At 37.8% G+C, this 288,358-nt stretch overlaps 7 protein-coding genes and 1 long non-coding RNA gene across 16 annotated transcripts; 4 read left to right on the forward strand and 4 right to left on the reverse strand.

Annotated features, from left to right (window-relative positions):
- Positions 1-43,371: 43,371 nt before the first annotated feature.
- Positions 43,372-44,635, reverse strand: LOC124185546. The gene is made up of 2 exons (XM_046576422.1): positions 43,522-44,635; positions 43,372-43,433 (listed from the first exon to the last, which is right to left on the reverse strand). The coding sequence occupies exons 1-2, from the start codon at positions 44,573-44,575 to the stop codon at positions 43,372-43,374; spliced, it is 1,116 nt and encodes a 371-aa protein (XP_046432378.1). The 5' UTR covers positions 44,576-44,635.
- Positions 44,636-48,616: 3,981 nt separating this feature from the next.
- Positions 48,617-68,066, reverse strand: LOC124185832. Of its 3 annotated transcripts, XR_006871485.1 has the most exons (5): positions 53,372-53,600; positions 52,981-53,079; positions 51,150-51,620; positions 49,085-49,281; positions 48,617-49,016 (listed from the first exon to the last, which is right to left on the reverse strand). It is a non-coding gene; the product is annotated as an uncharacterized LOC124185832 (long non-coding RNA). The 3 variants fall into 3 exon arrangements; XR_006871486.1 differs by lacking the exon at positions 53,372-53,600 and adding an exon at positions 67,508-68,066 and having other exon boundaries at positions 48,617-49,281; XR_006871484.1 differs by having other exon boundaries at positions 48,617-49,281.
- Positions 65,518-152,518, forward strand: LOC124185830 (fasciclin-2). Of its 5 annotated transcripts, none has more exons than XM_046576970.1 (10): positions 65,518-65,870; positions 107,766-107,931; positions 108,379-108,402; positions 124,582-124,751; positions 125,052-126,374; positions 130,952-131,392; positions 143,935-144,060; positions 144,845-144,914; positions 145,793-145,918; positions 147,710-152,518. In XM_046576970.1, the coding sequence occupies exons 1-10, from the start codon at positions 65,816-65,818 to the stop codon at positions 147,849-147,851; spliced, it is 2,643 nt and encodes an 880-aa protein (XP_046432926.1). In that variant the 5' UTR covers positions 65,518-65,815; the 3' UTR covers positions 147,852-152,518. The 5 variants fall into 5 exon arrangements, with proteins under 5 accessions (XP_046432926.1, XP_046432928.1, XP_046432927.1 ...); XM_046576973.1 differs by lacking the exon at positions 65,518-65,870 and adding an exon at positions 106,743-106,762; XM_046576972.1 differs by lacking the exon at positions 145,793-145,918.
- Positions 152,519-153,254: 736 nt separating this feature from the next.
- On the reverse strand, positions 153,255-162,939 carry LOC124185831 (galactosylgalactosylxylosylprotein 3-beta-glucuronosyltransferase I). Its single transcript, XM_046576975.1, has 4 exons — positions 162,181-162,939; positions 157,005-157,549; positions 154,583-154,879; positions 153,255-153,675 (listed from the first exon to the last, which is right to left on the reverse strand). Exons 1-4 carry the CDS (start codon positions 162,308-162,310, stop codon positions 153,577-153,579), a joined length of 1,071 nt encoding a protein of 356 aa, XP_046432931.1. The 5' UTR covers positions 162,311-162,939; the 3' UTR covers positions 153,255-153,576.
- A 6,229-nt stretch (positions 162,940-169,168) lies between these two features.
- On the reverse strand, positions 169,169-174,565 carry LOC124184761. The gene has a single exon (XM_046574828.1). It carries the CDS (start codon positions 174,140-174,142, stop codon positions 170,765-170,767), a length of 3,378 nt encoding a protein of 1,125 aa, XP_046430784.1. The 5' UTR covers positions 174,143-174,565; the 3' UTR covers positions 169,169-170,764.
- Positions 174,566-176,407: 1,842 nt separating this feature from the next.
- Positions 176,408-177,596, forward strand: LOC124184762 (holotricin-3-like). 2 transcript variants are annotated; one of them, XM_046574829.1, is made up of 3 exons: positions 176,408-176,513; positions 176,629-176,909; positions 176,999-177,596. In XM_046574829.1, the coding sequence occupies exons 1-3, from the start codon at positions 176,502-176,504 to the stop codon at positions 177,177-177,179; spliced, it is 474 nt and encodes a 157-aa protein (XP_046430785.1). In that variant the 5' UTR covers positions 176,408-176,501; the 3' UTR covers positions 177,180-177,596. The 2 variants fall into 2 exon arrangements, with proteins under 2 accessions (XP_046430785.1, XP_046430786.1); XM_046574830.1 differs by having other exon boundaries at positions 176,629-176,849.
- Positions 177,597-185,484: 7,888 nt separating this feature from the next.
- On the forward strand, positions 185,485-190,249 carry LOC124184774 (methyl-CpG-binding domain protein 3). Of its 2 annotated transcripts, XM_046574851.1 has the most exons (5): positions 185,485-185,728; positions 185,876-186,017; positions 187,849-187,902; positions 189,426-189,671; positions 189,783-190,249. In XM_046574851.1, the coding sequence occupies exons 1-5, from the start codon at positions 185,598-185,600 to the stop codon at positions 189,879-189,881; spliced, it is 672 nt and encodes a 223-aa protein (XP_046430807.1). In that variant the 5' UTR covers positions 185,485-185,597; the 3' UTR covers positions 189,882-190,249. The 2 variants fall into 2 exon arrangements, with proteins under 2 accessions (XP_046430807.1, XP_046430808.1); XM_046574852.1 differs by lacking the exon at positions 187,849-187,902 and having other exon boundaries at positions 185,488-185,728; positions 189,783-190,247.
- Positions 190,250-208,436: 18,187 nt separating this feature from the next.
- On the forward strand, positions 208,437-249,270 carry LOC124184939 (RNA-binding protein MEX3B). The gene is made up of 2 exons (XM_046575192.1): positions 208,437-209,798; positions 248,186-249,270. The coding sequence occupies exons 1-2, from the start codon at positions 209,537-209,539 to the stop codon at positions 249,163-249,165; spliced, it is 1,242 nt and encodes a 413-aa protein (XP_046431148.1). The 5' UTR covers positions 208,437-209,536; the 3' UTR covers positions 249,166-249,270.
- The last annotated feature ends 39,088 nt before the right edge of the window (positions 249,271-288,358 follow it).

Raw genomic sequence — 288,358 nt, forward strand, 5'->3', positions numbered from 1 at the left:
TGTTGCTTAGCTGCGTGGTTTTCTTACACATAATGCAATAAAATGCAAACTTGTCATTTTTCCATTCTTTCAGCCGTGGCGAAAATTGATCTTCGATAAGCCATTCAATATTGAACGTGGATCTCCTTGATTTAGAAAAAGGCATTGATCTGAGAAAAAAGGATAGCGTAAAATTTTATCATTTCGATCAAGATCGCACTACATTGACCTCCATTGAAATGTCATTTTATAATACCTGACATACAAAGTCTATTCCTCATCAGTCATTCTAATGCAGAACTCATACAATGTAATCTCATAACATATTTTACTACAGTTATTTTACCATACAATGATCACAAGTGATATGACAATCAATTTCCAATAATAACATTATAAAATTACATCGAGTGCATTTCATATGAATTCGTACTTCAAAATTTTAAGCGTGGACTAGGCTTTGTAAGTTAACAATTTTTTCAATGCATAGTTTTCTTTAAAACCCTTCGACTGACTTTGTAGTTTGTGTATTAAAGGTCTAAGGATTAATCTGTGTGTTATTACGTTAATTATAACTTTTTCACTTCCTAGAGATAAGTCATCGAAAAGCGCGGGTAAACAATGTAGATCACACTTGGCATGTTGAACAAAATACATGCACTTTACGTATATCGTATAACCTATCGCGACATAATGATGATCTACTTACTTTATATTAATTTTCGTTTTTCTTTTTTATTCGGCAATCTCCTTATACGTTGACGCGTTGGTGGCAAATACTATTTTCGCGATTTAAATATGTATGAGTTTCACAAACACTACGCACACAAGCCAGCTAGACCGTGACGTATTCAGGTGACGAGTTTCTACTGGCATGAGGCGATAACAAGTGGCGCTGATCCAAGCTAGGCCGACGCTTCACGAAGTTTTCGTAGTGTTGCGACTTTACGCGCCAAACGTATAAAATATACAAAGTGGACGACGAAACGGAATTTTAAGGGCAATTTTTTTCCCTTAAGATCAATAGTACTTTGTATAAAAAAATAGTTTATTTCTTTGACAGACATAAGATTCCAGTGTTATTTTCGAAATTCCCTGACCCTTCCCTGACTTTTCTCTGATGTAAGAAATTCCCTGACTTTTCCCGGTTTTCCAGGTTTTCCCGGTGCGCATGAACCCTGAGTTCCTTGCATGGAGGAAGGCACTCCCTAATCGTGTGCTCGATAGAGCCACTGTTAAAACATCTATCTACGTTAGTTTTGCTTTTATTCGTGGATACATATTTGCTTCCAAATTTCACTGTGTGGGTCTTCGCTGCACCGCTGCTGTTGCCTCATGGAATCGTTTTCTTCGCGTTGATACGATCTCGTCTTATTGTATCGATTGTCTTGTACCGCAAGATATCTTGATATAGAGTGTCAAGATCGGCATAGTCGCGAGACACTGTGTAATGGCTCAGATTAAGCAACCTAACACCAGCAACCATGTCGATTTTGGTTTCCTCAGCGTTCAGGTTAAGATCTCGGGACAACCAAACTTTGTCGTGAAAGTACTTCTGAGTACTCTGCTTAGGCTTCTGTACCCGTTTGTGATCAGTTTCATTTTTCCGACGTGATTCCTTTTGAACATAGACGTCGCTTCGAACGCGGTCTTAGGCATATTAAAGTCACTTATCATGTCCACCCGTAACACAAATGTGTTTGTACGACTTTATATGCTATCGCATTGGTTCAAAGGTGAACTGTTTTGACGTTGCACAATTCTTTGAGCCAAGCTCCAGCCATCTCTGGTTCATTGGTACCCGGGAAATTTTTAATCATGTTTTGATTGCCTGGAGCCACACTATCCGTGATAGGTGAAGCTCCAACCTGTTTTTACATCAACTTCGCCATGGCCACTAAAAGCTATTGTATTTCTCAGTGCTCCGTTGCAATATTTTGGCCATTGCGGTCGACGTCATGGCGATTCGATTGATTGTCTATATTTTCACCCATTTCATGGCTTCTGCCAACTTATTGTTAGTTGCGTCATCCGCCATCTTGCGTTTCATTTATTAGTACACGCACTTCGTCAATCTCACTAGGAACTGTTTTATCGCCACTATTCGATTGAATTCGGTTACCGGCACACACTTCACGCTCTTTCTAGCAGGTCCTACAACGCCATTTTGTTCACGCCGCGTCCTTGAAAATTTTTGAGACGCACTTTTCTTACCTCTTTGTACTTATGAATTTTTTTGCAAATTTTCGACACATGCCCAATTTTCGCCGCACTTTCTTTTCTCTTCACCGATCCCTTACATTTGTTGTAATCCCACTTCTGATTTGTGATAGATTGTATTTAGATTTTGGGCGAAGTTGTAACAGAAACGGGTGGGAAGTAATGACGCACACCTCTCATTGATTTATAATTAATATAAAGGTTTATTACTATAAATGCAAACTATTTATGAATGTATTAATGATCTAGTTGATCTAAGATCATTCGGATCGAGTCTACTGCGTTCCGTGGCAAACCACCTACGACAATACTTGTCGATTCCTCATGCTCGACTCTACGCTTAGGCTCTTACCCGACTCACCCTCTCCGCGCGTTTCTACACGGTTGCCAATTCTTTCCTCACTAGCATACAGTATCGCCAACATCTGTTAGAGGGGAACTTGCGTGAGGAGAATAAACCACCTTTTCTTTGTAATATAGTCAAAACTTTGGAATCTTTATTAAATTCTTAAGATATGGAAGTTATTTCAGGATGCGCGTTTTTGACATCTATCACAATTTAGTTGATATTGACTTTGCTTATACTACTTCGTGACTAACCACCTCTACTACCGCAAACCGTCTCTCTCTCTCTCTTTCGCGCTATTCACTCTATTCCTCCTCGACCGCTTCTCCACACTCATCCCTTTCACACTGCACTCACACTCTTGCCAACTCCTGAATGTGACATTTCCTGGCTTTAATTCCTATTCTCTAGTTTTGCTAACATTCGTAGACACGGTCTTAAATACAGGTCTTGGCACTTCCTATTCTCACCATGTCCTCAGAGTGTAACCACTTGTGTGGCCGGTTGAGATACCATTTTTGTCCGCAAGCGATGGTATTGGGAAAGCCGGGTACATAGTACAAGCGAATAAGGCATGTAATCGACTGACTTCTGTTCTTTTCGAGAACAGGTACGCCGATTTTTTTGTAGGTAGATTTGACCTCAACCAATGAGCCCTTGATTTTGCCGCCATATCAATTTAACAGCTGATTGTTTATAAAAATGTTGAAAAAGAAATCGAATTTTTATTTAAAATTTTTTTTCTATCGTCATGAAAAAGAATATAAAACGTACAATTTAGAAACAACGATAAGGAAAAGTCAGAAAGGGATGAGTCAAAGCGGTTCCCTGATCCGCTTCGGGTCAGCTTCGAGTGACCTACCGTTGGATATCCGAGTACGACGATCGATGCCTTGCCAGGGGACCGGGTAGGATGTATCAGCTGTTCTCGTTCCTTAGACTAGAAGAGCTGTTTTCTCATAGAGTGAGGAACTGATGAGGACCTTCAACTTCCTCCACGTCCCTGGTCTTACTTTGCCGTCACGTATGGTAGTGGTATTCCAACGGTTAGGTTCTGCCTCGGAGGGAGTCGAGTAGAATTCACTGACTGGCAATCGCCGAGGTTTCGACAAAGGAACCTCGGTTTGCTCTGATTTCAAAATCGTCTGCTGATGGGGCAAGGTGCAACATCAGCAGACTTGGTCTTTCTGCAACTCATTTGAGTCGTCCCTTATCTTGTTCTACTTTCGGGCAAGTTGACTGCGTGCTTCTTACTGTTAGGAAATATTGAGGAATATCGAGAAAAAGGGCAACATAACAGTAACGTAAATTTCGTCAGAATACCAAAATTTCTCCGTGGGCAGTGGAAGTTATTACCGTCCCCGACCCCGCTATGTCCGAGAGTCTGTATCTTCACAAGCTAATCCAAGTTTGTGCGGGGAGTGGAAGGCAATAGTCAGTCACCATAACCATTAATTATGCGACTGCATTCGACTCAAGATGTTGATTAAAAACACTTGTATTCACATAGAAGACCAAGGAAGCTGCAGTAAATTGCTGTAAGGTCAGCGAACCAGTTATTGACACGTTTAGACCCAATTATTGACCCTTTTATTTCCCAAAATTATAAATTCACGGCACAAATTGTGAATTTCTTGATCACTAAAACCGATTGCTGAAGGGTTAGACACTACAATTTTGATTTTTGGTAATTTCAAAACTAATGATCAAACAGATACACCTAAAAAAAGGTTAATAATTGGGACAGGGCCAATAACTGGTACACTTACCTTAGGTGTAGCCGACTTTAGCCAACAAAATATACTCGTATATCAACCTATATCAACCTGGGCGGTGCGGCTAAAAACACGATTGGGTCAATTTTTCGCCAGTTTTGAATTTGCCTGTTATAGTACATTGTGCACCGAGAGCGAAAACGGGCGTTTGCGTGCTACATATAACGTTGAGGTTTCCGAGGGAAAACCGAGGGGTTCTCAACTTTGTATTTATAACGCTTAAACAATCGTTCTTTCTCGAGGTTCGCATACTATTTTCCTTAAGAGCGGAGCGAGCACAAGTTTTTGCCTAGCAGGTGATTCTGGAGTCGGTGTAAATCACCAGATTCAGTTTGGCAATTTGGGAAAGGGCTCGCGGAGGTGGAAAGGGGTCGAGGAGACAAAGTCTCCAGTAGGGGTGCAGGGGATGGAGTCACCGCCGGGTCCATAGCCTCTCGCTCCGCTGTTGCAGAAAACATTTTAAAAACCTTCTCTCAATTCAAACTTGAAATTTCATTCATTATTGTCTGACGTTAATCGCAAATTACTTTTAGTTAAACAATAACATGCAACCAAAATTTTTCGAAATACCTATATTTGTCCCTTGAAACTTCCAAACTTCCAAAGCATGTACTGTTTGCGAAAAATAGCAAGATAATCGCACATGACCAATTTATTCTTAAATAAGTATAGATTTGAAAATTATTTTACTTATTCCCGAACCAGAGTTTTGTGGATTTTCGAATGATCATAAATACGTTGGGAAGGCCAGAAAACAAGCATTGTGGCAAAACAGGTGCAAAGGCTGGTTTGTAAATAATGCTTTCATCAAGATTTATTTTGTATGGTACCTAGTTGTTTTATGATCTAAGAATATACGAGCAATCAATAAAATGACCAAAAATCGCCTCATATTTATTACTCTACTTTCTCAATAAAAATTCGTTTTCGTTTCATTTTTTTATCAAATAAATAATTTTTTTTGACATTCTAATTCTGACACGAAAAACTTGAGGAGATTGGTTGGCACTCGATAATTTCTAATAATTTTATTACAAAATAGTCATACATTGAGTACGTATTCCTCAAATTATTATTATCAAATGTTACTTAATGTTTCAAAATAGAAAACGAAATATATTGAAATTACAAACAAAAGATTAGATATCGATTCTTTTAATTAATACGACCGACCAGCCTCCTCAACAATAAGTGTTTTCATCAATTTGCACAGGTAGTAAAAGGGCATATATTTCCGCAATGAATAATTCAAAATAGTCACGTTTTATGCGATTATAGGGGCAATGGTGATTAAGAATTAAAATCGAGGCGTATACTTACCCTTCGACTTTTTAACAATACATACGACACAAACACGCCGGGGTCCGTCATGCTGCCGACACCCCCGCAGGCTGTCATGCTCTCCGGAGTCTCTGGGGTGGAATCTACTTGAAACGGTTCTCAGTTTGGGTACATAAGTAAGTCGACTTCTATTGGCAATAGGAAAAGAAATTCACCCTAGCTTGCGATACATGCTCATGTATATTCCGTTCACACTTTCGCCCCGTCGCTGAAAATGACTGCGTGTACGAGTATGCTTCAACCTTCGATCTCACCGCGTTACCGCGTTCCACTCACACAGCTATATAAGCTTCGCGATGCAAATTCACGCAGCCAACTTGTACAGAATATATTCATAACTCCGTCTATATCACGAAGATTCGTGACGAATCAGCACACGAGCATAGCAAGGTTTGAATAGACGAAAAACGTGCTGGAAAATCGCTATTTATACTAGAAATTATCTTTTCTTAATTACGAAACGTTTTTCAGGGTCATCTTCGTAGATGGATTATAGTGTATTAAGTAGGACAAAATTGTAAGTCGAAACGATTGACATTATACGTTTTTAATCATACCGCATTAATCAGGTATCGTAATAAAAACTAGAATTCTTAAAAACCTGGTAAGGTCGGAGACTTTTCGTTATGGCTTTGAGAATTTTCGACAGTTGTATATAATAATCAAGGCAATAGCACGGCCATGTGCAATTCGACAGTGTAGAGAAGCTGTGTCAATCAATTTTAATAACTATAAATTTTGAATGAACGTGACTCATAGAATCAAGCGGTAGCATAACAATTTTTACAATCCTGAAACACGACATTCGTTAAACTCCGAATACAATCGATGAATTGGTAAAAAATGGAATTTTGATTCTAACAATCCAAAAAACTCTGAGAATTCGGAATTTGAGTTCTTACAACACTAATTTATAATTTCTTGATACAGGGTTCCCAGCTGAAATGTGAAATTGATGAGCTTGAAACGAAAGATTTATTATCACTATATACGACTGTTAAATTTAACATCCCTCGAATTCCATATTAATATTTCACCCCGTTTGGTTTTAAATTCGAGGGTCTACGGTGTCGATTGAATATCGTAAACAACAAAACATCATGCATCAGTTTGTAAAGCGTGTTTCAATTTCAACGTAAAGCATTTCAATACTCAATAAATTTTGCAAATTTTGCGCAACTAGATAGTAATAGAAAAAATATGGGGCCAATCCACCAACTTTTGACCAGAGTTTAAGATGAAAATGTTGATTTTGCTGCAATATCAATATTTTAAATTGTGTAGCAAGATATCCTACAATTTTCAGATCTCGAGTTCTTACCGTTCACGAGAAGCGCGTTAGTTAATTCCACCATATTTTCGAATTGAAACTTTATCATCGAATCTTTAGCAGTTCCGGCCGCCGAAAAAAAATATAACCTTGTGCCTTTTTGTGTGCAAATTTTCAAAGCGTGATGAAAATGGCATCATAAATATCGGCAGGGACGTAGAATATTTTCAGAAAATTCGAGATTCCTATAATATTCGTACCAATTTACAGATAATTATGACCCCATTTTCATTCCACACAAAAAGCTTCCAGATATACTCCAAAATGTCCAATATGTAAACACGAAAAAATGTTTTTTTTTCATCTCATTCGTATGTGACATATTACACGACATATTACACGGGATTGAATATGTTGAAAAAACCGTATGTTATTCACGATTCCTGAGCATCCACCTCTGAATGCACATCATATTCGACTTATTTACACATGATAAAAGACGTAGAAGTAACATTCGCTATGGATAGCAGGAAGTGCTAAGAATTCCCAATGAAATCGAGCAGCGTGTGCCTCGTAAAAGGTACGGCACAAAGGCCTAAAAAATATTGGATTTTCATATCTTATTGTTAGTGTGCACATGTGTATCCAAATTGCACCTTATTAAAATTTCTGCCCCTAAAAGCTCGCGAAAAGTTGCTGGATCGACCCATATACTCTGTACAGACATCCCGAGTTCTCGCAGTTTCGAATTATCCCCCGAATCCCCTCGGCAGGGCTCCGAAGCTTTTTCCGCTCGCGTCCCGCGTGTCCTCAATTCTCCGTGACGCCCGGACGTGCAGAGAAGGGCGTGCGTCGTGGAGCGAGTTGAACTTTCGTTATCGAACGATGCGCTGCAGCGATGGCGACCGTAGAGCATAGCTAGGTTATACCGAGGGTTTTACCCCGCGACGCCAGGCGTCGAGTTCCGTTGACCCTGACGCCGTCGCGTCGGCTGCACCTCCGCCGTCTGAATCCCTTGCTCCCGGGGTTCGAGCGACTCGTTGGATGAACGGCTTTCGGGGGAATTTGGTCCCGCCTTAAATAAATTCGAGTAAACAGCGATGCCGCAAGTCAGGGTGGTGATGATTTGAGGCCGCGCTTTTAATTTCCGAGTACAAAGCTTCGATATCTGAATAGTTCTATAAGCGGCTGAGCGAAGTGACCACCACTGATCGCGATGTTGACGCGAAAGAATGCAAGGAGGAATCGAACACGAGATGGTAATTAAGAGGCCCGCCATAGCACGCCGCGATGTCGCTGATAGCAATCGACGGCTCGTTGCAATTAAAACTCCTCCCAGTTACGAGATGAAAAATAAATGTATTCAAAGGCATCTTTGATTTCGCGGTGCATGGATATTACGTGCCAGCCTCACTCCGTGTATCATATGTGCCTGCTACGCTATCGTCGTGTATACTATATTTTACCCGGGGTCTTTGACTCTATGTGTTATGCATATATTTTCCACCAATATGAGTGGCTGAATGACTCGAGGGCTCAATGCTTTGACGCGTCGTAAATTAGAGTCAACATTTTAAAGGTTGCATGACGGCTTTGTTCCGTCAGAATCGATGCTATGCTAATAAGAATACTGTTTTATCCGCTTCTTTTTCCCTCTGTTACTCTCGCTTTCAAAGCAGCGGAAATACCAGCAACGCTAAATTGCCAATCCTGTCAGGTTCTTGCAAATAAAGAATTTCAAAGACTCGTTATCACTAGGTATCTAACTTAGCCACGGACTCGCATACGTCTTTTTCAATCTTCGCGTACCATTGTATCAACTAATTCGTATACGGACAAAAAATTTCCTGGACAACAGAAAAAAGATCGATATACATGATAATGTAACAGGAAGAATTTGATAACACAGCGAGAACTCTGCAGGTTCAGCTATCGACCTGGTTGAATGAAGTAGCCCATTTTGCTTCTATTGCAAAATTCTTGCTTGCATGCAGAAAACGCTCTAGCTAATCGACGAAATACTTGATTCATTACATAACGAAAACAATTAATAGGACCGCGATTTTCTCTCATCTTTGAAAGCTCGTCAGTGAAACAAAGCGTCTTTTTTAATTACATTTCATGCATGACAGATTTTTCGCGAATGGTAGTTTCTGCAGTTGTAAAATTTTTTCACAACTGCTTAACATTATTTAGAAAAGATAAACATCACTCTCAAGAAAATATTTCATATAAGCGATTTATACGAATTCATTCGGACACCTCGTTAAAAACTTCGAACAGTTCGTATATGTAGATTCATAGGTTAAAGCTGTTTAACCACACTTGAAGAGAAAATTTTTACAGACATTTCAAGTTGCAAATATCCAAACGAAAAGAAAGTTTGAGCAAATCATTCGATTGCGAAATAAAACATAATGGAAGCCGGACTACGTTATAAATTTTCAAACACGTTCTTTCTGGCCTAATCTTGCCTAGTCTGATTCAGGTTAATGAAACAAAATCTGACTCATAGAACGGATACGTTGGTACATTGAAGTCAATCTTATACACATATCGTATGCCTGCATCGGAAAAAAGAAACTCTAATTGTGGTTACTGTAGAGTTCTCAAGTACTTTTATTTTCACCTTAGCTAAAAAATATGGTTCTCAGTTGAAAATAAAACCGAGTCTTAAAGCTGGAAATTGAAAATTTAATTTGTGTCGTTATTGATTCAATTATATGATCAGGTGTACTATTTTATATTTTCTTCTAACTATTGCGATAATTTCACGTTGGTCTGACAATAAATTGATGTTAAGGCCTCATTTAATTGAAATAACATGGTTAATTAAATAAACAAATTCAACGTTGCAACAACCAGAAAACTCAGTATTGACAACTATAATCACTGTACATGATTAAGTACTTGTACTACGTCTTCTCATAATTCCAACAGTATTGAAACCATTATTGTAACGATACTCATTTTACCAATATTTTCTATTAACTACAAGACGTAAAAAAAATTCAGTGCGAGATAACATTATCCTAGACGTCTCGCCGGAATAGATCAATATAGTAACGCCAGTTGCTCTATCCGCCACAGATTTTGAAATATTTTAAAACAATTACGCCTCTATTCAAAGGGGCAGAGCCATTCCTTCATGACGCCATTACGTTTTTCTGTGCAATCCGTGACAGTTATAATAAAAAGTCTAGTGAAAAAACATATAATTTTAGAGTCTTCATCATCGAGGGAATTATCGAAGAGTCTTCTAAGAAACAGAGTATATCGTTGTAAAACCGCTGAAATATAATAATACTAGGCGATCACTTGCAATAGGTATACGGCAGGCTTTCCGGAGAGAGAAGAGATGGCTCGGAGGTAAAGTGCTGCTCCAGCTGTTGCTCTCTCTTTCTAATCACGGCTTCAGCTCGGTGCACAGACCGCGCAGTCTATCTCTATAAGCGTATGTTTCGCACGTGTATTGTTTTGTAAATCAGTGACATTACATTTTTCGTAGACCATCCCACACATCGCATATAAAGTGACAATACTTCCGAGTTATCTCTCTCTCCGGAATCTTCACCAACGCAGTGATCATTCCAGTATCATTGTATTTCAGTGTGTAAAACAAAGACTAAGGTCACATTCTAGTCGCAAAAAGCGAAAAAGATACTTTTCATTTTCCGACGAGGAGAGCGGTCAGCGTTGTCTGCGAGATACGTCACGTTTCAATCGTAGATATTCATTTTCGAGCGGACGAGAAACACCGATTTCCGAACGGTGTAGGGGCGGGGAAAGGGGGGGGGGGCGGGGGTAAAGAAGGCAGTGAGCTTTATCTACGAAATGCGCGACAGTTTTAAAATGGACACGATTTAGTTGTAACGCGGCATTTTTAATGCTCGTTACGAAAGGCTCTTTGAACCCTAGGCGGGACCCAAAAGTTCAGATTTTGGGGCATCGGTTAGCGAAGTATTTGTGAAAAAACGCCAGAACTGGAGTCACGCATCCGAGATTCCGAGAGGGGATACAATAGAGCAGGGATGGCCAACCGGTTGATCGTAGCTGTCAGGCACGCCAGTCGATCGCGACAAAACAAAGAAAAATACATGGCTCTGGCAAAAAATATTGAATTTCATTATGTGTTAATGATTTGAGATTATTAGATCGCACAGAGTCTGGACAGTAAACAGTAGATCTCAGGTCTAATCTAGTTGGCCATCTCTGCTGCAGAGGGTAGCGAATAAGATATTTTACAATTTTTTTTTCTTTTATATTCAAGGATCGATGGAACCAGGCGAGGAGGCGGCGATGATTTCAGCAATTTTTATGGAATGGCAAATGCCGACGTTTTTGAAGGAAGGATGTCGATGCTGTGGAGGGTGAGCCAACGAAGATCCCTGCGTCGCCGGAATCCAAGACGGAAGCGATTGCGTTCCCTGCCAACAGCTGATCACCGAAATTGCGAAGGATCGACTAGCGACGAGGGGTCATCGCCCCGTTCACCATTGGAGTATCATGGAGCTGCGCGGACGACGAAATTGCGATTCAGCGTCAAGTTCTGCGTCTCGATGTTCCAGCAGGTACGCATCGGATTGCGCAATCAACGAAATCGACCTAAAATCAATAGATTGCGGATTCTTGCAGGCACGACGCCACGTAGCAGGGGGTGCAAACAAATCCGTATTGCGGCAGGTCGATAGATTTTCAAATTACTCTTATTTTGGCGGTCTAGTACGCCAGAGGCCTTCTGACAACCTTGATTTCTCGCATTTGAGTCGAAGGTGCGACAATGTTGACGTCTAGGGGTTTCGAGGGAATGGGGAAGTTCTCGCGATCGAATTTCGAGAATAACGAAGCAACGGCTTACCAAACAACGGACAGCCGTTTGGGATTCACGATGTCGATAAGTACTCGAAACTCCTTTGCCGGCTCTCTTCCTTGGTGGCCGTAGCCTCTGAGTCTCGTGTTATTGAATAGTGTACATTTTGTTTTGTTGAGAATATTGAGTAGAGTCACTGTGCAGAATTGTGTCTTTTTCGTGTAATTTGCGTACTGCCCAAGTTCCGACATACAGGGTCAAGTCGCGATATCGTATTTTACAGTGTCGCCTCTCGTGTGGGTCACCAATTGCCGATGTGGAGTGCTTGGATTTGCGAACGGATTATTTGAGAATTACGAGAAAATTTTTACTCGGTACGCGTTGCGATTGCGTTTAGTTGAGTTTGAGATTGTAATTCACGACAAAGTTACGGATAAAGTTTTGAGTTTTAGTTGTGTCGATTTAGTTAGCAGGTGCGAATTTCGGCTAATCCTTGATTTGTGATTAAGTTTGCGCCGCGTGGAGTTGAATACTGTTTCAACTTTGTTCTAGTTGAGTTGAAATTAAGATTAAGGTTACGTTTAATTCAGTTTAAATTTACTTCCGTTGAGCTTAAGTTTCGAATAATGTTCAGTTCAGTTTGCGTTTATTGTAGTTGAGGTTGGGTCGAGAATAAGGTTGAGTTCAAGCAATTTTAATTCAAGTTGTCTAGTTTCGTTTTTAAGTCATCTCACGGTTGTGCCGATACTCCGAATCGGGTGATTATTGAGAAAGTCGTCTGTACGGTAGCGTGGTTCGCGTGGTTACTGCGTTTTGAATGCGATTAGATTTAGAATTGAAATTTGAGACTTTGAGAATTTTAAGCTTTAGTTAGCGAGCTAAATATGCCAATGAATAAAGATAGAGTACAATTTGATGTAGACCTAAGCGTGTAGTTAAGACTTGAAGTTTTGAAATTGAGGATCTAGTTTTAAAAGTATCTAGCAGTCCTACCTTGACGGACCGAGCAAACTCACCCTTTTTCTTCCTATATTAAATAAACAAACAAACGCAAGAGGTCCAAATTTTGACGGTACATCCGTATTTTTTGTAATGAAAAGGAAACTTACTCATATCCCGAAAATCGTCGAAAACAATGTGTAATTTTTTGACACGTGTGACTATTCCCACATTTCCCGTATTTCAGGGGCCAAAAAGTGGATAGCTGATACCTTGCGCATTCCGGACAGAATCAGGAATAAAATGAGCCATCGTGAGGCTGTTTTCCAACTAAGAAACGCTCAGCCATGCGCCCAGCTGATCGTGAGAGCATCTTTTATTCACGAAATTATTGTAATACCGAGTTCTCGTTAGCAGCCTTGATATTGCATGAAAACAGTCTGACGACGGCTCATTTTACTCCTCATTGTTTTTGGAATTGTATCAAGGTATCTTTTGGCCGCTGAAATACGAGAAATGTGGGATAATAACACATGTCAAAAAATTACATATTTTTTTTGGACGATTTTCGGGATATGAGTAACTTTCATAAGTTCCGCTGCAAAACAGTAATGCACTCCCAAAATTTGAACCCTTTCCGTTTGTTAGTTTATTTAAAATCGGAGGAAGAAGGCGGAGTTTCCTCGGTTGGTAAAGGTAGGACTCCTCCATGCTCTGAAATAGTGAGTTGAAAAGCTCGATAGATTGAGAAATACGCTGATTGAGGTTTTGAGAGTTTTGAATGATAAGTGTAGTTTTGATTAGCCAGCTAAAAGCTCGATAGACTAATAAATAGTGTAGTTTACAATTCTTTTCTGTTCATTGATTTTGGATCGTGAAGAGCGAATTTTGGATTAATTTGTTTCTTTTTTGTATCGCTTTTTACAGAATATACAATCTTTGTTTTAGTTTGTTAACTGGCGTGTCGTTATCGAGTCTCTCTCTCTCTCTCTATCTCTCTCTCTACAAAAATACCCCTTCCCTCTCCGCGGGACTGAGCTACCGAGGATATCAACCGCGGGTTAGGAAAGGTAAAGATTTCGAGACGTGTTGATCACCTTAGCCGCCCAACAAAATCTTGAGACATCTCTGGTAGAATTTTGTTTCAGCTCTCATCCCGGGGTGCCAATAGGGAACCTGCATGCATCTGAAATCTCTATATTTCTCTATTGGACTCGAAAGTAGGATGAAAAATAATTAATTTCCCAAGACAGTTTCTTTTTTCGAGCAACATTAACGCTGCAATATTTTTTTCTTTCACACTAATTTTTCTCGGTAAATTTGAACCGGCAACCATTTTGCTGGAACCCTCTATTAGCGCCGCCAGGTGACACGTTCGGGCACTATGCTCGGCTGTAAACACCGTCTGCTCCGAGCAAGCCGGAATCCTAACCTGCAATATTAACATTTGAAGCTCTGAAGCATAGTTGGCGTTGTCAAAATTGTATTTATCTCAGTAAATAACTTTTAGTTTGGTTAAAATAAAAAGACAACAATGGATCCATCAGCTCCGCAACCAAATTTAGATTGGTACATGTATTGTTTTGTACCATCTTGTGAAAATACAACAAGGTCTACTCCAAAAAAGATATTTATCCGAGTGCCAAATAATGTATTAAAACGGAAGACTTGGTGCGATGCAAATTACATTTACATGGTGTATAATAAAGTTAGGATTCCAGCTTGCTCGAAGCAGACAGTGTTTACAGCTGAGCATAGTTCCCGAACGTGACACCTGGCGGCGCTGATAGAGGGGTCCAGCAAAATGGCTGCCGATTCAAATTTGCCAAGAAAATTTAGAGGACAAAAGATTATTTTCTGGCGTTAATATGGCTCGTAAAAAAAAAACTGTCTTGGGGAATTCATTATTTTTCATTCTACTTTCGAATAAAATTAAAATTAAAAAACATGCAAGTTCCCTATTCATTGTGCTCACGGTAAGTTCTCGATCACTTTTTCGGATGGCCGAGGGCAGTAAAAAAATCCGGCGTCACACAGTATACGGCCCAATATCAACTGAGAGTGGGCATAAAAAAGTTTGACAGAGATATTGAAGGCAAAAAATAGCTCCAAACAGATGATTAACTCCTTAAAATGTATCGAGTGCCTGACCAATGCAGGAAGAATTTTGCCAGACCTACATCACGAGATATTTAACAATAACACATGGAAGTCATTCGTCATGCCTGGACTAAATCCCATTGCGATAGCTACTGTCGACGGCAGTCCAATAGACATATTACTGTTTGGCGAGAAGTTCTCTAACAATGTTGAGGTGATAAAATCTGTCGAAAAATCTTTTAAAGATTTAACTAAATTGGGTGATTATCGGAAGAGTTTTGGCTCTGGATCTAAAGGGGAAAATCGCAGGTTTCAACCATCGCGTCCAAAACAGAGCGAATACTGGGATTATTAACATCCTGAGAACTTAAACTAGTGCCATCCCTCCGGAACAAATCACCGGGGTACTCGGTGGACGAAACGGAAATCAAACGACTTCCGGCTCAAAGACAACTTTAGAAAAAATAGACTTGATGAGAATAGCAAAAGTTGACGAAGGACCCTTCCATTTCACAATGCATGAAACGTTGTTATTCCGTTTGTGAGCTCACCTTATACACGATGCGAAAATAGGAAACTGAGATTAACCGCACAAGAAGTTATTGCTTGTGAAATGGAAATTCAAAAAATGTTCAAACAGGAGCTATTTCGAAATGTAATGCGAGTCGAAATCAGTTCATCTCGCTACATTTTTTGAGACTTAAACCCAACGGTGATATGCGTTTCATTTTTAATTTGAAAGAACGGAATGAATTTATTTCAATACCGCATTCTAAAATGGAAAATAAAAAGACGGCTATGCCATCAATGCGTAAGGGCTCTTTCATGGCGTCGACAAATCTTAAAGACGCGTACCATCTAATTCCTGTAGACAGAATATGCAGAAAATTTCTGAGACTCTGTTTTAAAAACGTACGAATTTAATTGTATCCCATTCGGTCTGTATACACAGCTCGATTCGAATTCATTAAATTAATGAAACCGATAACTCTGTTCCTGAAGTCAAAAGAGTTATTGATAGTATTTGTCTAAATGATATCCTCTTATTTCGACAATCGGAGCAAGAGTGGCGGAGAAATATGTGAGAAACCAGAAGGCTACTAAAATCAGTGGATCTAACTTTAAATCTAGAGAAATGCAAGCTTGGGCCTTCGAAAGCATTAAAACTCCTCGTTTTTTTTCCCCAACAATTTCGTCTCAAGTTAACAATGTAGAAAAGAATTCAAAGGGCATAGCCGGATAAGCAGGTCGAATCGGCCCCCGCTGAATTTTTTGTCGGTACTTCAGGGATCAATTTGGACCCAAATGAGAATAATTCAGTGAAAATTTCAGCTATTAATCTTAAACGGTTTCCGAGTAATTGAAAAAAAACCTATTTTTCAGTATTCATTTTTTTTTAATAGTAAAATTAAAAATTTTTTTTTGCTGATTTTTTTTTAAATACTTACGAGTAAAAGCTGTGAAAAATTTTTTTTTTATGATTTCTAGACTAATAGCCGATTTTTAAACTAAAAAACAAAATTACAATTATTTTTTTTTATGCCTATTTTAAAACATGCAATCACCAAATTTGGACAGAATACGTCTTTTATACCCCTCTGTACTCAGGAATGTTTTCAATTTTTTTGGTTTGGTACAACGTTATGAAAAAAATTAAAAACCAATTTTTTGTTAATTATTTTATATTTCAACTGCTTAGAACACTACTTACAACTAATTATAAAATGTATTCATTCATAAAAATATTCATCAAAAACGTAAGTGGTCATCAAAATATTTGTTAATATTTTCGTCAATCTTCATCAATGTCTTCATTAATAACTACACAGCGCCCGGTATTATTGAAAATATTATTGAGAACGTAGTTTTATAACGAAATCATTCATCTTCAGAAATGCATACTATTAATATGATATGGGGATGATCGTCCAGAATCCACGAGGACGAAATTCCCCTGCCAAAATTTTTGGGGATTATACTAGGGAGGATTTTGTCCGGGGGAATTTTGAAAAAGGAGATTCTGGATGGGATCCTATATGGGTGTGAATCGGTGAGATCTAGGGCGAGGAAGCGGGTCCAGATCTGCAAGCCGTGGTGGGGATTTAGGGCCTCCTCCGGGAGGTTGGAGAAGCAGAGCCCCCCTACCTAAATATATACTTTTTTGAATATAAAATAAAATTTTTAAAAAACTTAAAATTACAATGAAAATAACTGTCTAGCATTTATAGATGAACGGTTGACAGCTGTGTATTATTTCTTTTTATCCCTTTTTCTCATTCTCTCTCTCTCTCTTTTCAAACGTTGTGAAAATGTTGGTGTTCGCCGTGCTCGCTAATTCGCTGCAGCACAAGCGCCAACTGTAGGCCACACTGAAGAATCATATTATAGTAAATTGAATAGCACGCGCTTCGCCTGACTTCCTGTTACACATTTTCGTCGCATTCGCGAAATTAGTCTCACCAAATGCCACGTACTGAAATCTAAGAAAGCTAAGATGACACACATCAATTTGTAACATGTTCTATCAATATTTGCGGGAAAAGTGAGATTTGCGGGGAAAAAGTCTACTTTTTCCCCGCAAAAGTTCAAAGGGAAAAATATGCCACTTTCGTCCCGCTTTTCAGCCGAAAAAATTTAGTTGGGAATGATTGAGTTAGAAATAAAATAGATTTTGACAAGGCAGAAGGTGTTTTGGTTGTACTCTTCTGACCTACACAGTCAAAGTACCACCTGTTTAGAAAATGGCCTGATAATACATTATCGTTCGAAGTGCTAACTTAAAAACTAGTCATGTTGTCAGCGCTAGTCGTGACTCAAAGAGTTCAAATAATTTACGTCCAAAGATTAGAATAATCAATATTAACAAAAACGAAATAGAAACGAAGATTGAGATATATAGTATACCAAATAAAAACTTCAGACCTGGGTAAAATCCAGCCGTCGTTAAAACTATCTTTATTAACAAAAAAAAAAAAAAAAAAAAACAGCAGAGTTTGTGTGCGGCAACGGTTTTGGACGATTAAGTTAAATGTTCAGCAAAAGTACGAGTTCAGAATGAAAACATTTTATAGTTAGCGTACAAAAAAATCACATCAACGTATTTGCACATTTTTATAATCCACCCGTAATTAAAAACGCCAGCGTAGTTAGATTTGTCATTGATTTTGTTCCATAAATTTTGGTAAAAACCAAATGTTAGCAAAATACCGTCAAAGAGAATATTATCAATAATTACCTAATACTAATTGTAAGAGTTATGTTGTGAGCATTAAGCAGTCACCAAATACAGGGGTTGAATTGTAAGAAATTAAGACTTTATAAATATGAATCGCAAAATACTTTGAAGAACTATTGATCTAGAGGACAAGACGACGCAGCATACTTGGACGGGCAAACGAGCTTACCTTAAATAATGTTCAATCGTGATTATGCTGGACGTCTTGTCCGAATAGATCAAACCCACCCGTTCATTCCCATCCCCTTTTTTAGGTATCTATTCGTTACGCAATTTGTGGGATTCCAAATGTGACGACATCGTAAAGAGAAGGCCTTGCCCTTATAGCTAGAGGCGGAATAGTTTGAAAATATTTGAAAATCTGTTGCAGATCGAGCAACTGGCGCTGCTACCTATTGATCTATTCGGATAAAACGTCTAGCATAATCACGGTCGAACATAGTTTAAGGTGAGTTCGTTTGATCGTTTAATTTTTCTACAGAGTATCGCTGCAAGAACCGTGTGGCTGCGTGTGCACCATCCCTGATCGGTGTTATGAGTCACACAAAGCAGGTTCATACCCGAAGAATGTTATAGTTATGAGTTTCATGGGGAAAATTTCCACTCCACATACGAAGAACCCAATACCTCGAACATAGCTATACTTGTACGATATTTCATCGAGCCTATAAAAACCGAATAGGAAATTCGTATTTCTCGACACGCATCTCCCGAATCGATCAGCAATATTTCACACTTTATGTTTATTGGTTGCAACGCCGCGAGTTCTCGCCGTAGTCCAACAAAGGCTCTATACCAGGGTGCACAGCCGATCGCTACAGGGGAAACATGACACGTACCACGTTATTACAGCCAAATCGATTATCGATTTCACTCAAAATTGCGATCCATGACACCGTTTTAATCGCACAGACCCTGCAACCTCAGTTCTCTATTCTCGTCCGTATCATATTTTACTTTTTTCCATACTTGTATGGAAACACGTGCGTAGTTTTATCAAATTCAGAAATATATATAGGTCATTCGATGTCAAATCGACCAATGGTTGTACTCGACCCCTTTTGTTTTGGATGAAATTTGGTCAGAAGTTTTCACTCGTGATATAAAGAAGTTCTGCCAAAGGAAAAAAATTGAAAATTTTTTCTTCAAAAGTTATGCAACTTTTAAAATTCCACTATTTTTCCTGTTTTTTAAACTTATGCTTCACAGATCTCGAAAACTATTATAATTCTTTTGAAAAAGCGTTTTTTTTTTGCAGAATTTTAAAATTTACAACATTGTAAAAATCGATGACCGCCATTAAATTTTTCGCTCCAATTTTTTTCTGGAGTACCTCTAACTGATCTAAAAAGATCCTGAAATTTTTGAGATGGGGTTTTTTTTCTTTCAAAAGATATAAATTTTTGGATAGATAATATAATAGAATATAAGGATATATAAGGATACATAAGGATATATAAACAACAAACTGCGTGAATTCTAGAAGTACGGCCACCATAGAAATAATAGAGACCCCTGGAAAGTTTCACAGTAAATATCTAGTAGAAAAATTTTAGTAGCAAACATGTAGATGGCAGAGTGTGTCACTTCTTAACTGATACAAATGTACATTTAATTACCAAATGAATTTAAACGACATATTAATTATTTTTGCATATACTCTATTGCCTTAAAATAAATTTTTGTGCTTTAAAATTGAAAATTACAAGTAAATTTATCATTGTTTTATTCAGTCAGTGCCTAAGAAAAATAAATTTTTTTTTCCAAAATTCATAAATTTATATCTTTTAAAAGAAAAAAAATCCGATCTCAAAAATTTCAGGATCTTTTGAGATCAGTTAGAGGTACTCCAGAAAAAAATGGAGCAAGAAATTTAATTGCGGTCATCGATTGTTACAATGTTGTAAATTTCAAAATTCTGCAAACACGATTTTTTCAAAACATTTTTCAAAAAAATTATAATAGTTTTCGAGATCTTTGAAGCATAAGTTTAAAAAACAGGAAAAATAGTGGAATTTTAAAAGTTGCATAACTTTTGAAGAAAAAATTTTTAATTTTTTTCCTTTGGCAGAACTTCTTTATATCATGAATGAAAAATTCTGACCAAATTTCATCTAAAACAGAAGGGCTCGAGTACAACCATTGGTCGATTTGACATGGAATGACCCATGTATCAAATTTTTAAAAAGATTATATTTGAGAATTTTAGGAATTATCAGTAAGTTTAATCCTTTTCTGACCGAATTTTATTTTCAACTTCGTCATCTTCGCGGAATAAAAGTAAAACATATTCAAGACTCGAAGTGCTAACTGATGGTGTTGATATTTTTTTCCTTTCACAATGATTTTACTAGCCATAGAAAAGACATTAAATGCCATTTTGGATTTCGCAATTGCTTGGAAATTAGAACACAGTGGTAATCGATATAGCGGCTTCAAAATAGGGAAAGAACTCGCGAAATTTTGTTCAAATGGAATTAAAGCTTGTAACCCAATATTTCTAAGCCTAATATTCTCAAATTAGCAGTAGATACGTCACTCTCGTCTAAAAACATCAGCTTGACGCGCGTAAACAGGTTTACCGTTAAGTACAATTTGGAACTAAATACCGAAAGCCTCACTTAATATCCAGAGATTCGGAAAATTTTTGCAGCAAGTCTCCACCGAATTTTGACGATTTTCATTGCCAGTATCTGATTCAGTACTTCATCCGAAATTCAGAATACAAAATGGTTTTCTCAAAAATTTTCATAGGGAGCAAAATTGTTCGACGAATGTGTTAAAGACTGGCTGCACAGATAGATGACAGTATCATTCCGATAATGACAATTTTTTATTATCGAAAAAAGAAATTCATTTTCCGCGCGTGTTCTGAGCACAATACTTTCTCTCTAGGTTTTTATAATTTATTACAATAATGTGTTATTTCTGAAATTTATAGTAAAAATTACTTAAATATAATTACAAAATACATATATACCATGATTGTTATCCGAAGCTTATTTCTGAGGCAATTTTTAGAGAATTCATTTGCAGGAAAAAACGACGAAATTATCGTTTTTATCGGTGGCTGTGGTTGAAGCGTTCCAACCGAATGAAGAAAAATTAGAATTGTATCACTTTCAAATTCGGTACAAAAGTTTTGGCATCGCATAAAAATTCGCAAATAACTTTCCAAAACATGATCACGAGACATCGTCTTTAGTACACTTCACATATTTGAAAAGTGCCTAAAACCTAAATGCTTTTGGCACTTGATAAAAGTCCCACATTATTCTGATCTCTTCAAATTTGTATCAATAGATTAACAGAGGTTTTGAAAAATCGAATTTACCTCGGCCATTTGCCAAGAAATTGAATTCGGTCGATTAAACAGCAAATTTAAAACCGTTAAACCATAGTAACAGGTACAATCCGTAGTATGACGTGCATCTGTCACAAATTAACTACCCTTTTCGTCATTGGACCGATGAACCACACATCGGGCGGTGAGTCTCGATGCAACCCCTGTGTACACAAGGGGCCGATGAACAGAATGCGAAACCGTATTGCCTCGGAGGAAAATTATCACGCAACATCGAATTATGTGTATCAAGCTATTACCCGTGTATACATATACGCATCACATACATCCGCTCGCACAATGCACGTAGGCATATATACATGTGTGTGCGAAAGCCATACTCTGCAAACAAATATAATAAAGGTATAAATTCATGGTAGGTACTGGGGTGCTCTTTGGGTTGGCGTAGGTACTTAGGTAGGTATGTGCATACAGACAGAGGAAAAAGCGTTGACCTTATGGCGTGATTTAGTAATTTTCTCCTCGTTACCTTTTCTTCTTAAGTGCCTATTTTTTCTCGCGGTCCCCGCCAGGCGATGCCTGGTGTCGATTTGTGTCAGATGACGTCAGCCCGTAGGCATCTGAGACCTTTGGGTCGAGCAGCATCGGCGTTGGGTCCCTGAAGGACCATTTACCACAACTCGTAGAGAATGTCTACCTTGTAGTGAAACGCAACGAGTTCTGGTACAGTTGGACCTCGGAACAAATTGTTTCGAACACTGACAAGACGACCTGACCTCTCTAACAGCCATTGAGAAACTAGCGACGGTAACGTTTTATTTGACCTGCTACCCAACGAAACACCGTACGCGGCACGAATTCCGTTCTCGTTCAGGTGAGGATTGTATAGCCGGCACCGGCTACTTATAAGAAAACAGAATTGTCAGTGCCTGGGGTTTATTAGTACCCCAAACCTTCGGTACCCGAGGTCTGACTTTAAAGTAGGATAATGGTGAAGCTGGTGCACGGCTTCAGCTTGAATCTCTCACGACAGCTTCGCCGATGTCCTCGAATGTTTGGTGAAACAAATCTGAGGCTAGCTACAAAAGCTGGAGCCTGCGGAGCCAGATCTGAGCCCCGGCGCGGCGGCGAAACGCAAACTTAGTGTATATTGATCCCGTAGTGAGTGGATTCGACGAACCAGCGCGAAACGTCGCATCTGGGTATATATCCACAATGTTTCAGGATATTAACCCAGATATCCTTGGAGGACGTCCAGATTCTCCAATGGCGTGGCGTCGACGCTTTGAGGCCACAAGTTTTTTACATTCTATTCTGATCCGCGTCGCGACGCCCGCGCCCCTTCCTGAGAGAGTGAAAAAAGGCGGAAGAAACTTCTTTGACGACATGTTGTATTGTATATAAAGGCGTAATGTCGCCTCAGGTTGTAGACTGCAGGTTGCCTCAAACTTCAACTATCAAACACAGTTTTTGGAGGTTGTGCAGGAGACATGAACTTTTTTAGCTTGAGCAAATCTCAAACAGTTGATACAGTAATTCGATAGGCTTCGTAAACTATTGATATTAACTGACTGATGACTGCTACGAGTCTCCATAACAACACGTAACCTTTACCCTGTCACGTGGGGTTTTTCTTACTCACGTGATTTCTCGTTGTGTGTATATTTTGTAGGTAAGAAAGCGCGCGGCTTGCTTCCCTTTACGAAAAAAAAAATTTGGACGGGGACCTGACGGCGTGCATAAGAGAGAGCAGTGTACGTGCGACCTTCGCCGATTACGGAGCTATTGAAATTTTCAGAAAGCATAAAAGATCCCAAGTGAGACTTAACATTTGTAAAAAGTCAGGTTTGGGATTTTTGGTTGTTATTGTTTTTTTCACTTACTTCATGGTAAACAATGTTTATATATGTGAATTTTCACTTATGAATGGCTCGGAAATCAAGATAAGAATTTCTCGCGCCCTTGAGACCCAAGCGAACAGAAGTTAACTTATTGATTGTTTTGTATAATTGTTATATAGACGATGAAAATTGATACATAAGCAGTTTTCTATGATTTCCAACAAAAAAATTAATAATTACAGTCATTGTTTGAATTAGCGTTAGAAAATACCCATATATTACCCACCGTTAAATATCCCATTTTGAGGGTGAAATATTAAGCATTTAATTTACTTTTCTCAGCTCTGCATACTTTTTTCTTGGAAATATAATTATTCAACTCCACTTTACCGTTAACCTTGATCAATTTCATTAATCTGTTAAATGATGGGAATTTTTTGAAAAATGCGAAACATTTCACTTACCTGGGACACTTTGTTGATGAATTTTTTTTTAAATGACCGATTGAGTAAACTGACTATTGCATCTTCAACTGGACACCTCAAAGAACATGCGTGAACTTTTTTCGAATTTTTGGAATACCCAAAATAGCCAAAACAAGGGTAAGACGCGAAAGACCCCATGTGACAGAGAACGTATACTGAAAACTATGTAACAGGGTAAGGGTTAATTAAAAATCCCCCGCTTGACGCGGATGAGTTTGAAATCTTAAACCTCGTGTTGAGTAAGTTGGCTCCTCTGCCTTACAGATGAAAATATTACGTCCTCCAATAGACTCTGAGACAGAATAGACACAAAGTATTAATGCGGAGGTAAATTCGTGTATACGTATAGTAGGGTGATCCTCATTTAGGGCTTGGACAAATGTTTCATCAGACGCCCCCCAATTCCGCTCCAAATAATTCAAAAACCACATCGCTGCCAGAAATAGTTCGACAGTTGAAACTCGGGATGGCCAGTCTGAACGAATAGCCTATAAAACTCGCGCATGCGCAGTTAATTGTCAAGTTTTAAGAGATTATCCCCCTACTTTGTTGTAAGAGTGAAAATTTTCAAAAGAAAATCTATCACTGCGAGATTTTAGTGGGCATTGATGCTATTATCGGATAAAAATTTCACGTTATCTGGATTTTTGGGATCAGATGAGGGAAGAACTCCAAACCGGCTGAGGCTCTACCTCGCTTTGTTCATTCTCGTCACGTTACAATAATAGCGTGTGATCATCTGTTGGGTACCATGATCTCCAAACGTGTTTAGTGTTTACGTTACACGTATAGTACACATCAGAAATTCGGTTGCTAATCACAGACTATATTTAGGGTACATTATTGTTGTGACGCGAACGAATATGAACACAAGGAGGCGGAGCCTCGGCCGGCTGGAGCTCCTCCCTCATTCGACTCCAGAAAAGATTCATCCTGTACATCGATTCATTATTATCACCTTAAGGAGGGATCAGAGTGCTGTCGAAGTGAGCAGCTCTTGCTTTACAATATTTTTCCCTACAGAGTAATCAAATTGTTCCAAACCTCGAGAAACGATAGTCTATGCAATTGCGTTTGTGGGTCCGTTCAAAATATTTCTAAGATGATGTGAAAAACTTTTAAATATGTTATTCAAATAGAAATAACGTACTACAACCTCATAGTCCAAGCACCAGAGAATCAAAAAAGGGACTGCAAAACATAAAACCTTGATAACGGATATTTCAATTGGAATATGTTAGTGGGTGCGGATGTAAAACAAAGTGTTCGTCACCAGACGGCGTGAGTGTCTCTTGAAAAACGTGTTTTTATCAGTATCTCGTAAACAGTGCGTTGGAGGGTAAAAGTGATAAGGGCCTTTTTTGGAGGAAATTTAATTTCCTACTATTTTTTCTTTGAGTGACACGGAGACAGAATTTTCAGAATAACAAAAATCTTCCTTCGTGTTCAGAGCAAACGAATTTTTTTTAATTCGTCCATAACTTTTAAAATTGATATTTTGTTAATTTCTTCGTCAGTGTATGAATAAATTTTTATTTCATTTTTGTACAATTTCTCAAAATGTTCATTATCCAAACGTTAATTTGTATACCATATCCCTTCTTTTCGATAAAAATGATTATTGGTATCAATAACAAATATCGCGGGTAGCACGGTTTGTAATTCTCATAAATTAACTAATAATAACCTTTGCATGAAAAAAATTTTTGATTTTATTTCTTTCGTATACTCCAATAAACATTTCCGCTTATCGCTAATTTCGCATACGTAACGGTGACAGTTATTACACGATATCTCATCAATTATTGATCTTGTTAAAAAAAGCTTGAGATACAATCTGTTCAAAATTTTGCGCTCTACAAGTTTTATTGTTAGCATTTTTTTTTCACATCTCCAATTTTCAAGAAGATATTTAATAAAAACCACAATTGAAATTTTCCAACTGACTATATCTTGAAAAATACTAACTACAGAGAAAATAGTTATTGGAAAAAGTGATACGAAATTAAATTTTCTAGGAAAAAAGTTGTTATCATTTGCATAGTCCGATGCACCGATTACGAGATATTGATAAAAACGCGTTTTTCAAGGTGGTGGCTAATGCACGAGCCTTCTGGTGTTGAAATCTTGGTTTTGCACTTAAGAGCCACCCCCTAAGATATTTCAATCGAAAAAGCCGTTACCATGATTTTATGTTTTGCAAATATACCTGGAACTTGGACTATCAACATGAGCGAGAATCTGTTATAAGTATGTTCAGTGTCATCATTGATTTTTTGTACTTTTTCAAGCCGACCAACAAGCTCAATCATAATCCCCGTAAGTTGCAAAAGCTAGAAGAGATTTCATTATTCAGAAAAAGTAAGACTTGAAAAATACGATTTGCCGTATTTGACGGGGATCCGAGATCTCCTTGATTTTTAACATAATTCATTCCTTACAAGATATCAATTTTTACAGAGTGAATTCCTAACGACTACACGTTCCCTAGTTTGCTCAAATTTAATGCGCACGCGCTAGAATCTGAAAACGGCAGTTTGCCAAAGTAGACAAAATATTTTACCGAAAAAGGTGAATTAAGATACATCCTCTCACCTTTGCATTCCTATTTCCAATGAACTATTTAATGCGATACATGTTATATTTTAATTGATGATCATGGAGAAACGTCCATACATGGTATTTCATGTAAAATCAACCAATTTTAACCAACACTATTTACGATTTCGTTGAATTTTTTTACATGATAGTAGCATCTCTAAAACCTCCACTTAATGTATAAAAAGTAACTTCAATAGAATCTATTCAAGTCTTTTTAAATGATAATACCTTTTCCAAAACTCGAGATATTCAAAAATTTCATCTTCTGTTCAGATTACTTTAAGTTTAAACCCATGATTACATTTTGAAAAAATTTTTATTCTCCAATCGTAATAATGCTTTAAGAGAATCAAAAAATTATGTGATATAAAAAAAAAGTTAAAGTTATCAAGAAGATGAATTTTTTTTCACTTACTCCAAATTTTTTTAAGAAGTACAAGCTGAACTAGTCTCTAATTGATCAAAATTGCGAAAGTGCTTGAAAAAAAGAGAAAGATACAGTTCAACTCATTACGAAGCACGTTTTTTTGAAATAAAATTTTCAACACGTTCAACATATATTTTTGGCAATCCAAAATACTTCAAAATACTGGCAAAAGAAGCGTTCGATCATAAGACCATTCTTGACATAATTGGATCAAAAAATCAACTGTTGAGAATTTTTCGGAAAATTGGCATACAACGAATTTATGAAAAAATTTGAACATCTATGTCCTAAAAGTGAGTTCATAAAAAAAATTGAATATATGTCAAAAGAATTAAAAATTGTGTACTTCAAAATTGGTTGATTTTGAATATACCACATATACATGCTACATTATATACATGCAATACATACCGTAATATTACGAATTACTTGGAAAGCCTGGATCGCAAGAACGTTGGAAATTCATACTTGGGGCGGTCTCTATGACTGCAACCGTGGTAACCTGGGCGACTCTAATAGATGGGTGACACGATGGGTGAATTGCGAGTGAGCGACTGCCCCCATTTAATGCAATTATTGCTCTTAGAATATTGGCCGCTCCATTTGTGTATTAAAATTTAATTGAATTTCAGCGCTGCCTTCCAACTGCTGTCTTCTTTAGGTTGTATACGTAAGTACATCATACACCGTTTTACACATTATGTTATTTGTATATTGGCAAAAAAACGTTCAGCACAGAGCAAGTGCAACCATATGCAGCAAGGAGGAACAACAAAAATGCACGAGGAGGAAGCCTGTTCAATTCACATGAACAATTATATGGACAGCATATTTTTAGAGTATAATTTACAGGGATTATGATGAGAATGATTTACCAGTATGTTCAAGTTAAATTCTCGAATGTTCTTTTTTTCTTTAATTCATCATATACTGCAATCAAAGTAATTATTACTTCAAAAAAGTGTTATCCTTGTAATTACCGTCACGCGCGTACAATTCTTTCCACTTTAATGTAGCTCAAAGTACCAAACGAGAAGGATTTGTGTCGAAACATTTACTGAATACCGTATCCCCCCCCAAAGGCATCTTTGGTGCAAAAACCTTTGACCAAGTACACTAAATGTGGTCATTACTCACAAGAATAGCGGCTTTAATCAAAATTAATCAATAATCAAATTGATTCTTTAATCAATACGCGTTCAATCACTGTATGCAAGAAAACTCATAAAACAAAACCAGTTTACACGTATAAATATCCTCATCCTTCATCAAAAAAGATTCAAATCAAACACTCAAAATGAAAGTATGATTGAAACTTATTGTGACTTGCCCCACGAGATACATGCAGCGCATACGCGCATATGCTTTTGACACCAATTAAACTATAAGTATGCTATCACTCTGCAACCGCTGCGTGATTGCAAGAGAAAGATTCGCAACTGTTACCTAATAAAATTGAAAATCCAGAAAACAAATTGAATTATTAAGTGGTACTTGGTGGGCCTTTTTTGGTTTTATTTAATGAACTAGGCGAAAGGTTTTTGCACCAGAGGTGCTTTTCGGGGATATTACTACTTTTTGTACAAATTTGTTTATCTCTTGTTCTTTTGTATAAACTACTTTTTGTAAACATTGATAACTTTTAAATTTACTGAAGCATTTTATAACAAAATCATGGTTATTTTAAGACGTTTTCATCGTAGCATCTAGTTGGTTCGAATTTGCTAAAAGTTGTCAAACCAAGTTTTAGCCGATTACATGAGCCTAAACTTAACAAATCAATTTCAAATAGTCTAATAATTATGACTAATTTGTATATTTTTACTTACAATTAGTTATGACTATGAAACACATGAACATCATTTTCATTCGTTACATTATACGAATTGAATCGGTATCCAAAAAATTTCATTAGCACCGTGACCAGTTATATTGTACCAAAACAGTTATTTTTTTTTTGAAATTAAAAAATTTGTGCTGAGATTAGTGCTGTGCAATTCACTGATTAATTAGTAGCTTCGATTGATCGTTTTTTCGACTGATCGATTAATCGACCATTTTGATTAATCGTTTTTAGAATAATCATTTCTTCGATTAATCGATTAATCGAAGTTGCCTCATAATAATTCTGAAAATCAATCGGTATAAGGCTCGCAGCTCATTCACCATGTTCGAATGATACTCGTCTCTGACCGACGCGACGTATACAGATTCTGTGCATACGAGTCATGACTCAGATTCTGTATACGTCGGTCAGAGACCAGAACCAGAAACTAACCAGGAACTCGACAGTTCGTCTGGACAGGCGCTAGGCAACATTGCCTTACACGCCTAGTAATTGAAACTCGACAGTTTTCCTGGCCATTAACTGGCTAGACAGAAGGAAAACTGGACAGGGTCTGGCCAGCGCCTATTTTCAATTTCTACACGAGTAGAGCGGGTAGAATATCTGTCAGGTTATAGGGGAGACCGGGGCGTGACGAACCCCCTAAGCCACTAATTATTTTTTGTGGCTTTTGAGCACCAGGTAAAAATTAATTTGATCCATTCCGAGCAAATTCATAATTATTTCGCCATAATTTGGAAAAGAAATAAAATAAAATTACGGGGGTACAAGGGACCCCCTACAAAAATTTCACCAGAAAATTTTTTTTTCAATCAACTGCATCCTTCAATTTTAAGCATATTGAATAAATCATTGATTATTTATTAGTATGTATGATAAAAAAAATTTATATTTCGGAGTAAATGGCCTTCATCTAATATATAATTTTTAAAAAATCGATAAAAAAAATTGGATTGCACCATAAGAATGTTCATTCTTTAATTTAATCTCTCTATCTGATAAAACAGTTTCAAACAAATGAACAGGTAGAAAAAGATTATAATAACAATAGTATAAAAAATATTATAATAACAATAGTATACGCATGAAGTTGGCGGTGGGGTGAGACCCCGAAAACAAAACAAAAAGCATCTAGCAAACCCTTTGACAGCTGTCATCGGCTGTTTATGACAAATATCTTCATAGGCATCTGTTTCTGACGCGCAAAAAATGACCATGCAAATGAAAATTATCAAGATGATTCCCGACGGGAATTGTCTTTTTCGCGCATTGGCGTATTGTGTATACGGCACTCAAGATCGACACGCAGAGGTGAGACTGAGTATCGTTTCAAATATAGTGGATAATTGGTCTACATTTGCGGGTTTTATTACAGGTAATGAGTCAAACGGTGCTGTGATTAGATCACCTGGTGATTACAAATCACATATGAATAAAAATGGAATATACGGGGGAGAAGCAGAATTAGCTGCAGCTGCGGACATTTTTAAGATACGTTTAACCCTTTCGGTACGGACGCATTCTACGTCGCGCCGTCCCCGCTGACCGAGCAGTCGCGGCAAGCGTCCGTACTTGCGGAACAACTGCAAACCGCCGTCAGACGCACAATACCACGCTATCTTACGCAGAGCGAGTGCAGTCGCTCGTAAAAAAAATGCTTAAAAAATTATAACATAATGTTGGGTTACCATGGTCACCGTTCGTACATAACGAGCGTCAAATGTTGGGTTACCATGGTGACCGCTCGTACAGAGCGAGCGTCAGGCGTTGGGTGACTATAGTCACCGCTCGGACAGAGCGAGCGTCGGGCGTTGGGTGACTACAGTCACCGATCGGGCCGAAAGGGTTAATCGTGTATCGCGAAGAACAATTTCATCCACACCGGATCGAATCACAAAATGAAACACAATTCTCGCTACTCTTCACCGGCGACGGAGACAGTGGACACTTTGATGTCTTGCAGAACCAAAATAAAATTCAGATAGTGAGTAATAAGTATGAAAAGTAACAATCAAATAATAGTAAATCTAAATATATCACCAAACAGTCAAAAGGACAGCCAGGATTTACGATGACAATGGAGAAAGGAGAAGTTTCAAGCAGCAGACAAGGCGATGAAGATGGTGGATGGTCGGAAGTATCACAAAAGAAAGAGGAAAATAAAATTGTAAGTGCGAAGAACCAAATAAGCCATAGAATAATATCCATCAAATATTCGTATAACCAGGTAAGAGGACGACCAGGATCTATGTTAACCACAATAGAAAGAGGTGTTTTGCGGAGTGAACAGCAACGCAAATATAGAGAAAAAAATAATATAAAGAAGGTGATTTTAGAGAATAAGCGGCAGAGCGGTAGCAAAAATAATTCAGCAAGTCAAGGAGATAGATCGATATCAATAGAGAAGGAACACCAATTTTCAACCAACGAATGGAAGCTTAGATTGACGAAAAAAAGAAAAGTAAGCACAGAAGGAATTGAAGTGGACAGCAAGTGCAGACGTGTCATCAAATCAACATGAAGGAATTCGCCTGTCTACTAGACAATGCGTAAGGAAATAGTGAGGCGCGCAGCGCCGAGATGGGGTTGGCGCGCGAAGCGCGCAGGGGCGAAACCCCTAGTACATTTAAAAAAAACAACTTATTTCAACAAAATTTTTTTAGCGGTCCGGCATGCGCCCCCTATAAGTGGATAATGTAGATGGTCATCGATAATAATAAATCAATAATTTCTGTATACTCTCCTGGGTATAAAGCAAGAGAAGCTACGATTTATCGATAAAATCTCATGATTTTCGACCAACATGATATACTAACATGTATTAACGATATAAAACATGACTCAACCGCCGGCTTTTCTCCACGTGTTTCAGCGCCGGCAAAATTTTCGTTTTTACGGAAAAACTCTGCGACCATACTCACATCAATTTCCGGCAAGTTGTTTGAGGTTGCTATGTGGAAACCAATGTCACTCATAATTTCGCAAAAACACTAATTATATTAAGAAGAATTCGGATTGTGTGTAAACAACATGGTCGATGCATCTGTGTGTCGAGCCTTGGATTGTTGTCGATTTTTAATTACGAGTGGCTGCAGCCGGTCGCTCATACCTGGCGCATGGGATTGGCCACCTTCTTTTGTAGAGGGATTTTGATTCGCTCCGAGACCAACTGCTGACAACCCTGTACGATAATTAAAAATCATGAGTCGAGCGACTTTCTGTGTCATTTTTTCTTATAAAAATAGCTTATACCACGCGTCAAATACACCGAGATAGATAACCGCATTTATCACTGATTCTATATCTATAAGCATCAAGCGTATATCATATATACACCTATATATACTAGTTTTAAAGTAGTGGAAAATTCTTGATCAAACTGACGATTTTCACGATGTTGGAAATATCACAACTGTAGGTATATTTCAGCTCTCCGTTCACCAATTGCATTGATATAGAGCTTAAGTGATAACTCTTCAAAACGATGTTTTAAATAAAATTGTCAAATGTAGCGAATGATCGTGAAAGAGGGGAATATGTGATAAAATTTCGCCGTGTAGGCCAAAGATTTTTCTTAGGAGTAAAAGAGAGTGCATTGACTCGTGCGCTGAATTATTATAAAAATAAACTTTAATGAACTTGGCGCGAGAAACTACCGTTTCTCTTTATTGCTTCTTCTGGAGCTGGTGTCCCCTTGTCCGTCATTGTGCGGAGCAAAGCGGAGTCAACCAACATCGCTGACGTTGAACACTTGACGATATTATAAACATCGGCCTGCCTAAACGAACTATGTTTTCTTGCACGCTCGTGAAAATAGCTCTACAGCCCCTAACCAATATTGTGCACATTCCTGACCGGTTGTACACACAAGCAATTCATTGCGGCAATGTCCGCACTTCATTAGAATATCTAATTTTTATCACCATATTACATGCGTGGCGTTGCCTTGCAAGTTATAATTAAAAAACTAGCAAAAGCTTCACGATGTCGTTCAATTTTTATCAACCCATGTGAATATTCTTAAGACCGATCATTATTTACATCGTTTCGGTGTGCACATTTTTTTGAGGGCGTCACATACTGGATTTAGATGGGCGAATGATCCCTTCAAGATTCTTCTGATTCAGTTGAAAATGAACATACAGGGAGATTCTGATTTGCTAATTATGTAACCAGCATATGGCAAAAACGTCCATTTACTTACATGTATGTTACACGTTTACTTTATTAAGTTATTCATTAATTTTCATTTAAATACGGGTCATTTCATGCAAATTCGATCCTGCCAGTCAACGCGAATCTTTATTTCTTATGCCATGACCCTTACTCTGGCATAAACTAACACTCTGCAATTTTCACAATTCAAACAAAGTCATTTTCTCAAACAATGATCAAGAGATATTCGCGATGAGTCGATGTTTATAGGCGAATATCGCTTAATCGGTTAGAGTTAGGAAAATTCTATAATAGTCTGTATTTAGATAGTTCATAAAGTAGGCCGTAGATGAGAAAAAAAATTCAAAATTTTTGCGTTTTTTTTACGAGTTATTTAAATGGAAAATGGAAAAAATAAAATAGGCACCTCTAAATATTAATATTGAGAGCTCATATTTGAGTGCGTTATTCTAATTGAGATGCTCTACCGAAATCATGATCCGAGTTGAAAAATTTTTCTCTTATTTTTCGTCAAACCGTATGTTATATTTTATGGCATGCACTGCTAATAATAAATTAGATTTGTTATTACAAACTCTATTCTTGTCCCGACATCACAATAAAATTCAAAAGAAGTTTTACATTTTCTGTTAACAACTTTAATACCTTGTGCGTCAATTAGCACAGACTAAAAATGTGTGGATCTGACGCACCATGAGCCAGTTCAATACGCAAACCATGACCTTCTTCCGGAAACACTACATCGAAGGTACCTGGTGACATTTGCCAACCTCATTATCTCGGACTTGGCGAGCTTTCTCGGATAATTGTTCGGCTGGTATGGATCAGCAAGTTGTGTACTGTAGTCGGCATGCCATACCACGGACGTAAAGCTACGAACATCTTTGCCGTTTCCAGGGCATATTCATGAAACTTATATGAATTAAATTAACGTCTGCTTGAAAGTGCGTAGACAATCGTATGGAACTTTTTTGTGATATTCATGTCCAGACCCTTTATTAACGCAACCTCTTTCGAACTATTAGATAAAACACATCGAGTTGTATCCTGATCATTTACAATTCCGGAACCTAGTTAAAGGCGATCGGCAATCAGCCCCAATTTTGCTTTCGACCCTTCGTGATCAGTTCTTTCCGTTTTGCTACAATTTTTTCCGCATTCTCATCGTATACTAGCGACTTCTTTAGGCTGGGTGTTTACAACAGATGTGACAAGCATTCAGTAAAGTGGATTCAGGCATGCAATGTCGTCATCCTAAACCATTCCCTTCTTTTGCAAGACCATCTCGATGTTATTAAACGCCTGAGATGTTGATGGAAACAAGTCACACTGTAGCACTGCAGGCTACACTGAATCACATACTTGATCCATCTCAATGTGCAGCATTTTTTAATTCACTTTAATTTGTTTTCCGTCCACCACAATCTCGAGAGGGATGATCGACGCAATCTACTCCTCGGTGACATCGATGCGTTTCACTTGATTCACAGTTGCTTCTGTATTTTTCGCCTTGAGTTAGCAGTAGACGATTACACGTATGCTCTAATGAAGCCTGCAAATTGATTTATGGGCTCCATCGTAAACAACTCGACTACTTTGTAGTTTTTATGAGCACTAGTGCTTAACAGCAACTTTTACAAGCGCTAGTGCTTGAATGTCAAGTTTTAACTAGCACTAGTGCTTATAAGAACTTAACAATATTCTCGTTTTCGACAGTAAATAGACAACAGGAAAATACGAATTGTGGCATGTGTGCATGTACGGACTTCTTGACTTACGTGAGTTTCCACTCGTCAAGAAATCTCTATTTTATACGCACTTGCCACGAAAATAACTATTCTACAGTCTTCTTGATGACAGTTTCATTCAACCTATGTGGACTATACAATTTTTTCACCTTCCAAACGGTTTCGTATTTTGGGTACAATCTGCAATTATTATTCCTTCCCGATGCTCGAATCGCATTGTATTTTGTTTTGGTGATCTCAGCTTCAACTATGAGTGAAAGTCATAAAAATTATCTTGGAACCCAACGCCACCTGATGGATCACAGTTTTTAACCAGCGGACCATTTTCAATGACTTCGACAGCTCTTTTGCAAGTTTCTATGCATTGAAATTATATTTTTTATTTTTCTTATATAATAATCGAATTCTATTATGTAATTTGAGTTGGGAAAAATAGTACCACTAATTTTCAGCCGATTCTTCCAAAAAATGATAAATTGTATGCTTTTATTGATTTATTATGAATATTATTCAACTCATAAATCGTTGATCGAGAAATACTACTTTTGTAAACTTACGAAGCAGTTCACCAACATTCTTCTTTTTCTTCGAAAGCGGTGAAACAAGCGGAGAGGTACACTTTTATAAGCCTATGTGTTTCCCCCGACAATTCACCGATCAGAGTGAGAGGGAATGCCTGCAGTTACTGTTCTCTCTGTCTTATCACGGCTTCAGATCCGTGCGCAAAGCGCGTTTTGTTTGTTTCTAGATGTGAGTTTAGTTTACTACGAACCGAAGCGTAAATGACAGCCGACAGCAAGTGTAAGCTTCTTTCCATTTTTTGATCTGTATACATTGCTTACAACGAAAAAAAACAATGCAAAACGCAACTCGACTATGCATTCTACGAGTTCACGATGACGTAAACGGAAAATAAGTCGAACTGCAGGAATCGAGATTGTTAAAAGAGCGATTGAAAACCGACGGGAGAACAGGACAAAGAACCTGAACAATTTCTTCCACTGATTCCAATTGGTGCACCACATCTCGGCCCATTTGGGATGCATGTTGATTGTGCATCGCTGCCATCGCCATCAACTTCTCATCATCCATCACTGCGAAAGCTACAACAAACGAAAGAATGCTCGAAACTTTTGCTTCGACGGTGTCATCGGAGACAAGCGAGACTAATGAAAATTATGATATATTTTAGTTTATTCTAGTATCTGGCAGCCGTTCGATCAGGCGGTTGAAAATTTAGTGAGTATTGCTAACTGTGTTGACTAGGGCCAACTGAATATTTCAAATTATTTACTAATTTATGTATCCTATTACTATGAATAATTTGATATTGACTTAGAACTAAATATTATTTTGCTTAGGTACTCATTATTGTCAATTTATGTTTTATGCGATGCGAGTTTCGAAATGATGCCGGGAGAAGATTCTCTCTAGGCAACACTTGAGAAGAAGCAACATTAATCTGTAAAGGCGCAGACTTCCAAATATGATTATTCGTCATCCTTTTCTACTTGGACTAGACAGTCTGGGAAATGGTAATTCTTGTTTATGTAAAAATATGAAACCTATATTTTTTGTTCTTCGAAACGCTCCCGGTGCATGTATTTTGCTCCGATTAAGTTCTAATTTGGCATAAACCTGCGCACATATGTTTTATACTAACGTTAGTATCGATTTCTTTATAGTGCCAAAGGAACATATGATTCCAGTTATTGGTAACGTTGAAAATGCTCAAAATTTGAGATGTCAATTTCGAACTACGGTTTCTAAGAAACTAGTGCTTTGATCGTGAATTCCATACTAGGGTTTCATCGGCTCAGTGCCCTAAGTGAGACGTGCGAATATGAATATGATCCGAGCATTCTTAATACGCAAGGAAAGTTTCGAAGTTTGGTATTTTCGTGCTATATTTCAACTCGTAACTTTTATAATTTTGAACGAAACTTCAAGTTCAACCAATTATTTTATTAGGCTTCTCGCGTAAATTCAGATAATCAAAACGGAATTTCAAATTCAGGAAAAATATAAAAGTTTTTAGTTTCGATAGGCTCCTCTCTTAAACTCGTGATAATGTTCTTTCAGCTTCCGGTTCTACTGCTGCTCGGTGCCTTGAAAAAGACCGTGCGGTATTAGATACCTCGTGAAGTCCTGAATCGGTTTTTAACCGTTTCGACTTATTACTGGACGAATTAAATTCTGTTGAATTAGCACGATTACAACAATTAGTTATTCTGTAAAATAACTGACAATGAGATGGCTTAATAAAATGTGTAATAAATGAGCGGTTCTCCGAAACTAATTATTCTGCTTCAGGGAAAAAATAATTAATAACATTTTTCAATTTTCAATTTTCGCTTATGTGGGTGTCCGCCACAAAAGTCAAAGAAACTTCAGGTTGAATCAATACGGTGTAAGTAACCCATGATAAAACTGATTTTTCGGTAGCATCACCGACCAATTCCATGCGTACGTAAAATTGATGATTTTTTATGATATAGTTTTCAGTAGTATAATTTCGTGTAAAATAATTTTGTAATGAATAATTCCGTGCAGAATAATTTTGTGTAGTATACACTTCTCGCAAAAATTAAGGGAACAACAAAATTTTCGAAATTTTTTGGAGATTTTCAATAGGCTGTATTTCAGTGAAAAATGGTCGTACAAGAAATAAAAAAACAAAGATTTTGAAGCTTGAAGACTCTAGTTTTTGAATTTTTTGGTTAAAAATTTTTCGAAGCACTATTAGCCGTGCAATCCTTGGATAAAGCACGAAGAAAAAATTTTCAAAATTTTTTACATTTTTTTGTTCGCTCTACGGGCATGGAAAAATTTTTCCGAGCTAAACCAATGCATAGGTCGCATAGCCTGTTTATTCAGCTTCAAGATGCTTTTTTTTAAACCTCGATACGACCATTTGTCTTCGAGATATCGAATGTTGAATGCCAAAGGATCCTTTTTCACTCAACTGCCGATATCTCTGGAACTACTGGTTGCACAGCGAGCCGAAGGGCAGTTTCTTTTTTTTTCCACCTGTAGCGTTAACGTGAAAAAAGAGCAAAAAAATGCCATTTTGCCTTTTTTTGGATAATCGACTGTATCTTCGTCAATATTGGGGGAAGAGCTCAGGTTAGAAGAAAATTTTACAGCCTAATGTACCCCAAAGGTCCCTCTAAATCGGTAGATCGATCGGTTCAGCGGTTTTCCTGGACCGATTGATTGAAATTTTAAAAAAATCAAGGGAACAAGGTTTTTGTTTCTTAAGGAATCTTGTTCTCTTAATTTTGTCAAAATTTCAATCAATCGGTCCAGGAAAACCGCTGAACCGATCGATCTACCGATTTCGGGGGACCTTTGGGGTACATTAGGCTGTAAAATTTTCTTCTAACCCGAGCTCTTCCCCCAATATTGACGAAGATACAGTCGATTATCCAAAAAAAGGCAAAATGGCATTTTTTTGCTCTTTTTTCACGTTAACGCTACAGGTGGAAAAAAATTTTTTTGACATCAACCATGACAGATTTTTGTAGGAAATTTTCTGCAGAAAAAGAAACTGCCCTTCGGCTCGCTGTGCGACCAGCAGTTCCAGAGATATCGGCAGTTGAGTGAAAAAGGATCCTTTGGCATTCAAAATTCGATATCTCGAAGACAAATGGTCGTATCGAGGTTTACAAAAAAGCATCTTGAAGCTGAATTAACAGGCTATGCGACCTATGCATTGGTTTAGCTCGGAAAAATTTTTCCATGCCCGTAGAGCGAAAAAAAAAATGTAAAAAATTTTGAAAATTTTTTCTTCGTGCTTTATCCAAGGATTGCATGGCTAATAGTGCTTCGAAAAATTTTTAACCAAAAAATTCAAAAACTAGAGTCTTCAAGCTTTAAAATCTTTGTTTTTTTATTTCTTGTACGACCATTTTTCACTGAAATACAACCTATTGAAAATCTCCAAAAAATTTCGAAAATTTTGTTGTTCCCTTAATTTTTGCGAGAAGTGTAGTTTTGTGTGGTATAATTTTGTTTAGTACAATTTTATATGTTATAGTTTCCTGTAATCCGCCACTCGCGCGTGAAAAAATCTCGAAATTTAATTAGTACGAATAAGTGAAACAAGACACAAAACACTCCTGCAGGAATTGCATTCATATTACAGGATCCAATTCACTTTTATATTTTCCACTTAAAGTTTTTCAAAATCGAAAGAGCAACGAACGTTAGCTTGACATTTGATTTGCAACACACATGTGACACTGGAGAAGTTCAACTTAGAACTGGCCGAATGGAAGGTCTTCGATTCACTTTCTATTCCCGTTATAACCCACGAGAGCCTAATTCTGAGACCTCATATTTCAATTTTTTATCAGCACTCCAGCACGATTCCTCGCCGCGCAAGTTCTTCAGAATCAAAACTTGACGTTCTATCGTATCATGCGGTTTCAGCGACTGATACCCGGATGCAGCTGCACGAACGTTGTAACGAAATGCCCATTTTCCATCACAATAGAATAAATAAATTAAAAGAATAAATAATTTGGTGTATATAATAAAATTTTCGTTATTTGTATAAAAATGATAGAATATGGGTAAAAGGAATATAAATAGATGTATTAGGGTGCTTTTTTTTTGGACTATTTTTTTTTTTTTCGGTCCCATCGTGAAATTTTGTTGGAAATACAACAAAAAAAATTCCCTGAAAGATTGAGCCCTTAATATTAATATTAAGTGCTCGCCCAAGGCATGTAAAGATTTCCCGCTTAAAATACACGTAAACTTTAATTTTTTTCTTTAAAACATCTACAGTTCAGAGGCATTCTATGGTGTAGTCTAGGACGTCAGTAGGTTTTCTTCGGAATGAAATGCTCTACAAAAGTGCTCATTGCGGCGAAGTCGTAACTCACACCGGCGAAGTCGTACGGGCCACCCAAACCCAATTTTTTCATGAAATTCTTGTCTTTTTGCCCGTATCTCGTAAATAACAGGAGCTACAAAAAAAAATATTCAACAAATTTGTAGGAAATTTAATTTCCTACAAAAAAGTTCCGGAAAACCAAATTGCTAACATCGATATTTATTGAGATATTGGGCTTTTAAGGTGAGGAAGTATGGAATTTTCATGAATTATTGAGTTCAATTGTCGAATTATTGATTGTCGAATATTTTTTTGTTTTGTGGCTCTTGTCATTACAATTACAATTACAAGAGCTACAAAAAAAAAAAAAAAATATTCGACAATCAATAATTCGACAATTTGACTCAATAATTCATGAAAATTCCATACTTCCTCACCTTAAAAGCCCAATATCTCAATAAATATCGATGTTAGCAATTTGGTTTTCTGGAACTTTTTTGTAGGAAATTAAATTTCCGACAAATTTGTTGAATATTTTTTTTGTAGCTCTTGTTATTTACGAGATACGGGCAAAAAGACAAGAATTTCATGAAAAAATTGGGTTTGGGTGGCCCGTACGACTTCGCCGGTGTGAGTTACGACTTCGCCGCAATGAGCACTTTTGTAGAGCATTTCATTCCGAAGAAAACCTACTGACGTCCTAGACTACACGATAGAATGCCTCTGAACTGCAGATGTTTTAAAGAAAAAAATTAAAGTTTACGTGTATTTTAAGCGGGAAATCTTTACATGCCTTGGGCGAGCACTTAATATTAAGGGCTCAATCTTTCAGGGAATTTTTTTTGTTGTATTTCCAACAAAATTTCACGATGGGACCGAAAAAAAAAAACAGTCCAAAAAAAAAGCACCCTAAGATGTATGCTAAACTTATCGACAGCAATCCACGTCTGATTTTATCCTCGTGTTTGTCCAGTTTCGTCCGTTAATTTATTCGAACGCGCTGTGTTGTATTTCCGTATGTTCCTTTAAAGATATACGTTTTTCCTTTTTTTCTCTTTACGTGTAATTTAAGTGAATATTCAACTCTAAAGTTTAGTGAATTTTCAAATACACAATTAGTTTTTCTTTCACAAGTTCACACCATTTTTATAAGTATATCTATTTATGTGTTGACCCATGTTATTCGTTTGGTTGCCGTCGAGAGAGTGAGAGCGAGAAACGGTGAGGACGAAATTTATAGGCTACGACGGTCAAGCCTTTACATCTACATACATTAAAATCTTATTGCGATTTAGGCGGGCTTATTCGACTGTTAGAACGTATAGTCTAATTGCACCCCGCACTGATACCACAATACCTGGATTATGTAACGATATTGTGAGACCTTCGTTAATCGGTGAAGTAATTAGTCTGAATAAGTTTCTGATTTCTCGCACTAATATGACTTCGGTCGTTTTTAGTAGAACAAAAACTCTATCATCGCAATAAAAATTTTTCCTCTGGTCACAAATTATTTCGACCGCAATATTTCCGGTGCGATAATTATTGCGCGTAATCATCCGTAAGCATGGAAGTTGTGAATATTTTGAAAATCGCATACATACGCAGTTGTACTTGGAGATATTTTTTACGAATTATACTTTATTTCAATTTTTATCGCATACCGGACAGAGTATACGAAAAGTTAATGACGTCACCGATTCGCTGCGCGTATGTTCTTTTCGCACCGGACCCTTCGTTAGGGTCACGAACACAGCCGTTGCATCTTCACCGTGGTGAAATATTGATTTGTTCTCATCGCTTAACAACCGTATTATGTGTTGGCCGGCCCGTTCTCTCCCCCGCCATGCCTTTTCAGACGATCACACTTGCGACTTCAATGGGCCGTGTAATCGGATTACGCTACAATGCATCCCATGAAAATCTGTAACACTGCGCACACAGGCCCATCTGTTGCAGTTTCCACCGGCTGCATAGTACCTATACGCCTTGAAACGATTAGGCTTAGCCACGTCTAATTTGCCAATTGCTTCAAACCGCCGCACGCGTTGCAAAACCTGCGCCACGCTCAACCTTTTTACCAATAGAAACGCAAGGAATTCTGGGAAAACTTTCCACCATGGAACGCAGCTAGAGGATATCAACAGCTGTACTTGGCGAATTTTTACCAACAAAATTTTACCCCCTTTGCGGGGCAATGACACTCGGAGAGTGCCGCTCCGTTTTATGCGGTTATTTCTTATTTTTCTGCAAATAGAACAATAACAATTGCACTTTCGAGCTTTGGAGACTTCAGGACAGTTATTAAAGATAAGTTGATCGTTTTTTTTTTTTACGTAAATATTAATTTAGCAACTGTTATAATCAATCAAAGTGTGAATAATTACAATGACGGATTCGTGATCGGTGACCCAAAAAAAAACCCCTACCCCTCTATACCAAATTTCATCAAAATCTGTTCCGTAGATTTAATGCGCCTCTGAAAGGGAAGGGAAGATCGGAGTGCCGATGAAGTGAGCAAATCGTGTTCAGAAATTTTCTCTTCCACGGAGTAGAGGAATCCTTTCAAACTTCGAGTTAAGGATTCATGAGACCTAAAATCAGGTCAAAAATGTGTCGTATCAAAAACATAACGAAACGAATGTTACACAAGGCAACTGAAGCTGATCAAGTTGAATCTGATTCGAGAACGTCTCTGTGATCCAGATGAGACCGTTCCAGTACTAAAATTCAATTGTAAGCACCTTGTTATTAACAATGACGAGAAATCATATTATTTCGTTATTTTTTGACCAAAAAGTCCGTACAATTGGTTTGATGATACTACAAAATCGGCGAGCCTCGGGTGCTTCGGATCCTCTCGGCATCCTGAAAATCGCTCTCGCGTCAATGTCACGCTGTTCTCCTCCCTTAACACACAATGTACTATTTTAGCTGCCGGTGGTTTTAATTTTTTTCCGGTTTCCCGCGAAATTTTATTCCCTGCAGAAGGGCGACCTGGGCATGTAAGTTCTCCCACCTCTAGTTACGGTGCTAACAAGGAAGGTCACCTTACTGTACCCCCACAACCTGGGTCAAAAAATTACATTTTGTAGTTCACACCAAAGTATAAACCCTCACAAAAAATTAGCGGCCCACTCGCATATTTAAGGGGTGAATTAATTAATTCTCAAAAATCGGTGGTTTTTTCGTTTTTCGCTGATATCTTCGAAACAAAAATAGATACGGCAAAAGTTTAAATAGCAAAGTTGTTCATTTTTTAGTGCTCTGCAATAATATGTAGTCGAAAATTGGAAACAATTTTCTCATTTTTTTTTATTTAAAAAAAAAGTGTTTTTAATACATTTTTCGTCATTTGATCACTGAAAAAGTTCTTGTTTCGCCTGAAAATTTAACAAGGTTGACAAATCCGTCAAACGGAATATGTTTATATTTATACATATATACGTTTAGTAAATTCACATATGCTGTTCCACCCTAATCGTAAAATACTCATAAATCTTTTACATCTAGTTTAGTTTTGTGCATCCATTTTAGTACAAGCGAATAAGTATCACATGATTTTTTTTAATTTTACATAAAACTTTATTTAACATGCATGTCGTTTTTTTATTTACTAGAAACCTTTAATTTATATATTATATAGCTATTAAAATATCTAGTACTCATGACAGGAAAAAAAGCAGACAATGCACTTATCAGTTTCTTCATTTCGTATTATGGAATGTATTCATTGAAATAATGATACTCCTCAAAGAAGTGTTTGAGACACAAAGGTTTTTTGCACCACGAACATGTTATAACAGCTAAATCATCGCAAATGTGACATCGCGGTTCCGAATTATCTCCAAAACCAAACGTCACCGGATTGATGAACTCAGGGGGTGTTTTTTCTATGTACCCACTTTTGTACCATGCATATTTAAGCATATTAATATAACGTGGGGAAGACAGTTGATTGTGAACAAGTGACTGCAGTTTGATGATGTTATTCCTTAAATGCAGATTTATATCGCTACCGGAATGAATTACTATATCTGACAAATGCCGAACAAAATTTTTCCATATTCGAAAACCAAACACATCTAATGGTTGTATTTGTCCTGTTGTCCCTTTTGGATTTCGGTTAGCCACTGTTTGAAATGATCTGTCGAAAAAACAAAAGAAATATTTAATTTGATTTGGTTCGCAATATTTAATATGCCACAAGAATGTATAATTTAAATAGTTCTTACCTGATGTTAACTTTCCAGATTTCGATGCCGAAACAAAAACGTTTGTGGGTTTGAACAACGTTTTTTCTACGCGTGGGCCAAAGTCACCACCGATTTCTTTTGATACAAAATATAACGGTGAAAGTAATTTTCCATCGGCGGATATCGTTGGTTGAATCGTATAAGAATGAGTTGTTGAAGATATAGATTGAACAACGCATTCAATTTCTTTTGATCCTTGGTTTGCAAGAGTGCGACCAGAATGCATTTCAAATTGAAATCCACTTTGATCTGAATTGTAAACGTTTTCCAGACCAAGGTCGTTGATAACAGATTTAATGTTATTTGTAAACTCTTCAGCCGTTTTTTTAAGATTTTTTGAGTCTTCTAAAGTTTGCCGGGTAATAAATTTTGTAATTTTCCGAGACGTAATGCGATGTGCTCTTTTGAACTTATTCACCCATTTTTTTGACGCTTTGAATCGTGCATCGGAATTCATGAAATTTTTATGTACTGTCAAAGCCCATCGTCGCAAATCAATATCGTGTACTATCTTGCCACATTCAGTTGCTTCAATGAAGAGATTTAAAGTATATTGAGATATCTCATTTAATTTTTCTTCAAAAGTCCCTCCTTTATTGATTTGATGAGCCCAACGCTTCAATTGTGTTTTAGAAATCACTTTTTTAAAACGGTATGCAACTGTACGAATATTTAAATTTTTTGTTTTTCCACTTCTCCAAAACTCCACAGCTTTTTTCTTGTAATCGAATGAAATCTCATCTTCATTTTTTGTACATTGAGAGTCATCTGCCTCGTCAGATGAAATTGAATCCCATTCCAATTCACTGTCTTCTATACTTTCAGGCTCATGGTGTTTGAATTGTTCTTGAAATTCCAAGCTTTCGTCTTCTTCAATTTCGATTCTCGTGTATGTGTTTATGCTTTCAATTAAAAACTCTTTAATTGTATCTGCTAATTTCATTTCATTCTCATTCACTGGTGTTTCGGGCAAATTCATCATCATAAAATAAGTCGACAAAATATTTATGAGATTCACGGGATTGATATACATTTTTGAAAAAGTTCACAGTATTCAATACGTTCTTAATAATGCACTCCTATAACCAGAGAACTTTAATAAACGGAAACCGTCAATACTAACTTAAATGTCGCAAGAGTCAGTTTATATAGAACCTCATTATTTACTGATATGACGGTATTAAACATCTCAGATTGGATATCATGAAAAAATAAAACGTATTTCAAACAGTCGACCTCACAGTTTGATTATGATAAGAACATGTAATCAGTCCAAATCTATAAAAAATTTTGCGTTTAAAAAAATAACTTTCCGGTTCCATGACCTCTTGAGACGTAAAAAACAAATGTAGATTGATATCGTTAAATGTGGAGTAGAAACAATTACGTTTTATTATGAAATAATAGAGAAAGATGTGTAAAAAAACCCGTTCTGTTATGATAATAAAAAACAAAAAAATTCTATATAATTTTATAATTTTCGACTATATAATATTGCAGAGCACTGAAAAATGAACAACTTTGCTCTTTAAACTTTTGCCGTATCTATTTTTGTTTCGAAGATATCAGCAAAAAACGAAGAAACCACCCATTTTTGAGAATTAATTTCGCCCCTTAAATATGCGAGTGGGCCGCTAATTTTTTGTGAGGGTTTATACTTTGGTGTGAACTACAAAATATAACTTTTTTGACCCAGGTTGTGGGGGCACAGTAAGGTGACCTTCCTTGTAAGTGTAGCACTAACGCTCTTGCAATTAGTCTTCCAGGCAACGACTGGCTGCTGTTATAGTTACTATACAGCCTTCCGCAGTTTCAATAAGGTATCAGGTCACCAGCTAATCACTACCCGGAAGATTAACAGCTATCGCGCTACACTCGGTCGAAATTATAACCGTGTACTCGCTGCAATCGGGTATTAATATGATTTACACTTTTTCTTTTACAAAAGTACACGTTACTCTGAGGATTGCGCAATGCGAAAAATTTGAATCAATCCAGACGTTCTTGAAGAAAATGATCTCAAAGCTGCTCGGTAATTTCGCACTGTGAAAACGGTCTCGTGCCCCAAACAGCAGGGCTGAAAGTATTTAACGCACAAAAACGAGGGTGTTCGTGAAAGATGACATCGGCGACTATAAGTGACTGTGCATGCGCAATTGTGACGTCACAGCGAGGAGAATTAGAAGAATTCAAAACATACGAAGTATTTGTGATATTTCAAACACGAAATAATAATGCCAAGCCGCGGTGAAAAAATCTTTTACGAATACCCAAGTAGATTTTGGTATCTGGAGTATGGTACATGAAAAACTAAGAAAATACTAAGTTCGGATTTCGCGAAAGCAGTCTTACCTCCATTTTTCAACGCGGCTACAATGAACACGTGTTTGAAAGATTCTAACTAGAGAAAATTTATGGAAAAGAAACCCAGGTATGGAGAGTCTGGTAAGCGCCCCCGTCATACGGTAAAGTGTCATGGGACGCAGGGCAAGCTTTTAAGAACTAAAATGCGTGTACACGCGTACATTATATCTACGTAGTAATAAACATTCTCGGAGATACAAAAATGATATTAAAATAAAGTAAACAGTATGTTGGAGTACAGTTATTTTTCGTTTCGCCAGTACATGAACATAACTTTTATATCAGGTAGAGCACACCGAGAGAAAAGATGCGCAACATTTTACCAGATTTTTGCGAAAGATTACTATTTTAGGTAACAGGTTAATATGAAGTACCAAAACCGATGGAAATAGCTATTTTTTCGGCGATAGTTACTAACTAAACTAAGATACACTACTAGCTACGCAGATGTATAATTACAATACGATATTGTAATTACTCCTAATAATAAGAATTACAATATATTTCATAGGTTTTCATATTCTTTTTATTATCTTCTATTATCTTTCTACACTTCTCGCAAAAATTAAGGGAACAACAAAATTTTCGAAATTTTTTGGTGATTTTCAACAGGCTGTATTTCAGTGAAAAATGGTCGTACAAGAAATAAAAAAACAAAGCTTTTGAAGCTTGAAGACTCTAGTTTTTGAATTTTTCGGTTAAGAATTTTTCGAAGCACTATTAGCCATGCAATCCTTGGATAAAGCACGAAGAAAAAATTTTGAAAATTTTTTACATTTTTTTTTCGCTCTACGGGCATGGAAAAATTTTTCCGAGCTAAACCAATGCATAGATCGCATAGCCTGTTTATTCAGCTTCAAGATGCTTTTTTTTAAACCTCGATACGACCATTTGTCTTCGAGATATCGAATTTTGAATGCCAAAAGATCCTTTTTCACTCAACTGCCGATATCTCTAGAACTACTGGTCGCCTAGCGAGCCGAAGGGCAGTTTCTTTTTCTGCAGAAAATTTCCTACAAAAATCTGTCATGATTGATGTCAAAAAAATTCCTTAAGAAACAAAAATCTTGTTCCCTTGATTTTTTCAAAATTGCAATCAATCAATCCAGGAAAACCGCTGAACCGATCGATCTACCGATTTAGAGGGACCTTTGGGGTACATTAGGCTGTAAAATTTTCTTCTAACCTAAGCCTTCCCCCCAATATTGACGAAGATACCGTCGATTATTCAAAAAAAGACAAAATGGCATTTTTTTACTCTTTTTTCACGTTAACGCTACAGGTGGAAAAAAATTTTTTTTGACATCAACCATGACAGATTTTTGTAGGAAATTTTCTGCAGAAAAAGAAACTGCCCTTCGGCTCGCTAGGCGACCAGTAGTTCTAGAGATATCGGCAGTTGAGTGAAAAAGGATCTTTTGGCATTCAAAATTCGATATCTCGAAGACAAATGGTCGTATCGAGGTTTAAAAAAAAGCATCTTGAAGCTGAATAAACAGGCTATGCGATCTATGCATTGGTTTAGCTCGGAAAAATTTTTCCATGCCCGTAGAGCGAAAAAAAAATGTAAAAAATTTTCAAAATTTTTTCTTCGTGCTTTATCCAAGGATTGCATGGCTAATAGTGCTTCGAAAAATTCTTAACCAAAAAATTCAAAAACTAGAGTCTTCAAGCTTCAAAAGCTTTATTTTTTTATTTCTTGTACGACCATTTTTCACTGAAATACAGCCTGTTGAAAATCACCAAAAAATTTCGAAAATTTTGTTGTTCCCTTAATTTTTGCGAGAAGTGTATTATTCGTGATTGTGAAGCAGATTTTTACCAGCACTTGGTGACGTCTAGTCAAAGGCGAACACGAAGTTCGTCTCAGGCGAGGTAGTAATTTTTCCTATTCGAAATAGTAAAAACATTTGGACGCTATTTTTCCGAGGTAGACCAGAAGTAGGCGTGTTGTAGTGATTTTTTTCAGATGACGTTCCTGAATTTCATAGTGTACAGTAGAATGTATCAAAAGAACCGCCTATTCTTTTTATAATTCGAGTCAAAAATATTGTTCCAAATGACCAAAAAACATGCTATGAAAGTTTGAGCTCTTAATATTAAAATTAAGAGGTCCTTGAATAACTTTTGAAAGAGTAGATTTATCATAAAATGATAAGAGACCTTTTTTGTAGAGCGTTCAATTCCCTACAAACATACGTTCTGGTCTTATCAGTAGACTAATGTATCGACGAGTTATACAATTCCAAATTAAAAAAAATTTCCCATGTATAATGTTATTTAAATGGGAAGTAGAAAATCGCCATGATACACTTCTTCATATTGATATTAAGAGCTGAAACTTTGACAGCATTTTTTGCTCGTCATTTGGAATACTATTTGTTACTTGAATTTTGAAAAGAACAGGGTCGATTTTTTTTGATACAGTCCAGTATTCAGACATTAGTTCTAAAAGAAGATGAATACTAGTTATCACTGCTAAGAAATTAATCTATTGTCATATGGATGAACATCTAAAAAGTTACGAAATATTGAGTGATGATTGTTATATTTGGTCATAGTTGTCGATGAAAGAAATCTGAAACGCGGCTGCCGTAACTCACGTTAATAAGTTAAGCGACGGAAAATATGACATAACCAGAACATGGATCTAATACGAGAAAATAAAGAGATATGTCCTTTAATTTTGCATACATGTTGTTTTGTCTTTACATTTCACCATTTATTCATAGTCTTTAAAAAAATGTCTTAGTTTAATAATACATAATGTAACTTGACGAAGTATGAATAAATATGTGCATATTGTACATCTACAAATTTATGTTGTTGTGTTCAATATTTGATTTCTAGAATAAATCCCACAAATGACCTAATGTTCAAGGTCGAGAACTACACTGATTCATCTCTGACTTTCTCGCTGATGTTATCATTACACCTCATGTAGCCCATAAAAACGGGAATTTGCTATATGTGTGGAAGTCTGACGTATGCGTCCGATAAATACCATTAGGAAGCATTCGTTGCCACCATAAACTTGTAAAGACAGACTGCGCGCTCTTACGGGGCCGCTGAATTCAAGACCCAAGGAAAAAGTTAGTCCTGCCGGAGTCCTGTATTGGGGAACATGAATGAGGGCCGTTGTGTTATCCGAGAGTAAAAGACTCATATTTGTGTATACCTTCTGGGTCAACGTAAACAGCAATTCTCCAAGGAAACCAACTTCCGGCTTCCGTTGCTCCGGCACGTTGGGTTTAGACTGGCGGGTTACCGAACAACGAGTCCTTTTACCAGAAACGCAGAGTCTGTGTTTGTAAACTCACCCCGGAGAAATAATGCTTTCCAACCTGGCAGTAAGGGTTCCTAGGCTGTATCGTTCTGGAAAAATAAATCATACCCTTCAAGTGTTTCGTCGTTCCCTGCAGTGAGACACACAGCACACTTCGAAAGGGGTTGGCAACGACGTAGCGTTACCGAATGGAAACAGGCAAGAGTAATTCTTACTACAATATTTTGCAAGAAGTAAGTGATACTTGAGTAGTGCGGATACATTATAATATGTAGAACTGACTTGTGAATTTTACTTTTTCCCCTAACAAAACATTTCACTCGAAACTGTTGAGGTGAATACAATATTTTCATGATGTAAGCTTTGGATTCTAAGCGTACAGTGACGTTCATATAGCAGCGAACAAAATTTTTAATTCAATATAAATTAATTTTATTTAATCTTATGTAGGTATGTGAAATCAGCACTCTACGGATGGATAGATCATACATGAATCTAAATCTATGACAATCTGCTTTAAAGTATAACAAAGTGCAAATCACTGAAATGGAATAAAATAGACCCACAGCTATGTTATGATTTTCAAGAACTCTGCACCCCTCGTTACGATCAAATTGTATCGTCTAATGTACACAAAGGCGCGACGAACTTCCATTTCGAGTGAAATTATTACCCGACGCACCATATATAAAGAAGTTCTTCCAGTATTTACGACGCTTCGAAGCGGTGCAGTGACCTCGATTACGGCTAAATGAGAGCACTAAAAAAGCCAATCACAGCGGTTTATAGGTCACTAGGTTTGCCTGTATCGAGAAATGACCGAAATTTATTATGAGAAGCCACGATCCAAGCGCAGAGTCAAAAAACTACTTGATCAATTCTCAAATTACGATGTTGTCATGGACGTTGAAAAAACGCATATTTTCTGGTTGCAAGAATTTGTTTTTCAACGTTATAATTACCAGGGACTGCTGCCTCTCAAAAAAACAAGCCTCGATACCCCCAAATAATGTCTTCTTGGTCTGCAAGTATTTGGAAGATCTCTTTTTGTAATAAGTGCGACGATTTTTTAACAGTTCCAGCGATATTTGAATTGCTGGGCTTTTAAAGTAACGATAGTTCGACTACGAGCCTATAATCGAGGTCGCGGTGCAGCTTAAAAACAACGTACAGAATTTATTCAACAACGGTCGAAAATACGGAAATACGAAAAAATTTCCAGAACATTCGAAAGAATTCGTTGGTCATTTGCTCATTGTCGAAAATGTGATGAATTCTGCTTCAAACTTCTGTAGCCGAGACAAAAATATTCTCTTAAGTCTCATTTAATTAAGGGTGAGTAGGGGTCTACTCAAAAAAATTTGCTCAAGAACATCGTAATCGGGTCCAGTGTTGGTCGTTTTATTAATTAATTACATTCTAATTACAAATTACAAATGTAATTTGTAATTGACAGAAAGAAAATTACTAATTACAATTTCAATTTGTAATTAGATGAATCAAAAATACTAATTACAATTGTGATAGAAAAATTTCAATTACAAGTTACGAGTGTAATTAGCATCGATATCAACGAGTTTTGTTTCTAATTATAAATTACACAGAGCAACTAGTGGTGCCCAAAATTGATCGGATCAACGGCACCAGAGTTGAATCATTTCGAACGTTCTACAATAATTCCGAAACCTTTTCTCAAATCATTCATACATTAGTTTACGTTATTTGAACTAGCTCAGATTGACACCTGTTATTTCATTCGTGTTGACATTAATTGAAGCAAATATGATTGCTGGAGATTTTTCGAGCTGTTTTTTTTCGCTGACTTTTGGTTTGGATAGTTGGGCCCATTTATCCTTAACTGCAAGTATACGACGCAGGGTTGTTTTTATTGTCAACGTTTTCAGTGTGAAAATATCGTGCTCCAATTTGTAGTAACGACACAGAGTGAGAGGCTTACCACGTTTGCAGGCTCGTTCAAGCGGGCGTATATGTATAAGGTGCCGCCTTAATCCCAGCACCACCACGTATGTTGCGTAACCCTCTTAACCGTACAGCCTCGGCGAGATCGATACCGGAATTCGTTTACCTCGCCAATTCTCGTGGTAGGAAAGGAGAGGAACTAGAAAGGGTGCTGTCCTTTCACAGTTGGAACGTCGAAGGCAGACGCGATCTAGAGGCGATGCCTTGTCGTACAAGGAATTCGAATCGAATAAGATTCTGCGGTGCATTTAGAATGGGTAAATAATAGAATTTTACAGAGAGAAGACTAGGCGGAAGAGGAAGAGGAAGAGGAAGAGGAAGAGGAAAAGGAAAAGATAGGGACCACGATCGTTTGTTACATCCACTTAGAGTCTGCGCATTTCGACATCCGTAGGTATGGTTCTCGTATACTCGAACCACTTAAAAGTCCAGGGGTAAAAACGAAGGACTGAAAAAATAAAAAGGCGCATCCAGGCTTGAGTCGACACAAACAGTGAGCCACGACTGCATTTCGCCGTAAACACAAAGGTGACAAATGATAAAGAAAAAGGACTGCGAGAGGCCGAAGGTCTGGAGCTACTGCCCTCCGATAATTATTCAGTCCAGCATGTAATCGGTTCACTTGTTATCCCAAGAGACGGAATTTTTCGAGCTCTTTCCCTGACTAACCGCGGTTTCGAAGTCTGACATGCTTCTCGCCGGTTGAGCTCCATACTCTTATCAACGACTGTTACCATTGTTTTTGTCTGGAGATAAGAACCAACGTTTTGTCGCCTCTGGCAGGTGCGTCTACGCGCTTCTGAATACGTAGGTTGTGACTTAAGTAATGAAGGACGTATGCCTGCTAACGAGTTAGAAGAGTCTGTAGTATTCTTTGGCGTAAGGATTAATATCGCCAGCTGCATCTCACATCGAAAAAGTAGATCCAATCACATTCTCCGTATATACTGACCGGTAACATTATTTTACTAATGAGAATAATCGGTGCAGGCTTTATCAGAGGTACAAGCTTTTCCAAACCTTGGCGACGACGGATCACCACTAATATTGACGATATAACGACACGATGAAGCGAACGAGCAATCCATTGTCTAGTAACCAGACTCGTTTGTTGTAAGATCCGGAATTGAGAAATCGGTCCGATTTCAATTGCTAAGATTCCTGACGTTACAGAAGAGTTCTCCATACTTGTATAGGTATACGTATGAAAAATATATAAAAACTAACAGGATGAACTAAGCTTTGCACCTTCTTGCAATTATAAAGCATGATGTCATCGTGCGTTTATTATACTCTTCAATAGCTTCCGTTACATGTGTAATAATTAAGTTTACGGTGATTTTTCAAAATAATGTACGTTTGTTTCTATAGTTACGGTGGATGAAATATTGTAATTAGGATATTTCTTTTTTTTATGAATACGCGATTCTGCAGTGACAATCGTCTAATTCAACTTTAATACGTCTAGGTGGTTGAATGCTATAGCTATGTAATTTGGTAGAAATAAATGGCAAAAATTATCGATTTTTTGAAAGTTCACATATTATCTTATATCTTATAACTTTTATATTTTTTAAAACCCACGAGCCGCACGTTCGGTGAATGATACATGTAATAATGTAAAGGTCGTGCTACACTTGGAGGCTCTAGCATTCCCTAGAAAAACGTAAGAAAAACATTTATTTGAGAGATTCTCGTGAAACAGTAAATATTTATAGCCTGGTTGAAAATATTTATTACAAGGGTCAAATTTGCTTTTCCCTACAGGCATTGAGTAACACGAAAAAAACTATAATACAAAAACTTACCCAACAGTCAAACGAATGATGATCAATCTTCCGTTTATGTTACGTCCCGCGAACGCGTCCCCAACTTTCAACATAATTCCTATAACTATGACGAGAAATCTAAAATGAATTTTACAAAGCTTGAACTCCTCACAGGTATAAAAACCATACGGTTTCCATAAGCTCATACGTCTAGGTGGTTGAATGCTATAGCTATGTAATTTCATAGAAATAAATGGCAAAAATTATCGATTTTTTGAAAGTTCAGGTATTATCTTATATCTTATAACTTTTATATTTTTTAAAACCCACGAGCCGCACGTTCGGTGAATGATACATGTAATAATATACAACACGACAGATAATCCATATCGACCAAACTTGTTAAAGCTACTCGATAACTATCCCTTACTAATCTGCACCATCATCCGCGAACCGAAAATTCTCCCAGCCATCCCAATCAAATCCCAACTTAAGCACACCCCAAGGCCCGTTAGAACCCCTCGTTTTCAGCAAAGCCAGCACATCTCCCGCGTTAACGTGAAGGTGTATCAGAATTTCAAGGCACGCCCGACTTTTGGTCCCGTTAATTACCAGGGCCGTCTAATACAAACTGCCGCCGTTTCCCTTTTTGCCGTCACTTTTTTATCCGTACTATCTCTGTCGCAATACAACGCCGGTGTTTTTCTCTCGGTACGCAGGCACGCATTTCCCATTTCTCTTCGCAGGCAGCCGCGCCTAGCTTCCGTCCCTCCTTGTCACAAGCGTCGTCGTATTTTCTTCTCGCTTGCTCTCATCCCCCCCCCCCCCTCCCCCTCCCATCACCGCCTCTCCCTTGCTCTGCCGCCCTCTTCTTCCCGGCGGCATCCACCGCACCATTTCGCCCGCGGAATACTCCCTCTCCTCAACTGGCGCCCGTCTGGCTGCCTGCCTCCCAGGCGCCAGCCGACCTGCTCCAACACAACCAGCATCTCGGACGTCATTCGCGAGATCACTCCCCTCCCCCCCCCCCCGCCGCCGAACACCTCCGCTGCCGACGCCTTTGACCGCTCAATGCTCGCGTATTACATGCGCCTCTTGCACGTAGCCTCGCATGTTCGCTACCTTTCTCGCTCATCTCTGCTGTACTTTCGATCTGAACATGCGTATGCGTGCGTAACTGTAGCGGCTGTAACTGATGTAAGTCGTGATGTAAGGTGGATTTTCTGCGCTAACTTCGTTGTCAAACTCGATTGCTAAGGATAACCAAAGATAATCGATTTTCGGTTGAATAGATTATTTTTTTTACATGGATAATCGAGTATAATCGATTATTTTACGAAATCGAATAATCGACCGACTCGGTTATTTTTACTTACAATAGGCTTTTGTTTTTTATGACCGTGAACGACGCGATACAATTTATCAATTTATGGGATTAAAGTATGAATTATTATCATCGTCTTACTTATTAAGTATCTATTTGATGTAATAAGTGAAAGATAAATAAATATTTCCAATTGGAATTGAAACATGCTTTGAATGAAATTATAAATCATCAAAAAACTTTTCTGCTTTCAAGACTACGTACTGAAATTTACGAAATTTTGGTTTCATACGCAACGTTTCAAAAAAATACGAAATAATCGATTAATCGATTAATTCGTCCCGATTCAATCGAGTCGAGTTCGATTACTTTTTTGTACTCGATTAATCGATGCGTTGATTATTTTTGGCTTGGTGGCCATCGCTGTTGCACGACTACTTTGAATATGTAGTGCAATAGGATCAGTGGCATGTGCGTTAACAGGAACTTCTTCACGCGAAAATAACTGTGCCATCGACACTCAAGCGGATGCTTCGTTGCGCGATTCTTGACACTCCTGACCGAGAGGATTAAATAAGGAACGCAGTCACATTTGTTTAATTCTACAAATTAATTGCAGACTGACTCAGCTGAAATCTTTTGAAATCGAGTATATCGTAATCAGTGGATCATCCTACGGATGGATTCATGACTTCTTCAACCAGTTTGTTCTTTTCTTATTCGGTTGATCGTGTTTCGATAATTAAATTCATTCTGAATTTTATTCAGTTGTATAAAACATGTTGATCATACAAAAAATAACTGCGTCTTATTTTCGCGCATGGTCATCAACGTTCAATTATTTCATTAGATGAACAAAGGCTTCGATTCAATTCATCGAAGTTTTAGAGATGCATGCGCATTGCTGAATTCAATTATAACGTATTTGAATCAAATGAGTGTTTTATCCACGTGAATCAGATGAGCGATAACTATTCTTTTTTTCTCACTGCATGCACATAGTGTACAATTGTATGATTCTCGCTCACGGAATTCACTAAATGAGGCGAAGAGAAATTTTTCTAGTGAAATGATATATTGTTTAACAAGGAACCAAACTCGAGTCTTTTCGAGCCGAGCGTAAGTTTTCAATATGAGTCGTAGGTGAGCCGAAGAGGAATATTGCAAACACGCGAGGCGAAAAGACCGTTGCTTCCGTGTTGCCTTGTCGCATCCTTTATATGAATAACAAGAGTACATTACGCATTTTTTCACGTAACATGAAATTGAGGTTAGGGTCGCGTAATGTTAGATTTGTTTCCGACAGCGCGTGCGCACAGTACAGAAAAGACCACTTTTAACTATTAGGCATTAAATCTAAAGCAGCACTGAGAAAAATTTCATTTGTCGTAGTTACTAGAAAAATTCAGTAAAACAGGTATCGTTAATAAAACTGTTTGAATATTGTTGGGATTACGAAAAATGAGTGACCCGTAACCATTTTGCGCTATTGTCGATCTTTTTTGCGTAATTGCAACCCAAAATCAGTTTGTTCGGTTTACTCTACTTTTTTAGTTAAATAAGGCTTTAACATCAATTTATTGTTGCACAAGCATTAAACTTTCGCAACAATTACAAGAAAATACAGTAACAGTGATGATAATGAGAAAGAGCAGTAACAAATACTAGACTTTCTGGGAACAGCTGCAAAATTAATTTTCATTTTGTACCTAGAACTATATTTTTCGATTGTGGTAAAAAATGAAAATAGTTAAGGACTGAGCGTTAACCGGAACTAAAAATTTCTCTCAGTGAAAGAAGATAGAATAGGCTTGAACTGTGGACTTACTGGCACAGAAAAAATCGATTTGCGCGAGTTTTTCATCATTTTCTCGAAGACGGATTGCTGTATTAAATCGCGGCTTGGGCCATTTAAAAGAGTTTGAAAAACTGCAAAAAGTCCTTTGCGATTTTTCTTTCTAATTAATCAATCAAATTTTGATCAATCAATTTTTTGCTCTCCCAAAAAATCATAAAGACGATACTGGCACCGTTTACCGTGCCAACTTTTTACAACTTCGCGAATAAGTTTTTGTAAACCATGTCGTTTTGCAAAGAAGTGCGTATGAATTTTTTGACAAGAGTACGATTTTCATGGCGGCAAAATTCGATGGCAAATTTGGGGTTTTTGAATTGAAGTAAATAAAAATTAAAGAGTGGTAAAAGTTGATATTTCGATTATTCAATGAGATATAGAGATCGAACTTGTGCTAACCTTTGAGATGCGACAGTCACCTTCCCCATATTTCGTACTGGGTGGAGTGTTGTGGTTTTGCTTATGCCTCCTTAAGGCAGCCGAAACGGCAAATTTTTTATTTTTGAAACTCTCTTTATTTTGGTAAAAATGTCAAGAATCAATGGTTAAAAATTGACGCCATGGATATCGTATTTCCCATAATTTTTTTTAATTTCTCAAAATAACGAATGTATTTTCGATACTTTGGCAGTTGCACAGCTTCACCGTGCCACCCTTCAAATGGCGATGCATACAGTAACGATATTTAATTCAATATTGTAAGACTATTTTGAAAATTAAAAATTAGGCGAAACCAATATTAAGTATCTTTTATAAAGTAGGAACAGCAGAGTGAAATTTTAATTTATCTATAAAGATGTTAAAACATGAGCTGTCATTAGGTCCAAGATTCATTCATTCATCCATTCCACAATTCATTCATTCCAGGTGTATGTTGTTCAAAATAGTGTATATTATTTTTATTTTTCTTTTATTGTTTCTTCGTTTTATATCGTCTCTCTTTAAAATTTGGCTTGGCTTTTGGAGTGTCTAATTATTAATTTGAAATGTTCGTCCTCGTGGTTTAGATTTACTTTATTATTATTAGTTTGTCGATTTTCGATCGGTTACGACTTAGTTTCAGAGAGGGGAACCTTCGCACCTCCTTCCTCCTGGAGAGACATAGGCCAAGCAACCTTTCTTCTTAAATTTGTGACCAGGTGCCCCACTCCCTGGGTCTAACCTCATCCGCTCGTGCCGTGTTCATTGCGCGGTCACATTTGAATCGTTACAATACATACCCACTAGAGATCTTATTTGTTCGAAATAAAAATTCTAAAATCTAATACGTAGTAAAGGAAAACGCGGCATTGTTTGTGTGTATTTGCGCTTATAATTTATATCTAATTGTCGTGGCTTGAATGGTATATGCAAACGAGCAAGGTCTTATAATCAATCGACTGGAATGAAATAAACACTAACTAACTAAAAATATGGTCAACGTCGCAACAAAAAAAAGTAACTAGTACACTCAAATCGTAACCTTATAACAAATACGAAGAGCATTTTAAAAAAACCTCAGAATCACTCACACCTATAGATCTTCAAAGCCAGTATTCAAATTAGGCGATCTCACTTTCGATCTAAAAATAAATAAAGGAAATATACCATATCGACCAACAATCAACTGCAACTATTTTTCATGTCATTTAATTCAGTACAAATACTCGAATGGTAAGTTATCGGTATTTGAAATTTGCCGATTACCTACGGAACACGCCATATTAGAATTAAAAGATAAGAAGAATGAGAAAAATGTTTCAAACCAGTCCGTGTACTTCTATCCTGTGAATAGTATCCTAATGAAAGCAAATATTTAACGTGACTTAAGTTGTCACCAAGGCACTCACACATAAAGCAAGTCAAACAAACCCTAACCTAGTCTCACCTATAAAACATTATAACTTATGATATTTTTTGCAACTCCGTTTCTGCCGCTTTGTACTATTTCGATTTTTCACCCTCTCCCTGCAACAATGTATGGTTCCATGTTACTTCTCGTTAAACAAATCTGCAGCCCCCCTTTCCCCCGGCCAAGCCTTCCCGCCGCCGCGAGACGCCACGCGATGTAACCGAACCCCTTTTTTCTCCACCCCACGTGGTCGGAAACCACCACGTCCGTCTACGTCAAGGACGCACTTACTTGACTAGTCGGCATGTACAAGCTATACGTTACTCTCACCACGTGTTTGTAGTACCTCATTAATTACGCAAGAAGTAATCCCGAGTCAGTCGTATTTTTTGAAGCACGGACGAACCTCTCGTAGGCATTTGCCAACGACTTTATTCACGCTGGTAAAATTCAACCAAAATGTGAAGGCAAACATTGTTGGTACCTCAGGTATACCCCTCAAATTCTCAATTACAAATGAGAAATGCTTCGAACATTTGATGAGTGGAAACGGTACCTTGCATAAAATTGTCACGCAAGGTTTTCGAAGTATTTCCGGTTAGCGAGAAACAAGCCTAAGACTAGAGTAAAATGTTGATAAAATAGTCGCGCAACAGCTGACACACAGATGCTCACATTGACGTAATAAAGATGGCGACCGCCCGGAACGAGTGGAATCACATTTTCAAGATATAGAGAATGACTTTGTGCGCTCTACAGACACTGAGCACCGTTTCACCCACAACGGTATTACAGTTAGAATAGTTGAGTCGATATCCCAAGTTGTAAATTGGTCTAAATTCTGTGAGTTTAGGGAGCTATTTATCTTGGATAAATTCACGTTGAGCGTGAAATTGAATTATTAGAAAATGCGAATGCTCCAAAACAGCACCAGTGTATAAAATATAGCACATCAGTTATGCGCATGCCACAACATCGTTTTACCGCACTGTCCGGAAATGGGACACTTTACTCACGCTCCAGTGAGGGCGAAAATCGGATTTCCTTTACAAAGGCTTGAATACACATCCTACATCTTATCTTGAGGAGTTTGAGTATGAATAATTTTCATCTAGATAGTAATACTCATTATTTTGCACAATAGTGCTCGTAGGTATGTACATATGTACATGCGAATGTCTCCCACCCTTTACAATGCCCACTATTCGTGTTAACAACATGCCAAAGTTCGATCGCTGCAGCCATCTAGATATTTTTTAAATATCTCGGAAAACGATTTGAAATACGTGTGAGAGTGATCGATGCTTGCACTTATTGAAACAAATCGAAATATAAATGTAAGGTGATCTCATTTATAAATTCACGTAATGGATATAAATTTTTTGAGATATTAAGTATAACCTATATTGTGAATTTTCTGATTAAATTGCGTGCAGACACTCGCGTTTTTCTCTCCTCGGTTAATTACGTAAATGCAGAAAGTCTACCATTTAATAGCAAGCGTTATCTGCTAACGTATTTTGCGAACAGAATATGTATTTGTTTGCCTCATCGTTTTCAGAAGCGTAGTGTGATTGTCGTTTGTATTACCTAATTTGATAGTCTTGTGCTATCGCACGGTCTTGTGACTCTCGTTATTACAGCAAAGATTACACTTGCGTGTACACAATGTGGTTTCGTCTCGATTCCACAGTTTTCGAAACATCTGGAACAAATTATGAACGAAATCAAGTACTCGCGCACATCTGCCGAGACATTTTGAAGTTTTGAATTTTATTCGTGAAGCATTATATCGCATGCCTAAAACAAAACTGTAACACATGGAAAGAAAAGTTTTTTTCGTGAATTCATATTCAAATTGAATGAATCGTAATATATGAGTCTTCATGGCGGTTTTGAAGAAACGAGATTTGTTGAGTTGTTACAGTTTGATTTTGGGGGTGCGATATCGAATAATTTTAAATGTCGTAAAATAAGAACAAAAACTTGTACACCACGTGCTAATATGATATTTCGAGTTGAATGTTTTCTTCTTCTTATTACAATTACGGAAGCTATTACCGCCTCCTTTTACAATAGAAACGCCGATTTGTCAGAATATTTTGGAATCCCGTATAATCCAGTGAACTATTATTTTGGCAACGTGTAATGACCTATGCTTTTTTTTTTGTTATCTTTTTTATTCATTCACCTACATTTATCATTTACACAATGTCATTGTACTTCTCCCAAGATATTGAATTAGGAATTATTTGAATTTGTCGTAACACACGCGGAAGCGCTCCATCACTGACAATTTATATTAAGAAGGGGTGATCAAGCGGAAATCAAACGTGATAACTAATCGCCTAGCAATAAAACGATTGTTAGCTACACCATGTATAGCGATTAATTTCAATTAGCGTTACTTGTAGTACTTTCACCAAACCGTCGCAGATTTCTGCACCTGCAGACACATTGTCGTATTAATCTTTTCGTCTGCTGCTCGTCAACAATCTGTTTACGTTGTTGATTAAGAAGATAATTGGCATACTTGCCAATTGTGCCAATTACACAAGAAGCACTTTCTCTCGGCATATCGTGTTGTCGGCACGTATTTTCATTGCACATTGAATAGAGCTACCACTTTTTTGGATAACCGGATTTCCGAAAAACCTGCGTCCACCGGATCCAACGCATCAAATTCGGATATCCGAATAGTTCGAGTACTCGAATACCCGGCTAACCGTACTATCTGAACCATCCGAAGTATTCGAATAGTTAGAGCACTTGATTTACTTGGATACTTAAACTATCCGAATAATACGAATAGTTCGGTTTCCCACACGGGGTTCGTGTCAAGATAGTAGTACTACAAGTATTACAGCTACGCGTTGGTTATTAGTACTATCATATGTATACTCTTGCAAGTATCTAAGAATTCACTGCAGATTTTCTTGGCAGAGATGGAGCAAGAATATAATTTTTGTACGTCAAAATGGGATTGCCTTACATTCCGTATGATTGGACAGCTTGCTCACAATTTTATGAAACCGTGTTGCAAAAATACACAACTGTTTTTCAAATTCCTTAAACTTGTTTTTCAAATTTTCTATAAATTTCCCTGGATATACCAACTATCCATATACTCGAAGTATACACCGAGGAAAAAGAGTTATCCAACCAAATAACTAATTTACTTCATTTCTATTTTATTTGACGTGATAGGGGGAAGTCCCGTAACGCCGGACGGCACCTAGTAGGTACCGGACAGATGTCGTAAATCTCAAAGTAAACAAAGTATCAATAGTTTTATTGTGTGGTTCGAACCTGCACAACGACGTGGCAGTGAGCGCCCATGTGTCGCTAGAGAGACAGTTGAACATTTGGGCTGGCATAAATTTACGTCACGCCTAAGTTTCACGTTTCTTTATTTTAAACAACGCATGATTTTGTTCTATTATTTTTGGTCTGGGATGTTCGTTGGTATGTATTCTTTCAGGTAATGGTCAATAAAAATTCATATATTTGCAAACAAGCACATATTTCATTATTTTGCTGTGCATTACGGGTCCCTAATATCGGACACCCAATTTTTTCTCTGATATTGACTATTTGTACAAAACTTGTTTCGACGTGTTTTAGTGTTATTCTACCATGGCTAACCAATCAATAATCTTCGAAAGAGGAAAATGGTCCGAAGGAACTATGAAGAAGGCAGTTCAAAGAGTCTTGAGTGGCAACATGACAGGTACAGAGACTGCAGTGAAATATGGAGTACCAAAAAGTACCTTGTGCGATCGCGTGAAGATTATGAGAAGTGGAGGCGAATGTACTTTTAAGCCTCGACTGGACTTCTTCACGACGCAGGAAGGCTGAGAAAAGTGAGATTTTGACTTCGTCGCCGTACAAGACCATGCTCGAAGAAAAAGAAAACGTCAAAATGTCAAAGGCAAACACAAGTACAAACAAAAGAAAGCCTATTGATAATAAACGTGCTACGAAACCGAAAAAACGTAAGACAACTGTAGAGTTTGTTGGTGATTCTTCAATTGAAACACGCGAAGCAACGCAAAGAAAAACCATGTGCCTTGTACGTCTTGAAGAGAACGATGAGGATTGGATTCAGTGCTGCAATTGCAAGGAATGGGCGCATGAGATGTGCGCAGACATCCCTGAGTGCTTTGACAAATATATATGTGACCACTGCAAAATTTGTTAAATTTTAAGACATTTTTTCCATCCGTACTGTTAGTGTCCGGTACTAGGGACACTTCTCTGACACCCTAGTTTTTCTTACTAAATAAAATTGTATTTTATTCTTAGTTTAACGTTATATACTAATTCCAAAAGTTCCTATATTGTTAAACATACTCTAAAGATTATGATAAAAATAAAAATAATTATGTTTTCACTTAAATAACGATTTTATTAACGAATAACCTTAGGTGTCCGGTACTGGGGGACTTTCCCCTAATTGTTACATTGTGATTTTTGTTAGACATAATCAATGATAACTATAATCAAAAATGTATAATATATTGAAACAAGCATTTGTTTGACTAGGCAGATTTTGATATTCATTTCAAAAAGTTATTTTGTTCATCAAATGATATTGCTGTTTCCAAAACAATAAAATTTTATCCATCCGAAAAATTAAGGATATGTTTGAGTGAACCCAAGAAAGAATTCTTGAGTTGCTATATGTACCGTATTTATTGTTAATTCAAGTAATTCACTAATACAATGAAATACAACTTTTCTTACTTTAAAACAATCACGTGTTGTTGAAAATTGCAAACGTACACTTGAAATTTATTTCAAGAAGTCTCAACACCATTGCATACGCACTTACAACAAATAAATTACGTTTGGTTATACCAAAGGAATACTATCTCACCGAAACAAAATTTGAGTTGATTCGATAGTCTTGTGATTCTTTGATGTGCATATTTTGTATTTTTCAATCGAAATGATAATTCATTCGAAGTATTACCAATTTCGGACACTAGGCGGCAGAGACTTTCCCACTTGAATAGGAACTTCAAAGACATTTATTAGGGTCGTTTTCACCAACTTTTTTTTTCTTACGTACCCTTCGAAAATTCAATTTTTAGCCTTAAATGAAGCCTCGTAAAACCGGAACTCCGTAGTAAAATTCTGAAAGGTGTCTCATCCGGTTTGGATTTTTCAAACACTAACTGAAATATCTCGAAAACTGTTCAAGTTGGGATGGTGTTTTTGGTTTAATTTTGTAGATAATCAAATTTTTTTATAAAAAAGCTCCAGCCTACTATGCAAACAAATGTTCATCTTGTATTCGATGCGAACGTTTAAAGATGCGGATTCAGCGATCCCAAAAACGTATAGTTATGGTGATTGTCTCTGCTTTATCAGTTGTTTCTCGTTTTGATCTTGATTTTCACCTGATACGGTCAAACCGACCCCAGATTCGGATTCAGCGACCCCAAAAACGTATAGTTATGATGATTGTAATTTCGAAAACTTTCTTACTTTCGACAGCCATTTACTGAAAATCGGCTCGGAAGACTTCAGTCTGACTTCAGATTCGGATTCAGCGATAAAAAGTACGCGAGAAAACATGTTTCGCATGGCGAGTTCAGACACTTGTTTTTTTTTTTGTTGGCCTGTGTTATCTATTTGCTTTTTGAGACGGTCAATGCCGCTATACGGGTAATTATCATCAACTGGTGGTTATTAAAAAATAGAAATCAGTTTATGTTACACTCGGCGTTCAAATACCTATATTGCCTTTTTGATACACAATCTACTATCCTGAAGCCTGATATTTCACTCCTATTGCCGATTCTCTCCTTTAATTTAATAGACGCTGCTCTATAGAAATGAATCGCAGTACGTTTTCTGTTTGCCTTGTGCGATTTTTTTGGGATTTGCCATCGCGCACTCTCATGTGTTTATTTCCGACGAAATTCACCCCGACTTGTTTCCCATTCGAAGTCAAGAGCGTATAATATAATAGGGTACTGGGTAAACGCTATAGGCGGCGAGATGGTAATGTACTCGACGTTTGATTTCGTTGCGTATACATCAGCTTCGTTCACACGACAATCAGTTAATTTCACATGAACATCCCTGCGTCGTTTCAAACCTTCGCACAATTCCATTTCAATTTTCTGTCTCCCCTCGACTTTCGAATGAGCTTCCGTTTCTGCCTTTGTGCGGTGCGGTGTGTGTTTGATTTCATGTTTTCGTGTTAAAAGCACAAAAAAAGTTGAAAACTGTCTACGATAAAAACGATATAACAACTGTCATGCTGTACATGAAAACAAGGAAACAGAGAGTTGGAAAAGAATGAAAATCGTCAAATTCAACCAGTTATTCGAATATCATGTGGCAAACATTAGTGTAGAATAGCTTACACGTGAATCAGCCTGGGTTAAGAAATGTCTCATGATGGCTTAAAAATGGTGATTAATTTATACCTGCTCATATACATTTCTTACAGTTTCCTTCTGGCAGGTAGATTATTGTTCTGAGAAATATTCGTGATAGAAGATTTCCGTGTTACTTGTAGACGAAGAATTAGTACTTGAGTGTAGTACTTACAAAAAACCAGAAAGAATGGAATCACCTTTATCACCATTTCTCACAAAGGTTTTTACCTCTTTGTTTTAAATGAAAAACTCTGAAGTATAAAATTATGTGCACTTTCGAGATTTCTTTGCATTTTTTGTACATTACCTATTATTATTTCCTAGTATTAATCGAAACGCGTTGCAAGTTTTTGTAAAGTATAACTATATCAATGCTTGATATACTTTTTTTCTGACAATGAGAATAATTGTATAGAGAAATCTATGACTGGAAAGAGTTTTAATGCATTACTAGAAATTGACAAAACTGAGTGTTCAATCGTTTTCCTGTAATTCGATTCAATATCACATATTATTATTGATAAATTTTCGTATTGTTAGCAATAATTTTTGTCCTTTTTTGTTTCAACTTTCGAAATTTTACAGTCAATACCCACACAAAAAATGTAAAAACTTTCTTTTGTAGTCTTTCTTAGAAATTTGAGTGTAAAAAAATGCATTCCGAGTGTGATTTATTAGCTGAAGACCGAACTGCCTGAACATTTCCTAAAATTTGAACAATACTTAAGTTCATGGTGCCGAAATCAACCAACGAAATATTTTCTTGAGGGCTGGCGTCTGACGAACCGAACCTCCCCAACTTATCCTGATGCGGCTAATTTTAAGGATAAACCAATTAGGCAGGTGTTCAGGGCGAAGAGTCGTAGCGAAGAATGCAGGCACCTCAGGTTTCAGGATCTACGGTAACGAATGTAACAAGGCTGCAGGTCAACGCGTACGGTGCTGTAACAATTAAAGCGCTGGATGCGATGGGCGCGGCCGACGTGACGGCCCGAGGTTCGCGAGTCGCTAGAAATGCGTAGCGAGGCCGCGCGAGAACACCGAGAAGTTGGCCGTTTGTCTTCGCTCTTCGGCTGTACCGGCTGTACCTGCGACGCCGCTTGCCGAGGCTTGCCGAGCGCGGCCGAATTCGCCCGAACGGGTCGGATCAAACGAGCGCGGCACTCCCCGCCACAGTATGAAATCGTCCACCGTACAGCGACGACGCGTTGAAGTCGATTTGCGGGCGTGATTAGAGAGCTCGGGAGAAAGATAGACGCAGACGGAGAGACGTCCGAGCCTTGACCGCGTGTGTCAGAGTGAATAACCGATTATTCGGGGCCGATTTTCACTAGCGATAAGAGACGCTCCCGAAATACGCATCGAAAACGTTACGACGGCGGTTGTTATAAATAAATTTGAATCTCCGAACGAAGGACCGAGAGGAAGAGAACGGCGACCGCTCGCTGACCGGTTTTAAACTCCGGACAATGGCGGCTCACGGGAGACAGGTGGCTGCTCTTTTGCTGTTGCTGCAACTTACATGTGAGTGTGACTTTTTGTTGTTTTTGGTAAAATTCGTATCAACGCTGACGCTAATCGCGATCGTATCTCAGTGCGTGTCGCAACCGTTCTCAAGCAGGTGTCCGAAGTGAGCCACGGGCGCGAGTTTCGAAAACCGTCGGACGGCTGCGTTGCACCGCGGTGCAATTGTTGTTGATGGAGTTTTTTTTTTTTCAACGGATCCAGCGGCGTTGGATTTACGAGGCTAAACTTTGTAACGTTAAAATAACTGAAGAAGTTGAATTTGCAATATCTGAGTTTGTGATGCTGTATTTGGTAACAGTTTACTAAATTTCCGGTAATCCTAAAGTTGCAAAATAACCATTTTCTCTAAAGATGCATCATCACAACAACCTCGTTACAAACTTCGGCTTAATTCGGGTTTTTCAATTTTCTGGGTCATTCCTTTGTTTACACACACCTTCTAGCCAATGTGTCGTTTACCCGTGATCGAGTTCCGCCAAAGTCAGACCGTCAGACTTTGTATATCGCAACTATTTATAATCCCAGACGTTGCGGTCTGTCTGCAAACGCCTGATGTTACCTCGCGGGTCAGTCGAATCTTACTTTGATTATATGTTCTAGCCGCGGGATCAGACAAGTTCCGACGGCGACATTCGCGCTTTCATAGCAGATAAACTTCTCACGAACCGACAAAAAATACATACCATCTACCCATAACATTCCTAGACTATTTATCCAAACGCAATTTGGCAGGCTTTATAGCTCGCCCACTCAGCTTCAAGTTTACCAACACCCGGAGACTCAATCGCTTCACGATTTTTCGTTGATGCATTTATTTTAAGCAGTAGAGAAAATAGCTTTTTAGCACTGCTTTCAGTGATCGTACGGTTGAGTTTTTTTCTTCATCGGCAACACTCGAACGTTTGCCTTTACTATTTTTCGTTGACTACCTTATCAGATTTTAGAGTAGGCTCGATAATACGGCACAAACACCGGTACGTTATAGTACAGTTGAATAATTATGAATATTTCAAGTCACGAGGGGCGAATCCATAAATTGTGTAATTTCGAGCTTTGGAAAATGTGAAATCGTCAAACAAAAGCGAGGTTATTAAAAGGGTGCCCTGGTCGATTTCGACTGCATATGTTCCCAAATATCGATGTCCACGTATCTCGAACGAAAAACAGGCCTCAATAGTCTCATTCTATTCACAATTCTATACAAAAACACTGAAATCCATTTTCCGGTGCATGAATTCTACGAACTTACTGTTACGGTTCGTAGAATCCGTGCAATTTCTTTATTTCTGCCTGAAATGAAAATGCATCGGAGTGTTCTTGTTCAAAATTGTGTATAGAATGGGACTGTTGAGCCCTTTTTTCGTTGGAGATACCTGGACGTCGATACTTGGAGCTACATATATACTTTGGCGTCGAAATCGACAAGGACATCCCCTTAAACGGGAAAAATCTTTTCACTTGTTCTCAGGTGAGAATCCGGTTTGTTCTCGGCTCCGAATTATCTACCTGCAGCAAGGTCTAATTGTAAGAGTGCGAGCCTTTGGGCTTCAAACTAATCCTAAGAGCAGGGTAGAGAAAACTTTACCGGGAAATTTACCTGAGAGCATTACATCGAAGATGAGTATAATGCTTACCTGCGCTCAAGCTCTCTTTGTTCTCTCTGGCTGCTCTCTTCGGGTCCTGGCGCCTTGAAAGTCGCGTCGCGACGGTTACACCGGGCCCTCCGATCTCTGTCCTTGGTATTGCGGTTGTTTATTCTTTGGTCCGGTCCCTCCGGCGACCGTTTATATAATTCGCCATGGACTAAACGGCTACGGAAATTTCCGAAGCTCGGTGAAATTCTCCCAATCGCATTCCGCCACTTCGGCCATATTCCTTCCTGTCGGTTTTCTTCCCATTTTCACACCATGCGAAAGACTCGACACCGACGCGCTCTAAGCGGCGGTTACGTGCGCGCGACCGTTGTAAAATACCGTTGACCGACCGTTTCACTTTCAATTCTGTTTGAAGGTGCGTACAGTCGGTTGAGGAAGTCGACGATCGTCTTATTGCGTTTCTAATTCTTGTTTCTTCCGCGTTACATTCGGTAACATTTTAATTTTAAAAAGAAAACTTGTATTCAAACGCTAACGATTTATCAGGCTGAAGTTTGTAACGTTATTGTAACGACGCGTCTTTGGAAAAAGTCGTTGTTTTGAAACTTTAGGATTACTTGACATCTGCTAAATTGCTGGTACAGCATCAACAAACTCAGATTTTGTAAAATCAACTTCTTTAGGTATTCTAAAGGTGCAAAATAGTGTTTTTTGCTTCAACATTTCGGTACATTAACGTTAATAACTTCGTTCTCGTAACGGTTTTGCGCATTGGCCTATGCGGTGCGTAAAGTATGGCGAGAAAACCGAGACGACAGAATTACGATTATCTAGTCATCAAATCGTTCTCAAATTTATACTGAAATTCGTTTTCTTTTTCGTCATTATAGTTGAAAAATTCATTTTGAGCGCAGTTGAAAGTGAAAAAATTAGGATTATAATAACAATTCATCGATTTTCTTTCATTTACAATCGAACAGTACGACCTTGAAACAGTTGGTAGGAGGAAGGCATCAGATACAAGCTGATTTTCATTTTACTTGAAAAAAATCTACGATCACTCATTCAATCCTTACAGACACGATATATACCAGTTGATCTTTCCAAATCGCACGTGGCTAGGTAACACGCACCTCTGACACCTATATACGATACTAAACTACTGTGACGTATCTGCTGAATGCGTGGTGTACTGTACCTTATCGCAAAATGCTCAAAGAATTCAATCGATAACTGACACAGACTAGCTAGCCTCTCCTGGTGCTATGTATTAGTCACTCGCGAGTTCTCCGGAGACTCGTCACAAATATTCAGCTCTCGTCCAAGTGTCAATGATCAGTACACACTGATTGAATCTGTACGTAATGTCCATTCGCTGAAAGACGACAATTTCCAATCAATCCTACCGTTACATCGTGTTCGTGTACAGGGTCGCGGAACAAAAACGCAATTTTAACCCCGGCAAGGGCTTATTTTTCAAACGTCAAGTTTATTTTGAACCAGACTAATGCTCTGCGAATAATACCGTCTTCAAGGCGTACAGGGCATCTCCTCTGAAAATATACACGATATCGTTACGGCGAAACACGTCGCAATCTCAAAGTCGGATCTGAGATCTCTGAGAGGAGAGCATCAATACGACGATGAGACGAGTATTTCGTGACGTCATATTGGACAGCGAGTGAAGAGGGGGAGCGATTAACCGTACTTAGCGTAAATTGAGTCTCGCCACCCACGATTGCACTGTAGGAACGACGGACAGACGTTTTATATACAGTAATACAATCCTACGTATGCAGAAGACTTGAAATAGAAAAAAAATATAACCTTAACCTGAAACAACATCATTTTAATATGTAGATGTGCACACGGTTGTTCTTTCGCGGGAAGACGTCTTGAGTGCTGTATAATAACCACCTTGTACTTGAAAATGTTTCAAATTACGTGTTATATCGTTGTAGATCACATCGCGCTCACGAATTTTATTTATGGACACAGCTGCTTCCCAGAAATAAATGATAGCTTTGGTGACATTTGCTAAAAGTTTTCAGTCGTACCTGAAAAGATTACGAAAACCAGCACTATTCGGATTACACGATTAAAAGGTGAAAGTATACCGATCCAGGCACATTGCGGTAAACTCTTGAACTTCCTGCCCTCGAGCCGGTGCAAACGAGAAGTTAGAGTCCACCATAATCAATACCTGATTAGTGTTGTTTCTTTTTATAATATAACGAAGAACTATAACCACAACGTGATTGGATCTGCATATTTCCCCAGTTCCTACGCTCATCGAAATCGAACGAGGCTGACGTTATTAACGTTGACGTAAGGGAACATTGGGTATAAAATCATTACTTTGGAATTTTAGAATGATATGTCGAAAGAGTTGGATTCTCAAAATATGAACACGGTCTACTTCATTATCGATTTCATTACGGTTTACTAAATTTCGAGCAGTCGTGAAGTTGCGAATAAACAATTTCCTAAACATGCATCGTTGCGCTAACGTTACTAGTTTCAATCTAATAGAATTCATTCGTATGCGTTAATTTGTCTCGTCCAAAAATTCGTGATACAAATTTATCATTAACGATGCCATTACCGTAATGACTTTGAATAACCGATTAACAATCTATTTACGAGGAAAAGGATGGAGTTGTATGATGTACGTTCAAAAAACTGTTATCACATCCTTTACCACTGAGTTCAGGAACTTTCATTGCAATCACTAGGCTGTATGCAATCATCTCCATGATATAAAGTCGCATACTTTGGAACAAATTTTATTTCTGGGAATCATTTTTGTACACGTGATATTACGACTCTTCAACAGCTATAGATATGTAATGTGTACCCGGAGCCGAGGAGAAATAAGAGTACGAACGTAGTACACGCTACGCGACACTTTTGCAGATATTATATTTCGTACTTGACACAATGTCAGGGACCATTGCTGTTCAGTCAGTCGAGACAGCTGCTGTATTGGCGTGGGAATGATGGCGAGCAACGTGTTTCAAGTACCGTAGGTACTCGTAAATGTAACACCATACGCACAGATATAATTTTTTTTTTTTGAATTTCATCGAAACGGTGATACTAAACCAACCGTCCCTTTAGTATTAAATGATTCATGGAGGCATAGCGCAAGGTTTTTACAAAATAATCGACCTCCATTTCATAGAATTCACGCGTCATTGTCTCCAAAGTCATCATCCAACAAAAAACCAACAACCTTCCATATCTGACATCACACTTTTAAGTTTACAATATTCGTTCTTGCGCGCGTGTGCGTGCCTCTCGTGTCGTGACCCATAGATCACGTGGTTCCCTTCTTTTAACGAGTTTGCGATTACCGAGAAAATTTAGGGTGCTATCATGCTGAGGTGCGCGTTTTATCTACCTGTGCATACATACCGTACGCAACGCAACTTTTGATTCAGGTATCTCTGACGTCTGTATGTACAATTGTACAGTACGTCATTAAACGCGCGCGGTAATTGGGTCGCGTGCTTCTACAAAGTTGTCCATGGCTCAAATACCGACGCTGACACCTACATATACACACGAGCACGTACAGCCGTCTGTATATATAGTTTTGCGTAGTATTTATAGCGTATGGGTGTACTGTCCACTCGCCTGCAGCGGGATAATATCTCCTCGGTCGGAATCCCTGGCCGCAAGCTTCAAGGCTATGGCTGTGCATTAATTTTTTTCCCCTATATTTCTTTTATTTTCATGATTATTTTCACGCGATTCTATGTTATTTTCTTTTTTTCCTATTCAAATCTCGGACAAAGAGTTATTATCGCTGGTTTGACGAAAATTTTTACCATCGAGACAGCTGTAGCAATTGAACAACATTCACTTCGCTGAATTGACAATATGCCGCTCCTCATAAATATTTGATTACGGTAACGCGTTACTGATCTACACAATCAAAATCTTCCGTTAAATATGAATGAAGAATAATTTGGTTACTTAAATATTAACTCATTTTTTCCGTGTTCGGCGGGGTAACAATGAGGTTGATGAAAAACTTGTCAGAATTGAAGAGAATTATGTAAAGAATGTCACTACAAGTTTCTTACGTAATACATACAGTACGATTGTCCGATTCGATTTCAATTTTGTACGTTAAAGATAAATTTCGAGTCGAATGACCAGTCCTCAATAAAATTCACCGTGTTTTAAGCTTGAAACCGAGTTTTTCACATACGTGTAAAATAGTAATTTTCAGTTCATAGAATAACTGAAAAAGGCTGTGAATATTTTAACGTTCCCCCACAACAATCAATTCGATTGTTCGATTCACGACGCTTTTAAAGGAGCTTGAAAAATGTCCTATGCGTATTCCAAGTGATCGGGTTTTATGACCAGCCATTCCATTGACCAGGCTTAGGTCTCGCGCCTCGAGGAATATCCGCTTTTACCAGGGCTCGCAGCTTTACCATACCTACCTAAAATAACTCACACCGTAGGCTTTCAAGGCTTGTCAATAATGCGACGAGGTAGGTACGCCGAACTGGGTCCTGCACCACCAATGCTCGAGTTTTTGTTTCTCCTAATGCATACTTACCTGCGCGCGTTTAGCAGAGGGTTTTCAGTTCGAACACAATCCCTGAACCAGCAGCAGCGGCAAGGGTATTACGCGTGTTTGTGTGTACAACGTCGGAGGGTTCTCGAGGGTTGGTTGAGTTTTGTGAAAACCTGTTCTCGGTTTCTGCAGCATCCAGCAACCTGCCGCCTGTCCGCCTGCCAGCAGCGCACCTGTACGGACAAAGGAATCCCTCTTCTTTTGCTTCGGCTTTTCAACGCGGTCGCTCCGTCCGTTCTCCTTTCCTTCTATCCTTCTTTCCTTGCATTCCCTTACCCTCCCCGACCCACCTCTTTTTCCTCCCGATCGTCCTCAGCCTCCTTCTTGTGCGATGTAAAGATAATAGAGTGCATGTCTTGTGCCGCATACCGAATGATGCTGCTGCTGCAGGTACAAGGTGCGACGACTAAATATGTATAATGTCGTGGCTCGTACTTTTTTTTTTTTTATCAAATTTTTCAGCTTGGTACGAACGAGTCAAGGAAATATCGAAGCAAACTAAGTTTGTTTGTTAGTCTTGATTTTTTGGGGTACAGGATCTAACCAAAATCATTATGCCTGAAATTTTAAACGATAGGTTGAACGAAACTTAACGTAGAAGTTTTCTTTTCAGTAAAGATTTTTCGTTAATTGAATTGGCAGTTTATCGATCTATGTTAGTTTCGGCAGAAATCGGCCGAGTTGAGAATTGAATAAGCTCGTTTACACTTTCGGACGAATCTATGATCAAAATATCAAGCACGTTGAAAATCGTACTTGACCGACAATAAGACACCTTTCATCGAAGATGCTCATATATTTTCCACACTAATTATCGGTCTCATCGGAGATCGTAATTAATTAATTCTTACTTCTCAATTTTTGTCAATCTCTTCATTTTATCATAATCAACATTGACGATTAAAAATCGACATCTTGACAGCAAAATCAACAAATGATTACTCCATATAACTATGTAGAAATTCTGCTATTACGTGAATATCAAAGATTCCTCCGACTTTTTTTTTTTTACTTTAATAGCCGTTTTTTCTTCCACAGGCAATACTCTATAAATTGGCCAAAATTAATTAATTTTTTTTTCTAGTTTGTCAGTGGACGAACAACAACCTAAAATTTGAAGTTAGTTTTAGTAGAAAAATCGTGGCTCGTGAAAAAATACTTTAGTGTTTGTTTAAGAAAATGATTTCGCACGATCGGTGTACTTTTCCAGTGACGTTGAAAAATTGATACAGAACAACGCGATCTCTATAAATTCACACCACTGCCACAAAACTCGAGGCAAAACGCAATCTATGTTTACATTTGTTGATAACTGAAATGTTAACGTCAACCTCGGAGTTTTCGAATTACTATTCATACGTTGAGGGTATATTGTTTCAATCAGTTTGCGTGGACTCAGATTGCACCTCTGAAACAACAATTCGAACACACTAAAAAAAAAAAAACTTGCCTCGTAGTTCGCGGAATCCCGCCAAAATTCAAACCGAGAGACCGTTCTGTTATCTGTATACATTATATATGTTACATATATCATCGTTGGGCTTGACCCAACTATAATAATAAGAATAACATAATAAGAAATACATCTACAAGTATACCTACCGTATAAACACCGGGCTTCTTCGTATTTCAAAACACCGCGCGGCGCTAATCACTTCGACTACTCTCTTTTCTCACGTCATTTGACGCCCGTTAAAAAATTTTATCCCGAAAAAACAAATGCCAAAGCTCAGCTATCGTTATACGGGTACAATTCGTTATCGTTTTATCTGCTGCAAAGTTCTTATTTCTAGCAAGATTACTACAAACAATTACTTCTCAGCGAATATCGCTGAATTACAAGCGTAACCATAAGAGATCATAAATCTCATTCAACCTTCGTTCTTCTATGCTTTTACTGGATTCTTCTTTATTCATTCGATGTATGGAATGTACTGAATTGACATAGAATTTGTAACATGTTTTTTTTTTCAATTTGAAACGAAGGCAGTTTTCCACGGAAAATAAACGTACTACTCACGATTGCTGCTGTATGTGAAGCCATTCAGCAAAAGTGAAGCTACTGATCAAAAGTGCAGCTTTCCAAAAAGGCGCGGTAGGCACTTAGCAGATTGCGCAGCGAAACGTCCTCGGGAACGTCTCACAGAGATCCTGCACTATTTTATATATACATGTGTTGTGCACGCTGGAAAAGTATGCGTTTAACTTTTTAATTCTTTTTTTCTGCTTCTAATCGACGTTACATATATTCTACGAGTTGTCTGACGATGAAGAAGCATTTTTGCAATCTTGCAGAAAGTGCAACTCTACAGAGTATCTTCTTTATGCATATTCGTAAAGAGCTTTGCTTTTATCTGACAGAGGCTTTCAACGATCTTCCGTCATAGTGCGTATGTCCGGAATATGGTAACAACATAGCGTAACTCCACATGATTGTTTGAAGAGTGCTTTCTTTTCTGCAATTTTTCAAATGCAACGCATATCTAATATTTTTAGTATCCCAAAATTAAGAAATCAATGAGCAGAATTTCTTTTCATAAAGATTTCTACATATAAATTTTTTGAGATTTGAACACTATTTTTCCAAAATATCGGCCTGGGTTATTGTTTTTTGGAATGCCGCCGTGACATATTGCAGTAATTATAGACCCAGTACTGTTCGTGGTGTTCGTTTTAGGTGGTACGATTTCCGCGTAGGATACGATATAATCATCGCGGTGAAACTCACCGAACCGTGTTTCCGCGTCACGGACACGTCGTTTTACGAGTGCCACTTCAGCAGTGGTAAAAGTTTCCGTTGAACAGTCGTTGCCGTGAACTGGACTGGAATCGGGTAGTAGCCTCTCACCTCACCTCACGAAACCTCAAAGTCTGTGGGAATCGTCGGATAAATAGACCGCTGCGGCCGGGACGATAAACGATGATGAATAAACAACCGTTGGACAAATTATTCTCGGACTCAATCTCGAGTAAAACTTATAGTACCGCGTTTCGTTGAAATACGGTTGAGGTGCGCGCGCGTTAACCGTCACCGATTAACCCTAATTCCGGTTTACTCGGCCTCGTCGTCAGCTTTGCGTTTACTGATTATGAGTGAGAACGGTAGAAGTTAGCTGACTGCGCATGCGTCAACTTTTTCGGGCGTTCATGCAGGCTGGACAACTCAAGCTCAAGCTTTCGGACAAGGCTTATGGAGGTTATGTGGGTGATGGGTAAATTTTATCTGGTTCAGCAGATTTCACACACTTGATGGTATACTGTTATCGCCAACTGACCGATGATTGCGTGAAAACTACCAACTACGAGTCATGATTTCATTTCACCGCTTTCCGCGATAGACTTTAACATCTTAAATAAGTAAATCCCCTGCCTTGCAGTTTAAAACATTACCACGGCACAATCCCTGATCGACCAATAGAGTTGAACTATTTTGCGCACGCGCAGTTGGTCACTTAGTCTATTAAGTTTCGCCGTTTTCTCTCAGTATACTACGTGTACCAGCTCGCTCATTTATTCATGCACCTTAAACCCACCCTAGAGAATTGAGGGTAGGGAGCATTCGCACGCAGGTAGATATAACGATTCAACTCAAGTGCGATTCCAGTTTAACCCGATTAGCGATTGAACGTGGTTTTTAAATATAGATTTTAGTGCCATTGTTTTTTTTTTCACCTGTTCCACTTGTTGATTTCAAAGAAAAACCTCTCACTGAAGTCAGTTGAGTTACATTGGATAATAGCAACGTGTCTTCAACGCGATAAAAGTGTTATTTTCAAGTTCAGTTTCTTCGACATGATGTATGGCTGTGAAAATATTTTAACTTACGCGAGGAAGTTCCTTCGATTCCTTCAAGTCCTGAAATAATGATTACTCTGGAAAATGCTGGTGTTAGGAAAGTGCACGTGATCACGTTTTCCTTGTCTGACAATGAATGTATACAGCGTGTTATTTGTAGGATGGATATTCCTCGCGATGTTGGTATAAGTGTGTCAATAATTTGAATATTTGTGCAACCGTAAGATAATGCTGACGGCGTATATCAAGAGACCCAGTGAACGAATTATTGCCGCAATTAACAGATAATATTTATATTATATGGTAACACTATTGGGTACACGAATATATAATTACAGTTATTCTCACACATCGTGTACCGGTGTTATTTAGCAACGCTGACAATATTTTCCAAGCAAGTACTATGCTACTGATAATTTTTCATAAACAATTCATGATTGTTTTCAGGGAGAATATACATGGAGCGTTCCACGTCAATTTGACTCGTGTCCGACTCTCAGTGCCTTGGATTTGATCCGCGGGTTTTTTAACTATAATAATTATTCCAATTTTTTCCTGTTTTTTCCTACCCCTCGGCGCAACAAGAGTTCCGATGATAATATTTTGACAGTGATTGCAACATTTTTGAAGATTATGAAAAAAAACCACCAATTAAACTTTTTCGAAGTTATTCTCAAGCTGCAATGTAGCGATGTTTTTCATTCGACGTTCGGTTTTATTAGCGTTACTAGAACTTTGTAATGAATTCCGATCATTCAAAAACGAAATAGCCGCGGTCTTCGAAAATGATTGTAGTAAATTCCGAACTCTGGCACGTCATTCGATGGAAGATTCCTAATTTCGTCAAATTCCATAAGCCATAGTTTCATGAGTTTATTTTCCTTTTGACACACTTATTGTGAGTTACCATGCCATAAAATAATATTCTTCGTGTACACAGTCTTCTCGGCCGCGTTAAAGAAAGCCACAACACTGCGAGCTACGATCATGCAGGAACACAAGGGCTTGCCATGGATACGCTGACTCACTAGCTTCGAAAGAAATCCGTAGCTACGCGTAGGGTTTGATCAGACGTGAATCATGATTCGCACATGCAGCACCACAGTTCGAACCGCAGAACTATTTCGGAGAACGGAGAATCATCTCTTACTATCGCTTTCCGCGTAGCATCCATTTAATCATTCCACCCGCGTGTTCCACACCTTGTAGAATTCACGATTGCTTCGACATTCCGACCGACGCCGCGACGAGAGACTCTCGTTTATCACTCAATCATGTGCAGATATAATAATACTTTGCAAATCGCGTTATTTTATCCAGCAGTTCTGGAGAAAAATTTATGTTTGAATGAATGCAAAGTAAATCCAAAGCAATTCTCTCGAATAGAAAAAAAAAAATTTTTTCTTGTCTTGTCAAATTCGACTCGATATGTAAAAATATAAATAACTCAGTCCTTCGATATTTTTCTCATCACGATTCTTGATCGATTTTTACCCAAATAATATGATGCTGAAGAGAAAAAAAATATTTCGATGCGAATAATTTGCATTTCTTGATCAACAATTGAAATTTTTCAAGAAAGAAAAATTCCAAAAGAATTTCTTTTACTCTACCCCAAAATTAACGCTGAGGGTATTTAATTTTTTTCATCTAAATGGGAAAATCCAAGCTTGTTGAGGCACGTGTTCCAATTGACGTAGCAGCTTGAAACTTGACACAGATTTTTTTTTTAATTATTTGGAAAAGTTTGAGGTAGGGGGGGGGGGCAATGAAATTTCCTGAGCCCCCCAAATAAGGACCACCTTAATATATTGTACATATATATGGGGCATTCTATGACATCGCGATCAAGATTCTACGTCGATGTCTCAAATTAGCTTTATAACTTTTTGTTCGAAAGTACATGAAGAAAAATCCAATCTCAATTTCTTTTAGCACATTTCAACCCAGCGTATTTGAAGTTTGATTTGCAAACTGGAAAACCCACTTTATAAATTCTGAAAAAAATTCAGAAAAATCTTATAAAATATAACCAAATTTTTTACACCTATTACAAGGTGGAGATTTCATAACTTCAAAAGATGAATAAGAAAAATGAAAAAAAAAAACCAATAATTATAATTATTCGACTGCATTTTTTACATAAGAATAAATAGAAAAGATCGTTTTTTAGAAAGTTGGTTTTTGCCCAGTTTTTAAATCATACTTGAGATACGCTGGGTCGAAAAATTCTTAAAAAATTATAATGTCAATCTGAGACATCGACGTAGAATCTTGATCGCAATGCCATCGAATGCCCTATGTACCATAATATGCTAACTTTTTTTAATCGATCTATACGAAAGTGTATTATACCTGTATACTTTTCACAAAACTATATTATAAACGCATTTACGATGCACATGCTGTTACCGTGTATTAAAGGTTTATTTAAAATGACAACGCGACAAGAGGTGATGAGAAAAAACCGTCTAGGTACAGATAGATAATCACGGCGAAAAGCAGCCGCGGGTTTGTTATTTTTGAAACGGACATACCCGTATCCCCCTCGCATAACGTACAAATATTTATCAAAGCGCGTAGGGGACACGGTGTATAATTAATAACTCAACTCTCGCACAGCACTATGCGGATAGCGCGGAGTCATTTTGTTGAATAGATCGTAATTCACGTGGTTTCGTGGCGGAGACGGTGGCGATGCAGCAGCTTGGCTCCAGGGCTGCAGGGGCGGAGGGAGAGAACTCTTCAATAGAACCTAATTCGTGCTCAATGCCGGGCGAGGTATCCATCCCTTCGGCGTCTATCATCTACGTCGTGAAATATGATAAGGGTTGATTTTGATGAATTACTTATTACTTTTATTCATTTCGCTTGTTGGCACAAGCAAGAACCGCACTGCGCTCCACGCCCGGTGCAATAATCACCTACACTCGTCGTAGATGGAGGAGGATTCCTTTTTTCCTGCCTTACGCATCGTTTTATCAGATTGATCGAGGGGGCTTGTGTACAATTATTGTACATATTATACACCGCTGAAAGAGCGGTTACTTTTTTAAGGAACGACGCGTTTCAACGGAATTTATTTAATAACGATCAGAATAATCACTGTCATTTCCCGCCATACCCGGTAGCGGGTAGAATATCTTTCCCCCCCCAGAATTCTACAACAGACTTGTGCGGGGCAAAGGAAGAAATGGACTAGTGACCACCGTTACGCGGTTGCACCCTTCTTAAGATGCTCAATAGAAATACCCGCATTCGCACAAGGGACAAGAAAAACTACAGAAATTTTTGCCAAGGTGTAGCCGGACCAAGTTCAAACTTCAATCCACAAATTCGACGCCTTAAGCGACGTGACTCGTCTTGCAATTTTTGCGAGCTGGCTCATGTACGGTAAACGTCGGTTGTATAGGCAGTTCGGTGCCAATGCGGTGAAATTAAAATTGGGTGTTGCAATCAGTGGAATGTCATAGATAGAAAAATATATTTTCAAAATTGATTCCCCAGTTCACAGGAAACGTCAAAAACACCAAATTTTTCATATACTCACAGTTTATATTTACTAGGGTGTTTCAAAAAAAGACGAATTTTTTTTTTCTTATTGTATCCAAAAATTGATAGTATACCTAAAAACAAAAATTTTGGCGCCAATATGAGCTCTTAATATCAATAGTAAGGTTTGCCTCTATCCATTTCTTTATTTTCCATCTAAATAACACGGGAAATTTTTATTTTTTTTTTTTCCGAATTTTTGTTACTTTGGAACAGTTCATCGTAACAACAATCTGAAAAGAGGGATTTGTAAGAAATTTCACGCTCTAGAAAAAACGTCCGAAGATCAAAGTTCCTGAGATCAACCGTTTCAAAGATACCAGCGATCAAAAATAACACTAATCAAAAATTTCAAATATTTTCCGATAAAACTACACAAAAATATCATATGCCATATTTATATTATTTTTTATGTAAAATTACTTTAATTCTGTTAACCTGAGACTGTAAACTTTTTTTTTTTTTTTTGCTAATTAAATCAATACTCAACTTTATTGGAAATTATTTGAACTTTTTGATTAGTGTTATTTTTGATCGCTGATATCTTTGAAACGGTTGATCTGAGGAACTTTGATCTTCAGACGTTTTTTGAAGAGCGTGAAATTTCCTACAAATCTCTCTTTTCAGATTATTGTTACGGTGAACCGTTCCAGAGTAATAAAAATGCAAAAATAAAAAATGTTTTCCCATGTTATCTAAATGGAAAATAAAGAAACGGATAGAGGCAAACCTTACTATTGATATTAAGAGCTCGTATTGGCGCCAAAATTTTTATTCTTAGGTATACCATCAATTTTTGGACACCATAAAAAAAAATCGTCTTTTTTTGAAACACCCTAATATTCACAATATAACATAGTCATTTCATCATTCGTGTTTACATCTTGTTGCGTATGTAAAAACGTGTTGAATTATCTACGCTTCGTATTGAAACGCTATTTATTAGGTTGACAAAGTTCAACAAAATACGATTAAATCCGATAACAGGCAATTTGCTTCACGATTATTCGCTAAATAATGATTTCATTTTGTTCCCAGTCGAAGAGTTTATAAAAATTTGATTTTTTCAAACCCAATTTAGTAAACGCGAAGTAAAAATCGTTTATAAATTAATATTTTAAAGCTTCCTGCGGTTATTATCGGTAATGTTAATGACGCTATCTTCAACCTTCAAAAGTTCAACCGGATTCCGTCAAATGCGCTGTAACTTGTTTACGAGTATTTCAAAGTTGTGTATATTATCAAAATCTTTGACATAATTTGTTCTCACGTAAACCGCGATATAATTCATAAAATTATTAACGTTTATCTTCCCAATCTTTTTACACAACTTGATTGAATTCGGACTTTTTTCGTCCGTGTAGACAATCCGATAAGCCGCGCATCGTTGCTCTCAGTACTCGCGTACAACCACCAACGAAGGGATGGAAGTCGATTGCGTTTCGCGTATAGGCATGCGGAAGCTGCCGTGTGCCGATGTACGGTATAAACTTCAACTTGATAATGGAAAGCAGCCGCGCACAAACCTAATGCCATTGAGTGGTAGGTAAATAATTGAATTTAGATCGAAGGGTTGTCTCCTCGCAGCAGCCCGCGGCACCCTGCTTTCTCAATTAATTTGTAGGGCTTCAAGGGGGCGCCCGCTACATTCGAACCTCGAACCCCTGCCGGGTCTCTATCCCTTGTAAGTCTTCGCTTCCGTTGGTTGGAAAAACAATCACTAATTTCGATGCTGTGCTTGTTATAAACCTGCGACGATTGTTCTACGTCAATCGAGTTCTCTGGCTCTCTATAGTGTACGTTGATAAATTGGACTCACAATTGGTTGAATGAAGAAAGTGTATAAAAGTTTGAAATTACTCTGATGCGGTCGTATTTGTTTCCTCCTCCTTGTTACATTCATGCTGTGCGAGTCAAAAAAAAACATTTTATTCAGAATCAGAATTTTTTTCAAACCCTTCTTTTCGCCTACTGTATAATATCATATTTTTATTTCGGAATAAATAAATTTCCATGATTCTTATATTCATTAAACGGTTACATTAAAAACTTTCAATTCTCTACTACTTCAAGTATAACAACTTTTAGGAATGTGAATATATTAGTTTACCTATTTATCTATTTTTCAATTTGCATTACTTTATTAACTGTTGTCTCATGTTTGTTTCACACACTTCCTAAATTTTTTTTTTTTCTTATACAGAACGTTTCATTAGCATTCAAAATTTACACAAACATCTTACAAATTTGCTACCAATAGTGCATTACATTTCTTTACGCCGCGTTAAATATGTGATTAATAATTTCAACCAATTATTTTTAATTTGATACCATTAAAGCGTACTCATTATCACTGCTCTCCTTATCATTGTAAATGCGCAGAATTTAATTCCTTGTATATTACACGTATAACAGGCTCTGCAAAACAGTTGCAGTCGACAGGCGGTGGTTTATGCCAGTTTTTTTCTTTCTCGTACCTTGAGCGGTTATGTTAAGAGTCTCGTTGCTGCAGTTTATACGCGAGGCTAAAGTACACCGGACCCTTTCACGGTGGCCGGTTAAGCTAGAACGTGACACTAACTGGTGTGATTTAAGTGAGACAAAGCACTGCAGCTGTAATCTAATCTCCAGGAAATCTTGCAATTCTTGACTCCGCTGGTTGCGTTCGGTCGCATATAAGAGCACGGCTATTCTAGATGCTTAATTAAAGACTGCAAAGCCGCTTGTCGGACAAATTTCAACTTAACTGCAAATATTTGTATTGCTCTCTGACCGTTGCTTCAAAAAACTCACCGTGCACAACGATTGATTTTGTAACTGTAATTTATTGGAATAAATTTTTCACATTACATTAAGATTTTCGCACGAGTTCAGAGATGTTGAAAACAATCATAGTTTATCGAACAAGTCTTGGTTTAAATTGATTTATCTGTCTTGAGGTTTCCGGCTATAAACTGAGAAAAATTTCATTTGTTATAGTAACTACAAAAATTCAGTAAAACAGGTATCGTTGAAAAAAAATTGTTTGAATATCGTTGGAATTACGAAAAACGAGGTACGCGTAACCATTTTGCGCTATTGTCGATCTTTTTTTGGTAATTGCGACGCAAAATCAGTTGGTTCGGTTTACCATACTTTTTTAGTTAAATAAGGCTTTAAGGTCAATTTATTGTTGCACAAGCGTTAAATTTTCGCAACAGATACAAGAAAATATAGTAACAGCGATCGTAATGAGAAAGAATAGTAACGGATACCAGACACTCTGGTAACATCTACAAAACTAATTTTCATTTTGTATCTAGAACTATATTTTTCAATTGTGATAAAAAATGAAAATAGTTGAGGACTGAGCGGTAACCAGACCTAAAAAATTTCTCGGAGTGTAGAAACAAAAGACGTACTTGTATGAAAAATGAAGATTTTTGCCGAAGATGGTACGTAAAACAATAAAAAAAAAAAGTGTACACTTGTATAAATTTAACTTTAAACGAAATTACAATAACGAACAAATCACTCCTAGATTCGTCGCTTATCACCCGATAACCATTGAACCACAGAATTACCTGTGTTTAGAAAAGTCTGAACCGTCTCACACAGCGTAACCGACTTTCTCCGTCTGACCGATATGTAATTGACTTACGATTTTCAGGAAATAATTGATGCAGCATCTAACGCCTAAACGACCTTTATTGTCACCATTTGTCGAATCGACCCTGACCAGCCGATCTCCTAGCTTCGTTTGATTTCCAATTAAGTATTCTGCGCGTAGATCTTTCTCCGAAACTGCGTACCTACGTCAGCACCGCAAGCTGTTTATCTTGTACGTCTGATCGCAATTCGTGACAACCGCATTGCGTCGGAGTAAGCGAGTAGATCGTTGGCTAAATTCACGTACGACGGAAAGACGTGGTACGATATTATCATACTCGCACAATGTACCCAATACAGTTGCGATTTCAGTTTCTTGTTTCTGTTATTGCGAATTATTGCACATATGTAAAATAACATTATGTTGCGCTTCTCGCTGTGTTATTACACAGTCGCAGAAAAGGAAAGAATAGAGGAAAAAAGAAACTGCTCTTATATGCATGTAGGTAACATATTTTCATTCCACGCTACCGCGGAGTGTAAACACGCGGTAGTATACATATTAAAAATAAAAGGGTTAAGTTCACGAGTCCGGCCATCGTGCAAGAAAATGTTTGCCCCGGGTAGCGTGTGAACCGGAGTTAGTTCCGCCTTGCCTAAACATACATTCATCGACAAGCTGTCGCCGCTGTTGCATTCACCGCAGTCTCTTACCGGACCGCTCTAGTTTTGGAGTTTCTTGCGCGAGCTTGAAAATTCATGAAACTCTTGACGGACTTCCAAATTCAAAATTTACCGTGCTATTAGTATCCGATAGAAAATCGTTGCACACATACTCTGAAACAAAACGGGCGCACCAATTTTTGTCATGGAAATTAACGTTGCAATAACGATTCAAAGTATAAAATCTGTCGATTAGTTGACTACATTTTTTCAGTTGACTAGGTCTTTAACGTCAATTTACACTGTTACACCAACATCAAATTATTGCAACAATTACAACAAAATATATACCTGTAGTTTACAAGTGACATAGTTATAGATTTTTCATTTACCGCCGCAAAACTGAATTTCATTTTCTACTCAAAACTATATTATTCGGTTATAGTAAGAAATGTAAATACTTGATGATTCTGTGATTGCAAACTGATGTTTAAAAAAATTCTCTCGGTGCATGTACTCAATCGTCGAGACCGACGATATGTAGATATTGAATTCCTTGCAGTACAGAAAATGAAAAAACGACGCTAGTGGCGGCAATGTCGCATCAAGTTTTCCTATCCCGATTCCATTTTCTCCTTCGTATTCTTCTTCAGTTTTATACGGCGGTGAACTTGGATTTGTTCGTATTCCGGTTGGATGTCGGGTGCCTCCCTCCTAGGTATTGATCCTGTTTGCACATCGCGGTGGTTTTAGTATTCCTCGCAGAAGTTTTACGAGACGTGCTTCGCATGCTTCGGGACTCTAATTGTAGATTCAAAGGATAATTCGGTTGGCTGAGGATCCCTAGGGATTTCAGCCCTACCCATGGCCCTCTTCCCTTCCGCGCCGATCTTCCAGCCGCGCAGCCAGAGCTTAACGAAGTGAAAATTGGTGTAATTTTTTCCTTCCCCCGCCGATATCTGATTTCCTCATCGAGGCTACGGCCGACTTCGTAATCCATCTCTCGACGCCGTCTTTCTCGTCTCCAATTTATCGATTTTCCAGATCGTAGCGCTTTAACGCGGTGACGCACGTCCGCGCCATCTTCACAATGCGGCACTGAAAGGTGGAAGAAATTACGAGGCGATTTAGGGCGGCCTAGATTTTCTTACCTCTTGAAAGCCTCTGCTGAATATTAAATTTAAAAATCTGCCGGGTAAAGTATCCCGTTAATTTGCAATACCTCGCGAATTATATATATTGTATATTTACAATCCGAATTCAACGCTTCGTGTCAAGACAATTTTATTCTTGGGCCAAAATCATGTTTTCGACTAAACGAAGGAAAACGTTTTCAGTTTATTTATCGTCAAGATATCATTTTGCTGAAAATGTGGTTTCTCCACTCGGCTGATTTAATAGCCTGTGACTGCAAGAAATAAGAATCGAACGTGAAATTGCAGTTCGTTTGTGATTTTCAAGCGAACTAATAACGTTTGCTACGTCTTATCATTATCTCGTTGCAACGTTTTTTTTTTTTTTCTAAAATGTTTGCAAGATTCTTCGACCAGAACATTAACTTTTTTTACTTATCTAATCTAAGATAATAAATTATTTTCCATCTTTGTTAGATTTTCTATATTTTTAGACAGAATTTGCCGGCAAAATGAGGATGCAGCTAAATGTTCTTTTTTGCAAATTCTAATTGTTCATATGCTTATGTAGAATTTTCCCTATGCCTGTAACGTGGCTAAGGTATTTTTATATGGAGGAGGATCGATTCTACAGGGTAAATGTTCTGCAGAAAAATTTTCTACAGAATAGTTTTCTAGTTTCACTCATCCAACGCAATACCTCTTCCCCACAACACACGCGTAATTAAATAAATAAAATAAATCAACACAATTAATTTAAATTAAATTAAATCACAATGTACGAAATTGACGATTAAATGTATGAATAAGTGTTGTGTCAAACACAATTTGTAGAAAAATATTGTTGAAGAAAAATTTATCTAGGAAAATATTCTGTAAGACAATTTTTCTGTAGAATAATTCATACAGGATGATTATTGATACAAGTCTCGAATTTCTTTCTGTAGAAAATATGCTGTAAAAAAATATTTCTGTAGAACCGATTTCTGTAGAATTGAACCGCATTGTTTTTATATAGAATCTACGCATAGGTATGGTATTGTTAAAAATGAAGTCCAGCTAATTTTATGTGAACTAAGTTTTCACTTTTCTGATTACAGTGGACATAAAACATAAGCATAGAAATCACGCGTAGGGTATAAGGATAATTAGATCTAGATCACTACTACGCAATTTTTTATTGCGTCTGAGAAACATGTAGATGTAACCTTGTGCAGTTTTGTTAAAAACTAAAAGTTGGTTGTGTTCCAAGTTTTTCTAAATTTTTTTATTTCGTCATTCATGTCTAGCGGTCTCGTTGCTGTTTCTTTTTCATCATATTCTCAGTCGCCACATAGACTAAAGATATAAATACGTATTGCAGCATCACCGGCGAAGAATGCGCCAGCTAACGTAATAAAACAGTAACAGGATGCAACGATGTATTGAAATAGTCGAAAAAATGTTTCGTTGCATAAACCAGCCGTTATATGCGTATCCTTGAAGCATGATGAGAAACCAACTCATCATGAACAGAACCTATTCCAACAGTTTTAGTCGAACGCTGTTGTTGATTTATTTTTCCAACTGATGCCGACAGAAGATCTTGCCCCTTTAATTCCACCCATGTACACGACGAAGAGACTGATTAAATTCTTTCGGAATTTCATGTCAATACATTATATGAGGATCCCACTGCTCTTGGATAAATAAGCGCAGGACTTTTTACTCCACGTATTAAGTGATGTTATACATGATGATCGGTTTTAATCGTCCTAGGAAAATATTTCAGGAACGCAATCGGAATCAAAAAATATTATACAAAACTTGTAGGGTTTCGAAAGGGAAAGGTGTTGCCAATTTATGCCAACTCGTGGATGCTCATATTCGGTATAAAAATGTTGCGATGTATATTAATTTTAACAACGTACGTAATACGTGTAACTCCACAAAATTAACTTTGAGGTGTTTGCAAGTGGGGAAAAAAATGTTTTAAAAAATGTTGACGATACCGCATCAACTTTAAGTACGAACGAAAAAGGTGCACAGCAATAATACCAGGTTTGGTACATCTTTCACAGGGCATATAATATGTCTACTACATGATATCTTACGTCCCTTGAAAAGTGAAGTGAATTTACGAGTCCCAACGATATCGCGACCGCATCGACGAACAAGTGCACTGTTTGCATATAGAGTCGAGAATATGTATACATATCAGTGGAATGAACAGTGCCGATACCTCGGTTCCATATCTGTACGATGTTTAGTCTAGAGCTGTGGTTGGTATCGGCTGCGGACTAATAGGAGGATCGTGTATATTTTCGACCAACTGACGTGATAATTTTTCTGTTGTTGAGTCGCAGTTGGACCTTTGTATTTGAAACCATGTTCATGCCTGCCTAACTCGAAGCAGTTTCTGCCTGACACCTTTCGCTCTGTCCACCCATGAATGTCCATTCGTCCAACTTGTCGACATACCTACCTTCACACTGTTAGGGACAGTTGATAAACAAATCTTCCCGATGTCCCAGTGATCATATTTTTCAGGTACGCAACGACGACGAAGTCACCATCATTCGAAGAGAAAGGATTCCAGTCGTAGCGTACATCGTATTAAATTGAGTTGCTCGACAACCTCGGCTACTGCAGACGTTCGGTTGAAATGTTATAAATATCCATTGCTCCATACCAATATATACGTACTTCAATCCATGGAAGTATTTATAACTGTAACAAATTTAATAGGTACAGAGATTCCGTATACCTACAAACTTTTACTACCACCCCTCTCTATTACTTTACTGATTTCTATCGCATTCCTTGAGAGAAACGGAAGACTACATGTGTTGTTTCAAATTTTCATCTCATGCAGTTATACCGTAATATCAATTTTTTAATTTTGACTATTTCGACTGATTACCATATTTTCAATCGGCTATGAATTTTGATTTTTAGTATAACGACCAACCGCTCAAGTTAGTCTGATTCCGGCTTCGGAAATTACAGATTGTAGCCGATCGGAAATACGTTGATCAGCAGAAATAGGCAAAATTGAAAACTGTGTTACTTCAAAATCTGAAACAATACGTCGAACTCAATTTGTAGAAAGGAATTTATTACAAATTCTGCAAAGAAATCTAAGAGGATGAAGTTCAGACGTTAATCGAGCTGTTATGGAACGCCTCACATACGTGTACCTGTAATGACACACCGTCTCATGAGAGCATTAAATTTTCTTTTGCTCTTATTTCTTTTTTTTTGTCCCAACGTCAAAGACCTCCGCTGACACTGGAAAATTATCTTGTAACAGAACTGAAAACTCGAGGTCTCGTCTGCGTTGACAATCTCATTCTCAATAATCTCAAAAACAATGGTAATGACGTGGGTAATGACTTCTCGCGAACTGGCCCTCAGAACCATTTCATCTCGATTTCTGCAGCCTGCTGCACAGAGAAAATGGATCCGTGGAACCAGACTTATTTCAAATAAACTCTGAAGTAGCGACTGAACTTAGTGCTTAGTAAATAAACAAGGGCTTTCCAAAATTCCTGTGTACCGTGGCGGGCATCCAGTTGGTTGCAATACTTGAAGTCCGTTCCGTCTATCGCAGGACAGCCGAAGCAAACAAACAAACAAACAACAAAAGACTAGCGTGCCGTTACAGGATAATTTTTCCGTGGACGAGAAGTTCCTCTCTACTTCTCAGGCACGATCGTAAAGTGGATTGCCTTGAAATATGTACGATGATTTATCGTTGCAAAGACGATGCATGGAATTCAAAAAAAAAAAAGAAACGGTTTTTTTTTTCACCTGGAAACATAGTTTTAGCACATTCCATGCTACTGTAGGAACGAAACAAAAATTTTGTAGCAGTGGTCACTGATTCCAAATCTCAGACCACAATCTCCAAAATCAATATAGTGGAACCAGATTGGCGGAGATGAATCTATAAGAGTGCTGGATATGGTTGATGCAGAGAATAGAAATTGTGAATCATTAGAATCGTGATCGAAACGACACTTCGACTGTTACAAAGTGGCGATTGTCCAACCTCCAAAAGTACTTGGATTCCAATAAGAATCCAACCTTTCGTGGTCAGTTGAAACGTATTCTTGAACGAATGTGTAGAAAATTTCTCATGCAAGTCTAATGTTCAAAGATTAATATCAGGCGAGCGTCGAGAAATTTTCAAGCTTCCGGGATATCTGGTAGAAAAATGGCCGCTTTCCAATACACATATTATATCTTGTACGGGTCCACATACCATGCTTCGCAAGATTAAAACACGACCACCCTACTACACACGCAGTTTCTTCGCTTCTCTCCCGTGCGTACCCTATGTTGAGCATACCTAACCCCACCACGGGTCAGCGAATATGCATGAGACATCCGGTGTTATAGGTTTTGCTCGTGAATACATAAAGGATGAGGATAGCCACGGGCAAACATCAGAGAGAGAGAAAGAGAGAGAGAGAGAGAGAGCGGAGGCTGCAGGTGAGGTGCGGGACACAAGATCGCTTTGTGCACTTCAAGCTCCAACGATACCTCCACTATACGCTCCTCCGTGCTCTTGAGGCTCGCGTGCGTCATTGGGAGACATTCGATACCCATGCTCTCTCTCTCTCTCTCTCTCTCTCTCTTTCTCTCTTTCTCCCTCTCTTGACGATTCGTGATGGTTTGTCGACATACACGTTGGTAACGAACCGATGACGACCCATTTCTCCGAGGAGAACCAAGGAATTATGACGCCCGGTATCGCGTTACACCATGCGCGATCATTCTTTTTCGGATAAAATTAGTTCTACGTGCTGTTTCAGCTTTCATTTCCAGCCCCTCATATCGTGACACCCGCAGTCTCAGGAAATTGAACATTCAAATCCGACTACGTCATATCATCTGATTTCATCAACATTCAATCAACATAACCTTCAAACATTTGTAATTATTGAAAGCTTGCGCTGAGGCTTAACTGCGGACAGAACTCTGCAGAGAAATGGGTCGTCATCGCTTCGTTACCGACGTATTTCTCGACAAGATATGACAAATCGTCAAGAGTAAGAAAGAGAGAGAATTGGACTGCCTGTCTAAGCTGGCGGAAAACTTGGTGCATGCGTAGTTGGGTATTTTGTTTCATTATACTGTCACGTTATACGTGTTTTTCTGTCTCGTTTCTGCAATCATAGGTGAAATCCACTCGACGGCTTAAAACAACAGGGCGTACGTCAAGATGGACATTGAAAGGACTCGAATTTCGCTGAATCAAAGAAGCTGGCGGATGATGGGATCGATTTTGTCTAGGGTTTTACCTCTTGCCCATAACTCCCAATGCCACTGCACACCTCACTTCGGTCACGAGTTCACTATCCTTCCTTCCAGCCTGATGTTCACGCGTCAGGCTTTCTGTAGTGCCATTGTTGTTGGAAGGAAGAGGCCGGGCTCTGGACCGTCTGAGTACCCGACACAAAGCAGCTGTATTACGTTTCCACTTTACTTTCATATTATATACCCGGCCCTGCATGATCCGGACCTTTCAGACGACCTCGTCGTCTTCCGTCACAAAAAAGCCCTTTGCTATGGTTTAATTGGGGTTTCCAATGAAATTTTCTTTTCCATTTATAGGGGTGCATAATGCAGTGCGAGCCAAAATAATAGGATGTATTTTTTGTTTTTCGTTAAAAATGATAATTTTTCATGTTATAGGTGATTGAATTTCACTGATTTTAATATATGTAGACATATCGTAACATGGGTGACGTCACAATGTTATAGTTTTCAATCTGTTATATTAACGGCAATTTTGATTCAATCGAAAAAATAAAAAATACGTCCAAAATATTTTTTTCCAATCTACAAGAATATGAGATAAAAAAATTTCATTTAAAACCCCAATTATATTTATAACGGTATATCCGCGTACCACCTGCATTGCCGAAATCATCGAACTTGTACACAACAATTTTAAATAATATTTCTTCTCAGTAATGATTAAATATTGATTATTAAAATTTAGACAAATTACACACCTTTACAGAAAAATCAGAAATGTTTAATGTTTATTAGAGTCTACAATTAGTTTGAAATAATTGGCAATGTTCGATTCTGCATCATATCGTGATAACTCATGTATGAAGATATGCAATTATCTTTCGATCACTGCATCTCCCGGTGAAATAATATGCACTTCCCTAAAACTTTACCAAACGCACTATTTACTCGCTCATTCTTTCTTGCATATCTCACTTCATCCATCCATCGATCTCGAAGATAGTCATCTTCGAACATGAAGGGTTGCAAGTTTGAAGTCGGAGAAAAATTATCTTTCCCGATTCGAACGTGATGATATTGTAAACCGTATCCTCAACATGGTCTTCATGGTATTTTTGGGTTCAGCAGAGTCTCAACGATTATTCATGTTGCATAATATTAAAAGATAGACAGTCAGTTCTTGATATTAATAAAATGACTGTGTTTGTCAACTGTCTCATGAAATGTCAAGATATTTGTAACTATTACACTAACTTTATTTTAATCGCATGTAGAAACTAGCAATTAGAAATTTTTGACACCACAGAATCAGTGAAAAAATAGCTGTCAGAACCAAACTATTTGAAAAATATACACACATTCGTAGTCAACTGATATACCCACCCATGATACAGATATATACCTATGTATGATATATTACTGTGCGAAATACAATGTTATACAGGTTTGCAAAAAACTCGACGCGCGACTGTGCGAACCGAACGGAACTGCCAATCTTCCCGGCAATAAAGCAAGTTTATTTATACGGGGTGGTGAATTAGTCGTGTGGAACCACGCCCTTACATAAACAGGGTAATTGTGGGGGTGTTTGTGCGCATACCGCGTAGGGTGGCCTCGCTTTATCACTATTGTGACAAAATGACTTCACCCTCGCCTCTCTGTCGCCTGCTCCTCGTTCCTCGCTCCTTTCGACCGACGCGGCGGGACCCTGTCATGGACCCGGACGGGGTTCGGGGTTTCGGGATATCCTTTAGGAATAATACCACGCCCGCACGGCACTTCGCCATACACCGTATACCTACCCACTATGGCATACGCGGCATTCATTGCCGGTAAAGTGTCACCGCAGACTGCGAAGGGTCAGATTACTTCTGCTCCCTCACCCCCATAAATGAGAGGGGCTGAAGATACCTTAGAATCTCGTTGGTAGCCTCGATCCACGGATCTATCGAGGAACGGAAAAAACAAAAAATAGAAACGAGAACACGCACAGTGACATACGCGTATGAGATTGAAATTCGTAGGTACCTGATGGTGAGGCAACAATGCGCTTTATGGAAGGATTCTTATTTCGTAACTTTGGGATCGTCTGAAATTTGGTAAAACGTAGTAAAGTAAAATATACTAATATTTTTCAAACTCGACTACTTTGATGTAATGAATTTGAAAATAACGTTAATGTTACGATGCATTTTTATGGAAAATCGTTATTTCGTAGCTCTATGACTGTCTAAAAAGCGGAACACTGGCATACTGTTTTAAGAAACATATTTTTGAAAAGTGAAATTTTTCGAGGTAATTCTTAATCTGCAAAATAGTGATTTTTCTTTTTACATTCAGTTTTATTACCGTTACCAACTCCAACCTTGTTCAAGGTTATTTTAAAGCTGCAGCAAATGTTGTTTCCCAATGCTTTGTTACGTTGACGATACCAACTTTAACTTGGCACACAAATACATGAAGATCTGGGTCTAATGAATTAAACAGGTAATTTACAAAAACCTGTAATAATCATAATCTTCAAGTCACAGTCAAATTTTCATAATGAGCTCAGCTGTTTTTAGAAATGTGTTTTCATTTTTTACAAACTAGTTGACTATGAATGAAAAAATGTAATAAAAATCTCATAATTTTCATGGGAATAAATAATTTTTTTTTATTCAAATTACAACGACGATAATTCGCCTTAGAGTGAGATTTTTTGTGATTAAAATTCGATGAGGTTGAAATTGGTAATGCTAGCGTGTAATAATTGAAGACAGATTTGTCTTTCATCAAGTTTTGCAGGGTCGATGATTCTTGAAAACTCACTAATAGTTTATTTCTATTCGTGAAATGTAAATTTAATTTACAGAAAATACCTTAAAGAAACTTGGAGAGAAATAACTCCAAGCCATTCAAATTCAAGAAGTCTTCACCAGATATTTTTTGTCGGATATAATATTTTAAGATTAATGATCGCAAGATTTCTAAGATTTTAACCTCGGTTGCTGTGGCTAAAATTATTTGATTAATTTGCTATGAAATTCGTTAATGCTTCTAGGACAGTTTTTTTGAACCAGCATAATAAAAAGATGCAAACAACAGAATTAACTTGTCTTTCAAAAGTGTTGTGACACCAAATTGACCGTCGCAATTCGACAGTCGATTTTAGATGAGAAATATGATGTAGAGACGAGACCTATGAGTTGAGCGTCGTCACTTCTTCGAATTACAGACAAACCTTTCCTTCGACAAACAAACATTTTTCTGTTGAGCAATAATTACAAGAATAACAATAAAAATCGAACCACTAAGAAATATAAATTGAAAAAAATTCAATTCAACGAATTAGTACATTTCCAGAGATCAATTAGTGGAACTTACAAGAATCATCGAACTTACAAAACTTTGTAAATGACAAATTCTTCCAATCGTTACAGATCAAAAATTCAATTCAAAGAATAAGTCAGTCCCGTACAAACGTAACGAAACAATGAGAAAAAATCCTATTATTTTGCAATTTGATAGCGACAAAGAGTTGAGTTTGCAAAATTTGTGTATTATTTGCTTTATCCCGGTTCATAACTGAATTTCAGACGATACTCGAGGTTGAAAATGATACATTTTTTAAAAGTTTATCGTTACTTCAACTTAGAAGCTTTAATCTAATACAACCGGATTCTTATAAAAACATTTTTCCAAAGTTTTCAACGGGATTAAACATTTCCGTAGCAGTGAATTTCGTCCATCTTGAATTGCATTGGCATATTTTATCGAATGTAAAAGGAAATAGAGTTTTGATGATAATTTCAGAAAGTTGGTAAGCTAAACTTTACAAAACAGAAAATATTTTCAGTATCGAACTCGCGTTCAAATTTGCATCCATATCTCGCTATATACGCACACGTGGAAACTTAGCATAAACATTGAGAACGGACGACGCAGTACCGTCTCAATATTATCTCATTTAGCGTCGTGTGAAAGACGTTTCTGAACGCACGTGCTGTTGAACGGAAAGAGCAGAAGTGACAGCCCGCGATATCGATCCTTCTGTTCTTCCTCTAAAAAACACTCGAGTCGCTGTGCTAAGAGCCGTAAATAAAAAATGAACTGATATGTACGTTTAAAAAAAGAAGGGCTCTCGGGTTTTTGAGTGGGCCTAGTGCTCGAGACGGCCACTTGAAATTGACTTCTGGACTTTTCTTCCGGCCCGAACCTGCCGCGTAATTTCTTACCAAACGTGAAAAGCAGCTTCGTACGAAAGCTGTTCGACTTTACCGCGAAACAGAGCCATTGTCTTATTATACGAGGGGGAGCAACAATTAACCGATGCGAACGTACGCTTCAAGTGTCGTGCAACCCGACGAATTAATTAGGGCAAGCAATTAGCGTTTTGGCTTTGGAACGCGTAGCGTCACTCGATGTAGAACCGCTGACTCGTTGATTCCCGATGATTAATTACCCCGAACAGATTAATTTACGGGAAAACTTTGTCATTCAAATTGTGGTTACCATTAAGTTGTATAATAATGCGTGATCGATCAGTGTAATCTACATCTGCTTGTAACATGAGAAAATACAAGACCAAATTGGAAATATTAACATTAGAACGAGACTAAAACTCGCGATTCACGTATAATTTTATAGATACAGTAATGTTCATTGATGGGTTACCAGTGGCATACTATTATTTTGAATTCTAAACGGGAATGAATTTTCTTTCTAATCAAATTTCATGTGCCAATAACTAGCGACGCAAAATTTCCATACAAAGGAAACTGGTTTCAGTTTCGATGATAAAAAAAAAGTTAAGAACTGGGAACCTGTTAATGAACATTACTGTACATGTGAAAAATTGAAAAACATAATTCCTCATTTTACAAATGAATTATCATTTCTTCAAACTTCATCAGTGTTCTTCATGGAAAAAATCACTCAATTAAATCTAGAATTTTGAATACTCTCTCCGTGTTAAAATTTTTGAAATTGAAATAAAGCTTATAATATGACAACTTAAATCTTAGTATTCATGGATGACCAGCTTTGGAATTTACAGAACTTGTAAAAATCTATCCAGGTGTTTCATATTTTCGACTCGGTTCATATACGAAAGAAAGCTCGTCGACACATCGTTGATGTAAAAAAGCAGCTATATTTACTTGCGAAATTTCATTGAATTGCATGGTGAGCCATTTACGGTTCAGTAATTAAATTTCTCCATCTAAATTTGCTCTATAAAATGCAATGGATGCGGGATACCTGTTCTAAGACAAAGATAATACGAAACTACATTACCAACTTTGATATGTTAGCTTTATTAAATTCCAAGCTTGACGACTGTAATTGGACCGTGTTTGCAACACAAGCTTCCAGACGACGTCTAGTATTTACGAGGCTAAAGTTAGTAACGTTAAGTTGAATTTACGAAATCTGAGTTTTGTTGATGCTCTACTAACAGTTTATTAAATTTAAAGTAATCCTGAAGTTGCAAAATGACAACGTTTTTGAAACATGCATAATTACGATAACGTTATAAACTTCAGCCTGTTTACTATTTGAGATTAATTATGTCAAATCCTTCCGTGACCTTCTTGCCGGTACACTCTGTGGTTGTGAAATTTTCACCAGCTAACTACGGGGGGTAAAAACTAGAAACAGTTGAAAATCGAAAACAATCATGCAAGCTCCTCTCATTAGGTGTAATCACACATGACCATTTTGATTCAATCAAAAATTCAAATATTTATTTCCATAACATATATGATACTATACCAGAATTGACATGATATTTTTTTCGTACATACAGTAGCGCTCTAAATTATTTTGACAAAGACAGTAATTGAGTTAATTACATGCAAGTATAAACCACAAAAATCAATAATATTATTTGCTGAAAGAAATTCGATGTTTTACATAATTGTTAAAAATGAACTCTCGATTGATCAAAGTAATTACGAATTTCATATCATCAAAATACTTTTGAGCCCTACCGCATGTGATACAATACAAGTTAACCGGTTGAGCTGGCATCAACATCGATTCCGGCGAAACGATTGGAGCAAGAAAATCGTGAGTGGGGCAACAAATTAGCAACAAAAGAGCTCTGTATCCCTATTGTAATCCGAACTAATTTTTTCCGAATTGGTTATTCCAGCTTAGAATACGTTGTCTTCAGACTCGTTTTACACCTCGATGAAAGAATGAGCATGCAATGACGTCACTTGGCCGAATCTCGAGTGGCGACCCAGCGCGGAGAACAAAGCTTTCGGAAAGATCGGAATGAGCCAGCGACGCCTGCGGATCGGTGGGGCCAAAAGCTGGTCATTTGAGGGGCTAATTTCGGGTCCCGGATTGGTTCATGTACGCACGATTTCTGGAGGGGGGTTCAGATTTAATGGGCAGCCTCGAGGAAGGACCCTTCTTTTTCGGATATCTCGCCTGGTCGAGTAATTTTGATATATTGGATCTGGGCACGCGTGCGTTGACTGCGTTGCACGTGTGTTTTCGTCTCTGTGTGTGTGGATTTTATCATCGGAGGGTGTGTATCGTGTGATTTCCGATATATCACGGCATTGCTCTTTGGGGAGGTTTTAGCCAGAAATAATAATGCCTTGGGCAGTGAACTGACAAGTCCGTATAACAAAAACACCCCATGATGTGTAACACGAGAGTATTTCGTATATTGATGCGGATAGTGGGTTACACGCAGTTGAATTTTTTTCGTCCCTTTCCCTTCGTTTTCCTTTTTTGTCTCTTGTGACATATCACGTATTTCAGTTTCTCCGGTTTCACGTGAAAAATAATGATACCGATATTTCCGATGCTTTTTACCGTATACAATTGATGGGGTCAATTTTTATCCATTATACATACACCTACGGAAATTTCCGACACAATACGATACAAAATTTAAGTATGTCTTTAGAGATCTTGAGTCTCCATTATCTTTCTTTCTCTGAACTTTCATATCGATTAAAAGTTTATGTCGTGAAGTTGTCGATGAAACCTTGTTTTTTCTCTTAAATCTAATCTGTAACAGACGTGAGAAAAAATATTTCAGAATTGTTCGGAACTTTTGAAAATACTTCGTTCACCAATTTAAAATTTTGTATTGAAGATTTAAAGTCATAAATTATTTTTATCAGTTTCTAGATCGACAAATGAAGTAATATCAAGAAACTTGTACAAAATATTTGAGCTTCCTGAAACGTATATTTTTGCTTCCAAATGTATCCGAATTTATATCAATTATTGACAAAACTTGACAGAAAAGTGCGCAACCTCGATTTCTTATATAAAAGAATATAAGATTTTTCAAAAGATCATGGCAATATTTTTCAAAATTATGTAAGAAACTATCAAAATCGTATAATTTCTATGAAAAACGAAGAAAAAGTACGTGGTATAACATTAACTAAATGTAACATTTTTAATCGGCGGATCTTATTTTTCTAAAGATTAAATTTAATGTAAGAAAATGAATAATGTTTTTACACAGCAAAAATGGAAAACATGTAATTTGTATCGACGCGTGGCGTGTTGAAATAGTGTATTGTGCAACGAGTGGGCAAAAGTGATTATTATACGAGCTGCACACGATATTTTTCTCAATAAAAATGTAAAATTAAACGATTTTCGCCTGCTGAAAACGAACAAAAGACGCTACTTCTCAAAGAATGGCCTGCGTGTTGGAAAATAGCGAACCATTTTTGCCACTAGCGGAGAAATGGTTCGCGCGAGTCTTTTGTTTATTTTCAGCAGGCGGCCAAAGTCGCCTATATTTACATCCAAGCTGTGAATTATAAGCTTCGCAGACTTACGTCAAGTAGGCCTTAATCAGCCAGGATTGATCGGTCGTGCCTTTTTATTAAATAACAACGCGACGAGCCTGATACATTAGCTCCTGGCAGATGGTGAACCGGGTTTATAATTGATGCGGCCACGTAGCGTTTGTTTTAGTGTGATCTATACACTCGCTGCGTCCGAAAAGGGGAAACTAGAATTGAGATTGACAGTTCATTTCGTCGGTCCCGTTCCTCTGGGTCCTCGAACAAGGTTGGCCGGGTCGTTGCTCACCCACGTGATTCGTGAACATGGACGTGTTCCGATCAACTCGCACTGTATGTTTCTGCCACACTCCCGAACTCCAAACTTAACCACCCGTCTATCACCCTGTCAAGCTGCTCTTCCGCCGCTGTCACGACGATCCCATCCAATCGAAGAGAGCAGTTGCACGATGCAGTTCTCGTAGCTCAGTTCTTACTGTTTTCGAGTTGCAGGGAATGCAGCGGCAGACTTGTATCGAGGTGGATACTCCTAATCATTCGTCGTGGGACTGAAAGAATCGACCGAATTTGCAGTTGAGGTTACTTTCTTTGATCCATTAACTAATGCCTTCGTTAGTTTCGTGCGTGATAAATAATTTTTCATCAGTTCCATTGACGAGTTCCAGTATCGAGTTGTTTCGGTTACTGTGCGAAACTTGCATTCGTTTTTCGACTATTCCTTGCCGTAAAACAGACCTAAATAACACGAAACGTTGTCAGATGAAACTTGAAAAAATTTACTCTGTAATATCCAACGATTTTGTGACCAAATTCGAATTCTGAAACCATCCTAAAACAAGCAGGAAAATCGAATGGCCCGGAGGAAATACCCGCTGATTCCGTAAATAATCTAAGGATGGCTAGGACCATTTTACTCAAAATCTAATACGTTTTAAGTTGAAAAAATCCAACGCAATGGACGAAATTCCATTGAAATTGGTCCGTCTTTTAGTTATTGCTGTACCAAAAAAATTCATTTTCAAATAACTCGGGAATATACTCACCTTTTTTAGTTAAAATCTATAATCATTTCAACATTAGCAAGAAGCGCTAACTTGGAAGACATCTGTAAAGTCTTATAAGGTGAAGTTAATAACGTTAACATAACGAAACGTGGGAAGAAGAATCATGATCTTGCAATATTCAAAACATTTTTCAAAGAGCTTAATTTGCAAAATATGAGCGTGGTTTGCTTTACTATGTTTTAATAAATTTCAGACAATCCTGAAGTTGCAAATGACCAATTTAGTTGAAAATGCACCGTTACAAACATCAGCGTTACGAAGGCATGTGAAGTTTTTGCAATCTCACGAACACATCGAAGGTTCCTAAAATTCCTAAAATCCGTTGTACGCAATATTTTGAATCGATTAACTTTTTTTTGGCATGAACTTCGATGTATAAGCAATTTGACTTACACTTTGTTGTTTGTCAAAGTAATAATATTTCTCAATAATTAACAACAACAATGAGTAAATCCGTGCTTTCATTACTAATTGCTTATAAGTCCAAGTTATTCCACGTATCCCTCTGTAAGTTTATACGAGCAACCGTAAGCCTGGGTTCGGAGCGAGGTTCGGAGGCTACGCAATTTAGTGAGTTCGGGCGGAGTGTTAAACTTCTGCGAAATTTCCAATGTTCCCAAGACTTTCCGAAACTTTGTAGGTCCTTGTCTACGTATCCTCTCCATGTACGTATAATTCGAAGATGGGCTGCTTGCGGATAGCCGCGAGGAGTGTATAAATACACTCGCAGGGGGCCGACGACGGTCAGTTATGCCGCATGCCCAAGCCGACGAGACCAATTTCGTTAAAAGGGTTTCGCTATTCACAAACTAGGAGGTTGGTGCTGTGCCGCTGCGGCTGTTGCACCAGGTGATGTCCGAGGATCCGCGCCACACTTTCCGAGTACAATTCGTCGTCCTCTTTCCCCAAAGAGCCCCCGAAATTTTTGCCTCAGCAATTTTCAGCACCTACCCAAATGCTCACAACTCTCAACCGCAAGTCCCATTTGTCTGCATGCTCGCATTTATCCTGCACATTTGCTCCGACGGTGTGCGTTAATGGTCCCGGTGCAATGGGCGCGAAGACACGGTCGTTATTCGCCTGTGTACACAACGGACCCCGCATGCTAAATCAAGAGGTGCAATTCAGCACGAGTGCGTAAGGAAACAGCACAACCCTGCACCCTCGACTTAATCAGCATCAACGAAATTTGGCGTTCCTCACTTAGACGCGGGCAATGAAGTTTCGCCGAGGGGCGCGTGCCGCTCTTGAAATCCCACTGTTTTGTCTTATATCGAGTAGTAGGAGCTCCTGCTTATTTTACGTCGGTTTGAATTCGGGTTTACTCGAGTCTACACCCCTGGTATTTGTTGGATAAACGACATGATTGTATCAGTCAACTTCAAAGACACGCTTTCAAGTTTAGCGAATGGTGAAATAAGTACAACTGTTACCTTCGCAGTGAAATGAATTGTTTAATCAAGAATGCAAGTGAAGTCATTATACGCAATGACGAAAAAAATTTGTTTGCATTCTGCAGCACGACGACCGTTACAGCGACGGAAAATCGTTGTAGAGTTTGTCATCTTGTTGAAGCTGAAGAGATTGGCGGGTTTCAAAGTAGAATTAATATCAAAGATTGACACAAGTTTCGTAGAATATTCTGCAAAATATTGATTGATGGCTTCAACAAATTTTGAAATAATATAGAAACACCGGAAACGACGGTAAAAAGTCTGATACCGAATCCCGTAGGTATTCATGGAAGATCACAATATTCATCACACTCTTGAAGTTTGAATCCCCGTAATTTTTAATTTTTTAAACGTTTTCCTTATGATACGTGATGTTTCAAATGAATATTCCCTCAATCGGTTCAGTCATATCTAGAATTATAAAATCTATTTCAAAATTGTCTTGGTATGTCAACACGCGTCTTTATCAATATGCTGTTGCAAATATGAATTTATTGAAATATGCGAGTTGCTCAACATGATTTCGAGTGACAGTCGTTAGCTTGTTCAAAAACTGATTTCCACGATTTTTCTACCGCGACAAATAAAATTTATAAACATTACTTCTCCAAAGAATTACAACGTTAATCCCAGTAATAATTGATTGTATATTGATTATTGTCAATATCGAGCGAAACTTGAACGAACATCTGGATCCAACTTTTACCTCCCTCGTGCGTTATCCTTGCACTTCTGGATGTAATTTCGTTCCAGCTTATGTGAATTGGGCTGATCGATGCCAGTGCGCTGGGACCCTATACATATCCTTATTGTATGCACACAGGCGTCTATACCGCAAACCGAAACTGACTGACGTTGGCGGTTCTCTTTTCTTGGGTGAAAATTAAATTTCGCTAAAAGTGCGCACGGTTGATGCGGGGTTCGCGCAGGGGTTGGTCTCGACTTGAATAATTCACTTCCAGAGTTTTCCCGACCCTCTCTCCTCCCTTCGGCTCGTGGGGTGCGCATACACCACAGTCCCACCATACATTCGCAGTATCAGGTATATATGTTTTAGTTTCTTCCTCCATCGCGTCATTCCGAATCCCACTTTATGCCTTCCACGTTTTCTTCATCCCCTCTGTTTCCGTATTTTCTATAATATTAGCCCTCCTTGTCTCGTCAGTTATCCCGCTGGTGGCACCCGGTGGTCCAGACACAGCGAAAAAGACGTCAATATTTTCGCTGAGACATGGTCCTGTGCACGTGGCGTCCCCATGGCGACGACAACCCAGAAAATATGAAATTTTTTTACTCGTTTACGACCCTGCGGAGTCTGCAGGTTCTCCCTTAATGTGCTCCCGGGACCGAGAGTTAAACCCTTGCGTTAATATTTCAAATAATTCGTCTCTGTTTTTCTCCCTTTTTTGTAGTGTATTTATGCGCGATAGGAAGTAGAGGTATGTACACTCGGGGACAATGAATCTGAGACGGCTAATTTTTTACACTAGATAGTTATGTTGGCAATACAGAGAAACATACAGCGCCATAGTCGGCTGAGCGCGAAACTAACTCAATCACAATAAACTTAACATAACCTATGACCGTCGAATCTAACCTTAGAATACTTGTCAATCTAACAAGTCATCATCTCCGCATTATTCTAAGGTTAGATTCCACGGTCATGGGTTATGTTAAGTTTATTGAGATTGAGTTAGTTTCGCGCTTGGCCGATTATGGCGCTATAGGTTTCTCTGGGTTGCCAACATAACTGTCTAGTGTAAAAAATACGTCGTCCCAGATTCATTGTCTCCAAGTGTACCCGATACTGTCTGCCTCGTATCTTCGAAGCACAGCTCGTTTTTCTCGCCCCATTTTTGTATATGCGCATGCGCTACAATCCGAAAGCAGTTGTTTGTCAGGGTGACCAACCGTCGTGAACGTAACCTCAACAATTTCGACAGCTGTCGCGGGCAATTGTCTTCAACGTCGATAGCTGTTACAATTTCGAGGTTACATACATTGCGGCTAACTGTCGTACTGAATTTATGATGGTTGGTCGCCCTGGCAAACAATTTCTCTCGGATTTTAACGCATGCGCATTAAACTGCAGCAGACGATGGACCGTTCCGTCGTTAGCAATTCACACTGTAGGCATTTATGGCGTGTCCGCAGGTACATTTCGTATGGAATTGAGATGATCGAATAAATATGCGAAACTTTTCAAACTCGCACCTCACTTTTTCTAGTCACAAAAGAGAAGTGCACAACCATCTGAAATTCGAATAACGTATAATGACAAGGCGACGAGGGAGTCGTGAATTTCTGCACACATCTACGAGTAACCCTTACGATAATTTATTTAATAATTCAGGTTGAACTCTTATCTCTTCTCTTGTTATTTTTACTATAGGCTTTTCTTTGAACTGTAGACAAGAACATTGACTGTTACGAGGAGGAATACGAACTCTTAACATTGTGCAATTTCTATACGGTGACTTTTTTTAGAAGGTGAAAAGAAATTTGCTTACATGCTCTTAGCCACTTCAGTTAAAGAGTTTACTAGAAGTGACCACGGCAAAGTTAACTTGTAGTAAAGAGTCCAACTTTTCAGCTTGCACTTCCTAGTTTACAATCCTTGTATTTATCTCATCATATTATAATTTTGTCAATGTATCGTAAGTGTTACGTGCGTTTATATTTGTCTCTAGATAAGAGGTTTCAAAACTTGCACCTATTCTGCATCAGCAACACGGCAGCTGCTGTGCTCGTGATTATCATTCCGATTACGGCTGAAATTATCATAATATCTAGTTACATAAATGTGCAGATTTACGACGCATGCAGTGTGTACATAGGTGATAGGCACATGTGTGAAAAATGTCTGGGCGGCATGCGTAGATTTTCATCGTCGAGTATAGTTACCTAATCTATTTACGGTGTGTTACCCTCTTAAGTTTATTATACAATCCAAGGAGCACTATACAATATCACGTCGCACACATGGCGCTCACACATGCCTACTGTAAGACACATATCGCCATTTTATCATAATTCATATATGCGAAGGGTTTTCATTTGAAACGTTGCAGCCAGTTTCAGAGGCAGGCGGCGACTCTTCGGTCTCTGTAGCCAAACATACTCACGGGGTCTAGTCTAGACTCGGGTCAGTATGATTGTCGAGGAGACCACGTTCCCTGCTGATGGAACAAAATAAACGCAGCAGTAGGGGTCCTGTTACCGTAAAACGCGCGTAATTGTTCCATTCGAGGTCTGGTACCTATGCGCATGCTACTGCAGAGTCTGGAACAATCTTACTGCGACTTACGTACGCAGCTTGTTTTAAATGATATAAGCTAACGTTAGGAAAAGAGAAAAGGCCTTTTGAACAATCTTCAGCAATGTTATTTGCGCCAACGATGGTGATACAAATGAAACAGTTTCTCCGCTATGTAATATAATTTAACCAGACTAAATTCGAATAACGCAAGCTGAGATATGAACAATCTGAGAAAACTTTATGTAATTGAACGTTGAAAACAATCAAACTGTTTTTAACTCTGTTCTTTGACTCATTTGTCTCGCTAACCAGATCCCCAAAAATTGTTTGGAAAGTGTTCAAAGGAAATCTTATATCACAATATAGTTATTGCACTTGCACAGATTTATATTCAGTCACTGCGGAGACAAGTAATTTTCGTAATTTTGTGGGACTCAATTTTTGACACGATACTTTCTCTTCTCCGAACTTCTGATTCAGTCCGTGGGGCCCAATGATCCTCAACGCTCAGCCTCTATATTTTGAATTTTATTATCATTTACAGGGAATCCAGTCGCCCTTTTGCGTACCAAACACCATACACGGTTTGCACTTATTGATTAGAAAGATTTCTAAATAGAGATTAAGAAAATGATTACATTATGTGTTTCTGATCTGTTTAACCTAGAGTTTGGTTATCTGTATGTTTTGGCAGTAACAAGTAGAAAACAATAAACAGCTTCCCTTGTTTGAGAACTTTTCTCCTGTGCAGAATGTTCAATATTTTTGCACCAACATCTTGTTGAAAATAGTCTAAATTTTACGTTTCATCTCAAATTTCTCCTGTAATCGAATCTGCAGAATGGATCGGCGCGCGGGATCAAATTATATGTCCGTTGGATTTAATGCTGAACGATTTCTCGACCGTATGTTGAATATATGTGTAGAATTTCTCGGTGTCAAAGATCAATGAAGGTATCGTCAACATTTTGGTCCTGAAGGGGACCGTCCTCGGAAGACTAAAAATATTGTTTACTGATAAAGATAAAAAATTTCCGTCTGCATACAAAATATGTTAAAATAAACTTACCAACGTCAAACGAAAGCTCAAGTTTGTTTATGGGAGAGTTAACAATAACCTTGTCACTCACAAGATGATGACGGGGCTGTCACTTGGATTTGATTGTTTGTCCGATTGATAATACCTCTGCCATGAATTCGTAATTTAAATTTTACCGCTTGCGGCGGTTTTTTTTTTCTCCTACTTTAATGTGGTTTTTTAAGCAATTATACGTAAGTTTACTTTAACATATTTTATATGCACCTGAATATTAAACCATAACTAAAGTCATTTATTATCTTTATCAATAAACAATATTTTTAGTTTTCTGATGAGGGCCTCCCTCGAGGCTGAAACGTAAAAATTTGACTTCGACACCGAAAAATTCTACACGTTGGGTTTAATCTGCTTAGCTTAATCCGTATAGATTATCAAGAATCTAATCCAACAAACTATTACACATTATACCAATCATCGTGATCGGGGTTCGACTAATCGAGAAAGTTTTCTTATTCTCGTTATATATACGGTCCCGGGTTCATCCCCCCCTTTATCCTGAATTCAACAGACCCTCCCAGAAGCTGGCATCGCGTTACCTCGATATCGGAATTTGATAAAATTCTCATCCCCTTAGCTCGACCCAAGATCGGATACTTCCACTTCAAGTAACATGTCACGAAGTTTGCTCAATTCTCTCCCTTCGCGTCTCCCTTGTGTGTATGCATCGACCCTTCCGCGGGCCATGGAGGTAAGGGAATCTAGATGGTATACATAGGCAAACTTTTACTTGTACATTATATACACGCCCCTCTGTGACTTACTCCTTGTGTATTACTGCACACGTACACATTCGTCCGCGCGTACGTACCTACAAAGTATAAATAGTCGGACCAAGGTGGTGTTGGTGACCGGCTAAGAGAGAAGGCGCTGTATGCATTAAGGGTCGGCCAATGAATGGCCTCGGAGGGTGGCTTGGCCAACAAACCCTAACTAACGTAAATAAGACGTCGACGTCGTCGTCGTCGTCGTCGTCGAGCCGCGCGTCCGAAACTCCGGGAGTTGGTGCACCCTGGTGGAATGTACGCTGAGTCTTGAAGCGACGGGTTGCGTCGTTTCGTTGATGCGTAAGGGTGGCTTCGCCTCATCACGTTGTAGGAGCCAATCTTACCACTGCCAGCAGCGCGTACTTCTCTCCAATTACCTGCGGGAATCACTGCCGGGAATTTTTCGTACGGGGTAGTAAACATGAAGAGACCTGCCGTGACGGCATCCCTCTGAAGTTACGCGTAGCATAATCCCGTCGTTATCATTCTTAACGAGCAACGCCAATCACGAGCTAAGTATGTAACGCGTATCGGTACTGGAATGTTACTTGAAATTTTTTACAGCGTTGATTGCAATTTCGAAAAAAAACAGTTCTGTCTAAGATGACAATATTACCAAAAGTATGTCATACCCAATTTATATTCAAGTTTTGGATAGGAAGACTGTGTTTTTGAATGAGATGAATAATATCTTTATAGTGGCTTTACTAATAGCTACTTCGTGCTTCTTCGATCACTCGCTTTGTTTACTCCGCATTTAGCCAAGGCGAAAGATATTATCACAATATCTAAACGAATAATTGAAAAGGTGACCCGGTATCCTCGTAAATGAAAACAAAACGTTTGTAATGAACAGAAGTTATCTCGCATGATAAAATTAAAAGAAGATAGAATAAAATAACGTGGAATCTTTTCGAAGAATGCACATGCGACGTTAGTTCGGCATTATAATACAGGAAATGTATAAAGCAACTAGACAATTATTGCGAACATTGTGCAGCTGGTGGGGACAAAACGACCGGCGTCTGAATTATTCAACATTTCCTAGCTATTATAATTCGACATTTTTACTCACATTAATTAACTTAATTAGCGTTTCCTGTTATTCCCTCGGGCTCACCGGGGTGACGGTACGTTTATATTTCGGTCCGTGCGTTTACAGGCGTTAGAGTAGCTTCGGACAGTTGTATTTTCTGAATCAGCATCAAGTTTAGCACCACATACGTACGCGTCTCGCAATGACCGGTGACGTTAAGCTCTGTGTATCCTTAATTTGCTTGTACTCCTTCACAAGTATGGAACCTCCTAAAGTGAAATATTCCAGCCGTAAGACATCATCCGACTAACAATAGACTAAACAAACAGTTTCGTTAACTTGGCTCAATGTCAAGTTTACAAAAATTGCACGAAAATTTTTATCGGTGGCATTGAGAGGCTTTTTGTAATCACCGTAGAACACCGCTATCGCGTTACCCATTACTACGTGACTTTTGGGACTTGGAGTTGCTAATTATGTTAATTGCGCCTTACGCGGGCGCCGTCCCTAATTTAGTGTATATCGTATCTGAGTCACCAATTTTTATTATACACGTACGCATTAAAATCTGCAATGATGACGGGATGCAAGAAAACTTGTAAAGAATCAGGAAATCGGTACTCCGCGCAAATCGCGGTATCGTCGATATCAAAACTGCCCAATATTAATCGCCCCGAAATTAATTAATCTTGCAAAAGACAGGAGTCGTAAATTTTTAAAATAATTTGTCGAAAACGTTTCTTTGTGTTGACGTCTTTTAGAGAATTGGAACACCTGAAAACTAGAGTCTACATTTTTCAGTGCACATTTTCTTAGATCTAATTCTTTACTTTACAGATTCATACATCACGGTTAAACATAAATCAGCACTTTCGCTGATATTGACCACTAGACAAAAGTCGTTAAAAGCGCGCTTACATATAACGAGAGCTCGAGGTCTGTGCAGAATGGTGAGCAGGTTGCGTAACTGTGCACGAGGTTCGTGGGAAAGGAAGGAGATCTTTGCGCGTTGGTCATCCAACTGTACAGCAAAAAATATTTTGTAATACAGCCATGAACAAAAACGAAACTTTCACACATTTCACATGGTTGAAGTTCCTTACGTTAATGTAACGACGTATTTTGTAGAAAAATCATCGCCTAAAAGATTATTTTCAAGATGCGATACGTTAATTTCTCTATCAACGTTTTCTAACTACAAACTTATCGTTAGTTATATTTTTCTTGGCCATTATATTTGTTTGACTAATTTTTTTTTTTCAACCTGTATGTTTCAGCGTACGCAAATGCCGACCATCTAGATATATTGCCGAGTAGCGAGGTTCTAATCAAACCCATCGGATCCAGCATCCTGTTGACATGTATGCCCAACGTCACCAAACCCAATCTGATCAGCGACATGAAATGGTTCGACTCCCAGAATCGAGAGATCGAACCCTTCAGGTAACTTGTGATTGATCCAACCCTTTTTCATATGTCACGAATTACTATATGTACCCATATATATATTATATAGATGATAATTTCGTGACCATCATGCAGTTAAATAAATTTCTTTCGTCGACATAGGTCAGGAAGTGACTTCCTCCGCAATGGCGCTAAATACAACGCCTTAGACTGTAGAATGTCAAAAAATTATCCTGAAGATGGTTGGCGGACAGCCCGACCGAAACGTCGTTTGTCATATGAATTAATAAAACAATTGTCAATCCTGACCTGTGTCGACGAAAGAAATTTTTTTACATATACGTATATTATACATACATATTTGAATTTTTTTTCTTTTTTTCTCTGTATGGATTTTTTTTTTCTATCGCATTATTATTCTTATATAAATCAAAAGATAGTATGAAACACTAATGAAAAATCGTTTGTAATTTTTACAAGCAGATTAGGCGTCTTGCCAATGGAAAGGCGAGTATTGATGAAAATCAACTAATTACAATCAAATCATTATGGCAATTAAAGTTTTTTTTAACCTAACTCCACTCAAGGCGGTATGTACACCTCTGTAATCGGTTATTGTTCTATACATTGAACGGATATTGCATGTGGGGTGATTTTCAAATACTACGCTGTATGTACCCTAAACTTACTAATTTTGAGATGTCTTTTTGTGAGATAAAAATTCACTCAGTTAACGCGAGGAATTGAGTCAGACGATGAAAATTTCATTTTAAATCTCTGATTATTCAAAAATAGAATGTCTCTGATTCCGATACTCAAATTCACAAGCAGACGCAGCTGCAGTAGCTTCAAATAAATTATACTTGAGCTGTCTTTGTCGTTCCACAAAACTTGTAAACGGAGATACATTTACCCGAACACCGTATATTTTATTAAATTATATTAATATTGCAAGCTTATCTATAACGTATAACAGAAAATTATTCATTGTTTAGTCTGCGCCGACATGAAGCTGTGTGGTATACATAGATTTCAAGATCTTAGTACATAAAGCCAGTTCAACGGCTTACTTCATATTCCTTACAATAACTGCAGGGAATGGAGAATATACAACTCTTAAAACAATTATTTTTCATTGTGAGGTTGATCACCCTTGGAATCTGGTGCATAGCACTCACGAAATCTTTGCAAATCCTTTAAATTGCTTTTAAATTCTGCAATTTTTTTAATTTGGTAAATACACAACCGATGAGTGGTTAACCATTCCGTTTTCATATTTAAATAAACTACAGAATGGCAGGTCTCAATATCTGAATATGAATATAGGTGAATATTTCTAAACTTGCGTTTGGTGCTGCCTGGTTTTAATTTTCGAGCTTTAGTCATGCATCTCTTGATGTGCTGTCCAAAAATTAAAAATATTGATTAAGTTCGAAGTTAACCGCTTAGAATACCTGAGAATAAGGCTTTGAATAGAGATATCGTAATTGCACCACAGCACTCTCGCCAATCCACTTCGTTGGCATGTATGTGTAAGATACGAACCATTCATTAATTTCTCAAAACAAAATAGCACGTCTAATGTTATGGTTTCACATTTTTCATGAACCTTTTTTCATTTCATAGTAAGTTGCTCCGCATTAATCCTTCCGCTTGATTCGGATATGAGAATGTCTGAAGCACATTTTTCGCCATTTGAGAACAGTACAGTTTCTTTACTTCTGTTTCAATAAAATTGTCGAATGAATAACGGTTCAATCACCGATATCATAACGAATCATAATAGTGAAAAATATAACGGCAACGTCCAGAAAATCCCGAGGTGTACATACCCCCTTGAAATTTTCACGTTGTATAACTACTTACGGACAAGAAATACCAGTTTGGTATCCCCATTCAAATTCGTCGCAACTCATGTATGTTGTAGAACATTGAAAACTAAAACACCTATAGTTTTTTGTTTTTTTTTCATCGGCAGAAAAACGGTTTCAAGAGGTGAAAACGACTCCCAAAGGTGGGCACCCAACAGGGTGACTTCTTGATGCGCGTAATGTATTCGAACGAAACCAACGCTAAAATGTTTCTATTCACGAGTGAATCATTTTAGCCTTGGTCTCATTCAAATACGTCTAGCGCTTCTATCCGAAACTGAGAAACCACGCCATTGGGTGCGCATCTTTGGGAATTTTCACCTCTTTGAAGAGTTTTTCCGCCGATAAAAAAATACATTTGTTTTAGTTTTTAATGTTCTGCAATATACATGAGCTGTAACAAAATCGGAGGGGAATACCAAACTCATGTCTCTTGTGAGTGTTTTTCTATTGCACTGACCAATTATTCACTTACAATAATAAATTGCTCGGTTTTCTGAAGTTTTGTTGATTATATTGCCTTGTAGGTATAAACTAGCACATTTTGCCGTGTCTTATTTGAGAACAAGTGTAGATATTTTTACTATATTTTTTTTTCTCATCAACTTCATTTATCAACATTCTGTTCTCGTCGCAAACAACTTCAAATATATCTCACAATTACGTCTCAAAATTTATATTATACTGTGAATATTCCTGTTTCGCATTCACGAGAATCACAATTCATGCTATCAATATTTCCTTATTCTTCTTCATTTAATCGCATTTTTTTATTTCTTTTTTACTTTCTTGTGATTGAAGAGAAAGCATTGAAGTTGCTGAATTCAATGAACAAATTCTTTAAAAAATTTATACCTATTTTTATTGGAGATCAAAATTATGATTGCTTCAATATTTTGCCAAATACTTATGTGTCACGAAAAGTTGAACTATCTTTGTCGGTGGAGACGGAGTCTAATTCTCACCAATTTGAAAGCCATATCAAGCTGGAACCGCCACATTCGAAAATCGAAAAATTTCCTATGGAATAATTAAGGGCTAATTAGAGGCTAATTAAATGCTCTATTTTCGAATTAAATGCTCCGCGTTTTTTAAAAGAAACCTGTGGCGGTGCCAGCTTGACATAAACCTGGAACCGCCACATCGAAAAAAAACGGAAAACAAGTGAAATTTCGGAAAAGTGTTAGGGTCATAATTGAAGGCTAATTAAAGGCTCTTGGAATTGCTCATCTTTAAATTAATTGCTCGGTGTTTTTTAAAAAAAACCTGTGGCGGTGCCAGCTCGATATAAACCAGACTTGAAAAAAAACGGGAACGAGGTCAAATTTCGAAAAAGTGTGAAGGTCATAATTGAAGGCTAATTAAAGGCTCCCGGAAAACCACCCGCTCGAATTAAGTGCTCCACCCCCGGGGGTGGAAACCACCAAAAAACTAGAAAAATCCGTGTAACTCTCGGACGCAACAACTTACAGAGTTCGTACGCACGTCAAAATTACTCCAGAATTAAAGGCTCCCGGAAAACCACCCGCTCGAATTAAGTGCTCCACCCCCAAGGGGTGGAAACCACGCAAAAACTAGAAAAAACCGTGTAACTCTCGGACGCAACAACTTACAGAGTTCGTACGCACGTCAAAATTACTCCAGAATTAAAGGCTCCCGGAAAACCACCCGCTCGAATTAAGTGCTCCACCCCCGAGGGGTGGAAACCACCCAAAAACTAGAAAAATCCGTGTAACTCTCGGACGCAACAACTTACAGAGTTCGTTCGAGTGTTAAAATTACTCCAGAATTAAAGGCTCCCGGAAAACCACCCGCTCGAATTAAGTGCTCCACCCCCAAGGGGTGGAAACCACCAAAAAACTCGAAAAGTCGGTGTAACTCTCGGACGCAACAACTTACAGAGTTCGTTCGAGTGTTAAAATTACTCCAGAATTAAAGGCTCCCGGAAAACCACCCGCTCGAATTAAGTGCTCCACCCCCGAGGGGTGGAAACCACCCAAAAACTAGAAAAATCCGTGTAACTCTCGGACGCAACAACTTACAGAGTTCGTACGCACGTCAAAATTACTCCAGAATTAAAGGCTCCCGGAAAACCACCCGCTCGAATTAAGTGCTCCACCCCCGAGGGGTGGAAACCACCCAAAAACTAGAAAAATCCGTGTAACTCTCGGACGCAACAACTTACAGAGTTCGTTCGAGTGTTAAAATTACTCCAGAATTAAAGGCTCCCGGAAAACCACCCGCTCGAATTAAGTGCTCCACCCCCAAGGGGTGGAAACCACCAAAAAACTCGAAAAGTCGGTGTAACTCTCGGACGCAACAACTTACAGAGTTCGTACGCACGTCAAAATTACTCCAGAATTAAAGGCTCCCGGAAAACCACCCGCTCGAATTAAGTGCTCCACCCCCGAGGGGTGGAAACCACCCAAAAACTAGAAAAATCCGTGTAACTCTCGGACGCAACAACTTACAGAGTTCGTACGCACGTCAAAATTACTCCAGAATTAAAGGCTCCCGGAAAACCACCCGCTCGAATTAAGTGCTCCACCCCCGAGGGGTGGAAACCACCCAAAAACTAGAAAAATCCGTGTAACTCTCGGACGCAACAACTTACAGAGTTCGTTCGAGTGTTAAAATTACTCCAGAATTAAAGGCTCCCGGAAAACCACCCGCTCGAATTAAGTGCTCCACCCCCAAGGGGTGGAAACCACCAAAAAACTCGAAAAGTCGGTGTAACTCTCGGACGCAACAACTTACAGAGTTCGTTCGAGTGTTAAAATTACTCCAGAATTAAAGGCTCCCGGAAAACCACCCGCTCGAATTAAGTGCTCCACCCCCGAGGGGTGGAAACCACCCAAAAACTAGAAAAATCCGTGTAACTCTCGGACGCAACAACTTACAGAGTTCGTACGCACGTCAAAATTACTCCAGAATTAAAGGCTCCCGGAAAACCACCCGCTCGAATTAAGTGCTCCACCCCCGGGGGTGGAAACCACCAAAAAACTAGAAAAATCCGTGTAACTCTCGGACGCAACAACTTACAGAGTTCGTTCGAGTGTTAAAATTACTCCGGAATTAAAGGCTCCCGGAAAACCACCCGCTCGAATTAAGTGCTCCACCCCCAAGGGGTGGAAACCACCAAAAAACTCGAAAAGTCGGTGTAACTCTCGGACGCAACAACTTACAGAGTTCGTACGCACGTCAAAATTACTCCAGAATTAAAGGCTCCCGGAAAACCACCCGCTCGAATTAAGTGCTCCACCCCCAAGGGGTGGAAACCACCCAAAAACTAGAAAAAACCGTGTAACTCTCGGACGCAACAACTTACAGAGTTCGTACGCACGTCAAAATTACTCCAGAATTAAAGGCTCCCGGAAAATCACCTGCTCGAATTAAGTGCTCCACCCCCGAGGGGTGGAAACCACCAAAAAACTCGAAAAGTCGGTGTAACTCTCGGACGCAACAACTTACAGAGTTCGTTCGAGTGTTAAAATTACTCCAGAATTAAAGGCTCCCGGAAAACCACCCGCTCGAATTAAGTGCTCCACCCCCGAGGGGTGGAAACCACCCAAAAACTAGAAAAATCCGTGTAACTCTCGGACGCAACAACTTACAGAGTTCGTACGCACGTCAAAATTACTCCAGAATTAAAGGCTCCCGGAAAACCACCCGCTCGAATTAAGTGCTCCACCCCCGAGGGGTGGAAACCACCCAAAAACTAGAAAAATCCGTGTAACTCTCGGACGCAACAACTTACAGAGTTCGTTCGAGTGTTAAAATTACTCCAGAATTAAAGGCTCCCGGAAAACCACCCGCTCGAATTAAGTGCTCCACCCCCAAGGGGTGGAAACCACCAAAAAACTCGAAAAGTCGGTGTAACTCTCGGACGCAACAACTTACAGAGTTCGTTCGAGTGTTAAAATTACTCCAGAATTAAAGGCTCCCGGAAAACCACCCGCTCGAATTAAGTGCTCCACCCCCGAGGGGTGGAAACCACCCAAAAACTAGAAAAATCCGTGTAACTCTCGGACGCAACAACTTACAGAGTTCGTACGCACGTCAAAATTACTCCAGAATTAAAGGCTCCCGGAAAACCACCCGCTCGAATTAAGTGCTCCACCCCCGAGGGGTGGAAACCACCCAAAAACTAGAAAAATCCGTGTAACTCTCGGACGCAACAACTTACAGAGTTCGTTCGAGTGTTAAAATTACTCCAGAATTAAAGGCTCCCGGAAAACCACCCGCTCGAATTAAGTGCTCCACCCCCAAGGGGTGGAAACCACCAAAAAACTCGAAAAGTCGGTGTAACTCTCGGACGCAACAACTTACAGAGTTCGTTCGAGTGTTAAAATTACTCCAGAATTAAAGGCTCCCGGAAAACCACCCGCTCGAATTAAGTGCTCCACCCCCGAGGGGTGGAAACCACCCAAAAACTAGAAAAATCCGTGTAACTCTCGGACGCAACAACTTACAGAGTTCGTACGCACGTCAAAATTACTCCAGAATTAAAGGCTCCCGGAAAACCACCCGCTCGAATTAAGTGCTCCACCCCCGAGGGGTGGAAACCACCCAAAAACTAGAAAAATCCGTGTAACTCTCGGACGCAACAACTTACAGAGTTCGTTCGAGTGTTAAAATTACTCCAGAATTAAAGGCTCCCGGAAAACCACCCGCTCGAATTAAGTGCTCCACCCCCAAGGGGTGGAAACCACCAAAAAACTCGAAAAGTCGGTGTAACTCTCGGACGCAACAACTTACAGAGTTCGTTCGAGTGTTAAAATTACTCCAGAATTAAAGGCTCCCGGAAAACCACCCGCTCGAATTAAGTGCTCCACCCCCGAGGGGTGGAAACCACCCAAAAACTAGAAAAATCCGTGTAACTCTCGGACGCAACAACTTACAGAGTTCGTACGCACGTCAAAATTACTCCAGAATTAAAGGCTCCCGGAAAACCACCCGCTCGAATTAAGTGCTCCACCCCCGGGGGTGGAAACCACCAAAAAACTAGAAAAATCCGTGTAACTCTCGGACGCAACAACTTACAGAGTTCGTTCGAGTGTTAAAATTACTCCGGAATTAAAGGCTCCCGGAAAACCACCCGCTCGAATTAAGTGCTCCACCCCCAAGGGGTGGAAACCACCCAAAAACTAGAAAAAACCGTGTAACTCTCGGACGCAACAACTTACAGAGTTCGTACGCACGTCAAAATTACTCCAGAATTAAAGGCTCCCGGAAAATCACCTGCTCGAATTAAGTGCTCCACCCCCGAGGGGTGGAAACCACCAAAAAACTCGAAAAGTCGGTGTAACTCTCGGACGCAACAACTTACAGAGTTCGTTCGAGTGTTAAAATTACTCCAGAATTAAAGGCTCCCGGAAAACCACCCGCTCGAATTAAGTGCTCCACCCCCGAGGGGTGGAAACCACCCAAAAACTAGAAAAATCCGTGTAACTCTCGGACGCAACAACTTACAGAGTTCGTACGCACGTCAAAATTACTCCAGAATTAAAGGCTCCCGGAAAACCACCCGCTCGAATTAAGTGCTCCACCCCCGAGGGGTGGAAACCACCCAAAAACTAGAAAAATCCGTGTAACTCTCGGACGCAACAACTTACAGAGTTCGTTCGAGTGTTAAAATTACTCCAGAATTAAAGGCTCCCGGAAAACCACCCGCTCGAATTAAGTGCTCCACCCCCAAGGGGTGGAAACCACCAAAAAACTCGAAAAGTCGGTGTAACTCTCGGACGCAACAACTTACAGAGTTCGTACGCACGTCAAAATTACTCCAGAATTAAAGGCTCCCGGAAAACCACCCGCTCGAATTAAGTGCTCCACCCCCAAGGGGTGGAAACCACCCAAAAACTAGAAAAAACCGTGTAACTCTCGGACGCAACAACTTACAGAGTTCGTACGCACGTCAAAATTACTCCAGAATTAAAGGCTCCCGGAAAATCACCTGCTCGAATTAAGTGCTCCACCCCCGAGGGGTGGAAACCACCCAAAAACTAGAAAAATCCGTGTAACTCTCGGACGCAACAACTTACAGAGTTCGTTCGAGTGTTAAAATTACTCCAGAATTAAAGGCTCCCGGAAAACCACCCGCTCGAATTAAGTGCTCCACCCCCAAGGGGTGGAAACCACCAAAAAACTCGAAAAGTCGGTGTAACTCTCGGACGCAACAACTTACAGAGTTCGTTCGAGTGTTAAAATTACTCCAGAATTAAAGGCTCCCGGAAAACCACCCGCTCGAATTAAGTGCTCCACCCCCGAGGGGTGGAAACCACCCAAAAACTAGAAAAATCCGTGTAACTCTCGGACGCAACAACTTACAGAGTTCGTACGCACGTCAAAATTACTCCAGAATTAAAGGCTCCCGGAAAACCACCCGCTCGAATTAAGTGCTCCACCCCCGGGGGTGGAAACCACCAAAAAACTAGAAAAATCCGTGTAACTCTCGGACGCAACAACTTACAGAGTTCGTTCGAGTGTTAAAATTACTCCGGAATTAAAGGCTCCCGGAAAACCACCCGCTCGAATTAAGTGCTCCACCCCCAAGGGGTGGAAACCACCAAAAAACTCGAAAAGTCGGTGTAACTCTCGGACGCAACAACTTACAGAGTTCGTACGCACGTCAAAATTACTCCAGAATTAAAGGCTCCCGGAAAACCACCCGCTCGAATTAAGTGCTCCACCCCCAAGGGGTGGAAACCACCCAAAAACTAGAAAAAACCGTGTAACTCTCGGACGCAACAACTTACAGAGTTCGTACGCACGTCAAAATTACTCCAGAATTAAAGGCTCCCGGAAAATCACCTGCTCGAATTAAGTGCTCCACCCCCGAGGGGTGGAAACCACCAAAAAACTCGAAAAGTCGGTGTAACTCTCGGACGCAACAACTTACAGAGTTCGTTCGAGTGTTAAAATTACTCCAGAATTAAAGGCTCCCGGAAAACCACCCGCTCGAATTAAGTGCTCCACCCCCGAGGGGTGGAAACCACCCAAAAACTAGAAAAATCCGTGTAACTCTCGGACGCAACAACTTACAGAGTTCGTACGCACGTCAAAATTACTCCAGAATTAAAGGCTCCCGGAAAACCACCCGCTCGAATTAAGTGCTCCACCCCCGAGGGGTGGAAACCACCCAAAAACTAGAAAAATCCGTGTAACTCTCGGACGCAACAACTTACAGAGTTCGTTCGAGTGTTAAAATTACTCCAGAATTAAAGGCTCCCGGAAAACCACCCGCTCGAATTAAGTGCTCCACCCCCAAGGGGTGGAAACCACCAAAAAACTCGAAAAGTCGGTGTAACTCTCGGACGCAACAACTTACAGAGTTCGTTCGAGTGTTAAAATTACTCCAGAATTAAAGGCTCCCGGAAAACCACCCGCTCGAATTAAGTGCTCCACCCCCGAGGGGTGGAAACCACCCAAAAACTAGAAAAATCCGTGTAACTCTCGGACGCAACAACTTACAGAGTTCGTACGCACGTCAAAATTACTCCAGAATTAAAGGCTCCCGGAAAACCACCCGCTCGAATTAAGTGCTCCACCCCCGAGGGGTGGAAACCACCCAAAAACTAGAAAAATCCGTGTAACTCTCGGACGCAACAACTTACAGAGTTCGTTCGAGTGTTAAAATTACTCCAGAATTAAAGGCTCCCGGAAAACCACCCGCTCGAATTAAGTGCTCCACCCCCAAGGGGTGGAAACCACCAAAAAACTCGAAAAGTCGGTGTAACTCTCGGACGCAACAACTTACAGAGTTCGTTCGAGTGTTAAAATTACTCCAGAATTAAAGGCTCCCGGAAAACCACCCGCTCGAATTAAGTGCTCCACCCCCGAGGGGTGGAAACCACCCAAAAACTAGAAAAATCCGTGTAACTCTCGGACGCAACAACTTACAGAGTTCGTACGCACGTCAAAATTACTCCAGAATTAAAGGCTCCCGGAAAACCACCCGCTCGAATTAAGTGCTCCACCCCCGGGGGTGGAAACCACCAAAAAACTAGAAAAATCCGTGTAACTCTCGGACGCAACAACTTACAGAGTTCGTTCGAGTGTTAAAATTACTCCGGAATTAAAGGCTCCCGGAAAACCACCCGCTCGAATTAAGTGCTCCACCCCCAAGGGGTGGAAACCACCAAAAAACTCGAAAAGTCGGTGTAACTCTCGGACGCAACAACTTACAGAGTTCGTACGCACGTCAAAATTACTCCAGAATTAAAGGCTCCCGGAAAACCACCCGCTCGAATTAAGTGCTCCACCCCCAAGGGGTGGAAACCACCCAAAAACTAGAAAAAACCGTGTAACTCTCGGACGCAACAACTTACAGAGTTCGTACGCACGTCAAAATTACTCCAGAATTAAAGGCTCCCGGAAAATCACCTGCTCGAATTAAGTGCTCCACCCCCGAGGGGTGGAAACCACCAAAAAACTCGAAAAGTCGGTGTAACTCTCGGACGCAACAACTTACAGAGTTCGTTCGAGTGTTAAAATTACTCCAGAATTAAAGGCTCCCGGAAAACCACCCGCTCGAATTAAGTGCTCCACCCCCGAGGGGTGGAAACCACCCAAAAACTAGAAAAATCCGTGTAACTCTCGGACGCAACAACTTACAGAGTTCGTACGCACGTCAAAATTACTCCAGAATTAAAGGCTCCCGGAAAACCACCCGCTCGAATTAAGTGCTCCACCCCCGAGGGGTGGAAACCACCCAAAAACTAGAAAAATCCGTGTAACTCTCGGACGCAACAACTTACAGAGTTCGTTCGAGTGTTAAAATTACTCCAGAATTAAAGGCTCCCGGAAAACCACCCGCTCGAATTAAGTGCTCCACCCCCAAGGGGTGGAAACCACCAAAAAACTCGAAAAGTCGGTGTAACTCTCGGACGCAACAACTTACAGAGTTCGTACGCACGTCAAAATTACTCCAGAATTAAAGGCTCCCGGAAAACCACCCGCTCGAATTAAGTGCTCCACCCCCAAGGGGTGGAAACCACCCAAAAACTAGAAAAAACCGTGTAACTCTCGGACGCAACAACTTACAGAGTTCGTACGCACGTCAAAATTACTCCAGAATTAAAGGCTCCCGGAAAATCACCTGCTCGAATTAAGTGCTCCACCCCCGAGGGGTGGAAACCACCAAAAAACTCGAAAAGTCGGTGTAACTCTCGGACGCAACAACTTACAGAGTTCGTTCGAGTGTTAAAATTACTCCAGAATTAAAGGCTCCCGGAAAACCACCCGCTCGAATTAAGTGCTCCACCCCCGAGGGGTGGAAACCACCCAAAAACTAGAAAAATCCGTGTAACTCTCGGACGCAACAACTTACAGAGTTCGTACGCACGTCAAAATTACTCCAGAATTAAAGGCTCCCGGAAAACCACCCGCTCGAATTAAGTGCTCCACCCCCGAGGGGTGGAAACCACCCAAAAACTAGAAAAATCCGTGTAACTCTCGGACGCAACAACTTACAGAGTTCGTTCGAGTGTTAAAATTACTCCAGAATTAAAGGCTCCCGGAAAACCACCCGCTCGAATTAAGTGCTCCACCCCCGAGGGGTGGAAACCACCAAAAAACTCGAAAAGTCGGTGTAACTCTCGGACGCAACAACTTACAGAGTTCGTACGCACGTCAAAATTACTCCAGAATTGAAGGCTCCCGGAAAATCACCCGCTCGAATTAAGTGCTCCACCCCCGAGGGGTGGAAACCACCAAAAAACTCGAAAAATCGGTGTAACTCTCGGACGGATTAAGTTAGATGATCTTTGGAGGCGTTACATCAATCTCTCAATCATAGGCTCTCCGCTGCACAGTCCAAAAGTTTGTGTTTCAGAAAATCCATACAAGTTGACGTAATCCGTTCTAATTTCCAGATTTCGGTCACTTCAAAACAATGCATTATTGAATCGTCTCTGAAAACAGAAGAATTTTCAACAACACAAGCCCTACAAAAATCAGTAGAGAAATTTGAGTGAATTTCAGGGTACACGAAATTCTCAAGTGTTCAGTTGATCTCATGTTCTGTCAACGATCAAACCGATCATTTTGTACTGTTAGTAGTACAAAAGAATTCAAGTTTCACGGGACCGTTTTGCAGTAAAGTTCACTACTTCGTCGCTATCAGGAATCATGATACCCCGTTTCAATCCATGATTCCCGAGACAATTTTAAATAGAGTAATTTCTGGTTTTGCCCGTAACTTCGTGCTGGTGTATAAATGTGGAGTGCCATTGGATCAGGTGTCAACATTGTTGAAAATTGATCTTCGCTCACAACTTTGCTACGATAATGTGTTCTGCCCGTATAAGCCATTCACCGTCATCCAAAACATATTTCACTTCACGTTGACTTGGTTCATTTCCGACGTTATCGCCCCTGATCCATTGAATTGAATCCACCCATGAATCAGAATCGTAAATCAGTAATAATTAATAATAAAAATATCAGTAATAAAATATGAATTAATCATGATCACAAAAATGCAGGTGAACAGAGGGTATTTCGACAATTAGCAAAAAAAGCTTGTCAATGCGCAAGCGCTTCGAGTAAATTTATTTAATTGACCTGTGTTAAATTCCATTATGTATCAAAAACTCATCAATTTTATTCACCGGTAATTGGTTATAAGTACACATTGTTAATATTAAATCTCATCGGTAGGCAAAAATCATTTTTACTCAACAAAATAGCTATTGGTACTCACAGCATGTATGATTTCAGTAGAATGTGGATTGTGTGTAGGCGACCGTGATGTTAGCCATCATGGCATCGCACATCTCGGGAAATATTTCAATTGCAAGAGTTTTTGAAATAATCAAAACTGCCATTTTTAACTTTTCTTCTGTGTTGGGAACATCAATCGACAATATATCGACATATTTGCATTCACATCATGTGCTGTGAAGCTATGTAAGCCCTCATCCTGAAACCATACTCCGTTTTTTCGTACCTCACTAAAGGTAAACATGAGCCGTTTGCATTCGCGGCACATTAAACCACTGAAAACTTTATAATACCTAAAATACTGGAAAAATGTCTTCTTGTTTCTTGAGGTCTTAACTAGAAGTCAAATTCATAATAATATCGAATAATCAATTTTACAACTATTTTGAATGAAACTAGATAGTATAAAAAAAGCAATTTTTTATACTTCCAAAAAATTTGAGAACTTCCATTTCATCACGAAAATACGTCTTTCAAAATTTTAGCTCTCAATCTTAACATTAAGAGGTTGCGCATCGCACTTTTCCATTTTTCATAAGGATTACATGGGAGAAAATTGTTTGTGGCTCATTCTGATTTTCATCACTAGCTAACGATGCGCCGTACAGAAAATTCATAGACATATTTTTGTAGAGAATGGAAAATAAGAAACTTAGAAAAATATCATCTTCCGCCTGGATTCCATGACACGCTTGTCGTCCACCCGCATAAGTGGTGGAATTATGCGAATTTTACCAGTATATTTGAGTCTCGATTCTTACGGTAAAAGATCTATTACAATTATCCGCCAGAGTTTGAATTTATTCACTGAGTAAACGTATAACATGGAAAAAACAGCTTCACGATGGTCTTCCAATCATTCAGAACACCAACGATCGTCTTTAAGGCAGGTAGAGATACAGCGTTCTAACCTCGTCGCTCATGTGCCGCATGCCCAACGCAGTTTCACAGTCCTGGACGACCGTCGTTGTATCTTATAGGTGAAACACTATTCTTTTCGTGTTTTTTATTATAAAAAAACGCATCGCAATTAATTTCATTCTTGATAATACAAATTTTCTTAGATTTTTTTACGCCTGCTTATATGGGTGAAAGACGAGTTCAGTCGTGAAATTCAGGCGGAAAACGATATTTTGTGAAATTCTTATATTCCAATCAATGTGTAAGAACACTTTCGCTTATGCGTTTATGAATTTTTTTTGTTGATTTTTAATCGTCAATAAAGCTCTCCCGTTCACGTCCCGGTGGTGCGTTGAAGAATGTTCATATTACTATTATACGTTACACGGATGATTCATTAAATAAATTGATGTTGCCAAAATGACCCGGCTATCGTTGACTCCCAGGCCATAAACAAAATTGGCAGCTTTTGAAGATTTGAAATTTGAAGTAGGAGTTTTCTTTATATAACGCACTCACTTTCTCAAGCCTGTAGCACAATTTAGACCATTGTGTCTATCTTTCTAGATAGCGTCTGAAAAGAGAAAAAAGGGCTGAGTTCCTGTGATGGTGACGTCGGTGGCGGTGACGAGTAATGTTTATAGTGTGGAGAGAGGTACATAGAAAATAATCTCCATCACTCACCTGCAATCCACACAAGTGAAATCAATAACTGCAAAAACAACGCCTCATTTGCGCTGGAATGACGTTCGTTGGTGACGATGCTGAAATCAAAGTAGAAGACACAAAAATTGTAACGAATTCACGCGACACGAGCATTTTTTCGCATTGAAAATCCTGGTTCCTGTTTCATCCACCTGCTACGTTGATTCGTAAAGTTCGTGTCTCAATCACACTCTTGTGGGTGGACTGTGAAGCATTTGATTTGTAATGGCAGTGTATCGAGAGTCGTTGACTGAAGAGTGATTTTGACGCCTCTAGAAACCCTGTAACTTGTTCCGTCCAAGCGTGACACGGATTTTTCTAGTTTTTGGGTGGTTTCCACCCCTCGGGGGTGGAGCACTTAATTCGAGCGGGTGGTTTTCCGGGAGCCTTTAATTCTGGAGTAATTTTGACGTGCGTACGAACTCTGTAAGTTGTTGCGTCCGAGAGTTACACCGACTTTTCGAGTTTTTTGGTGGTTTCCACCCCTTGGGGGTGGAGCACTTAATTCGAGCGGGTGGTTTTCCGGGAGCCTTTAATTCTGGAGTAATTTTAACACTCGAACGAACTCTGTAAGTTGTTGCGTCCGAGAGTTACACGGATTTTTCTAGTTTTTGGGTGGTTTCCACCCCTCGGGGGTGGAGCACTTAATTCGAGCGGGTGGTTTTCCGGGAGCCTTTAATTCTGGAGTAATTTTGACGTGCGTACGAACTCTGTAAGTTGTTGCGTCCGAGAGTTACACGGTTTTTTCTAGTTTTTGCGTGGTTTCCACCCCTTGGGGGTGGAGCACTTAATTCGAGCGGGTGGTTTTCCGGGAGCCTTTAATTCTGGAGTAATTTTGACGTGCGTACGAACTCTGTAAGTTGTTGCGTCCGAGAGTTACACCGACTTTTCGAGTTTTTTGGTGGTTTCCACCCCTTGGGGGTGGAGCACTTAATTCGAGCGGGTGGTTTTCCGGGAGCCTTTAATTCTGGAGTAATTTTGACGTGCGTACGAACTCTGTAAGTTGTTGCGTCCGAGAGTTACACCGACTTTTCGAGTTTTTTGGTGGTTTCCACCCCTTGGGGGTGGAGCACTTAATTCGAGCGGGTGGTTTTCCGGGAGCCTTTAATTCTGGAGTAATTTTAACACTCGAACGAACTCTGTAAGTTGTTGCGTCCGAGAGTTACACGGATTTTTCTAGTTTTTGGGTGGTTTCCACCCCTCGGGGGTGGAGCACTTAATTCGAGCGGGTGGTTTTCCGGGAGCCTTTAATTCTGGAGTAATTTTGACGTGCGTACGAACTCTGTAAGTTGTTGCGTCCGAGAGTTACACGGTTTTTTCTAGTTTTTGCGTGGTTTCCACCCCTTGGGGGTGGAGCACTTAATTCGAGCGGGTGGTTTTCCGGGAGCCTTTAATTCTGGAGTAATTTTGACGTGCGTACGAACTCTGTAAGTTGTTGCGTCCGAGAGTTACACGGATTTTTCTAGTTTTTTGGTGGTTTCCACCCCCGGGGGTGGAGCACTTAATTCGAGCGGGTGGTTTTCCGGGAGCCTTTAATTAGCCTTCAATTATGACCTTCACACTTTTTCGAAATTTGACCTCGTTCCCGTTTTTTTTCAAGTCTGGTTTATATCGAGCTGGCACCGCCACAGGTTTTTTTTAAAAAACACCGAGCAATTAATTTAAAGATGAGCAATTCCAAGAGCCTTTAATTAGCCTTCAATTATGACCCTAACACTTTTCCGAAATTTCACTTGTTTTCCGTTTTTTTTCGATGTGGCGGTTCCAGGTTTATGTCAAGCTGGCACCGCCACAGGTTTCTTTTAAAAAACGCGGAGCATTTAATTCGAAAATAGAGCATTTAATTAGCCTCTAATTAGCCCTTAATTATTCCATAGGAAATTTTTCGATTTTCGAATGTGGCGGTTCCAGCTTGATATGGCTCAATTTGAATTCAGCTTGCCTATGCAATTCTTGACCTAATCCAGCCTAGCTCGGTTTATCGTCGTCATGTACTTTCCCATCTGTATTCGTGTCGTTCCGTATTTATTACACGCTAGGCGAATAATTATGCGTAATGTGTTGTCAATTTCAAAGTTCCGCACTGAACACGTACGTGCGTATTCGTATGATTGAAACTTGTAACTTATACATGCACGTATGCTTGCCGATGTGATAGCAGATGATTCTGGGAATATAATTTGCAAGTTTAAAACCGTCATGCTTTGTCTGACGAGTAATAAAATGAAAAAATAGCCACCATGGCTACATTGGTGTTGCGCGATCAGGATGTCAATTCTTGTGAATAAGTGTCCATCGTCTGTGTATAATATTTAATGTATACAATTTATATTAAAAACCAGCTATAACATTTTTATCGCTAACGGATATATTGTGATTTTGTTGTTGAATTTTCACTAACAAAAATTTCATGCACCATATTTTAATCACTGTCATTGTTTATTGACTTGTAACTTACATGTTTTCCCTTCTCAAACTTCGACAGCGCTATTCGTGGAATTTCGAAGCCGCCAATGTACACGGAAACTCATCCGGGTAATGGACTTGCACTTTTCTTCAATTCTCTGCAAGAAGAACAAGATGGTCAATATACCTGCAAGGCTAATTATGCCAACACCGAGACTCTCTCCAAAAATATTACGATCCAGACAATTGGTAACGTGCCTTTTACTAATACGTATCAATAATCATTTCAAAATAAAGAATAAAAAAATATAACAAAAATGGTTATCTCGAAGTCCAATGTACACAAAGATTGAGATCCAGGAAGTATATTCGACGCGACGTTGTAACAAATTCTATGTAATTTATTATACGGGATTCTATACAACACAGTGAAATCCTTTGACTTCTAACGTGAAATACCTGTAAAGTAAAATTATAACTCGAAGTGTGGAAGAAGAAAAAATATTAAATATGGTGTGTAAGATAATATTTGTTTCGATCAATCCACAGTTGGAATAACCTGGGTTGACGCGCCTCTAAACCAGTATCCAATACTGGGTGAAGACTTCGCAGTAAAGTGCAACGTACGGGCGAGACCATCGCCGACGGTCGACTGGTTCTACAACGGAGATTTGATAACGACGGATAATCACTACATAATTGAGACACACGCACTGAAAATAAAGAACGTGCAAGAATCGGACGACGGCGTTTACACTTGCCGAGCTTCAGTCGTTACCACCGGCGAGCTCGACACGCGAGCAATCCGAGTCGAAGTGCACATTCGACCTGAGATCCAGGAACTGGAATCGATGGTAGAGATAATCGAAGGTGAGAACGCGAACATTGCTTGCAAGGCGACGGGAAAACCCCCGCCGAAATTCTCCTGGGTGAAGTCATTGACGCAGCAGAACATGGCGACGGCGGACAGGTTCGGGGTCGACGAAGACACGGGAATACTGATGATAACCAACGCGAATCGCAACGATGCCGGGGAGTATCAGTGCAAGGCTAAGAATGCGGCCGGTGAGGCGACCAATGTAATCCAGATAGAGGTAATCGTCAAACCCAAGATCATGGAGTACCTTAACGTGACCGAGGCTGTCAGCAAGAAGGCGGTGATGACCTGCAAAGCTTTCGGCCGACCTCCGCCTGTGGTCACCTTCAGAAAACATACGTCAGACAAGGAGTTCGTCGTCGGCAGGCAGCTGGACAACGATAGGATCTTTCTTGAGAACACGATTGACAATGCATCGTGGGTCACGACCGGTCAACTGACGATAGACGTCCTTCGTCGTTCCGACGATGGACTCTACGAGTGCAAGGCTCACAACAAGGGCGGCGACGCTTGGAAAAACGGACACATCACTGTCGAGTATCCACCCAACTTCGAGTCGATGACCAACCACACTGTGTGGTCCTGGAACCAGCGCCCCGTAAACCTTACCTGTATCGCCAACAGCATACCGAACGCTACGATTCGGTGGCAGTTCATGACTCGCGATACCGTCAACGACCCGAGGTTTAGACAAATCGGTAACGGCCCGCAATCCATTCTCAATATCGATACCCGGGACAGTAGGTACTACAATGAATATAAGTGTATTGCCTCCAACATACATGGAACTCGAGAGTATACCTTCAGTCTCAAGGAAGGCCAAAAGCCGGGAAAACTTATGAAGGCTCGTATATCCGAGATCACTGCTACCACGGTCAGCTTCGAACTCCTGCCATCACCAACGCATCCTGACCTGCCCGTAAAAGCCATCACAGTTCAATATAAGGAGATCAATCATATCTGGTCATCTGCGAAAAACAAGACTTGGGCTGTTGGTGAGCTATTTCTTTAAATATTTTTTATTTTAGTGACTATTCAGTCGTTGAACGGTGTTCTTACGAGAAGACTAAATGCATTATTCTACAAGATTGAAATCGGTGACGTTACGACAGTCAAATGAAGCTGAAGCTAGTAGCCAAAATTGCGGTTTTTATTAGAACAAGGCAGTCGAGTTCAGTGATCAAAATTTTGATTAACCCCATGAACAGCTAATAACTTCAGAGATTCTCAGACATCAAACCGCACTAAGTATTTTTATTCATAAGAAGTTTAGTACTTTTGATCGCTAAACGTGGCTGATAGCATCAGTTGTGTAGTAACTAATCATTGGAAAAAATTACTAACTATTTCCTAACTTTGGAATGACTTTGGAGGATTCGTGTTTACAAAATATGAATGTTCATTGCTTTATTACGATGCACTGAATTTTAGGTAAACCTCGAAGTTGTTGACCTTATTCAGTTGAGTCAGAATAATGATATAACTACTCAGGCTAGGTCGACAGTCGCAGCAAGATCATGAGTTTACTGTATCTAAAAAAAATTGATCATTGTGGCATCTATCAGGTTTTGAACTCTAGTCGACTTTGTTTCTTTTGTACTCCGTAGTTGTTGAAAATTCATTCACTCCTTTTATCTGCGATATACGATTACTGAAACTAGTGTAAGTCAGAGTTTGAATGACTAGACCATGAATAAAGCGACGTATGAGTTTCTTTTTTTAAATCATTATACAGAGCAAAGTCCTCGAAAATAGATACAACGAACGAGAGCCTGCTGTGATTTTATCTTAACTTATGCTAAATTGATGCGCTTTCATTCAAATTTAGCGTTGCACCACCACATACTCAAATGACGTCTAAGCTTTAGACTATTTTTAGATAAACGGCATAACCGAAAGGATTCATGAACATAGTTCTACTGACACTACAGGGAGACAAATATTGTTCTGACATTTTTTTTACAATATTTCAGAACAAAAAATTTTTGTTTTTCGTGGTACTAATTTTTCATTCTGCTCTTGGAAATTAACAATATCTTTGGGATACCGATTCTTTTGATTCGTACATTATTTTTGAATTTGCGTTATCATTTTTTTTTTGCTCGATAAGTAAGATGATATTGAGTGATAAAAACCTTCTTTCGAATCGTAGATCATAGTTTTTTTAAAACCTGATGACAACAGGTAAGTTGTCAAATTAAAAATGTGTGAGAATGCAGTTTTCTATCCGCAAATGCGGTTTTTTTTCCCGAAATGGAGAGGGATTCCATTTGAAATATTAATGATAAAAGATTACTGATTTACCTCATTGCATCGATTTTTTATTTACAAGAAGTGATATTCCGGAGTAAAATACAAATCGAATTATTTATAAAAGCGTTCTGTACCTATTATTTCTGAATCGATCGAGATAAACAAAATCAAAAAGAATTATTGTTCGGCTTATTTTGTAGAATCCACGACAAATCACAAGTCCATAAAGTCAATGATTCTGGGTGGGGAGGATGCACTTTCAATGCAAATCACAATGCATTAACAGTGATTTCCCTATTCTCATAAAAGTAACCCATTTCTTTGCCTACCTTATTAGCGGTCTAAAACAGAAGGTTTCTTCTAGATGTGCCCCAAGGCCTAAAACGCACCTTTTCTCCTTAAAAACTACCCACTTTTGGCAGTGAGCCCTACTCTTTTAATTTTCTTTTTTGAATTTCGCCAGCTGGTTGGATCCAAATATCCACTCATATCTAAGTCCACTGATCTCAAATGTGAAAAAGGGATGAATGGCTACATTTTACATGCCATTCTTAGTAAAAATATGCCAAAATATTTCGATTTGGGATCGAACCTCAGATGACATTGAAAAGCAAGTACGTTATAATTACAAATAACATTGATTACAAAAGGGTACGAAAAAAACAATTTTCGATTATTTTGCTGCAATCTGCAAAATTATATTTTCTGTGATTCTTGACTGAATTTTTGTTGAAATAAAAATAAACTACTGTAACGTATCAGAGCTCGAACTGATGCCCGGGTATCAAAATAAATACGCGTGGTAATTTGTAAAGAAAGGAATAAAATATTACGGTTAATTTATTAACAAAATACAGCTTTTTAGAATAGGTACGCGTTTGCCCAAGCTCGTGGCGGCCCGCTAACTGCCTTTGTTCTCGCCCTGCCCGTTAGAGCGCGCTACCTGCGGTGAGGAGGCCGGTTAGAGTACACTTGGGCACAATGAATCTTAGAGGATTAATTTTTTACACTGGACAGTTACATTGGCAACACAGAGAAACCTACAGCGCCATAGTCGGCCGAGTGCGAAACAACCTCAATCTCAATAAACGTTACATAACCCGGGACCGTCGAATCTAACCTTGTAATACGTATTAATCTAACAAGTCATTATCCCCGCGGTATTCTAAGATTAGATTCGACGGTCATGGGTTATGCTACGTTTATTAATATTGAGTTTGTTTCGCGCTGAGCCCGCTATGGCACTGTAGGTTTCGCTGTGTTGCCAACATAACTGTCTAGTGTAAAAAATTAGCCGTCTCAGATTCATTGTCCACAAGTGTGCTTTGCAGCGGGGCGGCACAAGTTTCCCCTTCCACTTTCTTATTTGAGACCGGATGGCACTATATTATCACAGTAAAAGAAAAGAATGTTGCCAAAAAAATCGACCAGTGGGAATGATCGCATTGATTGTAATAATAACAATGAAAATTTGTTTACGTTTCTACAGAGAGAGTGCGTGACGGTAAAATTGTCTTACCAACAAACGTGGAAGAAAATGCAAAAATTTTACTAACCTTTGGTTACTTAATCACCCAGCTCGATTCAGGTGGCAATGCTTTGCAATACGGTGTCGAAATAAGGGTCCTATCCTTAAGCATTGCGTGTCACCCAGCTGGTCCCTTGTCTTGTAAGGACTCTTAAAAGCCGGTGTGTCTGCCCTCACCAGTCCCGTCTTCCTTCCTCTATCACCTCATGGCCGTCAATTTTTTATCATTCGTTACCATAAACATGAAACTAGTCATATATAAAGCTTCTGAAAATGATTCAATTTCAATTTTAGTCCAGGATGTCAAATTTTATAAAAGAAAACTCAATCTTTTAGTATCAATATTTTAAGGAGTAAAATTATAATGACCCCCTTCTCCCTAAATTTCACAACCATGCACACACTAGGGCACGGATTCACGCACATCTAATTTTTCGGCCGAGTCGATTATGTTGGCAATTCAGATTCAAATACGTAGCGGCCGACTGACAGCGACACTGCAGGCTAAATCTGTATCAACATAACCGACTCACTTGAAAAATTATCGGTGCATGAATGCGTGTTCCCTTGTGTAGATACACTTGGAGACAATGAATCTGAGACGGTTAATTTTTACACTAGACAGTTATATTGGCAATACAGAGAAACCTACACCGCCATAGTCGGCTGAGCGGGAAACAAACTTAATCTCAATAAACATAACGTAACCCATGACCGTCGAATCTAACCTTAGAATACCGCAGGGATCATGGCTTGTTGGATTGACACGTCAACGACGGTCGTGGGTTATGTTATGTTTATTGAGATTGAGTTTGTTTCGCGCTCGGCCGACTATGTCGCTGTAGGTTTCTCTGTGTTGCTAACATAACTGTCCAATGTAAAAAATCAGCTGTCTCAGATTCATTGTCCCCAAGTGTATATACATACCGGGACAATCTGTTAAAACTTGAAAATCAACTGCGCATGCGCGAGCTTTATCGGCTGGTCGTGCAGGCTGGCCATTCCAAGTTTCAGCTGTCAAATTGTTTCTGGCGGCGACGCAGTTATACGAATTTTCGAGGTTAGAATCGCAAATAATTGAGGTAGTAACTTGGAAAGGTTTGGGAAGTATTTCTTATTGGGTCAGAAAGTTGATACTTCAAAGAACGGTCGGAATTTAATGCTTAGGCTCTTTGAAAATACAAACATGCACATTTTGTGTACGTTGCACCCCTGCATCGGAGACAAAAATATCGCTGCGGGAAGATTTCGCCGACCAATGAGATTGAATTATTTGGCGCACACGCAGTTGATTTTCAAGTTTCAAGAAATTGTCCCGGTATACATGCTTTTGCAGCAATGAAAGAATGGGCGGCCAAAGAAGGCATATTTTCAAGATTCAAAAATAATTGAACAACAAAATGGTTTTTATTACGATAATAAGTATACGCATTCTAAAAATTTATTATACAAGCTTACAGTACAAATTTTTATGCTTAATACAAAATTTATGCTTGTCTTGCGTCCCCAAAGTCAATCTTTTTCGAGTTTTAGTCCAAAACCAAGACTTTTTGTTCATTTTTTTCGGTTTGTCTTGGTTTTCCGAACACTTTTAGTTCGTCCTTTTCATATAATACCGAATTGTTCTTTTAATGGAAAATTCGTGAACCTATACGTGCGGAACGTAAACAATTTTTCGTATACTTGCCGAACTTTACAAAATTTTTCTTCGAAAACAAAGTAGTCATAAGAACACTTTAAAAAATGTCACAAAACTGGTTGAACAAATGGAGAATTTATATTGTTTTCTAGGTTCGCCCTATATTCTAGAAGGACTTACGCCGGAAAAATCATACGTGTTTAGATTTAGCGCGAATAACGAAGTTGGTGACAGTAATTGGGGTAACGGTCTCGACGCTACGACACCCAGGCGATCAGCCCCCAGAAAGCCAGAAATCCTAAACACAACGACTGTCAACGATCGTCAGTTCCATCTCAGGTGGATAATACCGATGGACAACGGGGAGCCGATCGATTATTACGAGATCCGATATTGCCCGATCGCTTTAGTCGGAGAAAACTGGGAGGTACAGGACGCAAGCTGTAAGCGCGAGGAAGTCAAGAGCGCCATAAAGTCGGACTTTTGGCTGAAGAATTTGCAGCCAGACACACGTTACAGAGTCGAAGTTAAAGCGCACAACGCCATGGGATACAGTCTGCCCGGCAGCACGGACTTCAAAACGCTTCCAGACGGTGAGTAAAACAAACATTATATGAATATATTCAAATAGTTGCATCCTTATTTACTCTCGATATTATGGTTTTTTTTTAAATCCTTAATACAATGTTTCGTATGCACCGTCTTCAAGAATATGTTATTGATTCAACGACGTTGCACTGTTGGAAATAGTATGTCAGCTTGTCCATTTTTGTTGAACACCCTAAAAAGTCCGTCTTAAAACTTGTGTTCAATCCATGATTTTGTTTTTCTATCTCACATTTTGTTACGACGGTACGTTTCGCGTAATCAATTCGCCGTTTCAGTCGTATGTTAGAAAGAATAAATTCCCGCGTTGGGATTGAGAAATGATAGACTTAAGGACACGGCTATATACTCCCATTCATCAATTTTATTGCACGATTGAAGATCCGGAAGTCTGCAACCGTGGCAATTCACACGAGTTAACATGGCTTTGAATGTCAATTTGACTTACGGTATTATAACATTGTTGACCTAAGTTTAATACTTGATTAAAACGTTATTTCAAACCGTCCACGTACACATATACATTGAGGTGGTCCTTATTGAGGTTTTGGGTAAATTTTTGTCATTCGACCTCCTTGAATTATTTGGAACCGATTTGGGGGAGTGTATGATGAAAAAGTTGTCCGAGCTCTAAATAAGGATCACCCTAATTTATATATACTAGGATGATCGTCAAACAGGCTTGAAAGGATTTTGATCGAACGGCCCTCCAAATCGGTTTCAAATAAACATATAAAAATCTTCCGTATCTCATAGCCAGTTCTCTATCTCAACCCTATACCCTTGTGCAAGAGGGGCGAATTTAGTTTGTTTTTACTGCATTTTCAGTTTATATTTTACAGTGAGATCAATCATTTGCAAAAGAATCTTTAGCTATGAAAAATAAGTGAGCCTTGATGCTAATATTTGGTAAAAATCTGACCAATGCCTATGGGGTATTTCATGTTGATCGACCATTGTTTGAATCTGATTTCTTTTTGAACCTGGCAAAGTGACTGGGTGAATGAAATTTCATATCCGTGCCTTACATCGATATTTCAATGATTCATTTTAAATCTGATACAAAGTGAAAATATTCATTGGTTCCTAAATTTTGATTTCCTTGTTGTATTTCATGTTGATTTCGGATAACTTGAGCTCGCGACCATGTTCTCGTCTCTTATGTTTCCGTAATATTTATTTTAAAGTATGTAAAATCTAAAGTCAGATTCAAATGACGTACAAGGTTGAACTTGGTGACGTTATTGTAACAATACATTTTAGGAATAATTGCTGTCTTGTAATTTTAAGGATTGTTCGAAATTCGGTAAACCGTAATAAAACTATTCGCTCGTATTTTGCAAACTTAACTACTTCAATGTCGTACTAAATTTTCCAACTAGTGAAATGTTTTGCTTATGCTACGTTACGTTAACGTTATAAACTTCATCCTCGTAAATACTTGTATGCAATAGAATGCATCACCGATAATCCTAATGTTTTTATCAAATCGTAACATCAATGCCCACTAATGTTTCACCGTGTAGATATCTGTTGCAAGGTACTAATGCCACGATACTGTATGTAGGGGAAAGTTGTGCGAAGTGGATTCTAGTTTGCCCACAATTTTCCAATTTTGCGGTAAACCCTCGTCTTCGGTCAGGTTTTCGTTTTTTGCTTAAAATCAGAAGATCGAACTATTAAAATCTATACTTGTAACATTATTTTCTTAATTGGCCTACTTTGCCCACTCCTCCCCTGTATCCTGAAATATAGTAAAAACTAATGTTTTTTAATGGCAAGATTCAACTTTCTTGCGGAAGGGTTTATGATTGAGGTAAAGATCTAGCATTCAAAGATAGTATATTAAGTTACAAGTGCAGAGTTAGCGATTTCCGATGAGTCTGAAGCATGCAGTTTGCAATGAGCCGCAAAGGCGAACACTGTAATCACACCAGTCAGATATCGCCCATCCGAATGTGAAACACATACCAGTTTTTCACCACCTACGAAGGAAAGTTTAATTTGAGAAGCACCAAAGTTATCACTGACGGTGCGTAAAATTGAGTTATTCGAACGTGCGCATGCGCCAACGTCATTTTACCGTAACGTTCAGAAACAGTGCACTTTGCGCATACTCCACAGGCTTCGAAAGTCTAACTTTTCGGGAATGCGTTGGAAATTGATATTTATTAATTTATTTGAATACGATTTAGTGGATCGCCCATTCTCAATTCTGCCAAGCCAAATTTTACCGACCAGCCTAATGTAGGATGTAATGTCAACCAAGTATAACGCGTCAGGTTCTCAAAACAAAGTGTTACTTTTTCTGATTTAAACATTCTATTTATTTATTTATTTTTTTTTAACAAGTTTTTAAAAAGTTCACTAACTTAGTAATATGTGTATTAAAAATGTGCCAATGCATAATTGAACGCTCTTTTTTACAAAGATATCTGAAGGACGCCGTGAAAACTACCATTCTTCATAGTTTTGTTCATATTTAATAGTAAAGTATTGAAATCAATTGCCATTACATATAGGCACAGATTGTTTTGAAAATTGGGAATATTTATATTCCATAACGATTTCTCGTAATGAATCGTAGTGATCGACAAAAACAAATGCACATAATTTTATTTAGCTCTCGATCAGGGGCGTCACTACGATTTTTGCTTATGTCCTAAGTTCAACAAGCGAGAGTCAGAAGGAATTCTTGTACATCTCAATAGTGGAACAATGACATACGCATACCGAACGGAGACAGTGAAACTTAGCAAGCTTAGTGACCTAGTGACCGACCGCGCATGCGCAAAATAATTACGGGTCATGAGGTGTCAAACTCGTAACATTTAGCCGTCGTCAGTAAATTGACAATAAAAGTTTCCCCAAGTCTCCCCGAATTATTACATTAAATTCTTGCAATCTAATTAACCTAAAAAATCCAAATCGCCGGCATAACTTTCATGAGCCGAGTTTGACAGCTGAAGTTTGAGGTGACGGGCCCGCATGGAAATCCTACGAAACTCGCGCATGTGCAGTCGGAAGCTCAACCTGCTAGCGTTAACCGATTTCCACCGGGACAAGTTCGAATCCAATACCGCAAAGGTGTAACAGTCCTAGGGATGTCCGAAACGTATAGTCCAGATAAAGAGTTGTCGAGACACATATGATATAACGAAGGTTTGGAAGTGCTGCTGAAATGAATCACGATGAATTTAGTGCAAACAATATTCTTTAAAACTCAGAAAAAAATGAAAACCATAAATTTTAACTACGTTAACACAATTACTAGTGACTTCGAAGAGACTTCATTGTTGATTTATTTCTACACTGAAAAAATCGCATCGCTTGACCAATTTTAATCAACTAAGGCTGATTTTGTTCGTAAATGAATCCTCCACAAATCTACAAAATCAGATTTTGGGTAAGAGTAGAGTATTTTATAATATATCAAAGTATTGGTTTACTATTCATCGCTTATAATTTTATGATTTCAGTTATCATGTTTTTGTTTGATCAAATGAAAAATATGGTTTCGTTGGTTTGTAAAGAATTCATTTACGAACAAAATGAACCGTCGATCATGAGAAACGGTCAAGCGATGCGATTTTTTCATATTAGTGATGATTCAATAATGAGATCTCTATAAAGTCATGAATAATTATACTAATGTAAATGAAATTTAAGGTTTCATAAAGTTTCTGTATTAGAGGAATAATTTTCAAGCTAAATTCAACTGAATTAACTTCAGTGGTTCTGTCAAACCTTCGTTATCATATTTCTATCTCAATAGCTCTTTGACTGGACTGTACCTTTGGTAGATCCTCAATACAACATATGGATACAAATCACGAATTTTATGCCCATCAGATCGTTGAGAAAGTAAATGCTTTTAAAACAATGTGTAGCATCACCGAGTACAGTAAACATTATAGAAAGTTGGACCCAAGACTATTTATTTCGTTGACTAACATACAAAGTTGATACTGAAACGTCTTAACTTATCTTCGACAATGAAGAAACATACAGGTATCATAACTGCCCAAATCTCATTTTTCTATAATATACTTCGATAGTTGAGGAGAAGATAATTAGATCATATTTTTTACTTTACCAATTGCACGAAAATTATAGCCCTATGATGGATTGAATTATAACAGGTTCAGACATCACTCTTCTAAGATATATCAATTTTATATAGCAAAAACACTGAGGTTTAATTACCAATGACACTTGCAATTGTTACTATTAACAACAAGTCGGAAAAACAGTTTTTTCGCGATACTTTTCATAACCGTGAAAAGGGAAGTGCCTATCGGTTTTTCCGATAAACTTCTGCCATGATCTCGAAAACGGATAAGTGAAAAACTGATAAGACTTAGCAGCCAAATGAAAAAGTTTGTCAAGAAAGATTAATCAAACATGTTGTCCTACAAAAAGTTAAAAAAATTTTGTTTAAATAAATATATTAACTAGAAAAAACATAATCGTTTAATTTATTTCGGTAGAACCGGAAGTTCAAATTGTACGGCACGTGGCAATTTTTCATGCCCATCATTTCCCTGCAAAATCCTGTAAGTTTTAGGTTTTTTCATCGAGCCATTTCTAAGATCATCGCGGGAGTTTGTCGGACAGATCCTCAGACCGATAGACCGACATTCAGACCAACATAATTCCAAAAATCTGTAAATTCCAAAGCTTCGAAAACGTAAAGATTCCTTGAGATTAGAAAAAGTGATTTTAAATCTAAACCAATACTTTTCTTACATCACCAAAGGTGATGAATACTGGGAGAAAAAAAAAAAAAAAAAAAGAAACCATTTCAATCATATTGGTAGTGACGCCCCTGCTCTTAATCTGCATTCTTTTCACGTTACGTAAAGAATTTGTCTCATTTTCGTCGTTTTATCCCTTTATTCATTTTTCTACTCTCTAGATCATTTGCCAATTTCCTAGATCGTAATTAACGAAAGAAAAAATTCTCACCCAACGGTTATCTGCAGTGGCATCGCACATCGTGCAAAGTCTGATGAGTATTATTGAAAGCAAAAAAACCAGATAAAAAGAAATAAATATAACTAACAATCATAATTATGGTAAAAAGGAGTATAAGAGGGAAATCTTTTCATTTTTTTTTTTTTTGTTTTTTTTTTTTTGATTCTCATTATTCCTGTTATCATTCTTTGTGTGTTCATTTTTATATTTATTTAAAATTTTCTTATTTTAACGAGAGCCAATTTTTATCAATAGATGGTGGCAGTGCTTCTTCCGAGCAAGCGCTTATTACCCTGTGCTTCCTGGCGCCAACGTTGCTCCTAACTCTCGTGAAATAAAATACAAAGTAGAAAAAAAAAAAACAAAACGAAAGAAAGAAAAAAAAGAAACACGAAAAGAACAAAAGTGAGAAAAAAGCTAGTTCTCAGTTGTCACCGGAACACTGTTTAACAGTGTCTTCCCCACGTGTGAGCCGTAATACGACTTTTAATATTTAATTTAATTTAATTTTTTGGTAAGGGGCTGGGGGGGGGGGGGGCGGGAGGATAAAGAATCATTTACATGCTGACAGATGTCAATAGAATCGTGCGATATTCCTTGTAATCAGAAAGTAAGTTAATGAATTATCTTACAGGAAATGATTACTATTTTATCGTTGTTATTATCGTGTACATTCTTAATTTCTTTCGATTAAGGAAACGTATGATATCATATGCGCGTATCTAGTGACATCTATCCGGCCTGTTGTACCAACTGTCAGTATAAAAATGAGCTGCGGTTTTTTTGTTTTTTTTTTCCATTTACAATAAGATATAAAATTGAACCGTAGCCAGCCGACCTGACCGCGATCGATGCCTCGATCTGAATTTAAAATCAAAATGCGAAAGGATAAATCATGAACTATATACATATGCTGGGCTACATAATATATTGTAATGGTTATAATACATATATACATGTATGTATATACATAGAAGTAACGAGATTAAAATAGAGGTTGAATTAATAATTATATTACACGTTAAACGATGTTGTATAGGGCGGGAAAAGATACACATTCCGAAGTCATCATCAAAGTAATTATTAATTATTAATTAATTAACCAATTAAAATGTTAAGGATATTTATTTTTTCAATGCTCATAATGATAATTGTTCCCTTATGCATACGTATATTCGACGTACTGGATATACGTTTCTGTGCTTTACACGATGACAATTAACAATGCCAACTTTGTATTCTACAAATTAGAACGCTGTTCAATACACCGCGGGTTTCGTCGTTGGTATAAATTGAACCGTAACATACTTGTTCGATACATGTTTCAAAGTGTAATATTAAACGCCTTTTCTGTCGTGTCCATTCGCATAAGCAAAGACAAAAGTTCGCGAGAACATTTATTAATCCCTATTTGTAGAAACCTTCATCAGATAAAGTCTGTAGATCATAGAACTTGTAAATTTCTTTTTTCATACTTTCATTAACATGATGCTTAAATATATCTGAATTGAATCGATTGAAATTCATTAAATTTTACGGACAGGAAATTTAATGAACGATAACAACGAAAATTAGTCACGTATTGTAACTATTTGCCTGGACGTACCGAACCTTCAACAAAATCGATTCAAATATTGTTGTCAAAATTTGCGATCAAATTATAGTTTATATATGAAAAAAATTGTTCAGTGATAATTTAAATTAAATTTACGTTCTTAAATGGTAATTTCACTGTTTCTGAAAAACAAATTTCATTTCATATTTCCCAACAAAACAATCGATTTAACGAACTACGAATTCTCGAAATTATTATTAAATTAAACCACCCCTGATTGTTGGAATAAATATGGGATTACGAGGTCTCGTGAATTTTTTTTGTTCTCCTGCTCTGTGAATGTACACGAATATGAAAAATTACTTTGAGGGCGTTTTTATTTTTCAAGTATGACTGTGAAATGCGTGCACTGGTAACTAACTGTGAATTGTCTGTGAGTTGTACAATGGAGTTCCTCGGCGTGTTAGCAGGTGATGCGTGAATCGTTGATCACGAGGTCTCGTTCACCTGGAACCACGACGAAGAGAGGTGGAAAGGTTTCGCGTTAAATTTCAGATATACCATTCCAACTCCGGGTTAGTTACTTCTACGCGTCCGTTTCGTCCAGAGAAACGGAGAGAAAGTTACATACAAACATGTTCTATATATACAATAAATATTTTGGTACGTATTTTATCTGTTGTAACAATTACGATACGAAGAATAATAATTACTACTGCCTTATATTGCCAAATACCTCCATTGTATAAAACAAAACAAAAAAAACAAAAAAAGGAGACTTGAATTTCTCATTCGTAAACTCGAATTTTATTATACCTACTTTTTAAATTCGAATACCAATTCTCATCATATATACATATATTACATGCTTATTCTAATAACATATCTCGGATTTGATTTTGACTTCGATCTTTCGTTTCGTTTTTGGTTTATTTTTCCGTTTTTCGTTATTTATGAATATACACTATATACTAAAATTGAATGCTCATTTTACTTATATCATGTATATGATTTTCATTGTTATACGTTAGGTGTACCTTCAATGAAAATTAATACCCTTACGATGTGTGACTTTCGTACGTTGAAAAACGGAAAAAGAAAAGATACGAAAAACAGAAACTAATGAACCATTCTTGTGCAAAATCCGTTTTTATTGCATATTAGACAAAAAGCTAAAATTGGTTATTTGCATCATTTATATCCTTTTCTTCTTATTTTTTTTTTCTTTTTCATTCAGTTAACTGGAGTTATACATTCTTATCATGTTCATGTTCATGTATAATATGCATACGTACAAGGCTATCGTCTGTGCAATGTTGTTTAATGTTGGAACCAAAGATTCGGGTGTTTTTTTTTCTCGTTTTTTCTATAATTTTTTTTTTTTTTTTCCTTTTAAGCAACGTAACGGCACACCGACCGTTTCATTCTAGTTCATATGAATAAATGTTGCTCTTGTAATATACTGTGCACAAGGATAATGAAATGACGATCGTATAAAAAAAAGAATATTAAGGAAGGAAGAACGAAGGTACAGACGAAAGCCATTAATCGTTAATTAATATAGAGAGTAGTTGGGCTCGTATTATGATCATTATTATTATCTTTTTTTTTTTTCTTAGAAAATTGAATGTATGTTCATGGGGAACTTTCTAACTATATAGTTTTGCTTGACTAGATTAAAATAATTAGTATATATACACGTACCTATCCTACATATTATATATGTGTTTTATTTACTGCGCATGATCTGTGAAACGTTATGTATAATATATGTGTATATATATATACACACACGCACACACACATATATATATACACATGTATATGTATTTATACGTGGTATATATTATACAATAATTATATTATTATTTCTCACAAAACTTACACATGTTACTAGTAATCTCTTGTTTACAATCTCAATATACATTTTTTTTGTATTCCGTTTACTTTTTTTCTCCAAGCATTAAATATGTATGTATGTGTGCTGCTTATACATTGGCAATACTCCTATAATTTATCATTGTCTTTATTATAATAACATTGTACGACTATTGCGCATTCGCAATGGTATTGTTATTATAATTATTCTTGTTATTTTCATCATTATTACCGCTCCAACAGTTATTATTGTTATTATTATTATTATTATTATTCTTGTTATTATTATTGTTATTATTATTGATATTGTATCTAAGTTCACAGTAGCGTATAAACTTCCAAACACTTCGCAATCAGGACCATACGGTATCGTAAATCGATTATTACTTGCCTACACATATGTATATATATATATATATAAATATATATCATATAAACAATCATTTATTTAACATTAACCAATATTATTTCGATTCTTGATTTGTTATAATTGTGTATCTACTATTTTCTGTATTTTTTAATCTATTCTTCTGACACAATCAATGTACATCCACACCATGCGCCTGTTGTACTCGATACTCGTAAATGCATACATAGAAAGAATTTTGCACACGAAAGAACAAATTAATTAGCCATCGACTTTATGGGACAATGACGCAATTTCCATAATCTAACAACGAACATCTTATCGAAATCTAATTAGTTTCAAATATCATTTTACACAATATATATCATTTTATCGATGAAGAAAATCTTTCTTTTCCTTTCAATATTTTCTTGTAACAAATTTAAGCCGATATAAAAGAAACGTAACTTGGAGGTTAAATTTAAAAGTACATATAAAATTTGACAGAGATATTAAACTCGTGTTTTTTTAAGTTTTTTGCGCCCATTCTGCCTTACGATTATAATAAATTGCATTTTGATTTTTCCTAACGTTTCGATTTCTATCTTCTCATTCTTAAATCTCACCAAATGTCAAAACGTTGAATTGGGTAATAACAAATGACGCTACAGTACACACAGCAGGTATATTGTACTATAATACGTGGCATGCATATTATACAATTATATGCGTAACACTATATCATATTGTAATTTTCGCTCAAAGGCAATAAAATAAAAAAAAACAGCTCATCTCCGAATTCGAGAAAATTTGTGTAATACTTGGTGGAAACCATTGTATCGAATGAAACTGGCTAATGAGGGCATGTGCACAAAGTAATTAAAAATATATAATGAAAGAATAATACACTTTTTACTAAAAAGAAAATGGAATCGTTAATTGAAGCCACGACACCTGTTCCAATATTTGAAAGATCATTGACGTAGATATACAGTAGCGCTAAAAATTATTTTTACGAAAATAGCAATTGGATTAATTATAAACAAACGTAAAACATGAGAATCAATATTTGCTATCAAACAATATTCGATGCGCTACGTAATTGCAGAAAATCAACTCTTGTTCGCTGGAAAACAAAATTAAAGTAAAGAAAAGTGAGAAACATGACGGATCAAAATAACAACGAATTTCATATTGTCAGAATACTTTAGAGCGCTATGGTATGTAGAGATTGCCTACCTGCATAAACATATATTAAAATGGCAACTATACCTACACGATCAACAACTCACGGATTACGAAATTGATTTAATTTGGCATTTTAAAACCCTAGATGAAATAATTCAAACACGTTGCTGATGACAATAAGACATAAGCATACAAAAACAATTACATACATGCAACACTCATATTTATGGTAGATAAATAAAATATATACTTTTTTGTGGAATATATTGTACATATACGAAAATATATATGTATCCAGTGAAATGTCCGATCACGTCAGCTGTGAAGAAGCCAGTTCAAGTTGTTCGTTTCACCGTTATATAAACTTCATACAAGCCTGTCGGTTATATTTCATTATATTCTCTCATTATTTCTGTTTTATTAATTTTTTTTATTTCTTTAATATTTACGTTCGATACACGGTTTTAAGTCAAATATTTTCCGCTTGCGTACGAAAGGCCTATCGACTCGTCAATTGTCTTATTTCTGATCGATTTGAGATGGTTTCTTTGACGGCCGTCTCCTTTATTTTTTGCCTACCTGCTTTTTTTTCCTGTGGCGAATACACCGCGACCAGAAACTGGTAAATATCTGCACTTACGTAATAAGAATTTCAAAAAAGAAAAATTATATTTTTTTCGAATTATGCTATTCAAACAAACGATAAGATTGTTAGAATAGTCTAGTGTAGATTAACACAAAGAAAATGGGCTTTTTCGGCTTTTGGCATATCTAACAACATGATTTATCGCTTTCTTTTTTATATTACTATTATTTTTACTATGATTAATGTTATAAATATTTTTCACTGTTCATGCTACATTACACTCACATCATTCCTCTGTTTCTCAACAATACATACACACAAGTAAACGAAAAGTAAACCCTACTCTTATCTATACATTAGACTTTGGTTTGGTTCTGTTTTTGATAAAGACGGATTTTGGCACCCTTTCAGGTACTAAAAAAATAAAACGTGTTTGGTGATATTTAATTCTTCTTTATATCTTATAACATTATAATGTCACCATTAAAAAAAAAGTTGTTAGCAAATAAGTTCAAATAAAAATCTCTAAGATCTTGCACATACGTAATACGTGTCATGTACGTTTAACGAAAATTGCATTGGGTATGTATTACTCCTACCTTTACCGACCCAGCAAACTGGCCCTCTTTCTTCTTGTTTTAAATAAACAAATAAACAGAGATCGTTAGAATTTCGAAGGTGCACGCTTTTTTATAGCAGAGTTCAGCAAAGTTACTGATATCCCGCAAATCGTGAAAAAAAAAAGTTTGGTTTTTTATAACACGTTACTATTCCCACATTTCCCGCAATTCAGGGGCCAAAAAGTGCGTAGTTGAGATACTTTGCGCAATTCTGGAAAGAATAAAGAGTAAAATAAAATATAACGAATTCCGCCACGAAAGAGCGATACACCGTCAAAATTTGAACCCTTGCCGATCATTGGTTTATTTAATATAGGAGGAATAGGGGTCAGTTCGCTCGGTCGGTAAGGATAGGAGTACTACACATGCTCAATACTCATGCCTATGCACGTCGTGATATCTGTATGTCGAAACAAAAGAATATTTTTCTTTTTCTTTGTCGCAAGTCAATTTCAGATCGAAGTAAACAAAATCTATGAGTAATATGAGTAACATAACCGTATCAGCATATGCATACCAATCTCATTCATATACATTATGGTGTTTCAGAAAAAAATAATTTACGATTTTTTACCATCGCACACGCTAAAAAGTTCTCAAAAGAAAGTTTCTGTCAAAAAGTGAGCGTTTTACGTTACACGGAAGATCGCGCTCAGTTGATTTTTCACTATTGTACACTTTTTTGAATTTATGAAAGATCGCGAATCAAATTTTTTTTTTTATTACCTACACCATTTATAATATCAATTTAGATCACAAAGAAGACACCCATTTGTAATATTAAGTTTCCAGTTCATGTTTAAGAAGTTTATCTAACGACTTTTTCATTATTAATTCAATCTCATGAAATAGTTATAATTTAATATGAAATATGATTTGACAAGATCCCCGGTTCATATATTTTTGTGTTATGGATCCTGATATTTGGGTTCAATATAAATGTCAGTAAAGAAATAATAATTAAAGCGCTCAACGTGTATCTTCACAAATTCAAAAAAATGTTTAAAAAAAAGCGAAAAACCAAAACAGCACGATCTTCCACATAACGTGGAATGTTCATCTTTTGACAGAATATTTCCTTTAACCAAAACAAACCTTGTAGGGGTTGCCACGGTGGAAAATGGTAAATTATCTTTTTCTGAAACAGCCTTACATACATATATGTGTGTATATATATGTATGTAATTGCATGTGCACTTCGTTATACAAGTTATATGTGTACTATAATATGATGTTCACACCATCAAATCACCAAACATTGTTTATTTGCTTTTGCACTAACTATGTACAATGTGTATGTATTGTATATACTGCAAAGCATCAACTGTTAAGTTTAAATCATTTGACGAGTATTGACTCCACTTGTATTTCCTTTCAAGTTATCAAAGTGACGGAACACGAGGGGCCCCTCATCTCCAGTGCAGCAATTATTGGGATCGTTATTGCTGTTCTTTTTATCCTGATCATCATTATCGACGTTATCTGTTGCTGTGCGAATAAAACAGGTTAGTTTTACTTATACAACACAGTAAAATATCGAAAGGAGAAAAGATGAACAATCTCATATGTAGAAATTTAATTCAAGATTGCTCTCCTCGCTGCCACTTACTATGCTTCAATGGGGAATGAGAGACACACTTTAGCTGTAAATCTAACTATTACTGTGTTCTTATTACGAACGTAATGCACTTTCCCATTGACAAATAAATTGTCAGCGTGCATAATTATTTCCATGAATACCGTTGATTGGAAACTATTCATTTTACTTACAATAATACAACAGTTTTTGTTTTCCCCTCTTGCGTTACTATCAGTGTTATTTCAAGTTGACCTGGACTCGTATTTTCTACATGTCAAATTGTTCGATCTAACGAAATTCTGTATTGAACTAATCCTTTAGGGAAAATATTCGCTAAATTTTTTCCCCATTGCGCACTGCAACTATTGTTCAAATTAATTGATATTCATATTACGTACGTACAAGTTACATATATCTGCCACTGATGAAAACTGTGTGAGTTAATGGATATATGTGGTTAATGTTATTCAGGCATGGAGCTTCTACATCATGGTCCAGTTAAATTTCAAATATGAGTGTTGATGACAGTTACGATAACCAATTCATCCTTGTCTAAATATTATGACATTCAGCCTTACCTGTCAGAGATATATAAACTTGACTTTACTCGAATTTCATCACTCTGTTTATTTACGTTGCAGTTTAAAAATAATTATTATCATTACTGTCTGCAGTGTTACGTCTGTTATAAAAAAAACTACCCATTTCAGGAATCATATTTTACGTGTGTGAAAGGTCCCGAAGAAAACCAGTCGATGAGGACGATGCAAAACTTGGAAGGTAAGAAAGACCTTGCGAGAAAATTTTTAAAAATATTTTTACAATTCCCAAAGAAAATGAAGAAGGGGGATAGTGATTTTGTTGTTTAATTTTCTCTGTTCTATATACATTTTTATATTTTCGTGTACCATTAAATTATATACGTTATGCTTTGGCAAGTCTAGCGCTATCATATCATGTATAAGATTCATTCTTTATCGTAATGATATTCACTCTCACTTTTATGTATACATAATACTGATACATCCTAATTATCAAAGTATTCATGTTTCATTTGTAATTCATTCAACATTTACACATATATCGATACAAATATTTTGAAACTAACTGTTGTACATGTGAATATTCTGAACAGAGGCATAATAAGCATAATTCCTTCGAATCAAATAGTTTTTCCTTACGATGCTGAGTAAATTCGTCGAGTTGAGAAGATTTTGCCTATGCAAATTCAGCGTCGCAATAAGATGGAAATCTGATATGGGTAATTCACATTTGCAGACGGTGAAATTTTCTAATGTGAACTTGAATTTTTCTAAAAATATGTGTAACAAGTGAAAAATTATAGGCTTGAAGTGTGGAACTGATATTAGTCAAACGAAACTTGGTACAAATGCCATCACAGTACAGAAAAGAAGTAAATTCAAATACAACGCATTGAAACTAAAAAATCTGAGCTATGATTTTTTGTAAAACCCTCTAATTGAAGAAATGAAATTACTTCTCCAATTGAAATGTATGTTGTACTCCACGGTATCTATCATCAGTTGAAATTTGCAGTTTTATAATTCTTTTTATATTGTCTGTAAAGAAAACAAAGGAATTGCGTCAAAGGTATAAATTTTGAAGATTTTATTTTATTTTTCTCCTTTTGACCATAGTTTGTACAGTTGGCGGTTTCCCGTGCCATATTGTGACCAAAAAATGGCGAATGTCGCCGGTGTAACATCGATGTCAGATTCAGGCAGTGGAAAAAATACGATTAAATTAGTCAAACATACCGTTATGTAAGAATAAAAAATACTCAAATTAGCATGAAATTTTTCCGTTTTTTTTTTTTTGCTGATTTATTTAACTTTTTGTGATTAAATTTTTTATTTTTTTTTATTGAGTTTGCATATTTAGCATGTACCTTTACAATAAAAATTAAGTTTGGCTTAAAATCCAAGACTATCGTATGCATAGAAGAATAGAAGTGATAATCTGCTATGGTTCTTGATTTGTTGAAAATTTTTAAATTGATGAAGAAACAAATATGAACTTATAATTATGAGAATTACCTGCAGAGTAACAGTATCAGCTGATTACAATATGTATGTGCAGCAAATACATTTGAAGTTTGGATCTGGCAACCTTGATCGAAATGGGCTCAATAGTAAACAAATGGATTAATACAATACTCAGTAATGATTTCACCATTTCGTTCTCACCAAAAGCCAAACGGGTTTTCATCGCTGCAAAATTTGATCAGGCTTGATTGATCGAAACTTCGACATAATGGCAAATAATATCAGCATGCCTGTATTAATGTCTTATCGATAAATCTCGCCTAATATAAGCCGCCAACCGTGAACCACCTTCGTTTGTCTTATAACATACCAATATAATATACATGTATTTTGTTAGCCTGATAAGCCTTCTTATAATCTGCTCATTATAGCTGGACACCATCATAATTTCGCTCAAGCTTTGGCAATGCCGCATGCTTTTTTTTTTTTTTTTAATTCATTTTTGGTCTTTGGTTTCTTTTTGAACGTTGTATAAGGATTTAACCCAACAGATAAAACAGCACTGAATAAATAAATTAGCGACAAGCCTTCAGATGATACTTTCGATTACTAATATAAAAAGTATAATCACTAGATTGACTTACTTATTTAAATATGTTTGTTGCGGTGCTTTTTTGATATTTTAAAATTGGGCAGTAGATATTTTATATTGTGCGGTTGAATACAGTAAAATATTTTCACTTCTATTACAAGTCTGTTAAAATCAGATTAAAGAATAAAAAAATGTCTGCATATTGCATAGGACGCTGAATTTCGGTAGATTTTTTTATTTTTCAACTGTATGGAACTTACAATTCAAGTACAAATCCTGTTGTAAAAATATATAATGTGCAGAATTATTAATTACAAAAATACTCCCTTTTGTATGTAACTGCAACTTGCATGATTATCTCTAATAATGCTCACGAAATGATTTACAACAAATCTATATATGTCTACATTTAGAAATACTAATACTGATTGTTTTCAAAGCATATTCATGTTTGCTTCGAATAATCGCCCGTGGCTCTGTTTTAAATAACCTGCAGTTGGACAGCGCAATGACGTTGCTCATATGTTGAATTCTATCTTCATCTTTTTGTCACAATCGTTATCAAATACCGTTAGTAATCATTCTTCAAAATTTCATTAGCATGATGCACGCATTGGATGTCGCATCAGTTTGATTGTTTCGTATTCACCGTATAAAATGATTATCTGCATAGGTATATCCAGAGAGAATAGATTTGTTGCGATAACGGACATTTATTGAATTCAGTCAAATGTTATGACACAATGTTTGTTTACAACAATAAATGTTCACTTGATGTAACAGAACAGCGATAATTGGCGTTATTAAATCAAACACGGGTTATTTCAATAAAGTAAAAAGTACTTGTGACGAATCCATTATTCAACAAAATTTATTTGGTACGTTTAACAAATCTTCTCTCGGCGTACCCTGCAATTTGATACTTTGTATACTTTATCACTGTTCTTAAACTAAAATGTCTATTTCAATGGTTTCAGAGAAGAGAAAGAGCCTCTTAGGGAGGAAAAAAAGATTACACCAATCATCGATTCGGGTCTGCGACGAGAGACGTCTGTTAATTTCAATGGAAAGACATCTGTCTCAAAAACTGGCTTAGTGGGTAAAGACTCAGCTGTCTAGATATTCTTCCGGCGTACTAGATTGTGAAATATTTATTAATAATATGTTATTTTATCAACTCTCTTGGATTTTCTATTATTGTTTTCCTTTTTGACACTTCCGACACAGTTCAAATATCACCAACAAAAATATAAAATTGAATTAAGTTTAACGACAACATAATAGATGCAAAAATGAATAATTGTCATCGAATTTGAAACTGAATTTTGTCAACTGTACCCTGATCGTAAATGTTCAGCTGCACAAATCAAATACGTTAAGCATCAGCTATCAACCAAGTCGATTGATCTACTTGTATAAAATTTTTACTCGAAATGTTTGAAGCAGTTTGAATGTAGTTGAAGACTTGAATGCTGTTGAGAAAATCTCTGTAACCCTTGTAATCCTAATCAAAGTTCTGTCTATTCGAGCGTTCAGTTTTTCGACAGTGAACTATGCCTTCTTGAAGATAGAATCAGAATAGAAAATAGCAAGAGGGAGAGACGAAATAGCGAAACAAGCGAACTCGTAATACCATTTTATGTATTTGAGAAAGGGGATTTCTTTGAACAGTTGTGATTCGATATAACCTGCAAGTACCTATTTTATTCACCCTAGGAAAACATGTCGAAAACTAAAAGAGATACAGGGAAGTTTTCTTTGAAAGTTGAAAGACCTTAAAGAAAAATGATAAATCTAACATGAAGAGAATTTTGAATCTTACCACTTCTCGAGTTTCTCAAATAATTCCTGATTTAAAAATTATGAATCAGAGACAATTCAAGAGAAATAAAAAAATATAATTTCATTATAGTTTCACAGGAGAGTCTTCGAAAATCGGATTAAAAATGATTAAGTAATCTATTTTATTAGTAAAACACAATTAATTCGTAATTCTATACTACAATTTATAGTCTGTGGCACTAGATACACTAGAAAAAAATTGCCCACAATGAAAATGTATGTGCAGTAGATGTTTGAACATTTGCTTGTAACGAAACTCTTTTAAACATCATCTGGTTTCTCAATTTCATCACTGAGATTTTTTTATTTCTATCAGACTAGTAGAATGGAATTTTGAATTTATCGCCATTTATAAATAAAATTGATTGACAATAATTTCTCACCTAATTTTTGTGGACACTTGCCTCGAGTTATGTGGTGTAAAAGATGGTTGTTTTTGTATCTGCCTTCAATCCCGCCATCGCTGCTCATAGTTAAAATACTGGTTACTTATTGTAAGTTAGGAATTACTTGCAAAAATTCGATATTTGTGTAAGTGACAATATCTACAGGTAAACTCATATCAACATTAGCTTTTGCCGTTGAAGCCTTTCAAGTTCTGTGTATCTCTTCCAGTTCCAGAGATTTATTCCGCTAGGATGATTAAAATGTAAGTCCCCGTATGTTTTACTAAGATAACTTTAATTAAAGTTCGCGTGTTGAGGTAGATATACGAATAAAAATTTGAGTTAAATTTTTCGCATGAAATGAAAACAAGTATGAAATAAACTCCAAACACACGATGATGATTGAAATTGTCGTGAAAACGTTTCGCAATTTTCGTGAAGAAGGATAAAAGGGATATACTCTGTACATATACGTGTTGTATTTCCAATCAATATTTGTCAAAAATATTGTATCGAAAGTAAGACTGCTTTAGTCTCACCCTCTTAGATTGCTATTAATATGTAAGACTTACGTCCATCTCCTTTTAATCGAGCTTCATAGTGTCAGAATTGATCGAGTCTTAATCGCATATAGTATATAAAATACTTAATTGATACTCATTTAAGATAAAATAAGAAAATCAGGAACTGTCGGCCTTGTGTTTAACATTTAGGTGGTAGCTCAGAATCAAAAATATTCCTGTTTGTAATAAACTACAACCGTAAACTTTTGCAAAGACTACATTAGAATTACAGTTTATCGATAGATGCAATATAGGTTTTTTTTTTTTATTGGGCTAAAGGACAAATAAACACATGGACGGAAGTAAGGAAAGAACTAACTTGCGTGACAGTAATTTCCATAACTTGGATATCAAAGTATTAAATCGCTATGTGATTAATGTTCTTTGATAACGAATTTGCAGAAACACAGGATTATATTTTATAGGTGTATGAACAGTTTAGTACGCTGGATAATAGAAATAATCATCTGCGCTTTCGTAGATGATGGGGTGAAGTAATGATAATGCTAACAATGATAATAGAAGTATTTCTCTGAAGAATCGTACCTACAATTATTTGCATTATATATACATGATGTGTAAATCTTAACTTATGCACATATAACAATGTAAGAATACAAACCTATGCGTACATATGTAAATGCATAGTTTTCATAGTGATGAAGCAGAAGAAAACAAAATCACCATTATTCATAGATATTATATGTATATGAAGATCGTATGAAAGTTTTTTTTAATCACATTTATATTTCGAGATACAAAAATTGAAAGAAGAAAATGAATCACACAAGTTTAATTAGCATTCTTATATAATGTGTAACCTGTATTTATGTACCATAAGTGTTGTTCAAATGGAGTGACGGTTAATCAGAATGTCCACTTTCCATAATTAATTATTGCTCTAATATCATCTGTCGTTTCTTTGAAGACTGATTTCTTTAAGTAAATTAAGATATCTGTCTCATTTCCTGGAAACTGAGTAGTTTACTTGTTTATCAATCTTAATTTTTAATAAATGATTACTTTGAGCACGCTATGTAATCACGAAAAGTTACTTATTTCAAATGGCCGATAAGTACTTCTATATTATGTACAATTATACCGTAATTATGAACCAGTTGATTTTATCTACGGCCCTAAATATGTGATGTGTAAAACTTGTATAACTAATGGTTAATCGTTGTATTTAGATTTTAATTTGATATCGTACTGTATGCATCATAATTCCTCCTTTCCTTCGTTTTATTACTTTTAATATCTTATTTTCAAATCGCAACCATAATATCGTAATAACTTGAGATATATTTTTCTCAATTGTAATCGTGTATTATATATATAGGTATATATATAATACATCTCTAACATTATATAACGCGTACCGTATAACCTAAAATAATTGACGAAAAAATCTCTCTAGATGTATGTATATATATATATACAATGTATACGTATACTTATATACATATATACATCACAATTAAATATTGTATAAGCACTCTGTATAATGACATTTTCTAGACCCCCACAAGATTTATCATTAGATATTTCGCGTGACAAATGCCAAAAGGACTTGTATAAAATTATACGTCCTTTTTGCTTTGCAAAGCCAAAAGGGCGTATATCTTAAACATACGCTTTTTTGGCGTTAGTACATCAAAGAATTTTTTTTACATCTTTACGTTTTAAGCGATTCCAAGTTTAATGGCAAAAAAAAATTTTTTTTCCGTCATTTTAGCACAAAACCCTATCTAACTGCTGTAATAAGCCCTTTTGGCATTTATCAGGCGATTTATTCACGCAAAATTTTCCTACATTCATTGATTAATCCCAGGGAAATCGACCTCGAACTATGCCTTAATTTACTCGTCGGTGGTTTCTCTCGATCGGGGTGAACATATTTTGGAAAATACGAAAGAGATAAGAAAGTTGTTGACACGATTCAAAGATGCTTGTCAAGTTTTTTGATCCTATTATTTTAAGACTTCTGATCGCCAAATGACTTTTTCATCGGAAAAGGTATTTTGTATCATCCATGAACAATAAGTTTAAAGGTCAATGGGCGATTTTGGCGGGGATACCAGTTCATTGTCATTGTATCATTGTGCATTAGATTATAGTGTATTGGGAATAAGGCTTTTTTGCAAAAATACAGTTGAAATTGTGATAAGTTTTTGTAAATGCTTGATGAACGTTTTCTCCACCCTAATGGGAGAAGGACGGGAGATGAGGGGAACTACGATTATATTAAATATATAATATATCAAAATTATATATGTAATGTAACCAGCTTCGGACGGGAAAACCCAGTGGGATATATAAAGTTTAGTCTTTAAACTCGCGTGCATTATATGTATTTGCATGAAATGTCGATATTTCGGTAATGATCGAAAATTGATCACTGCCCATTATATACCTACAAGCAACTTTTCTACCAGTTCTTTATATTGTTTTCAATTTCTAGCGAATGCATATATGGTGCGCAGGTAGCTTTTTTACGTAAGGTATATGACAACAGTTTTGCCAAATACTATATAATAGAGTACTTATATATACATATATTAGCTTGTAAGTGATCGAGCATGCTGATTGACGGTATACACCCACACGGCTATGTCAAACAATAAAATACCTGCATACGATAAGAATTATAAAATAGTAATGTTAATGATAAATAAAGAACACGCCAAAATCTAGGAAATTCAAAACAAAAAGATATGCAGCTATTTTTTTTAATCTGTTACCATAAAAGTATGTACGTGCGGCTTCCCAAAAGACAAAAAAGTATTAAACACGCATCTTCCAGAAAACATCTTAGGTAAATATATATAAATACATGTATATGATTATTATATTGATTGAAACTTACACACTTGTAATATTAGAAGGTTTTGTAGATATAAGGCATATTTTTTATGTATGCTTTTTCTGTATGCGACAAAAAAAAAAAAAAAATCAAAAAAAAAACTACAAAAAATCAATAAAAATTGAACCATTTTCAAAACAGATAACCGTATTAATCGAATTTCACGTCTCTCTGTTCAGCTCTAATCAATTTATAGTGAACAAATACCTCACGGTAATAAAAAGGAATAAAATCATATTTAATTAACACAAATATTGAATAAGGGATATTACAAACACCTGAAGACTGACTGATAAAAACAAAATATAATTACTTCTAAGTAACTCAGTTATCTACAGATTCACTTTGTTTCATCAAGCTTTGAATCCTGTTTCGATCACAGATAAGTTATATAATTTTGGACTATGATTTTACACCAATTTTTCTTCCTGAATTGAAACTGTCCCTGGGTCATAGTAATGTATTTTGTACATTGATAAGAAGATAAATTTTTCTAAAACTGTCACTGTTTTGGCAGATTGTCTTCACAATTCGAAGTGAAAACACCATTGATTGTCCGAGTCACAGCGATTTGAAATTGTAATCACACGAATATTTACGAGCACCAGTTCGATTGTATAGAGATACGCCTTTTTTTTTTAATAAAACAAAAAATGCATCCGTATGGCTAAATTAAAATTACAGAAAAGTTCTAGATTTAGCCAGGCGCTTTTTTGATGCGGTGAAAAGAAGTTATAATCGGTTATAGGCCCAAGGCCTGATTCATATCTTTATCAATAATCCTACAATGTTTGACAGCACTAAAAGGGGAAGGTTGCATGCGAGATAAGAACAGTTATAGCTTTAACAACAAACATTGTTGGAACCTTTATTTAAAAACAGTTTTTAAGCACCGTAAATTCATAATTTTACGATATCACTCACATACTCACGTAACTATTCATATACGTAAAACTAGATTTTTATTACATGTAGTTGACCCTATAAATATCTCCTATGTAAGAAACAACCGTACTTGTTACGCAGTCTTGCAAGCATTCATCAATAGTTCTATTTGTTCGAACGGTCCAACCCGCAATTCGTGGGTCAACTGTTTTTTTATTTTTTTTTTTTTATTATGATATATTATTATGAATGCTATACGTATTTGAATATTTTTAATATTACAAATGCCTACAATTGTCCACCCGTTAGACTTCAATACCCTCGTTCGATTTCTTGCCTTTTTTAGTCAAAAGTTGTTCGGCACTTAGCTTAGGTGGCTCGGTTCTAGTGTGCCAGACGTATACCTGAAAATAAAAATCACATAATCTTTGAAAGCTGCGAGTCAAAATTCTTTGACAACATATTTTAACAGTGTATTTGAATTTTTTTTAAGGGAATGTGTTTCATCGATAACAATTTCACGTTGAGTCACGACCCTCGGGTTATTTATTACAGGAGAGTAATTGCGGTTCCTTGTTAAGCTAGTTATGATATCACATACAAGTGTAACAAAACCTAGTTTAACACGTGAGGTGTAACTTTACAACAAACTGACTATAGCTTTTGAAAAACGACAATGTGTAGATGTTAAACATAAAATGTCCAAGATATTTTTACAGCCTGACGATGATTGACCAAGCCTTGTCGAATCGTTAATGACTCTTCCACAGAGAATCAATTATTGATACATAATGAAAATTATTGATATAATTTTTTGTACGAATTACGGATACAAATTTTCCAATAAAGTAACTGATGTGTGAAAATGCATGGCTAACAAAACCTTCTACCTACATCTAATTAATTCGAAATTAAGATTTGAATTGCCAGTCTCTGCATTCTTTCATGTAATCTTGCATACTTCCGTAAATTTTGTGAACAAAATCGAAGGTTTATACCTATTCGAATTGGATAAGATAAATCATGTTTCAATATTCTTATAAATTATGATTATTACATTCAACTGAAAATTACATCTCAATTCTCACCAATTGAACTACAGCTAAAATCGCATCGAATGATTCAATGGTATCCAAAATTTTGCCACGAATATACCTGTTTTTTCGACTGATAATTATCGAGATGTATAAATTTGCGAAAATAGTGAATGAAAAATAGTGGGGTTTAACATTCTCAAAGAAACTCCTATAGGATGGTATCCGAATTCATACCGAAAAAAAAGCTTTGTACGTAGTGTGTCTAATATTATACCTTTTTGCAACAATCAGCCAGGGGTTCCAACTGGTCCCTGGTGGTTATGTGTCGCAATATTTCGCTCTCTTGATAACCGGATTGGATCTCGAATGAGAACCAAGCGTCTTTATGTTGGAAAAGCAGCTTCAACTTGAACGCAAATCCAGCCATGTCAATGGGAAATGGTCTGTCGGATTTCCATGCCGAGTTGAAACCAACCACTTTACGCGTAGCTTCGTCGCATATCGGTTTCTCGACCATCAGACCTCCGACCAACCCAACGGGCCACACGCCGACATGCTTGATCTTTTCCATCTATAATCATTTAACAATTATCTGGTAACAATATGATAAATTAGGGAGAATGATCATTGGTCTCTGAAAATATACCAAAGATTATTTAAAACATAATTTCAAACAAGTTCATAGTATTCCGAATGCCGTAGTTTTGTTTTTCTAAAGCGGCACTAATCTGTCGATTATTTTATTCCTCGATGTTTTTACACAAAATCTTTTAACAATGGCATTCGGTGCAAAATGTTTGGGAAGACAATAACAAAAAACCTGCAAAAAAATTGAATTTCTATGTTTTTTGTGCTTGTCTTAATATCATTCTGTTTTTCTCTTCAAATGTTACTTCAAAATTCTATATCATTATTTACGAATCTACTTAGTATTTTTTCATTTCTCTCTGATGAAACCCTCTTCAATTTATCTGTATTTTCCTGCAAAATTTTACATCAAAGAAATATGCCACTAACTTAACTAATCGGTATATATTATATAATATACACTTTCACTTTTTTCCAGCTACTAAATATTCATGTAATTCTTACAAATATCAATTGGTACAACCAGCAGATATCAACTAAATTCAATTGAACTACTATACATATGCTATATTATATGGACCTGGAATTGTAGAAGAGCTGTAATTTCTGGAAATCTAGGTACCGTTTTAAAAAAATTGATTTTGAACATTGAAGGGCCGAAAACTTTGAGGGCCTAAGGCAATAGCCCTTTTAGTCTTACGGTTAATCCGGGCATGGCTGTAAGTATCGTAAAAATATCAAAAACTAGCTTATTTGCATCAAGAATTCTTGGGAAGCTTTAGACTCGTTTTTGTCGAAACTACACGTTCAAAATTGGCCGCCTCGATAACTCAAATTTTGAACGACTGAATGGCGTTTTCTACAGCATGTTCGAATCCGTACACTTTACTACAGTTTATTGATCTACATTGGTCTTTTCCAATTTTTCATGGAAGTTTTTGCCAATAGGTAAAATATCTACGTAATTAACTTTGCTTTCAAGTAAATTTTTATTTTTTTTTTGCTCTCAGATGACTCAGCTCGGTGCTATAACCGCAGTCAATTACCAATCTGCCGCTGTTACCCTCGAACAAAATTAAACGCCACCATCACATAAATAAATTGTTTCCGAAGAACGACATATCTTTTTATTCCTTAAAAATGCCCCTTTATATGATTATATCCCAAGAAAATCAATATGATATCCGCGATAGTTTTTTAGAAAAAAAATGCGAAAAATTCATCATTTTTCACCCGGTTACACTAATCTTCCTCGTGAATAAATTTCTAGTACTTCATAGAACAGACAATGATTTTATTGAATGACTAAAATTTTAATGCTTTCACGTTTAATGACAGCACGAAAACGACGACAGTTTCATAAACCATAAGAATTTTACAGTGAAGAAGTTGTAAAAAGACATACACACACACCCATAGAAAAGCTTAAACAGAGTAATTTTCGAGAAGTGCAGAGATTTTCAGTAAAAACTTGTTTAGTTTCGATAAAAACTTGTTGAAAAATTCAGAATAAAAGGAGATATTTCAGAGTAGCGTAGACATGAAAATGCAGAAAAAATTTTAAAAGTTTGATATAACAAACTATGAAAAACTACGATAACCCGAGTATTTGGAAGAAATACGAACGGTGTAACAAATAGAAGATATTGGGGAAGGATGAAGAAAGTCACGAACGTATTTTCGGTGAATCAAAAAATATTTTCGAAGAAATTATTCGTCAAGTTGCGCAGAAGCGTCACAAGATTTACAAAGCAAATTGTCACCCGGAGTTTTCTTTCAAAATTCTTCATTAAAGAAAAAAAAAAAAAAACGAATTGTTGACTTTACGAAATATGTGTGGCGAGGGAAATGTTTTTTGTGGCCAAAAAATTATCGTTTGATTCGATGAAAAAGCGATTGGCAAAAACAATTTTTATTTTCGAATGAAGCCCCATTTATTTTGATAAGCAAATCAGGTACAAAAATAGTAATCTTAGAATGTTTTCAGCTGTCTCTGAATGAAAATTAAAAAGTTTTTGGTTCGCTAAAGGAAGTAGACGTATATTTAGAATGCTGGGACTGCTAGCGGTGTGAAAACAACAAAAATAAATGAAACACCCCTCGTTTACCTCCTCAAAAAGCTTAATGGAGTACGTATTGTCGTCGTCGGCGAAAAATACGATGCCTTCGTCATCGGGCGTGAGATTGTCTCGGAGCCACTTGAGGCCCGCGTTCCGTTGCTCGACCCCTCTGGGCTTCTTCCAATTCGGATCGTTTCTTCCGAGTTTATAATTGGGCGGAGTAGGGATGGCCAAATGGGTGAAGGCCAACCCACTGCCCATCAAAAGATTCGTAACCAGATTTGTTTTGTTCGTCGAATCTTCGACGAGTATCCAGTGGAAAGTTGGGATGTGCACAAAGGTCTGCGCCAGCCGAGTAAGTTCCGCTTTTTGAACAAACCTTGCAAATGTTGGGGTTATCGCGTATATCGTTGGCTTATTGCGATAATAGTCCTTGCCCTGCATTTGTAATAACATTCTCTTCTGCGTTTCAATGCTTTTTATTGCAACTCTCATATCTTCCGAGATCAACTTAGTTTGTCTGGCATTTTCGTCCAACCGTTGGATTATCGTACTCCTCTGCTCTGACAACCATTCTTCTTGCAGATTCTTGTCTAAAATTTATTGTTTAATAATTAGTGTTTAATCGGATTGCAGGCTATGTAAAAAATTTAATTTTCATCATGTTATCAATTGTAATAACCCGTCCTTTACCTCTGAAAGGAATGAAGAAAGAGACCTAAACGCTTCGACTTGAGGCTTTAAATAGAACCTGAACAGTATGTACTTATCTATTGTTTTTAAACGAGTAGAAACGCAAATATTCAAAGAAATTTGTGAAGTCTTTATGAAGTTTTGAACGGCATTTTATCAATCGATTTTTCCTCCTCTCTCTGTTCTGTCAGGTTCGTTGACAGCCAAATCACTCGTATTCGAAACGACTTCGAATCATTTTCTGTATTCAGGTGTACGTAGATCACAACAATCATGGGTTGTAAATGAATATACGTTAGAGTGGTCCGTATTTGAGTCTCCGACGAATTTTTTAGCAAACACACGAATCAGCTTTCGAGTCAGAATTCAAGAACAATTCCCTAATTTTTTCCGATTTGTATCCCATTGGTAGTTCTACCTATAGAGCATCTCTTCTCAGCTATACCTATGTTGGCTACTTCAATAACAGAGTAGTCAACACACATGCGAATATAATGGTGTATTTCGTTAGCTGGATCCAAACGAAATAAAATGGTATTCTTTAAACTTGTGATAGAGAAAGGATTGACGTGGATCGACTATGATACACGAAAGAGAATATCGAGTACCATAATAACTTCGACGTAGTGAAGAAAGCATTGAGATTCGAGCGCAAATCTTACATTTTGTAATTGTAATAAGTATGTCGTTATAGGCAATCATTTTCAGGAAGCACCGTCATGTCATTACGAATATTAAAACTGAATACTAAGAATAAGTTATTTGATGGGAAAATTATTCATTGGCTAACCGGATGGAAAACTTTGCAGAACTGGCAAGATATAAGTCTCTCAACTAAATAGACTATCTGAAAGGTCCAATTGTAGTGAAGTTTTATATTCACCACAGGCGTATGTGTTCATCTTGGACATACCGATCGACGTGCACCGCGGTTCATTCTTCATTTTCTACAAAGGCCCACCAAGTAAAACTAATTCCAAATTTAGCATTTCGACCCTAATTCTATATTTTTCGTATTGACTTCTTATTTTTCCATATGATACGATGCTCACAATCAACCTGAAACGAGAGCTTTAACTCCGATTGCTTGAATAAGGTGCACGTATCGCACCGCAGATAGAGAAACTCACTGCTTACGATTAACGCGAAAACTTGAGGATGACCGAAAAAAAGAAAATGTATTGGCAATCGGTATGACGTGATAATAAATGAAGAATCCAAAAGGCTGAAACGTCGAAACCGTCCGGCGACTTTCTCAATCTAGAAAACAATTGGCCAGTAAGTACTAGTCATGATTGTTCGTTTGAAGTGAACCGTGAAATAGCATATGAAATGATCAGCTTCGCAACTGTTCTTTCGTTGACAGTCATTTTCTCATTCGTGAAACGTAAAAGCTGGAAAGAAGATGAATTTCGATAAATTCGATCTACGGGGACTCGCTTACTTGAAAAATAAATATGTCGTGCTAGACATGCGAAGACAGGGCTTAAACTGAGGTGCGAGTCCCACGGAAATTGAGATCGAAAATATTATCACGAAATAAATAAAAGAATTTGGGTTCACGTTCTTTCCTGGACTCGTGAATCTTCGCGATACATATTTCAGAATTATCAAACGAATGCGCCATGCTAGTAGCAATTTTACTGCCGTTGCCATGTCCGTATCAATGATTTCAGAAATTACTGCTAAAAATGCAGATTCCAAAGATGCGGTAAGTTTGGAAGTATTCAAAGTCGACAGCTGGACAAAAGATGGATTTCAATCTTTACGCGATATCGCATCGCTCATGGATACTATGCAAAAAAAGTAGTTGATATTGTTATAAAATCACTATATAGAGTGCGATTTGTAATCAATGGGAAGCTCGCTGTGGTTCTAAGGAATACGACGAATGGGTGAAAAACCACGAAGACAAACAAATCAAACAAAAAAGTTCCGGAAGACGGGGGTTGACGCAATTCTCGAAATGTCCCAAAGATCACGGCAATAATACAGAGTGAAGTTAAAATATTACATTGATGATGACAATTTGGAAATATTGCACGAGGAACGACATTGCGAAGGCTCGAAATTATCAGAAAAAGGGCGTGTGAGTCCGAACAAAAGTAAAAGCTTCAGACTTCGCAAAAGAATCTTGTCAAAGAATAACAGTGTAGAGGAAATGCTAACAGTAATCATAGCCACGTCCGCCCACAATTGCTAGACAAATGAGAATTCGCAACATCAGTTTTGACCAAAGGGACTTGACAATTGGTTTACTTAGGGCAAGGCTGGAAAGGGTAACGAAGTACTTTACCGACTTCAAATTTCTATGACATCTTTATTCCTTATCTGATTTTGAACTGATGGTCAGACAAGGATGTGAAAACTTTAGTTTTTTAATCATAAGATAATAAACATTTGAATGTTAATTTTAGAAAAATTAATATTTTCAATAAAAACGCCGCCATTTTATCAATTACTTTTTGTAAAAAAATTTCAGAGTAGCACACGTGGCACTTGAGTGGCAAAATTTACAAAATTTTCAATTGAACTATCAGTAAATGTTGTGTAAAATGGTATCTTTGTATTGTGGATCATTTATTTGTAACAATGCGAAAATAAAAATCGCCATTCCGAATGTTTCTGCCCTTTACTCCCTAATAAGCACACTGTCATAATCATTCCATTCTACGATAATTCTGAAAAATCAAAAATTCACGTAATTTTCTAGCTAGAGTTTTCGAAGTAGTTTTAATAGAAATATGACAACAACCATACTTCATTGAAAACTTTCGATTGGAGACAGTTTAGGAAATGATGTTCGATATTCGAAAGTTACGAACAGGTCTGCAGTGAAGAAAAATGTTACTTCAAATTCCACTATATTTTCCAGCCCTTTTATGCTTACTGGTAAGTAAAGTGAAGTCTAATCACTCTTGCTCATCCAGTAGGTACCTGACAGTATTTTAGATGTACTTGTTACCCAATAAAATGGATTGCCATGGATGTGTAACTAAACGTGTAAGGACTTGTATAAGGATCTACTAAAAATGCGGTGACGGCAAACAGGTAGGTTGAATTCAATTTAAAAAAAAAAAACTACTTACGTCCGACACCGAATGAAGCTTAATTTTGCTAATGAAGCATCATTTTGTGAGAATAGAAATATTCATTGATTCATAAATGCTCATGTGTAGCATATAATTTTTTCAGAGGGTCAAAGTGGTGATCATGCTTTCGTGTCTGATTTTTAAGCTGACTTTGAACGTAGCTGAAACTAGCAGCGGGCGCTAGCAGCGAAGTGTCCCCCGGTCAGGGCCGAGACAGTCATCGAGCACCCCGCGCATACCTCGAATCATAAAAGTCATAACTACGAGCAAATTTTTTAAAATTTATACTCAATTCACTCTTTACCTTGGGCAATTGATGAAGCAAGTAATCGTCGTGAGACACGCCCTCCCGTAATTGTTATTAATTTTTTAAGCTTTTTATGTTATTTTATTCCCTAATTGACGATAGCAGCGACCGATTTTTTCAAAATTTATTAAATAACATTTCATCAATTGTCCAAGGTAAAGAGTGAATTGAGTATAAATTTTAAAAAATTTGCTCAGAGTTATGACCTTTACGATTCGAGGTATGCGCGGGGTGCTCGATGACTGTCTCGGCACTGGCCGGGGGACACTTCGCTACTAGCGCCCGCTGGTAGTTTCAGCTACGTGAATTTGAATAGCTGCTACCAGGCAGGCTCAAGGATACTAGTTCTATTTCAATTAAAGCTTTGAGACTTAGAAACGATATACAATTTTTGAAGTTTGCATTCATTTTACTTGAAATGAGTTTTTCAATACATTTCACACGGTAACTTCGAAACCGTTCTTACGATTTTTAGGAAATTTGCTAGACATTCTATTACGATACGTATGATATTTTCCACAGAAACTAAAATGAATCATATCCGACCCAGACTCTATACGAGTTATAAGTTGAACATCTGCTAAGGACAAAAGTTACAATGATTATTTAAAAAACGTGTATATACTGGAAAAAAGAAGGTGCCATGACAGCATTCATGGAGTTTGGCGTAGTTCCGAAGTTATCTACTAGACGCTTAAAACACGCACTTTGATCGTGCATATGTCAGATCAGTCGTGTACGACAACATCATAATGTTGTGAAAAACACAGGTGTCACAGCTCCAACGATTCTAAGAGTGAACTTTAAATAGCGCGAAAGGGCGATCACCCCCCTGAAACAAATAAAATTTAGTTGCCTTCGTCGCTTCATTTTGAATACGGACCTTTTCAACTCACTGTCAGCCTTTCCCATTAGAGAAATGCTCAGAATCCGGAAGCCTAGATGTAAGGTTTGAAAATTACCGCCAAGTCGAGTCACTCGAGCGGTCACGTGGCTCGGGTAAGCCAATGACAGTGCGCCTGCCATGAGCCATGAATCTACCTTGGATGCCGCGACGCACCAACGCCGTTCACTCGGCAAGCGGTCGCGGTTCAATTATACGGACAACAAAGCAGTTGAGCTTGTTACTTACATCGTATCCATTGAAGTATGATAACGGTGACAAGAACCAGGACGAATGTACACTCTAGAAATCGCCGATTCCGCATTGTAGATTTCTCACAGTTTCCGTCGACGACAAATATCGGTTCACTAAACGGCATCGTACGAGCTTCGTTCAATCGCCATGTTACTTCTGACGTATGGCGCCCATTTCGTATTCCAAGCTTCGTCTCGCCGGAGCGCAATACCAAGGATCTTAGTTATTGGGAAGAATGATTGGGCTTTGCGAGTACGAAATGAATCCGAAAATTTTAATCGTTGGCTGCAGATAGTAAATCACGTTATTGCCCGACCACTTGACACACATGTATATAATATAATGGTATGTGTTCGTGCATCCACCGCGTTGGAAATATTATAAATTGAACTGTGTGTAATTGGGTTTTCCACGAACTGTTCGCCACGACAACTTGTTTTACGAATTATAATTGAAAAATATATCACGGTTTTATATCACGCATACAGTACGATTGTATGTGTCAAACGATTATCTCTAGCAGCCCGACAATCTCGTGATGTCACTGGCCAATTTACCCAACCTAATCTCGCGCTATTGTTTTAATCCACAAAATCCAATATTCTCGTACCATGTTATGTCAGAATAATGAACGATGGTCTTACGTAATCCAAAACGTGTTGCAGCACCCGTGACTTTTTAACTAATTTGCATCACTTTTTCCAATAAATTAGAACTGGAAGGCATTTTTTTCGTGGTGCAATTCGATTCCAACAGTATTAATGTACTGAAAAAACATTCAAGTACGTAACATAAATTGCTGCGATGCCTCGATGTCAGTGATGTAAGTGCCAAATGATTGATGATAACCCCGATATACCTAATAATCTCAGTTTTGTAATAGAGAGAATCAAAAAGGAAGAAAACTTTATCGATATTCACTCAGACAAGGTCAACTGAAGGTAACTAAGCGAATGCAAAAATGCGTTGCGATTATTAGCTAGTCGCAAGAAAGCGCGACAAGTTATAATAACACCTTGCGCAACCGTAAACTGACCAGAACGGTTTAAGAACTAAATCGATCAATTTCACCGTTACCTTTGTTGAAATTTCCATCGCTTCGGTACTGTGTGAAATGAGTGTTTTACGAATATAAGTATCCGGTTATGTCAGTGAAAACAGTTATCAGTGCAACTCCATAATACAATTCAATGATATTTTCCGCAAGTAAACGGTGGTTATGTGTGTGCTTCATTAACAGTACAATACTTACGGTTGTAAAAAAGATATCACATTCCGTTGGGCTTGAATAAATACATTTAGCATATAAACTTGTACAAACGTTTTTCCCATGTAACCATTCTTCCATTATAACGTACCGACTGGCTCGCTTGCCTTACTTTTTCTTTATGTCTGACACATTTCACCGCATTTTATATTATTGTAATGAAGAATAATTACTTACGTTTAATTATTATAGCTATGATTTTCTTGTGAATTGAGCGAAAAACGTATTCGGTTTTTAAATTAAGTGATTTTCTATCCTTGTTAGTGCAACACAGCCAGCGCCGATCCTTGTCCTGTCATCTGGGGAAAGCTGTTTCAACCCCCCCTTCGCCCCGGATCTTATACCTGGTGTTCAGTTTCGTATTGAAAAATTGTTCATTCTCTTAGGAATACTGTAGTAAATTACTAAAAAAATTCAAGCATATAGTCACATTAGAAAAACAATAAGTAAAATATTAATACGATAGATTTTCTGGTTGCAGCGACAAGACTTCTTTTTTTTTTTTTTTTTGCGGCCACGACCGTAATTCTCGTTCATGATAAAAAATAAAAATATTTAATATAAGAAATGTATATTCACCACGTCTAGATATATTTACATGTGTATAATGATGACTTACAATTAAATAATATTATCAAAAAGACTAACAAAGGAAACTCCAACTCTTTATATTTTACTCTTGATGCACGTACTCTTACAATTAGTACAATATATTTTTGATGTTTGTGTATAGGTTTATGATTAATATTGTAATGTGATGTATGATTTTTTCGCCGTCCACTTTTTCACTCAACATAATTTCAATAGCAATTTCTTAACGATGAAAAGTGAGTTAAGAAGTCACCAGGAAATATTAAAAGAAAACTAGGTACACAATATTTTGAACCATATTGAGAGTGGAATTTTATTAAAAGTGGTTCAAGATTCAGGAATAATAAAATAAACGGATCGTTTAATTACTGCAGCCAGAGTTACGATACTGTAAGTGAATTCTTTTTACATTCAGTTTTCACTTTTCACGGAATAAAACGCATGGATTTCCATAAAATATAAGTCTGTATAAAAGAAGCCTGTTGCAAAGTTTTTGTAACCAGATGTACTATTCACTGACATTTTTATTTCAAGGCTAACAGTAAAATTTCACTATCAACACACTTCCGACGCGCCACTTCAAGCTTGTACTCCAGCAAAGCGATTCAAGCATACATCCACACAGTTATCTTTCATTTACCTCACTTACAATTAGATCTATAATGTTGAATCAACTATCAGTCTTACTTACAATAACATTCTATTGAATTATTGTTTCCTTCTTATATTATTTTTCACCAAACATTAACTTTTTTCACGATTTTTTTCTTTTTCTTCAATTACAAACCCTTTTAACTGAGGTTTCAGAATAAGTATACGAAACTCACATTAACACACAAGCAAACCTCACCAAACAAAAGGCCTCGATTTCCCTGTAAATTTTTCTTCTTATTTCATCTATTACGATGTACCGAAAAAGAACCCAAAAATAAGTAGCCTAAATTAAATTCTTCATGTCATTTAAATATATATATATATTTTTTGTAGTAAATAAATCAAGTAAATTATTATTTAAGGCAATCCATTTTTAAGTTACTCAATTCAGTAATTATAGTTTGTTTATACACACTAGTCATTCGTCGTTTGTCATTACCAATATAATATAATTATGCATTTTATTACAGAAAATGTGGGTGTTAGTATCTGTCGTAATTTGTCTCTTATTCGTTTTGTTTTATTTATTTCCAAAACCAAACTTTAACGTTAAGCCACAATTTCTAGACGTTATCTTATTTATCAATCACATAAATAATTACGCTAACGGAAAACTATTCAATATAATAACTACCCAAGTATCTACTGATGAATCATTTATTTATAAACTATTTGGTATCATTTTCAGATCTTGTTGATCGATGCGTGCGTGAAGCACAGCGACGTACTTTGTGCTAAAAAAATAAAATCTATTAGAAGGTGTGTTTTCACGCACTTTGTAGGATTCAGATTTAAAGTTTAAACAAAATTACGTTCAAGTTTTGATATTATCCATCTTTTTCTCTATAAAACCCTACTTAAACGATGCGTAATTAAATTAGAAGCTTGTCGACACGTGCAGACGAGACTTGCGTCCCGAAACTAGTTCCACTAATCGCAAACTATTGTTACATGTGTGACTAATAAGATAGAAATCATCAGCAGTATTCATCAACTTTAAGGTTTCTGAAATAAAAGTATATAAAACAAAGTAGATGAGAATACAATCAAAACACCAGCATCCAAATTTTCTGTAACAGAATAAAAAATAATTGTCACTATTTTTCTTTTCACAGGCAAAAATTAAATTCATTCGTAGAATACAATTTGCGGTATTCATTTTTTGTGTTCGTAGATTTTTATCGACCTTAACGAAAATGCAATGATTTTCCTTAAATTAGGTAAAAAACTAGAGTTACAACAAACATTAATTTTTGGGACTTCTATTATAAGAGATCAGGAAAATTTAGAAGGAAATCAGGGTCCGGTTTTCGTGAGGTTCACTTGTCAGGCGGGAAAGTTAGTTTTAAAATATCCGAGAAATAAGTTCTTCTTGACTGACGCTCTCGTGAAACACACCTTACGCAAAAAATACACTTTGTGACTTTGAAATGTGAGTCGATAAGTGTGCTACTGGGGCACGCTATGCCTAGTTTAAATCCATTTCGTCATTCCATTATTATACAAATCGAAATACTTGTGGTCCAAGTAAAGAATAACGACTACTCCCAATTTTATCGAAACTTTCGACTCAGTGCATACCGTATTCGGATAAATAATCGTTTTCCTGCAGGGAACAACGATCCGAATTTTATTTTTTCGATGAATTTTATTCTACAAAAGTATCGATCAATAATGATAGAGCGGCATTCATTAGCCACACAACCGCATGAGGCTTTAAACTGATTTACCATTTTTTATACAATGAATTTTTTTGATTATCAGCTATTTCTTAGCCTGACGAGTCACCATTTTTGTCTAAGTTCGATTGCTGATTACCTAACTCGGTGAAAATGATGATTCTCATCTTTCAGTAAGCAATGCTCTACAGGACTAGTTGTTCGAATTTCTTGTAGTTTCGAAATTTCTGAGAAGACGAGTTCTTGCTTTTTTTCATTTGATTTCTTGCTTATCCGTAATCGAGAAACAAAGTGATTGATAAATAATGGTGGTCCTAATTCCTGACGTATCCCTTGCGATATGAAACAATGTTGCTCGTACAAGATAATGATCCAAATATTTATAGTTTACAAAAACGTTCTGTTCCCTTGTCTCTTCTAAAATCAGCAACAAAGTCGACATGGAATAACTCACGAGTTCTTCAGTCACACATATAAACTTATTTTATTTTACTAAATATTGCAATCGATTCTACCGTAAAAAATGTTTAGAAAATTTAAATAAATGTGGTTTTACTTGACCGTCTAACTTATTGGTCCGATGAGTTTTTTGTTGAATTAAGTGACATTTTGATGAATGAAGAAAAATTGTTTTTCCTCTGCGTATTTCATCGCACATATTCATCGTAACGAACAACTACTTTCATCCTCTATTTTCACCAACAATAATTCTAATCAACCAGTAATCGGGTTTTCAGGTTTTCCAAAATCTCTGTCATTTTCGCCTCCAGATCATTACGCCGTTGCACCACCTCATGTTTTTGCTGTAGAAAAAAATGAAAAGTACAAATAATGTCGACTCGTTTTCCACATACAAGATAGAAATAAGTGTATAATTAAAAGTAGTTGATGATTGTGTAGTCGAATAACCAGGTATACAATTTATAACACAGTCATCTTGGTGGAACAAAATAACGTCTTATACGGTTGCTCTATGCGGTATATAATGACGCTATACTCTTTTCCCAAGCATTACGTACTTATACAGCATTTCATATTGCTGCAATCTCGTAGAGAGCTTGCAATCTTGCATCATGTTTGCAGTATTGATGGAATGTTGTGGAAACTTTTTGCCGCAATATGATATGACAATATTTTAAATATTATTTCGTTAAAACACATTGCAGTGTAACATTACACATTTTTATGTTGTTCATATAAGATATGTATTCTTGAAATTTATACATTACAGTTGGATGAAATTCGTTAGAAATGTTCCACTATCATAAATGTTCGTTGAATTTATTCGCATTCGCATTAAATTCACAAACAAATGAGGCTCATATCATATTTTGTGTATTAATTCATTAACGCACTACTGGCATCAAATTCATTGTCAACTTCAAAGGCGCAGAGTGGATCGATTTTATATTAGAACGGTTTTCTTACACACTTGCTTGAATTTTGAATTTAAAATAGGTTCCACAGTTGGCCACCAAGCGCGTTGTTAATCACAAAATGCTCGTTACGCTCCTACCCATATAACAAAGGCTTACGTTTGATATAAAGTCACTAATCATATTTACTTCACTAATCATATAGTACGTTCATCACATCATATTTGATATTGCGCTTACTCAATAAGTTTAGGTAGATTTTGCTCGAGTAAATTTGATTATTCCAATTCTCAAAAAAGATTCAGCGGCATTCCAATTTCATATCGATTTCATTTATTTTCAATCTTTTATCGTTTACTGGATATCAAACTAACCGTTCTTTTTTTATTTTCACGCATGTTGATATCGAAACTGATTCTAAATAGGGGAACGTGGGGCACGACGGACCCTCTGAAAAATATGCCAAAAAAAAAAAAAAAAATGTACAAAAAAAAGGTTTCATTCAATAGTTTCATAATTGATAGTTTATCATCGGTTAGTAAACAAAATTGCGTATTTCGGGAAAAATGGAATACTTTAAAAGTTTTAAAAAATAACAGCATTTACATCATTTTTTGGAGGGGGTCCGTTGTGCCCTGGAATTTTTTTTTTTTTACTTATGGAAATGTAATGATGAATTTTTTCGAGATAGATCATAACAACTTGTAGCCGGTGCTCAACAGCTACAAAAAATAATTAGCGTTTTAGGGGATCGGTCGCGCCCTACGTTCCCCTACATTGTTGCAATATTACCCCATAATATTATCGCAATCTTGCCAGAACCTCCACTTGGTACAGGACGTAGCAGCATTGTCACAGCATTTCTGCAAAGTAACTGTAACATTTCTAATCTTGCAAAACGAAACTGATGCAATCTTGAGGCAGCATGACATGCTGTATGGGTAAGATACCGTGAATAACTAGCCCGGATTATTCGACGGTGATCTAAACCGCTGTGAAAAATGTAAAGTGAGTGTATCTAGCTATCTCTTAACCGCAAATGCCAACTCATTCATCATTTTTTAATTAAACAGCAAATGAATAAGACTTATAATGACTCAGCTGAACAAACATTTCGGTGATTGAGGTATGATTGTTAAATGTCTCGAGTAATACTATATCCGACTTATAATACGACAAGGCGTGACTATATCCAAGCAAAGGAAGCAAGTATATTCAGAGTAATTGATCAATCATGAAAAAAGTGGACAAAAACATAAGTAAATGGCTATGAAAGTGCGCCCTATAACTACGATTAAGATCACGCGCAATTTTGCCGAGACGATAACAGCAGCATAGCATCCTTTAAATAACTTTTATAACAATTACCGAATAATCGGGGTAGTGGTATAAATGCGAAAGTCAAATAGGTTCAAAGTTCGATTTATTGTCAGACATAAAATGCCAGGCGACATCCGTTTATAATACATAAGATTAGTTTTTCATTAATTTTCATAGTTATACCCTAAATACTTAAACATAACACAGCTCCCGTTAAACAATCAACAAACTCTAGGAGCTGTGGATTTGTGAATTCATCATTAGAATTACCATAGTAATAACAGCAACAACAATATTCATCTGCTACAAAAAACAACAACTTTTTCAAACTCATCCAAGTCTTTAATCGCTTTTTACTATTGATTGATTTTTGTTTTACAGCAACTCATATTTGAACGGTATTTGAAAGAAAATTCTTCGATATAATTTTTGAGTCTGTCGCTTGATTTCAGAATCAGCCATTTCGAAACCGAATTTGCGTGAAGCAAAATTTCGATGCCAATGAAAATTACTACGCGATGCTGACCTTGGCTGACTCAGTGTTTTAACGTATAAAGAAGCTAACTTGAAATTTAATTTGAAGACGGGTTTATTTATTATCCTCTGAATATACATTGAAAAATTTTCACATAAAAAATTCGTTCGATTCAAAGATGTACAAAATATGTACATAAATTTTGTTTCGGCAAGTATAACAATATGCACTACAGTAAGGATATCCCCACAGTTGTTTGTTGCTAAATTGTGAAGGTGACTTTTTTCCTAAGATCATTGCATGTGTCAAGATATCTTGAGCGTGGTGTCACGTGCCTGATTCAAGAGTTTTTACGAGAATCCCCCTCATTCTCTTGTGAAACGTCGATTCGATTTGAAATTTTTTTTGATATGTTCGTTTTGATTTTAGGAAGTGTGTTCTAGTCAGTGAGGACCGATAAATTGTCACGTAAATTAATAATCGAATAATTTGCAGCGTGCAATCTCAAAGGCATCTCGTGGCGAAGAAAATTGATCAAAAACCTGTGCAATATTTTGAGTAGCTGTCCAGAGGGCACCTTCCGACAATAGCAGGACAATCTTACGAAAAATTTGATATGGGTTCAAAGTTTTGCGAAAGAGTGAAATGGATTATCGTAACAACTCTTAATGTCGGTTATGTAATACCACGGTTAAATACCTCGAGCGTAGAAGCGATCGGTTGACTGAAACACCTTCTAAAAACTTTTGCTGGAGCTTCATGTTATACAGATATGCAAAAGAACTTCGAACAGACTCTACGTATTCACTGCAAAGATGAGAAATTTATTATCACATCTAAATAGAAACTGCTCCGTAATCTCCAGAATATGTATTTAATGTAAAAAAATTTAATTGATGCAAATAACCATTGGGTGATTTAAGCTAATATTTAGTTAGATTCAGGAAATCACGAGATAATTACTGTTTTAGTCAAGTCGAAGAATTTTATCTCCTCCATTGAGGGCGTATGGTAAAAAAATTATAACGATTGTTTTCAAAAGACTCTTACAAAATATACGAAACAGATGGTTCAAGTTCAAAAATAACGAACAAACAAAAAATATTCATATAACCAGTGTTGTACAATATCTAGATAATTTTAAGTAAGACAATCGTCTTAGATAACTGTATTATCTTATTTTCTTATACAACACTGCTAACTAGTATAAGTATTTTCAATATTGCTGAGTGTATCCAGTAAGGTGTACCGGACCCTCCGGGCTAAGTTGTTTCCTTTCGGAAACCGTAACCGTTGCGACTTTGTTCCTGTACTCTTTGACCTTGACCTTTTCAGTATCACTTTCAGGCTGGTCAGTGAACTCCGTTAGCTTTTCATCATAATGATAGGGTGCCGGTTCTGGGACCACGAGTAGATCCAACACTTCTTCATTGGCAGCCGGTGGATTCATTTCCTTCAATTCCTGTGACTTTTCGCTCCCCTTACCATTCTCATAATCATAATCGTTTTGACTAAAGCCAAAGAAGTCGTGAGCACTTTTGGGATCATCAAATCTAAGCGTTGACTTGTCCTCGATATGAGGCATGGAGTGTATTTGGACGGGCGCCTGATGCTGCTCGTTCGTGCTCTCATCGAATCTTCTTCCGTTGAGACGAGGTTTCGCCAGCGTGTAGTGTTGACTGAAAATTGGCTCTCGACCCGGTTGGTCATAGATTTTTTTTCCAAACTGACTACCGTCCTTATTTCCGGGTATGTGAACTCCTTCGTTAGTAGCTTGTCTCTGGTATGACTCCCTAGGTTCATACTGATGTGGACTTGAAGGACTTGAAGGGATTGAGGACACTTGAACGTGCTGCGAATTGGCATTCGGTCCACGGCTTTCGTAATTACTTTGATGATTCGCATATGGGTATTCGTCAGAGGTATACCGATGATTCTCTACTTCAGACGGTTGGTCAGTACGCTGTTCTTGAATGTTATCTCGCGACCGCGTTGTGTCATGGCTAGCCTGCGCCCTACTTTCCTGAGAATCGTATCTAGCTGATGGGAAGTAAGGCGCGTGTGGTTCCTGTGTTGTATCCGATTCCTGGCCACTCGCAAGTCTCGGGTATTCGTTCTCTGCGTTCCGAGGTTCGGAAGAATATTCTTTATAAGGTTCCTGTTCATTTTTCTGTTGATATTTACCACGCATCGTTTTAGAGGCAGAGTCGTACCCAGGCACGAAATATTGTACAGGTTTAGTTTGCTCGCCTTCGCTGGAACCTGCATTAGGAGATGCGCTTTCAACAGGAATATCAGTTTCCGGGGTGGATTCAACTAGCGGAAGTTCAGCTACGTTAGTTTGCTCGGTGCTATCAAATACGAAGTCAAACGGAGCTGGCCAAGCCTGAATATCTTTGGATTCACCATCGTGAAGACTTTTCATAGTGAGTTTCTGTGGCAGTCCAATCGACGCCTGTTCATCCTCATTTGGGTTTTTCTTTTCCACCGGCGATTCTTTCTCAGATTCTTCAGCCTCTTTTGGCTTTGAATTATAATTGTAAGACATAATTCGTTCTAAGCCAGTCATACCGTCATTGTGACCATAAACGTACGTAACCGGCGAATAGTAAGGCATAAAACTCTTGAAGTCGAAATGATACAAAGGTATGTCTTTCTTTTCGGTGGAGCTTTCGTCTTTTGATTTCTCATTCTTGTCCTCCGATTCTCCGTCTGAGTCTTGTTTCAATTCAGATTTAGGGCTTTGATCCACATCCGACGCTTGAGTTGAGCTTTCAAGATCATAATCTGGCTCTTGATTTTTCATGTAAGGCTCATATGGGCCATAAGATTCCGAGTAATCAGGACTTTTCGAGCCTTCGTTACGCTGGGGTGCTGATTCGTCCTGGTCGTTAGCGTTCTCCAATTTCTCTGCCGATTGCGTGCTCTCTTCGGGCCTATCTTCTAGTTCATACTCTTCGTACTTCAGTTCTGGAGCTGGCGAAGAGTACTTTTCCTTCAGTTGTGCCAAGTGATCGTCAAAATCTTCCCTATTCCGTTCATCGTGATTCCTTTCCCACCAGGGCTTTGATTCCGTTTTGTAATTCTCCGAATCCTGCGTCTTTTCAGGGATATATAAACCCGTATTGGGATCTTTGAATTTGACGAAGTAATCGGCAATGTTTTCATCAATCTGCCCCTGGTCTTCTAAGCTTTCTCCATAACTATTCTGCAGACTTTCCGATTTTGAAGTACCGTCATGTCTTGAAATTGGCAGTGATTGTTCCTCTTCATTGTTGTAGCTACTATGTCTTGGAGGAAAGTCTTCATACTCTTCTTGTCTTTTCGGCTCTTCATCGTACTCAAAGTGTTGTTTAGGACTTCTTTCATCCTCAAACTCGTACCTTTGAGGATGCTCTTCTTCATCTTCAGCGTTCGACGGTTTCTCCTGACCATGCGAGAAATTCTCGTACCTTTCCTTCGGGTCCTCGGCGTTTATCTCCAATTTTACTTCATCATCTCGATCTACGTTCACTCTCTCCAGTTCTCTCGGCCTGTCAATATGCGTTTCATCTCTCGCCGCAATTTCCTTCTCACGATTTGTAAACCGCTCATCCGTATGTTCATGTTCTTGTTGCTGCTTCGCAAGTAGCTCTTCGTGTTCCTTCAGTTTATCAGAATAAGCCTTTTGTCGCTCCTCCAGCTGTTGAAGTCTCTCATCCAATCCCTTCTGCCAATTGACCTCTGGCATATGCCCGCCATTGGGTAACGCAAAATACACATCTTTGTCGCTCTTGAGATCTTTATTTTCGACATTGAATGTTACCATGTCTTGTTTGTTTCTGTATTCAGTTTCAACCTCCTGCTTTATGAGATTAGGAGGTTTGGCCGGTAGAGTTCCTGAAGTCGTCGAAGGCGTGCGGGTGGGTGGCAGTAACGGAATTAGGTTGGGAACTATTGGACTTGGTATTTTCGCCAAGGTTGGCTTTGGTGCAGGAGCGGGAGCCGGTGCCGGTGCAGATGCAGGAGCTCCAGCTGCACTATTTCCGTGGAAAAGCTGCTCGTACTGAACCAGTTGTCCAGGAAGATTATTATTCGCGTTTGCACCGAAATTGACAACTCCCGTAAGTCTAATGGTTTCCCGTTGTGTCGGTTGAGGTGGCAACGAGCGCGGAACAGACTTTGGACGCGAAGGTGCTGCTGGCGCAGCGGGTTTCGGTGGAGCTGCCGGTGCTGCGGCTGGTTTTGCAGGGGCGACTGGTACTGCGGGCGGTGCAGGCGGAGTCTGAGACGATGGGGATGGATTGGGAAGCGAAGCAACCTGGACTGGTGTCAAGGTGTAACCCAAAGCATTCGCCAGACCCCGGACGATGAAACCCAAAGTACGTTTGTCCCGCGGCCTTTCATTTTCATCATAAACTACTTCCGCATCCTCCGAGTCTTCGTAGGAAACGGTAGACCGGAGGCGTCTGCTTAGGATACTCTCTACTTTTTCCGTTTGATCGCCATTATTGAGGCCATCGAAATTTGCAGCGTATCTCCGAACTTCGCTCCAGTACTGAGCGAGGCAGCTCTGGGCGCATAATAACAAAAGCAAAACAACGTGGAATTTCATTATTAATGAGTTAATGGTAACGACTTCACTACACTTGTCAACTTGAATACTTTTTCAACATGTTGGTAATTAGAATTACTGAATTGTCTCCAGAGCACTGATTAAGTCGCCTGGCACAGCTTTATCTAAGCACAACGGATTATTTTTTCACTCTTGTCACAAAAACAGTATACAGTCCTTGAATTGATGCGATTAGTACAACCACTTAGGTCCGAGCACAACTAATTATTCGTATAGTATCTTTACTTTCAAAATACATGAACTAACGATCGGTTTATTATAAATATTTCGACAATAAGTACTCGGAAATGGTTGCCTGACTCCGAGGAGAACTTTGACGAGTCTGCAGATGAACTGTCGACCGAGTTATTCAAACAGCGATAAGCAGTAGACTGTCGGTCTTTTCGCTTGTATTTCTGTTGGGGACTGGACTGCTGGTGGTTAGAATTTTTGCATAATATCACAAAGAAATGCGAGTTTCACCTGAATTACATGGACACACGCTCGCTGATTTGAAGCAACTGAAGCGTTACAACGACACGCTGTCAACGGTATCGGACCTATACTGTAGAAATTGGATAATCAGTGCTCAGTTAGGGAGTTAGTCACTGTAAGCATAATGGAATGGTAGGCAACTGTTAATAACTATGCTGCAATAAAAATCAATTCTTCACGCCATCGAGCATAGATTCGCTATGCGCGAGCACATGGTCCTGCAATCATTTCGCCACCAGAAAGGATCAGCACTTTTATTGATTGTTTGATTAAATTTATAACAGATCGTGCTGTCATCTGTGACAAAGTATTTGTATCAAGTTTTTCAGCACTGTGAAGTATGATGCAACCGATGATGCAAGTTTGACGACAATTGCTAACCACGAAAAAGTAGTTTAGGATTCGAAAACCGGTCGAAATGTGAAGAATTTTTGAAATTGTTGACACTAATTGATATCTCAAGTTTGACGTTTCCTTTTTACTATTCGGTAAAAATTTTGCAGTCACGGCACCAAACTCTTCTTCAACTAATTCACATATTAGCTAGAAATCCCCAGTTGCATGGCCATCGCTAAAATTACCTGCAATGTTCTGTAGGTAGCATTATCTAACGAGTAAAGTTATTTCCTTCTTTCTTTTAGTTCCTTTTCTATTTTTCCTTTTTTTTGTTCTGCAACAGATTTTTGCCAAAGTGTCGCACCAGCACGAGTCGCTTTCCTAAATAAAGCAACTCCCCAGCTTGCTGGTTGCATCTGGAGAAAGTTTCGTTGATTTCAGCTTCCTAGTCTACAGTATGTGTAGTCTAGATTCACTGCGTATACGGCAGGGCCCACGGCAGCCACAATACTTCGTCTGAGCTGATATAAAAACACGTGTTACTATCCTGGGATTACGTGAATGATGGAATCAGCAGGTGAATACCTTAGCAAACCTGCGATGGCCGGATCGAAGTTTCAACAGAACCAGTTCGGCATTGCAAATGAGTGGAGTTCCAGATTTGCCTTTTTACTTGTTCATTTTTTACAAGCCTTTCAAATTTAATGCTTGTTTCAAATTAGATTTCTCAATATCATGTCGTGTTTAGATGAACTTTTTTTTCAGGGTTGAACAAAAATGGAGCATTGATAAATATCGCAAACTTGAAATTGAATTCAATCCTAAACATTTCCGATCTAATCTTTTCTGCAATAATGTGGATTCTGTAAAGCATCCCCTTAAAAGTTCAATATACTTTTAAGGTGGCATCAACAAAAAAATTTGAGCATTTACGACAAAGATATATAATCAAGTATAGATAAATTTCTCCTAGTTATGCGCAAGAATCGATTTCCAAACAAAAAAACTAACACCAGACCAGTTAAACGACTGTCAATGTGCTGTGGTTCATAACTCACTCTTGACTGATCTGTACAGGTATATCCGTACACAAATGATATCCGTGAATGAAAATGGACGTATTACATCACTCGACTTGTTCGTGAAATGGCAAATTTAGAGAAACGCAATGAGGCCTGTAGAACGAAGTGAATTATAGTATTGATGCCCCCTCTGGTTTTCCATACTTTCTAGGTATTCAATTTAGTCTGATAGGTCCTCGTCTCACGGGATGTGAAGTTATGTACCTTAAGCAAATTTTTATGCCTATAAATGCCCTCCAACACGCCCAACGTTACATACTTGGCATATCTGTAAATGGAAGCAGCCACTTAACAGTCAGGAGGTTGTTCGTGTGAGGTATGGTCACTTCAAGATCTAGAATTTACCATAATCTAGAAAAACAAGTTAGACCTAGGCGATCTGGTATAAAAGAAGTGCTTGTGCTGCGAATGCTATCAGTTCAGCAGATCGTGTGATAACCCAAAGCATGAAGCTGTCGGTAAGACTTCTAACTCATGAAGCCGACTCATTTGGCAAAGTTTTTCGAAAGGGTTAACAAGTGACCCCCTGACGCCCCCCAAGCTAGCCAATAACAGTGTTTCAATGCGTTTTAGTTGATGTTACTGGGGCTGCTAGTCCTGGCCACGAATGCTCTAAGCCAGGAGTCAGCCTCTCCAACGAAAGTTGGCGATACCAACGAAATACCGGCAGGTGTCATAATCACCCAAGCACAGCCCATCCAGGAACCAGCACAGACGGAAGATAAGAAACTAAATAAGCGTAGCTATGGGTGGGGACCCTGGGATTGGCCCGGATATAGTCACGGATGGCCCTGGTACGTATCCTCCTTTCTTCAGAACATCTTTAAAACGCTGAACAACACTTTTTCTATAGCGTAAGGCGTTGGCAATGCACAAATTAAGATCCTAAAACCGTTTAAATATCTCAAAGCGATTCTTCGAAACAAAAACGAATATTTCCTAGGCCCGGATGGAGTCACGGCTGGGGTCACGGAGGATGGAGTGGCCACGGAGGTCACGGAGGTCACGGAGGTCACGGAGGGTATGGTGGTCACGGAGGTGGTTGGCACGGGGGTTGGTACGGTGGTCACGGTTGGCCGTGGTGGTATGGCGGGCATGGCGGTGGCTGGCACGGGAAATGGTAGACTATTTGTTCTTTTCATCTTCCACACGGTGGCCAATAAGGCGGAGCGGACGATGCCCCCGACGAAGGTCGCTGACAATGAGCTCGTGAATTTGAGGTCACTCTCTCACCCCGAGAAAGTGCGATTCAATGCGTCCCGTTAAACGCGGAGAATAGTTATCACCGTAACATCGACGCGAGCCATTTCCTGGTACACTCAACTATTCATCACCACGATCCAGCTACCGTACATTTATCATTTTACATCAATACTTGCGGCAATTTTCAATCATCGTCACTTACAATTAGTTTTTATTTTTGTATTATGATTATTATCATTATTCGTTGTTTATCTTCGCATTTTCATGCTCGGTGTTAGATTCGTTGTTTTTAACTAACTGTATACTTGTATCTACTCGGACAATAAACTAAGCGAATAACAGCCGAATGGTATCAGCCTTTCCTTTTTCGTTCACGTACCTTAACTCTTTTCTCCATATAAGCTGACAGAAGTTCTTCGCATATCGTCAAATTCCTATCCGTATCCTGTGAAAGTATACGACATCGCAAATTACAAAAAGTGGAAACGGCGGGTATAAAAACTATATTCGAAATTACCTTCAAAACGTTTGTCAGGTCTCTTATTTTTTTCAATTTGTCGCACTGATCCGTCATTGCAAGTTGCGACTAGTCTCAAAGGACTTTGAAAGTGTAATAGCGCACTGGCTACGAATCTATATGGTGGATAATATATACGGTTATATTGTTGCTTAGGAACAGGATGAAAACACAAGGAAACCAAGAAACTCTGCTCAGTTATTCAAAAATCAATGGGCAATATAGCATACGGAATCATGTTTTCGTTGATTGAGAGTCAGGCGACATGATTTAAACTCACGATATCGACGACGCGTTTCTACATATTTTGACTTGTCAGGTTTGTGATGAACTTCGTCGATTTATTTGACTTACGTACCGGTGTAGAGCGAGACAATACCTAGCGAAAAGTCGAACAAAGTGTTTCGAGATTTGGTTCATCCTTTCGCTGCTCTGATAACTCGGAGCATCCGGCAGCTGTGAAGGAAGGAATATCGATCCGAAACAAATAACCGACCGTCGGCAGTCCGGAAACGAATGTTCGATCTGAACTCCGTCGATTCGGCGAATTCAAACGGTAACAAAAGCAGGAAATTCTACAATTAGAAATTGTACTCATTGTCAGCTCGAGATCAGTCCGATGATTTGGAACGGTATGTCTTGGTCAGAGTTTAGCCTAACGTTTTAGGTAAATCTCTAAAATTTATTTATGTAGCTGGCGAATTTATATTCGATGTAGACCGAAGAAGGTTTACCTTTAGTATTCACTAATTCTAAAATAAACTAGGGTAACAATGCTCTTATTATGGTAATGTAGGGAACTCGAACGAATCTGTAGGTTAGAGATAAATTTCGTAAAGATATGCTGCGTGCTGCAATATCGTAGAATCTGTAACGAACACTGTTGACAATTGAGTCTGCAATGAAATTACCAGTGAAATGTCACTGTTTTGATCAAAAAAGGAGTGGGTCTTTGTTGCATTCAAAGAATTTAGGAAGGTGTTTAAGCATTCTGATACCTCGACGTGGAATGTAACTTGTAAATGCACGTATACTGTTACACAAAATTCTTGCTTCATGTAATTCTTAATGACATTTACAGATAATTTACAGATATAGGAAATTGCATGTATGCAAGTCATTAACGACTTCAGATGAATATTTTAGACAATTTATCTCTTTATTTCTCATCCACTCCGTGCCTGTATTTGATTACTTCGCAGTAATTGAACATTTCTATATTCACCTACGTCAAGAGCACATAAACTTTGTCAAACGTTCTGAAAATCTTTTGGAGGCGTGTGTAGCCCGAGTGCTTGTTCTGACGTATTTTAAGGTTGAAATTTCGGAAATTATATACATTAATCGTGTTCTATTTCAATTTACCGCAACCACTGCGCCACAAATAATCAAGGGGGAATTGCCTCAATGAATAATTAATTATTTATTATAGGAACAACTTACTTGTTTAATTTGGATAACGCGTAACCGATAAAAATACAAGAAAACATCACTGTAAATTTTTGAATTAGGGAATTTCTGCCTAATCGTTGGTCTCGATATAGTAACGTTACCGGGATAACATTTTGGACGGTGGAATCTAACGGTTTTGGCTCCAAATTTCTTTACGATATAGCCACACGTTCGGTCAATAAGACATTTTTATTCGTAGGGTAAACCCAGAATAAACAAATGAAAGATCGTGTATAAAGATTTTAGATGGTAATTCAAGGTTACAGTAGTGTGACGATTTGTATTGGAAATAGGAGAAGAGGGAGAGAGGGAGAGAGAGAGAAACGAGTTTGGGTCGAAATAGTTAGTAGATCTAAGTAGCTCGAGAAAATAAGACGTGTGACAATGGTGATTTGCAGCGAAACCCTGGCCAGGTAGAAATTTTAACTAAATATAGAACCGAGAACAAAAAGACCTCAACCACAATCTTTTTTATTGACATCGTCCATCGTCTTCTGTACACATCTGTATGTCAGCCGAAAACCACCTCGCTCGTCTCAGTTTTATTTTACGGATAATTTTCTCCTTACTCATCGTTTTCTTCTTTTTATTTATACATGTGTGTGTTATTTGTTATTTATTATTAGTATTTGTTTTTTTTTTTTTTTTTAAACTATCAGGCTAAGTTTGTTAGACCTGCGACGAGTAGTGTCCCTTTTAAATCGCAGAAAAAATAAAATCCTTACAGTAGTTGTTGAGGAGAAAAAAAGCGTTTTATGTACTGACTGTTCTTTTTGCAATCTTATGTTTCATCACATAAATAGATGTATTCAATCAGGTACTTAAAAGCTTGGATTCTCTGCAGTTTTATCGGTCGATGATCGATTTTCGTCAAAGACCTTGATCATCTGTTGCTGATATCAGTTGGAAGAAAATTTTCGTAAATACTATGGGAAAAGAATACAACATTGTTATTTATAGGAATTGAAAACAGAACCGCAGCAGAAGTCCGCACAGATAATACATAAAGTTATAAATTGCATTCTAACTCCATTATTTCTAAACAACATGGCACTACTTTACGTGAATGAACATCTTTTACAATCGAACACAACATATCAAATTTCCATCTGTAAAAACTTTACGTGAATTACATACATTTTTTACGTATTCTACGTATATAACTTACGTCTCCAGTTTCTTACGTAATGTATTATACGTTAGCAGCATGGCATTTGCGCAACGCAGGCGTGTATTAATTGTCAGAATCTTACTTCCGTTAGGGTTCCCAACTTAGGGATTTTCCCCCCAAATTTAGGGGGTAAATAAGTGGGATGAGATTTTTTCAGGGGCTTTATATTTTTAGGGGGTATATTTAGGGATTTTTTGAATTCGTATATATATATATATATATATATATATATATATATATATATATATTTTTATTGAGAAAAATAAAGATGTAAAAGTATAGGCCCTGGGACAATAGAAACTTAAAGCTAATCATATTTATTTGTTGACCTAGCGACTTAGCGACATCTATATAGTATAAATATATTACAACTACTTTGCGGTGATTGGTGAGTATTTTTCCTATGCTTACTGGAAATACATACGTTGATTTTTGTTTACTTGTTTAATTCAATTTTGTTATTGTACTGCTGTGTCGACAAGCAATTTGTTAATGATGCCTAAAGAAACTAAAATTAAAAAGAAGTGCAGTCAGAAGTACACGAAGATTTGGGAAATAGTTCCAGATTTAAAAAGTAAAGAAATTTCATTGCACTTTTGTAATTTATAAGTGATCAAGATAGACAATGTTAAATTCAATATTTATGATCTTTTACCATAGAATCATCGCCGTTATCAAATTCTAGCAGTACCCGTTCTTCAATAAAATTCAAAAGAGGTATTTTTTATTTTATTTAGGTACATAACTGACAATCAATGTTATGACTACGCACGTTTTTTGGAATGGATTGGTCGGGCAGTACAGGATGTTTGAGATGTCTTATTTTTTTAGGTTTTTTAAAGATTTTTTGGAGTCTGGTGTGGACATATATACAATATACATACACATATACATATACATATATATATTCATATACAAATACATATACTATAAAATATTTATAAAAAATTATGTGTTGTTGTTATTGTCATGATTGAATGTTTTCCTATTTGTTGTGATTTACTATACTTATATCTGTATCGGTACTGAAGTCATGTATCGTTATTTACAATTTATGTTTTTATTACAGGTTGGCTTGCACCTGATGTTACGAATGACACATTGGTGACTTTTAAATATTCCCGTGTAGTGTAAAATCCCATAAGAAAGATTTGCGCTGTGATGCTAAAACTGAAAAACATAAAAAAGCCACAGTCTGGGAAAACTCAGCAAAGGCATGTAAATCTATATCTGAAATACATAAGCCAGCCTTGTCAGAAAATAAAAAAAATCGCCGAGTTGAAAATGACTGCCTTTATCGCCGAGTACTGTTCTTTGTTAACGGTAGATCATTTAATTAATATACATCCTCAGTTGGATCCTTCATCAGATGCTCTAACAAGCTTTATGTTATTGTTAATAAAAAATGATGTTAATAAAAAATGTGCTTGGTCCATCAATGCTTGAAGGTTTAATTGAAGAGATAGGAGATTTTCCGTATTCGATTATTATCGATGAAAGCACTGATCTTTCGACACAAAAAGTATTATGGTGCTCTTTTTTTCACACAAGACATGGCAAGTTGTCACAACTTTCTATAAAATAATAAAGATAGTAGAATAATGTGACGCAAAAAGTGTACATGAAGCAATTATAATTTAACTCAAAAAGGATGGCTTAAAAATTGAACATATCATCGGAATCGGCGTTGATTGAGTAAACGCTACGGTACGTAAACATAATTCGGTGACTGCTATATTAAAAAGGGAACTGCCTGATTTAATTATTGTCAAACGTGTTAGCCACTCTTTGTATTTATGTGCGAACAAAGCGGCTAAACTATTACCACGCCGATTAGAATTTCTTGTGAGAGAAACCCATAATTTGTTTTCACACAGCCCTAAACGTTTGGACCACTACAAAACATTATTCGAAAAATAATTAAAGCTGCTTTTTTCAATTGCTAAATCTAATGACTATATAATGTTACATGGTAGAACAGCTTTATGATATCATGCGGAGGCTTCCTTTTAAAGTTTATTTGATTTTTCTAAAACATGAATTAAAAAATGTGACTCAATTAAATTTACTTTTTGAAAGTGACAACATTGAGCCTACCAAATTATTTGAGGATTTGTTATTGTTATACAAAAACTTGCTAAGACGACTTGTTGTACCTTCACAATTGGAAAAATTGGTGGACTGTGAATTGGTAGAATTTAATTCCCGCGAGCATCTGATGCATACAGTATCAATGCATTTCGGTTTTGATTTTCAAAATATATCACACGAACTTGAGGAAAATAATTTGTTGGATGTCAGAGAAAGATGCAAGAATTTTTTATGTGTCTGGCCGAGCAGATCCAAAAAAGGCTTCCGGATAATTTATCAATGTTAAAAATACTTGCTGATTTGCACTCAAAGGTTGCTACATCTCAGGTCAACCACGATATAACACCAATATTAATCACATTCAGCGAACTCATATTTATGTCAACAAAAATGACACCGAGTCTAAGTGGAACCAATTGAGTAACAAAACATAGTCGAATACTTTTACTTCAGCTGATTTTTATTTTAAAGTTTATAATGATTGTGACGCAGCTGGCTGTAAACGTTTTGAAAATGTCTCAAAATGCGGACTAGCATTTGTAACGATTCCAATTTCAAACGCAAGTATCGAACGCGCATTATCTCCATCTATAAAATCGTCAAAAATAAGTTGCGGAATAGACTATCTATTGAAATGTTACAAAGTGTGATGATGGGCCGATTCACCTTAAATCGAGATGGTGGATCTTGCGCAACATTTAATCCATCCGATAAAATGTTAAGTTTATTCAATGTCAACATATATGATTTCAAAAGATCTGAATCTTCAGAAGAAAACGAAATTATATTTGAAGTGTTAAATAATTTATGAATAAAAAATATTAAAAAATATTATAGCATGTTACTTATTATTTATTAATTATTATTAATTTATTATTTATTATTTTATACAGAATATTATTTTTTCAGGGGGGTTTCTAAGTAATGGGGCGATATTAGAAGTTTTTGACTTCAGTTTTAGGGATAAATATTTCTGAGAGTTGGTAACACTGACTTCCGTAGACTTATTATGGACAGAGCCATCCCTTGCCGAGAGTATAGTGAATAGTCTAGTCGATAAGCTCAAAATGATCTAAAATAGAGATACTGCTCATAAAAATATGTGCGATAGCTCATTGGATTCGGAATGACGCCTAGACAAATGTACTAAAAAATTTTATCAGCACATAAAAAGTTGCAAAAGTTATAAACAATTAAAGACGAAAAAGAAGGCATTTCGTTTTTCGCCAATATCTCATAGACTATTCATATTTCTGAAATTAAAAAAAAAGATTCTTAAAGAGGAAGAAATTTCCAATAAAAAACTCCTGACTCCCGGAACTCTATCTCCATTATTTATAATTTTAATTGAACGCTGAAAATGGGTCTCCGCGCTTCGTTTTTAGGTCGCGCGCGCGGCGTCAAAAGCGAGTACGACACGATGATTAATTTTTTTAAGGTATTGAATATTTTTTAAAAATTTGAAAAAATTATGGTGTATTTTGAACACTTCAAAAAATTTATCCTCGTTGAAAATTTTACTTAAAGTTAATTTTTCAACAAGTTAAACGATTTTTAAGTAACAAAATTTTCTCCAACTTCCGTCTTCATTGTAAATGAAAAAAAATTTTTAAATAATTGTCGCAAAAATATTTCGCTTCGTCGAGCCTTTCTTATATACATACTCAACATTATCACGCCATAAAAGTTAAAGAAATATTCATACTTTGTTTATAATAATTTTTGTACTCGAACAAAAAATGAAAAATCCAAGTAATACTGTTGAAAAAAAATTTTTTTTTCTCAATCATGATATTATCGTTTTTTTATCAATACAAGATAACAATTCATTTGCAAAAAAAAATTTTTCCGCCATTTGTTCATAAATTTTTTACAAACAAATTGATTATTTGAATATTTTTTCAAATTTTTTTTTCAGAACCTTATAAAATTAAAAATATTATGCTTTAAAAAAAAATTTTTTTTCCCAACAACAATTTTTACTTGTTTATAATCGTTTTTTTATATTTCTATTGTTTAAATAATTAGTTAAGAAATTATTTTTTATCTAAAAATCATGATTGACAGTCCTCTATAAAGTAACAAGAAAAAATTTTTTTTTATCAACAATTAGATTGTTTATTAACTTATCAATTTGTTATAAAGAAATTTTTAACTTTGTTGTATATTTTTATCAAACTTCTAAAAATTACAAAAACAACCATATATAACAAAGTATAGAAAAAAAATTTTTTCAATTTTTTATTGTAATTTTAAAAAACACGGGCTACAAAAGTTGCAGCGGCTGCTTCATTTGTCTACTGAGAAACTAATATAACTCTTAAATTATTACAGATACGAAAATGAATATTCAAGTCGATTTTATAAAGAATTAAACGATATTTTAAATTAGTTATTAAAAAAATTTGTAGTTATTGTTAATCTGTTGTTACGCGCATTTGGTTATAAAAACTGATGTTTTTTCGATGTTTTTGGAACTTTTATGACTTCTAACTTTTAAAATAATGCAGATACAGTTATAGACCTTCAAGGAAATTCTGTTAAGTAATAAAATATATTAACGTTGCAGTTGTTTATTAATAAATAATGTCATTTTTCAATGAATTTATGCCGTTTTTCTCTGAATATAACCATGTTGTTATTTTTTCCGTCCTTCCAAGTTCACCATCTTTGCTCAGTTTACTCCGTTGTTTGCGATTTTTTATGCAGGTACTAGACCTTTTCGTCGAATTTTACAACCAAAAACCTCGACAAACGCCAATCGCGCAACTTTGCCGCATAACGCGTAGTCATTGAACTCTAGTCCATATAGAGTTCACTCCGTATAGTTAATGTAGTATACTTTCTTGCCACCAGGTGCTGATTTTCGAGGCGATCGGCACTTCGCGGTAGTCGAAATTTCCACGTGGATCCGGTCGAAACGGTATTCCTCCTCGTAAGCGCATTGAAATTATTGGACGGTGCTGCCGCGTCGGCGCGAGCGGTTGGCGAGGGAAGTTCGCGGCCGCATCTGTAAATCGAAATGGTGGCGGAGTGTTGACGTAGGTGCAACGCGACGAGGGACTCAATAACACACTACGTTAGAAAGATATCGAAGTGGCTGACAAGATGAATATGTCAGTAGAGAAAAAAAAATACCCGTCGGCACTGCCAACGAATTGGCCGATCAGAGACGAACAATCGAGGAAAGCTGCGAGTCAATTATCCTCAACGGGCAAAGTTGACGTTTACTACTACAGGTAAGAACAAACCGACCCCCCCCCCCTATTTTCTAAGTATTGTTTCCGATTAGATGATATCAAAACTAGGCTATTTTATCTGATTCCTTGAGATTTTTGTTTTCGACTTACTGCACGTGAGGTAACGCTGTTATTTTTCGATTACAGTCGTGGCGTGAGGAACGACGCGTCCCTTGTACCTCCGATCAGGCAAACTGCGTCGATTTTCAAACAGCCAGTAACTATATACAAAACACAGGAGGGAAAAGTGAAAGACGTCAAACATGGTAATCAAGACAAACCAAAACAGGTACGCAAATTCAAGACTCATTTTGTTAATATGATACAAAGTGGGTACCGGGACACTGTATTGTTGTTGCCGAATATTTTCAATTTTCACTTGAGGATGTAGTAGGTGTAGTTGTCATGAAAGAGAATTGCGAAATGAAGGTTAAAAAGGTGTACCTGATATTGATCGAGTTCAATTCCATTTAAACAATATCTTCTTGAAAGAAAAAAGTTTGCCACAAGATCGTCAACTTGGTGTAAAACAACCCGGTGATCCGCGTCTTGAGAGACGTGTCACACTTTTGTAGAATATATTCGAATTCCACAAGTGTATTCGTCCTCCAATTCTAAATCGTCGTTGACTTTGTGAATGAATTTTCCACAAATCATTTTAAATAAATTTGTTAATCAAACTCTCCAGTTCACAAAGAAAAATGTCTGTAACGTCATACATTCAAAATAATCCATAAAAAGAGAATTTACCTATGAATAAAACAGAATTGTACTTCTAATTAGTAATTGTACAATCTTTGTGCTCTCGGTATTTGAATAGTAGCGGAATATAGAATTTGTGAATTGTACTTTTGTACAATGTGAATTTCGAAAATATTATTTCATTCAAATTCAACTCTAATTGCAGCTTCTAAATAGTTTTATCGTCATTCCTTTGTGTTAACCCTTTTGCATCCAAAACAAAAAAATATTTTTCCCCATTTTTTGGTACCACCTCGGGTGTAGCAGCTGAGCAAAGTTACCCCTCAAATTTCTTAAATAATTAATGGCTCGCTGTATGAAAATGTGATATATTAAGAAAACTATTTTCATTGAAATTTCACTCGGTTGGACTTACATTATACATGAATAATTCGTTCAACATTTAATAACCAGTCATGTTAACTATGAAAATAAACTTACTATGCGAATATTATAAAACTTGAATGCATTCGTCTCTTATTTTTTTGTCAGTCAAGTTAATAATTCGCAAAAAATTGTGGCTGTGAAAAATAATTGAAGTAGGTAATTGAAACACATGCAGTTTGGTTGCACATATTAATGGTACAATGTATTGAACAATTAGTGAATACAACTACTCTTTTCGAGGCACTTCAGTTTGTTAATATATAGCACGATCATTTTAATCACGTCGCGCCGAACATTTGTCCTGGAATCTAATGAATGTTTTTTTTTATTGAAATATAGTCGTTGTAACAAAATCCTTCTCTTGGTGAGTGCAAAGTGAACTGCATCATTCATTCATGTAACACACATATTTATACTGATACGTGTAACAATGGATTTTAGCCGATATAAAAGAAAATTTTTGTTCGTTTTTAGACCGATTAATCCGATATAATAAAAAAGAATCTATGCAAGATTTTCTTTTTTCATCTAACTGTTTGAATAAAAACAAAACTACATATTAAGAACATAATAGCGATTACGTAGCTGTTATGAACAAACACCAAACTAAATTGGAAAATGAAAATACGTTTGGTTTTTCGCGTGATACTCGATGTTTTATACATACGTAAATAACTGACTATCTTTTCGTACAATTTATTGATGATTGTGATTGTTCAGATAGCTGGATCAATATAAGACCGCTCGAAGTAAGCGTACAAATAATTTACAAACGGCGACAATAGCCCAACGTCAGTTTTACGTATTACATGCATAATTGAACTACCTCGTGAGTTTTTTGTAATGATTCTAGACAAACATCAGCATTATTTTTACACGCGTTAGAATGTGTGTGGATGCATCGACCTATATGTGTAGTATTCATTATAGAATATAGTTTAAATCTTGATATGTATGATACCAACCATCGTATGTACCATTCATTCGTTTAGGAAGGGGCCGAAAAGTCTGAAGGCAAACATGGCTCTCAAGACAAACCTAAGCAGGTAATTCACTTGGCACGAATCATCATCATGACGTTAATAAATTAAAATGACGTACAAATTTATTACAATGTATTCTGTTTGTTGCGAGATATCTGGGCGAGATGTTCGATAGGAAGTTCAAACAAAATTTAACGTAGGGTAAATCCGCCTGTATTTATGTAAGCCAAGGTACATGTTACCGATCGACATTTGTCAATTTTTTACAAATTTCTCACTCTCTCCATCAGTTACCACGAAACAAATATGGATCGGTAAAATGTACACCGAATTTTATAATTGCATGCAGATTTATCCTTCTTATACCAAAATGCCCATGGAACATCTCACCGAAATAACTTGATATATATATCATATACATATATATACGGGATTTTCGTGCTCAACTAGAACAGTTTTCTCGTTGTTTACATTTGTTACAGTTTGTCAGATTTGCATATCACTGAAAATAATCCTGGAACTTTTTCATCAAATTTCAAAACTTGTCCGTTCTGATTTTTTTTTTCATAAATTGTTATACCATATGAAGATCAAATATATCGCATGAAAATAGTGTACACGTATACGAAAAGAACGCTGTTTCAAAGGGTTTTTCAACGGAATTCTGGCCGCAAAAACCGAACTGAACTGTTGGTAAAAAATTTGCAGAATAATTAATTTACGTTGATATTTGAGTTCTCAAAAAGGTTTGATGTATTACCCAGAATTTTTGATGAAATAGATAAAGCTCACAGACAAATTACAAAATGTTCAACTTTGATAATTTTGGAATAATAGAGTGAACGCTAATCCGGTGAAAGAATATTTCTTAAACAATTCTCCATGAAAACAATGGAACTAGTATTGTGGCTGATTTTCCAATGTAGAACATCACCATTAATTAGAATTTTTTTCGTACTGCATTTTACTTTTCATCCAGTATTGCAGTTTTCCAGGTCTATGCATATACTATTTAGGAAAAAATGTATCTGCGAAATAATTGAGTTTAAACAACTAGAGGAGGCTTTCGTCATTACGACATAATGAAATTTAGCAGCTTATAAACAAAAATTGCTAGATAATTCACCGAAAAAATTTGCCTAGTCGAGAAAGAAAATCCCGTACAAAATTTCCCTTCGTTTAGTTATACTGTATCTATCGTTCGTAATTGAAGTATCGGACGAACGTTAAGGCATGCTTGTTCATAAACATAGTAAAACGGTATATGTATAGTTTTCATAATTTCATAACGCTATTCATATAATATGCCGAATAGACTTACAATTATGAGTGGTAATCAGTGTATAAAATATTTCATAAGTACAGAAATAGACAAATTAAAAATTGTATAAGATTGGAAGTAAAAAAAAAAAAGAACTTTCGGTCATTCTAAACTGTAATGCGCTATAACTTATCAGCTAACGTTGCGGACTTTGGTGTACATATAATGTAATATTTACGGCATCGATTTATTTTATTTTATGCATCGAGCGTGAAATGCCGTTCACGTTAATCCGGGTATACATAATAAATCCTTAACGTTACAGCTCTTCTGGGAGAAGCGGCTCGAAGGTTTGCGGGCCTGCGACCCGGATGGTTACGAGTTCGACGGGATGGACTTACCAAAGACTCTGAAGCCGGTCGGCCCCTACGTAACCGAGGAGACTTTACTTCAAAGTGTTGCCACAGCCCTCCACGTGTCTTCCCAACCCGTAACAGGCCAAACTGGCTCGAAAACCGCTTTAGAAAAAAATCCTGGTGTTTTTCTCAACCCGGAACAGCCCCTCGTTCAGGTATTCCTTGTTTTTGATACCTGCCTCAATTTACGAATCTCGATTTCGAGTAATAATAACACTAGTGGTGGTATTTATGGCTTGATAATTGGGATATGTATTTTTTTTTAGGCAGTAGCCATTGCCGACGATGACATCAAACGACAAGAAGATCGCGTTACTGTAGCGAGGAAAAAGCTACAGGATGCTCTCAGGGGCATAGCTACTTGAACGGCTATAACGTAGCACATTGGAGGATACTGCAAACTGATTATTTATAGGACAACTGTGAAATATTTTTCGTCCGTCTTTCGTTTTTTCTCTACTTTCTTATTATTATAAATAATTAATAAATAATAAAATAATGAATAATTATTAATAAATATATTTAAACATCATATAAAATTGGAACGCTTATACATGTCCCGACCTTCCTTGAAATCAAGGACTGGAAAACGATTTCGACAAAATTCTGTCTTCGTTACAGTTATCTAGTTTCGTTATTAAAGTGGGTATGTTCGATTTTTTCTTCTTTCTTCCAAGTGTCTTCATAATTGTTTTCGTTTTTTACCGGACTTAAGGAAAAAAGAAAACACAAATTAATATAATAAAAAAATAAAATAAAAGTGCAATTGAAATCACCCGATACATATTTTATTCACAAATCTAGTCTTATCAGTGTTTACGCACAGCAGAAAATAGTTTTACAATTAAGTTTCGCCGAAGAAAGCAAACGAACAGATAATTATTCACCACTCCTAATCACCGTTATTATATTTCATTTTGCAGCAAACATCTTAAAATGTTTCTCGGAAAATGAGGGTTAAGTTAAAACTGGTTCTCACCTCGACTACAATACACTAAAGTGTTCCCATACCCGTACACCCGTAATTTGGCGAAATTCTGAAGCGGACGGGGAGAAGGAAGCTGGCGTTTATCGAAAATTGTTCCAAAAGGACAGACCTAAGGTATACACAACGGCAAGAGGAACTAAAAGAGAATCAATAATAAAGAATCGAACAAACACATCATACCGTGCACGTCGTACAGGGTGATTCAATTTCAAAGGGACGAATAGAATGAGTTGAAATGGTTCGCTCGTGCACACATTTCCTTTGAAGTAAACAAACTGTACTCAGAGAAATGTTTTCAAATATATAGAAGTATGTTTTATACAAAAAACATGCTTGCATTCAAATTTTTGCCGTCCAATACCGCAGGTAATATGCGAATTTGGCTTAAGTTATAGAAAACATGTTCGTCAAACATATGACAGATAATTTGAAACACAGACTAAATCGATATGGCCATTGTCTACGACGTGCGATTCTATCTTGCCTGTACCGTTATGCTCGGCAATTGGTAGTTATTCAGCGCTCGTGCACTCCTAATTACATTACAGTAGAAACAATTTGATGGTCATTTTACTTTCAACGTGATCCGAAGAACTCAATGTAATTTAAAATCCTCGTCGTCCACGCGCCATGTCTTGTGTTGAAAATGTGGTTTTTATCCTATGATTTATAGATACACTTTTTGAGAATCCAATTTACCGATTCAGCATAGCGGATTCGTTTACTATCTTGTGAAATTTTGAATTTATCAAAATTGCATGCATTTCTGCGGATGCGTCTTGCTAATTCAGCGTACATATGATATATTTATTCTGAATCAGTCTGTACATAAAACGCTTGAACGGTCTGAGGCCTCGCAATTTGCATGATACCGTAAAATCAGAGCAATACACCCCGGAGCTATACTTCGCGTTTTTGAGTGTTAGGAATTTCTTCCGAAAATGCAATAAATGAGTGAGATAAACAGTTGTGAAAAAAAGTTCTTCGTAACAAGTGATTGATTTCTCATTTGTTCAATTCAACGAATTATAAGCTTTCGTATTTTGTTCGTATCAAGCTTTATCGAATTTGGTAAATTTTTTTCAGTCAATACGGTTGTTATTTCATTTATGAAAATACTATTCTTGACCAACTAACTTATGCAATTACGGTCCATTTTATATACTGAAATTCTTTTTCCACAACCTGAATAAATTATTATTCAATCGTTATCAATATTTCATTGACAAGGAAGAAGTGTATTTCGGTATTTACTTGTTAGTAGTCATAGTACCTAATATTTATTTAGTTTGTCAAACAATAAGTGTTCGATTAAACCAGACCACGATGCGTTAATTCGAATAAATTTGTTACTTTCAAGTGATTCTGCCTCAAATCAAACAAACCTTATTTCGGTCAGAATGAGGTGTATACAAACTGAATTACGTTAATCGAGTAAACGAAAAACTTAACTTAGACTTATTGTTAGGTCCTTACGCATACCCAGTTTTCTCCCAGTGTTCGAGGACCCTGACCAAGGACGTCGCTTAAGTTTTCGCGGGGGTGCAGGTCGGTTTCAAGATTTTCAGGACGATTAACGCGACGAAGGGCAGACGACCTTTCTCGATCGAGATCTGTTACGTCATTGAGGTCAGTGTTACAAACGCGTATCCAACTGGAAGTCAGACCACGTAACTCGCACGCGTGCTTTCCCTCGCGAGCGGTACACATCAGCATCCGATGCAGCTTGCGCCGATCCTGGCTGGTGTAGGTAAGCGGGTAGCATCTGGCGCTGAGAAAGTTCATGCTGTATGTATACATACCCAACAACTTATACCGAGACTCATCATTCATTCAACGACTCGCGGTGTAAAACCACCTTCGCCGCGAACTGTAGTTTTATTTTTCACATCTTTCGAGTAAGTAGTTGCGTAATACAACGGAAATACGACGTAAAAATACAATTTTTTTTACAAATCAATTACTTTACTATGTATGTACCATCAAATGTGATAATAAAATATTTTGTCGTTAATATATACTCTGCTCTTTTACTTTTCGTCGTCTATGGTAGTATAAGTATGGTCGAAAATCACTTATTTCAATTTTAATGAATCCTTATATTTTCGAACCTATAGTATCCGAAAAACACAAACTCCCGCGATGATCTTGGAAATGGCTGGATGAAAAAATTTGATATTCACATGACTTCACATTCAAATTATAAAGATGAAAAAATTGCTATTTCCTGTTCTCCTCGGCCGTGTGTTTCTGTGTGAAAAAATACATGATACTAGAAAAACGCCGATATAGCTGATACAATGTTTATAGAAAACTTGATACAAATTGCTATAAAACCGATAAAATGATGCAACAAGCAATTTTACAAAAAAATTGAGGAACCATTTTATGAAAATAAGAAAATCTTAACGACACAAGATCTTTATCGTACTTGATCGTACTTTCAGTAATGGAATTGGTTTTGTGAGGTGATGAAAAGTACAGCAAAGCATACTATTTTTACGGTTTATTTATTACGATCTTCAACAGGATAGTAATTCAATTCAAACAATCTCATGTATTAAATACAGTGGCGCATTTAATTCAATCAGACGTTAAATTTACATTATTATTATAGCTATTTAGTCCTATCTTATGAATATTAACTCTTATACAGTTCGACCTCTCAATAGTTCGAGACAACAATGAAACGAGAAGAGTTTTTCCACGTATCGGTGTTCCCCTACTATGTACACTAATACTCATTAATGCCTTGGGCTTCCGGTTAACTTGTTTTCGGTGCGCAACAAAATGCGAGTCCGATTCTGTACGAATTATGTGACAATGACTGGCGATGCAGCCGACGTAAGATATTGGGAGTCATTGTCACGTAATTCGAATTTCAGTACGAGTTTGGGCTCCAACTGTTCGTAACACTTCAAGGTATTAGTTGAAATTCAAAAAAATGAATAAGATGGAAATTTCTGGGTGGTTAGACCCTTCGATAGTCCCGATCGCTCTTACGATTCGAAATACGAGTGAAAAAATGTTTCCGTTGACGGAACTATTGAGAAGTATGTATACGAAATTCGGTCTCGCGTTTAATCCTCTAAGTAGTGGAGGAAACAGTTCGAGCATAAAACTGGGGGAAGTTGAACTATTGAGAGGTCGAACTGGACTTGCTTCCGATTGAAGGATCGAAAAATATATTCCTGTAATTGAATCGCGACTTTTTTTTAGTAACAGCATTTCCTGGTGTTAGTATCACAGAAAACGAAAAAGTTTTTTTATCGCACATGCATGAAAAGTGAGTCGTTGCGTAGCAGCTTAGCAGGACAAAGATAGCCGATTTCATCCCAGTGTCGTGAAGATAGGTTCGCGCAAGCGCAGGATACAATTCCATCACTTTCCTCCCGAAGGAGAAGAAATTCTCCTTTTCATTCCATTCTCAAAAAAACTCACGTTCGGCAAAACTACCTCACAAAGCCCCACCACTGTTTATTCCCTTGTTATAAAAACTATAGTGTGTGATTAGGGCTTTGAGCGTACATGCTCTAAGGATTAGGGCCGCAAGTTGACGATCGCAACTCGTCTGATCGCAGCCCTCGCTTCGCTCAGGCGCAAACTTCACGCTCCACGCAATCGCCAACTTTCGTCTCTTGTCACACAACATACTGCTGAACATTTTTTTCTTTTGGTATTGCAAGTATAATTGTACAACATGTGGTATTTTTACGTTTATGGGGAGTAGGCTCTGATAATAATGAAAATAAATGTCATTTTACTCGGTCGGTAAGTACTGACTACAGCGCTCTCTTATAAGCTTGACGATTCCGAAACTGCGGGTACTTTATACCTGTAGTACTTAGCAATACAAGTACTAACATGTGAGATTTACTTTGTTTCAGCAACATTCGGAATTACAAAAGTTTGAAAATTTGCTGCGAGTAAACACAGACCTCGAAATTTCGAGAGTCTGTCCCGTCGAAACTATGCTGCTGAATGACGGAATATTAATATACAGTCTTTGCATTAGAGAGTCCTTCATAAGTGTGTAACGGATCAACTAATCTCTTAAACGAAACGCTTCGGTCTATCGATATCTTATTAAACGTTAACCTCTCTTCGTCGCCGTGTACGTCGACGGTGAACCGTGCTCGTCATTAGCAGAGCGATCTAGGCGAAACACGCTCTGGCAATGAGTCAGACTTACAATGACCAGTAAACTTGCAGAACGTTCGTTTCGCTCACCTCGCCTCCTTTTAATTGGGTATTTTGGGGGTGAGGATTTATATGCCGCACTCTGCTTTCTCGCATTGTTCCACGAAGCAGGACGATTATTGTCGCATGCATTAACGACGTTGTCTTACAATATTGTATTTACATACAATCTATGAAGTGAGTCACCGAACCTTCTTGTTTATTGCAGCCTATTGAAATCCTTTTCGATGTGGTTTAAAGCCATATAAGTTATTACGAACAAACTTCTACGAGTCTGTAAGCCAAGTTTTATTGATGTAAATTTCATTATATCGCCTATTTCTTTGTTACAGCTATGAGTCATTTTGAACGAATGTTCTACGAAATTATAAGCCAGATTGTACTGCTACATCTATTATCATATCGCATATTTCTTTGTTAATTGTCTCTTATTGTTGTTCTTTCGTCTGTGTCCAATTTTTAATTTACGCTCTTTCATTTCGGCCAAATTGTATACTGAACTGTTTCGCAACATAAGTATCTACCTGGTCTGTAATAATGTAATATTAATGTATTGTTCGCACATATATGAATATCTCGGATCCCATGGAAATAACAAATCTTACACGCGCTCGCGTTTTCTATCGATTACTCCACCTCGGAGAGCTCTAATCGACAACAAACTCTAAATTATTTTTCGCAATTAACTATATAACTATCATTATAGAATATATCCTGTCACAATAGTAAAAAAAACTAACATTACAAGTCAACAAAGAGAAATCAGCCATTTCTAAAATATCACAGTTTCGATCCGGTTGAATCGAACTAAAATCTCCCATACATACACACATGCACATATACATATATCAGTCGACTAAAAATATTGAAGTGGAGCTCTTTTCGACAAACTGAAAATTATTTAAAAAACAAAATCCCATTTGGCATCACAACATTACTTACCTATTGAAAATCGACGGGATGTACCAAAAGTATCACCACACGGTGCAGCGGTGGCTTGCACTGCTCACACCGTCCGAAATTTCTAGTTATGGTTAGTATTCAATCCTTGGCTATTTTTATTACATACCATAAATGAAAAATATAGTTCTGCGTACAAAATGATGACGAGTTTTGTAGCTATAACGAGAAAGTCTAATATATTATCCTTATTATTCTCTTCGATACTGGCTCTTCGTGCTGTATTTTCTTGTAGTAACTAGTGCTATAACTCGATGTCGGTGCGAGAATAAATTGTTATTAATGCCTTATTTGTAACTAACGAAACGCAATTACCCGATACAAATATATCCGACGTCGCGATTACCAGAAAATGTAGTATTCCTTAAAAAATTCACTAAGTAGTTACTTGTTTCGCATGGTCTCGTAATTACAGTAATATTTAAATCGTTATCGCGCAAACGATACCTATTTTACGAGAATTTTCTACAGTGCAAGCTGTACAAAAATAAAATTATCCTTGAAAAAAACGGACGGCAGTAAAAAGTGCCGAAAGTCAGCGTTGAACTCACCTTGTGGAGGAATTACCGATTTCTGTCAGCCGGAGTAGATGCGAAGTCGGTATTCGGAGAGCTGCGAAGACACGGGCAAGATCCGAGGGCTTTGGGCTCGCTCGAATCCCCGGTTCGTCAGTCATATGTTCGGTAAATTACGAGCTGCGTTTTAAAGTAGGACATGAGCCCCGGGGGCCTACAGGGGCGGCAGCAGGATTTTGGGGAAGGGCTCCTTTATTAAGGGAAACAGCTGTTCGCCGGGCCGATCGCCGATGAAAAAAGAGGCTGCCACCTGGCGTACCTGGGTTCGACGCCGCGTACCTGAACCACGATCCTCGATCCCCACGCTGTATACCTGGACGAGTTCTGGGTCCCGAAGGTACGCCGGGGTCTTTTGTCCGACAATCCCGATCCGCACACAACACCGTGCAATGCGAGATACGCCGCACACACGTCCAACCCTCAACCCAACCACCTATGCCTGGTATGCGAGTGTGCGTTTGGGCCTCGGAAGAGGGAGATGCGATAGTTATACACTTCGTTCCGGCGACAACAAAGGTTTGTCGTGTGCCGCGAACAGTTTTTCGGATGCGGGGAATTATTCTTATACGATATCGATGCGTGCTATACTGCGAACGTGTGCGATGAAATACCCGCAAAATACATCCGGCAGGACACGGGATGTATGATGGATTCGGGAATATCTGGGAAACCGAGAAATCTTATTGGGAAAAGGGTAGTTTACTCAGATATTTCTTTTTCTTTTTTTTTTTTCTCTTCTTACATTTTCAGTATCATTCTGCACGACTCGAGAGATTAGTTATATTTTTTTAATTCAAAACACTTTTGTATGAGATAATCTAAATAGTATATTTCACCGTCACTGACGAATACAGTAAAATGAAAATATTGTTTCCAGATTTTCGCATAAACTCTGCAGGAGTTACAGCCTTGTCGCGGATATAGCAAAGAATATGTCGAGATCGTTCGGAACAAATATTTATTTTATTAGAAATTTTTTGATCTCGGAGAAATATTCCGAACTTAGGACGCTGATGTATTCCTGGAACGTGTAGGTATGGAACCTTCAAGAGAAAAGGAAATGTATCCTATCCCGACACACGGTATAATTAATTTTTGGTAGTTCAGAATATTCGAATTTTCACCTGACTCCTACTCGCGAGGAACACGAAAATTGATATATTCCAGAACATTCCAAATTTCACGCGTTCTTCCGATACTTCGTCTATAAAACTGTCCGAAATGTTTGAGTAGGCTTTTTTTTCTCTTATATAAATATATCGACAAGATTTCTTGTTTATCGGAATGAATACCGATGGTGATTAGGTTGGAAAATTATTTGTTTTTACGAAAGTTCATAGATCCTACTGCAGGTCTGATCGTTGTAATAAAATCAGACCGTCTGCCTTTCATCTTTCTGTATTTCTTTTACTGAAAACAAGCAGCTTCGGCTATACCTGGGTAGTCGGAAGGTCGGGCTATGCAGCTATGCACACCGTGTGTCTAATACCTTGAATGGAAAAGTTTGCTTTTGCAGGTATATGTGTGGCGTACTGGCGAGCTTATTGTTAGTATACGCTACAAAGGGATGATATAGCCTTTTGTTTGTCCTCGTCGTCGAGGATTTGCGACGTACCTTTGCGACGCAAAACCTTAGAAAACGGCAGGGATCACCTCTAACGAGTAATAATTTTTGTAAATTTGCACACAATCTGCACAGTTCAAACACACGCCAGCAGTTTACTTTATTCACTTCCAACTTGCTCTTTCTGTAACATTTTTCAAATTACAAGGGGGTATATTCAAACAGATGATCATGACGATGTTTTTTATCGGAAACATCCAAATTCCATAGATCCAACTGTTGGCATCGGTGTTTTACACTCTCATTTGTATTTCTAACGCGATGTGCGCAACGAAAAAATTTGCAGCGTCGCATTATTTAATCTCTGTCCCGACGACGAGGTAAACATGGACCCATCTCTATTTGACTTGGAATTGTGGATGAAAGTGAGCCGTTTCTATTTGTTGAGTTTAATATACGATAAACGGTTAAATTTTTTATCTGTACGATATGCATATTAAAAACATAAATGCAGTGTTTATTCTTTTTTGCACTACCTCCGTCAAAAATTCGATGGCTTTGTAGTTTTTGATCGGAGGTAGCCCAAAAATAGTATATATTGTGTAACAAAGAGGTAAACTCGGTCTTTTACATGACTATTATTCCATTTCACATTTCATCATTTTATACATCATATTGTTGCAAAAAATGTTGTATACAAATTATTTTGAAACATGAATAATCCAGTAGAAGAAAATCTGTCCGTATTAAGTTTTACGTTATAGATTCGTCGAGTCGTATAAAGATATTAGTTGGCCAGAAATCCATACTTTATATCAATTTCATGGCGAGATACTGGTACATTGAGTATTTATCAAATTATTATATTCATAAGCTACAAAGAACTCGATGAAAATATAAAAACAGATAATATTAAAAATACAAATGGGAAAGCTTGTGTATCGATGCGTTATTTATCTCAGAATGATTCAAAATCAAGCAGGTCTTTTCGATTTCAATCCACGGCAGTCTTTCGTTATTGAAAAAAATATTTTTTTATTTCTACCAATTCACTGAAACAGATTTTCTTTAATTTTAGTAGTCAATTCAATATTACCATTTGCTGATCATGATCACTATCGTTGCAATGTTGGAAAAATTGAACATGACAAAAAAACGTGTTTGATAACAGAGAATGGATTTTGAGAAACTTCGAAGCGACTCGAACCGAAACACCAGTCATTAATCGCAAGCTCTTGTTCATTTTCAAAGAGTTTTTCTTACCTCGCGAATATAATAATTAATTGAATACTCGATGCACGGCTGGGCCGTAATAAAATTAATAAATATCCCCAACTTTCGTGTACACGCGGCTATTTATAACCAATATATAAAACACATATGCGCAACGAATATACCGAATACCGAATCCCATGTGCCACGTAATCATTGTTGTTGACTAACTTTCTCTCGCGGGCATACCCGATATCTACGTCGCCCACCACTTCGCACTGCAGGAACCAGGCTGCAAGCAGCATTTTGTGCGTGGCATGGCTTGCAGCGTCCTTTACGAACGCGAACACGAGGCCCGGACTGTATACGTCAGCTCAGTTTTCGCTGCGGGGACCGGACGGGGCCCGATTGTACGCACGATCGGACAGGAAGAAGAAAAATTTGAGGAAAAAGTTCTACGTGTATTGGGAGGTATGCGCGTGTACCGACACATGTGCGTCTGGCTGAGCGTTCGGATTGAAAGCCATTGACGGTGACGACGAGTTCGCGTTCTCACACAACTCGCTGCAACAGCTGCACCGCAGTTTTCGCCGGAGATTTTCTCGCTTCTTATTCCCGTCACGGAAAACCAACCTTCGGAAGCCCGTGCAGAAGGAGAATCATCCCCTCCCCCCTCTATCCAAAATTTTACCCGTGTTATATAACAGTCAACTCTGTGCCGGTGAAATGATGCAATTTATGAACGGCAACTCGAATCTTCGCCAGCTTCTTTATACGTTGGATTTATATGGGATTGCGGATAGTTTTCATAATTTTTCGATTTCTATACTCTAACTGCTTGAGGGAACCTCTCGCGATGCGATTCCGTCTCAGATTTTTAAACCCGACCACCCACCTCGCCGGTGCACGTATTTTCCAAATAGCGATGTAAAATCGCGGTTTCCGTTGGTACATGTGGGCTAAAATGCCGTCGTTTCGATCACTTTCCTCGAAATATAAAGTGAAATGTATTAGAGGCTGTAATAAAATCGCAGCAATCCTCAATCGCAACTGATTCGGTGGTTTTTGCTCAAAAAAATTCCGAAACAAATTAATAACCTTGACCGAAATTTCTAATGTACTAACATCCGTCGAAAATGATCCAAAACGAGTCGGATTAAAATAATAATAATATACGAAACGTGTAAATAACAGATAAGAAAAATTTTATTTTTCCGATGAATGTTTTTGCCATACAACAATGTAGAGCCAACAATTTGATTAACGATTCGACCGTCGGTCGCAGCCTACCGTAAGAAAATATGCATTTCGATTGTAGTATACCTATACCTAATACCTATGCATACAATTTAATCGTAAAATACATTGCTTTTATTAAAATATGTGCGGACGTCGTTTGTTTAAGTAAGTTTTAAAAATCGTTAATTATCATCGTCATTTTTCATTATCCGTTAAAATATACCTAGCTACTTAGAAATGAAAAAATTACGCATCGTCGTATTTCCGATACTGCGTAAATAACGGAGCGCAAATGCCTGTAACCGATTTATGAAAAATGAAACATGAAACGTAATTTAGAATATAGTAAATTAAGAGTTGATTTTTTTAATGCAACCGTCAAGTTACGTTCATTAATAAGGAGCGCACAAGTTTCTCGAGTGTCAGTTATAAACTGTAGCGACAATTTTTCGGCCAATGATGACGGTGTTTAAAATATAAGTCTAAACTTGGCAGCGATTCGATGCCGCGAGTCTTGATCATACGGTTTAATTAAAGAAATCAATTTAAATATTCGAACCGAAGTTGTCAACACGCATTAAACTGGCAATTCCGAGGAAAACGGTGGTACAAAGGTACACGTAAAGCGAAGGAAAAATAGCCGAGGATGCCTGGTGTCGACGGTGTAAAACTGAGCCGCCTGCAGAGAACTGAAGGACCCTCTTTGAGGTAGGTATGCGTAAAAATTATCGGTTCTAATTTTTAAACGATTGACAGGCGGCTCAACGGCAGCAGGTAGGCAGACTTTGTTCCTTCGTCGTTTTCCTGTTTAGAAATCAGTTTCCGTACCTTGTACATATGTACACCTACCCTATCTCGGTGTAGGTACACGAGTTTTGCAGAACAATGTGCCACTCGTCTGGTTCTCTTTACACGTACCCTAAATAGTTAATCGCGCTTCAGACACCAGCCGTAGATAAAACCTTCTGATAAATACATACAGGCATGAGGTACCTGTGAAACTACCATAATCTACCTGTGGGATCTGGTGTGCGTCGGCCGGTAAAATATTTTACGACTTAAAATTTGTTGGAATCTTTTGAAATCCCGCTGAAGATCTGTCAAGTCTTTGGAAATCTTTTAGAATGAAGTAAAATTGTATGATTTTTTCGTAAATATTTTTACGAAATTTAAAAATCTATCGTGCGGAATTTCTGCAAAATATTTCACCTTACGATATGTTTGAATTTCCACAAACCATTTACGTCGAAGATGGGCCTGAAACTGTGATTCGGATAAACTGCAAGTGCCACTACTGCAGATGCTGTGATGCTAGAAGCTGGATGATTGTAAAAATGAGTTAGATATAGACCAATTGGTTGAGAAGGCCTGGAGGTTCGGGTCATTCTTTACAGCTTATATCGAAACGGTTTGAACAAAAGTTAATACTTGCGACTGGCGAAAGCTCACGTTTTACAGAGACGTGGAAGTCCACGATGGCCACGGAGGATAAACCTCGCGATTTTCCATCCACATAGGCATAATCCTGGTGCTCTGCACGATGCAGCACGCAGATACGTCCCGGTGTGCGGTGTAGAGGCGGTGAACGAGTAGCCGTCGACTCACAGGCCAGCAATGCGGTTCTCTCAGATCGAATTCGAAAGAAATTCTTCTCGGGCCGTGTTGGGTCGTGGCATAAAGCTAGTTACTGTATATAACAGACGCTCGGTAACAGCGCCGGTGTTACGTGTAATATCTCTGATTCAACTTTTGCAAATCAACGACAATGAATATTGTCTGGATCAACCGGTTGCAGCCCGTACCGAATCTAAAAAACGCAAGAAATGAACAGAAATTCAAATGAGAAACAATTCTGCGTGCATATAATGAATGGCAATCGACTTGCCATGTAATTGTCATTCGGGAACGATCTAGATCGATTATGCGTGTCTTTCTGTCGATAGATCCGTTGTTATAGGTGCTTACCCGTATAAAAACGTCCGTTATAAAATTATTTTTTTCAAATTTGTAGTAAATGAAATTTCCAAAGCGGTTTTTTAAAAGAAATTAAAATGTACTTTTCCATCTGTTTATAACTTTCAACTTCGATTTTACTACTTTTATCCTGCAAATCTTTTCTTTTGCACTTTGTTCAATTGTTTTTATCATGCATACCGCGAGAGAATGGTGAAACTTACGATTAGCAGACTGCGTAACTCGGTGCGCACGCGCTCAATGATGGAATCTCGATCGGTCGGCGACACGATAGGGTGGCAATATTTGCAGCTACACCGCAGGGGAGCGGACTTATTTGAAACGAGGCATGATATAACTACAAACTTACCTGCATCGAGTGGCGGATAGAAATTACATGGTTTTAATGACTTGTTGCCGCTATTAGTCAGTTCGCAGAAAACGCCAAGTGCTAAACCCTCCCTAATGACTTGTAAATATTAACCCAGGGTTATCGGTCTGGTAATCGAGAATATGCCAGCTGTATGAAAAAAATTTACTAGTCAGGTAGTAGAATGCACTAAATGGAATTCAACTATTGCGAGGTTATGGTTTTTTCCGCCAGGTGGTGCTTTCCTTGTTTGCGCATTTGTCAGAGAGGTGTTTGGTTTTGAAATAAATACAGTTTCAAGACTTCAATCTCTTCCATACTAGACATTCTTGACCACGGAATAGCATATCTGATCGTTGATCGAGTACAATCCACAAATGTAAATTCACAAAAATATGTCTAAATGTACTGAAAAATCATAAAGCGAATTAGCGTACTAAAAACGGTTGAAATGTTCTAGAAAAGTACAATTGTACGAGAAACGGCAAACGTGGATCAACTGTTTCAGATCTGCTTAACTTAGAAAAATTTGCATGGCATGTACACGTATAACCTTAATAAACCGTGTTTGACAGATGAAGCTGGAAGTAACCAGCCGCCATGAAAATCCGACTAACAATAAGCTCGCGCATGCGTAATCAGTCGTTCTATGAATCTGTGAAATTTCACCATTTGCTCGCCGTTTCCTATCGGTGTATACATGTGATTGCTCGGAAAAAATCTCAATTCTATCGAACCTTCTGCATCTCTTTATCTCGGTTAGCTCTGCAAGATTCGTATTTCACATAGAATTTTCTGAAACTTCGTGCAAACTTTTAACATGTATAATCAATACCATGCTCGTTGACATTATGTGAAAAACATGCAGTCCAACCCCAATTTGATGTAACAGAATTGCTTCTTTTCCTCCACGTGTATCACATTCAATAAACTACGAATAACAAAAGTTCGTAAAAACCAAACTCAATCGATACAACTGTGTCTCAAGTTTGTTGTACTCGAACAAGGTATTCGTACGACATACCTATACGGTACATGTTTGTAATTCGTGAGATGAGCCCTGATTAAACCAAATAATTTATTAGCGTATGCGATAAATCAGCGTGTAAAAAATCGTTGATATTCAGCAACGTTAATCGCGGTTTCATCTTTACGCCCAAATTGAGCTTATAAACGAACGAATCGGCAGGTGGTAGACATCCGTTCAGCAGCCTTGAGAGGATGCCGGAGCACGGGCGACGACGAAAGATATACCTGGCCAAAAGAACGTTGCCTAGAGCTGTACGTTAATTGCGCCGTAGCAGGAGACGTTCCTTCGACATATTCAGACGCCGAAAACTGCCTGAAAACGTCCCTTGCAGCCTACCCGTGTCAAAATACCCGCGGAATAGAGTTCAGAATGCGGTACAAAGGCAGCACACAGTGTCGTAGCCACGGGCTGTTCGCCCGGTACGTAGATGGAACGAACCATCTATGAGGGTTGGACCATCTCTCGCTTCCCAAAATATGTGGACTTTTCGGATGAGGCGGTCCAACCGTCTAAATCAAAAGTTAGGAAAAAGGAAGAAATAACCGTTCAAAAAATCTCCAGCAATGGATCCGGATTATCCAAACAATACGGATCCACCGGATAGTTCGAGTATTCGAGTACCCGGCTATCGAAACTATTCGAATAGTTAGGTTACAGATACGTGCTAGTTATAACTACTATTATGTGTATACTCTTGAAGATGTTTGCGAATGACTGCAGATTTTCTACGCAGAAGTGGAGCAAGAGTACAATTTCTGTACGGCAAAGGGGAATTGCCATACGTTGCGTGCGAATTCGACGCAGCTGACTCACAATGTCAAAAAACTTTGTTGCACAAATACACAATTGTTTTTAAAATTTCTTGAAATTGTGGTGTGAACGTAATTTAATTTATTTTCAAATTTTGTACAAATTGATGTGGATATTCGAACTGTACGGATTTGAAGTTTCATAATTGATGGACCCGAGTAATTCTGATACCTAAATATCCAAATAGCTCGGATCCACGTGTAAGCACTAGTTTATAGAGTCAACAACGGTGAACATAAATGAATCAAAATCATTATTTTATGAAGTATGGAAAATAAATTTGTGAAAGTTCGAATGACGCAAGCTAAGTCCTTAGATTTTAACAATTTGGAAGGTTTTTAAATTACAACGTTCAAAATTAGTAATCTCTGGTGATTTTAATTCGATTCCAATGGTTCTTGGCTTATTTTATTCACCGTAGAGATTTACCAAAATTGGCAACCTCTACTATTATTATGCTTACTAGGACACTTTTGATCGCTGAACTTGAGCTTGAATCAAGATTAAAACCAATTTCTACCATGTTTTTTCGTATCTTTTACGCTTATTCACTGCACACTGCACGTCTTTTCATCATTAATGACGCGATATGTGTCAAGAATAATAAACGACAACATGCATTTCTCAGTCATCTATGACAGTTATATTTTGCTCATACGATAATAACGCTTTTAATTTTGATTAAATTTCTGCATTTGTTTACACATGCTGGAGTCATGAGTCTTGGGATAAATATTCTATGTAATTGCAATTCATAGAATTTATAAGAATGTTCGGTCGTATAATCGTTGAACCAAATCAGGTTAGAAGAGGCCAATTTCACCTCATTTTTGAATATTATTCTTGTCAACCGAGTATAATCAACGGAAAATTGGATAATAACACAAACTTTTCGCAGAATTTGGTAGGCATACAGAAGGAAGGAAAAAAATCTGTGCGGAAAACACGGTGAAAGTTACGTGAAAGACGAAATATATGTTACGACTATCATAATTTCTCGGAACTTGCGAATCGAGTAAAAGAAATAAAAATAATTGCGGTTAATTTTCGGAAAACTACGCTGATCACGCAAACTTCAATAATTTTCAGGAATAAATCTCTTTATTAACGATAATTTGGTTCGAGTTGTGCCAACTGTGAACAATACCTGTAACTTACAAAACCTAAATGTCTAAATTCTTGCCCACACGGTACGAAATATTTTAAATACTTTAACGAATTTTATTAAACCGTGAACGTTAATTAACATATGAACGCTTTCGCTTACGAACTCTATGCGTCAGAGCTTTTTGGCAGAGTTTTCAATTCTCTACATAAATATGAAACTTTCCACTATTTTCCTTACGTTCGTCAACGCTTTAAAAAAATTTCATCGACCTAAAAAAGTTTTTCACATGTCGTTTCCATAAAATACTGCGATCACAGAGCAGTCTATCTCAGAGTTCACGTAGAGAGCTCAAACACTCAGGGAATCGTTTTTCTAATAATTTGAAAGCGTTTAAGCCCTTGGCGGCATAAAAATTGAAAAACAACCCTATTAAGGAGCACCCTGGTCTTCAGCATACTTCAAAAAGCATCGGGATACCCGAACGAACACGAATCTACGAAGATGAATTTTCAAAGATCCGAAACGGCCTACAGCGCGGAACAATCGGGCGTTGAGAACAGATGCCGGGTCTCCGAGCTCGGGCCGCGAAGCAGTGCTAACAACCGCTCCAAGGCCCGACGCCGGGACGTGGCGAGACGGTCGGTCGGGTCGGGCGGTCGGTTGTCCCGTAGCGGGCGTAGACTCGCTTCTCCGGTCGTCGCAGCCTCGGATTGCAGCCACCGCCGCCACGCGGGCAAACGACGCAATCGAAAGGCGAAAAATCAAAAGAAATAGACGTTCGGATAACGAGCGCGTGTCCCTGCCTTATTTGATTAAACTACGGAATTCTTCGAGTCCCTCCTTCTCCCTCCACCTTCGCGTTGGTCTTCCGCCGGTCCGCCCGGCTTGTCATACGCACAAAGGCAGGTGAGAGCGTTCGTAATTCCGAGAGACAGACCGAGGGAGACTGATTGTGAGGACAAATCGGGCGGTATAAGAAGCCGCGGGGGCTTTCGAGGGCTTATCGATCGAGTTCCTCGCAAGATGGCTTCCGGTTTGTTCTTACGCGCGCCAATTAATCGGTTATAATAATTATTCACGCGCGTCTCTCTCGGCGGCCGGTCCCGCGTCGTCGTTCCTCATTCGTTTCTGCGCCGCGCGCACACGCGTGCGTGCAGCCTCGTCGCGAGAGACAAAGGCACGGCTGCGTTTCTGCGGTGCCGAACGCGTCGGTGTGTTACCGTTGTGCATGTGCAACGCTGCGCCGCCCGGCTAGCAGCCCTCTCGCCTGTGTCCGCCGTTTTCCGGTTCGCCGTTTCTTCCCGTCCCCCTCGTTCGCTCACCGTCTCTCACTTTCCCTCTCGCTTCGCTGTTTCATATTATAGGCATATGCTTCTCGCTTTACCGAGCAGGCGCGCGCGGCCTACTCGTTCGACAGGTTTCGAACTAATTTCATATATAATTGTCTGGATTTTCAGAATTTTCCTAGCGGCAACGTTCCCGCTGCTATTATATATACGTGTACACATACTGTAATACATATATACGGGCGGACGAGTTTCTATTTTTAGCAAACATGGTGCATGCAGCCAGCCGCTAGCTACCTCTCTGCGTCACGGCAAAGTTCAATAGATTCCTAGCCTCGTGTATCACGCACCTATGTATATACATCGCTCGATCGCGAGATGCGTGCACCGCACGTATCTAGATAATTATGTATAATGCACACATCATCAACGAATCGCAATTTTACCAATACCTTACACGCTGTGTACGTACAATGTGCGTATGAAAAATCAGGCAAATTAATCAATCACGCAAGCACGGTACAGAGTCGGGGCTTGTGCGTGTACATTTATCTACATTCGATATTCAAACAAATGTCTAGCACAAGATGTGCCGTCAAGAATATATTATACATATTTTTTTCTGTTCGACGTGAACCTCATACGTATATAATATGTATCTAATACTCTTCCGAGGTATATATTTATCGTATGTGCGTACAATTGATTCGAAACAAAAAAAAAAAAAAAACATTCCTCTTGGAATATTTTGAGATCGCAGGCTTTCCGAAATAAATTTTTTTTTTTTTGCCGAAATAACCGCTGTTTGGTGCTTTTCAGTTGTCTTATTAGAAAAATGAAATATTTTGCAAGCGTTTACGCTTCAGGAATTTCATCCAAGCTCATCGTCAGTCATTAATCCCGTACAGCAGATTACGTGTAACATCATAAGATTGAAAATATTTTGATTTACAAATCAGACAAAGCCCGAAATCGTTTCAGTCACTCAACGGTCTAATTGTATCATGGGCGGTCTTAGATTCGTAAACATATGACCGCCGGTATACTTCCAGTGCAAATTTGCGTCTTTCAAGTTTGTCCTCTTCGGTAGACGACCATTGTTAAAATCGTCAACGGTTTCATCGTTTCGCCTTCACCTTTCCGGCCGAACCGCTACGCCCGATAAATTGTTTATATAAAAAAATCGATGCAGAAAGTACCTACCAACGCATCGCGTAATTAATAAAATGTATCGTGACGCGGTAGGTACCTACACGCGTGACTCCGTGTGTCCGTAGGTACGTACAAATCGCGTTGCACGTTTGCACGATGTGGAAGGAACGAGCGGCTCGAGAAGGTTCTCGCATGACCGAGCGGGCAGCGGGGGCAACGAGCACCCGAAGGTACACGAGGGTCCGAAGGATAGGGGTTGCGGAGCGTCGTCGAGCCGGTTGTGCGAAGGGTAGGAGACGGGCGGGCTGCGAGCGTGGCAGGGAGGGGGTGCCGAGGATCGGACCACGTGACGAGCAGGGCCAATCAGAGCGGCGGAAAGCCGGCGTCTGGCACATGGCGGAGAACCGCCCGGGCTGCACGCGCGCCTGTCTTCCCGTCGAGCAGCGATCAGACTTCAGTCGGTCGGTGACGCCAACGTGACCATCATCTCACTAACCAAAATATACACGGCGACCACGTTGTTGTACTACGTTATATACTGCACCCGTGGAAGGACAGATTTCTAAGCTAAATATTAACGATAGTAAATATATTCGAAAACAACGGAGAGAACGCAGATAAAGCTTACCAACGACAAACCTATTACGTAAATAAATTAATGAGCAAACGGAGAGAGGACTGTTGAAAGACAGACAAATAAGTAAACGGACGCGAAAACTAACGGATTAAAAACAATTAATATAAACAAAGTTTCGCACTCACCGGGAGGTCTTACCGACTGAAGTGTAATTACGATTATTATTATTACGTTGAACGTTTCCATTATCATACGTGAAACAAAAATAAACAAACAAACGAAACAAAACTAATCCTGATAAAGAAACAGTAAAAAGAACAAAATACTTAAGGAAGAAGTTTATAATTTATTTTTGTACAGTGAATAACTTTTACATATACATCGTTCATTCGTCATACATACGTATACCACGTGCATGCATATTGTATAAATATTTCGACGACGAGGATAAAACTGCGAGAAGTATTATAAAGATAAAAACGCAACGGTATTAAATAAACAATCGGAATAAAGAAACGTAAAATATTCTGTTGTGTCCCGTGCGTATATGTATCTTTCGTGCTAATCGCGATCTGATATAATCAGCTAATGATACATACGTATTATATTTATATATAAATAAATCGATATACATATATATACATTTGTATATATATATATACTTACATGTGTGAGTGAATGCATCGTACGAATACCCACGGTTGATAAAAAGAAATCAATAAAAACAAAAAAAAAAAAAAAAAATAAACAACATCAACCACTCGAAGGAAAGAACTTTGTATCCATCATCTTGTGCTGTTCGAATATTAAACCAACGTCGATAGTGAGCGAGCAACGGTCGGACGCGCTTTTTTCAGTTCTGAAATACGTATCTCTACACTCGCGTCGTTTACTGAGGACAGAGACACAAGGAGCCGATATACCTCGGGTGTGATTCGAGAAAGAGGAGGAGCGAGATAAATACGCGAGGGAATAAAGACGAGTAAGTAATCGAAAATGCCGACGAGTTTGTTCAGCGAAATGGATCGCGGCACGACCACCGGCTCCCTCGAAGAGCAGAGAGCCCTTCAACTCGCCTTCGAGCTCTCCATGCTCGGACTCGAAGGGAGTCCGGGCAACAACGGATCCAACGGCGACGACAACCTCGCGACACCGGCCAGCGTCTTCGAGGAGGCTCGATCCAAGAAAAGCCAAAACATGACCGAGTGCGTTCCGGTTCCGAGCAGCGAGCATGTCGCCGAAATCGTTGGACGACAAGGTAGGCAACCTTATTCTTACGCATTTGTTCACCACCGTTCAATGCCATCCCCCCCCTCCCATTGAGAAGAAAAACAGCCCGCTGAGGAGTCGCGAAGCGAAAGAGGCAAACACGCGGCGACTTCGTACCGGCGGATTAAAACCGTGATACCCCCCCTCCCGCCCCACAATCTTAGTTCACTTCTCACGTCATCGACGCGTAAATTTGTTATCGTCTGCAAAGGGTAAAAAGCATGTTCCGAAAGGAGCTGTTCCTGCCACATTTGCGAGTGTGCGGTAAGCTGCTTGCCGCTCGTTTCCTTCCGCCACGTGCGACAGTTTGGTTGTGATTAGCGAGTGAAATTTAATTTCTCTTTTTTTTATATAATTGAAAGATAGTCGCACGTTGAGGTTTTATCGAGTTCATGTATTCGGAAGGTACGAAGATTATGTTAAAAATGTATGGTAAGGAAATACCAGAATTATAAACCAAAGGGAAGATATCGAATGTCCATTTCGAGTCACACTCCACGATAGCTTAGTTTGTTGGGGATATTTTGTTTTTTTTCCTTTTTACGGTAGCGAATTTCAAATTTTTGCGTTTTTCTTTTCGTCAAATTTGTGGTATTGCGGCAGAGAATAGTCTCGTCAACAAAGTAAACCACCGTGAGATGAGATCGAACGAATCTCAGAATTTTGATCATTTCATAGTGATTTGAAACTCAAAGATGATATCCAGACTTTAGTCTGTAAGTTTAAGGGTCTAGTTTACTTCCATTACTGGGTAAATTTCCTTAGCTTCTTAATAAGTGAAATCGTTTAATCCTCACATGCGACCATCTCGTAGTAGAATGAGCGAAATTATGTTTTGATTTTTCTCTTTCGCACGATGACCGTAGTCAGCATCGTTGGATTTGATTCAAATTCTCTGTGCACAAATCTCTTGTTTGCCTTTGGGACTTTTGCCGCAGGTCAGACTCTGGGTTCAGTTTTTGTTCCGTACAAGTTGCGAAATTTTCACGTGTAGGTTCGTGCCGTTGTTATTCAGCCTGCTACAATGACCGTTAATATTTATAAATTCAGATACTATGGTGCAGATGTGTTGTGTACACCTATATTGTACCCGTATCGCAAAGCGGTAAGAAGTAATAATTGTTATCTCGGTCGGCAGGGTTGATAGCCAAACTGTCAGAGCAAGTGTGCTCGTCGTCGGGCTGTTTATCTCTCGGTAGCCTAGCCGGCCGAGTAAGTCTCTCGATCGTTCTCACGGCTCAAACATTCGAATGATGTTCGTACTTTGTCGTCGCGGTTCGGTCAGCAGCCGCTGCCTGCTTCGAAGGTCTCAAGCCCGACCCTCGGCCGTGGTTTCAGAGTAAAAGGAGAGAAAAAAGGAAAACAAATATCCAATGAATAATACGCCGATCATTATTCCTGATCGGGCGATCGTTTCGGGGGACGAAACTTTCACTGCCAACAATTTTGCACGGTGCGTGCGCGATTCGACCCACACGACGAATTTGCCAATCGCCTCGGCGCAGCGGTATTACAGACGTAGTAATGTATCATCCCGAAAAATTGCATCACGGCGGATAAAAAATGAAATTCGTAAATAAGCGGTTAAGAAAATTAGCGAACTCTGCGTGTACCTATTAGCAGCCAGCGTCGAGACTGTGGCAATAAAAGTAGTAATTCACTGTGAGATTAAGATTCCCAGGCAGACGCCCCCCTCGTATCGTGTCGCAGTTCGTCGCAGCGCGAGCGCGAGCTTCGTTAGGCAATTCGAATCGTAATTGAACAGAGTCGACTCATTATTCAAACGCTTCAATAACGCGTGCCGCCAGTGCAGGTTTTGCGCGTCGGGGACTTTTTTTTATGCGAGATACGAACCTGCCAACACTATCCTTCGTTCCTCTAAAAGTTAGCTGCTCATTTTCCGCAACACATTCTCGTTCCACTCGGACGAATCGGCATCTCCGGTTTGCGTTCAACCGTATTTTCGAATCTACTCGGTCTCGAGAATCATGTTTACCAAAAACACAACAAGACCGCCGTCGCGGCGTATCGCGTCTCTATATTACGTAATTGGTCATTCGGCTGACCGTGGTTTTAGTATATTCACCCGTTCAGAGCGGCGTGGTTAAAGGTATATGACCGCGGTACGTTCGTTCGTTCGCCTTTGTGTGCATAGCTACGATATACCCAGCCGAAACTTTATAACAGACCAACACCGAGTACTCGCCTCCTCGTACGTACGGGAGAAGCGTTGTGCAGTGTTGAGGCTAACGATTAAACCTATAAGCGTCATCTCGGCTCTGTCGATGAGACGGCATTATTTTACGGTACCTGCGCCCGGCTGCCCGAATATCTCGCATACGCTCTACGCACAACGTGTTAAAAACGCTCGTGGATAGAGAGGGACGTGGTGTGCGCTCGAGTTGCGCCGAGCTGTCTCCGAGAGAGAAACAGAGAGAGAGAGAGAGAAAGAGAAAGAGAAATGGTCGTCGCGAGGAGCGGCGCAGAAGAAGAAGAATAAACGGAGAAAAGAGAGAAGAGCGCGTCTCATATCTAGACTTCTATTATTTATACCTCTCTCGAAAACTCTGTGTGAGAGAGAAGAGGGCGTCCATCGCGTCGACAAAGGAGAAGACGAAGAAGCGAAGCCATGTGCTCGGCGGGACCACGTGAGACTTACTAACCTTACTGCTAACATTGACCGTCTAATATTAGACCGGGAAACATGCTGTACGGAAAACGAACGGTGACACTGATTCGTTGTGTTACCGATGGATGCGCGTCCGCTGGCTGTTACACGGCCAAGTACGGCGGTCATTGAATGGCGAAAAATCGCCTTGCCTCTCTCCCTCCTTCCTCGCGTCGTCGCATGCGTTAATTCACGTTTTACTGATCGGAAATAATATAATTAGCCAGAGTGAGAGAAAGGTCGCCGAGGCTTCGTGTCGTCCGTTCGACACTCAATCGGCGCAGCTGCTCTGCTGTGTATTTATTTACCTCACGTATTTTAGTGTTCGAATTCGTCGTGAACGAATCATTTTCGATAACGCATAAAGGTGCGTCCCATTCAAAAAGATGTGCCCGTTCGTTAAGGCTGTATTTTTTCCCTCCATTCTCTCTTTCTCTCTTTCTCTTTCTCTCGCTCGCTCGCTCGCTCTGACCGGAAGCAGTAATGAGCGCCTCTGTCGCCAGACACGCCGAGTCCCGAGTTCGCCGATGATGAAGTTACATAGTTTTAAAACGTGGCAAGAGTTTATCCACTCACGGCGCGACGTTTACGGACATTATGTGTATACAGGAATGCAGACAAATACGAACAAACATGTATCGATGGAGCTATTGATAATGTAAAACCTCGCATAAAGGTAAATCATCATTATCGTCGCGTAATCTTCTCTCGCCTTTAGATTTGTATCTATGCCTCGCGAAATTAAATACTGTCTCTCATTTCAAGTACCTACAGTAAGGCTTGCACTAAAAATTCCTTCACATTTCATCAATAACTGACGACAGTTAACTCTGACCGACGAGATCAACTTTGTTCAAATGCCTACCTACCCAGAAATTCAGCCTGCTACCGAAACATACGTTCCACTTATTTTGGTGAGGATCTCGAAGAGTTCCTGTAAGCTAAGAGTGCCTGTTCAAGGACATAGATAATGTGCGTATCATACTTTCACGGCGAGCTGGAACTACCGCGTTAAAAGTTGTCGGATGACTGGTACGATGATTATAATATTTTAGTATACAGCTACGCGCTTTTGAACTGCGCTGTAAACAAGGGCATGTTTAGATTTAGCTTTAGATTTGGATTTGAGTTTAGGTTGTCTCGTCGTCTCTCTGTGGTACTTGTGTCACACTGCGCGTATCTGTGCACGCATGTATACAAGCTAAGGATAATATTTTTGAAAACTCTTCTTCGCGCTAAGCGAGAATGAGATATACGCATAGAGAGGGGGCAGGGAAATGAGTTTATTGTAGAGAAATATATAGTGTCCTAGGTTGATATTCTACGACGTCCCGATTCTCTTTTCTTTTCTTTTCTTTTCTTTCGCTTCTCTCGCAGACTGCGCTGCAGCTTCCTCCTGGTCAACAGATGTTCGTTTATCTCATATGCAGTCTTGAAGCCAGGCTGTTTTCTCGAATTCCGCGCGACCACATGATTTTCTCTGTGACTGTGAACCGTTTCGAATAGTGATGAATTTTCTCGTTCATTCACTCATTTGGCCATTCATACACAGCACGTTGGTTCACGCGCTTTCGGCGAGATTTCAAAATATAGTATATCATGAAACAGACATTAAATTTGGCTACTCGTAAATCGACACGCGTTTATACATGATGAGTATCCTGTAACAAATTCTGTTTAATAAGCTATAAAATTCGCCTTGTCGTAGTTATTGTACTTCCAGGTTCTTCGGTTCCTTTCAAACCGACGTTGCGTGTGCTCGAGTTTACAACACTGCAGACCGCAAATGAGAGGTATCCGGTCGAGAAATGTAATTTTGGCGGTTAGCGCGATCGGAAAACGTTATGTGTATAGGATGTGGGGGAGTTGGTTGGACGGAGGCTCACACGTGTTCGTAACTGGCATCGTTTTCAGCCTGGATTTCAAGCTGGCTACTCATTCTTTTTATTTTTCTTCATCCATTCTCACATTTACGTCAAACCTTTCATTCCATTGTTTGCATTATATTTTCAATATTTTTCTACATATTATTGTCGGCGAAAAGATGGAAAATCTCCACCGGAAACAAACATTTTCGCAATATTTCTATAACGATTTACGACTCATACGCGGGTTATTTCTTTAGTCTCGTATCGTGCAGTTTTTATGATAAACAAATATTACAGTGTTAAATACAGAACAAGATGAAGAAGAGTAAGAAAAATAAATATACCATTGATATAAGTACGGACGCATGCTCGCGATTAAGCTGTCATTAACTCTCCTGGCTGATTCGCCGTACAAATACAAGCCGGAAAGGTCGGATAGGTCGGTTAAAGTCACCTGCGGATTATTTCGATCGGAAATAACACGCGAAAGACGGTTAGGCGAGACGCGAGGATGTGCGAGGAGTTCGTATCGGTCGGCAACACCGAATTGATTTCTTTTCGCGTGTCTAAATCTAGTTTTTTCCTGCGGAACGATAATTTATGTACCTGTAACATTACTGTAAATCATACAAGCACGTAACGTACGCTGGTGATTTTTTTATAATAATATTCCGATCGACGTGCTTAAGCTTACGAACGTTGCGAGGAGTATCCGAACGTGAAATTTGATTTAATTTTACATACGTTTTTAACCTTCATGCAATAATGTAATACAGGGTCACCGGCATCGGGCTATAAACAAAAGCTTTTGGTAATGGATTATTTTTGTCGCTAAATTTCGTTTTATTTTTCGGTTTGTTTGTTTTTTTTTTTTTTTCATTTTAATTTGTAAACCCTTATTTGTACCGGATTAAGTACATCCAAAACAAATTAAATAAAGTATATAGAGCTGACTAATTCAAACTATGTTGGAAAACTCGACGAAAAGTCAAGGTCTGTAATTGTTGGAATAAATTCGAGGAGTTTATTTCTATAACATGTGTCACCTTTTCTGTAACTATGCGATTAACACGAATGTGAGAAATATTTATTTTCACAATGGTACGCCGCATATGCAGCGCCACAAGCGTATCTATTCGTCTCATGATTTTTAGGGAACGATCGTTTTACCAGCAGCATTAATATACCCAATTCAAAATCTCGTATAAAAGTTCTCTCCGCGTACGTACAGCAAATGATATAATAAATTTTGTAAGTATAAAAGGTGACAATCGACGACACCGACTACGAGGATGAGGACAATTTTCTATTAGAATTATATATCGGGTGTCGCCTCGTGGGGGAAACGCGTGGATTACGGCTGTCGAGGGGCCCAAAGCAATTGGGCCCCGTTCCCTGGCGCCTTTGTCAGTCCCTGGCGCAGCTGCCGTCGATCCACAAGGTCTTTCCGTTCTCAAACTATACTCTCGAAACCCGATAACCACTCGACCACCGCCGACCCGCTCGTTCTTTGGTTCCCTACCGTCGTCACTGCCGCAACTCACTACCACCGTATGGGGCTGCTGTTGCAGCCACCGTCACCGTATAATTATACATGCACTGGAGGGTCTGTCTGCTACAACCCTCGAGTCCCTACAACATCTCCCATGCTCGAGACAGAGGACGATGAGGTAGGTGGTCGTCCCGCCGCCTTCGCCAAAACATGTGGTGCCATTACGCGTGGTGTGTCGGTACCGGGTGCCAGCCATGAGAACCACTGTCGAACGTGAAACATGCCCCCGCGTAGCAGATGTTTACTGCTGCACGTATGAAATTAACGGTTTTTTTTCCCTTCTTTTTCCTCTTCTTCGTGTGTTTTCTTTCTTTTTCTTTTCATATCGTTTTTGATTCTCTGATCTGCTTCTTTCTTTGTTCGTTGTTGATCAGTTTTATTTGTTCAACTTTTGTCTACCGAGTGCTCTCCGATATGCTTAATATCTACGTATGCGTACAGCTAAATCGCAAAGGTCAACAACCGTAAATCGGCGGTAATGAAACTTTGTTCTTCTCTTAACGAGGTTGAGCTCGTAACGGTGCAATTTTAGGAAATGTTTCACCGCTTAAGGATTGTCAAAAATTCGGTAAATCGTAAAGATTCACAAATCCCTTTCAAGTCATTCTATGAGGTTTTAAATTAATGATTTTTTACTCAATGTTTTGTTACGCTCGTCAGCCTCGATTTTTTGAATTCGAACCTCACCGAAAGAAAATTGTATAAGAATATCTATTTTCTGTTCTTGTTGTCTTTTGACAAACTACGCTCTAGGATGATACACACTGGAGAATCCTAATGTTTATCGCGGAATGTGAAAACGAAACTCCATCACAAAAGAAAATCAAATATTTTGGTGACGCTTTAGCTTCTTGTTTTGTTCCCGAAGGTTAGTTACCATCCCAAATCACTCTCATCTGTGTCGCATCAATTTTTTGGCTGGAAGGACGACAGATAACGAGTTTGTCTGTCCTACGAAGCGGACAGAACTCGCGATACGTTTTACGCTTACTGGCTGGCCGAGTAATCGAGGCATTCAGTACTCACTCTGTGAGTCCCTTGTCACAAATTCACGGAAGTTACAAACCACGCATGTTAAGCTCCCGAATGTACATTTTCGACATTTGTCATATGGGTGCTGCCGCGTGAATCGTCACGAGGCGAGTCCCTTGGGTCTCCTTCGTATCTCTAAATTGGCCTCAACGAGTCCCTTAATGAGACACACGGACACGCGCACGCACACAAGTTTAATTTCCCCAAGAGTATCGGGATCAAACGTAAATGGGTGTGGCCAAGTGACATCGGGTAGCGCCAAAACGAGAGTGTTTATTAAACTCGTGGCTCAACTGCATCATCGTGAACATGTTTAAAACGAGTACCACAGATACCAACACTTTCCGCACGACGTCGAGGTATTACAGTTCAGTGGTGTCAGGTTCTTATTTTGTCACAAGACTCTCCCCTTGGGATCGTATACTATCCGTCGCAACATGGTGTCTAAGTGAAGAAAAACAGTTAGATTAATTATCCCAACCGTCGATGTCAGGAATTGGAACTTGCAATTCAAGATGCCGTTTCAAGCGTATTATTTTTGGTCTTCTTTATTGAAATGATAATTCTGTACCTTATAAATATGAAATTGTAGTGTTTATAGGTCAAATACAGGTGAACGTAAATATCGTTACCAGGGTTCAGCCAAGCTTGCGATGGGGTGAAAAAAAAAAAAAATCGAAAAAATTATACAATTTTATGGTACAGGTGGGCTTCGATATTTCCATATTTCTCTCGGCGCGATGCGGGATCAAATATCTCGATGCCGTCTATGTAGGTTATGCCTTCCTGGCCCGCACGCTTGCTCATTGAATGATGATATCAAAATGTAAGGACCAGGTACCCGAAGTAATTCGAAAAGGAAAGATCCTGTTACACCGGGGCGTATCTCGCTCGCTCTGACCCGGGAGAGGAAGTAGCGAACTACAAAATCTCTTTGTTCGCTCGCTCGCTCGGGGGCCTTGTAGTATTTTTCCCCCGGGATGGGGGCGGCATCGAGTAACTCGACTCGTCCCGTCTCGTCCCGTCTCGTCACCGTTGCTTCACCTTCTCTCGCCTCGGAACCTTTGTCCCATATACCTACCCACCTACCTGACCGAGTGGAGCGCCGCATTGGCTCTCGAGATTCACGGATCTTGCGCTGCAGCGACGAACTTCACTTCTTTTCCACCTCGTTTTTCTATCTCGCCGTTTCTTGAAAACTTTTCTTCAATACACGGTTGGAAAGTAAAATTTTCGAAGCCTGTGGGAGCGTGCGTAAGATCTCCTATTTTTGAACAGCGCGGTAAAACTACGCTGACGCATATCTATAAATTGCGATCAGCTGAAAACCTCAATTATACAGACCAGGGGTTTCATGGCACGTGAGCACTTTCCCATAACTTAATTTTACGCAAGGATCTTGCGTACCGCCAGCGACGTTCTTTGGCTGATTGTGAGTTCAATTTGAAGTTTGCGAGCTTAGGACGTTTAGGTTAGGTTTCACGAAACCGTACCTGTGCCCTCTGAACCTCTTGATTGACCTTGATGTATATCCTTTAAATTATTACATTAAATTCGTTTCCTTCTCAAAATGAAGTTTCTTCCGCAGGTGATAGAAAAAATAGGTCGTGTCACTCGCTGCAAATTTCACTCTCGTCGGAAATCGTCCGCTTTCCGCACTCGTGACACAATACGCACATATACTATTCTCTTACGACGCGTGACGTGCCGATCGTGCGTCGAATCGAAGAGCCGTTGTTGCCTTGTTACTCTTCGGCCATCCTCGCACGTCCTACCGAAGTATAGCTCGGCAAGCGTCGTCGTTCCCAGCCTCGAGTGTCCGATTGTTCGAGGACCGCACATCCGCCGAGGAAGTGGTTTGAGTCGGACGCTGAACACCATCGCTTTCCCTTTCCCCCCCGCCGCACCTCGCCGTCCGTGCACTTAACACCCTCTTCGTAACGCTTACCGTCATACCGTTCATATGATAACCGCATATCCATGCTTGTAATGTAGCTGGTGTGGTTTGTACAAGCTGCAAGGTGGATATCCATACTTAATACTTATGGATAGTTTTAGCCTTGGCTTAGCAATTAGCTTGACAATTATTATTGTCGAACCGAATTTGTCACAGAGTTCGATCAGGGTCTAGGTTTGTATGCTGACGGAGGAGATGTCGGTCAGGAAAGTGTTTTCGTTCAACTTTATTCCCATGTTCTATTTCCAGTTTTATACATATAATTATTATCGTTAGTGGGATGAATTACAATTTTAATTCTTCAAAAATGATTATTCCGTGCGGGTGAATGTATCCTTGATATTAACAAATTAGAGGAAGGATTGTAGAACCGGCGACATATAATATCAATTTTTCTCATTTTTTTATTTTCCTTATAAAAATTTATTATATCGGATAAAGTTTTTGTCTTACGTACAAAATAAGGATTATATTTTTCAACAATTCAAGTGGAACCTTATACTGAATACGTTATCGTATTACATAATATGTATGCTTGGTAAGAAAGTTGAAGAAAAAGTATTATAACTAAACGTACGAATCAAGTTCTTGCAATTTGTATAAAAGGTATATACCGATCTCATTGGAATGAAATTGAAAAAAAAAGCACAGAGGATACGCTGAAAGTGGAAGCAAACATGCAACCGAATCGCGATATTTGCGACACCGTATTTCCGTCGTCGCGTCGTCCGCACGTGTACGCGTAACTTGCGCGCGCAGCCTGCTCGTTGACTGACTCTGCGTCACGTGGTTTGTGCAATGTGCCAGTTTTCGCGCCAACCGAAACCCTTCGCGTACGTAACGAACCACGTTGCTTGCGCATGCAGAGGATTGATGCACGCCGGTCGATGCTCCCGTTCGTCTATAGATATACGCGCGACTAGGTGTAGGTGTTAGGTATAGGAGGAGGGAGGAGTATCCTACGCTTATCGTATGTAATTTCGCGAATCAGTGTCATGTGAGTTTAGTTACGCGTAGTTTTACCACAGAGTTTCGTGTTCTTATATTAATTGTCCAAGTCGATAAAATATTATCGATTGCTTTTCAAAGTAAAATTCCCTCTTTACTGAATGTCAATTTTTCTTATATGCGTATAATTTTAATCATGAACGATATAAAAAGGAAATAACTCGTCGACGATTCAGTTGTACTTCTATCACTCAGCACTTTGAATTCGGTTCATGGAAACGTTGCAGGCACAAATCGTCAAGAGTTTACTCATGTTAAAACGAAAACTAGAATTTCCGTTTTATATTACAATTGTATTACCAATGTACTGTGTACATGATTATATTGATTATAAAATGTACAAAATCATATCCGACTACAATGAAACACAGCAGACCCGGGCGATCTAATCAATCGGTAATTAGACGAATTCCTTCAGTTACGGGGCCGCATACGTACGCTGAGACGGCACGAATCTCCCTTCGTGAGCTGATCTTTTAGTCACAAAGTTGAGAGCTGGAAATCGAATTTGACATTCCAACAACTATTAAATTACTCGATTTTTTTTTGAAATTGCGATAAATTAATCGAGGTAACTGAAATCATTGCGAATCACTCGGAATTACACGATGACGCTAAAAAGCAAGCGCGTTGGGAATTATGGAATGGTTTTAATTCATTAAATCAGGTGTCGAGTGCTTTCTGTATTGATCTCAATCTCATAATTTGACGCTTTCATTGATTTCAAATGTTCCAAGCGATTTACATTGTTATACTATGATTTTCAGTGATTTGTGGTCACATTCTGCGACTCCGTCTGATCGGGTAATCACTAGGAATCAGGAGTCAACATTGGAAATTAATGGAAACGACGCGAAACACTCGAAATTAGGAAAATCGATGGAAATTATATGAGGTGAAAATCAATAGAAATCTTGTAATTGATGAGTTGATAAATAGTACAATTGATTTCCGAGGTAGTGATCGAACTTGGTTTCTCTCTTGTCTCCTCTTCTCTCACGCGTTCGCCTCGTCCTTGCACAGCTAATCGTAAGCTCGGGAAGATAGACGAAAGAGAGGCGGGAGTGTATATCGCGTTGTACACTAGAAACCAGAGAGAGGAGGACCGGGCGAGCTCTGTTATAGAGGCGACGGTGCGTATCCTAGGTCAAGATTGTGTACGCAACGGGCGTGCAGCGATTCTTTATACCCGGCGGCACCGACCAGAGTCGACTAGCCGGTCTGGAAAGCTAGGCTACGCTGGCTAGTCGCCCCCGTCGACTCATCCGCGAGTCTAAACCGCTTGCAGCCGTGTCTGTTCCGAGTCGGAGGCGGCGGCGGCGGCGGCGGCGGAGGAGTAGGAGGAGGAAGAGGAGAAGAAGGAGGAGGGAGAGGTGGTTTGCCGGCCGCGTGCTTTCCCTCTCACTCACGAACGCCGGTCCCTCCCTCTCCGTCTCCCTCTCGCCGTCCCTTCGCCGTTCACCTGCGTCTATATCCATCTTCTCGCTCACTCTCGATCTCGAAGGAACAAATTCTCCCTCACGGTCACCAAGCCGCGGCAGCTGAATCCTCTACAGCCGGTCCTAAAGCCGCTGTTGCTGCTGCATCGCGAAACAGCGAGAGGAACCGTAGAAACTTTGCAGATCGAGCTTTCGACTGAGCATGCGCGAGCTTTGTCGTTCTTCAATGCAGGCTGGCCACCTCAAACTTTAGTTATCAAACGCGGCTTATGAAGGTTATGTTGGGGATGCTATTTTTTTTTCCTAGGTTTACCGGACTTCAAATATTCTGTGTAGGGTTTCGAGAAGGCTTTGCAATCTTTCGTCGTAAACTGCTTACTGCTACGAGTGATCGTAAGAGCATAATTTCATTTTGCCGCTTCACATCTCACACTACGATTCGCGTAGGTTGGCTCCTCTTGCTTTGCAGATAAAAATATTGCCACGGGACGATCTCGGCGACGAATAGACTTCGTTTATTTTGCGCATGCGCAGTCGGTGCTGACAAGTTTGTAGGTTTCACCGTTTTTCCTCGATGTGTGTAATATTCGAAGTACACGAAAGAGAGTTGCCTTTGGAGGAATTTATTGTAAAACTCGATTTTTTTATATTTTTCGCAGAGACTAGTCGTCGATGTCAGCCATATTCGAAAATGATCCGTCAGGTTTCCACACCGTTTTGTTATTAGATCCATAACCAAACGATGTTACCTAAAACGTAAATTCTGAATTTTTAACATTTTCCTGTGTGATTTATCTTCTCTGTCCAGTCAAGACCGATTGATGTAAAGTAAATTATTATAATGATCCTTAATAATTTTTCGGACAAAACCATTTCAATTATCTGTAATTCAACCATAACCGTTACTAACAAGAATAATTACGCGTTATGTTGCACATTACACGCACTCAACGCAGCCGTCTTTAATTTCGATTTTATTTCATCCATAGGCTGCCGATAAAGTACGTTTGAAACGATTATGCAATACCGCTGAATTTTGCGAAACGCAGTAAAACAAAATCTGCGGGGGTTTTGGGCGTATGTCGTTATTCTAATAAATGCAAAGTCTCACCTCAAGACTTCGGCAATGACCCACTTGATATATTGTCGGCGTTGATGTTGAGTAAAGATCGCGTTACACGCAATGCACCTTACACACGGTATGTTATTTTCTTCTGGGAAATTTCGACGAGGTGCGCGTATTTTACAACGGCGTTCCGCCTTTCAATTGTTCCTACATCTTTTCAGGGATGAGAGTTCTTATTGCGCATCGAGTGTTGTATTGGACTGATGTTGTTTCGTATACTGGATAGCAAACTTCGAAATATCAGTATTAATTGTTTCGAACTCTAGTCATAAAAATATGACGGAAAATTTTTAAGATCCAACTCGAGAAATTTGGATGCCAGTAATTAATTTCTTGCAACGATACGTAATCGTAATTAGCCCAAGGTTATACTTGCTCTAATTTGGGACACAACTTAAACTATATGCAAGCGACGTGTACCTAATATATGCACCGCTGCACTGTGCATCGTCAGCTGTGAAGCTAACGTGGAACACGCGATAATTTAACTATGTAGCACACATCATCGAGCCCTAAGCTAGACCTAGTTGTCGATATTAAAAAATTGTCTTTGTCGCACACAGATATACGTGTGTACAAATTAATACGAAATAAGCTTCGTATTCATAGCGAAATGTCGAAATTAAAATACAAAAATACAAATTATAATTACACGTCATACTTCTTTCAAGGGCAAATTTTACATCATAACTTTGCATCTTTAACGACGAGTTACGTGGAAATTCTGTTATTATCATTATCTTTTTGTTTTCTTTTTTTTTTACAAACTTCGAGTTTTCGTATTCCGAATGAAGCGTGCACAAGGTACAACGATACAGACGACATTATTTCACAATTCGCGTTTCAATATAATATGCGAATGGATAGCGTAGCCAAGTTTTGACGAAAGAACGAAACTGCGGAAGAAAGAGAAAAAAAGGCGCGACAAATTTTTAAATCGCTTTTCTACTAACGAGCCACTAACTACCGCGTTCTCTAATCACCTCTATTCTAACACTGTCGTACTAACTATAACCAACGGCGCGAACGTATGAGAATAGGATTAACCTCGATTCGATACTAACTTGTACTAACAAACTTAGGAGGAAAATGAGTTGCGCCGTTCTCGGTGCTTCCTTTTTCTTCTATTTGGTTTTAATTGTTATCTTTATTATTATCGTTGCTGTTGTTTTTTTTTTCTCTCTTCTTTTCTTTCAACTTTACATCAATTTTTCTCCTCTTTACATACTCTAATCAACCACGTTTCATAAATTCCATGTATGCAATTGCTCATGCGCAGGCATTATCAAGTACACCTCTTACTGCCACCGTTGTACAAAACGCATTATACCACCTGCGGTGTAATATCATACACATACCGAGGTGAAAAACCGTCGGGGATTATGCGTTTTTTTTTTCATTCTTTCCCCTCTCCCATCTTCTCTTTTTCTTCACCCTCTTCTTTTATCGTCATTCATCTTAAAATACTTTTTGATCGCGCGGCGGTTCAACGCGTATCAAAGATATGCTTTCTTATATGGATTATACTCCGGACTCGAATCAGACTCGCGCCAATTACAATGATCGAGGAAAGGGATTATCGACGTCGTAACACGACGCGGTTAAGTCCAACTCGCGTAACACGTACCTGTACCGTAAGGTGAATCACGAGCATGTAAAGTAGGTACATGAATTTTACACATGCCCGTAGGTGTGCACAACAATATTTAAACCCCGGTCAGATTCTGTACTCGGATGGGGTCATTTAACTCGTTCACCGGGGAATTAATTAGTTGGAAGACCGCGGAACGAGATACAGAGAGGAAGAGATGACGATGGAGATAGAGATAGAGTTAGAGATAGAGATAGAGATAGATAGACAGCGCAATTGGTTCAAGTGCGATTTACCACAACCATTCGTCATGCGTTGACGGCGACTTGATATCTGGATGCCACTGCTGCTGCTGCACTCATACCGGATATTAATTCATCACCCAAAGCGTAAATGTGATTTTCCGTGATTGTCGAACGATTTCACAATTTATTATGGCATAAATTATGGGATGCTTACCGGAGTCACGCAATTGTTTCATAACGAGTTTCGTCAATATTTAACCTGTCATTTACTGGCATCTATGATTAATTGTTTAATTATACTTTTAGGAAAGAATCAAGTCTCCTTTAGAAAATTGTTAATTTTTTAATTAGACACACGTTCAATGTAATCGACGAACGACGCGAGTTATAATATTTATCAATTTATTATTAATTACTGTTCCTTTCGAACGTAATCATCCACAGTCGTGATAAATTTATAATACCGATCGACGAATAGCAATGCGAATTATACGTAGCTGCGTTTGCATGTGTCTTGCACACGGATTTAAATGGCAACGATCTTGCAGACGACAAAGAAAGGCGAGTGCATTATATTTACATGGTTTGAAATGAAAAAAAAAAACGACAAACGTTCGGGTCATTGCCGCGTTTGTTGATCCTTTGTTTCTTTGACGTTAAGCGCCAGGGAATACCTGCAACACCAAACACCAACACCATGATGCAGCGGCGGCGAACGGCGAACGAACCAACGGTTCGTCCTCGCTGTACATTCTGCACTATTATTAAGTTCTCGACATCGTTTATTTGTGTCTGCCATTCACTCGGTTGAAGAAGTCTGGTGTTGTTATACCTTTTTCCATATGTGTTATACCTACACGTGGAGGGACAACCTTGGTGCCGCCGCCGCCGCCGCCGCCGCCGCCGCCGCGGAAACTCTTTTTTCCCCATACGCTAGAGCAAGTGCAATCGCTGGTGTTTCACCCATGTTTCCCGTGGTGCGTGTTTGTCATTACACATTTGGAAATATTCTAGAACTTACGGTTTCGAATTTGAGGAACATGTTTTTCTTTTTATGCCTCAAGACGGTGCCCTGGTCGATTTCGACGTTGACGTATGTATTTTAAAATATCGAAGTCCGTGTATCTCAAATGCGAAATTGGGCTCGAAAGCCTCATTCTACACACAAATTCTTTTGATTAAACGCAGGAATAAAGAAATTGCATGAATTCTACAGATTTATTACTGCGGTTTCGTACAATTCACGCCATTTCTGTATTTCTGTATCAAATGAAAATGTATTGGAGTGTTTTTCTTCAGAATTGCATATGGAACGGGGCGGTCGAATCCTTTTTTGTGTTTGAGATACACGACATTTGGGGAATTATATAAAAAGGTCTGCTGAAAATTTGTTTTTGCCGCATTGATCACGAACTATATTTCGTGATTATACGTATAGTCGAAAGGAAAATATTGGTTACCTCGATTTTCCAAAATTGAAGAATCGTTCTATCGAAAATGTTTCTTATTTCTTCTTGTAACAAACAAATTCAATACGATATCATTCTGCCAACGAAGCTTAGACTGTTGTTGTTGCACGGTGCATGGGGTCAATTGCGCGATTGCAGAATTACAATTAGTCTTTTCGACGCGTTGTTTTCGTCGCGTCGTCGTTGCCTCGTCTTGTAAAAGATTCACACATCGGTTACCGGAACGGCAACTGTCGCCTTAAGTGCGGGTCCTCAGAATCTTATTAATATACTTTGGGTCAGCGCCACGGCAGTAGCTAACGTCAATTTACATGAGAATTTCAAGGAATTACACGAAGAGAGTGAGAACGCGTTACTTATTAGCGGATATGATTCGGAATGGAGATTAAAAAAGAGCGAAGCAAGACCTCGGTTCGTTACTAACTACGATAGCTCTACTGGTTCTTTTTACTTTTTGTATTATTTGCGGATTTTTTTTTTAATTAGTATACCTAATAATTATTCTGAATGTTTGAATAACGCGATAGACGAAGGTCAGTGTATAATGCGGCAATGCTTATAAAATCTTGAGATTCCCGGAGCTACGAATTATTCCAATGCCTCTCGAAATTCATACTAGATTATGACTGTAAACTAGTGAACGTAAATAAAAAAATTATCTTGTACTGAAATATTTGAAAAATTAAGTATACTGAAAGTTCCATATTTTACGATCACCCTTAACGTGGTCATCGAGATACGTATTTGAATCTTTGCTTCTCGTGGTCTTTGGAAATCGCAAGAAAATTATCAACATGGCCGTTTCGATATTGAAAATTTTGATGGTAACTAGCTACGGGAAGGACAGGAGGAATTATCATCATTGTCATTCGTCGAGATGCCCACCTCTCGCGTTATCTCATACTCATTGTCAGCCATAAAAATGTCGCGTGTAAGCAGCAACTGCAACTGCAACTGCTACCAGACTCGTCAATCTGTAACTTCCTGCAGCAGCGATAGAAAATTGAATAACGCTGGTGTAAGATACGACAAGAAAAATTGGGCTCAACTTGTATATCGAGGACTCGAAGTAGTCGCGAGGAGAGATACGATGCAGACGATGGAGGTGCATGGCAGCCTGCATCAGCGGAAGACGCCAGTGCGTGTCGAGAATTTTAATCTCAATTCATTTAGTCGGTGTTTGTTTTTTCCATACGTTTTTCTACGCTGCATTATTATACATATGAAGAGTGAGAAGGGGGGAAAGACAGAGAGAGAGAAAGAGAAAAGCACCTCTAACTGCCGCGGTTCTGTACCAACATTTCGGTAAAATCTAGCCTCCTTTCAAATCTCTACATTTCATTTCAATTTACCTTACATACCTTTGCCTTCTTCTTCCTTTTTGTCGTCGGTTGTATTTTTTTTTTTTTTTCTTACGCTCTGTCGTTTTTTTTTATGTAACATACGTGACAATTGACAGACGTTTTCCAAGAATCTTCAGTAGGTATAACGTGTTACTGTGCGTGGGTAGAAGGTATGTAGTAGCGATATCCACTGTCCGACAGAGTTCCGATCAGCTTTTTCAATGTCCGAAGCGTACTCAGAAAATTGTTTGTTGATTCGAAACACGCGCATCGAGTTCATCGTTGACGTATGAGGATGTGTTCAAATTTACGTTTCATTATTTATCAGACTTTTGACATCGTTTATTCAATACGAGTAAGTTTCAAATTTTTTCCCTCGATTTGATGAACAAATTTCACTTGTCAGAATAGATTCGAAATATAACTTTATACTCGCCGCAACCTTTAGTAAAGATTATACGATGATAGAAAGAGATGGAGAAAGCAGTACGAAAAACAGGATCGACGACCGAATGCAGGAGTCCTACAAGGTGCGGTGTTGAGATTTCAATCGCTAGCGTTTAGAAGTCGACGTATTATTTTTTCTCTTTTAATTTTTTTCTACGCGTAGGCTGCGGAGTCGAAAAATTATTATCTTTCTCCGAACAAATAACTTTATCTAAAGTTTGTCTAGTAGGTTGGACTAGGTGTCGTACTCGCTCACAATCTGGGCTAGTAGGGTCCGCGTGCTCACGATGCCGCAACCCGGGTTCTCTTCCTCTTCTCATTCTCATTCTCATTCTCGCTCCGCCCAAAGAGACGAATGAGCATCGCGCTGCGGTCGGTTCTCGAAGAACGGCCGATAAAACGTGAGTCGCCGCCCTTCTTCGCTACCCTCGGCGACTCGCGGCCGGCTGAGAACCACTGAGAAACGTTGAATCGTTGAACCACGCAGTGGTTCAGTGGCTCCAAGGCCGGAGGTAAACTACACGGGTGTAACGCTCGCTATGCCGGCCCTCTTTATACACCAACAACGAACGAAGAACCTTCTGTCTCGCTTAAGTCTAAACCGGGCGAAACTCCGAACGGGTAAGGCGAGTCTCGTCGGTCCCTCGTTGTAAGATACAGAAATATGCCGACGAAATGAGAGTTTCGTTGCTCACGCTGATGCTAAAAACTGCAGGCAAGAGAGTAGTGCGGCTCTCACCAGAGCTCGTGACAGTTTAATACTGTAAATTCTAAGAAAACAGGAGGAATTTATGGAAATGAGATAAGAAGTAATTTATGCACGGATTGTTGTTATTGATATGGAAAACCGGAAAGAATTGAGACAATTTGAATATCTAGACATTTTCGACGGTTATGTGAAATGCGAGCTATTAATTATTGGCTAGGTTAACGTTGGTTACGTTGAAGTGACGGAATATCGAAGAATCGTCACAGTTCTGCAATTTCAGATAGATTTTTAATTATCACGGTTTACTGGATTTTATTAAATCTCGAAACTGCAGTATAACTATTTTATCATAAAAATGTATCGTTGATCCGACCAAGTTTTTCTGTACCCATCTTCTCGAACATGTACGTTACATTGCGTAAAAATATATTTCTATAGAATGTTAATTGCGTAATAATTGCAATAATGAGCAAATGTAATAAGATACCACAAAGTTCTTATTTTCGAGTTTATCGAGGAGAAAAAGAAAATGTACAAAACGTGAACCAGTTTGGTCCACTCTGTGGTTTGGTGCGACAGCTCTTTACCGACTTCGATGGACACTCCGCCATAGCAGGGAGAGTGCCTAAACCTTGAGAAAGGTATATCGCGAGGCTTAAGCGAGACCTTCCTACGAAAACGCATACAAACATAATGCGGCATCCGACTGGCCCTCGGCCGCCAAAGTACAACTAGCGGTTGGATCGGTATAAGTTGAACGCATTCCGCCACCATTCCTTTCGATCCGATTCGATTCCTTCTGTGTAGGTAGGTAGCTAGGTAGGTTGGTTGGTTGGTTGGTTGGGTGGTTGGTTGGTTGGTTTGTTTGTTTGTTTGTTGACTGGTCGGTTTGTGGGTATGAGGTTAGGTCCGTGCAGTGACCACGGATGGCAAGGAACGGGTCGGTCCGTCTGCAGCGCCGCCGAACCATTTTTGGAATGAAATTTTATTCGAGTATGACGAAGGAGGCGCGGGAGCAAGATGCTCGAGACTTTTGTTATTGTCTCTTGGGATTGCCTGCGCGGAAGATATTGACGGTTTCATGTACCGAGAGGAAAATATGGTGCATCCATCGTTGTGTAGTACTTCTAAGGTCTTGATTTACAGAATTTGACTTACTCAAAATCTTGTAGTTTCGATCTCTTCTTTTAGTGTATACGCGTTGAAATTCTCTGATCACGTTGATGTTTAAAAATTGAGAAAAATTGCTGTGAAAATAGAACCCGAGTTTCAACTTGGTCTGTATTTTGAATCTCGCATGTGTTTTCTGCACGGGTAATATAAATTGCACAAATTTCAATTATCGGTATTTGAATTGACCGTCCGAAGATATCAAGAGTAAATTGTACAGACACCACCATGGCTGCAGCTTATAGAAAAGGGTGGAAAAAGATTATGTTTTTCCGTGTTTGCTCCGGCGTGAAAATCATCGACGGTGCACTTGCAACGACCTCGAATTATTCAGCTTAACCGTGACCTATCGGCAAGGGAGAAAGGGGGGGATCCAGGTTTGCAAATGTGTGTAGCATTCGTCGGTCGAGCGAATATTTCGCAACGAGCTCGTTCGAGACGTTGTCTGATGACATGGTTGTCTCGGTCTCAAGGCAGCTCCCGCCCACCAACGTTCAAAGAGATATTCCGAAAGGTTGCAAAATTTACGTAACGTTTTTTATTCGCGTATATGCTGTAGTTTTATAAGGCGTTACATGGTTGAGGCGTTCGGGGGAATCGGAAAATTTTTGTAATACCAGAAAGCATTTTTTCTCCATACCGATCGAGATGTTCGACGTTCAGAATATTATAACTTTTTTTTTTTCTGTGATATTGTATTTAAGGCGTTATCAATGAATTGCATTCCACAGAGTAAACGTTTCTAATGTTTAAAACAATGTTGACGGTTTCGTAGTTTCGTAGATCAGAGAAAATTCGGGAAACTTAAAAATGTTGCGATTATCACATTTAACACGAACAATTTTAAATATCATTCAATATGGAATACCGTTCAAAATTCGTTTCAAAACATGATCCCGTACCACGTTATACGCGTGCGTAATTGTGCGTCGAAGAGATTCGGGAGGCATCCAAGAAAAGTCTTCACATTTCTTGAATCAACGTTAAAATTATGCAGTGAAAAATTTTTGCGACCCGGAGTTACCGGGCCTCTCGCGTTCCATCTCGGATTATCTTTCCTCTAACCTCGTGCCTGACGCCGCTGCTGCTGGCTGCTACAAGGCGAGGTCCTCGAACGCGGGATCTCCGAGGAAATTCTTTCTTCGCTTGGTTGTGAAGCAGGTAGAAAGAGGTCCAATTATGCTTGGTCAAAGATGCGTATACCCATGCTTGTGCCCTATACCTGCCGACCTCGTCGCATTCTGTACAGTGTCGTCCTGCAGTGTTCGGCGTTGGTGAACTCCGGTCCCTGTTATGCGTTGGCAACGCGCATTTGCCTTGCGTTCGGCCAGCCATGCTTCGAGTGGGTATATTGTATTATTTTTTTCACATGCGTATACACCATGCCTGCCATCTCTGCGGACCGTACAGCTTCGAGCAAAGTTAATCTGTTGGAAGGACGACCGACCACTTTTGAACAAACAACAAACTCTCACGGTTCATTCACTAGACTTACGTCTCTTTGATGAAAGCGTCTTTTTTTTCTCTCCCCCACTCTGTAAGAGGGGGAAAAAAACTATGTGGGAAGATTAAATGAGGTGTAGTTTGGTTAAAGCTTGTAAGTATGTTAAAAGAACCTGGAAGGAAACGTCCCCGTTTTCTTAGCCTTGAGGTGTTAGTAGACTACCTGTTTGGTATTATCAAAAATTCGTACCAACACCTTCAACGTTTTACGTTCTCGGCGTATCTTGTCATGCCGAAACCATAATATCGACGTTTTTTTTTTTGTCTTGATAAATCGAAGCTCATTTTGTTTCTAATCGAATACAAACTTGAAAGCTTGTACGTATATTGGTTTGCATTCATCATTGTTCAAAAATCCGGGCTATTACTATCATTATTACCCGTGCAAAATAGCAAATATCCTCTTTCTTTACCTAGATTTTTATAATCTTTTCCACACCAATTACACTAGCAAGTTGAAAATCTGACGAAACTTTTACACACGTTGATTGAAGTGGCAAATCTGACTAAAACAGTTATTATCGATGTACTATATTACAAGTGAGGCAAGAATCAATAAAAATAACTTGCATTTAAGCGTTGTATACCAATAACTGCCCGACGTCACAATTGTAACTTCTTCCGACCTCACCTTATGATATCGGGCCGTTAGAGCGTAGAATGTTGGGCGAGGAACGCGAACCGAGCCTGGCCCATTATTGCACATTACATTATATTATTACACATTGACCAATGTTGACAGAACTTGTCACGGCATTACGTTGCAATACTGACTTCACGTCTATTACCAAGCACGGGCCGTTTAACAACCAGCGGCGACCAATGTTGGCCCAGCCCGCTGCCGATATCAGATTTTTCCACGGGATACAGATGCATCGACATCAAAGGCCATTGAACAATCACAGCGTACCCTCAAAAGGTGAATCCATCGAGTTTGAAATCCTTCGTACTATTGTTATCCCTTTGTGCTGTTTCCCCTTGTGTACAGCATAATGCAGAACCGACGAATCCCTACAGCTGCGAAATCCCTCGACAGAGTGCAGGACGAAGATTAAAGCTGATCGAGAGATCGCCTAAAGTATCACACATTTGCGCCTGTATATAGATGAGTAAATATAAAGCACTCGCGCGCGCGTGTGTGTGTGTGTCGGCCACGATGTAGCATGACAAACGAGCCAGAGCCGCGGTTTTGGGGCTCGGACTGACATCGTTATCCTGAAGCAGCACAGGGCGGCCACCCTTGAGCGCCAAGTATTTTGGGGTTCGCTAGAACCGTTGCTGCCATATTTACTGCCGCAGATCCTTCGAATGGTTTCCATAGAAACCAATAGCGTAGCAAGAGCTTATTTTTCCTTCCCTCGGCAAACTTTTCTTCAAGTACCTACCCTCGTTGTCGTCCATCTTCGTCGTATCAATCCATAATCGCGATACGTAACTACGTAACATGTTCTGGACATGTACGCGACGACTGGTTTAGCAATAATTGCGATCACGGTTTGTTTATACGGAACGCTGATTTACCGCGAACCAATAAAAGTGGATGTAGGTTTAAAGCGACGTGTTACAATAAGGACAAAGTCGCATCCCAGACACCAATATAATAAGCGTAACCTGTAACTAAGAACGTGTGGACAGAAAAAATATACTATGATAAAGAAACTTGTACACTTATGGATTTACACGCGTATTTGGACCTGTACTCACAATCAGTGCACATTACCACGGTACGCGGTAAGTGCTGCCTGCAGGAGAAGATCGATTATACGGGTTAATTGATCCAAGTAACCGCCGAGGTAGGTTCGGTTTGCGCTCTGGTTCCCACGGGATCGGCATCAACGACGGTATGGAACCTGAAAAGAGTACGTTGCCTACCTTGGCAATCGCGGTCGCTCGTTATACCCGGTGACCGCAGGGGATGAGAGGTGGCGGTTGGACAGTCAGTCAAGCAAGCGGGCAGGATAGAACCCTAAGCGGGAAAACTTGACTTCAATTCTCGCAGGGAAAGTTACCACTGGGTGCGTTGATCGTGTGTGTTATATCGAAGTAACCATACACCGACCGGTGATTCACTATTAAGTCAATATAAAGCGGGGTTATGAGTCGCGGTCACGTTTAAGGGTTGCTCCGTATTTGATCGATACATTGCCGCGTTTCCTCTTGTCGCTCTAAGAATTTACCGTCTACTTTCTAGATCGCACGCGACACCCCGAGGTTTTTTCTACACTGGTGTATTATACCGTAGGAAATTTTTACCAAAGTCCTCCAAGCTCTGGGTTCATATTCGAATGTTTGACTTTTTAAACAATTTTTGTCGATATGTAGTCAATTTCAGCAAGTTAACCGAGGGAAAAAGAAAAACGCCAGCCGATCTTCTATTCATTTTACCACCTTTCCAACATCGTTCCGTTGAACCTATACCATTAACTCAGCCCTGCTCGCATCCCGTTCACCTTGGCTTCAGTCGTCGCTGATAACATCGAGTTGCGATGCCCTATCCCTGACACGACAAATTCGAAAAGGAAAGGTGTCTTTTTTTTCTGATGGCGCGATGAGATTTCACTATCGGTTTAATCGCAGCCCGGAAAGCAGTCCGAGGAATCCGGAGTTCCGATGAAATGTTCAGGGGGTTGTTAGAAAAACAGAGGATTTCATGTTGAAACAGTTTTTGCGTCACGTGCAGAGACAGAGAAACCCCATTTTGTTTGCCTTATCAAATGGACAATGAAAGTAAACGTATGATTACTATTTTTATCCAGCTTGAGAAAAGTTGGGGAATTTTGTTCTTTGTGACGATCTAGCGACAGCGCTGTGCGTAGAAACGGACTGCCTTACAGCCAACAAATACACCGTAATGAATGCATGATGTAATCTAGAATTGATTCCCACTTTGAAATATGGTGATAAAACGCTCTGCACGATTTTACAGCTGCATAACGTCAAGTTTGCGTATAGTATATTTTAGACGTGATCATCCAGTAGGAATAGGAGGGATACGTGTAAGTTCATATACCATATATATAGTTCGAAACCCTTATTTGTATGTAAATACAACATACGCGTGTGTACATAAATGCATACGTGTGTTTCTGCCGCTGCAGCATGCAGTAGTTTTATCGATCGAACGTTGAACGCTCGTTTGAATGGTATACCTATATAGATCGTATTCGGGTATTCCAACTAATCGTAAAATAGCAGAAAATAATTCTTTCATTTCTGGTACGTTGCGCCAATTTGTTAAAGCATCACCAGAATGGGAACACAAATGTACATTTCCAATTTTATCTGTTTAATACTCAAGAACATGCACGAAGTATATACTTCTATCGCTTGAAATATCGCAGAAAATATCTCTCTGCTACGGTATTACACGAATAGCAGCAGAGTCGAATCCTGTTGTCCATCTGCCCCGAAACTACCCTGAACTCGAAGAGGGCGACGTGGCGTTGATGCGAAGGGAAATAAGTAAACTGCAAGACGTGCGCGGCGCATTAAATGCACGTAACCTACCTCCTCGGGCTTGCAAGTTATTCGCACTGCCTGGTCGAACCGAGTATGCACCGAGTTCTCAAGGCCTCGAGCAGACCTGGCGGGCGATATCGCTATCGTCTTGTATTGCGGATCGTGCATATAGCACGACAAAGGCTGTTCCATAAGCGTAAACCAGCACGCGGTTGGATATGCTTACTCGTCATTACCTTGGTTATAGCGTACTTATTATGAATATGAGATCAGTATCAAAATATCTGAAATTTTCGCGTGGTCGATTCATGAAAAATTTAGTGCCGGATCAGTGAAATCGGATTTAGGGAATTTTTGGTTGTAATTTCAACCGTTCCTGGATAAGTTTCGCAGGACTTCGTCACGGAGTGTTGGAAGGTATATTTAACATTTCAAAGTTGTTCCCTCGGCACTCAAGTGTCGGGTGAAAATTTTTTTACGAACAGTTGTAAATACACCAGCATATTTTGGGAGTGGTTAACAGCTCGGCGTAAAAATCGATTCAATTCTTTTCTCCTGGATATATGTGCGTATAGGCACGCACACACCGATTTACGTAACTCTGGAAAATGCGCTGCCGACACTTGTGCGAGGGTATATAATAGTACGGCGAAAGCGAAGGCGAAGACGAGAGAGAGACTCCGGTCTGGTTTTTGTTCCCTTCTGCTAAAGCTGTGTCCGCTGCTGCCCGGCAAGGGAATCCATAAATAACCGTCGGTCAGAAGCGGCCCGTATTATCGCCAGCTTCAGAGAATCGGACTGTACCTCTGCAGCGAGAATCGAATGATAAAAGAAGGAAGTGAGTTGAAAATGATGAGATAGAGATGCGGGGGAAGTAATATAAACACTGTGGTTTATAAGGAGAAATTTTCGGATTGCAGGAACGTTCCGAAATTCATTGAGTTATCTTTATACTGCTTATTTTATGAGTTTAATTTAGGTAAGTGCAAAATGTTATTTTGCTAAAGGTTACTTGGCTAGATTCGCGTACTTTGGATACATATAGGTTACGTGTGAGGTACGAAGCTGTCGCCAAATAAGCATGCATTTTCCATATCGTATAAGAAGATGTACAAGAACGACCTGAAATATCCTTGGTCGGCAGGCTCGATATTGTATCACTGAATGTCGAATGTTTTTTGCGTTCCTGTTTGTTTGAAAAAATCTGTAAAAAATGTATACATGTTTTATAAGGTATCAAACATTTCCTCGATAAATTACGTGAACATATCGATGACGGTAAATGAAACTGGAACAATGTTCAGTGCAAACCTTTTTCAAAATCGAAGTCGATGAATGAAATTACGTTCATTTATACATTTTTAAGCTAATACTAGCTTGTTTTTTTTTTTCTTAAATTGTACCATATGTTCAACTAGGCATACTTCGATACTTGAATTATATTCTAAGAAATGTCTGCAAGATTATCACGACGTTTGAATTTTGTCGGACATTAGCTTCCTGCTTTACTCTTGTGATATAAGCTTCGCGGAACAAAGACGAATGATGAAAAAAGGATGAAGAAAGGCACGTTAAAGTGTCATGTGGCTCTTTGTTGCTACCATACGATCTGTTGAGACTCAAATTTCTTCCCCCTTCCTCAGTCTTTACTTGAAGAGCTCTGTAGAACTACGAGCGACGTGCGGGTCCGCACTCTTTACGAGAGAAAATAAGGTTAAGTGGATATTTACTGACGTTTTTTTGGATCAAGTTCGTCAAGGAAAAAAAAATCCGAAACATGACGGTAGCTCCGATGCAGCGATCACAGTTGAACAATTACAAGGTTAGCTCCTTGCCTCTAGGAGGTCTGAAAGCCTGACTTGGACCTGACAGGAAAGTTTGATCAAGGCCTGGTCGGAAAGCCTTACAAACCTTGGAAATATATGGGACGATTCGAGAAATTCGAGTGCCCTGTAAGGTAAAAAAGTGCGTGTGATCGATGAGAAATTTTTTGCAATGCGAGCTTTACCGCCATCGTATTACTAATTTTTAATATTATTTGCTTTAAACAGTAATAGAACCCAGAGTATGAATCAAAAGGTGGTAGAAGAGAAAAAATCGTTGAAAAAATCTCCAACAATGTTATTTTTGACAATGACGATGAACGCGAATGAAGCAACGATAATAGAAATGAATTTCAGCTTTGAATAACACGAGCTAAGATGTTAACAATTTGACAAAAGGCTTTGTAATTAAACGGGAAAATTAGAAAACATGAAAGGGATATTCTAAGAGCAGAGACTAAACAGGGCTAAGAGAGAGAAATAAAGAAGAGAAATATTTATGAATTTAAACTTTCTAATGTTGATGTAGCTAATCGTAAGTGTTTTTAGGAAAAATCGGTATTGCGCAACCTTACGATTATCTGCGGGATTCAGTACTGCAGTAAATCGAAATAAGATATCGTCCATGAAACTCAACGCCTGCGAAGTTACTTTAGAATAATCGCAAAACGTGACGATTTTTGTCCTAATGTGTCGTTATGTTAAAATTCAACTCGTCACGCGACAATGCGTCGCGCCAGTCTATTGGAGCTTAGAGGGTGGTTGTCTGATATTCCGCTCGCCGCTTACACACACACACACACGCACACACACACACCCTTTATCCCTACCCGTATGTATACCCAACAATGCTGTTTTATTTATATTATACACGAGGACCTTCGCGCTGCGCGGGGTTCGGAATCGATACAATCTCACCATCCATATTCTCAGGCTCTGGTAATATTTCTCTCCCTTTCCCGATCACTCGGTCTTCCTCTCTCGTTTTTCTCCTTTTCTCGCGACAGCTGTAGCTAGGACCACGGCACAGTTGATACACCCCTAACGTTGAGTCATTCGCATGGAGCCGGTGTTTGTCTGCCGTCCCTTCGGTAATCACCCCGTGGAAATATAATGGAACCCCACAGGCGCGCCGCGGCCGCGGGGTTGCAAAAGATACGGAGTTCTCGATCGGAAAGGGGGAGAATTATCGAAACGTCGAGAACCGAACGCTTCGACTTTTCGTAATTTTTGTACATCTAACGATGGTAACGTGAATTCGTTGTAAGATTCAATTGAAACTTTGGGTTCGTTGAGAATCTTCGTTGAAATTCCAGTTCAAAGACAAGATCGTATTTTTTTTTTATTTATTTTTTATTATTATCACTGCAATCATCTCATACACATATTCGAGCACATATTTGTTCTACATTCTAAATAAAAGTAAATATTTGATCTCAAGTGATGATTAAATATTACACGCCTTTAATAATTGCATTTCCTATTTTCTGCGATTAATTTCTGTGCATTTTGCAAAAATAATATCTTCGTTAGCAGTAAAACAATATTTGCGTATAATCGATAAATTCACGTGTTTACGCACCTTTGTTGTATACTTTTATTTTATGGGAACACCGCACGAAGAATATATTATGCCTACAATTCCTTTCGCCATGGGGAAAGACGCCTACTGATAGGCAACCGAGCATGCCGTCAGAAGGCAAGTAGAGAGTCGGGTTGCCTCTTCGTAGGCGTTGTTTTTTTCCTCAGTGTAACTTGCAGGCATGTGTTGGTCTACCTACGGGCTCTTTGAAATCCAATTTTTTGCACTAATTAACTCAAGTTTTAACATTTTTTTTTTTATTGTTGCCAAAGTAGAACGAGTGACTTTTCTCAACCGTTGCAGAAAAAGTTTCCACTGTAAAGCTTTTCGAGTATTGCTCTTTTAGAAAGTTTTGAAGTTTTCACAACTTTTGTACTGCCGATAATTCCCACCACTTAACCCGGTGTACATAAAGTATGGATGGTTATCATAATGTGATCTAAATCTGTTGTTTTTTCTGTTATATACAGCAAGTTTAGCACATTGAAACAAAAATCAATGTATCGTGAAGTTCGGATCTATAAAGTTTCGTCGAAAATTTAACTTTAGTTAGGTACATGAAAAAAACGTGTTCTTGCTTTAACCCTTTCAGTCACTCAATATTTTGGCCTGAATTTTATTATTGGGGGGTTTTCGGAGTCGCTGATCACGAATCCGAAGTCTGAATTTGATAATTTTTAAATACAAGATGGCAGATCCAATATGGCGGATGTAAAATGGAAAAAACTATCAAAAGTCGACGATTCTGTCCGAAACTTGTAATTAGGGGGTTTTTGGAGTTATGAAAAGTAACAAAGATCATATAAAGTTGTAAATAAAGTGTGAAAAGGCTAGGACACGTAAATTTTTGAGGTAGGAAGCTGAGCATCCCACCGTGACTGAAAGGGTTGAAACGAACTACTCTATGGTATATTTATGGTGGATATAAAACTACGACGTTTGTTGTTTTGCAAGAGTACTTTGCACTTTGGCAGTCATCGGTATAATCGCCGACGCCTGTCACGATGTAACTAACGAAGGCAGGACCCGACATACGGATGTAACGACTGCACCTACGGCTCGATAAATAATATCCGCTAGTTTCTCGAGGCTGCGGCTACGGTGACGGCGTCGGTGTCAGTGGAGTTCAATCTTAATATAGTGTCGACCCCCACCGACGTGCGTCCGCGTCGCGTCGCGTCGTTCTTAACTTCTTCTCGCACGCACACAACAAGTCGAGGACATTGCGTGGCTGCCGTTACCCACGTTCTTGCGTCCAATGCACCGCGGCCGCGTGTCTTCTTCCGTCGTCTGCTGCGGACTCGCGGTTATTTCAGAGGCGTCCGTCCCTCCGCTTCTGGGCCGGTTGCATCCGCGATAAACGCGACAACCGGGCGCTGCAGCGAGAGTCTGCGACCACCACCGCGACGCTGAGAAGAGAGCGAAGGGAGAGCACAGCGGGAGCGTCGGATGGTTCCTGCGGGTGTCATCGATCTATTTGGAGAACAAGAATCTCCGGCCTCTCTGTCGACGGGTATAAGGAACCCTGGCGTGTGCTCGCCAACGAACCCGAGAGACCGTGCCGATTCGTTCGAAAATCGAAACTGCGTCTAAATTAGACTCTTTCAAATCAGAGCGATGAACTTTATTTTCTTTTTTTTTTTCTTTTTTTTTTTTTTTTGCCTCAACCAAGGTTCGAATATTTGTTTTTGCTGTAAAAAAAAACAAAAAAAAAATCATCCCGATGTGTTCAACTCACGTGTGTATGAGAGGTAACTCCCTGCAGGTGACTTTTTCCTATTTAAATCTAAAGTGGCAAAAAATATCCTTAACACAGTTTCTCGAGGAAGTTTCTAAAATAATTGCAAGCACCTTATTATTTTACACGAACATAATTTTGCAGATTAGCAAATTATCTTAAAATTTCTGTATACCTATTATTTTTACGTTAGAGCAACCTGAAGCCGAATTTTAGCAAAATCAGATCTTCCCGTACTTTTTGTTCGAACGAGCGGGCTAAAGCCGAGCTCTCAATATCTACGAAAACAAATATGTTATTATTTATATTTAGATTATTCTCGAAAATTGTATTTTTTTACACGTTACTTAATTAATCAGAAATGAGTGACACGGTATGGGGCACTGTAAAATTTCAGACCTTGTTCCAGCAAGAAAAAAACGTTGCAATAATCTAAGACAGTAATATATATCGCATCGCACGTTTTGCTTGTACGGTTCCAATAATGAGAAATATATGGCAAACGAGATTAAGTGATACATTTTTTACAACAGAAATTTTGCAAACCTGTATTATAAAACTTGTCTGTATGATTTCACAAGATTATACCTGTACAGTTTAGGATTTTGGTGTGCTTTGTTTTGTCGTACCTCAAGAACGGCGATAACGTACTTTCAATCAATTACAATTTTTGTTTTAACACGACAATATTAACCCTCACCGTGGTTTGTCTTTTCTTCCTTTTTTTTTTGGCCATCATTTCTTGTTTCTACAGATGTATTCATTGTGCTACTGAGAAAGAATCATCGGGATGAATTGAAAGAAGAAAAATGTTGACTCCAAATGCAACCGTTAGAAAACATTTTTGATTCAGTTTCTCCGTATTCTCGAAATTTTGCGGATCGAAATGTCAGTCTTTCGGAGTAAAAACCGAGCCACCCCGACAGGGGTGAAATTTTACCCAAGAAAATTTGAAGAGCTCTGTCTCTCTCTATCTCTCTCTCTCTCTCTCTCTCTCCAATTCTCTAAAACTTTCTCTTATCCACATTTTCTGAAATCCCGTTAGGGTAGCTCGGTATTTACTGCGCAAAACTTATAAAGTTAAATTAGCTGCCTTTTCACAATATTTGCCGAACCCGTAATTCGATCCGCCCATTTATCAAAGTCCATTTCACACAATGATACACCTAACTCCGACTATAAAGAAACCGTCGTACACCGCGTATCGCACATAATCTGTACATATTTTGTCACACACATTTAGATATATACAATCTGCATAGAGTCTGTGAAAAGAAAAAGGAAAGAACGAAAAAACACACGAGCAATATCACGCAACGTGCAGCAGTCTTGCTCTGCGATATGCAGCGTATTTGCCGAAAGGCAGGCGGAGGGCGAAGAAGGGGGGGGAGGGATGGATAGATGGACGGACGCACTGCGGCTGGGGTCCATAATGGCGGGCCTCGCCGAGGATGCTACCACCTATGCCTGTACGGAGCCTTGCTTGTGGAACATTTGCGAAGCGGCGTCGTGGCACTATGCCATTAGCGATGATACCAGCGTCGTCTTCGAGTTGTTCAAATTGCTCCGAGGTGACCTGCGGTCAATGACAGCCTGCTGGTCAGTCAACCGCCGGGTTCCCCTGCAGCCCGAGTCGGCCCGCCCTGTCAAATGTCACAATATCCGTTGGCATCGCGCATAATGCGCCTCGTCCCCGAATGCTGTAATGTAAATGCTGTAATTTATTGCCCGGCTTTGCTTCACACTTTGTACGACTTTAAGACGAAAGGTTAGGAGAATTAAATGTCCGTGAGTAAATGCTGGAGAAGTTTTTGAATCTGGCGATAAGCGCGGCATATTCTTGTTCTGTGATTAGAATAGTATAGTGCGTAAGAGAGAAAAATTTATTTGTCAAATTTAAACCATCTACGACGTTGCAAAAAATTTTTTTTCCATTATTCATATCATGAATTTCGCGATGCGTTGAAATTCGTTACGTAATATTGACGGTGCAGTTTTCGGAAAACGCGTTATTTCGGAATTTTGGAATGTTAAGTAAACAGCAATAAAGCATATCGTAATCGGATTTTCCCATCTCAACTATTTCGAAGTTATTTGACATTTGCAAAAGAGTACCTAAGATTTTTTGTCAAAGTTTCGTTACGTCAACGTTACTCATCGTCACATTTCAACTTGATCACACGCAGACATTGTAAACGAATTATCGGTTGTTGTGTCTCTACTGCTTTAGCCATTCATTCCGCTCATAACCTGATATTGAGAGAATCTTACGTAAATTCATGAATTTCTCACTGTTTACCAATTTCCGTGCCATTGAATCTATACCTACGGTCACGTGGGGACCAGTCAACAATGTCGCAAAGCGATCGATGACAAAGTGTTCCCGGTTCAAGGAATGGAGTTTAGTTGGCCGGTTCTTTCTTTATTTCCCTTCTATTCTCTCTCTGCCTTCGAATCGAACGCTAGTCGATTCTCGTTATTATATACACATAATTACAGTTAAATCCTAACCGTTCAATACAAAATACGTATCGTCGCACGTCGTTCGTCGTACACGTCGGTTATCACGTGTTATTATCTCGTGACTTAGCGGAACGATCGGGGCGAGCACGAGATATCGGGCTTCGCTCGTATTTATAATACATATATAGGATCGCAGCCTCGGCGCTGTCGAGAGCCGGAGCAACGCGTTGTGGGGGTGTTGGCCTTCAACTTGACGCAGTAGTATCACTGACCTGCCTGAGAACGGGCGAAGCGCGGCGGCTGCTGCCGCTGCTTGCCGCTGTTGCTGTTGCTGTTGCCGTTGCCGTTGCTGCCTGCATGCCTCGCGTGGTCCACCGGACGGCGGACAGCCGAGTGGCCGCGACGCTCTCTCGGATGCGAGAGAGACGGAGAAAGAGAGAAAGAGAGGCGGGCGTCTATCGCGCGGCACTGTTTCAACTCCCTGCAGCAGCGTCCTAAACAAATTTCCTCGACTCCATCGGCTTTCCGGGTGAAAACGCGGCACCGTGCACTTCTCTTGTCTTCCCTACCTTCCTCTCTCTCTCTCTCTCTCTCTCTCTCACTCACTCACTCTATCACTCTATCTCTCACTCACTCACTCTGCCCTTCGTAGAGGACTACAAAAGCCGAGAATCTCTCGCAGTTTCAGGTCAGAAACTGAAAAGGCCGTTGAGGAATTCGATGGGCGTTCTCTCGATCCCGAGAAGCATAATCGCTCGGTTCTCTATGCTGTTTCGACGTAGAAAATCTGCGTGGTCAGGCTTTTTCTTTTGATTTTTTTTTTCTTTGTTTCGCTGCAGCTTTGGCCCCGTCCCGACCTTCCGCCCACGACGCTTCTGCTTTTCCAGCTTAGTTGGCCTATTTCCCCTTTGTATTACCTTTCGCCGCTCGTATCGCCAACTACCAGCAGTTCCCACAATTTTAAGATTCGATCAAATTTTATTCTCATACTGCGTCGCGATGGAACTGAAGTTGCTTAATTCGTCACACGAACAACGCACGGCTTCTCGTTACATCGGATATACGCGCATTTATCGTGCTCCGCCGAGCAACGTACAGACAAGGTTGTCGGAGATAAGAAAACTCCTCGATAATAATAATAATAATAATAATAACAACGAGTTCAACCTTGGGTCGGATACAGATGCGACTTGGTCGATCGGAGCGATGCCGCGGAACTCTGGCGATGCTCGTTCAAAATCACATTTTTCACTCTCTGCACACACGTGTTGATAAATTCGTTTACTATACCGTCAAGAAATGGCGAATTTTAGCAGATTAAACATCCAACCGCGCATGCGGGAGCTTTTTCGAATTTTCATCCGCAGACTGGCCATCTCGAGTTTCAGCTGTCAAACGCGGTTTATGGATGCCACGCATTGATGCAAATTTTTTTTATGTACCATTTCGGCGTACGGTAATATTCATTAGCGTCTTACTCTTCCGGTTAATTTGTTTTCGGTCCGAAACAATGTACGAGTTCAATTCTATATGAATTATGTGACCGAGACTGGCGCGAGAGAATAGGATGCATTGTCACATAATTCGTATAGAATCAAAGTAGTATTTTTCGAACCGAAAACAAGTTAGCCCGAGGAGTGAGGCATTAACGAATAATACTGTAAGAGTTGAATTGTTTTTCGCATGCACAGAATCGGGTATTCAGCCTGCTGAGTTTCACAGTTTCCTTTCGGTACCTACCTACCCTGATTCTCGGAAATTTTCATCTACTATAGAATTCACCAACATATGCGAACGTTTACAAGTTGAGGAATCTCGCGTTTCTCTCATATGTAAACTGTTTCCTGAAAAATACAAAATATGGGTCAGGAAGTCACAGCACAAGGGGTGATCACCACGATCATATTCCGGAAACACTAAATAACCTTCAAAGAAAGTAGCGAAATGATGGAATGGGCTTAACCAGAAGGCACACACACACGTCCGTAGGCGGTGGTGGCTCTACGTTACACACGCGAAGAGTTGGCGTCCAAACTTAACAGGCTGGGATCATCCATCGCGTGCTTCCCATCGTCGAGCCTCCGTCTCTCTCCGTCTCTCTTTCTGAAAGCAGAGCGACCACTTTTCGAGAAGTCCAAGCTTAGGCATTCGGTGCAGCGTGCAGTACGCAGTATTCAAGACCAGGACTGCAGGAGAGTTTACCAGCCTTTCTCTCTCTCTCTCTCGCTCTCTCGTCCCCCGTCCCGCATACGAGAAGGAAGAGAGAAGAGGAAGAGGAAGAGGAGAGGAAGACGGAGAGCGAGTCGCGCCGTGGGTAACGCAGGGATCCGTGGGCAGGTGAACGTGCATCGGAGAATAGTGCAGCGGACGGCGCGTCATGGCGAAGAGGAGGGGGAGGAGGCGTGGGTCGTAGACGGTTGAAGGGCCGCAGCCAAGGTGAGGTGCGACCGACCCGAGAATCGGGACCTGCGGCACGAAGAAGTCCGACGACCAACTACGCGAAGAAGCCCGCGGGGCTCTCTCCGCGTGGCCATTGTCCGCGAGACTCTTGGCTCTAGATGTATAATTTTTCATTACTTTTGTTGTACGCTCGCCTTATATACCGTATTATATGCACGTGAATCACACCGACCCGTTCTTCCAGCTCTTGGCATACATCTGTCTGTTTTTTTGTTTTTTTTTTCTATACGTTCTTTTGGACGAAGGGAGATGTAAACAAAAAATTCACACAGTGTTACGAGGATATGGTTTGTTTTTTGTTTTTTTTTCTTCAACGGATTTTCGAGATTATAGTTTGAAGATTATCATAACTTAAATAATGTATGCGTCGCATTACTTCCACGGTTCGTATTATTTGTTGAAAAATATAAATTTTGTCAAGTTCGTCATCTTCCATATTTCTATTTCCGAATAATTTAAATCACTGAGGTGGGATGGTATCGTATTATTTACAACGGAAGGAAAATTAGAAAATGATGTGTGTTGATGAAAATACAATGGGCCGAAAACGACTCGTTGAAAAGTTCGTCTGACTCCCAACGTTGAACAACATTTCACGGCGCCACCTTTTAAAAACCATTAAAAGCGGTACATATACCACGTAATTCAAGAAATCTTTGTTGGCGATGCCAGCGTCTTTAAGACCTTCCTAATCGTTCAACAATCCTAATCGTTCCTAAACCAAAAGGAATCTGAATGAAATTGCAATCGAATTGACCCGCACGTACAATCACATGGATGGTGTAAAAGATCTCGTACATGCGTGTGCGCCTGGTCACAAACACCTGTAAGCATGCACAAGGTACCTTCAATCCGTGGAGCTATAAGGCACGGTACGACCGCACCAAAATATCAGAGCATGGCTTTTCTCTCTTTTTCTCTCCACTCCGGTCCTCTGCATACATACTGTACGTAAATATATTGTATATGTATAAGATAACAAACAGTCTATAGTCTGTGGCACTGCGGTGTGTTATACGAATGTTATGAATGAATGGGGACAACGGGAGTGGCGTTTCACTATATACACGTGCTTTAGAATACAGGAGGCCATACACCGGCCTGAATACGGCAACCAATTCGGAGATCTAACGAGTCCGCTGTCTCGGATCGCTTGAAATATTTATAATACAGGAGGCAAATTGGGGAAATCAATAAAACTGTACAAGATGGCGCAAAAGTAAACACACGAATATAGGAGGAAATGACGTACTGGATAAAATAGACGGAAATTCAGTTTACACCTGGGGCATAAATTACGAAAGATAGTTTACAAAATCAATAATAACCTAAAGCTAATTACAATAGAAGTAAAGAAAGAGAAAGAGAAAGAGAGAGTGAGTGAGCGAGTCGATGGTCCGGTGGGGGAAGGACGGGGGAGACGGAAAGAGTGAAAAAGAATGAGAGAGCAAGAGAGACGGGAAGGGAGTGGTTCACCTGCATTGCCCGTTCAAGGCCAGGTAGTCTGCGAGCCATAGACCGGGTCGAGACCTCCTTACTTATACTCGGCTCCCTTTATAACACCATATAAACTGCATCCTGCGAGGATCGGGATCTTCTTCAAGCGAGAGACCAGCCGACCATGGAATCGAGGAATCCCAGAAACCGGGGAATAGAATTTAGAGAATTTTTTTTACAACATTTTCAATTGTTACAGTTGCTACAAGATTCTAGTAAAATGCGCGCCGTTACAGTAACGGTTTGAATAATCGAAAAGAATATCGCTACAAATGTCATTTTAATTTTGCACCTAGACAATAGTTGACGATCATTGTATGGTAAATAAAAATTGAAAATTGCTCTCGGTGCAAGAAGTGCAGACACACAATTGGTTTGTATTAATTATTAACCTCGGCTTTTTTTTTTTTTTTTTTTACCTGACCGCGTTCAGGTACCGGTCAAGTACTTCCGCAATAAATGAAACAAAAAGTGGTTCTTCTTGCGTGCAGAAATTATCTCTGCAACGAAATGTGCTCATTTCGAAACAAAGACGAGCACGGATGACTCGATACGCTCAATATTTCGCAAAATCGCTTGATTCCGAGTAACATGAATTTGAAAATGGGTAAATCATGCCTTTGCATCCGTTGAAATTTCGATGAGAAATCACACGGCTACTTCACCGTAATCTGGATAAAACCATACTTGTAGCTAAATTTGGATACATCAGAAAACTATTCTCGGGACAAATGTTTGCTTTTCTCCGAATCAGTGCGAGGGAGAGGAGTGGAATAATAAATAAACAAAAAATCTTCCAAATATGATGTCAGTCGCTGATTGGACGTACGATATATCTTTGGAAACGTTAAACACGCACGCGTGAATGGACGGATGGATGGTTATATGATACACGCGGATAGATAGGTGGATTGATTTACTTGAGACCAACGTCTGTTGTTTCTATTATTCTTCCCTAATATAGCGGGTATTTTGGTACATCGACAGTTAGTTCTTCGACGTCTGTGTGTACAGGGTATATTTTTAGGCCTCACTCCCCAGCTTTAAGATTACATCTACGTCTATCCGTACTTGCGTACGAGTCATTTGTAATAGTAAATGCCTAATAGCCTTTACGTAATTTTTTTTTTGTTCCTGTAATGCTTGCAACGCGCTTCAGGCGCCTGTTTATACGAATGATATTTCTGTGAAAATATTTGAAACTTTACGACATATTTTATATTATACAAATTTATACAAATTTGTCACATAAAATATTTCTCTTCTCGTTGAGGATGAATGGCCCTGACCATCCGAATCGAAGCATCGGAAAAGAGAAGGATCAACAGTATAGTAAAACTCCCTGGTGTGTAGTTGAAACGAATCTGAGCAAATGCGAATAACGCTAACGAATTGTAAGATATTAACAATTTGAAAAAGCGTTTCATCATCAGAACGATCAAAATGAGTAAGCTCAAGTGGTTTAGTCTGTTGAAATGTTTCAGGCTTATAAAAACGATCGAGAAATCTGCTGTAGTCTCTGGTGATTCTTACGTCGAGGAAAGTAATCCCAATAACATCAGAATGGGATTGAAACCACCAGAGTTTGATCGTTTCGAACGTTACAATCGTATACCTAAAAACTTTTCTTAAATTGTTGACGTATCTTCGAATTAGCTTGATTTAATGGAATTTGTTCAGATTCATCCTTCCATTCGTGTTCTCCGTCAATGGGGTGGATAACATTTTAGAAAATCTTTTAAACTGCTTTATCTCAGTCAACGTGGTTTTGATTCGGACAACGGGGCGCGTTTATTCTTGATGCACCGAGAGGAAGCGATGAAAATTTAAAAACTGAGCGGCCAACCGTGCACAAGCGTGATAATCGAATTCTATTAGTCGGCGAGATAAGGCTGCGGTCAAGGATAAAAGTTTGCCACTCCTTCGATTATTCGAGATTTTCTTACCCTGAACAAACGTTCGTCGCCTGCATATTACAAGCAGTATTTGGCACGCGGTCAGGATGGCCAGCCTGCACGAGACGACGACAAAGGCACAAAGCTCGCCCGGTTCGCCAACTTTCACCATTCCCTCTGCGCGTATCAACGTGTAACGCCCCCCGCCGCCGTTTTTCACCGAATATGAGAGAATCGGTTGTCCGTTAAATCTGATTGTGGGTAAATTTTGCGAAAAGCACGACTATGACGACGAGAGATTAATGTTCGGCAATCCGTTTCTCCTGTTCCAGGCTGCAAGATCAAGGCGCTCCGCGCGAAGACGAACACGTACATAAAGACGCCGGTCCGGGGAGAGGAGCCCGTGTTCGTGGTTACGGGGCGCAAGGAGGACGTGGCGAGGGCGAAGCGGGAGATCCTCTCGGCGGCGGAGCACTTCTCGCAGATCCGGGCGTCGCGGAAGAGTTCGCTTGGAGCTCTGCTCGGCGCCCCTCCAGGACCGCCGGCCTCAGTCCCGGGGCACGTGACAATCCAGGTTCGAGTACCTTACAGGGTCGTGGGTCTAGTAGTCGGGCCGAAGGGGGCGACGATCAAGAGGATCCAGCACCAGACGCACACCTACATCGTGACGCCGAGCCGGGACAAGGAGCCGGTGTTCGAGGTGACGGGACTCCCGGAAAGCGTCGAGGCCGCGAGGCGCGAGATCGAGGCCCACATCGCCCTCCGGACCGGATCGGGCCCAGGACTCGAGGAGGCGGACCTCCTCGGCGCCCTCTGCCTCGGCGGGCTCGGCTCGATCCTCGGCTGCCTCGATCCGCCCGGTTCCAACGGCTCGAACGGCTCGAGCGGCGCCTTCTCGAGCAGCGGGAGCTGCAGCAGTTCCTCGAGCAGCTCCGGGGCCCCAGGGCTTAACGACCTCGTAGCGATTTGGGGCGCGGGCCTCGAGCGGGACGAGGGCCTCGGCGAGTCCCCGTCGTTCGAGTCCCAGGCAGCTGCCTCCTCGATCTGGTCCTTCCCCGGGGTCGCCCTGCCTTCGAGACCCTCGCCACCGGCCTCGGCGAGCCCGGCCTCGCCGACGGACTCCCTCCTCGGCGGGGGCATCGGCAGGCGCGAGTGCGTCGTCTGCGGCGACAAGGAGGTCACCGCGGCCCTCGTTCCCTGCGGCCACAATCTATTCTGCCTTGACTGTGGCAACCGCGTTTGCGAGAGCCCCAATCCGTGCTGTCCGGTCTGCTCGCGACCGGTGCTTCAGGCTCTCCGCATACTCTCATAAATGACGCGAGGACGCGAACCCCCCACCCCCCTCCAATCATCCCTCGCCATGTATGTATAACCTTTGTCGAGCGATTTTCCTCTACGATTGTTTATTCTTTTTTTTTATTTTTATTTTTATTTCTTTTTTTTTTTTTACTTCCCGTTCGAGTAAAAATTATAATTCTATTCCGATTTCATTATTATTATTATTATTATTGTTATTGTTGTTGTTGTTGTTGTTTCTCGTTGCACCGCGCTACGTCGCGTCTCGTTTCGGTTCGATTGGGCGTTGTTTTTTTTTTTTTTTTTTTTTTTCTTTTTACCTCTGATTAGTTTCGATCATAATTATATTTTGTACGTTTATTATCGATAATACCACAAACATCGCCGAGACGAGTACCTATAACTGAGATATATAATAGTATTATGAGATTCTCATGACGCTGTTTGTGTGATTATATTCATACTTGTAATGTAGGGTATATTATATATACATGTATTCACATATAGCATCCAATCATCATGTGCGATATTGTTGTCGGGTGATAATGAAAACATTGACCAAGACAACAATGATTATAATGTACGCTGTAAAATTCGTTTTCACGACGAAAGAACAACAACAGTAAATAATAAGCAAACGACAAAAACACATACGCATATATATAGAGAGAGAGAGAGAGAGAATGAGAGAGAGAGAAAGAAAGAAAGAGAGAAAGAAAGAAAGAAAGAGGGAGAGATATATACGATACACGGCAAATAACTAGCCTCCCATCGCCAGCACCGCGAAGCAAACCCCCCCTGCCCCCCTCTGGCAGAGGAAAAAATTAATAATAATATTATTGAATACGGCAAGTTGAAAAAATAAATCAATAAACAATAAACAATAATGAGAATGCTGCCTCCGAGCAATGGAAACTCGCGCACAATGTAAAATATTCCTTTTCTAGAACCGACGAACAAAAAAATTATCAGAATTCAAAAATATGTATGCATATATACACATGTATATATACGTGTATACATGTGCGCGCGCGCGTGTGTGTGTATGTGTACACACACATATATATATATATATATATATATATTTAATTTAATTATTAATATATATATATATATATATATATATATATATATATATATATATATATATATATATATATATATATATCGCATAGCCTTCGCAACGCTGCTGCCAATAATAATTACTAAATACTATTGGATTATTATGTATGGATATGCGTGTAATTATACATACATGTATACATATATGTGTGTATGTACATAGTACACAGCCACACACAGAAACTTACACACAATATATGCATATTATATGTGTATATGTAAAATACCGTTTGCAGGGGGACTTTATGAACCGTCGCTGCAAATTCCCGCCACAACCCGATACAACGAAATATATAATTAAATATACGATGTAATATTACGATAGATATGATAAAATAAGGTGGTTTGAAAAAAAAAAAAAAAAAAAAATTACAGTAACGACGACGACGACGACGACAACCGCGACGATCACGTTGACATATTACATGGGCGTGGATAGTGGGTTAACAACTCGTTGTTGTTGTTGTTGTTGTTGTTGTTGTTAATATTATTATTACTGTTATTATTATTATTATTTTGTACAGCAATGTACTGTATTTTCATTACTTCGGTGGTACATCTACTTACGACGATTCTTATTATATTCTCACGAAAATTTCCTCTCTCGGAAGGCTTCGGCGAAGCGTAACAAGTATAGTATTAGTAGAAGTAGTAGTAGTAGTAGTAGTAGTAGTAATAACAGCAATAACAAACACTCAAGTAATGGTAATTTTTAATAACGGACATTATCTATATTTGCCCCTGATCTTTTTATTAGTTGTTATATTTTGACTTCAACCGGATTTCGTTACTTTTGTTTTTTTATTATATGTTAAATTTTTCCTTTACTCTCACAATAAGATATACGATCTGGCGATGCAATAAGCGTACCGATACGTACGCGGTCAAAAGAGAAAAAATATATATGTATGGGAAGAAAAAAGAAAAAAATTGAAGAAAACTGCAATCAATCCCGGTTATTATTTTTTTTATTTTTTTCTTACCGTATATTACTATTCTATTATACACGCGTGGAGTTGCACAGCCGCTGTTTACTTGTTGATGTACATTATTTCCTGATCCGGCCGATTTATACGTTATATTTGTAATATTGAAAAAATAGCGATCATGTGTCAGCTTAAAAGAAAATCTCGATTTTTTCATTCCATTTAAATCTATTTTTTATATTACCCATTATTTGTTTACATGCATATCGTTTGTACACACGGTACGGATAGTTTTTTTGTTCCTTTTTTCTTTTCTACTTTATTCCAATTCATTTCCACCTCATCTCGAACACACAATTTCTAATGACGGTGAAATAAGCTGCAGCGTGCAGTGCGACTCGTCGGCAACACGATCGCTGTATTTTAACCATCCCGCTTCTGTCACGATCGTCGACTATACATGTCACACGTTTATGACGCTCTTTATACACACATGTCCCCTCCGCACGCGGAGTATTAAACATTATATATATATCTATATATATCCGATTATTATGAAATTGCATACATGGTTCGACAATTACGAGTAGTACGACACACCCCCGCACGTACACGTGTTAGATATTAAATTGTATATGTGAAAGGTGCACGATGTTTCGTCGGATGAGTCTTAGATTTTGTATTTTTGCGCGTCTGTCGATTTTTCTATATGGAGGGGATGACGTTTTTCGGACGGGTGCAACGGAACACTTGGCAGGGGGCTAGAGGAAGGAAAACTACGACTGTAAACTATTGTTGATATAAAAAAAATGGTGACGGATCACGAGTGGACGGATTGTAGGCTGCGAACGGGCTTATCTCACTCCTTAACCCGTGAGTGTATTCTTGACTAGAGTAATAATCGAGTAATAACTAATGATAATTAATGAATATTTTAGAATTTTAATGCATGTAGACCTTTCGTTTTCAAGAGAGACGTATTATATATGTATATAGAACTTTGATACCCCCCCCCCCCGATTGCAAAACGCATATATGAGCGCGCGCGCACATACACGCACACACACACAAAACACTCATTTGCATATGCATATGTTTATACGAACGTGACAAAAACTAAACGAAGAGGTGAAATTCAATGTTGAAAAGATAACATGATGAGGAGTTTCTGTTTCGGAGCCACATTTGCTAAAATTCGCCTATTTTGTCGGCGAGATGATATAATTTTACAGCAGCATTTGGTGGTGAGAAAAGAAAGAAAAAAAAAGAAAAAAAAAATGAAATGAATTAAACAAGGCAAATTAACAAACCATTCGACGAAAAATGACGGGAGTTGAAAGAAAAATGGAATAAAAATAATGATAATGATTCGGTAATAACAATAAAATTAATAACAATAACAACAATAATAATAATTTAATTTCAAAAAAAAAAAAAAAAAAAACAGATAGAAAATAAAAGTATTTGAATAGAAAAAAGGTAGTAGTCATTAAGATATGCTTTGACTCGTTGCTAGTGGTGTAAACGTATATAAAAAATGCTCAATTTGCAGCTCCGACGAGAATACTTAACATTATTCGAATAATATCCAATCGGTGAAAGAAATATTTTTTACCGCTACGTATATAATATCTAAGTATGTATGCACATAGTATATTAATAACATGACATAACGTGTGTGTGTGTATATATATATAGATGTGTGTGTGTGTGTATGCATATGTGTATGTATGCATACATGTGTGTGTGTGTGCGTATTACGTAAATTATATATTACACTGTTTTTCATAGAAACTAACGACTTCATAATTATATTTACCTCTATATATATATATATATATATACATATATATTTATTATATTTGTGTGTTGTGTGTGTGTATGTGTGCGCGCGCGTAATTGACCCGCCATTATCGGTGTGATTTAGCGATGACGTTTTTCTTGTTTTTTTTTTTTTTTTTTTCCCCCCCACAACACCGATGATCGTTTTTCTTCTCGTTACCCTCGCAGAGCACCGAAGCTCTTTACATTATTGCACCAATTATATACAGTACGTGTATATGTATATATGTGTATGTGTATGTGTCAGAAAATGGATGCTCGAAAAAGATAAGCGAGAAAGAACAATGCATACTAGAAATACGCTAAAAGAAAGAAAGAAAGAAAGGAAAAAAAAAAACTCAAAAAAAAAAAAGACAAGAAAAAGTCGCATATTATTTAAGTTTAAAAGCAAAAGTGGATTATATATTTTTTCTATGTTTTAAATTTTAATTGAGGCAGAAACGGTGTGATGATGTCGTGAAGCGTGCATGCATACGTACGTATAGTAACATGTATACAGGTAGGATTGTGCCAGAGTAATGATCATCCGACTCGACGCCTGTATAGGTATACATTATATACATACGCATAGGTGTAGTAAATATGTATGGTACATCACTCACGCAAAACACAACATGCATACATGATATGATACCTATGTTGTTTACTTCGATATATAAGTCTGAACTCGAGTATGAAAATGAAATGAGCAAATGCAAAGAAAATGATACAAAAATCAGAAAAAAAAATTTAATATAATCAGTTTTAGTGAAAATTTAGATGAACAATGAAAATTCTCAATATATATATATATATATGTATGTATATATATATATATACGTATACGTGTATATACATATATACATTATATATATATATATATACATATATAGATCTATAAGATTATATAATATATATTAGTAATTAAAAAAATAACGGTGAAAAAAAAAACGAAAAAAAAACAAAAAATAACACAAATAATTAACAGTAATAAAATAAAAAAAAAAAAAAAATGCTCGTATCTCTATACATTATTATTATTATATGTATCGCGCGTGTGAAAAGAAGTTTTTACGTGTAATTGAAGTGAAAAAAGAGAATAGGGAAAAAAAATAAAAAATTGAAAAGAGTGACGAAAAAAGTATATAGCGAAAAAAAAGATGACGAGGCGTAGGGTGGTTGCCGATGCTCGTGGGGAAAACTACAACGGGTTTAGAGAATGGTAATAACCACGCACCGTCGAAAGACGAAGAGTGAAACTCTGATAGAAAATATATATATATATATATATATATATATATATGACACGCGCACGCACACAAATGCTTGTAAAGGAAAGGAAGAAAACAATGTCTCTCTAATGAGAGAGAGAAAGAGAGTAACTTTAGGGATAACTTGACCCGTTTCATAGTGGATACGTTCGATACGCGGCGATTATCTTCATATTTATTATTTTCTTTCCGCAAGGTAAATTTTTTCGTTCAACTTCCTCTCGTTTTTCGGTTTATTATTTTTTTTTTTATTTTCACCCCTGCTACATATTACTGAGCAGCTTCGATTGTTAGGCAACTACGTGGCATGATAGTTTGTCTAGAATCTCCGCTAGACATGAGGGAAATCCCTGCCTGAGTGATCAACGCTAATTAATATGATAATGACAACAATAATAATTATAATAAGAATATAAGACAATGATTTTATAATAAATTAATAAAAACCGCAAGGGATCCAAACAATAAGAGAAAACAACAAAAAAAAAAATAAGCTGAGCTTGAAAAAATTAAAAATATAACAAGCTTAAACATTTGGCAGCCTTCACTTTGGCCGAGGTTCTGACATGCGATTTATTAATTACGGAGGTGATCTTTTTTTTTTTTTTTTATCTCCACTTTCATTTATATACTTTTCGTCCGTATTCGGCGTCACATCAGACGGTGAGACTTACTTGCTTATACAACTTGTACGTATCTAGGTGCAGCTAGTTATAAATAATAATAGTAATAATATAATGAACGACAAACAAATAATAATAATAATAATAATAATAATGATAATGACAGCGTTGATAATAATATTAATGATAACATTAATTTATGAAAAAGCAGATGAGCTTTCGGTCTATTTTGATTACTGAAAAAGAAGAAAGGTGGTCAATAGGAAAGACTCGTTGGCTTTGCGTTTGAACTGATTGTGAGTTGGATAGAAAGAGGTTAGGATGCCTAGACCACTTTTAAATTTCGTCAAACTTGCTGAATTTTTGCGAAGAACCAGGAGTAACGAATTGAGAGAGACAATGCAAATAGTATCCCGTCGTCGAGGGGTTTGCATTACAAAGACAAAAAAAGGATTGACAAGAATATAAAACGCGACGGTGTAAAGCCTTCTGAAGTTGACAGGTGTTTGCAATTTTCTGTGATCCCGCAAGGAAATGCACGAAATCTCTTATTCCCCAATACGTTCGTCATTAGCGACTTCAGTTTTTCTCCGTTCGAAAATACTCGTGACATTTACACAGCATTGTACTATGCGTATCATAACGCGTGCACAAAGTGCGTTTATAAATTTTACCGGTACACCTGTAACAAATCGGAAATGCTTCGTATATACTAAAATGGGCGTATAAAAATCGTCGAGACTGGTTAAGATTTATTTAATCGTATGAAATATAATATGTGGCGAATTTGCGTAACTCGTTTAACGATATTAATTCTCTTTGACGACACCTTCGTTTAAGAAGTAATTTATTATATTGAAAAAAAAAACAAAAAAAAAAGAAAAAAAAACGTATGTGTAACACGAAGTAATATTATAATGATAATCGTATTATACGTATTAAGGACATAAAATATAATGAATATATAAATAGCCATTGGCTGTGACCGATAACTGCCATTTTCTTAAAGGGTTATGTAAAAAAAAAAAAATGAAAATAGTAATAATAATAATAATAATAATAATAATAATTGTAAAGAAAGAAAAAAAAATTCACTCGCGAAACACCAACTCGCCACATATCATATTTACCGATGAATTGTCACAGAGTTTACAGCGGCATTGAAATACGAAGCTAAGCGGTGCAGAGGTACGGAAAAAAGACGTTGAACTCGCGAACACGCTGTTGACCAGACGGAAAGATAGAGAGAGAGAGAGAGTGGGTGGGGGGAGGGAGGGGGGGAGGGGAGAAAACAACAACGAGGATAAAGATAATAAATTGGGAAATGAAAAGTAATTAGTAAAATAGTAACGGCAAAAACTGGGAATATTGGCGACACAGTCCGACTTTCCATTAATTACTCTAGATTGGAAACGCTATGATATATGATATGAACTACGATACATATCTCAAAGAATAATAACTAAAGTATAAGGGAATTATAAATAAAATATAGGAATATTGAATGAATATAATAAATAGACGAATAGATGATCATTGTTGCTTAATTTAACTATATTTACTATATTATTATATTCTATTGAATAGGTATATTATCATTATTATATTTAAATTAGATTTTTGCTTATATATAGTATGAAACATAAAAACGAAGAAAAAAAAAAAAAGGAAAACAAAAAAAAATTACGGATTCTCGTGTACTTTGACGTGCGTGTAGGCGTACATATTATATACCTGCGTATATATATATATATATATATATATATATATATTCTCATATATACAAGGTGACCCAGGACTATCGCCCCCGTAGGCTACCAATGTGTGACTGAAACGTTTTTTTTTTTTCTAACTTTTGATAGGTAATTTGTCATTGGCGAATTACAGCCGTTCGAAATTGGCCAATCCGATAGCAATCCGATGAAGCCCTTTTATGAACCAATTTCGAACGGCTGTAATTTCTAAACGAAAAATCTTCCGTCGTAAGTAAAAACGTCTGGGGTTTACAGTCTTAGGTTTATACATGTATATATATATATATATATATGTATATATACCTCTTTGATTGATGTATCCGATATATTACTGCGCTAGTATTATTATAATATGTTCAATGTTGTTATATCTCGATTTTTTATCTCATTTTATTGTATAAAAATATATATTCAAATTCAACGGATGATCGGTACGTGATTTATATTTCGCCGGTGTGTGTTTATTCTCCGCGTAGACGATGGTAAACAAAACGCGCGCGCTTTTCAAATTTTAACACGGAAAACCGACGCGCGTTAACATTATAAAAGTTAAATCGACAGAGATTATTGGTAGATATTTATCATTATTATCATTTTTATTGTTATTATTATTGTTGTTGTTGTTGTTGTTCTCGTTGTTGTTATTATCATTATCCATCACTATCGACACTATTGCAAACCACTGCTGTACATAAAATGAGTCGGAGTAAGCGATGATACATGAATAATGTTGATTCTCGTCACCGTGCACATTTTGATAGGCTGGTTTTGCAACGTATAAGATGCCGTATCTCTCGATTAAAAAAACTTGGGAGTGTCGCATAGCGATACGAAGAGCAAACGTAACCTGGCACATTAACTGGTTACTTGTGCATAGTACTCGAATTTGATATAATAGTAAAAAATAACAACAACGACACCGACGACAACGATAATAATAAAAATAATAACGAGAACTCACAATATTTGTAATAGAAACATTTGATGAACAGATGCGTAAGTTCTTGTTTCACTTTTCGCATAATATTACGGTGTATAATATATATGCAAGGGAGGAAGCGGATGTGCGGTCCAGAGACGCGAATAGGGGTGGAAGGGACGAAGAAATATTTAAAGAAATAATAACACGCTCTAACTATACGTACGTGGTAAATTCGTATATTTATACCCGGGGAAAAAAAAAAAAACTATATACATATATCCTAGTATCTATGTATACAATTTAATGCAGTTAATTTCGCATACCTATATTCCACAATAATAATTATGCTAGTAGTAGTAATAATAATAACAACAATAACAGTAGTAGTGGTAGCGGTAGTAATAATAATAGTGATAATAATAACAACAACAACATTAACGATAACGATAACAACAACAATAACGACACCTACGCGTTCTACGACGTAGGGGAAAGAAAACAACGTAGCTCGTCTCTCAGCCCACAAACTCGATCTCATAGAAAAGCTTTTCTTTTGTTTTTAGTTTCTTGTTGTTGTACTTTATTCCGCTAAATTAATCTTTCGTTTGATTTTTAGTACGATATAATATGTTTGAAGGAGAGAAGGAATGTGAAAAAGAGATAAAGAGCGAAGGAGACGAAGTATACAAATGAGTATACAAGCGTTCCGGAACTGATCGGAGCTCGCGACACTTTATTACACCCAATCGTATCTCACATCTTGTTCGTTATCTAGGGTTCGAAAGTTGATACGCGGGTACGAATTGCAGGGAATTTTCTTTAATTAATGTGTTTTTGAAGTCGCGTGCATAAAAGGCTACTTATGTACACGACGTGTGCTGGCAGTGAATATTCGAATTTTGCGTGAATAGCGTGCACCCGTAACACGCAGTTTATTATCGAACAGATATTTCCTATTGTTGGTTACTGAATAACTGGTGGCAAAAAACTCGTACTCTGTGTACTTTGTACAACTTGATACAATTGATGGTATCGATTTTTTATTTTATTTTACCTTAGTTTTTTTTTTTTTTTTTTCATTATTTTTATTCACTCGGCGCTATCAGTTTGCTCCGCAAAAAATGTAACCATGATTACAATATATATATATATATATATATGTGTGTGTATATATATATACATATACCGACGCGTTTCCCATTAAACAAAATTCTATCATTATTTAGTATGTAATATGCATAAAAGTTTCGCCGCGTACGTAAAAACATATGAGAGTCACGATATGAATATGCATATTAGTTACCCGTATAAATTATATATATATATACGTATTATAGATATATTATCTTTATCATTATTGTTCTTGCCATTATAATGGCGAGGCACCTATTGCTGGAATATTAACATTATAGTTAATGCCACGTCGACGCACCTCTCATGACATTATTACGTGTATATAATAATAATTACATTTAATTTGTGTTTGCGTGCCTGCGTCTGTGTGCGCGTGTGTGTGCGTAGACATGAACGTATATTTGCGATAACCGAGCGAGGCAACCACCCCAAATCTAGAATCAGTATTTCAGAATAATAACTATTATTAATATAAGAACGAACGATGGAGTGGGAGAGTGAAAAGTGAGAGAGGGAGAGCATGAAGACAAAACTGAATAAAAATATAACATTAAAACTAGATTAAAAGAAAAAAAGAAAAAGGAAAGGAGTTTGATAATATTGAAATTTAAGGTATTTTCGTTTCTTTAACAGAGGTTTATACGCGCGTTCTGTCGATCATTTTACTCGGATATCCGAAAGAAAATCGCGAACACCGCGCGATGTAAAATTGATTTACGAAAATGCAAAAAAACAAGTGAGAGAGAGACAGAGAGAGAGAGAGAAAGAGAGAGAGAGAGGGAGAAAAAAAATTTGACAGCAAAATGAAATGAAAATAAAGTGAATTAAGAAAATTCAGTAATAATATGAAAATTAATATTTCCTAAAAGTATAGCAATTATATAATGTATATTACATGCATTATTATACATATAGTTATTATATTATTATTATATATTGAATGTTGTGCGTAGTGTTTCAAAATACCCTGCAGCAGTAAAGAAAAACACGGAAAAAAAAATTAAAAAAAAAAAAAATAAATAAAATAAAGAAAAAAAAAGTATAACGCAGTCGCGATGAAAATTAATAAAGCATTAATATATGTAGTGAAAAATATTTTATATTTGACATTTTATTATTAAATTTATCATTATTACCATTATTGCTACTATTATCATTATTATTATTATTATTATTATTATTATTATTATTATTACTACTACTAAAATTATGATTATTATCATTATCATTGCATTATTCACATGACAACTGCGAGCGATCGCCGCGTATAAAACGAACACGCATACATACATCATGCATCGACACAATTACGCAGATTGACATTTCTTTATACGTACGTATATATTGCGTGCACGAGACAATTGGGTTACGTTATACTTTCCAGTTTTCGAAATTCACAACAAAATAATCTATATAGCTAATAGGACATTGTTAGATTGATCGCGTTATTTCCGTGGCGCGATTGCGGTTGATTCGCCGATTTTGGACTGATAACGTATATGTATTATAAACGGAGAGATATGCTTGCACGGTATTATAGAGAGAATAATAATCTGGAGGGGGTGGGGGTGGGGGGGAGTTTATACCTTGTAAGAAGCAGTTATTGCACGGACTTATTAGTAGGGTTTTATCTAGTAAACTACGTATTATAGATAGGAAAGAATATTATAAAAGCTGTAGGCGGCGTATTGCGCGTTGAACTAGAAAAGAAGGAAAAGTATAATTTAACGTGTACTATGAAGAAATGTCTATTTACAGCCGAGTGTAAGGAAACACAACATTGAATATTATCATGTATACACTTATGTATGTAAACTTGTAAACTTTCGCGCCCTTGTGTGTGTGTGTTTGCGTTTGCGCGCGTTTAACTGCCGCTGCAAACTGCTCGCGCCGAGTCATGATGCGCGTTATATAATTGTGTTTTTATATTTTGTATATAATTTATTTACTGCAGCCTATATACATATAATACATATTGATAATATAATACTTCTCTATACTATATAACAAATGATTTTCCGATCTTCTCTCTATATATACATATACACATATACATATATCATATCGTATCATATATATATATATATATATATATGACGCTCTCAAAAATATTTTTATTCATTTTATATATCTAATATTAATATATCTTTAAATTTTTTTTCTCGTGTTTCTTTATACATTTATATTATTATATTTGCGGAGACACGCGGAGACGCTGACTGACTGACATTTGCATTTACTCATAATAATAATTTATTATTATCACTATTATTTCTACTATTAATATTATTATTATTATTATTATTATTACTATTATTATTATTATTATTACTATTACAAATAATATATTATATCGTAACTGCCACGGTTAAATTCTTGTTTTCGTATGATCTTGACATACATATATATGTGTATACATATATACGTGTGTGTGTCGTAATATATATGTATGTATGTATGTATATGTACATATATTTGTACTTTTTTTTTTGCAAATTTTCTCCTTTTTTTTTCCTGATAATTGTTGTTTAGATTTAGAGAGTCGATCTCTCGTGGCTCAATTTCGTCAGATTCTCATAACCGCCAATACGTGATTATTTATTAAATTGATATACTTTGCTTTATAAACGTTTAATTGTTCGTCAATGTTCATATATCCAACTCGTACGAAATGCGATCATTGGGCATTAAGAAAATATTAATTGATATATTACATACGTGTATACGTGATTTTTTTCTTTTCTATATCATCACCATTATTATTATTATTATTATTATTACTATTTTGTTTGAAATTGAAAGAAAAAAGTAGAAAAAAAAAAAACCGGAACTGAAATAAGAAATAAGACTATTCGACGAGAGAGCGATCGGGTGTTTGGAAGAATTGAGAGGACCAGAATGAATACAAAAAATAAATATATGTATTCAACGAGTTGATAATTATTATAAAAGTAAAACCATAAATTGACGGAAAGAAGACATTTACACTTGACTTATACTTTGATGACAAAAAAAAAAACAAAAAAAAACAAAAAAAAAAAAAATTGAACACAAAAAGTTCAACACTGCTGTTTCTATTATTATAGTATTAATTGATGGAAACAATGATGATTATATAATTATGAGATATTTTGCGAGTATAAAAAAGTACGAGTTTAGTTTTATTTTCTATATTGTTTTATGTAATTCTACGAATACACGATAATATATATATACACACATTATTATTCATATTTTTTAAGTGCGTGTGTGTATGTGTATATATATATATCATATAATTATTATTTAATATAATGCGCACTTATGATTTCCTACCTGTGTTCTCGTCTGGTTTTTTTTTTCCAATTTTCTTATTTATATAAGTATCTCTGTGTTTGATTAGAAAATTTTTTGTTTTTCAAACACGTGTTACCTCGTGTGTCACGTATATAACATCCATTACTTGTTATTAATGTTGTTATTTTAATTTTTGTTTATGCCCTGTATTTACACATCTTTCATGGTTCCTTATTATCGGCTCCCAATATTTAATCGATTGATTACTTAATTAGTTTGTTAATCATGTAAAGCAATTATTTTTTTTCGGGCGCGTCGCTTCAACCGCATCGCGATGCAGTCAAGACGCTTCTCGTATAACTAGATAATTTTCGTCTACCATTTGCCTAAATTTTTTTCATTGCTGATCAGTTGAACACCCGAAAATATTCTGTGTCCGTTTGTTTGCAGAATTTTTGAACGTACATGCACGCAACATATGTATATATATACATATATATATATATATATATGCGTAGGGGAGAATAGGGACTTCGATATAATACGAGCTGATTATGCCTTTATATTTTGGTTACATATGATATAGATGATATCGAGGATGATACAGATGATTTCATTTTGATCAGAAGTAAACGAAAAAAATTAAACTAAAATAAATGCTAACAAGTACAGAATTAATGGGAATAAGAAATAGAGGGGAAAAAAAAAACAAAAAAATATTATAATCAAACACATGCGAGACAAGGGAACCTGACTGTCCTATGTTACACACACACACGCACACACACACACATTATAAACACACGAACTACGCTGAGACGATATATATATACATATATATATATGTCTTACGTAATAACACTACTTATCAAAATACATATTTTATCCGATAATATATTTTCATCGAATTATTTTTTTATACAACTGTTTTATATTGTATTCAAAATCTCAATACCTACACTCAATACACACACTCAAGCATACTATTATTATTATTATTATTATTATTATTATTATTATTATTATTAGTATTATTCTAATTTTAATTGTTTATTTTTGTACGATATATGATTCTTATTTTATTGTAATAAATTAGCTGTGTCTTCTTTTGTATTACTATTGATTTGACTGCAGACTAGAGACAAGATGATCAATAAGAAATGGATTGAAAAAGTCTAATATAAGTATGTCTACAAAGTGGTACCAAATATTTTGATAAAAAAAAATGGAAAAAAAAAAAGAAAAACCTGCCGAAAAATAATAAAATGTTACGTAATTTTTACATTGCCTCTTAATTTTTATATTTATATGTATATGTACACATGTACAAGTATGTAACATAAATATTCGTTTTATTTTTCATATCCGTATACACACGTTGAAAGTATTTATTTTTTCCTTTGGAACTCATTCTGTTTTTCTCTTTTTCCTTCTCTCTATCTCGCTCTTATTTCGTATGTCTGTTTCAATAATTCTATTTCTTTTATTATACGATTTTCTAACATTTCGACGGCGTTGTACAGTAAACGCTAAATCTTGACTTGTTAAGAGTTCAAACGCGAGCAGCTAAAAAAGAGAATCAAAAAATTGGATACCAAACACCGCGCCATTTTGATAAGGAAAAAATAATTGTTTCGCGCATTGTCATCAATTGAATCGGTTTGATATGAACAATTACAGTATTGTGAGTTGATTTTTTATCTTGGAGTTGACATTCAAAGAAAATTTGTAAATCAGTACAAGGAATTACACCGTTGCGTCAGTACGAGTTTGGAATTTTTGAAACTTGTAAAAGGTTGAATGTATTAAAAGCGAAAGTCGATGAAATGTAAAATAACGTCGGAATGATAATGAGCCAAAAAGCTGCATAAGCAAAGAACAACTTATTAGATCTCTCGTTTCCATTTTCATTAGAACAAATACACTAATTTTCAGTACACGTACAAGTTCATATGTCGAAATTTGTATAAAAATTTTCACGGTTTTGCAATCGATTCGAGTAAAATGGTGTAAATATTTGTTTGCGAAGCGGAAAAGCAGAAGAGCAGTACAAAAATCGATTCTACTTCATTGATCCGCAAATTTGGAATTCTTCCAGACTTGCGATCATAACACACATGACGAATCAGGGGCAATCGTTGTTTTTCAAATAGAGATACGTCGAGAATTAATTTGGGGTGTGGTTACCGAAAAGGAATAAGCAACGATACTTTAACCGTATGCAAAAAATTGCAAAATAATGCAGCCTTTAGAAAAAAAATTAGAAAAACGAATAATGTTACGAGAAAATCTTCTTTTTTTAACGGGATATAATATCTTCGAATGAGGTGATCGCAAGAATCATTTATACGTATATCACATACGTATGCATATGAAACTTGAGAGCTAACGAGAAACCATCCGCTCGAGTAATCGTGGTGTCGAAATCATTCGAAATGATGTCGTAATTTTTAAAATCCCACTGAAAATCGTTAATATGAAAATAAAACTGCGTTAGTAATTGAAAGTAAAATTTATCTGCCAAGCAATCTCTCGTAATCACTCTAACAATAAAATGTAAGCGATCGTGAAACATTGTAACATCACGGGTGTCACTTTTTTCTACACGGGCGACTCCTCTCCAGCTAATTATGCCAGCTATGATACTATTGCACCCTCGGCGGTTACCGCACCTCCGATAATAAATTTATGTCAGCCTAAGTTGAGTAGACGTTAAGCACGAAGACGGTGGTTTGAAGATGGCGCCTCTCCGCAACGACCCTAATTAACCCGAGATCGACAAGTCGCGCCGGAATAACAGCGAGTCGAATTCGGCGCATCTTAAAAACAACGGCACGATCCCTGGGACGTGAAAAAAACGCCGCGAACGAAACGCTGCGGAAGAAAACGATAGGTATCCAACAATAAGCGTTGAAAACGGGCCAGGATTCCGACCTCCGCAGACTCGTGTTGGGGTGGCAACGTCGCATTGCAGCGTTGGGCTGCGGTCGATGCCACGGCGAGGGGCCGAAGGGGCGTCGAGCTAGTCTGTGCTTGAACCACCCTCGCTTTCACCCCCATCGTATTTCCCCTCCGCACCCTCCCTAGCCGTCGCGTCCTCTTCCTCCACGCGATCGATACAACGCCATTCGCACGAGGCGCGTCGTTCTCGCCGCAAATACAACGGGGGTTGAACAGCGGGGTCCCGTTTTGTCGGAGAAAAGAAAATGAAAGGTCGCGCCGCGGCGACGAGGGGAGGCGACGATGGGAGCTGGATGGAAATTCGCGAACTCGCGATCACGATCGGGGAGATGTTTTGATTTTTTTTATACCTACCAGGCCGAAGCCAATGTTGGGTCTAGCTGAAGTTATACGAGATTCTTTGTACAGTCGCCACCTTATAAATTTTGAAATTTTGTTACTCGTCACGGCGAAAGAGCGATACGAGTCGTCGGGGTCAATGTCTTTTCGTTGGGTAATATTTTTACATACATTTTCCGCGAATCCTAACCTCGGTCATCGAAAAACGTAAAGAGCTACTATGCGAACTTTAAAGAAAATACGTCTATGGGATACACTGGTTGCTGAAATCTCACTTAATCAAACGTTAACAAGGCGAGAAGTTCCGAGTGGAAACTGTGGATAATTTTATAGGGATATTCTAACAGAGTTTGATTGTATTTGTACAGCTCTGTCGATACCATCAAAATAACATTCATCGAGTTTTTACCTTTGAAGCAGCTAAAAACCAATTTAGAGGTTATGTAACCTCTGCGAAAAAGGTGCCGTAATCATGTAACGATAGTATCTAACCCAAAAACGTTGACTTGTATCGCTTGTGCCGCCGTTTCGTTGCAACGCAAGTGATAGACTTTCAAAATAAGGTCTCTGCGACAGGACCGAATGACAGGCGAAATATCGTTGGGTCGATAAAAAAGGACTGGATATCGACAGAGGGAAAGTTTATTTTCCCGATTTTTCATAAAATGACCGACGAATCGCTCGCTGTCGCGTTTTAGCCAATCCTCTACGAATTTAAAACATACTTCTACGCCATACGTCATGATGGAATTTTTAACGCCACCGTACAAGAAAACTAGGGAAACTTAACTTTGATATGCGACATTTTCACGAAGCTTGATTCGAGTTAAACTGTCATCACGTGAATTTTCTGAAAGATAAATCGGTAATGCTTGTTCAAGTTCAACGAACCGCGAGGGAGCGATGTTCGGAAAAAGTTGGAAAGATACAGTGTCTCGTTAATCAGGGTCGTTGCCGATAGCCCGTGGAACCGTAAAAAAGTCGCGGAATTTTGGAAACAACTTGAAACTGAATACATTTTGTAATAACAGTTCATCTGGCCGATTCAACTGCAAACTGTAAACAATACCTGTATACGTGACTACTCTTTTGCACATCATATCACCAATTTCAAAGTATTTTGCTGCTTGTAGAAGATCGTGTACTGCGGTAGAAATATGCGTCGAATGGGATGTATCGGTAGCCATTTTGTAACAACCGGAGATGCGATCGGCCCTCGTATTTTTCGCAAAAATTCACACCCTGTTAGTTACGTCTTAGTTTTTGCAATTTCTTTCTTCTCTTCGTTGATTTTCTTACAATATCGCACGCCAGTGTGGAAATGTTTTTTCCCGCACGCGGAACACAGTGTTCGAGTCCGACGCTTTTGTCCAAACGCGTATAGAGTGGTTGCGGGACGGTCGATACCTCGTGCCAGAGACGCGGCGACGCCCTACTCACCCCCTTGACGGGACGCCAGTGACGCTCAGCGTCGCGACGTCGCTCGATCGGTGTACCATTCTTCGAATTAACCCGCGTCGGAGTTGGATTCTTCGCTTAGGTCAACTCCGAGGATCGGATTTTTATACAGCCAAGGTTTTCACTTTACGGTGCACGACGTAAACTGTTCGAACTTACACCCTGCCAGATCGCGGTTGCAGTGAATCCGATAACGTTCCCTTACTCTGCCGGGGTTTTTCCCATTGCAATCGAGTCAAACCTTCCGCCGAAGTCACTTACACAGGGAAAATACCACCATTTGTCATGTTATTCAAACTTTCTTCCATCAAAAATAATCCACTGTAGGAATCGCCTTTCATCTTGACGTGAAAATTCATGACACTTTACTTCGTCGTGCTGTTGAAATGAGAATCATAATGTTGAAGTATCTCGAAGTGGCAATAGAAGCTTGGAATACCGAATATCATGAATTGTTATCAATATTTTATAGACAAGAGATGTTGGTAAAATATCAGAGAATTCTGACTATTTCACTGAAAGCAACTGACTGTGAAACACCCGCTCGAGCCCATCGAACAAATCTAATTTCCTGTTACGTAGGACCCGTAGAAAAAATCGAAGGGACTCCGATACAATTTTTTATAACCACCGTGTAACGACGAATATGCAATTAAATTTTTATACGGTTGTGCGAGACCGGTTGTTTGTTAAATTTGAAATAACCAGCCGGAGGGTTTGAAATTGAAGCAATCAATCTTTCCTAGCATATAATATACCAAGCGACAGAGACACAGTTTTTTCTTTTCAATTACAGTTTCTGATTTATACATTTATTTACGATTTATTACATTTAAACGTACAAATTGTTTCTGTTTCACAGATAACATGTTGAATATAATTATTAACGCCGTCGAGTATCTAAAACTGCAGCGGGGCTTTGAAAAACAAGTGTAGCGAAAGTAAAATACGTCTCCTAAAAAAGAAAGGACCGCGTTTCATCCGAAAGCAACGATAAAAGGGTTACGCGGAAAGTAAACTGATATACATTATACACCGTTGTTGGCCGAAATTTGTATCAGAGATGATTTTAGTATAGGTACATATTAAATACGCAAAAATGTAACGTGCGTTACGACCAGTGACAATCCCAATAATTTGGATTTATTTTTATTTTCAGTTGAAAGCCCGCATGCACGTATATATAGGGGTAAATATAGAGATTTTCCGCGAACTCGCATGAAATAGATAGGTATAATAATATCAGCGTTATCAGAGGTTAAGAAGATATATGTACTTACGTACACGAGGCGAAAGTAAAAGATCGAGAGCTGAACATCTAATCAAATATATACATATGTTCAAAAAAGTCAGACATTCATTTGTAATCTAATATATATTACACAACCCGATGAGTATGTTACACACAAATACACACAAACACTGGTAATTACACGGATTATAGTTAAACAGTCACGTGCGAAATTTTTTTAATAAGCTTAAAATTTGACGATCTGGTATACATACTAAGTATCAAAATCCCCTTATTTTTAGACGTTTAGTCATTACCGTTTACGACGAACACAAATTTTTTGGTTTTCGGCATTTTCCGTCAGTGGAAAAGAATATAAATACACCTAACGTGTGTTTCATTCGAAAAAAATTCTGATTTTTTCGAATATGAAATCTATTTTTGCAGTACTGTTTTCAGCAGCAGTTAAAAAATAACACGTATCTTTCAAAAAAAGTAGTTGTTTTTTTTTATGGACCGCGCAACTAAAAAAATTATTTTGACAATACCACTAAAAGGTTGAGAATTTCACCATGGAGAACTTGGATTTTCGAAGTGGAACGACACCGCGGCATATCGTCGTTTGACGCCAAAAATGACAGAAGAAAAAAATGAATCGACGTGCTTACCGTAAATGGTAAAACCTGGATATTTGAAATTTGAGGGATCTTTTTAATCAACAGTTCTACAGATGATAAATTAGCGGAATTGTAGTCAAATCGAAATTTTTGCACGTGATTGTTCACTTGTGATTTGCGTAATTACGCATATATTTCAATACAAATAGCTTATAATTGCGACAGGTTGAGAGTTGCGGAGTTTTTTCTATTTTATTATACATATAATCTTCTGCGCATGCGAAACGGTGTACTGAGTACGGTGCACGAATAATATATTTATAATCGATACAAACATAAAAAAATACAATATATATATATATATAAATATATAATATGAATATATATTCTATTGATACAGCGTACGTAAAAATATATAAATAAGATAGGCGATTGATATATGCATACGTATATTATATACTCGTACATGAAGTATTGAAAGGTAAAAGAATGAAAAATATTATTATAATTTTTCATCATACATAATATTTTAGGCGTAAAACCGTGGTGTTGAATGGTTGAATATGTCGTATATAGGGTGAAACGACGAAAAACGCGATGTTAAAGTAATTATATTAAACAAATATAAAAAAACCAAAAAAAAAAATAATAATAATAATCACAAGAAACACATCCAAAAAAGGAAAGAAAAAAAAGGAAATGAAATGAAATGAAATAATAGTATTTATGTAAAGAAATAATTTTGTACTTTTTCGTGATGTACGTTGCGAAATGCTCAAAAATATAAATGTCTCATATATATACATGTATGTGTGTGCGTGTGTGTGCGTGTAAAACTTTATATTATTATTATTATTACTTTATATTATATATACGCTATATAATAGACGCAGTAGCGAATTATTTCAGGAGTCACGTATAAATAAGCTCCGTATGAAGGTATCAGATTCGCCAATTAATTAACTACTATAAGCAATGCGGAATGATCGTAAAGTTTGGGTACAGAGAGAGAGAGAGAGGGAGAGAGAGAGAAAGAGAGAGAAAGAGAGAGAGAGAGTGGGTAGGTTTGTATTCGGCTATTAAATTCGGGCAGAAAAGAGCCGAGTGTTGAAACCGGACGTGACGTCAAATCTGGGCGAAGTGTACACGAGATTACACACATAATACGAGTGTATGTATAAATACTGCCACCCAAGGTCTTCTTCTCACGTGCAATTGACTTATGCAGGTTGAATCGAAAGATTGCTTCAAAGTCGCAATATATCCGTATGTATACAATTATAGTATATGTATATGTATCCAGAGTGGGGGGGAAAAAAAAAGAGAGGATGCGGGAAAAGAAATTATTAACCAGAAAGAAAAAATACAAAATTAATCGTATTTTACAAGCTTCTCACGTTATACGGCCGCTTTGCTTAACTTGCAGAGTTGAAAAACTTTCTCCGCCTGTGAAATATCGATCACGAAATTGATCAGCGTTTACGTTTCGACGATATTCTAGAGGCATTCTCATCAAAATGACTGTTCGCGGGATTTTTATAGAAACATTTATTTTTACTTCTGTCGCTTTGATCCAGGATATGTTGCAAGTTAAAAAGTCACTTGACGCAGTACGCTACGCAGTAGCCCCTTTGCCGGCCTTATAACGAGAGACGAAAGTGTACTCATCGTCAGAAAATAGCTAAAGGAATGGGAAAAAAAGATGGATGAAACAGTTCAAGCGAAACTGCACAAAAATTCACTGATAATTAAAACCACGTTTGTAATCGTACGTGTCATTACTGCAGCTAATAAGTGAATGAAAAAAAGGAAAGAAAAACAACGTTAGGTACATTCGAGGGAAGTCACATGCATACGTCACATTTAAAATTCTACCCATATATACATATATAATGGTATATACATGTATAATATGTACAATATATTATATATCTATATGGAAACCATTTACGCGATTATAAAATATATTGATAGGAGGAGAAGAAAACGTTTAATGTAACAAAAAGAGAAAAAAAAAAGAATACGAAAATGAAAAGGAAGAAGTAAATAAAAGTAAAATAAGCGAAATAAAAAAAAAAAAAAAAAACAAAAAAAAATTATTGATACAAAATATTAATACCTAAATACCCGGTTTATTTTTATAATTATTTTTCGATCTATGAAACGTTATAAAAGTCTAAAGTAATATTAAATTTAACTATAAATGATGAATATTATACCTATATATAATAACAATAATAACAATAATATTAATAATAATAATAACAATAATAATAATAGTAATATATTGATTGCAATAGAATTTAATAACAAATAATAAAACCCACCCCGTATTATTACAATTACCTATAATATAATACTATGAAATTATTGCATATTTCAATGTAGTGTTAGACTGTATTTAAAAACCATATATAATAAATCATCATACCCATTGTCTAAATAGGTATGATACGAATGAAATTGTAGCCAGTGTGAAATCATAATCATCGTTATTATATTCAAGTATCCCAGTCATACGCGATATGCCTTTTCCCGCCATGTTGTACCCTGCGTCACTCGCGCGAAATTATATATCTACAGAGTATAACACACACGCACACGCACACGTACACAGCCAGCACACAGATACGAGTCAATCCACCAATTTTCCAAAATAGTTTGGTTTGAGAGGTCGGATAGGAAAGGGTGTAACAGTCGGTTAAGAAATCGTGTCTTGAGACAAACGAGAGAAACGTGGCAAAGCCTTTTCTTGTATTGCTTTGTATGCCCTTAACATCCTTTCAACGTCAATTGAATCATGTACGCGCGGATGATTTCACGAGCACCGACACATTTGAGGCGAGCAGTTACTTAATTATTTAATAATCAATCACTTCCCGGATGAAATGAAAATTTTTATTTACTGACCCCATATTTCGACGGACATTCGTACCATCCGCTCCGGACATTGGGGCTCTCGTATTTATTCTTTTTTTTTTCTTTTTTTCTCTGTTACATCTTTAAAGAACACCGTTACGGTTTGAAAGTATATTCAAGCTCCGAAGAAGCCGGCGGGTTTATTTCTGCAACGTGTTGGCAAAACGGGAAAATGTTATCCATTTTGCTAATACGACCCGCGCGGTTCGACCTACGTAATTAGTAAATTAACCGATCATATTTAGGTTTAACGCAGGAATCGAAACGAGAGATCTTTAACCAACCTTGAAAAAAGTGGACATTTTTATCGAGACCCTTTTCTATCTAGCTTGTCAGCTAAAACTGTGAGATTCGGCCGCTCGGCCCTGCGGACAAACCTGAGCGCTTATCCCGCACGACAAGCGAAAAGAAACCTTTTTCTCCACTCCTAGCCTGCGGATAAAATCGTGATCACCGATCGATGAAAGAATGAATAGAGGAGAATTTTTAAGTGGTATCTATAGCATAAAAATATTTCTAAGAAAGATGAAACTCAAGTTCGCTATATATTCAAGCATCGAGTATTTTATTAGGTTCTTATCTAATTACTATGGTGTGGCAAGAGTAAACGAAACGAAGAGACTAAAAGGTAGAAAGACTAAATAAAAGGGTGAAGAATAACAGAGGTTCGTTCGTTCGTCTAATGTCACATACGCATACACACACTCACCTATTGAATAAATTTAACGAACGATCTATTGTAATAAGTGATATATAATATGTTACTATGTATCTGTATATACGCATATAATAGCTTTTGACTGATTATTATATAATACCAAAATATTACAAATATACATACGTAAATATATATATATATTATTATCATTACATATTGTCACGAGTATTTATTCAATATATATACATGTATATACATATGGGGCATTCCATACCAAAACGATCAAGATTCTACGGCGAGGTTTCAGATTTTTGTAATAATTTTTTGTATGAAATTGCATGACAAAAAAAACTCATTCGGTAATTTTTTCAGAATTTTTCGACCCAGCGTATCCGAGTTATGATTTAAAAACTCGAAAAAGAACCTCCACTTTCTAAAATCTGAAAAAATTCTGAAAAATCTTATAAAATATAACAAAATTTTCGACGCTCATTAGAAGATGGAGATTTCAAAACTTCAAACGATAAATTGAAAAAAAAAAAAATATTAATAATGGATTACATTTTTTATATAAGAATGAACATAAAAACTTATTATAATACAGGCCGAAATATTTCTATTCAGAGATATTACAATGAGATTTTATATTTATTCTTTGGGCAAAAATGAAGTCCAATAATAATAATATATGGTTGTTCAATCATTTTTATTATTTATCTTTTGAATTTGTGAAATCTCCGTATTCTAATAAGCGCAAAAAATGTTGTCATATTTTATAAAATTTTTCAGAATTTTTTCAGATTTTAGAAAGTGGGGTTTTTTTTCGAGTTTTTAAATCATAACTCAGATACGCTGGGTCAAAAAATTCTGAAAAAATTACCGAATGAGTTTTTTGTCATGTACTTTTATAAAAAAAAAATTATTGAAAAAATCTGAGACCTCGCCGTAGAATCTTGATCGTTTTGGTATGGAATGCCCCATATATATATATATATGTATACATACGTAAATACATATTACTAAACTTATCGTCAGACGGAATGATATGACGAAACAATACGGTATAATGCACATTGAATACACATACATAAATACATAGCAAGTCGCAGATTTTCCTGTCTAACGATATATCTTTTCATGCGATGATCCGCCGCGATTCTAAAATTATTCCATTATACCTACAAGTATGCGCGTAGGTATACCTATACACGCGGAGCGAAGTAATAACGATACGCACGTATCGACGGATAGTCTTTTTTTATCGCAAAAATAAAAAATAAAAAAAAATACAGCAAGATTGCCGCTGAAGCATATACGCATAAAAATCAGCGAATAACAACTTCGTTGCGATGATGGGGATGAAATATTCTGAAAACATTGTTTAGAATCTGGCTCGTATGAAAAATGCGCGGAAATTTTTGGCAAGACCAAAAATTTTTATCCCTGAATCACGAACTCGTTGTCGGTTTTGATTCAACTTCTTTATCAGGGAAACTTCATTGACTCACGCGAATAACTCGAACAAAAGTACGCGAGCAATCGCTTGTAAAACTTATTGCCAGGTCACTACAATTTTTTTCATCAACTGCCGGATTGAGCAAAGAACGCAAGTTTTTTTTAGTTCGGAGTAAAACCGTTTCAGTTCATCTCTTATCATCAATTCTGGTAAATTATTGCAACTTTTAAACTGTTTTTTACAGAAATTAATCCTGGCTCCTAGAAACCTGCAGCGTAATTTTCAAGTTTTGCAAATTCACGAATCAAGTGAAGGTTTCTGTGGTGAAAATGTCGATGCAATCGAGACGCAACTGATCACAAAAATCTGCTGAGCAAATGACTGTTCTGCAAATAGGAATATTTCTTCCTTACAATTTCAAGTTCAATTCGTCGATTAGGTTCGTCGTATGTAGAAAAATGCTAAGGCCGTGAATCAAAACTCATCGCTTCATTATACCGATTGTGAGACGGTAAACTATCGTGACTACCGGTCAATATTATAGGACGCCACTTGTCGACGATACTTCTTTGACCACACCATATTGCTATTACAAATTATAACACATTGTACCCACTTCGCATGAGAATTTCGATGGAATTAAATCGTCAGCGTAACAACCATCCATAAATTTGACGACGGTCTGTTTATTATTCTGAAAATTTATTGCTTTTTAACATCCAATTTTTATTTCACTGGGCCATCTGAACGGTTCCAGATAATTCCTATCTTTTTGATCTCAACTCTCTAGTGAGCGGAAAACAGGCAACAAAGCTCAAACGTGGTGGTATAGTTGTTAAAATCCTTTATATACCCTAACTGTAAGAAATTCAGGCTCTGTTTTCGCATCGCTTCGGAAGTTTAATGTTAGACGGTAAAATCCTATCTTAGGCACGCGTTGTATAATTACATACAGCATATATACATATATTAAAATTCTCAACATTTTATCCCGCAGATGCGTTGAATATAATGTACATCCACACATACACACACACGCATGCATATGCACATATATATACATATATAAATATATTCTTATCGACGCATGATTAAGGCCTAAATGAAAACATAACGTGAACAGAAATCACCCCCCCCCCCCCCGCCCCCCCCCCCCCCCCACCCGCCACACACACACACATATGCGTATATAAATATATAAATATCATATACACACAATACATGTAATGTATCGATATATTTATTATATTTAACATACTAATACCAACAGTAATAATAATTTTAATAATAGTATAATAGATAGAGATCATAGAGTGTCTCGGGTAAACAGCCAGATGGCGCGATCGTGTCTATATTATCTGGTCCATTTATCCCTTCCCATATCTGTTCTTTCGCCCACTCTTTAAATTTACTCCCCCCCTCACCCTGTAAGTCATCGTCCCTTTCCTTCCTTATCCGCCCGGCTAATGAACGAATTACCGGCAATGATTTTTTTGTACATAAACGCGTCATGTCTTCAAAACGGAATTTGAAAGCAATAATTTAATAAGAAAATCAAGGCGAAAAATATGGAATAAAATAAAAGTTAGCGGGAAAATTTAAACAAACACAATATATATTATACACAAGCATACACATATATATATGTATGTGTGTATTAACTCGTATAATGCACAATTGTACGAATAAACTTATTTAAATAGAAACAAGCAAAAATTAAATTAATATATTTAATGGCCCTTTCAAACTGCGCATAATAGATGAACGTAAACTGCGCCTGTAAAATGCCGGCGTTTTTATATACCCGAAATAATATTATTTATAATTAATTCAATACGTTGATAGGTTTCTTGTATATACCTGTAGAATCCCTACGTATACAAACATGTATCGTGTCTATGGAATTTGTTACATAGCGGTCGAGCATCGTGGAAATTTTCATCAGTTTCAGACGAATCGAAAAATCATAAATATTTATTAGGCATGTGAATCGAAATAATTATGTTCTATTATATATTATGAGATCGGTATATTGGTTTCATCGGTTTAATTTCCGCGTATGGATAAAGTTTAAACGTATATTATAAGCTGAGAGGAACGGTATATTCTTCTAATGTTCTTAATAATGAATGATTGAAACGGAGAATATTTTTTTGGAAAGTGTGGCTCTGGTGAACAATTCAATGAAATGTACGGCTGTCGCATATCCGATCCTATTAGTTGGATCAGGTTACTACCTTCGATTCGAATTAGTTCTCTTATTGTTGATGACTTCACTCCACAATAATACCTGCGCATTTTTCGTTTTTTTAGTTCAGGTCTTTCACTTTTATTTGATATATAAATTTTATTTTGCACGAATTTATACACGCATTCTCTCCAAGCTTGGCATATTATATGTGTATATAGCATGCAGGACGCTAACTCGTTTGTTAATTCAAATAAATCAAACTACTCAAATTGTCTGCTTTTATAGTTTTATGAAAATATATACAAGTCACAAAACTATTTTATAAATAAGATTTTTGTAGCGGAAGATTCTTCAGATTGTTCATGCAGATTGCGATTACACGTTTCATATGCAGGTAGTCCGCTGCATGATATACACCGCACTGTCTGAAACGATATCTTAATTTTACATTCATTTTAACGTTTGCACTCCGCGAATGACTCTGTTCAAAATTATTGATAATTATGACACACGCAGTGCCGACGAACTTGTCCGACAAAAACCGTCATCAGATACGTGTACCGAGAGGAAACGGTGAAACTGATCAGCAGGTTGAATAACCTACTGCGCTTGCGCAAAATAATTCCACTCCATTGGTCGGCGAAATCGTACCGTGCCGATATTTTCGACAAGGAATTCAAATTATTCGAAACGGGGCGTAAGATGTCAAACTCTCCCTCGTCAAATGAGAAATTGAAATCATACTGCTACGATGACTCGTAGCAGTCATCGGTCAGACAATAAAAGTTTTCGGGTAGGGGTCAAAACGAAGGGTGAATATTCCGAATGGCCGATACATCGAAATTTCAAATATGCCAAAATAAAATAACGAGAGATGAATCGTTCGAAACCTTGATTTTTGAATGTGTCACTGATCAGTGGTCATTCAAACATACGAAAATCAAGATTTCGAACAATTCATCTTTCTTTATTTTATTTTCGTATGTTTGAAATTTCGAGATATCGGCCATTCGAAATATTGACCCTTCCAAGTTTGACCCCCACTCAAGTTTTCTAAGACCTTCCGAATCACTACATGAAGTATTTGAGACTTGCTCAACCTAAGAAAATAGCATCACCTACGTAACCTCAAAAAGCCGCGTTCGAGCGATCAGCACGCGCAAAGCTCGCGCATGCGCAGTCGAGCCTTCAATCTGCCGAGTTTCGATGTTTTCTCGCGATAGAATCATCCACCATTCGCAACAATAACTGATCATTGTACGGTACTTCATAAGTATATGTATACGTATGTATGCGTGTGAGTGAGTGAGTATAATACACGTAAACCGAAATTCTTTCGACAAACCTGAAGACTAACCAGGAATCATAACATTTTCTTTTTTCTCTGCAATCCGACTTTTGACGGTGGAAAATAGACATTTTTATACCGTAGCAGTTTAAGCCGATGATTTCTAACAGTGTATACTTTGCAATGTACAACCATCAGAATTTTGATACGTGCGACATGGATCGTAGAAAATGGCGTTGTACTTGCGACTGCAGCTGCATTCAGGAATCAGCTTATTTTCATCTGTCTTGGCAAGATGTATAATTTTAATTATCGGTTCTACGTATCATAATTATCACCGGTACACATAATTGAACTGGATATATACATATATATATATACATGCATATGCATAATATGTATGATTTATTAATATTTAACATAAAAAGCTCAAGAAATATTGAGGAAAAGTGAAAAAAAAATAACTAAAAAGTGAAAAAGAAAATTATTAAAAATTAAAAATTAAAAATTTGTTTACAATAAGGCCATATCAAGGCTTTCTGTGATTCACCGAAGCCGATCGTCCGTTTTAGAAAAAAACAAAGAAAATGAAAGAAACGAAATCAAACGACAAAAAAGTATAACCGAGGTGGCAAATATTTTAAACAAGAATAGAAAGAAACAAACTGACAACAACGACCGAACGTTACAACGGTAACATTCAACTTCTCTCGAAAAACGAACCATTGTTGCCATTCGTTCTTTTTTCGTTGCGTTACCATACAGAGCTTAACCATTACACATTATATCTACATTAGGATGTTGACGAATTTTTTCAAGCTTACCGCTCAAATCAATTCTAAATAATTCAAAAACAATTGCCTAATTCTTTCAAATTTTTATCTCAACTCCATAATGTTTAAAATATGTGTCTCGGACGCATTATCGATATATATTTTATTATAAAAGTAATAACGTTGAAAAAAATCTGTGACTGCGAGGTTTTACTGGTTATTAGTGCTACTATCTGAGATAAAATTCACATCATCGTGCAATGCAATATGGACGAATCGTATTTCCTTTAAATGGAAAAAAAGTCTGATTTCGAGGGTGTGCAATTCGTCGCGATTGCATGCTGACCGCTAAAACCTGGCAGTTACAGATTTTTTTTAACATTATTACCTTTATACTAAAACATACACTGAGAACGTGTCCGAAACACGCGTATTTTAACGGGGAAATCCACCCTGTTGACTCGGGTTAGAGTTGAGATAAAAATCTCAAAATATTAGTCTATTGTTTTTTAATTATTCTAAATTAGTTTGGGGGGTTGGCTTAAAAAAGTCAACACCATAAATATGGGACACCCTAATCTACTTACCGAGGTAGATGTATCTATTATTTATGTTAAGCTCTGAAATTTTCATCCACTTATGAATGAACGTTACATGACAAGCAAGTACAGTCGCCATTTCCTACAACATTATGATACCGTACGCAAATTTGAGGGTAATGATAGATTCTTTAAAGAGGTTAGTTGGCCAAAAATCAGCACTATGAATCAATTTCATTACGAAATGGGCGTACATTAAGTATCCATTACATTAGAAATGGTTCAGAATCCGATAGATTCGTTCGTTTTATTCAGAAGACTGTTATCTTGTACCAATTGACTGAAATATATTTTTCTATCATGTTGGCATCGTTAGATATTTAATTTTACAACATTGCACCGTTATGGATCATGATCATCAAATAGCAATACTGGATTGATTGCTGAAAAAAAAAAAAAACTGTTTCAGCGACGTTGTAGAAAATAGTGTTCTGAATCAAATGCGCTATCGTAGCGTAAAATAAAACGAATCTGTTAGATTTTGAAACGATGTGAAATGAAAAATCGGTATCTAAACTTTCGTTTATAAATTCAATATTTCTCGTTTCTGTATTTTCAAAGCGATCCTCGTCGCTGCGGAATCTAATAATTTGCTAAATACTTCATGCGCGATTATCTCGTAAAAAACAAAAAAATGTACAAATAGTACCGATTTTTGGCAAACCAACATTCGTAGCGGTTTTTCATTTATCTACAAAGATGATTTTGATCCATCTCTTCTTAGAAATGCCAACATGCTCCTTACACTCGTACAATCAAGACGGGGGGGGGGCTAATATCGCACACATAGCCTTCGATTATGAATTGTATCGATTAAAACCATGTACCGTTGCGTGAAAGAAATAGTATCCGACTAGATACTTGACAAACTAGACACTAAAAAGCGTCAACTGTCGTGTAAACATTCCGACGAGGCGGATATTAGATTTACACTAGTTCGCGGTGCACTGCGTTATTTATTATGTGTTTCAAACACGTGTACACGAGAGTAATATTATATACATTTATTCTGTATAAAAAATTATACATATTTCCAGTAGCACGTGACATTCGCAATCTCGTTATTATATACTCACTAAAATAACAATTGTTATCTATTTTAGAAGTTGACAGTAATATTGGTAATAACTTGTAATATTCATATTGAATGGATAAATTAAAGATTAAATTAAATTAACAAACAATTCTAATTAAGCACCCCTTGGATGGATTCTCGTGTCCCGATCTATAAAGCTCCAAATAAACTGTAATACGAATAAAAATATAGTATTTATAACTGTATCTATATACATCGTATATACGTATGTGCATTGTACGTAACGCAACATTCCGTAGTTCCGTTCCTCAAATGTTATCTGTCCGTCACTGTTCGCATACACACATATTGCGTGTATACACCAAACCCCGCGTAGGTATATCGCTGTTAGTATGCAAAACCATTTCCAATTCTTTTGTATGTGTATTTTTTTCTGTTTTTTAAAGTTTTTCAAAATTTTTTTTTCGAAAAAGGCTGCAATCGTACAGAGTAATACTTACCTGTCTAATCTTCGTAACGTATTTAGGTATGTAATACACGGTAGATGATAGAAGAAAAAAAAAAAAATGGAAGGCAAGAAGAAGGAGAAGACGAAAGGAAAGAAATGAGATGAATAACGAAGTACGAAATGAAATATATAATGTAATAATGATAAATATATTTCTCTATCTAAGCATAAAGAAGCAAAGTAAATAGAAAATAAAATTTAACTTACATGATAAGGAAAAGGGAGAATAAATAATTTAAACGAAAAAAAAAAAAAAAAAAAACAACAAAAAGCGAAAAAAAATACAAACAGAAAATGAAATAAAAATAAGTAAACAAAGAGAAAATCTATAGTTTTGGAAGATATTTCATGCGGGCTTGAAACGAGTGTCGATTAAAATTGAACACTTCATCGCTCTGCACCCACATATATCGGTTAGATATATATTCATGTAATGATAATAAGAGTATGACGAATGATTTATTGAAAATAAAAACAAAGTTTAAGAAAAACGAAAAAAAAAACAAACAAATAAATAAATAAAACAAGTAATAATTACAAATTGCAAAAGCAAATTTCTAATCAATTGGCACAGCAGGAGAGCGATATATTTTGGAACAGCTAAAAATATGCCTATAATAAAAATATTATTATAAACTTTTAATATATATATCCTATAAATTAGAGCGTGTTGTACTTGTTGACTATACTTGTAGGAACATGTGTACAACTGATTAGTTTAAAATTTTAAAGAAAATGCAATAACATTCAAGCAACGCTATATATAAATCGGCTTACCAATCTCAAAACTATCGATATTTAAAAAACAGATCTCAAAAATCACGAGTAAACGAATGAGAAAAAAAAGATCCCGACGAAAAGCAGCTACTTGCGCGGAGCTCCAGGATCAATGCTCATTATTCCCTATGACCGTTGTAAGCGCACCATTCATTCCACCACCACCACCACCACCACCACCACCACGCATTACGTTGTGTTCAAAAATTGTCAAAATTCGCAGGATACGCGGACACCTCGTGTTTTGATTTCACCTCAATCGTCGGTGACCAGCTGTCGCAGGATCGATTAATTCCATCCTGTAAATAAAGGAGGGGCATAAAATGATTCGAAAAGAATTTGAAAACAGGACATCGGTGTCGTGAAGTCAATCGACGCAAGCTGCGTACAAGGCGATACGTTTGAAGCGCACTCGTTCATGCCATGCGTAATTAGGTTAGGATCTCGTTTCTCGTATTTCACTCGGCTGAATCATTGACGCTAGGTCGTCATTAATCGCGATCATTACATAATTATAACATACGCGTAATCATTCCGACTATCTATCTATGCGTATAAGAACCCACACCAGCACACCCTACGCGTCAAAGCCCCAGCTGGCATTGGTTGGGAAGCAAATCTCATTGACTAATTGTTCAATAATACATCTACGATGTGTATAATATGATTGACACGCATATGCAAGACTGGATGAAATCGAACCCGTGCGATGTTGTAACCTGTGAAACGTGGAGACCCGTATGCGGCGATTGTATTTATAGCCCATTAATATACTCTACTAATCACTCACATATGCATACATAACTTATCAATTATCAGATTACCTACACGCGGAGGTTACGGAAAATGTATACAATTAGAATCGCATCGTGGTTCGATATTTCTTACCTGTATTATTACACGCTTGCTTCGATCCCTGTGAAAATTCACGGTATTATCTATGTTGTGAATAAGCAATCGTAGTATTGACGTACGATCAGCTGCATCGTATCGGTTTCTTCGTACATTTTTATCGAACGTATTACAGATAGTTCTGAACACGATATACGTACCGATGCATATTTTATACCTCCCTCCATGCCTACCTACGCCCAACATAGGAGAAGAAAGGAAAAAGAAAAAAAAAAAACGTGAAACTAAGAAACTTTCGAGCTATACGAACTTGAATTATCTCAAATACCAAATCATTATAATATATATGTATATTGAAAAAACCGAGATTCTTGCTGCATATAAAATTCGCAAAGTAGATTTTCACGCGATTCGCGGCTTCTGGGAAACACACGCGATTAGATTTACTTAGCTGACCAAACGATAGGATTGCATTAAAAATGCTAAATATATAAATTCTAATATATATATATATATTCCTATATATGGTTAAAAACCGTCGTCATATGCGCCGCCGGGAAATGATCGCTGTGTTCCAAGAAATCGCGATCGTACATAATCATTTACACACACACACACACACATATGATAAATAAATAAATAAATGAATATACATTATACGTAGGTGTTCGGAAAACAATCTCGCAGAATGAATTGGTGCCAAACATTTTTTCATCTAATTAACGAATAATGGAGACGAACAAGTAATAATCTAAAGGGGGGAAAAACCTGTATAGGAGTAAATATTATGTTATGAGCAGAATAATGATTGTACCCTAAGCGTTTAATAGTACATATATGACAAAATGCATACATCAGTTCACAACGTGTAATAAACTATACATATATACATATATATAATATGCATCAATAATATATAGTTTGTATAAATACACATGATATATATATCTATACTTATTACACACGCATACACGCATACACACACGCGTGCAGATGCATAATACGGTGTGACAAATTGAGTCTCGAAATATTTTCATCCTGGACTCCGATATAATGATACTATATAATATACATATATATATACCTACGTATTATATAATCGACTGCAATTATCGACGATTAATAAATAATATGATATTATATTGCCCAACGGTACTGTGTAAAAGTACGTTGCATTGAAATTTATGTTCGTTGAGTGTTTTATATTATATGCATGTCTGTCCTGTTAGTGTAACACTTAGTGTATTGCATCGTCGTTAAGTGTTACATTCAGTGTGAACATTCATATTCTATACATACCGATTCTTGAACGTAATAATAATAATAATAATAATAATAATAACAACAACAATAATATTAATATTAATAATAATATTTACACACATTTATTATATATCTATGCTATATGTAAGTTGAAAGAAAACAATAAAAACAAAAATCCAAAAAAAGGTCAATCGTATTAATGTGAAAAGATGTATGTGGATCGACTAAGGGCGAAAGCGAGGCTATTTTGTTTGTGGTCGCGTGGTTATGAAAATATATTCGTATATACGTATACTATGAAAATAATAATCGTTATTATAATAACCGTAAATATATATATACATATATACTTATATATACATATATATTATGATATTGAAATATTGTAACAGCGAAGAAACAAAACAGCTTTGTATTCGCGACCGGCGCTATAACCACCAATATTTTTCTTCATATACTATTATTATATATACATATATATATATATCAAAAAAGAAGAATATAAAGGGAAGGAAAATCGGCAGATTAGCCTGTAATAAGGATATTACTATAATATATGCTGAATAATAATAATAATAATAATAATAATAGTAATAATAGTAATAATGGGAATAATATTAATAATAATAATAACGAAGAGCACTAAATTTGAACCATGAAAACATGCGACATGCTTTCCATTTGTTAAGTACTGTTTAGATGGTTGTATTTTATATGATCTGCATATACTATTATGATATTTAATAATATATAGCTATTGATTAATGATACATGTTCCCCAGATAAATTCCTCACGATCGTACACACACTGACACGCACACACGTAAATACACAATTGCATACGTATAAGTTTTATAATAAAACACCATCTTCAAAGTATAGAATTAAATTCCGATTCATTGCAATGACACGAAGTCCGGTGTAATGGAATTTTATGTTATGTGCTTGGTAATACAAAATACATGGCACAGCTAATCCTAATCTATCAGGGTTTCATGTATGTTTAATAATACGAATATATACATGTATGTATATGCATATACATATACATATGTCTATATACATTATAAAATACATTATATTAATAAATAAAATAATATCATATCTAACGTACGGAGTGATCAATTATCCGCACCTAACCTCGCCAACAATTCATTCACAGTTATCTTCATCCGATTTAACGTTTCCTCATTTCAACAAAATATCGTTAAATTTGCGAACGCGGTTACAAAACAAATTGGTAAATAATATCGCGATTCTCTTTTCCGATCAAAAGACATAACAATTAATGGTAAAGTTGACGCTCTTCTCTAATGTTTCGATCTAACGATTTATTAATTAACAATACGAAAAAGATTTGGAAAAGATGCAAGTTCGGGAGAATCGTAATCTTTGATTACATTTACGTGCGCCATAATATTGGATTCGTCGTTATTAATTTCGATATTTTATCAACACCAACAAAGCTTTCGCACTCATTTCGGCTCATTTCCATTAATGTTTTTCGTGTAACAGATACTGAAATACTTTATCAACGCGAGAGACATCTTGGAGTCAGAAGTTTTCGAATTTCATTTTATCGGATTATTTTGCTGGTTGACTATTGATGGAAGCAAGAACTGTTCTCGAACCCCATGGACCGATTCTCTATGATCAAAATTGGGAGGGGGAGGGATTTTTTCCGACATCACCGCATACAGGCTCACAATCAGCTTAACCATTCGTCTGCACACACGGTCATTTTGATCCCAACTTATTCTTTGTGCTTAAATAACGTCGAGCGGTACGGTCAACTTCAAGCATGTTTTCCGACGGTTACATTTTTCATTTTTGCAAATCTAACGGCACGGGCTTAAAGTTTAATCAATTTACTGCAAAGTGTATCTGTACCTTTTTATCGAAAAGTTCGTAGCTGCTGAGATATTCAAAGCCAAATATCGAATGGGGTCAGATCGACCCCACGTCGAGTCAACGGGTCGTGGCGGAGGTGTGCAGGTTAAACATAAATTAGTATTATGCAACGGCGAGGGATCTTTGCCTTCAACTGATGACGTACTATATGCTGTTGCTATGTACCGAGAGGAAACAATGAAATTGATCGGCAGGCTGAATAACCGACCGAGTATGCGCAAAATAATTGAACTCTATTAGTCGGCTGGATCATATCGTGGCAGTATTTTCGATTGCAAACTTACTCGAAACAGAACGTGAGATATCGAAGTCTACCACGCAAATAGCAAATTGAGCTTATGTTGTTCTGATGAATTGTAGCAATCATCAGTCATCTGTCAGTTACTAACAAAAGTTTTCTAACCATTCCCGAATCACGACATAAAGTATTTGAGATCTGATTAACTTCGGGTTATATGGGTTTCAAAGGTTGAACAAAAACATGTTTTCTCTAATTGAAAAAAAAAGCAATATAATCAAAGAATTATTTGATTCAAACTTAAGGCATTTGAAAGAACAATATTTAAATGATATTGCATAAAATTTTCATCAAAATTTTTTGAAAATTCAGCCGTTCAGACCTGGTATTCGGAAACCTAGTATTTTTGTGGTGGACACGATAACTCATGCTAGCTTTGTCTGTGAACAAATAAACAAATATTTTCTTTTAGTAGAAGGATTAAAAATAGAAATTGAAATTTGAATTTTCAACGGAGTTCAATGCAAATAAGTATAATTTTCGGTAAACTCTACACCACGTATTGCCTTGCGAAATGAATTGTGATCGAAGAAAAACAAATCTTCGTCCAAGTACTGGTTAATCTAAATCAAAAGTTATCGAATGAGAGAAAACCAGCTGCAAAATCTTCAGCAATGTTGTCTGCTTCGGTGACAGTAAATGCGAATGAAAGGGCATCCCTTATATGGAGGAAATGAATCCGAGAAAATTCGAATAACAAGACCTAATTGTAAGATATCACCAATTTGTGAAAAGGTTTTGTTGGTAAAACATTCAAAATGCTTCAAATTTTGTCTTTTCAATCTGATTTAAAACTTTTTGGACGTATTCTGTTCTTTGCAGATATCTCCAGAGATCAGATGACATTTTTTTTTACTCATAGTTGTCTCTGAGATGGATAAAATCTAATTTTTATAAGTAAGATAAATCAGATGTTCGTCCAGGATGACATTGGTGAGTTATAACTATATTACCTATGATGTAAAGTTTCTTGACCGTTTTGCAGAATGAGCCCAAAATGTTAGTATCAGATCAAAGACAGCAGAGTTTAATCATTTTCAGCTTTCTACTTATAAAACTTGTCCTCCAATTCTTGGTATGTTAACTTCTGTTCCATTTGACTGAAAGGATGATGTTTCATTCGCATTCATTAACAATGTTGCAAAGAACATTGCTGGAGATCTTTTGAACGGCTGTTTTTTCCTTTCCAAATTTTTAAAAACGACAATTCAAATGAAACATCTACTCAACGTCCGTAATATGTGTACGAAAAATAGTTGACGGATATATTTGGACTTTGAAAGCCGATTCGAAGCTAGTAATATTTACTGTTCTTGGTGCACGCCCCGAGATTTAATGTCGTCAGTACAAGTTGCTGGTCCCCGTTATTCGAGACAGACAAATCCGACACGCCTAGGATCTCGGGTTCGCATTTGAGTGTTTCGTGCAAACAAAACGTGATGCGAGATTACTTCACCAGCTTTGTCTAATTTACATTATGCCAACTAAAAATTCACTCGGCGCTCAGACATGGATGGCCATGTGATCTTGTAAAAGAAATCCATTTCAATAAATTGTTACCGAAGCTGTTTTTTCCACTTTCTGATATACTTTTCATGGTATCTAAGAATAAAATAGATGAGTTCGCGGTTGTGTAGAAAAAAACGAATCCTAATTTCGGTAAAATTAAATAGCCGATCACAAGTAAAACTTTTTTCAAATGGCTTTTAAATATCCGTCACAAATAAAATTCAAGATTTGGAAAGATCAGACACGCGTGAAACGCACAATATGTATTCAAGTTATTATTGGATCGGTAAGTACGACATTCACGATGAAAATTGGAATTTGAAAATTTGATGTCTTTTAAGGGTTCGAACAAGTTGTCACATTTCTGGTAAAATAAAAACGGTGGTATGCGAAACTTGTTGGACTTTCATTAATTTAGTGAACACGAAGAGTCGCTACCGAATCAATAAATAGTAAGTCCTACACATAGAAAATACAAATGAATACGCACACATATTTTGAACTTGAAATAGCACACTGTTTGAAAAATAAAACTGTATTATTATGAAAATTAATAGCGATACAATGAATAATAAGTATCATCATGAAAATCATATAAATGACTATGATTACATCAATGAAACGAATTTACAGTGCAATATTAACCATGCAAAATTGTAAAGGATGTGTACCGTTCCATCAACTTATTAGGTAAGATAATCTTGTCGAAGATTTACGAAGCCATCACTTGTAGAATTATTATTGATCGTATTTGCAAAACTGCATATTGTCTTACTCTGTAATCTACTTTTTATGTTCATCGTGTTAAGTTGTTACAGAAAACATTTCCTATTCTATGTAACGTTGCTAGAGTTTGAAAGTTTCTTGCAGGTCGCTTTTCTAACTTATACTATTTGAATTCTTCTATATAATCAACCTTTAATTTGCAACAAAAATTTTCTCTCTGTCAGATTAGATGTGAGCATGAAAAAAAATACAAAATGATTTAACAATAAGTGATACAACATAATCTTGGAAATGTTAATTTTCAGAAAATCCTCTTCGGCGCGGCTGATTCCCGCTTATTTTTATTTAGAAAGAAAACTCCAATTCAATCTCACCGTGAATATTTTTTCATTCTGAAATCGGATTCACTTATAAATTGTTAGTAAATAGTGAATTATCAGGTTCCAAAATCTAGATGAAAAAATCGGAACAATTACGTAAAATGCAATTAGTAATCACAGGTAAAGGTACATATTTCCAAAAACTTGAGGAAACATTTCAAAATATTGCATCATGTGTAGTATTGTGTTTATTTTGTTAATAAATTATTTTTGTTATCGTTTGTTATGGCGCCCTGTATTGTAATTAAGCAGCATCTTCGACTGTGACACGACGAGTCCTGATTTGTTTTCTTTCTGTGAATAGTATCTATACATGTACTGAGAATCGCGACATCGTTTTACCGTTACAAATTCATCTTCATATCCACAACCGCGACTTTTGAGTTTTGAGGTCCTCGAACCTTGATTTCTAAGTGAATGTATAATGAAAATGGTTTATAAAATAGGAGTAGGAATTTCGTGTTAAATTAAGGCTTTAAGATATATAGGGGTGAGCCCTTCTATGGTTTGGCATTTTTTTTCATTCCTAATACATGCACGTGAGTTACTAAAAATTCGAGGAATGCAAGAATACCTTATATCAGATCGTCGAATACGATCTTCGATTAAT

The sequence above is a fragment of the Neodiprion fabricii genome, chromosome 6 (genome assembly GCF_021155785.1).
Source record: "Neodiprion fabricii isolate iyNeoFabr1 chromosome 6, iyNeoFabr1.1, whole genome shotgun sequence".
In the NCBI taxonomy this organism is placed as follows: Eukaryota; Metazoa; Arthropoda; class Insecta; order Hymenoptera; family Diprionidae; genus Neodiprion; species Neodiprion fabricii.

Coding starts and splice junctions, on each gene's coding strand:
- LOC124185831 (XM_046576975.1), bottom strand. CDS start 162,310: ATGCCGTTTAGTGAACCGATATTTGTCGTCGACGGAAACTGTGAGAAA. Junction 157,550..162,180: donor CATACTTCAATGGATACGAT/GTAAGTAACAAG, acceptor AATAAATTTTAG/ACAAGAATCTGCAAGAAGAA. Junction 154,880..157,004: donor CCATTAAGCTTTTTGAGGAG/GTAAACGAGGGG, acceptor AAATGATTATAG/ATGGAAAAGATCAAGCATGT.
- LOC124184761 (XM_046574828.1), bottom strand. CDS start 174,142: ATGAAATTCCACGTTGTTTTGCTTTTGTTATTATGCGCCCAGAGCTGC.
- LOC124184939 (XM_046575192.1), top strand. CDS start 209,537: ATGCCGACGAGTTTGTTCAGCGAAATGGATCGCGGCACGACCACCGGC. Junction 209,799..248,185: donor CGAAATCGTTGGACGACAAG/GTAGGCAACCTT, acceptor CTCCTGTTCCAG/GCTGCAAGATCAAGGCGCTC.
- LOC124185830 (XM_046576970.1), top strand. CDS start 65,816: ATGGCGGCTCACGGGAGACAGGTGGCTGCTCTTTTGCTGTTGCTGCAA. Junction 124,752..125,051: donor TATTACGATCCAGACAATTG/GTAACGTGCCTT, acceptor ATCAATCCACAG/TTGGAATAACCTGGGTTGAC. Junction 144,061..144,844: donor TTGCTGTGCGAATAAAACAG/GTTAGTTTTACT, acceptor TACCCATTTCAG/GAATCATATTTTACGTGTGT.
- LOC124184774 (XM_046574851.1), top strand. CDS start 185,598: ATGAATATGTCAGTAGAGAAAAAAAAATACCCGTCGGCACTGCCAACG. Junction 186,018..187,848: donor ATCAAGACAAACCAAAACAG/GTACGCAAATTC, acceptor TCATTCGTTTAG/GAAGGGGCCGAAAAGTCTGA. Junction 187,903..189,425: donor CTCAAGACAAACCTAAGCAG/GTAATTCACTTG, acceptor TTAACGTTACAG/CTCTTCTGGGAGAAGCGGCT.
- LOC124185546 (XM_046576422.1), bottom strand. CDS start 44,575: ATGTATATCAATCCCGTGAATCTCATAAATATTTTGTCGACTTATTTT. Junction 43,434..43,521: donor ATCTGGAAAGTTAACATCAG/GTAAGAACTATT, acceptor TTTTTTCGACAG/ATCATTTCAAACAGTGGCTA.
- LOC124184762 (XM_046574829.1), top strand. Junction 176,910..176,998: donor AACAACACTTTTTCTATAGC/GTAAGGCGTTGG, acceptor AATATTTCCTAG/GCCCGGATGGAGTCACGGCT.